The sequence below is a fragment of the Drosophila takahashii genome, chromosome 2L (genome assembly GCF_030179915.1).
Source record: "Drosophila takahashii strain IR98-3 E-12201 chromosome 2L, DtakHiC1v2, whole genome shotgun sequence".
In the NCBI taxonomy this organism is placed as follows: domain Eukaryota; kingdom Metazoa; phylum Arthropoda; class Insecta; order Diptera; family Drosophilidae; genus Drosophila; species Drosophila takahashii.
The window spans coordinates 17,690,405-17,975,500 of record NC_091678.1 but is presented as its reverse complement, the minus strand read 5'-3'; the positions used below and the strand labels follow the sequence as shown (position 1 = coordinate 17,975,500).

Below are 285,096 nucleotides of genomic sequence, written 5' to 3'. Positions count from 1 at the left end.
CTCTCAGTAAAATTTTGTATGAAAAGGAAGAAAAAGCGGCTAAAATACCTATTTTCAAAAAATCATAAAAAATACAAGGAAAAATATTTTGAAATATTTTTTTTAGCAGTTATTATTAATTTTGATTGGGGAACAACTTTGCATCATAACATTTTTGTTTTAAGCTCCAGAGAAAAAGTTGAAAATTTGACTTTCAAAAAAAATGGTCTAATTTGCCCACTTTTCAAAGGGTGCTTAATGGGTTAAGAACATTTTTTTGTCATTTAAACGGAATTGAAGTGCTCTTTCCATAGGTGCCAAAATGTTTATATTATAAGTTCAAAATATGAGTACAGTTAACATTCAAATTTGAGAAAATACTTTTGACTAGGGTTGTATTTATTTGAATCTTCTGAAGAGATTTTTTTAGTGCTTAAATTTCAAAATAATTTAAATATGTTCTGCTTGACCTAATACAAGCTTCATATAATCAAAGTCTTCTGTGCTCAACTTCTATAATAGCTACTTTCAGTCAGAGCAAAATATTTATGACAAATAATAAGAGCTACTCATGGCAACATTGTGGCTTCCGAGTCGTATATTACTTTTATGGTCTTGGACATGCACAGCGCCCTTTTCTCCCAAGCTCCAATGTGTATAATCAGCTGCTGAATTATAGAAAATTTCCATCACAGAAAACCCCTGGTTTTTGTATTGTGTGTCGTAATAGATTCTTTTTTTAAAATAACGATGGTATACAAAGAAAGGCCATAAAAAATGCATTCACCAAACTTCTTAAGCTATACACGTTAAATTCAATTTCCAAGGCAAACATTAATTAACACGTGATAAATATCCACCTCTATCGTGATGCCACTTCGACATTTTTCAAACTTATTTGCCGCGAAGTTCTTCATTTTTTAATCCACCCGAGAATAGGGGAAGTCCCGTTAACGGACCCCGAATAAAATTTGCATAACTTATACCGTTCAGCTGATGGCGCCCTCAGGTAAGCAGAGTTTCGTTCGGATTTTCAGTATTTTCTCCTCCACTCACTTCTCAGCACGGAAGTTGATTATTATCGCTTGTTATTAACAACAGCAACAACAATGGCTCCTCACATGTTGGCCATTATGTCAAGCTGACGAGAAGGGTCTTACAATTCGCAAACAATTTCGAAATCGCTTAGGGGGTAATTGGAATTTTTTCTATGCCCCACAGAACTATTTCCATGGGCAATTTGCAATTGATATTTTGGGGGTGTGTTTTTTGGATTACGGGATTTAAGTCCTCGAGTCCTTGAGTCAACATGCTTTAATTTCCATAACATATTTTCAGTGCAGGTGAAGCACCAACAGTAAACTGCACATTCGGTTTAGGGCCAGCTGAAATCACAATCAAGCAGATAACAACTGATCAGAAATTATATGTAAAATGCAAATGATAGAGAAATGCCATAAATCGAAAACAGGCACGAGCCGGTCGTCCGTCCTCCGGGAAATTATCGGGTGTGGGTTTGGGTATGGGATGTATTATATATCCGGGGCACCCCGAAAGCACTGCAACATATTTGCAACAAATGGGCAACAGACAGCAGCGGATTTGCATGGGGGGCACGGGAAGGAGACGGAGGGTTTGCCCTGGGCTTTATGGATATCAATGAACTTTAAATTATAGTCGGTCAGCCGTGAAACATAAAATATGCAATTGTTTGGCTGGCCTAAAACCGTGCACTCCTGTCCACGTCCGCCACTCGCAATAAACAGCGTCGAGTGGCGGCCCAGACACATTTGTAGGCAAATTTCAGCATACACATTCGGGGAACATCAGGAACACGCATTGCAGTTAGGAAGGCAAAAAGCACAGAGCAAAAAGCAAATCATGTGACGACCATTGACCGCCGAGGGTGGCTCGATTGTTGTTGCTTCATAAATAACTCGGCTTTGTTTTTATTTTAAATATAATTACAGTAAACACGCAGCTGACGGCAAATGTCGCCAAAGTCGCGGCTAAATTGCCAACAAGCGGCTAAAAACGCGCGCGACTTGGCACGCGAGCGAGTCCTACTTGTTGTTGATCTACCCGAAAATTCTGCCAAATTATTTTTGAAATTCCTCAGTGGACGAGCTCGATTAGAAAACAATTCTGGTAACGTTTTTCTGGAAATTCGTTATTCTATAGGTTTTAGTTTCGAACCCCCTAAACTTTTTTGCAGAAAAACCTGAGCCTTTTTTGTTGAAAAGTATTTGGTATTTATTCAGAAAAAATGTATTTAAAAAATGTGTCGTATCAACCTCAATGCATTTTCATAGTAATTAAATCTGTTTATCCTTTATTATACTATATATATCAACCTCACTCAATGCATTTTCATAGTAATTAAATCAGTCAGCTTCTATATATTTTCTTAATTTCTTGATAATTTTCCCAGGAAAATAACCAACTCTTATCGAGAAATTCGGTCAGCACAAGTCACTCATGGCTATTTCAGCATCATTGTAATTCACTTGCAGCACGAATGCAACACTTGGCGGCAAAACACTCGCGATTATGTTCAGGATTAAGGATTAAGGAAGTCCAGGATCGAAGGACCCGCAGTGAACCGCACGAACCGAACGCCGTCGAAGTACTGAGGCCACCGATACCGATGGCGACTAAAGTCGCGTGAAGCGACCAAAAGCGAAGGGCCGAGCGATTCCGAAGATGCTCCTTTGGCGAATCGTCGTCGTTTTTGGGGCGGGGGTGGGCGACTGCGTGGGTGGGTGGTGTTTTTTAGTGGGCGCCCGGGGGGTGGGCAGCGGCCTCGCGAACGAATCAGACAGCTGTGATTTTTGTTGTTGCTGGGCCACATTTTATTTTGCTTTTTGTTGGCGGGCGCTTTTCACTTCGTTGTGCTTCTTTTTTTCTAACTTGAGCGGAGCGTGTGTGTGTGTGTGCTGCCCAATGGGGGGTGTGCATTGGAAACCCACCACGATTGAAGCGCTCTCAGCTCGGTTGAAAGCCGATTGAACGGACTGGAGCACTGGGAAATTCTCTCTGCACATTTTTGGGCGCGTGGCACTTGGGGGCTAGCATTTATGAATGAATTCTATATCGTGGCAAAGGGTTAACGTAACTCCAGGGGGAGGAGTAGGTGGGTGCGGATAGTAAGTGAGTGCGTGCGACGGAAAAATGTATTGTCATTGGTCGCGACCTTTAGTTATCACAGATGTGATTATCACACGTTTTTGAAGAACGGCGACGAGGAAATGAATCTATTTGTCTTTTAATTGATTATATAAATTGTTGTGGTTTTATGAATTTTTATTATTTTAAATTTAAGTGCGTTTTAAAATTAATTTCAGATAAAATTTAATGGGCTTGTTTAGGAATGCTGCGCGTTCATAAATCAAGAATAAATCATTAAAAAAGCAGGACAAAGCAAGTACGATTTCTTCTAAACCTAAGTCTAAACTTTTGAGAAAAAAATGGTTTCTTGGTAAGCACAAACCTTCCTTAATTGATCAGTAAAAGTTCTTCATTTCGGATAAATCCCATTTTAGTATTTGGCGATTCGAAGCGAATAAAATTTTATAAAGCAACACAAGAACAAATATTTTTTGAAAAATATTTATATATTTCTATTTATTTTGATTAAAAGCATGCTTTTACTTAAAACAATCCTGCATTTATTTAGATTCAAAAAATGTTTTGACTCCAAACCAAACAACATTTTTTTAACTTTGAGGCCCTTTCTCAAAATCCTTTCGACGGCGAATTTTTAATGCGATTTTATGGCATCCATTGAAGTTAAAATTAGTGTAATTAAAATGAAATAGATAATAAATTAAAGGGTCTACGATCGGTTCAAGTGTGCTTCAAAGTTGTTCTTCAAGGTTTATCATTTAATTACATTTTGCAGCTCCATGGAACTTTTCTTTCGAGTTTCAGTTTTGTGTGGCAAGTGCAACGAGCAAGACCGGAAAAACACCCACACACAACACCATCCACCAGACGCACACTCCGAAAGTTGGTTTTCAATAACCGTGCCATATTGTGTCAGGCACTGATTTCAACTGGCCACCTCCCTGCAACTATAAATTGCTCCCATATATATATATCAGTTCCTTTTCGGGAGCTAATCGACCCCTGTCCTATTCCTTCATGTCTATATAATAGGCATATAATTTCGCACAACACACGCACACGACCAAAAAATAATAGCTGGGGGAAAAGGCTAACCATACCAATAGCACATTTTATGCAGTATAAAAAGGTTTTTATAAACCGTCCGGAGGAAGCCCTGAGTTCTATCTATGCCCTTACTTTTCTTCATCAGAAACTTTTCATTGCGTGCCAATGCACTCGGGCCACAAATCATTTTCACAAAAAGGGTTCAGAATACACTCGAAACAAATAATAGAAATATGGTCCCATTTAAAATAAGTAATGACAGTTTACATTAATATTACATCTTAAAATCCCTAAAACGGGTTTTTATGTTAACTATGTTCATAAAAACGATAAATAAAAATATTATTAAAATTTTACCATTTGCATAAAATTAAGATTATGACATTTGCTTAAGTTTAGAATAACCGGTTACTGAATTTTTTTCAAAAATGTCACAGCCTAAGTCTTTAAGAATTTATTAATCAAAAATTACATGTTATATAAGTTAGTCTATTGGGATTAATTAAAATATAAATCATTCTGTACTCCTTTTTCAAAATTCCTTTTTTTGTGTATGATATACCAACTTATTTTCAAGATTTTTGTTTTGTTTCTTTTGCCTTGCTTTCTTGTTGGTATCCTTTTTCCCTAATATAAATTTTGACACCTGATAATTGCTTTTCACTTGCTTCCGCGTTTTGTGCTGGATGCGACGACGACAGGTGCAGTTCTTTCACCTGCCACCCCTACCGACGAATCACCTTCACGTCTTAACCCACCACCGCATTGGAACACCCCCTGCCCCCGATGATGGTGGCTGAACATGCAAAGCTCCAGGAGTAACTGGAGGACGAGGAGTATCTGCAGGATAGTTTGTTAGCTGCTTAACTGCCATAAATTATGACTATATTTTTGCTTTTACGGCGCCGTTTAATAGACAAAAGTTCTGGGTGAGTTATAGACGAAGCGTCAAGGTTGCCAACCAGTTTAGGAAATTGCCAATTAAAAGTCCATAAAAGGAATAATTATATGGAAATAGTTACAAGAATTTTTTCTGATGGTGTGCCTAAAATAGAGACATTAAGGTGGAAGGAAGAGAACTCAAAAGTTTCATATATATAATCTTAAGAATCTATCTAAATAAATTCATAAATTCAAAATATTTTTGTACCATTTTTCATTTGCGTGCTATTTATTAAATATTCCTTTTTCGAAATTATCACGATCTTTCCGAAAAAAGTATTTGTTTAGTACATTTATATTTCTGGCTGAAGTAATCCGATTCGCTTTATTTCTTCACAACATATTCTTTCGAAATATGTTTTTTAAAAGAACAAAACAAATTGGGATGTTTAAAAAATTTTTTTTTCATACATAGTTTATGGTTTTAATAATAGTTCGCGATCATAAGTTACGGATTAAAAAAGCAACTCGTTTTCCAAAGCAATATTCGCAAGTTGACTACTGGTTAAGACTAGTTGACTGTGTTAAATAAAAAGCTAGTGACGATCGCACCTTTAACATAGAAAAGTTTTGATATCAACTTTTGTGACGAACAATTACTACACATTCGACAACATAAACACATTCTATAAAATTGTCTCTTTCGGCACACTGGAAAAAAAATTTATTTTGTTTGATAAACTTTATCTTGAAGTAGACGGACTTATTTTTAAATTTATTATTTTTTTTTTTTTTGTATAATTATTTATTTAAATTTGTCTAATTTCTTTTATTTATAAAATATTATCTTTTAAATGTTCTTAGCCTCGCTCCATTTCTCTCAAGTTCTCTTCTTCGCTTTAAGCTGAATTCGCACTCTCTTACTATTGTTTATAATTCCCAATACGCACTTAGACATATGAAAGTGCTCATGAAATCGGGTGATTGGTTCAGTTGAATTTGTGGACAGTAATTGTCAAGTCGGTTATTGCAAAGTCGGAACATTATGGCAAAATATATTTTTTATTGGTGAAAAAGACTGTGATAATCTGGTGAAATAAAAGTACAAATTATTTAAGTTTTAACGATATAAAATAAATATACCCATAAATTTTTGGCCACAAGTGAGAAACTATCTATTTCATAAATAAGATTTTTGTGGTGAGTGAAAATACGGAGCTCTCCTCTTTGTTTCCGAAATTAGATATTTTTATTTCACGTATGCATAAATCCATCAGCGATTTTCATTTATTGATTTATGCTGCTCATTATGCCGGGAGTGAAACGTCTGCTTGTCCACAACTAATCACCAAAATGGCCAAAATGTTGAGACTGTCCACTGCTGGCACTTGTCACAGTTTCTCCGTCTACATGAGTGTCTCTTGATTGTGTGGGCAGCTCTGGTCATAAATTTAATATGACACCTGCAGGATGCAGCAGTCCACTGCTCCCGTGCCGCCCCCTTGGTTAAATGCATTATTCACACATATTTTGCTAATTAGCAAAATATTGTAAATGTTTGGATTTATGCAGGCGATTCACACACACTCAACGAAGGTGGTTGGGCGGCGTTGGGGGGCTGGCCATCCGAGAAGTGCATCAAACTGAACCGCAATGGCTTTTGGTCGGCTCACATGGCTGCCCAGACCCCGATCCCTCCCCTACCTCCCACCACCCGTGTCGCCCGTGTTGATTTAATGCCCATGGTGTCGGATTCTGGGATAACTGAGCAGTAGCCTTGGGTGGCAAATGGGTAGGAATGGGGACGTGGGAAGGGAGCTTTTGCGGCTGCTATAAATTTTGGTTTGGCTTTCAATCGACCGTCGAACGGGTGAATTTAATTGAATATTCTGCTGACGAAACGGCAGGCTGCGTTGTTTATTCCCGTCCCGAGTTGTGTTTACATTAGGCGCGACTCCACCGGATCGACTTGCAATCGAACGCCCCCGCTGGGCAGGAGTATCACGTTCGTCTTGGTGACAGCCAGCTGAGTGGGCGATCCGGGCGGCAGGCTGAAGCGGAAACGGCGGAGCAGGGCGATCAGACCCACCTTCACCTGCATCCGCCCGAACCGCAGACCAATGCAGTTCCGCGGTCCGTCGCCGAAGCCCAGAAAGGCGGTGGGATGTCGTTGCTGGCAGGCAGCCGGCGCAAACCGCTCTGGTCGAAATTCGTAGGGCTCCGGGTAGATCGCGGGGTCGTAGTGAATGGCCAGCACCGGAATATGCACAGTGGTGCCCTTCTCGAGGACGACGGGATCGCCGCCGTCGCGGGAGGGAATCTCGTAGTCCTCGGAGGCAAGGCGGGTGAGCGAGCTCAAGGCAGGGTACTTGCGGAGTGTTTCTAAAAAAGGTAAGTGAAAAAAGTTGTTTACTATTTAAATCATGAACATTATGAAGAGGGCAACAACAATATAAATAGACGAATGAAATTATTAAACATACAAATGAGCACTTGCTTGAAAAATCAACGGATTAAATTAAATTAAAAGTATATTTTAAACTGCTTCATGAAGTTTTTAAAAGCATTATTCAGAATACTCTTAAAAATCAAAATAAATCGCAAAAACCTTCAGCTTTGTCAATAATAGTTATTTAAATAGATTTGGAATACACAAGTTTTTGTATTTAAAAGCACTGACTGACTTTTTATACATTTTTTTCCTAATTGCAGGGGACTTCCAGAAGCCTAGCTTAACATTTTTTTGTAATTGTAATTCCAAAATAATTCTTGACACCTTTTAAATATGTAAAGTCTTTCATTAAAATTGGATTTTCGTACAGTAAAAACAAAAACATTTACTTAAAATTCTTGTTTGTACCCCAAAGGAACTTTTATAAAAATACTTAGTAGGGGAGAGTGGGGGAATTTCGTCAGCATTTTTTCAAAGCTATTTTTTGTCCATCTTGAGACACGTTATCATATTTCTATTTTTATTGTTGAATGCGGTTAGCACCAAGCTTTAAAATGTGACATTCCCCTATTTTTATACCCGTTACTCGTAGAGTAAAAGGGTATACTAGATTCGTGCAAAAGTATGTAACAGGTAGAAGGAAGCGTTTCCGACCCTATAAACTATATATATTCTTGATCAGGATCACTAGCCGAGTCGATCTAGCCATGTCCGTCTGTCCGTCTGTCCGTCTGTCTGTCCGTCTGTCCGTCTGTCTGTCTGTATGAACGCTGAGATCTCGGAAACTATAAAAGCTAGAAGATTGACATTTTGCATGCAGATTCTGGGAGTTCCTACGCAGCGCAAGTTTGTTTCAAAAGGGTGCCACGCCCCCTCTAACGCCCACAATCGCCTATATACGATTTTAAAAATTTCAATATTTCGGAAAAGTAAAAATGCAGTTTTATGGTGTTTATCAATACCTATCGAAATGTAGAAGAAATTTTTTAAATCGGACCATTCGTTAAAAAGTTACGGCAGATCAAAGTTTTTATCTCGATCTCCTTCGCACTTCCTTTAGCTGAGTAACGGGTATCTGATAGTCGGGGCACCCGACTATAGCGTTCTCTCTTGTTTTAATTAGCTTGGTGATTTATAAAAAAATAAAATGTAAAACCAATATACTGGGGCAATCTCACCACACAGGGGGGTAAAATCACCACACAACTGGGGAAATTTCGTCACCTGAAAAATGTAGGGAGTTTAACGCCTGAAAATATGCTACACTGATCAAGCGTACCATTTTTGTTGACGTCCTATATTTGTTGCTGCTGCTGGTAGTCTGTTCGTTAGCCAGCTCGTCAAATATAAAAATATGTATTTAAAATAGGTGCGAATTTACCCTTAGCGTAGAGTGGCGAAATTTCCCCAGACCGTACTTTTTTAGAAATAATTATTTTTCTTGCGAAATTAGGCGCGAAGTTAAAAATCACTGACGCAGAAATGCACATTATAGCACTGTGTATTATATAAAAAATCGTGTATCTTATTCCTTTTGAATTGTGGCATACAGAAAAAATTTCGTCGAGAACTAAATGTAGCTTTTGAACTGTTAAAACACATTTAATATTATAGCTTAATTATCTTGGCCTTCTGTGCAAAACAAATGCATTGGTTGTGTCTGGCCGTCTTGAAGGACTAAAACAAAAAAATTATATATTTTTACGACTTATGGATTCCGAGATATTGCAGGTGACGAAATTGCCCCTGTGACGAAATTCCCCCACTCTCCCCTATTGTGTATTTTGTTTTTGCTTTGTTTACTATTTAAAGCCTAGTACTCACTTCAATCAAAAAGCCAACGAAATGAAAATCTCCATACAAAATTTTGATCACAAAATTTTTTGCCTGTCATTTTTGTATAGAAATTTTCATTTCGTTGCTTTTTTGATTGAAGTGAGTACTAGGCTTAATAGTAAAACCACTGCAAAACAGTCAGTTTTATGTATTTTGTTGTTGTGAGAGTAAATATTTCATTGGCAAATCGACAATTTTACGGTCTGGGACCATTTTACTATTTTTCTGGTCAATTTCTGTATTCACATCAGTGCTGTCATTTTGTCCTCTTTCCGGACAGATCTGTCCCTTTTTTAACGACTTTATCCGGAAAAAAATTCAAACATCCCCTATCCGGAAATCTGTCCTTTTTTCAAAGATAAGGTTTTGAGTGTTATTTTTGCTAGTCGAAAGTGTATAAACCTGCTTTTATATGCTAAAACGCCATTTTAACCATTATTTTATATAGTTCGGCACTTTAAAAATAATTATTTTTACAAATTATCAAAGAGATGTAATGCAGTCGATGGACTGTCTTTATAGTACGATTTTTTCTGTAGCAAAAAAAGAGGAAAACACTTTAAAAAGTTCTCAATTTTTACTCTCAGCCTTTTTGTCAGAAAAAAATTTCATATTTGAACGACTCTTATTCGGGTTTGACGCAGATATTGCATTTTTTTGTATTACCAATATAGTTACTTGAAATGCTTTTATTATTTTAATAATTTTAGATTATTACGTATACGCACAAAAATTGACCATGGTAAAATGATCAAACGAAGAAGGTTGTGAGTCGGGCGCAATAGATCATTACATAATTGAATTTAATATAAAATCCATTTATATTAAGTAAATATATCACCCTTTGGTAAAAACAGAAAAATGGAGGCGCATTTACTTTTGTCCTTTTTTTGTCCTTTTTTAAATTTTTTTGTCCTCTTTTTCCCTGTTTTTTTTGGCTTTTCTGTCCGGTTTTTCAAGCTGAGTGATGGCAGCACTGATTCACATTTAACTATAGAGGTCTTATCTCTAAAAGAAGATGCACAAACACTGCTAGAGAAATTTAATCTCCGATACGTCGCACACAACGCACACATACCTGTGATCGTCTGATCCAAGTAGGGCATCTCCAGCATGGCCTCGTAGGTCAGTTCTCGGTGTCTAGCCATCACGTCGCTTATCTCCAGTCGCAGTTTCTGCTGCACAGCCTGGTTCTTGGCCAATTCGAATAGAGCGTAGCTCATGTTGCTAGAGCTCGTTTCGAATCCAGCCACGAAGAACACAAAGACCTGCGCGGCCAGCTGTTCCATGGTGAGTCCCCTCCCTTTCTCCTGGCGTCTGAGATCGAGCAGCAGGTCCATAAAGTCGTTCCGGCGGATGTGCTCGCGCTCCCTTAACTCGACCGTTTCGCGGACTATGCGAAGGAAGAAGTCGGTAATGTCCGGGTGAAAGATTCGAATCGGCAGACCAAGCTTGGCCAGCGAGCTGAGGTACGTCATCTTGAAGATGCGCCACCGAATGCTCTTATTGTTGTTCCGGAAGAGCCGACGCCCGACCTCCCGAAACTCCGCCTGCGGATCCTTGAGGCTATTGCACTCGGTACCAAAAGCGCATCTGCCAATCACGTCGGTGGTGTAGCGGGCCATTAGATCGTGGAGCTCTAGAATGGAACCCTGTCATCGGGTTGTATAAAATTAATTATTAACCAATCAGTAAAAATTGAAATTTTAATAGGCTAAGTAGTATTTCGGTTCCTAACACATTACCTGAGATCCAACTAGTTCCTCGAATGTCTCCTCTAGCTGCTGGGCCACCTGAGTAATAGTTCCAAACATGTACTTCATTTTTCCACTCGTAAATGTGGGTGATAACTTTGTCCGCAGGGCGCGCCACTCTTCGCCCTGAAGGTTAAACAGATTGGCGGTCAGCAAATCACCGTGAAAGCTTCGCCGGTCCACGAACTGGCCAAAGTCCCTGATGATCACCGACTTAACCAGGTCCATGTCCAGAACTACGGCCATGGGTCGCAAAAAGACATAGGTTCCTGCCACCCTGGCACTGCCCTTGAAGGCGTCGTAGGTCTCCTGGAGGAGCTCGCTGAGGTGCAACGACCGCAGCTTGAAGAAGTGCCCGAAAAGAAAGTGCGGTCTTAGCTGGGGAACTCCCCGCAGTTCCCAGTAGCTAAAGCGGTACCGCAAATAGCCCAGCAGAAAAGAGAGCAGGGAGGTCAGCAAAAGCATCAACAAGTCCATTGGAAAAACAATGCGCTACTGAGGCTGCAATCTCGCTGGGAGGTTCTTATAAACAAGAGACAATCTGGTCTCCCACTATCTTTTCTTTTTCATTATCTGTTCGGACAGCCCGAATATGGAACAGTCTGAAAAGTGACTGATGGTTACTTTCGTAAATATTGTAAATATATTTTTGTACCCAATTTCATGTCATTCATTTTAGTTTATGTATATGCCATACACATTTAACCAACGATTAGTTCCGGACATTTTAAAAATTAATAATATAATATTTAGTTGAAAAACCTTTGTTTTGCGTCTGCCCCAGTTGAGGAGCGCAGAATAATAAAATGTTCTGTATGTCTTAAAAACAGAATTCTTAAATGCTAATCTTTTAAAATATTTCCAAAATGTTAGACAAAAGTTTGTCTTTGGCTTTTCCGGGCACACTTTTTGAAAAACATTTTCTTATCATTTCGCCAGCGTTGGAGGCTCTGGGCCCCCGTAATACTGCGCATGTCTGCAAAATTTTGTATGACTACTGCTACTTTACTTTACACAAATCGAGTTCGAAAAAGCTTTCCTGGAAACTGACTTCACTAAACACAAGCTTTCAGAGGTTGCAGCTGTAGCTAAGGGAAAGCGCATTTATTTTTCAAAAACATTGTTTTACCAAAAGTTGGCAGACTATGTCCTTAATTTCAAATGTAAATACTAATTGTTTAATTTGACAACAGTTGTCAAGTCAGCGGTCCCTCGCAATTATGTCGGCTCGACAGTTCCAGCCAAAGAGTATGCTGACCAAAGAAAAACAGATGGATGGGAAAAGTGAAGAAAAAATGCACTGCATACGAAAGCGGGTAGGACAAAAAGCATAACGTATCAAAGCGCAAAAAAGGAGAGCCAAGGACCCACAATAGAAGCAGTTGGCTAAGTGGAACAAAAACTGGCTCGATGCTTTTTATTAAAGGTCAGAGTTGGCTTTAACCTGATGAAAGTTGGCTGCAAAGTGTTTGCACTGGCTCGATTTAATGTGCTGTCAAATATTAATGTTTAAAATTGATTGCGGCTTCGCGTCATTAAACCGATCAATGTCACGCGTGTGAAAAAAATGTCTCTGACAATAGATTTAAGTTGCAATAACAACCTCGAATTTCTCTTGCCGTATTTAATTACAGAGCATGTTTCAATTATCACTTTTATTAATAACACTATATAAAATTTGTCATTCGTATAGCATAAAATAAAAATTACCATTTGTCTCTAAAGTTAACCATTTGCACCATTGCTCGCTTACAAATAAAATAACAGATTGATCTAAAATACGAAAAATAAATTAACAAACTACTCAAAAAGATAATGGAAGACGGAGTTTAATAGTAAGATTTTTTTTCTCAAGACAAAAATAATTTCTTGGGGTTTTAAGAACTTTTTTCTGTTGCTATCCAGTCGGACATGAGCTCATGTGGTGATCCGTTCTTTATAGAATTTTATGTTATCCGTAGTAATCCATAGTAAGCCGATGTAACTTATTGTAATCCATAGTAAATCATAGTACATTTTACACCTCCAACATACTTCAGCAAGTAAAGCAACGAGCTGTGCATTTTTAGCGTCATTGATGAATAAATGTCTTTAAAGTACCCCAGCATTTTAGCATCAACAGAAATAAACCAATACGTTGCACCGTGTAGTTGAAGCACTCGGAATAGAATTCCCTCTGGTGAAAAATAAATTTAATAATTAAATAAACTAAATAAATAGTATTTGAGTTTTAGTTAAAAATCCAGAAATTATTTTTAAACATTCATTTAAAATGAAAAGTCGTTGATCCTAGAAATATATAATAGCATTTATTGTAATTTATAATGAGAAAACACAGTAGGAAGCCGCAAATAGCGATGCATTATAATGGAGCTCATTTCCGGTAATTTTTTAGTCTGTCTGCATATTTCCGGTTGCCTTTCCTTGCCTTTGCCTTACCTTCCCGTTTTGCCAACATACACACACATACGGATATATATTTTTATACGTTTTTTGACATACGGCACATGCTCTGTTAGCTTTATTAACTGGATCCTTTATTGCGGCAAAGGGCAGGAGGCCGAACCGAAGGCACAGGGCACTGCAATCGTTTCACATGCCAATTTTTTGCCATTTACCATGGCGTTGTGTGAAACTCGAGTCAAAATGCCATGGCAGCAATTTGATTTTTTTTCGGTTTCTGGTGTGCTTTTTTCGACTGCCGCTTAACTCTTCAACTCCTGAGAAAAAACTAGCCACGTTCCATTATACCCCCACGTCTCACACGCTGGCTCCTTTAATTGCCCACTCGACGAAGTTTATGGGGGCAGCAGCAGACATTTAATTTATTTTAATAATTATTTTTTATGTTTTTGCGCTTGCAGTTGCCCCGTTCTACTCTCAACTGCGCTTTGGGCTGCCCTCCGCTTTTTAAATTAAATTATAAAGTCGCGAGAGTTTTTTGTTGTGCTCACTTTTTTAATGAAAATGAAAAATGTTTTCATGTGGGTCGATGGTGCACAAATTCACTGGCAAAGTAAACAATGGCAACGGGTGGCGGGCTTCAGTTGTTTGGGTATAGTACATTTTGCGGTTCAGTAAATATTCGCTTTGGGGCTATTGCATAATAAGGGTAGCTTTGGAAACCAATTTTGACCTATTCTTCTTGACCCAAAACTTTTATTGAATTGATCGCACAAACCTGAAATCCTTATAATAGTTAAAAAATCAAATATTGTAAATATTATAACGACATTACCTTCAGATATTATGCTGTCTTTTTAGGACTGCAAATAACGACACGAGTTTTGTGTTAAAGTTTACATGATTTAAGACGGCATTTTTATTTTCTCTTAAATCAAGATGAAATTGTTTATGTAATATTTATTATACAGCTTGCAGTGCTAGGAAACTAAGCTAGAACAGGGCTTATAGTAAAAAATATTGTTGTCGACTGACCCCGGTGACTTAGATATAATGTCGGTTCGAGTCTCATTAGGTAGACACGTACAATATGTTGGTACTTATATTCCTGGCCCTCTGAGGATTGACTTACTTGGCCAATTGTTCGTGTGTTTCTTGATTTAAAACTTAATCTTAATAGTTAAACAAATTATTACTCTAAAACATCGATTATTTTCTGTCAAATTAACACATTTTTATCATACCGTCATAGTCGATTTTTTAACGCGGTTCAACTCATTTTTATTCTTAAACCACCAGTGCTAGTTTTTATAATATTAGGCCAGAAATATAATTAGCAACTCGCGTACTTGGCCTAAAAACATTTTTTCTTGATTTAAGCCCTTATGTTTTACATTCTAATACTTTGTATTTCCGTTGCGATTCCCAGTACCCACAATTTAATGCTCGATCCTTCAAATGGCCACTTAAATTTTAGATTTACCTTAAACATCAACAACTTTTTACAGTAAGCAACTTTCCACTTAGCACAAAAATAATAGATTTTTGACCAACACGATTTAAAGGGGTATTGCTTACGAATTAGTTTATCTTAGTTAGACTAACATCTGATTTCCATAAACGTTTTGTACACTTCTCCTCGAACAGCTTAGCCCGGCCACGCGCCCAGGTAAATCATCATTCCCAAACTAATCGAAAGGTCAAGGATCGAGAAGCCGGGAACGGGGCGGTGGGCCCAGCCCTTGAGGTCCTGCATGCGATCCAGGTCGTCGGTCAGGGACTTGGCATCGTGCTTCGTGAGGTGCGGACTCTTGCCGTCCGCCCGATAGGAGGCGCTGTGATCCGATCCTGAAAGCAGAAGATGAAGAAAAAGATGAAGATGCGAAAGAGATTTCAATGATTGATTAAAATATTTATGGTTCTTTTGTGGACTCTTGGCTTTTACTACACTGACTTAATCAAGCGACACATGCCTCTTTACGAGGCGCCCTTCATATTGCCGGGACTCGAATGTCATCAGCTGAATGTCCTTTTTCAATTATGCGCTTGCCACACGCCAACGAGCATAAACAATAGACCCAGGATGCGTTTATGGCCAGCCATTTGTACCAGGCGACAATGCGAAAGAGATAAAACGACCAACAGTACCAAGGGGCTGAGGGACGAATCCGAAGACGGGGGCTTCGAAGAGGACAGTGAGCTCAGGATACAGGATACACAAACCCAAACTGTTTGTCAACTGGCAGAGCAGAAAGTATTGCATATAAAAGGGACACAACTTTGCCTGCCCCACTTATTTATAACATTCTCACTTATACAGTTCCCTCTTCCCCATCCCCAATTTCTTTGGGAAAAGCGAAAGTATCCTCCGCCCTCCACTCGTCCCTGCTGGTATTTTGTTTCAATTTCACTTGGCAGCATCGAAAATTGTTTCGATTTTTATTGCTTAAGTGCGTTAAACCCTTGCGCCATGCATTCCAAGCAGAGGGGGCGACTTGTGGGTGTACATATGTCCTAGAGGACACATTGGGTTTGGGATCCGGATCGGGGGACCACGGAGTGTGCGGGAGGTGTGCAAGGGCTGTGTATTGTTTTTGCCATCAATTTATCGTGCAGTTTGTATTTTTTGCCAGTCGTCTTCCTTTTTCGGCTGTTTGTTTGCCCGGAAATCTGGTTCATTGGACATTTGTTTGCCTGTTGGGCTCGGCCCCGAATTGAATGGAATGGGGCGATTCGATTCTTTTGGCTGTCCCCTCGATTTGGCTCTGTTTGACTTTGACGTAAGGCCATTGGTCATTAGGTGGATGGCAAACAATTGTTTGCGGAATTATTCGAGATCATGCCTGGCTTGACCATATCAACCTAAAATATAAACATTCTAAGGACTTTACTTGGGTTGTGGCTTTGTAATTGGTTAGTGTTTAACTTGAGATCAAAGAGCAGAATTCAATTTGTTTTGTCAATTAATTGAAATTGAATATAAAGCAAGACAATAGAGTCGAATAAAAATCGCTTTGTAGGCGAAGTGTTGGTTTGTCAATAATAATATCTAGACCTTCTCATACATTTTTATAATATAATATTTTTGCATTTTTTTTTCTTGCAAAAAATGAAGGGTAAATTTTGTTTTTGAACCGCAATCTAAAAATAAGAACTTAAGTCTATAATTTTTAAATACTATTCCTTTTTAAAATTAAGGAATTAAAGTCAAGGACAGGATAGTAAAAACAGACAGTTTAGTTAAATAATAAAGGGGCTACGAAGTAAAGCTCTGGTCTCAACTAAAATGTAGAGGCGGTCCACATACGGCTGCATAGGTAAAATCGAGATCGAATTGAATCCTTCGACCCCGTTAATCGTAATCGAGGCAGTCGGACTCCATTGCATTGAACGAACTTTGTCATAACTATGAAATATGACCCGACGGCTGGCCCTTCATTTTCGGTCCATCCAGGGACTTTTCGAATTGTTTTTAACGAGAACCCTTTTATTTTTATAACGGAAATGCGCAAATTGCTTTGCACCGGGCTGGCTATGTATTTGTCAGTCTGTCTATGTGTGTGTGTGCGTCGGCGTGGGCGTTTGTGTGTCTCTGGTTTTTTTTTTTATTTTTCCATAAGCAGCTTTTCCACAAAACTCCTTTGCACTGCCATTCCTGGCTGGCGTTGCCTTGGTTGTTTTGCTGGCGTCTGCAAACATTTCCATGTGTGAAAGCCGGCAACACCAACACGCATCGAGGTCCTTGTTTGTGCCCTGTGTGTGTGGCTGATTTTTATTGACGTTTGAGCATGTGTTTATGGGGGTGTGGATCGGGGGTTGGGGGTTCGGCTGTTGGGAAAGTCCCAACGGTGTCTTTAAAGAGCTCAGGCGTAAACGGGGGCGGGGAGAAGGGTTGGCGACGAGAGCAAGCAAAGCTAAGAAAGCCCTGTTTGCCGAGGCAAAACGCTTTAGCTCAACGGAGGAGCACGCTCTTAAAACTACTCGAAACTTTAAGTAATTCTTGCATAATTCCCCGGCCGATCCGCGGGGAGCAATTGGCCTAATAGAAATAAACTGCGTATGCTTATGGAACCCACGTATCCTTATCCCAGGGCAGGAAAGTAAGGAAAGAGAATTAGATTAGAATTATATTATATTATAATTATATTATTTAATATCAATTTTACCAGTATTGCCTGATAAAAAGTTATGCGTATAAATAACTGAAATTTATCATCCGCATATCGATTTGACCTCGAAGTGTTCTTTTTTTGTGTGGGACAGCTTTCACACTTCGATTTCCGAGCCTCTGGCACTTAGACGAAAGTCATAAAAAAACGCAGCTGCACTCAGCACTTGAGACTCACTTGGTCCTGCCATGCGTTATATTTATTGTGCAGTTCTGCCACCTTTTTTCCCGACCCATTTCTCACTTCCCACTCGCGAAAAGGCCTGCTGCACCGATAAAATGCCCGCGGCACGCGATCGCAATTCGGTCGCTGTCTGTTGCATTTCATTTACTTCATCATTTTTCACTTCTCGCACAGAAGAGGGGAGGTGTTCGGACTCGGATGGCTTGTGCAAATTATAGGCAAATTATTGCCAGACACTGAATGCTGAAGTAATCATCCATCCAAGGTCCGAGGTCCGAATTCGAGTGTGGACTCCAGTGCAATCTTCTTTTATTGCATTTCCTTGTAATTTGTGCCATATTGTTTGTCTGTTGGCCGCACAAATTAAATATGACAGCGACAACGGAGGAGCAACCGAGCAACGGAGCAGCAGATCCGGCTCCTGTGGTTGATTGCAACATTTTAATGACAGTTTAAGTGGCGAGCCGAATGCAGCTGCAGCACTTAATGGGGACACCGGTCCTGTGGCCTCGGGCGAACTAAGCGCTGACCGAGAGGACGAGCAGCATTCGACTCCATTGATAATTGGAAATTGAATTTAATTGGCATGTGGACAAGTGCTGGCACATCTGGGCACTCGATAAACTCACTCGTCTAACTCGAAAATCACTGTTCAACGCAAATTGTTGTTTTACACCCAAAAAAAACTTGATTCGAAACGATGATCAATTTGATATTATGTGGTATCAATAACATGTTCTAAGTAGGCGAGTTCTCCCACTCACGACATAAGTTATGTCGCCATTTAGTCGAAATTTACTATGCGCATATCGATTTGATCCCGGCGTTTTTTTTTTTGTGTGTAGTCAAAACCAAATGGCGTGGCATTTTAGTTATCCCATTACCGTTTCCGTTACAGGTGACTAAATACCTTCTTAGTAATCTGTTTAGGTTTAATGACTAACTTCAGAACTCAGCTACAATTACGTTTTCAAAACACACAACGTGTGAATGTAATTGCCTCCTATTGAAATGTTGAAACACCTGAAGGCCTTGCATGTGCACAGGACAATGGCAATCAACACAATGCATTACAATGTGATGAAACGTAAACATAATGCGAATTGAAAGCCCACTTTTTTGACAAAAGCTTGAACCGAATTAAGTACAAACATTTGAGTGTTTATTTCAAGGGTTTCGCCTGTAGCAAAAATTTAAATATTGCTTAAAATACCTGTCGAAACGAAAATATCCCTAATGATAGCATCACTTTCGTTTCGTGCATTTTCATGTCCCCGCAAATAGATGGGCGTACTCTAAGGGGGGTAGGTATGTAGGGATATGTTGCTTTGGTCATGAAACTTTCGTTGTCGCTGGCTTGTTCCGCCTTAAAGTGTCAGCGGCCGAGCAAAAACAGTCGCGACATATGCAAAACGCGGCAACGATAAGCGAACAAGCCACACCCACTCGTACTCGTACTCGTACCCCCAGTTGCAGTTCCAGTCCCCGGGAATACGGGTGGTTATGCCATAGTATACCACCTACTGGCACGATATGTGCAACATCTAGCAGGTAATAAATCTAACTGTAAACGCAGCGCTTACGACGTTGCATGCAGCGCTTGAAAGTTGTCGTCATTGTAGCACCCGCATCCAAGAGCCCCATTTACACCCCCCTTAAAAAGCACCCGCCCAACCCCCTTTCAAATGGATGGCCATCCTGCGAGGGATGCAACATTTTTGCTGGCGTTTGCCAAAAACGGCGGGATAAGTTTGGGGCAGGGGGCAGGGAATGGGGCAGCTCTACCGCCTTGACGCCTTGTGTGCAATTTGTCTGCTATTTTTATATTGCGCTTTTTGGAGCATTCCCCATTCCCTACCCCCTCCCCTGGCACCACCCCTCTCATATTCAATTTGTTCGATTTGATTTTGTCGAGTGCATTTTATTTTTAGTCGAGCGCGTATGCAGAAAATTTCCACATCGCAGCAAAGGGCCTGTAAAGTTTTATGCGTTCGTCCTTGCGGAGGGGAGAAGGAAAAGCAGAAAAAGGGGGCAGCATTGTCGCCAATTGTGTGATCGGGAAATGCAGGAAATCGGAAAGCAAGTGTAAAACTTTATGCTTATCGATTGGCAGCTGCTCCATGGAGACTTTGACTTGTGCTTTAACCCGCCAGTTCGATAGTTTCATTGGCATCTAGGGCTAAATTTTCTACACTCCCCCTCTGGCCAAGAACAAATGGCAGAAGGTCATTATTATTTATTATGATTGTACATTACGACGGTCCGCATTAGCAGCACATTATAGCAGACACATTGTCAACTCAGCAACCGGCGGAAGATTCGATGGGGCAGAAAGAGATCCCGGAAACCTTCACTGTGGCGTGCTAGAATGTCATATTTTCCCTTACAAGGCGACAAAAAATATATACCAATGATACAAAAGCATACTTTCATAAGAGCTGGCCAAATATTTATACGCTTAGCAATCGATAGAGGGGTATATTCGACTATCAGATGCATCTTTCGATCGATTTTAATATTACTTACTTAGAAATGCTTTATGGATACTATCGAAAGTTTTAAAATTTTGGAAATATCCCAATATTGATGGTATCGCTAAGCAGAATAAATTAATTGTACATTAAATGTTGGTGTTTTTTAAGATTAAAATAGGATTTTTAAGTATGGTATTTTAAACATTAAGTATCAACATTGGACAATGTACAATGTGGCTTGATTTTCCTATAGGTGCTATGACTTAAGGCTTAAGTTAAATTTTAAGCTTACATTTTCAATGAAATGTGGTTTTGAGTTTTCCTTTGTTGTTTTATTTTGTCGTTTATTTTCTCAGTTTTTCGATAGTATCGATAATATCGATAATGACTATCATTAATTGCCAAAGCTAACAATGGGCCCCACTTTCGATGTTTTGACGACCCTATCTCTTTTTAGTATGCTATTATTGACGTCAGGTCTAGTTCTTGACAAATATTTAAATGGATAGTAAAAATTTGAAATATTTACTAAAGTTACGGTATCCGTCAGTCCAGCCATCTCGACCATGGCCAAAGTTCTCTGGCAGCTTGAGCCAAAAGTATCTATATCTAACAAGTGGCGACAACGACATGCCAGAGACCCTTAAGCCAAGCAGCTAAAGTCGTTATGATTTGTCATAAGCATAAAATAAATGGCGAAATATTTATGTGCTGCTACAGCCCCCAGAGAAGGAATTCGCATCGATTGCTGAGCCGGGAGTGGCTTAGATGGCCGAATCCCCGGGGACTCGAGGGGGAACCCGACTCACCGTGGTTTTGCTGCTGCTGCTGGTGGTGCTGCTGCTGGTGGTGATCCCTGCCCCGCGAGGAGGAGGAGGAGGAGGAGTGGTGATCCTGCGAGTTCCACAGACTGGACGTGGCCCCCACGAAGACATTGTTCAGTCCATGGGAGGACTGATCCGAACCCTTGTTGTTGGCCTTGCCGCGCTGCAGCTTCGTGTTCTGCTGCCCATTGTTGAAGTTGTACGGATTGCTGTTGCTGTTCTGGTTGCTGTTGCTGCCATAGCGTTGTTCTGCGGTTACTTAGATGTGAGTGGGTGTCGGGGATTAGGAAAAGGAGGGCCTCACCTTTGTTGTACTTCACAAGGACCACGGGCACCGTGTTGATCGAAACGGTCGGAGCCATTGTCGTTATCGTGGTGGTCTGGGGAATATCTGAAGGGGGCGATAGTTCTGAATTAGCGATTAAACGGTGACATTAAACCACGTGAACTTAAAAACTGATTTTTAAGAAGCCTAGAACCTTTGAAATCTCATATATTTAAAACATAGTTCATATTAGTTACATTAGATACCGATTGATACAATATAAAGTATAAATATGATATGTGAGTATGAAATATAAATATGAAATATAAATATAAAATATAAATATGAAATATAAAGATGAAATATAAATATAAAATATAGGTAAATATAAAATACAAATATGAAATATAAATGTGAAATAAAACAAGAAAGGAAGCTAGCTTCGGCCAGCCGAAGCTTAAATACCCTCGCAGAACATTCCTATTAATTAACAAATCGCAAAAATGTTCAATTAATTTCATTAATCTCATTAATTTTCCGATCGTTCCTATGGCAGCTATATGATATAGTCGTCCGATTTTGATCAAATTAAAATTGAAATTCGGAAATATTTAAAAAGAGTCATATCCTAGAGTAGAAGATAATACAATAAAAACCAAGGAAGCTAGAATTTATTTCCTATTACTTTTCCATTAATTTTCCGATCGTTCCTATGGCAGCTATATGATATAGTTGTCCGATTTTTTAAATAATTAATTCGAAATTCAGAAATATTTAAAAAATAACATCCCCAAAAGTAGAAGGTAATATTTCAAAAAACACCGAAGCTAGAATTTTTTTAACGTTTTCTTTTCCGATCCTTCCTATGGGAGCTATAAGATATAGTTGTCCGATCCGGTCGGTTCCGACATATATACTACCTGCAATAGAAAGAAGACTTTTGGGAAAGTTTCATCCCGGTAGTTTAAAAACTGAGAGACTAGTTTGCGTAGAAACAGACAGACGGACAGACGGACAGACGGTCAGACGGACAGACGGACAGACGGACAGACGGACAGACGGACATGGCTAGATCGACTCGTCTAATGATGCTGATCAAGAATATATATACTTTATGGGGTCGGAAACGTCTCCTTCACTGCGTTGCAAACTTCTGACTGAAATCATAATACCCTCTGCAAGGGTATAATAACATCCCCAAAAGTAGAACGTAATATTTCAAAAAACACCGAAGTTAGAATTTTTTAAAGTTTTTTTTTCCGATTGTTCCTATGGGAGCTATAAGATATAGTTGTCCGATCCGGTCGGCTCCGACATATATACTACCTGCAATAGAAAGAAGACTTTTGGGAAAGTTTCATCCCGATAGCTCAAAAACTGAGAGACTAGTTTGCGTAGAAACAGACAGACGGACAGACGGACAGACGGTCAGACGGACAGACGGACAGACGGACAGACGGACATGGCTAGATCGACTCGTCTAGTGATGCTGATCAAGAATATATATACTTTATTGGGTCGGAAACGTCTCCTTCACTGCGTTGCAAACTTCTGACTGAAATCATAATACCCTCTGCAAGGGTATAAATATGAAATATAAATCCTGAAATTCATCTTTAGGTGAGCTTCAAATGTTGGTGATTGCTAGTCATTTTCCGGGAATTTTCCATATGTCTGCCCTTCTCTACCCGAGTGCGGAGGAAAGGTGGAAGGATTATGGCCCTGAATGGCCTGCTGCTCGTAAATCAATCACTGACACTGGGGGAAATGGTCACCTTCGAACTCCAGCTGACCCTTTTGTTTTGGGAATTTATCAGGCAACACACACATTGCTGTCGGCTCACGCAGAGTCATTGACTTAAATTAATTAAAAGCTCCGGCCGGGCAAATAGTTTGCGCCTAATTGCCAGGGGCGCTCTGACTTATGGTCATTGTTGTTCGGGCTGTTTGAATTGTTTGGGTTTACGGTTACGGTTTCGTTTGTGGCCATTGTATTTGCTATTGGCACTGTTATGGCATTCATGTATGTAGTTATTGTTACTTACGCCAATACTTACGGTACAGTTTGATCGCGCCGTCAGTGTCGCCCAGGGAGTTTTTGGCCACACATCGATAGGCCCCGAAGTCCTGGATGTCCACCTCGTATATGGTCAGGCGCATGGTTATTTTATAGCCCGACTCAAAGGTTTCCGGCACAAAGCGCTCACCTGAAAGGGGAACGTTTAAAGGGGTGAGAGGACTTTCTAACCGCAGTGCACTTTGACCCCTTTTCGAACTGAACTCTGCCTCTCAGCCTCTCAACTTCTTGTCAAAGTAATTCAACCTGCTAAGAAAAGAACTTTTGCATTCGCCCCGGCTCAACTGAGAAGGGCTTAGCTCAGCAGACCCAAGTTGGTCCTGGCATCCTGGGTGGGTTTTGGAACCCTCCCCTGCAACCCCTGTCAAATGGTTCGTTTTAATTTATACAAAAACAAGTCTGTTCCTTGGTATTGTTGCCTGTCCCGTTTTTGTTTGTCATGCAGGTTTTGATTTACGTTTGATGTCGGTTAGATTTAGTAGCACTAAGCCAAGCATTACATTCTGTCCAGGTTCGGTAATTGTTATGCATGCCGGTTGGGCGACTGATTACTCCAGCAAAATGCCATTGTGATGGCCCGAGCAGAGATGTAGATTTTGGTCCTGGGCTTGATTAGAAATAATTGGGTTTAGGAGGCCGAGAAATCGGGGAGTAATCTATGTATGTATCTAACTTTCGGTCCGGTCACTTTCGCCAGCTAATCAGAAGGCTCTTTAAACGGCTTCGCTTGGCCGGTTTTTGTTACGTTTTTTTGCGGTTATGACTATCTCGAAACTAAAACAGAAAACTCCATTAAAAATCCAACGGCGGTTGGACAGTTGCCGGCAACTGCTTCTGACTTGAGGTCATTTTCAATCACTTTTTTCCATTTTCTCCGCTGGCAAAAAACAACTTGAAAATAACTGGAAAAAAGAAGAGCGCAGCGACTGCATGTCCGTGACTTTTTCCGCCGGCCTCTATGCCGATGACGATGCCTTTTCCTGACCAGTCCATCCTTCAGTGGGTTGGAGGGGGGTTAAGTGGAATGGGGAGTGAGTGGGGTCCCGTCGACCACCGCAGTTATTCTGCGACCGCGGATTCGAGTGTTCGGCTGAATGTTTATTTTTTCCATCGCCTTTTACTAGCCGCTCTGCAGCACTTTTTGTCATCGCACTCAGTCCATTTCTCAGTGAAGATGAGTGGGAGAGTTGAAGAGGTTAAATGAAGAGATGGACCCATCCATCGTTAAAGGCCCTTAGAAAATTAAATTGAACGTACTAGATAAGAGGGGGACGCGGAGAGGCGAAGTGGAACCTGAGACTACTGAAATTGAACTGGGCATAGGACACCGTTGGGGGATATAGTTATTGAATTAATAACCTTACTGCTAAGATTTTAAACCAGCACTTTCAGGATTGCACTTTCATTGAAATGTTACCTTATCTGCCAGTTAAGTTTTAATGGCACATTGATAGTTTTTGGAATGAGACTTAGAAGACCATAAATAGCATCAAAGTGCTTATTATATCTGATGAAATGCGAAGCCCTTAAAGAATGGCTGCCTAAAGTCTTTCGTAACATCTAGGGTTTTAAAATCAATTCTTAATATAACGACACCTTCTTTAGTGAATGAATGAATCGATTAGACTTACGGACTAAAAATATATTGTTCTTTACTTTTAGAAACATATTACTAGTTTGATAGCTGAAAGTTGTTTGTCCTTGAATTAATTTAGAGCTCGTATATTATCGATATCTCGATATTTTCACAGTATCGATTCGATAATATAGAAAGGAAAAACACATATTAAATAAAGTTAAATAACAAACAGTCAATATTTTTTCAATATGTATTCCAAACCCATTTTAACTCTTCCAAAAAATCACTTACCTGGCACGATTATCGTATCGTTCTTCATCCAATAGTTGATGGACTTGGGATACGCCTCCGACTGGCATTCCAGCGTTATGTTCTGTGTGAGGGCAGCGCCGACTAATTGATTTTGTATCCAAATCATGGGGGGAACTGGAAAACAGCAGAGAAATGCCAGCGTCAGGCGTCAGAACGAGGATAAAAAGCTGATGGGAAATATGTGGGCCGGCGTTTGGCGTCCAGGTGTGGAATGTTTGAGCGATTGCAGGGAACCGAGTGGGCGTTCGAGAGAACAAAGAATTCCCATTTATAGAGAAATTCCGTTCGTTATCGTTATTGTTTTTCTAGTGCTTTATGCTGCCGCTTGGCAATTCGCTGCGGTTGCCATTTATTGTTTCCAACTAATTGCTTTTTAATTTTATAGCAAAGCCACAAAAAATGCTTTGCAATCGAAACTGAAGCGAACCGAACCGAACCGAATTGTGGTTGGCTAACCGGAGAGGATTTCTCCGGAGCAACTTCTTAAATATGTGCCATGAACTTACCTAACAAATTGTTGAGCAATTTTAATTTTTATTTAATTAGCGAGAAGGAGCCGGGCAAAGTGCCCTGAAAATGCTAACTAGCTGGGAGGGGGAAAACGGAGAACGGAGGCTGGCACACACTTAATTATTTGCTTTATGCTTGGCACCTAAAAAGTATACAGCATTTTCCAGCCACCCCGCAATGGGAAAATTAAAATGCAGGGCATATTTAGCATGGCAAGATTTCGAGTGGGGCTTTGTGCTGTGCGACTGTGTGTCGCAGTCTGTGACTGTGTCTGGTGTTTGGTGTTCTCCACTGCGGTCTCGTCTGGAGCACCCTGCTCTCAGCTCCCTGCTCCCTGCTCCCGGCATGCGGTGCCAGTGCCTGGCGCAGAACTATAAATATTTAAATATGCTAAAATTGATGGGCCCGCCCCGCCCCAAATACTCACAGTGCACAATGAGCATCACACGCTTGCTGACTGTTGGCGGGATGCCATTGGAGGCGATGCAGAGATAGGCGCCCATGTTCAGCCGGTTCACTTTGGCGATGGTCAGGAAGGATCCGTTGAAGGCGACGGCTGGGGATGCAGATGGAGATACGGAGCAGATAGAACGATGGAGTGCGATTAATATCGAAGGCAACCGATGGGCATATCTATGCTCGCTGTCATATTCCCACAGCCGGCTTATAAGCCGGAATGTCTACACCCACGGGAATCCCCCTCAGCCCGGGGAAAATCTCCATACTCGAGCACACACTCACACACGGAGTCCAAGTTGCTCCGGCAGCTAATCATCGCGTTCTCATTGCTTATGCAACTCGGAAAATCTCAGAGCACTACGAGAAAATTCCGTCTTCCATGGAATTTTAATGTGCCATTTAAAATTTTTAGAATGCATTGGTAGACTGCCTCGACAATAAGATACCCGCTTGCTTCTGTATTGCATTTACGAATGCATATTTACATTTAGTTCTAACTGCATATTTACGAGCATATGAGTTCTGAACTCAATTCTACTACAGTAAACTTACTTAATAACAATCTTTAACAAATTAAATTGACTTAGTAACATTTTTAGCAAAATACAAAATTGTACACCTAAAAAAACATCGGGATCAAATCGCTTAGTTTTATGAGTGGGTGGGAGAAAGACACAATCGAAATTCAAACTGGCCTAAATATGTTATTACATTTTGAGCATATCGAATTGAGATGCCGCTTATCAAGTCCCAATTGATAGCACAGAATACCAAATTGATCATCGTTTCATATCAAGTTTTTTTTGGGTGTATGAAAAAATTGAATTTAATTAATATTAGATACACAAGACTCAGAGCGCAGTTTAAGTTCTAAGAACACTTATTGAAAAGTATTTTCGTTAGTGCATGGCTTGCACGTTGGCAGGATTCAACTGAGGCGAAATCCTCCTGACAGCAGAGCTGTAGAATTCAAATTGCACATATTCGACATGTTTGCTGGGTATGCCATCCTGACTCTTTGCCTTATTGCGTCCATCTTGTTTGCTATAAATCCTTGATATTTGGCAATAAATTTCTGAGCACAACACCTCCTGGTCGAAACAAAACCTCAAGCCGATTTTGATCTGGTGCACTTCCTTTATCTTATTTTAATTACAAGTCGCTATGCATGCAGCTATTAAGGGCGCTCAAGTGCCAAACAATCAAACCATTTTACTTCCATCCACCGCAATAAAGCAAATTATGGAGCCCCGATTTGTTATTATTCGAGCAGCTGGCGACCCCCTTAACACCTCGGCACACACGAGTTAATTACCGCCGAGTGGAGAGTAACTTTAAAATGTTTTGTAATGAAATTTAATGCGGCGGAAGCACGCGACTCACCCTCGGCCCCATTTGGCAGCGGTATCAGTTCGCCACCTTCGCGTCGCCAGGTTATCGTCGGAGTTGGCGATCCCGTCGCGGCACACTTGAGGGTTACGTTGGAGCCCTCACGTATTACCATATCGGTGCTGGTCGGATAGTCCAGTATGTCGGGGGGGACTGAAAGCCCGGCGAAACACGTGCGCACACGTTGTCGGAGATACAAAGTTTTAAAGCGGCATATTATTCATACGCAGCGTGGGACAGCGAATTGTGCGGCGGGTTCATACAGTTTACAGCAGGTTCAGATCCAGTTTGTTGGCGGCAATGAAGTTGTTGGCATGAAAGAGGGAAAAGGTAATAAAGTCGTTGTCAATGGGTTATTTTGGATGCTGGAATATTTGTAAGGGATTTTGAAAATAAAACGATATTTCTGTTGAGACGAAGCCTTAATTAAATAAAATGTTTAATTTCTGCTTCACGCTTGACAGACCAAAAGGTAGCTCGACAATTTCCAAATACTTGCCATTTTCATGCCATAGAAAATGAAGAGCTTTTCGTCTGTATGCACCTTTTGCGGTGCATTGCAATTAATTATAATTTTACGCTCGACTATTCTGCACTTGCCAAAAAAGTAGAAGTAGCAAACTGATAAAGAAAGTGGCAGAAAATTAAAGAGACCCAAGACAAGAGCAGGGTAAAAAATAAGTAAAAAGGTAAGTCGTTTTTAGTTTTGTTTAGATTTTTGAAAAGTATGTTTTCCTTGGTCCCTTCTCCCTAAAATAGAATTATTGCCTCTATTAACAGCACTTGATTTTCCTTTATTTCCTTTGATTTCCCTCGCTGCCGCAAGCTTCCGTTTTACAGGAAAACCAAAAAAACCCAAAAGCCAAGTTATGACTCACACACAATGCGACTTCAAAGCCTCCATGCCAACAATGATGTGCATGTTTTACAAAATGTACTTTGACTTTTCACCCGGCCCACACTCGGCTGTACACGTCATGTCCCACAAATTGAATGTAGGCTCCGCTCCAGCTGCTTTTCCCTGTGTTGACTTTTCCCCTAATAGCCCGACTCATGTCACAAAAAGCTATAGCCGCTACATCGGTGGGCGAAATAGGTGGGCTTTCTTTTCTTCTCAGCTGTTATTGTGCGTTGATAAGTTATGAAATCAGGTGAAACGATGCGTGATTAAATTGGCGCTACAGAAATTAATTTCAATTGGATTGAGATGACGGCAAATGGCAGATATGAGTTTGACTGATTGGGGGATTATCGATAAGAGCTGTCTTTAACAGCTTAAAGAACTAACGCCTAACAATTCAATTTGAAAATCGCCCCCAAAAGCTGGTTTAATACACTTTCGGTCAATTCATAAAAATGAGACAAAACACAATCGCATTTGAAAGTATCACCAATCAAAAAATTAATTCGTTTTCTCCTGTTTTTAAGCTCTTTTCAAATCAACTCGTCGATTTCTGCAGCCCCAGTGCAACTCTTCTAAGCCCATTTAACCATAGGCAAAACGTCAGTGAGAGAACATATTGCTTTATATAAATTATTCAATGCCTGGCTGGCTTCCACACTGATCCCCATACATACGGCTGAACAAAAACAATCATGGCCAAAAACAACAAACAAGCCGACAAACAAGGCAAAACAAGCCCGCAAAAGTTCAGCGCCGAAAATCTGAGAAAAATACGGGAAATTTGTTCCAAATTTGTTTGCCCAACGTATTTTTCCGATGTTCGCTTCTTTTTCCATTATGCATTTTAGTGAGATTTTTGGCGAAAGAGGATTAATTTAGTCACCACCTAACACTAGCTGCCGAATAGCACTGGCTTATATCGAATATAAATAAATTGTGCTATCGAAGCTACGCGGAGCCTTAAAAAGGGCAAATTGTATTGTGATGAAAAAAGCTAGAATGAAGCTTTTAATCAAAATTAACATCTTTTTATTAATGCCTTCCGTATGTTTATTATAATAGGTCCGATCAGGTCAGAGATCAATCGGAGCTTACTTTACGCGTGAATTACTTTTTTCTATATGAATACTTTTTAATTTCATTACTTTAATATGTTTCTATCATAAGCAATCTATACATTTATTTAGTTCTAAATATACTTCGTAAATTTTAGTCTGCATGTTGTAGGTACAAAAGTTAGTTCCGATTTTCAAGTTCAAATTACATAAATATTATGATTAAGGTGATTTATGATTTATTTATTAAGGTAATGGCAATATCCGGCTCCTCCTCAGGATGAGGTCACTACTTATGCTTATACTTATACAATACATTTTCCCAACCTTTTCCATCCACTCTTTATATCAGCTTACCCTTTTACATTTACGGCGGACTGGCTTATAAGTTCTGATCACTTTCACGCCGCCGTTTATTTGCTTATTTCGCGGTGTGGAAAACTACTACAGCGATGACAACAATAATAGTTGGTTGCCATCGCGTGGGCTGAATTGGTGGGCTGTGCACGGTGGGTGTGGATGCGGATAAATGTGGATGTGGGTGGAGCACTGGGAACGCGCTGAAAAGCATACACCACAAAATCGAGCACTTTGTCAGTGGCAGCTGGAAAATCCGCGCTGATTTAAGGCGGCTTGCCATTTTGCTTATGGACTTAGTGCGGTTGTGTGTAAATTACTCTCCTGGCAAGCCGCTGTTGTGCTCAGTGTATCGGGACGAGGACGACTGGGGTCCTTAATGAATTTCAACATCAATGAAAACACAATCAACCAGAGTGGTTACTTATGCGGATGGTGCGGGGCAACCGGAAACGAGACACAAAACCCCAGCTCCGAAACGGGGCGGCATATTCATTTTAAATTCGCCTACAGGGCGGTTGAGGTTTTTCGGTGCCGCTCCAACGTCTACGCCGTCTGAATAATTAACGCCAGGACACGGACGACCAGGACATGGACATGGATGTGGATGTGGACGTGGATGTGGATGTGGACGGGATGTGGATGGGACAGGTGCACGTAGCATGTAAATTGTTTCATTACCTTTCGCTCTCCGCTGTTTGCGGGGCCCGAACTAATGTGTTGGTTAAGTGAAAACTTTGCAACAAAAACCGTTGGCATGGAGCTCGGCTTAAGGCGAATAAACGAGCTTCTTCTTTTCGCAATTAGACCCAATAGAGAGTGCCACAGTTGGAAGTTGCACAACGGCGCTTCCCTAACCCAATTCCTGCATCCAATCGCCACTTGGCTGAGCAATTAGTGCAATTTGAAAAACTATCAACAGCAACTTTGTGCCGGCTCCAAGTTGAGCGTTTGCCGAGCCACTCAAGGCAAATTACAATTCATTTGAGCTCCCTTCAGAGTTACATATGTATGTGCATCAATTGCATTTCAAAAACTATGGTCTATGCACAGGAAAAAATTGACAAAAGATCAGATATGTGCAGGTCCATTTTCATGTCACTTTGGTATGAATAAAGATATAGCTTATCTTATTTTTTATTATTTGTTCAAAAATTACTAAATTTTCAAATAGGATTTTTATCATTTTTCTGAAATAACTGATAAGAAAACTGATAAATCATAAATTTAACATTAATCATATCGACGTTTTATTGATATGAAGTGAGGTAAAATTACGAATTTTTTGTCTGTGTGGTATTTACGCAGTCTTAAATCAAATACTCACCGACAACGTCCAGGTAGCCAACTTGGCTCTTCATGGGATCCGTGTTGATTTGGCACATGTACCTAAAAGCGAGGCGTATTAGATGTGGATATTATAACTCGGGCCAGAAGAAGAGCATTGCAATTAAGCTACCCTTCCATGATTCGTCATATTTGTAGGGGCATCTGATATCAGTAGATATCAGAACATGCAGCTCGATAGTGGATACATTACCAGCCTTTGTCGGACTCCTTTACATCACGTATACGCAAAATCCAGGCACGTTTCTCGGCGTGAGTTATGCTCATGCGATGATTTTTGGTTATGACGTGATTTTGTATCGTTAAAATGGTCTGTGTATCGACACGTAGCCACGCAATCTAGGAGAACACAAAATGTATATTCAAGTTAGAGACGCCGCCGTTTATATTCGGGTAGATTTGAGTTGTAAAACTAAAACGTTCAGCGATTTCCTCGTCCCAATGCTAATGCCCCATTGGCATGGCCGGAGCTCATTTATTACACCCAGGCTCGCGGCAAGTGGGAAAATGTCGCCGGGAAGGTGGAAAGCTTTTTGGATAATGGATAATGCGCCTAACCGATGCAAAATAGTGGAAAATGTGCCACAGCCGGGAGGCTTATGTTAAATTCATTTCAATTTTGTTCTATATTCTTAGTACTCGGGTTGATAAAGACCTTCATCGGAGCGCCTTTGTCATCGGGGGTATTATGAAATATAGCTCAAAGAAACTGCAAGGCTCAGCATGCCGACCTCGAGTTTTGTGCTAGATTCTGAGTATTCCTGATTGCATAGCTTTGAGTTTCGATTGCTATACGGTCTGGGACACTTTTAGCATGGCATTAAATCTGATTCAACTAAAGGAACTCGCCATTAACGATTCAGGGCCGAGTTCTCTTTGATCACCGGTTACTGAGGTCGTTTTCGCTTCGGCTTCGTTTTCTGGCGATCAAATAAACTCGACTTAAAACCCAACCAACTCGACGGGGCACCCAAGCTATAAGGTAGAGAAACTGTTGTCTGGCACTCAATTCAGACATCAATTTCACTAGCTTTCAATTTGTCTGCCCCCACGCAACAGTGATAATGATAACATCGTTGGACATACAATGTGGCACAAAGGGCTCTAATAACTTGGCTAGATGGTATCAAAACAGACGGACAAAACGGAGGAATATGCCATTGCTATTTTCGTTTCGGCAATTCATTGAGATTTATTTCACGTTTTGTTTACCTTTTAATGTGTCACGAAATCAAAGTAACGCCCCTGGGCTCCGGAACGTGCTTAGCAAAAGGGTCAACTCAACCCAAAAGCACGACACGCAAAGGTGGAAAACTAGGCCCCGAAACTTTGCCACGTTTCGGCCGATGAAGTGCAAATGGTTTCAACTGACAGCGCACACTGATCCGAAAAATACTCACATACTAAATACTCTAAGGACCTGACTTATATTTTAATTTTGAGATAGATTGTGAAGAATATTATTTTTTAAATTAAATATTTTTAAGACAACAACTAAATGGATCCACTAATTATTACTTAAAATAAACTTACCCTTATAATATTAAAGTGCAAAGTGTAAATCGAAGAAAAATGCGTTCCAAACTCACCTTGTAGGTCTGCAAATTATCGACTACACATTGAAGGATAGCCTCCCGACTCACGGGCACCGTCACATTCTGCAAGAGCTCTCCGAACTTGGGAAGATCTGCAAGAGAGGAGGAAATAATAAGCACTGACTTGTTCTTAATCTAATCTAAAACAAGGTACATATCAGGTTGTTTCCTATATTCGACGGTTGAAACATCTGTATCTACCTTTGTTTCGAATGGACAAAAAAGAGCAACTCCTCCTAAGTTATGCATGCTGTTGCGCCAAATTAATATAAACCAAGGTCTAACTTGTCTTAGAATAGGGGAGCTTAACTTATGTAGGTCATGTTTAAGTTAAGAGCCTTTTTTCTAAGATAATTCGGCTATCGTAACAACGTGCTGATTGAGTGTTATTAGTTTTACGAGTATATATGAGTATTATGAATTTAAAATTCGAAGCGATACCTTATACGATACGACTGTATTGATTTAATTTAATAGTGCGTAAATAGTACAACTTAAATCAAGTGGAATTGAGGCCAAACCGAACTCGGACAATCAGAGGTTTATGTGGTATAAAAATGTTCGTATAAAAATTGAGTAATACGGTGGCCTGAAGCTTTTACGAAATAATTTAATGGAAATTAATGAATATTGCATTTAATTTGATTTAATTGGGGATCCCTGACTGAGATCAGATATCATTGGAAACCATTCCGTCGCGTTTAGCATAACCCACGTCAACATCAACATCAACAATCGTAGCCTAGACTGGCCTGTCAGCCAGTTCTCAACCAGTCAATCAAAGTCCCTGCGCACCACCCACCCACCTAGCCACCCACACACCCAAACCACCCACATTCGGGCGAATGCTCAGCGAAGCGTTGGAAAAGCGCGTTGACTTTAAAGGCGCGCCCGCAAGTATGCAACAGATTTGTGGTTTAGCTGCTTGTTGAGCGGACGGGGGAAAACTGGGGACTGAGGACGGTATCTTAAAACTTAGCCGCCTCACGCCGCTGCTTTATGTTTGTGTTTCTGTTTGCTCTTGTTTGTCGCTGACATGCTCGAAAACCTCAACGAAGTTTGCGCTCAGAATAAAATAATAAAATAAAATAAAGCGAAAGCATACATGTATGTATGGGGGGAAAAACAAGTAAAACCCGGCCAGACGGAGGCTTTTTCTCATATGCGGGGCACGCATCGGTTAAGGCAAATCAACACATAACAATCTTGTACTTAAAATGCGTAAACAAGGCGATAAGCAAGGGTGATGGCCAAGAAAGTGGCGGGGCGAATTTTTTGATGTTTATTGATGCGGCCGTAAATCTCAATTGCGGCGGGGAAAATGCGCAAGGCCGGGAAAGGGCCAACTTTCTGCCTGTCGCTTCTGCGTGTCCCCATCCCGCTGGTTATTGTCGCCTAATCTCTTCCTGAACATCACGTTTCGAGTTGTCAACGATACCCTTACTTACGCTGGATAATGACCGGTTAGAAGTCGTTTTACTGGCGGACAGAAATTTCGTAGGGAATCACTCGGGAAATTCATGTCGGATCTCTTACATTCGGAACAAGGAAGAGAAGGGCCATTAAGGTTCTAAATCGTTAAATGGATTGCCGTGTACATCACGCAGGAAGGTCAGTTTCGTTATTATTTCTGCATGCTAAAACTTGTACATATCAAAACGAAATGTTCGATTTTTCCTTCGCTTTTTGGTCAGTCAGCTAGCGGTTTCCTTCAATTATTTTTTTTTTTTTTAAATATAGTAGTCTATTTTGTACTACAGCTTACCAAATAGGACATGCAAATTATATATTATCCGTTATTTTACGTTTATTGTATCGGTATTATTTGAATTTTTCTTATGTCACCCGTGAATTTCTCCTTGGGAACTTAATCTGCAGATCAAATGTGTAAGAGCATTTCTTAGCTATCATGTCGTATATCTCGTGCGCCTCACTTGATAACAATAATGGAACCGAGTCCCAAGTAGCCCCCACTAATAAGCTCGATTACACAGGCTTCGATTCGTCGAAGACGAAAGGGGCGGTCCCTGCGAACTGTTTCGTCATCGTCTGCCGCCTTTTGCCAACTCATTTGATTTGCCTCCGCTTATTGATACATACAGATGCACACAATAACACAATAAGGATATAAGGATATGCCTGCGTGAGTGGGGGCTTTTATGACATACTTTCTTCGCAAGGCGGTCGTGTGTGAATATGTGAAATTTGTTACATATTTTGCGCTTCGTCTCCGGGATTGAAAGTGTGATTGTTTAGTGGATTTATGGGCATATGAAATTAGGATTTAATGGGCATTTGCTTTGTATCTGAAGTGGATAAACGCTTGGGATCCCTTGGCGCTGGGTGCTTAGCATAATGTTTATGATGTAGGGAAAGACATTGCAAATCGCCGTTTAGGGCCTGTTCTTTGGAGGCTTAGAGTCTTGGAATAACACAGCTGGAGGGATGTTCCACACCTTTGAGCTCGCTTGGGACAACTTAAAGTGCCCATGACAGATGTTATTCGAAACTCGAAAGATTCACAACTCATTTTGGAAGCAGGGCTACTCCCATTTGGTATTATAAACTACTTTGGCTGAGTTGCCAGTGCCTAATGGACCACTTTCTCAAGCTCACTAGGCACAATTTGCCACTTTCCTTACGCCGCTTTAAGCCAACTTTATTAAGTCAAGTCGACTTGACTGGCATTTCAACTTAATAAGCGCAACGGCAACATCCAGAGGCAACATCCAGCAACAACAAGTAAATGGCGCTATTTAAATGCTAAACAACTCTATTAAGTTGCACGACACACTAACACACTCGCACGAGATGTGCTCGAGATATACCCATGCAAGCAGCCATACTTTCTCCCATTTCCCCTATACCATACCCCATATCCAGCATACATATGTGTATATATCCCATATCCATGCCAAGGGCAAGCTTGACATTTGTCCGCCGTCTTCTCTGCAGAGAAAACTGAACCTCAGCACGTTTCAAATACAATTTACAATAAATAAAATTTAAAAGCGAGCAAAAAGACTGCTACAAGAGCAAAGCAACTCGTATTCAGAGACACTCGGTGGATGGGAAAATGCAGGGAAAGCAGGGAAAGCGCGGGGAAAGCGACTGACTTAATGGCGCCGTTTGAGGGGACGGGAGAACGGGGAGTGGACGCTGGATACTGACAAGAACTGAGCACGTGACGACACTGGGGATAAGTTTAAGTGATATAAAAACGGCAAAGCTGGGAGCTCAGGTGAATGTGCCCGTCGGGCTGACAATTAATTACACTTAATATTCATAATTAGGGAATCAATCGGCAGGTGCTTAGGAATGATGTCACTTTAATTACTGTTTCTGAGTTAACTGCTCTGCTAAGTTAACCTTGCTCTGCTAAGGTGACCTTGGGTTTCTCACTCTACATTTTGCAAAACTGAACATTACTTAAATATCACAACCCAGATTTATCAAGATATTTTATAATAGAAATTTTTATTTTATGGGTGCACGCGGATAATGGTATATAGTCTCAAAATAGAATTCCAATATAATTTTAGGTCATATAGTTTTAATTTAAAACCAAAACATTCAAACGAAACTGCCAAATATTACCTGATCTTTGTAAAAGTAAATATTAAAAACCAAAATCAAATAAAATTATCTGTGCGAAGCTTTAAAAATAAATAGCATAAAATAAATACATTTAGGTTCGTTTTCTCATCCGCATTATTAGCTAAAAGTAGGTTTTAAACTCTAAATTTCCAAAAGATTCTACATGTAAAATCTACTTTTAGTTAAGCATGCGGACGAGAAAATGTCCCTTTAATACTTGACTTGGCTCTGAGCCAAATTGCAAAATATTTAAATAAATGATTAGTTTCAACCTTGAAATCATTCAATGGCAACTGTCCAGAAAATACATAATAAAATAACTTAAATTAAATGAGGCACTCGAGAGCACTATCGTATCGGTAAAGCATGCAGTTTAAGCCAAGGTGCCCTTCGCAGGAATGGAAAATCCATTTGGAGACCCCTTCGCTCGCCGTGTATATGGAAATTCAAGTCGTGTGACATGGCCAATCGGGTGATAAGGGGGATGAGCTGAAAGAGCAACTGACTCACCTTTCTCGGGTATCGCATTGACGACCGTATCCTCGCGTATGTCCTCAAGTAGCTCATCCTTATTTTGCATTTCCGCTGCGAGATTTCATTCCGAGTGCCGGCAAGGCATGAAAAGTGTCGAGAGTTCATCCAGTGCAATCGAGATGAAACGAGGAGAGGGAGAAAGTGTACATTTAGAGAGGTAGTTAATATTGGCTTGGTTATCCTTAGTGCAAATTCAATTTGCGGTGCGGAGTGTGTAAGGAATATAAACAGATACCCCGCCTGTTCGCACTCCCCTGAAATTGGCAAGCTAAAAACCCCAAAAACCGCACCCAACACGCCCGGAATACCAAGGGAAAGGAAGACTTCTCGTTTCGTGAACTTTTCCAATATTTTAAGGTCGCTTTTTCAACGCCTTTCTTTGCCGACGTTCGGCTTGCAATTTTCACAGCCACAAAATGAAGTTGCAATTTGACTTTTGTGCAGCTGCATCAGTGGAGCAGCTGAAATCGATTGCGGGCTAAAGGGGGTTTTCAGGTACTCGGGTTTTCGATTCCCCACAGCTAACAGGTGAAATGCATTTTCAGGCACGCGTCATAAAATATTTAGCAAATGCCAGCAAATGGGTAAATAGATTTACGTTTATGAGGTCGCGCTGCGAATGTGGAAACACGAACCGCAGGGCCGGTAGCCTTGGGGAAATTTGGCCAGTGTAAATAGGAATCGGATAAGTTAATTAGCAAGCCAATGAATTTACAACATTTGGGAAAATTTAAATTATATTTAAAATTACAAACTGACGATTTAAATAGCAAATAGATTGGCTCCCCAGGGGCTAAAATTTATTAAAGAGCTTTCTGTTCGAAAGGAAAGTAAGTTGGTTGTTTCGGCAAAGAAAAATGATATTTTCCCAAGTCGCCGACTATTTTGTTATTGATTTCCATTTCCATTTGGCCCGGCACCTTGGCACACATACTTTTGTATCGCATTTTCCGGGTACTCCGGACTGCGCCATAAAATAATGTCATCTATAACCGGGGAGACCTTGAACGCGTGTCTCCGTGCGTGCAGACAGACGAGTCAATAGCGCAAATGGATTCCAACTCGTTATAGATGTAGGACGGGAACCGAGGCGAATTGAATGCCAGGGCACAGACGTTTAGATCGGAGGAAAGGACGTTGAATTTTCAATTAATTTTCGTGTTGCGTCTTCTGGAGTCGGAACCGTTTGCATTTTAATAAACGTATGGCACATGCTAACTGGGCAGGCGGAGCTCTTCCCAGCTTTTCCGACTTTTCCCACATCTGTCGCAGCTGGCTGGCAATGCAAATACATTTTGTGGCTGCCGCAAACGCACAAGAGTGTGCAATAAATTCGATTTCTGGTACGTATAGTCGGGAAATTGTTGGCAAATCGGGGAGATGCAGGGGGAAGCAAGCAAAAATCAACTGCTGGCTAGCAACTTTTGTATGCGACTGTTTGTAATATTTTGTGTTGCATACTTGCAGGCCCCCGTCACTTCCCATTTCTCCGCAACATGCCAGTGAATTCCTCGCTTCTTGTGGCTTTCGGTCCATGTGCAGACATGGAAAACGCATTGAGCGGGCCAACAAATGTTTCCAGGGATTACTACGTGCCTCCGCCTGAGACAGCACACGGAAAAAGCCGAAAGACGAAAGAAAGTGTTCCGAAAGTTGCCCAAAAAGTTCCCTATTCTGGTCTGCATTTGTTGCTCTTTTTGTGCTCAGTATGACGTGATTTGCAGGCAATACGACGTGACCGTGAAAGGTTCACAGCGAGACTTAATGAAGGGCGGGGAGAAAGAGTCTAGGATGTTGGGGATTTTCTTGCCTACAACTCTGTGGCAATTTTGAGTCAGACGCAAGGGGGCACTAGCATGTCTGAATCTTTGATAAGGAATCGAGGTTCAGAGGAAATATTGTCTGCCATTTTCAGTTAGACTTTGAAGCCCAGAAACTATCTACACCAAAAAAAAAAAATGTTATGTGGTATCAATTTTAACTTAACTTAACAATTTTACCATTTTTAACATGCGGGCACCTCAATTCGATATGCTTGAAATATACTAAAAATCAGGCCAGTTCATCCTCCCACTCATGAAACTTTAAGCGTTTGTCGCTTACATTGCTTCTTGCTTTTTGTGTACCTTAATAGCCTTCTTATTTTATTTTGCTTTCATAATTAATAACCATTGAAGCATTATGCAATATCCGAGCATATAATGAAAGACATGTTTTAATTTATTAGAAATAAAATATCTCGCAAATTCGGTCTTGCATTTTGGCCGAACCAGGTGATTTTGACAATTGAGTAATTTATCCAACTAAATAACAATGTCTGAATTGCTCAAATCTCGCAACATCACAATAATAACTGAACCAATTTAAACCATTTTGTTCATGCAATTGATGAACTTTAAAATTCGTTGTACAAAATAAAGCAATGGCGCTGAATTATCAAGATGAATTAAGTATCAGCAAAATTACCGGCTTCAATTCTCCTTAAACACAGAAAATGCCAATTATTCCCTGATTTAAATAACATATATTGCTCAAAATCTTAAAGCGAGCCGCATTTCATGTCCACTTAGCTGCACACCTCGAGGCGGCTCCCCATTTTCCTGCTGTCTAACCTCAAAACTTCATTAGCCAAAAAGCACGCGCCGCCAAATTGAAACGACAGAAACAACAAACGCAAAAATATCTTCAAATAAAAAAGAACGGCAGAGAAGTCTATGGGAAGAGTGCGTTGAGCGCTATAAATTGCACGGCGGCAGAGAATAAATGTAAAGTAAATGGCGCTAATTCAAAGTAGATTTATTTATTATGCCATTTTTCCCGCGGCCCAGCGCCAAGAAATATGCCTTAAATTTCCCATCCGAACATTGTCGCTGGCAGACAATGTGGCAGTTGAGGGGGGCGGGGAAGGGGGCGGGGCGGGTGCGGAACCGGAAGGGGAACACGCAGTTACAGGAAGCAGGAACAGCCCAAACACGGCGAAGGCGTAGCCAAAACAGAACTGAAAAAAACAAGGGCAAACAAATGAAAATATATATTTTGCCAGAGCATCGAAAATTATGCAACAAAAACGCGAACGAAGCTTTAGGCCCTGTTTTTTTTCTTGTTACTCGGCGAATCTCGCTATATGCTCCACTTTATTTGCGGTGGAAGGGCCGTATCCGTCGTCGTCTGAGAAGCTGAGCACCTGCTGCCAGAGACAGCCGCTGTTGATTTTCCTAACGCACTTAAGCCAACTCTCCTTCAATGTCTGCCGGCGGCCCAGATGATTTATTGGCCTGCCAGACAGGAACCGGATTATCATTTTGGGAGGTGTCAACAACTGCCCGGAATTTGCGCAAATTTGTCTATGATTCCCAAGGCTTTCCCCGCTGTTTGCAAGTGTTTGCCTTGGCCCGGCTAATGATTCCAATTAGCCGAATTTACACAGAGCAGAATGAGAAGGGCCCTTAATCCAGCTGCGTCTTATCTGAGCGCGCAACACCTTCACGGCCCGGTCATCAATCTCCCGCTGGCCAAGTTTCTAAGCCAACTTCGGCAGACGTGATGTGGCGTCCCCGAAGGTGAGCAACCTGATCTTACTTTGTTGCAACTTTCTTGCATTTCCCGCGGCCACCAAAGAGCTGAAGTTCCCAGAACGAACCCTCATTCGCGATTTCAGTTTACCTACTTATTTCAGAAAATTGAAACTTTTGGCTAATTGAGCTGAGCGGCATTTTTGATGTCTGTCAAGGTGCCCAGGGAGTCCGTTGGCCAAAAATCAACAAGGCAATATTAAATTTGACTGAGCATTTGGAAAAAAAAAAGCAGAATCAACAACAAAGGCATCTTCAAACGGGCAGCGGAAATAAAAATTGTAGCTTAAACAAGTATTCGCCAGGAGCAACGGCGAAAAAGCCCAACGGCAAACGGAAAGAAAAACAACAGTGGGGCCAGGACAACATAAAACACAAATTACAAGAACTAAGGCAAATAAACGACAACACACACAGCCTCAAAGGCCAACAGCCCCCGTGATTGTTCACCACCCCATTTTGATTACCGCTCCACTCGGCAGCTCATACGCTTGGCTGCAGGTCCTGCCAGTCCTGGCAGCGCGAAAAAGTCCTGCATACTTTTAGTTGCAGCGCGAAAGCGTGTGAAAAAAAGCAGCCAACACGCACAAAAACGTACACAAACACAGACACACACAGGAATAGACAACTGGAAAATGGCCGCGAATAAAAGGGAATTGACATAGAAGGGCGACAAATTTTTGCAGTCGGTGGGAATTGTTGAAAAATTGTCAAACAATTGCTGGCACATCAGCGGCAATTTCAGCTGAAAACAAGGAGGAACGCTAAAGTCGAGTGCCTCGAGTATCAGATACCCGTTACTCTCTTATCCAATTTCAGAATAGATATGCCTTCATGCATGTGATAACCATAGTGCTTTACAGTCTGTATATAGAATGGTTGAAAATTCGTATTAACAGAGGAAAACGATTTGAGTAGATAATACTTAAGTTAAAATTTACTCAGCTAAGCTCAGTCACGAGATAAAAAGCTAATTGTGGTTTAGTGACACCAAACGCAAAAATATCTCCAAAACTTTATCGACTATCAGATACCCGTTACTCAGCTTAAGAGAGTCCAAGGGAGATGGAGATATGCAGTCTGTAAGCTACTGGCACCATCTAGCGGCTGTTTACATTTTTGCTCATAACTTTTTATTGGATTGTTCGATCTAAAATTGTCTTATACATTTCGAAAGGTATAAGTAATCAAAAAAAATATATACCCACTTACTCTACGTGTAACGCGTATGCATCTGTTAAGCATTCCGAATAAATCAACTAATAAAGCCCTTTACAAACGCATTTGCGAATCCCCGACAGCCAAAAGGAGACTCATTTCACTTCAAAACCCTTTTCGCAAAAAATTCATGGGTCACACAATGGAATAGTTGGTCATCATGTCAAGTCATAAACCCAGAAACTGACGACCCAAAGTGCCATCAATCACAATGTCAATCACTTTTTGTCATAAGTAGACACCAGCACAGGCGCAGGCACACACACACACATTCGCAGAGGAAGAGAATATATTTTCAGAGGTTGAACATTGTGTGCAATGTCAACGTTTGTCCACTTGTTGAGCCGACCTACCAGAAGGCAGGAGCAGGAGGGAGGATTGCGGATGCGAAGGCGCAGGATTCAGCTTGTTGCCCACATGCTATAGACAAAGGAAACTTAAGTGGTCACTTCTCTGTGTGTGTGTGTGTGTGTGGTGTATGCCCGGGATGCAGAGACCACAAGACGGGGAGAAGGCGTGTGTCAGGTCGGGAGTAAGCCAGAATACGCATACGCCATGTGTGCCCCTTAATTATGCTGTGGGCTCTGGGCGGACAATGACAACTTAAACAGCCACTAAAGCTAACCAAGCACGTGCTCCTGCTCCTGGCCTCCCCTCCCTTTCTCCACCCCCGCAGCGTTTATCCACTCTTAGTGTACGAAGGACGTACCCTGCCCATCCCAATATGTGCTCAATGAGCCAAGCTGTTTTTTGGGACCGGTCAGACTGCCAGTCACATAATTCACTTCAAATGACATCCAGATAGCTTTGGCGAGGGAGCAGAGTTTAAGCCACTCAAAACTTTTTGTTAGCACTTGGCAAAGGCGTCAAAGTTGACCTTGCGACCGGCACACAGCTGCCAAAGCAGTTGAATACACGAATTTGAAGAATTCATTGATTCATCATCCATTTTATTTGCTAATGGAAAATGTGTGCTTTTATAAAATATGTAAATATTGTTTACAAAATATTATTATACAAGCAGCGCTCTTTCGCGACCGAGATCCAAATTAAACCTCCAAATTACTTGTGCGGGTTGAAAGTTTTTCAAAGAAATTATTGCCTTTTATTATCACTAAGGTACATTTTTTAAAATACTGGTAAAATTGTAATTTTTTTTTTTATTTTGAAGCTCAAAAATGGGAAAGCTTCATTATAATATTCTCAATTGCTGAAAGGGGTCAGATTTTAACGCTGCTGGATAAGATTCTCCCTTTAGTTCTCAGAAAAAGACCATATAATTGAGTATTGCTGTTTTTGACAATATTTTAGCCCCAAATTTTAGTTGAAATATGGCGAAAGTCAGGATTTTTCCAACTTAAAGACCCTTTTTTTCTGGATCCTTATGAAATTGAAAATTGATCATTTCAGTCAATAAGAACATAAAGGGTTTATCGAGGTAAGTGAGTAGGGTTTCTTTGTAACAGAGTGCCATAGGTCAGAAATATCTACTTAGAATCACTCTGAACTAGAGGAAAAGTTTGTTTCTAGACTAGTTACATACCCAAATGGTGTGCGATATGATCGTGCTCTTCGGACTCGCCGATGATAAAGTCCTGGTGCTGGTGGTGCATCTGTTCCAGGTGGTGCAGCTCGCCCTCGTCGTCGCTCTCCTGGGCGGCGCAGACGGAGAGCGAGAAGGACAGACAGATTATCGTGGCTACGGCGGCGGTGGCAGTGGCAACAATTAGCCGTGAGGATATTTCCGGCATTTTTCGCTTCCGCTGCAGTTTCCCCGCGTTTCCACGCTTCTGTTTCTGCTGGCGACGCGCGGCAATCGTCGCTGCTTCCGCTGTCAGCGGAAATATTTTAATTTTCATTTTTATTTGCTAGCGCCGGTCCGGGCTATTCCTTTTCGCTCTCTCCTCGTCCTCCTCCGTAATTGTTTGGCTCTGATTGCTCCGGTACTTGGCTTCTTCTCTTAGGATTCCGACTCTAGCTTCACTTTCGATTTGGCGTAATTCTCAAATATTTATGCACATCGTTTTGCTCAGCCCTGGGCCGAGAAGTTGGAAAGCATTTCCAATGCATTACTACAGATGATAAACCAGAATTGTAGGCCCCTGCGGATGTTGTACAGTAAAAAGGAAAAAACAATGTTCAATGTATGTAACGTATGTATCGCAAATGAGTGGCATGCCTTTAATTATTTAACGCATTTATTATACTCCATTTTCAGCCCGCTTCCCCAGTCTTTTGTGCAGCAGTAATTGTTTATCATTTTATTATTAAATATAATTTCATTATTAATGCACCCATTCAGTCCCTAAACTCTCTGGGTTGCCATAGTTTTTGTCTTCATACATTATGCAGGATTTTATGTCAGGCCGAACGCGGGTGGAAAAGCTGTTAACAGGGAACAAAGTGTGCTGAAAGGCTGAAAGCCTTTCGAAGTGACAATTAACACTTAATACAGAATAATTATAAAATATATATTTTCACTGGAATATTTATATTATTGATTGTAAGAACACGAATGAAAATTATAATGATATCTTAATCTATTAAAATATAAAATATAAAATAAAAATGTATAGAAACAATTTTAAAAGTCGACGCTTAAAAACCGTAGCCAGCCCAACAGGAATCTTTCCTTTTCTTCAAATGCTGACATTTTAACTGGCTCCAACCTCGACTCAGGGTCACGGGAGTCAAGGAGGCACTTGAAGGATGCAAATAGTTTATTCAATTGAGGCAAGCCAACGAGGCGGATGGGTAACTTGACGTGCTTCATTTACCACCACATAAGCAGAATGCAACATTTCCAAACCACAAGTCCTTTTCGGTTTTGTATGTACTTGCCCCCCTCTTCGAGGCCTGTTTTAACCCTTCATGCCCATTACAAGGTCCCAACTATATGTATCATTTTATAAGTTTTGTATTCTGAGGCCGGAGCTTTTTTTAATTGCTGGGAGCGGCCGTATTAGAAAACTCCACCCAAGCTTAGAGAAGGGGAAACTCGGTTGAAGGGAGGAGATTCGAGACTCGAGCAGGCCAATGGGGGATCTGAGGAAACTTGAAAACAAAAGTCAAGCGCAACGCAACGGAAAGCGGCAGAAAGGCATTTAAACTTTTGGACAAGTTTAATTTCCCGTCGAGTGTGGCCCATAGTAAGTGCCAGAGATGGCTAAAGACAGATACCGAGAAGGAGAAGGAGTTGGGCGTCTTCTCGCTTATGAAATTGAAAGCACTCTCCATCTTTGAAGAAATTGAGTGCTGGCAATCAACTAATTGCGGTCAGATCCCTGGTCATGATTTTCCGCCCTGACGTTTTATCGATGGGTCGGAAAAGGGTCTGCCATTTCCGTTATTAATATTGCTAGTATCGGCTTTATGCTGCCGCCGTTGATCATCCTTGTCCGCTGCCCATTTTGCTGTTTTATAATCAGCTGACCAGGTGGAAATAAATAACAAAAATAATAATGCCGGGCTGAATTCTGTTATTATTATTATTCTTTTTTCTGTTTTCTTTTTTTGGGGCTTTGTCACCTTTGTGTGTCCCTCGGCCATTAATGGCATTGTTCGACGCGACTGTTCGCTGGAAAAATCATAAAGATAACGGTCACAAAGAGTGGCAAAAAAGGGTGAAAGTGTAAAGAGAATGGTCCTAATAAAAGAGATAACACAGCGGTGTGCTGAAAACTTGAACGAAATGTGACAAATGCCGTCTTATTTAATAAATTGGCTTAAATGGCTGACATGCCGCATAACAACCGAGCCGGAAGGGGTAACGTTCACGTAGAGGTGGCGGGATGACAGGTGGCCAGCGAGTTGACTTGACATTTATGGGCGAAAGCGAGTAAAAACCAGAGAAAGATGAGGGACTGGTAAATCCAGTGACTTACTCGCAGTTTTTTTTGTGAGAATGGTAAGGAAAAAACTTGATAACAAACAATAATTGAATGTAAGAATATTATTAAAAACGCAAGTAATTTAATGAATTTGGATAATAAAAACATATAAAATTTGACAACTTTATTATAGAAAAAATTTCACAAATATCCATTTATTTAAATAATTTTTGTATGAACAAAAATTATGTTAATCTTATTTTACATTATTTGTTTAAAAGATACTAGGAAAGTATTATTAAATTTTAATGAACTGATATGATAAAATCAAGTTGATATGTTTGAATCATAAATTTGACATAAATTATTTAGGCTTTTTATTGATATGAAATAAGGTAGAATTGGCTCTAATTTATATCGATTTTTTCAGTGTTGGAATGGTTGTGGATTAGATTACGTTTGTAATTACGTTTCTTTTTCATTTCAAATATAACTGAATGCACCAAATTATGAGTGATATCCCCCCTTTAAAGAAGAATCCCAAGTGAGTGCACTCAAGCCGGGATTAGCATCGCATTACGCCTGGCCATTCTTCCGTTCATCGGTTCGTTATCTTTGGTAAACAGCTCAGAGACCCGGAGACCCATCTGCTGCTCCCAAGGCAAATCAGCCCGGCCAGGTCCACCAACGTCATAATGATAAATAGCCTGGCCAAGACAGAACACCGAATGCCCAGGCAAACTGGGCAATCTTGGCCCAAGTATAAAGTCAGGGCAATTGACACCTTCTCAATGGTTGGTGGGCCTGGTTGCGCCATTAACATTTCCATTTGATGGGTGGGAGGTGTTTTACCTTCGAATGTTTTCATTTCGCTTATTGTGTGGCGGCTGCCTTTGTCTTGGCCAGGTCTCCGTGCCGTTTCATTTTGTTTCGTTCTGTTTATCGCCAGCTGTCAATCGTTAAATGACAAACAAAGAAATGCGGCCAGCAATTTGCAGCCAGCTAAATGGCGTCTATGATTTCCAACTGTCAATGACAGTTGCTAATCCACGGCATTCCTGCTTTCTCGGGCTTTTCCGCTGTCTGGCTTTGGAAATGAAATAACAAATGATATCTCCCTCTGGACCCTGTACCTGCTACTAGAGGAGGGTATACTAGGGTATATTTCTGTACCGATCAATATGGCATTTTAGCAATCAAATATTATTATATTGTTTCCTGCGACTTTAAATATTTACACTTGGGGATATAAATTTTATTTATTTCAGAATTTTGAATTTTAGATTTATATTTAATTATTTACTATTTAATAAATATTTTTTCAAGATATTTAATTGATAGTACTTAACCTTTCTAAGAAATTATAAAAATCTCAATTTGGTTTTATTTTAACGAAGAGCAGCTACCTTATAGTTGGGACACTCACTAATAACAGTTCTTCGTGTCCGCATCCATATTTTTCCTCGATTTCTTTTGCTTCTGAATTTTTCTCTTATCCGCAGTCTTTTCCCTTTTTTATTTGACATTCTCTTTTTAGAAACGTTTTGCTATAGTCGCGTGTCAAAAACTGCAGCAGAATGCCAAATAAAGGGCTTGTTTGTGTCACCTGGAATGGTGGGGGTTCTCTTCCGGTTGGTTTCTTTCTGGAATTCGGTAACTGTCGCTGGTAATATGCAGAAAATGGCATTAAATTAAGCTTAGTCCCCACTACCACTTTATGCCAATATAAACATTTTTGGAGCTCAGCTGATATAGTTCATTTATCTTTTTACCTAATCCTTTCTTGTAATTTGATAAATTAGTGTCAATTGACCATAAACCGTTAGAAGCGTTTTTTAGAGATTATTTTTAAAACTTATGGTAAGGGCTGGTATTCAACCTAATAAAAAGTCATAAAAAAAACTACATATAAAAAAAAAATTCTTGGGTTTTTTTCTAGGAAGTTTTATGTTTTGTACAACAAAAAGTTTTACAAAACAAAAACCTTCATATTACAATAAAATTTTCTTCGGTAAATTTTTATGTTTTGGACAACTTTTTGTTAGGTTGAACTCCAGCCCTAAAATGGAATTTTGCTCAGTGTAAAAGCTATCGACACAAAACATAGCAAATCGCGTTTTATACCCTTGCAGAGGGTACTAAGATATAAAATAACGTCATTATAATGTGCAGTAAATAAGAAATGAAACCACCAAGCGACAAGAGAATTACGAGAACTTTTTGCGAGGTTAAGTGTTTAGCAGGGCATTAAAGCACTAGGGCTAGTACTCAACCCAACAAAAAGTCGTCCAAAACAAAAACGTCATATGAAACACAATTTTTTGACGTTGTTTTTCAATTTAGTTTAATTCTGAGCTTTAAAGTTTAAAATACTTATTATGCTCCGATCATAACGAGGATACACCAAACAAAAGCTAAAAAACTAAACGGATTTCTTAGTGAGGCTTTAAGAGCGGTCATGAAGAAATATTATACATACATTCCACAAAATGAATACACTTTCTAAAATTTGCAATCCAAATTTTGTAGAGTATTTAATTTTTGTAAAATGAATTTTATTAGAATTGCCACTTCTTTTTAATATAATAATATAAAAGGTGTAGACATTACCGTAGTGCGCATGGTAAAAAGCAAATGAGGTGTACCTAAAAGTACGCTGCGAAATGAAGATCGTCACTTCTCTGAATGAATCTGTCATATTCAGGACTTAAGATATATGAACACATTTTCAGTGTTTAATTAGAGTCACACCCTCTGCGTGCGCTTACATCATTTGCAATAATTCATCTGTCCACTGAGTGCCAGATGCTGTTGTGCATCGCCCGGAATAAAAATCAAATCACAGCCCCGTCCATCTTGGCTGTCAGTTGCCATGACGCTTACTTGTTTTTCTTCGTCCTGTCTCTCGTCGGTTGGGAAATTTCTTTTAATATAACAAGCCATGCGAAATGCGTATACAAAAAGATGGCAAAATGTTTGCTCCAACGCCCCGCTCGCACTAACTGGCCAGAAGCATCATGTTCCCACTGCCATGCAGCTTGTGCATTTTCCTCGTCTTGCATTTGATTAACCTACAAAAAGGCGTTTGCTCGTGGGCAACAGCTCGCCGAGGGGGTGTGGTGGGTTGTTGATGCGGTTTCTGCGCTTTTCTTAACGGGCAACTTTAATAAAAAACGGCCATTGGGCGAGAAGGAGGGAGTGAGGGAGCGGGTGGGTGGCAGCTGCAGCAGGGAGGAAAATGCATAAATGCATAAAAAATTGGCCAGCTTACAAGCCGCTTTACATATGCAATACGGCCGCCTGCTGAGAGGGCGTGTGTGTAAGTGTATTGACGCACACATACTAACAAACCAACATTGTTGCAAGTAGACATTTCTCCGACACGTGTTTGCTTGCCCCCACTTCCGTTTCCGGCGTGGCCATTGATGTGACTTTCCGTCATTTTTGGCAAGAACAGGGCGTTTTTCGGACCTTTAAAGATTCTCTTCAAGACTTAATTAATGTTCACGATATCATTTGTTCAAAAATAAATGGAAAAACTAACAAAATCCCCCCGAGTAGTTGCTTTTAAAATGGAAATGCAAAACTTTGGTAAAACATTTTTTCCCCCAGCAACCTGACAGCATATGCATGTGTGTGCGTCTGTGCGTGTGGCTGAGAGTTTGCGCTCGTTTGTGTTATGTGGGTTGCCCATGCATTTCCGGTTTTAATGATTATAACACAATCAAGTGCATATTGCCTAATTAGCGATCCCCAGCAGCAAGCGCCGTCCAAGCCGCATAAAGTGCATAAAATATTTCCCGCACTCACTGCGGGCGCTTCATCCGCATGTGCATGTGTTGATGTTGGTTCACGTGCCGTGCGCCAGTGTGTGTGTCCTCGCATATTTTATGTCGCTTATTGGAAGGCACTCCACCATGGGGCCATCGACCACTTTTGTTGGATAAAAACTAATTACTCGCTCAATTCATTTTTTTATCCCTACGCATGTTACGTATAAGAATAGTCCGGAGCGGACCACTTATCAAATAGCTGCCATATGAACGATCAGATAAAGTAAGCTGCTTTGGGAGATAGATGCACAGAAGTTAAGAAAGACTTTTACTAACAAAATTTTGTTGTTGGTCATTTTTATCCCTTTAGTCAGACAAATTAGTTTGGTTAGACAACAATTTCTTTTGGCAATAAATTATAGTTACAAAAAAAATAATGGATTCTTTCCGTGTAAGCACATAAACATTTAGAATACAGCATTATACTTTTCATGCAATTAAAAAAGTTGTCTTTGAATTATAAAAACATAAACATATAAAACATACTATAATTCTAAGCACATTAAAAGTGCAAGCAAAACGTCGAGTTCAGCCGACAAAGAATTAAATTCAAAACTGATTTTCAAGATGAATGGGTGAAATATCACCAACACTCGTGTAAAAAAGGAAAGTAATTTTGGTATTCAAAAAGTATGCAACAAAAAAATCTTTCTGATATCACCCCCCACAACAAAATCCTAGATCCGCCACTGAACAGATGTAATCTTAGCAAAAGCACCTACGTAACAACGTAACGCAGATGGTCTAATGTTTATGCATCGTAAAATAACATTTTTGTTTTAATTGACTTCTCAAAAATGCGATTTGACCAAGCAAAGTAGTCGCCGGCCCCATAGTGCATTCCTCCACAAGCTATACATATACATGCTTTCAGCAGCCAAATTTCATGTTCATGTTGTTTATACGGCTTCCGTTTCGGGTGCGTGTGCGAAAATATTGTGTGTAATTGTGTGGTCGGCTACCCGTTTTATTTGATAATTTTGCACAAAACTCCCCACCTATTCATTAGCACTGACGAGCAGCGCTCCCCAAATTTGTAGACACAACAAAGCCAAATGTTATTCCGTTCCCCCATTGCAATGCTCTGACACTTGACGTGGGCTCCCATTAATTTAGTAAAAGCTCGACTGTTGTTCGCCCTACCATTACGAGGCGTTCAAACTGATTCCGACTTACCAGCGAACAAAAGTTATCAAAAAGTTGGCCGATACCAACTGATTTCGGCATTTTCGCTAATTGATGCAAACTTAAGGGAGCTTTATTTATACTTCACAGTTTGTATTGTTCTTTTTTAAAAATACAATTCGATGAATGCGCCTGAATTTAAATTATGCATTTCTAAAATAAAAGTCCCTAATGCTGTGCAATACATGCGCGGATCCACGGGGGTAATATGGGTGATATAACACACCCCACACGGTATGCAACAAAAAAATTGTTCTGATATCACCCCCCACAACAAAATCCTAGATCCGCCACTGGTGCAATATATTTATTTGAAAACTTAAAAGTTTTGGGTTGCCCAATAGCCCTAAAGTTTTCATCAAATTACTCATACGACCCGTAAGCTTACTATAATTTTGAAAATAAATAGAAGATTGAAATTGTTTTAAAAAGTGAAGATTAACCTCCCATTAAAAAGTTATTTTTATTAATTCGAAAAATAACGAAATTTTAAAATCCTTTATTAAAGTAGTTGCTTTTAAGATGCTGAATACAAAATAAATGAAACTCCTACGCTCTTGCTCTTATAGTTTTCGAGATCACAGCGTTCGCACTGACAGACGGACATGGCTAGATCGACCATATCCTGATGAAGAATATATACTTTATAGTGTTGGAAACGCTTCCTTGTCTCTGTTACATACTTTAAAGGAGTATAAAAAGACTACGGTCAAAGTTATACTTGTCTTGGTTTTTGTAATTTATTGTGAAAATAAAATTAAATTCGGCAATTTCGATTAAGCCAATCTTAATTGGCTAAACTCGTTTTGATCAGTACTTTCAGATTTTTAGATCCAAACTGCGGTTAAACTCCAAAAAGCTACGAATGTACATATGTAATTTCACAAATTATTTCGCAAGTATAAAACTTGTTTATCAGTAGTTTCATTAAAACATATTACTGGTTGTTATATATTCTTTACGCTTATGAATGGGTTTATTGCGAGCCACAGCTGTAATGTGACAAGGCTTTCTGTTGTCAACCACTTTCAAAAGCAATTTAATTTTTTCCAACCAAATTTCATAATTCCGTTTCATCCCGTGTGATAATAATCCTGCCCGTTTTATCGTTTCGGCTACATGTTTTTTTTTTGTGCGTTTTGCTCTTTGCAGGCCACTTTTAATTGCAATAATTAAATGTCAAATTAAATCCTAAATTCCTCGGTGGAATTAATTCAATTGGCGTGACAGTCAAAGCGAAATTACGAATAAAATACCGCAATTGCACAGGGCCGCTAGGGCTCTTCTATAAATGCCATTTGCAGGCTCTACAATCCGAGAGGAATGCTGTGATTGTTTTCCCGCAAGTCGGTCTCGCAGTCTACTCTCATTTTTTCGCCAGCCATTTAATGAGCCACGCTCGACTTGCCACCAAGAATGCAATCAGCAGGGGAGGGGAAATCAGGATGCAAGGGTAAACAGTCGGGACCTTAGTTCCCAGCAAGGAGCCAGGACAAGGAGCCGGCACAATTTGCGTTAAGCGGGCTGTGAAAAATGAAGTACCAAATTGAAGTTGGCAGCCAGCGTCGCCGGTTGAGTCTTGCACTTATTTATTTATTTATTTAACTCTGGCCATTTCTTCCGCTTACGTACAGTGCTGGGCTAGTGTCCTATGATGATTTCGGAAACACTGTCTCGTGGAATTGAATTTCCTCCGTCGAGGGACGAAACGCGAACGCGTAGACTTTCGGCACTAACTTTTCGAGAGCTGCGAACTAGCGCGACCGTCAGCGTTGCGCACTAAAACCATACTAAACTAATTTGCTTAGCAGGACGCACTGATTACACAAAGTCCTCGAAGGGCGATAATCGCTGCCATTCGTCAGGAATGCCGAGTGACGAGTGAGCTTCGTGTCGGAGTTCGTGGAGTTCGGCAAGGACTCGCGAAGTTGCCGAAACGAGCCGAGGACCCAAGGCGAAGAGAGCCGCGTCCTGATGGAGAGCAACAGAGGTAGAGCTCTGTTGGCGGGTTAACAGTGCGTTGACAGGCCAAGAAATCATTGCTCCACCATGGGCTAAGGTAACGAAGTCAGCCCTGTAAGGGCAAACTACTAGCTCTACTTTTTGAACTAAACCAAATATATATTTAGGAATTTTCCAATGCAATCACTTCCCAGCTGGCTAATTTATCGATTTAAATGCAGAAATACACAGCCATCTAGCCGGCCATTACCCAACGAGGACCAAGCTTTCAATCATTTTAAAATCCCCAAACACACACATTCAGGCGCAACAAACTCTTCTCTCATCAATGCAAAAATCAAACATTATTTATGCAAATTACAAACCATTATTATTAAAGCCAACAACCACAAAGGCAGTAATAGTAACCAGTTTGGGGTGGAGAAGAGGCGGGGTTCCGACCAACAATCATATCCGTCATAGTCAAGGGGCCAGGGGGCCGGGGGAACTGCCAATGCTTTGGGGAACCAATTTGGCAGCCGGCATAAATAAATTTTTACTTAATGTAGGTCAGTGATGTGTGCTGTGGACTCTCTTAACCCCGAATTCGCTCTTCGGCGTGCGCCGTTCTCTTGGCGCTCGCTCTCTTCGGCCGCAAACGCCGTGAAATATGCTACTAAAGTTGCTTCTTTTCCGGCGAATGTGTAGGTGTTCGGGAAATGCCATCAAGCCTCAAAGGACCGGGAATGCTTGCATAATGCAAACAGCCAATGATATTGTCATGATTCGTTGAATAATTTCAATTGCAGCTGTGTCAGCGTTTTCAAAACAGACAAGTAACCGGTATTTTAATAAAGGTTTAAGCAATAGTATAATTTTTAATGAGTAAATATTTGAGTACTAACATCATTCGCCCTGGCAGGCTTTTAACTCGTTTTTTAGCAGATCGAAAACAGGTATGGATTATAATTTTTTTATTTATTATCTGACACGGGTTTTAAGCAATATTATCCTTATAATTGTGAAGAAAATACTTTCTGATAAACTTTTACTTACCCTGCATTAGCGGATTCTTAAATATTTTGTTTTAGAATGTCTGATAATGAATAAAACGCTGTATTTGGTTGTAACAATCTTTTCACTTTTTCTTGTCCGTCACATTCTGCTGTAGCCTTTTCATTAAAAACTACAAAATCCTCATAAATAAGAATTAGTGTTTCAAATGACAAAAATAAAAAATTATTTAAATTCAAGTAATGACTGCAACGCGTTGTTCAAAGTCCATCAAATCTTTAAATAAAGTCGAATTTCCTCTGTGCATTAGTTAATTTAAGTGTTTATTTTGATGTTAATTATTTTCTAAGTGAATTAGTAAATAGAAACCAATTAATATATACCTACCATTATTTTGATTTTGGTTTGATTGTGAATTTGTATGAAAAAACTGATGAGAACCTAACTGGTGTCGTGGAATTTACATTACTTACAAAAATTATATGGTCTTGATTAGAGCCCTGCATGAGTGGAGTCATAGGGCCCTTAGACTCACATTTTAAAAAAAGGTTCGAGTAGCTCATGTCGGAAAATTTGTTGGATCTGAATGGCTCAGCTCATGGCATGGCTAACATGATCTACTTGATCTGACCTAAAACCTCATGGCTCCTATAGCTCATGACTCCAATAGCTCATGACTCCTATAGCTCATGACTCCCCATGACTCATGACTCCCTATGAGTCATGACTCAGGTCTGAAATTTCTCTAATCTTTTAATCTGATTAGATCACAGAAATAAATACTTTTCACAAGACGAAAACTTTTTGAATTGATTTTTATATTTAGACAGATGTGTTTTTTGACCAACACCCATTTTTTGGTAACATGGTTTTTGTAAGAACTTTCACTTATAATTTGGATTGATTTCGAATGTTATTGTGTAAAAACATAAGTTGCTTTACCATAAGGCTTTTTGAGGTAATTGCGGCCCTTTTCACACAAATTAGATTTCCTGCTTGGGAGAATGCTCTCTGTGTATTGGGTCATATTACACTATGCAGCATCAAAAATTTACCTCGATGGATACTATATTTTTGGATTTGTTACGAATTCCAAAGTTAAACTGCGTTTTCCAAAAAGTTCCCCGACGCAAGGATTCTTAGCAAAAGGACCTCAAAGTTCGAAAAATTCCGAAATTGGCCAACTTTCCAAAGCTCTCAGAGTCAAACGGATTCATAGTTTGGTTAGATGCTAAAGTTTTATAAAAGATACACTCTTTATCTTTCAAACCCCATACTTAGAATAGTTTTAGGATTTTTATTAAGGGAGAAACAAGTTTTAGAAAACATAGTCAAAAAACATAAAAGTATACAGCTGCGGTCAAAATAGTAGTAGTGTTGCCGTCATGTGTTTTTAAAAGTTTTTTGTTGTCACTTTTCTTTTACAATTAGTCTAATAATACAATTATAATCAATACAATATCACCAGAAGAAGATGAATTACAACAACAAACTTTTAAAAACACAGGGCGGCAACACTACTACTATTTTGACCGCAGCTGTATGTTTTTAAGTTTTTTGACTATGTTTTCTGGAATCTATTTCTGCCTTAAAAAAAATCCTAAAATTATTCTAAGTATGGGGTTTGAAAGATAAAGAAGGTATCTTTTAAAAAACTTTAGCATCGAATCAAACCATGAATCCGTTTGCCTCTGAGAGCTCCGGAAAGTTGGCCAATTTCTGCATTTATCGAACTTTGAGGTCCTTTTGCTAAGAATCCTTGCGTCGGGGAACTTTTTTGAAAACGCAGTTTGTCTTGGGAATTTGTAACGAATCCAAAAATATAGCATCCATCGAGGTAAATTTAAAAAGCACTAAAAATGCTGCAGAGTGTTATTTGTGTATGATCTTATCTCCCTCTCTATAGCTTGGTCCTGTGTTTCATTTCCAACGGAGCGCACAAATTCACCAAAAAATGATTTTTTGGATGGCGTGCCTTCAAGGTTTTTATCTGTATCTTCAATTAAAAATTGTTTCATTATTGATTTGCAATCGTCAATTGTCGTTGCTCGTTCAATGTCTGTGAATGGTATCATTTCATTTGCTGGAGGAAAAAGTAGTACTGCCAATTTATGAAATTTCGTTATATGAGGAATAACTATGGAGTCCATATGCGACAGCAAAGTTGCTTTCATACTAGCGATTAGGTCGCAATCTTCTAGTTTCGGGAGGCATGACTTCTTTAGTGAATACGTTTGGGGAATGACCATATGAAGTGTTGGATATTGATCCCCTTCTAAAATATTAGAGGCTTGCTCAAAAATTTCGAGTACGTCCGTGATTTCTTTTAACTCATTGCAGTTCAGGTCCCTAAGACGACCATCCTCTTTTTTTCAAGACTCTTGATCTTAGCTTAGCAATTACTAATCAGCAGTTTAAAGCTAAAAAGACATTAAAAGAGGATTCCAAAACGGATCCAGCGGACTAAACTCCCAAGCTCGTTGTGTTTTCCATGAATTTTTGCGTAAGTTTAGCTCCACTCACAATCCTGGTTCGCCCCCCAACCCAACCCCCATCAACAGATCCTGATACCCGCACAAAAACGTCTCCTTGTAACGCATCCTGCAACGCAAGTTGGTCCAAATTTATGTACAAACTCACTTAGGCAAGAATGTTTATGCGTTTTGTACGTGTTGGTTACTGTCGCTCATGTGGAGAGCATCCTCCACATCCCTACCTTTCCGTTCCGTTCCCTCAAACCCACTCGTTTATTTTGGCATTTCTACGAATTTTTTGGGAAATTTCGTAATGCTGTTCTATGCTCTGAATGTTGTCTCCAGGGACGAGGAGTAGAAGCCGGAGGGAAATGCGTTCTCACGCACACCGAAAAGTGTTATGAAATTTGTCTTCTCTAATGACCGAAGTGCAAAGGAATTTATCCAGCATTTAAGCTAATTGCCATTGCATTTTGTACAATTTAAATTTCCGGAAATTAAATTAGCATACATTTACATTGTGACACGCTGGCTGTATATGCTAAGCAATCGGCTAACACAAAAAACTTTAATCTATCTTAAACATACATCTGTACACATTTTACTTTAGAAAAATAAGATAAAAAATCTTTGTATCTGTTTATAAATATTAGTTTTTTATCATTACATTTACATGTAAATAAAATGTAAATATTCTCTGTTTTTGTTATGGTGATGCTGAACCGTTCTTGGGTATTTAAATTTTCTCAAATTTTGTCAGAGCAATCTTGGCAATGTTTCACAGTTAAGATGTCGCCACTTGGAATCCGTCACGCTTTGACAATTTTAGCATTTTTCTTTCGCAGCCTATTTCCCTTGATCACTCCGTCTGAAAACTATACTTGGCAGCTGCATGAGGGCCAATTATATGGCACCTCGCGCAGCGGTTTCGTTCCAGCTATTTACATATAATTAGCGCCCAACTGGCAGGCCGCAGCCTCGTTGTTCGCCACTCTCGTTCTCAGTATTTGCACGCCGCAGTTTTTGAGCATTTCTTTGCAGTTTTCCACTCCTACTTTCCCTTGAAGACCTCTCTTCGCCGTCAGGGCCAACTTTGACAATGAAGTTGCAAAGATGACGATGCCAAAAAATTGGAGCAAGAGAAAATAAAGACGGAAAAATTTAGAATGGAGTCGATCGGAAACTACCCTAGTATCTCAGTTTGATAACTTTTCCTAATGGTCATCAGCAGTGCTGCCATCACTCAGCTTGAAAAACAGGACAGATAAGCCACAAAAAACAGGAAAAAAAAGGACAAAAAATTTAAGAAAAGGACAAAAAAAAGGACAAAAGTAAATGTGCCTACATTTTTCGTTTTTTTAACAATGGGTTATATATTTACTTAATATAAATGGATTTTAAATAAAATTTAATTATGTAATGATCTACTGCGCCCGATTCACAACCTTCTTTGTTTGATCATTTTACCATGGTAAATTTTTGTGCGTATACGTAATAATCTAAAATTATTATAATAATTAATGCATTTCAAGTAACTATATTCGTAATACAAAAAAATTAAATATCTGCGTCAAACCCGAAAAATAGTCGTTCAAATATAAATTTTTTTTCTGACAAAAAAGCAGAGAGTAAAAATTAAGAAATTTTAAAAGTGCTTTCCTCTTTTTTTGCTACAGAAAAAATCGTACTATAAAGAAAATCCATCGTCTCTTTGATAATTTGTAAAAATAATTATTTTTTAAGTGCCGAACTGTAAGAATGATGGTTAAAAAGGCATTTTAGCATATAAAAACAGGTTTATACACTTTCGACTAGCAAAAATAACACTCAAAACCTTTTTTTTGAAAAAAGGATAGATTTCCGGATAGGGGATGTTTGAAATTTTTTCCGGATAAAGCCGTTAAAAAAAGGACAGATCTGTCCGGAAAGAGGACAAAATGGCAGCACTGGTCATCAGTATTGAAGAGCAAAAAATATATTTTATCGTTTAAGGTAGGATTTGACAAAAAAAATGAAAATATAATTCGCAAGTCGATCATAAAATTTGTATTGATTTCAATTTTAACTTGTGAGTGGCCATAGGAATCGATCTTCATTATTCCAAATACTTTGGAATACCAGGTATAGGAACAGCCGATACCAACGATGGTATTCAAAAAGTTTTCCCGTCTGATGGCAGTTGCATCGAGGCGCCAACTTAATAAGGCCACCAAAGAGCTCAGTGGGTGGCAAGAATGCAAAGCAGTGGGCTAAAAAAAAGCATTCAGGCTGCGGCCCGGCAAAGTGAGGCTCTCCCTTAAAGGCAACACTTTCCACAAAGCAGCCAGCTTAGAGCGGAAAATATTCCGTCTGATTGCACTGAGAGGTTGAGGTCCATGGAGCAAACAAAATCGAATTTTCAATTGGTAGAGGTTTGCGCCTAGACATCCTCCGATTGCAACTCTCTCTCTTTAGCTGACAGACAGCTCGGACTTTGTTTGTCGGATCAGCAATAAGTGAAGCCCACCCGGCGTATTCGTAATGGGGCTTATCGACGAACGAAAGTAAGCCCTGGTCGCTTTTCATTTTTGATTCGCCATTCCCTGTTTCAACCATAATTACCCAGTCATCTGTGGCGGTCATTTTCATTAGCTGGCATCACGATGGCATCGGACCAAAAGCCACAACAACAGCAGCTTCCTCCCACTAATAGAGTGGACCTTTGTTCAAGAATACCTGGGCTGTAGTTAATTTCGCTGATGCCTGATTCTGCCGCTGTTGACTGTTTTGCTGCTGGCTCAGCTGCTGTTTTTGGCATCCGACTGCAGTCAAAACCAATTATGTGAGGCCTCCTCCACTAAAGGGTTGGAACATATGCCTCTAAGCTAGCAACATGGAAGCTGTTGAAACTAAAACCAAAAGGCCAAACGTTTACTCTAGGCCCTTTAACAAGCAAAATGCTTTAATTAGACTTGTTCGCTGCAGATAGGTTAGCAGTAAATCATTATGAAATTAGGATATATTTCTTTAAATATTCTTTGAATTATCGATTTTTTATGTTTAACAACAGTTGTCAAGACTGAATTATGTGCCCTTCAAATTGAAAAGATATCTCATTATTTAATTTATTATTTAATTGACATTTGTCTGGTCTTCCGCAAACGCATACTTTATCCACGCAGGTGAACTGGTGTTGTTTGGTGCACAAAAAGTTTCCCGAGCGCATTATCCTTCTACCTTTCAAGGCCATCTGACACTCTAAATTCCCTCCACAAAATCTACCATCTGTAAATATTGCTTCACATATCAGTAATATCACAAACAGCACACTCATATTCCGCTCGCTTTGCAGTCACAAACTTCTCCAGTTCAATGAGTTATTTAACTGAAAGCTAAATAAATAGCTACAAATCAAATATGATTAGTCAAGGTATACATGATCAAAGCGTGAAATATGTATTGTTTACGATATGTTAGTAACACGATGTTTATTTCTTTTCATTCGAAACAAATAATAATAAGAATTAAATTAATACAAAATGTAATTAAATTTTAGGTTGCAGCGCAGCGAAAGAGATGTATATATTTTATTGATCGGCATCAAAAAGTGAGTCTTTCTAGCCCTGGCCTGAGTTTTTCAAGGCTTGCTTAGACTCTCTAGCTCTTAAAATTTCCAAAATCACTCGGCTAGTGATCCTGATCAAGAAAAAATACACTGTATATAGTCGGAAAAGGTTCCTTTGCCCTGTTATCTTTTTCCCAAACGAACTATTCTAAATGGTTCTATACAACTACAGGGTATGACATTCAAGTAGTTGTTTAAATGAAACCAATTAGATGTAATCTTAATGCCAAGGTCTAATAGTCGTTTTAACTATATCAGCAAAAAATCAGTCGTGATAACACATTTCCCGATGGTGTAAGGAGTACAAATAAGCTCCATAAACGTGTACAAAATGTCTGTCTACATGCAGAACGTGATGTCAATAAAAGTTTTGCATCGACTTCAAAAAATGCCAGAAGGGTTGCAAAAGGAATGAAAATGTCATTCTTTTTGTTTTTGCATTTGCAAGCATTTACTGAACGTGATTTGAGTTATTTATAGAACATTTATTTGCTTTCTATTGATTTTTAACAATTTATTCAAAAGGTGGAAAAACCTTTCCGGACCTCTTAATTTAAGTTGAAATTTTAATACCCGTTATTTGTAGAGTAAAGGGTATGTTGTATTCGTGGAAAAGTATGTCTGTCAGCCCGTCTGTCTGTCCGTCCGTATGACCGGATCTCGGATCTCGGAATCTCGGATTCCTGCGCAGCGCAAGTTTGTTTCATCACCATCTTGGTCGAGGTACTCGACTATAACTTTGTCTCTCGATTTTTCGGAACATAGTAATCACTGTCTAAAATGTCACTCTAAAGTTGACATAACAACATTTTTTTTAAGAAAGTAATAGTGCAATTCATTTTTTGCCGATTTTGGAATTTGTGGAAATTAACTTAAGGTAATAAAAAGTTTATAATACCATTATAACTTGACTATTAAAATTAAGGTTAGTCCAAAACATGGGAAACACAGCTGCTCCTGAATCGTCTTCTTTTTATAAAAAAACATCCAACGAAAAATTGTGTTCCATCTCCAGTTTAATTTCGACACATTGATTGAAGCCTCGACATTTGCAATTGCTCTGCATTTTATTGACTTCCATTCCCAAAGCTTCGTTCCCAGTTTTCCCAGCTTTCCATCAATGTTAATTGTCCAAGAGTTTGGTGTGTGTGTACGCTTTAAATTGCCCTCGAAATGGTTGTGCCAGAAATCATTTAATGGAAAAGTTTACTACAATTGAATCAACACCCACAGACTATTTTTCTCTGATGCTTTTGTTGGTCCTGCCGCTTCTGTTTATCCTTTTGCATTTAATGGAAGCCAAAAGTCAAATTGAATTTTATTTGGAAATTTCCACACTTACACTCAGGCCAAAAAATCCGCCCCGGACTCGACCATCTATCATTTCAAGCTGACCCAACAGTTTCCGAAATTGCCAGCCTTCAATTAGCTCCATAAAGTTTAATTTTCAATTTATGCATTTTTATTTTGCACTACCGGCAGCAAAAAATATGGCGAAATGCAATATAAAATAGTGAATGCGAGAGTAAGGGCAGAGAAAATTATTCATAATCGTTGGAATGGCTTCCGAGTTGCCAACTGTTTGGCAACCAGCCAATGGATTATTGAATAGGAAGAGCGCTGAAACGGCTTAGGCGCGGATGGTAGAGGGAGATTGTACTTGTTGCCAGTTGTCTAATGTCGGCTGCTCGACTACACAGGGAAAAATTAAAATTCTTTAAAAATTTAGTTTCCTGATACACCCAAAAAATAACTTGATATGAAACGATGATCGATATGATGTTATGTGGTATCAATTTGACTTGATATGCGGGCTCCACAATTCGATATGCTCGAAATATAAACAACAGACCAATTTGAATTTGGAATGTGTCTTTCTCCCTTCCACTCATAAAACTTTAAGCGCTATAACGCTCTATTTCGAACGGCGAGATTTTGGATTTTTTTGATTTCTGCTTATGCAATACCAGAAATTTACCAAGCCGCATATCGATTTGACTTCGAATTGTTTTTTTTCTTGTGTGTGTATGGTAGAAGTATAACTCAGAGTGCAGGCAGCAAAAGAAAAGCTTCAGTGTACTTTATAATTACCGGCTTCGGTCGGAAAAGGCATTTCATGCCAGGCCTTCTGTGCCACGAAGAAAAGAATGCAATGGAGGGCTGAGAATGAAGTGAGCGAAGGGCAACAACAAGTGCAATTGTTTCAATTATGTCAGACAACTTCTCGACTCCGTATTTCACTACAATGGCACCGGGGTGCTGCATATTGCCTTAAAGGACTCACTCCGCACTTGTGCAGCTCTCGCAATTATGTCAGGACCAAGGACTTCACACCACCGGATTCAGACCGTTCTGAGCCGGGCCGAATTAACGCTGCTGCCGCTTCTCTTTGTTTTCGCACCCAGCATGGCACACATATCTTGTTTATTGTGTCTCCGAATATAACTTGTGTATTTGCGTATTATAATTTGCATAAATTTCGACTGCCAGCACCGCCGAGTGAGCCAAAGGCTGCCGCAAGAAGAGGCAAGAGCAAAGGGCAAACGACTTGCGGTAGGAGGTGGCTCAGAAAACAATTTAATAACGAGAAAATACAAGTGACAAAATGAATTATGTTGTTATTCCTCTTGCGTAAACACACACACACGCAAATGCGAGCAGCTTGGGCTGAGAAGACAATTGTAAAGAGGTTTTTTATCTGCTGAAGCTAGTGGAACTTGTGGTAGTTTCGGGTGTAAAAGACCACGCGAGTATTTATGTAAAGTAAGCAATATCTTGGTCTGCACAAGGAATTCTGTCAAATGCTTAAGGGGTTACATGTGTTTCAAGGGACCAAAACAATCCCTTTTTAAATTTCACAATTACATTTGTTTTAAATCATTTAAATTACCATCTGTCTGGTTAGTATTTCGATAAGAATTCCAAAATTTTTAATGTTTTTTAAGTTTTTTTGGTATGTTTTTAAATTTGAGAGGAATTAATCAGAAAGACTCACTTTAATTCAATAATTAAATGTTGCCTTATTTATTGAATTTTAAAAAACCCATTTATAAATACTCAAAATATTAAAGGATACGTACAAAGCACGGTAGTCACGATATTTTAGTTTAGGGCCAGCACCGTTCTTCATTATAATTCTTGATCAAATAAAAACACCTCTTAACGAGGTAAAAAACTAGTGACGATCGCACCTTCAACGTACAAAAGTTCTGATATCAACTTTTATGACGAAAAATGATTTTAGATGCGAGTAAATAAGTACGCTACCTAAAATTTACTCGTTCGGCCCGCTTTAGCAAATATTTAATATCTACACGAATGTTTTTCTGTTGTAGCGTGCCGAATGAATAAATTTTAGGTAGCGTACTTATTTAGTCGCATCTAAAATCATTTTTCGTCACAAAAGTTGATATCAGAACTTTTGTACGTTGAAGGTGCGATCGTCACTAGTTTTTTACCTCGTTAAGAGGTGTTTTTATTTGATATCAAAAGTTTTTGTTTGTTTACTTTTGCTCTCATAGGTGCTAATATAAACATTTAAATTTAAATTGGTCATAAATCATAATTCTTAAACTATTGTATTTTAACGAATTAAGTTAAAAAGGCGTTGAAGTATTTCAACGGCTTTTTCCAAAAGTCGTAGAACAAAAGATTCCTATATGGAACTCTTAAGTGCAAATTTACTGATTCCATGACCCTAAAATACAGTTCGGATACCCTCCCACAAAATTCAATACTCAGGGAGCGTTAGTTGTTCTGAGCTGGCAAAAGTGGCTATTTTCGTTTCTGAATAACTTTTAAACGCGATTTTTTACATAAACATGATATATACCAAAATTTAAGGAATCTCAAGGGCTATACAGTTTAAAGTTGTAAGGAAAATCGTTAGAGCCGTTTTTGAGAAAATTAAAAAAAAGCTAAAAAAAAAGTTTAAACAAATTTTCTTTTGTTCATATCTTTTTAACTATTACATTTACACAAATTGCATATAAAAGGCGTTTATAGCATTTAAAAATACCTTTCAAACGAGATGCAGCACAAGCCTGTAGCTTTAGTAGTATAGAATAGAGCCCTGCACGAGTATACTCGAAATGCCCTTTGACTCAAATTTCAGAAAAACAGTTCGAGTAAATCAGCTCATAGAAATTTTCGGATCAAGTAGCTCAGCTCACACATTTTTACGTTGAGCTGTTTGTTTGATCGAAAAAAAGCAAGTATAGTAGATCATAGATCATGTTTAGTAGATCAAGTATCCGAACATACCTAAAAAATGTTATGTAGGAACAGAGCTCAAAAGTGTTATGTAGGTACAGAGCTCAACAATGTTATGTAGGAACAGATCTTTTGTAGGAAAAGCAATCTGATTGAAGAAATTCTGAGAATATTATATTGCTTAATATTTTAATTAATTTACTTATAGCAGTTCAACGTTTCTTATTTTGGCTAATAAGTTGTTTTGATGTTATAAATTTTTATTTGTTTGTATTACAGTTTAAGAACATTATTTCCTTTATCATTTCTGGATTTGTTGCAATGGCATTGCGCTTCTCTGAAATAAGATTTCCGGCCAAAGAAAAGGATCTTTCAGATGAAGCACTGCTTGCGGGGGTTCCCAGAACTTGGCAGCTTGCCTTAAATAATAATGGGAATTGGTTTTTATTGGTTTCCCACCACTTCAGGGGATCAAAGTCCTCGGTGTATAATGTTATAGTTGTTAAGTATGCTGTCATTTCCCGGTCGACTTTATCATCAGCGGTATCGTTCGCGAAATTGCGTACAAAGTCTGCAAACCTATCATTGGTTTTTGAGACAGTCTGTTGATTTTCATTTTCGTCATGTGCATCCAAAAAAATTTTCATTAATTGTTTACAGTCTTCAATTGTTTTGAATTTTTCAGTGTCTGTGAACTGCAGAAGTTCGTTTCCTGGTGGGAATAAGAATAAAGCTATTTTGTGGTACTCAGTGATGTTAGGTATAACAATGGAGTCTATGTAGTTAAACAATAAAATTTTGAGGCTGCACGCTAGATCCGAATCATTTGAGTCTATCTTACACTTTTTTTTTAGGGAGTGAATTTCTGGAATGACCATATGTAAAGTGGGATAGTTTTCGCTTTCAAGAAATTTAGACGTCTTTTCAAAATGTTCGAGAATTTCAGTTACTTCTTTTAGGTTTTTTAAGTTAAGATCTCCAAGACGGCTCTCCTCCTTCTTCCTTATTAGAATTTCTGAAATTGCAGCCCATTCATCCTGTATAGAACGCAGCATATAAAACGCAGTATTCCATCGCGTAGGACACAGACTTTTTAGGGACGATTTAAGATTAGAGTTCTCCCCGGACTTTTTAAAATATTTTACAAGCTTGGAAGCTTGTCCTAGCATTTTGTTCATATCTGGGTCGTCAAATGATTTTTCTACGACATTATTGAGCATGTGATTAATGCAGTAAATATGCTTGTTGTTCTTGTACGCGGAAATCATATTCGCTCCTCGGTCCGTCACCACAATAACATTGTCCTGATCAAGATGACATTCAAATTCAAGAAGACAGCGTGCAACAGTTTTCTTTAAATTTACACCTGCCAAATAAGTCGGTAAATTAAATACAGAGAAGATAAGCTGATGTAAAATATAGGTTTATACCGGTTGAGGGCTCCCCTTTCATAGCCTCCACAGACAGAAGTCGACTCATAATTGATCCTTTTATAACATAATGAATTGTCACTGAAACATATGCACTTTTATATATGTTATCTGTCCAGCCATCTGTTGTAACGCTGTACCCGATACCTTGTTTTCTGTTTTCGCATATCTCCGTTTTTACACGATTCTGATGCACAGCATACAATTTCGAGATTTGTCTTGAAACAGTAGTTGGGTGCGGAAGCACAGAAGTCGCCTTTAAATTCTGACCTAACTTCGATCCGAGTCTTATTAATGCATCCGCCATTTTTAAAAGGCCTGAGTCTGCTAATAGCTCAAAAGGCCGACAGTTTTCGACGGTCCACTCTGCTGCCAATTTAACAATTTTTGACTTCGTTTCGTTGTCAATTTTCACTTCTGGCTCATCTTCGCATTTTGGCTCAAGAGCTTTAAAGCATTTATGCCTAGCCAAATTAGATGTAGAGTTGCTATACTTGACTGCATGTGAACACTTTTTGCATGCTACGACGTTGGTTATTTCTTCTCCCTTTTCATTTAGAACGTTTCCGAAAATTTCCCATACTTCGCTTTTTCCACGTTTCTGGCTTATGGTAAAAGTACCAGATAAAACCTTCATCCTGATTTCATCCAAGCTTAGCTGAGACTAATTAGACTTTAAAATTGTTACCAAAGTGTAGATGCTTTGGCGATACTTACCTGTGGTACAGAAGCCATTACGAATGTTACGAAAAACTATATAAAGAAATAATAATTACGAACTCGCTCGTTTTATTAGCCGGAAATATTTGACACTAGACCCTGTGAGCTGTTCGGTCTGTTCGGGCTGTCCGAGTAATCTGAGCTGTTTGACTTGTTTGCTTTGTTGTTGTGAGCTGTTTGAACTGAACTGTTTTAAAGGTATCCGTTAGGCACATGAGCTTGTTTGGAGCTGTTACTTGCTTACTCGATAATCCCATGACCTATGACTCGAAAGTCACAAACAAACAAACAAACTCTAGCTCAGAGCTGTTTACGAGTCTACTCGTGCAGGGCTCTAGTATAGAAGTTACGGCTTTCCGAATTTTAGCTATTTATAGCTGTTTTCCCGCTAAACTAGCGGGTTTTTCCAAAAGTGGTAGAACAAAAGTTTTTTATATCGATGTGATGAACGTCATATCAAATTTTCAGAACTTAAAAAACATATTTTGGACAAGTGGACAAACTGACAAACAGAAATTAATTTTCATTTTGGGAAGAAGAAGAAAATCTTATTTTGGCTATAACTTTTGAACGGAGAGTCGGATTTTGACAAATGATCCCTCATTCGACGGGTATTTTCAAGAGGAATACAACTAAAACATTGCGAGGGGGCATTTATCCCCACCGGCCCCAACAGCTCCAAATTTCGAAATTTTCAATTTTTCACTTTCACCGCTCTCTCTCCCAAGCCAATTGATTTTCTTAAAGTCTTGGTATGCAATCCTTTAAGTTTTTGCAATACCTTTCGATTGGTGTATTACTCATTACGATCGGACTATCACTGCCGATTTTCAATTTTGCGGCTATATAATAGTAGTCGCCTTCGCACACTCTCCTGGTGCGCTTCGTCACTACATGGACTGCCGTCCATAGTGATATTTCGCTTATTAATTTGCTTTTGCTGCAAGGTTAAAGGTAACCTCGTGCTCCACTGAACAATACAATTCACTTGAGGTATGCATAACGTATACGCCCCATGGCAAAGCGTCATCGATGATGTTTGCAATTGTGCAAAAAATGAAAGCGGGCGGGGGACCTGGCTTTGTGTGCACTTTTTACCCCAATCCCAATCCCTCTATATGTACAAATATGTACATATAAAAATACCGGTCTCCTAGCCAGAACAGCATTGCTATTCCTGGTTTGGCCATTTCATGGCTGCCGCTGACGGATATAATAAAGCTTCGATTATTCCGTCGCATCTGTGGGAGTTTTATGTGTGCATATGTGAGAAAGGGCGACCAGGCAGACAACAAATTGTTAGACGCTACAGTGAACTCTGATGCGATTGATTGAAAGTCACTGGGAGAGATAAAATACCATTGGTTTATGCTGTCATCTAGCAGTGGGAAATCCCTTTACTCCTCACCACGCTTATCACTTGATCCTTATCCCTATTCCTAACCCGACTTGGTTAGGCATCCTCTGTCATGTCAACAAGTTGAGGACAAACAATTTAAATTACAAAGCAAACTCAATAAAAATGTTAAAAACTTTTGGCCATGAAGAAGACGTTCTGGCTGATCCGAGATTTGTTTAGTTCCGAGGTCCTTGACATGCATAAGTTATGTCCTTAGGAGCCGGCTCGGCAGGGGTAATATAGGAAGAGGAAGCCAAAGTTTTATAAGAAAAACAAATCGTGTCGCTTATTTATAAGCCTGTAAACAGATTTTATGAGCCTGCCCAAACATTGTCGGCCAGGAAGGAGCAAAAGTTGCAATCGTCTGTCGAGTCCCGCTATCGATTTTGGACCTTCATCCCTTCCGCCAGTTTTCAATTTATTAAAATGACCGTCAAAAATCGTTTGTGTGCGAAAGTTTGCGCTTATCCCAAAACACTTTTTGGACAGTTCAAACTTCGTTGCTCCCCTATTTTTTTCGATTTCGGCGGCAAGCGATGACTGCGTTAAGACAAAACTTTTCGATCGAACAAAAGTTTTCGGGATGTGTCGGACTTATGATTGCCCCGCAACGCACTGCATCTTAGAGAGTCTGAGTCTGAACTTGTTTTTCATTCACCCAGACAGCATAATTTTTGATTGCGTAACTTTCGCCTGTTTTCCAAGGGAATAAAGTGGAAAGTTGTTATCCCCTTCGGTACATTTCTTATGCCAAAAGCCGTCACACACGCCATGTTTAACCCAGTGTGACCTTTTCCACCTGACTTCCCCAAAGCCAACGCGCCGAATTCGCCGAACTAATAATACGAGGCACGGCACGGCCCACGTCAAGCGACCTAACCTAAATACCGGAAATGCCCTTTATAATGCGCTTCCGGCTCATGTGAGCAGGCCCAGACAGCGGCGGTGGGCCACGGCTGAAATGGGGTGGTTTTAGGGTGTTTTTAGGGTCCGGGGTCTGAGTGTTAAAAACCAAACCAGCCAAGCCGTTTCGGCTAATCAAAGTGTGCAGCCAACTGCAAAGGGCCAGGGGAGCCTGGAGGGAATGTGTGACCAGGCCAGCCAGAGAGGCATGCAGCTCGGCGGCATCTGACCACACCAAACAACCATGCCGTTGCACCAGAAAAGAACCCCGAATTCGTTGAACACCCTCATGAGTCGTGCCCTGGAATTTTTCACCATTTCTCGATACACTCTCCACATTAGATTGTTATGCTGTTGATCCCTTTATGCGTTAGGTATAAATATAATATTAATATAATTTTAGTTATTAAAATACATACATAGTGTTTGCTTGGACATGTTCAAGTCTAACCTTAACCCTTGTCTTTGGTTAAACGAAAATCGCAAAGCAAACACTTAAATAATCTTAAACTAGTGTATTGGAGAACTATAATCACTGAGACCTATAAAGATGACACATTAAATATTTTTTTTTATTTTTAAAAACATTTATGTTTTAAATGCATTTAACAAAAAAAAAACATTTTACTCAACTGATTAGTAAACAAACAGCTAAACGTTATTTGTGACCTGGTCAGCAGTGCTGCCATTTTGTCCTCTTTCCGGACAGATCTGTCCTTTTTTTAACGGCTTTATCCGGAAAAAATTTCAAACATCCCCTATCCGGAAATCTATCCTTTTTTCAAAAAAAGGTTTTGAGTGTTATTTTTGCTAGTCGAAAATGTATAAACCTGTTTTTATTTGCTAAAATGCATTTTTAACCATCATTCTTACACTGGTAAAAAAAAAATCGTAAATGTCACTATTTTACCATTGTTTCAATTATTTTTCCCAGCGAAATAGATCCTAACATGAAAATAGTAAAATCGTATATGGCGCATAGTTAATAATGTTTTAAATATTTTTATAGTAAATTCAAAGATTTTTGTATTTGATTTGACTATTTTTTTTACCCAGAATCTTGTAATAATAATTTACAAATTTGTGTTTTTATTTTCGAGTGAGCGCCTAAAATATTAACTTTCATTTTGAAATGCAGTTATTTATTGTCATTACAATCAAAAATATTACTGTGAACTTAAAAGAGCATTCTGCCTCGATAGGAAATTATATGGGCATGGTTCAGGGGTCAAGGGCTAGGTTCTGATACTATTTTGTGCTCGGGGGTACCAGGTTCAAGTCCCGCTGACACCACAACTTATTTTTTTTTTTGTAATTAGTAATTCTTACAACTTTTTTAATACAATATTGTTCTTATAAATGTTAAGGAAATGTTAAATACGCTTCTTAAAAACTTTTTACTTACTCTGCCTCAGACGGTTTTCGAACCGGGGTCCTCTCGCGTCAGAGGTAGATGCCTTACCCATTGATCCATCGCACCATGTTACGCGCGAGTGGATAAGTTCAACTTAAATGTAAAGTTAACACGATCCACAACACATATAACTTTTTAAAACTAAAAATGCAACTTTTCACTTATACATTTTATGGAAATTTAATTTAATATTATTTGAATCTTGACTTTCAAAATAATTGTGTCAAATAAACTTTTTATTCAAAATAAATTGCGAAAGTATTTAATGGGATCAGAAAAAACATTGATTATACTATGTATATAACTTACTATTTACAATACTAAAAACTACTATTGCGACTTTGGTTTTCAACATCAGTAATATCATTTCAAATATAATTCCCTTCGATTTTATTATTTTTATATTTGAATGAAGGTTTAAATATGCTTTTTATTAAAATCAATGATTTATTTATTTGATTTAACTATGAAAAGTAGTAAATGAAATCAACTAAAAAAATATTTGATTTTACTATGCGTTTTTTTTACCAGTGTACAGTTCGGCACTTAAAAAATAATTCTTTTTATAAATTATCAAAGAGACGTAAAGCAGTCGATGGATTTTCTTTATAGTACGATTTTTTCTGTAGCAAAAGAGGCAAGCACTTTTAAAATTTCTTAATTTGTACTCTCTGCTTTTTTGTCAGAAAAAAAATTCAGATTTGAACGACTCTTTTTCGGGTTTGACGCAGATATTTAATTTTTTTGTATTACGAATATAGTTACTTGAAATGCATTAATTATTATAATAATTTTAGATTATTACGTATACGCACAAAAATTTACCATGGTAAAATGATCAAACAAAGAAGGTTGTGAGTCGGGCGCAGTAGATCATTACATAACTAAATTTTATTTAAAATCCATTTATATTAAGTAAATATATAACCCATTGGTAAAAACAGAAAAATGTAGGCACATTTACTTTTGTCCTTTATTTTGTCCTTTTCTTAAATTTTTTGTCCTTTTTTTCCCTGTTTTTTGTGGCTTATCTGTCCTGTTTTTCAAGCTGAGTGATGGCAGCACTGCTGGTCAGACCGTAAAATCAATCTTATAATCCAACCATTCATGTTATTCCTCGTTAATTACACTAATACACAGAGCCAAAGAGCTTCATTTTATTAGGCCGCATCTATAAATAATAATTTTTCTCTGCACTTTTTACCCGACCAATCAACTAATAAACTTTCTGGGAAAATCCGCTTAAAATTTCCTTTCAACTTGGGCAAGATTTTGACCATCACTTTAAGTTAACAAAGCCAGCCGCAGCACGTATTTTTTACCCTTTACTTGCTGCGAAAAGGGTTCATTCTCCAAAAGTATGTAACAGGAAAAAAGAAAGCATTTTGGTTTGTTACCAACGTATTCGATAATTTTTGGCCACATTCAGGATAAAATAAATTTATTTGACTATTTTCTTCGATTTTTAATTTTTTTGTAATATTTACATTAGTGGTTTAAAGTGGATAGGGGGAATCTCATGGTCGAGTTCCACTTCTAAAGCCTTCTTTCTTGTGTTAATTAAACTTTGTGCCGTGCCATTACCCTCTTTATACTTAGGCTCAGTGCCCCTTTTCGATCCATTTACCGTCCCCATCCCCATTTTCCTGTTGCGTGCCAAGTTTTTGTGGTTAATTATCGATTAGAGGGGTCGTCGAAAGAAAAGGGAAAATCGCGCCTGGGAAAGTCCTTGGACTGCGGCGCGGCGGGTTAAATCCAAAAAAGACAAGTTAATTGAAGTGCAAAGCCTTTTAGGGGGCACATTGTTAGGGAAGAGTTAAAACAAAAGCTGAGCATCAATGGGTTAATAAGGAGCCAGCTGGTTCATAGCGATTATTATGATCGGGGGTCCAACAACGTAATTATTAATAAAGCACAGACTGAAGTTTTACCTGATTTATTCGTCTGTGTCATACACTTATGTATACACAAATGGAATAAAACTAATGATTACCGTTTGCCTAATTTATTGGACTTATTCGCGAACTCAACACGCAAACGGACTGACAGAGGTCAGTTTCCTTGCCCTGTCCTTGTCCTTTCTTCGGGTCATTTATTAATTGCGCCCCAAATGCGTGTGCTAATCTCTTCATTATGCGATTTCATAATGGATTACATTCGAATAAATGTGCCTCATTTGCCATCTCCAGTCAGGCGAACGGCCAACTGCTAATTTTCTTTAATTTCGTTGCCATTTTCCTAATGACGCGTGGGCTCTTCTCGGCCTGTTCGAAGTTCCTGTCTCCGCCCTCCGGAGTCGCCTTAATAGGTCAGTGTTCTCTTGTAATATTAATGTCTGCTAATTTAAGGGCGGCTGTTGTAATTAAATCAGATGCATCAGTGTTAGCCACTAAGGGAGTGGGTGTGCCGAATGAGATAGATTATTGTAATCGATATGGTTCTTAATAACAGATATTACCTACTATCTGTTGGATGAAATTAATATCTTAACTACTAAAGAAATTAAAAATTTTAGCTAAACAGCGTGGTAGAAAAATAGATTTTGATGCCAGTATACAAAATATTTATAATATTAATTATATACAGATTAGCTTTTAATACGACCTTTTTTTGTTATAGAGAAGAAGACGTCGGCATTATGCCAACACACAAAAAGGAGCGAAGAGGCTTCACAGTGAAAATGACCTCGAGTTAGCTAAAAACTTCTCTATTAATTATATATTTATTTTAAATTAATTTGAACAAGCACAAACAAAAAACGATTCAAGAACAAAATCATCGGCTGGCGTCATGTGTTGCCACAGGCTAAAACAAATTTGCAATAATCTCCAAGCTCGTCCTAGAACGTCCTGACACTTTTCCAGGTAATTAAAACACAAATATTAGCGAACGGATGGGGATGTCACCTCCCCTACCTATAGAGCCCATTTTGCAATTTAAATTTTCATGAACAAGCACCGCCATTTGTCGCTGTCCGCCCGGTTGTCTTCGATGTCTGGTGGCCCGCCCTCCCCCGATCGCTTCGCTATAAGGCTCGCCTTACGCTGCCTTAACAGTTTTCAATTTTCCGTTCGCTTGTAAGCGCAGCTGACAGCGACTAGCGAACGATACCCCAGCGAAGAGCTTATGTTTCTTGCGAACCGGGTGAAAAGGGGTCTCGGCGGGGGAAAGCGAAAACCCATTCCACTCCGGCTTTTATTGTATTTCGGTCGCTGTCGTCGCACATTTTTACGACTATTTAAATGGTTTTCACTTTTCGGTTACAAATTGTCGTCCAGGTAAATGTTCATTGGATGGGGACAAAATTGGAGAGAAGGCTGGGGGCGTCACCGATAGTGTTTTTCTATAGCGACGGGTTAGCAGTGGCCCATTTGTGTGGCCAACTAGGAAATTTTCTGCCGGGAAAAAGCTCAGTTTCATTTGGCTTTATATTAGAGCTCAAAGATCGATGTTTTTGAGGGAAAATAGTATTTTCAAAATACAGACTTAATATTGATTAATTAATAATATCAAACTGTCGATATTTTATTACTTAAAGATTTCTCAAACCTTCTATTTAAAAATTTTAAATTGTTATCTAAGAAATAAAAAAGTATTTTCCAATAGGCAACTGTAATATTTTGCGACAAACTATAAAAGATTCAAAATAAGTGTTAAAATCAGCCATATTATAACAACTTTTTTCAATTTGTTGTGAGTATTCTTTTCTAACACCCAAAAAAATCGATATGAAACGTAGATCGATTTTACATTACCTAAGATCAATTTTAATTTGATATTTGGGCAGGTAAATTTGACCTGGTCGAAAAGAGTATTTTATGTAAAAACGATATGGGTTTTCAAATCGATTTTACGGGAACATGTTTTTTGGTGTGTACTTATTTTACGAAACTGAGTAGGCTGATCGCTTTTGGATCAGCTTGTCATCAGCATTTGGTATTCGATTTCCCCATTTTACATTTAACCGCTCGAGCTTCAACACTGTTTCCGAATTTATCAGAAAAACGCTCTTATTAGTGAGTTTGCTGATAGGAAAAACTTATCCGATTTAACCCACTTTAACCCAACCACCCCGCAGCTCATCATGTTGCGCATGCTCACCAACTGCACCGGCTGCCTGCGGCGTACTGCCAGGATCAGTTACGTCCTGGGGGCGCGCTCCTACGCCAAGGACGTCAAGTTCGGCCCCGAGGTGCGGGCCATGATGCTCCAAGGAGTGGACGTGCTGGCGGATGCCGTGGCCGTGACCATGGGCCCCAAGGGACGCAACGTGATCATCGAGCAGAGCTGGGGCTCCCCGAAGATCACCAAGGACGGCGTGACGGTGGCCAAGGCGATCGCCCTGACTGACAAGTTCCAGAACATCGGGGCCAAGCTGGTCCAGGACGTGGCCAACAACACGAACGAGGAGGCGGGCGACGGCACCACCACGGCCACCGTCCTGGCCCGCGCCATCGCCAAGGAGGGCTTCGAGAAGATATCGCGCGGTGCCAATCCGGTGGAGATCCGCCGCGGCGTGATGCTGGCCATCGAGAGTGTCAAGGACAATCTGCGCAAGATGTCCCGGCCGGTGAGCACGCCCGAGGAGATCTGCCAGGTGGCGACCATCTCGGCGAATGGCGACAAGTCGGTGGGCAACCTCATCAGCGAGGCCATCAAGAAGGTGGGTCGCGACGGGGTGATCACGGTGAAGGACGGCAAGACTCTGAGCGACGAGCTGGAGGTGATCGAGGGCATGAAGTTCGACCGCGGCTACATATCGCCGTACTTCATCAACGCCCCCAAGGGCGCCAAGGTGGAGTTCCAGGACGCCCTCCTCCTCTTCTGCGAGAAGAAGATCAAGTCGGCCCAGAGCATTGTGCCCGCTTTGGAGCTGGCCAACTCGCAGCGCAAGCCACTGGTCATCATAGCCGAGGATTTGGAGGCGGAGGCCCTCAGCACCATGGTGGTGAACCGGCTGAAGGTGGGCCTCCAGGTGTGCGCCGTGAAGGCGCCCGGCTTCGGGGACAATCGCAAGGAGATGCTGGCGGACATGGCCGTGGCCACCGGGGGCATCGTTTTCGGGGACGAGGCCAATCTGGTGCGACTGGAGGACGTCAAGATGAGCGACTTTGGGCGCGTGGGCGAGGTGGTGGTCACCAAGGACGACACCCTGCTGCTCAAGGGCAAAGGTCAGAAGGCGGAGGTGGCCAAGAGGGTGGAGGGTCTGCGCGAAGCCATCAAGGAGTCCACATCCTCCTACGAAAAGGAGAAGATGCAGGAGCGGCTGGCGCGCCTGTCCTCCGGCGTGGCCCTGCTGCGCGTGGGTGGCTCCAGCGATGTGGAGGTGAGCGAGAAGAAGGATCGCGTCCACGATGCTCTGAACGCCACTCGGGCGGCGGTGGAGGAGGGAATTGTGCCCGGCGGCGGGACCGCCCTGCTGCGATGCATTCAGAAGCTGAACGACCTGAAGGGCGCCAACGAGGACCAGAACATGGGAATCGAAATCATCCGGCGAGCGCTGCGTATGCCCTGCCTCACCATAGCCAAGAACGCAGGAGTCGACGGCGCCATGGTGGTGGCCAAGGTGGAGATCCTGGACGGCGACTACGGCTACGATGCGCTGAAGGGCGAGTACGGCAATATGATCGAGCGGGGCATTATCGATCCCACCAAGGTAGTGCGCACCGCCATCTCGGACGCCGCCGGAGTCGCCTCGCTCCTGACCACCGCCGAGGCTGTGGTGACGGAGCTTCCCTTGGAAGAGGCCGCTGCTGCCGGAGCGGCTGCCGGTCTGGGTGCCCTCGGGGGCATGGGAATGGGCATGTAACAAGCCTCGATAGAAGTTTTCGAGAGCTCCTCCATTCCTGTTACCGCCATCTCCTGTCTAAATTCAAAACACGGAAACACTGATTGCTTTCGTTCGCCACATTTGCCAAATTGATATTTACTTTTACCTCAGTTGGACGCAGCACATGATAATTAGTTAACTTGAAATAAATGTGCATCTATATTTTCGTCTGAAACGATTTAGTCCCAGTAAGTTATTTTATTTTGCGATGTTTTTAAGGGCCAATTCTGACACTCACTCATAATTAAGTTAATTTAATTTGAGTGGAGCTCATTAAAATAGAGGTGGAAAATTATCATAATTTCGATATTTGAAAATTTCGGTTCGATAAAATCGATCTTTTAAAGGAAAAACCTATATTAAATATCGAGAAATAGAAAACTGTTGATAGTTTTTCAAGCTTTACTTAACAAGAAACTTCAAATCGCAAAGCCATCCACAACCTAAAGTAAAAACAAGAGGGAACGTTATAGTCGGATGCCCCGACTATCAGATACCCGTTACTCAGGTAAAGGGAGTGCGAGGGAGATGGAGATAGAGATAGAAAACGTTGATCACGCATAACTTTTTAACGAATGGTCCGATTTGAAAAATTTCTTCCACATTTCGATAGGTATTGATAAACACAATAAAACTGCATTTTTACTTTTCCAAAATATTAAAATTTTTAAAATCGTATATAAGCGATTGTGGGCGTTAGAGGGGGCGTGGCACCATTTTGAAACAAACTTGCGCTGCGAAGGAACTCCTAAAATCTGCATGCAAAATGCCAATCTTCTAGCTTTTATAGTTTCTGAGATCTCAGCGTTCATACAGACAGACAGACGGACAGACGGACAGACGGACAGACAGACGGACAGACGGACATGGCTAGATCGACTCGGCTAGTGATCCTGATCAAGAATATATATACTTTATGGGGTCGGAAACGGTTCCTTCTCCCTGTTACATACTTTTGCACGAATACAATATACCCTTTTACTCTACGAGTAACGGGTATAAACATTAGAAAATATAATACAACATTAAAAAAAAAACAATTTATACTTTGAAATCCAAAATCAATAAATAACATAAACAATTTTGTTATTCAGTCTTAGTAGCCTTAGTTCTAGAAACTTTACTATCATCTTTCATAAATAAAATAAATAAAGTAATCATAGAAAAGATTTATTAAATTACTAATTAACTGCAATTAATTAATAAAAAAAGAAATTTGTAATAACATATGAAAGAGATCCTAAACGACATAATTTTTAGCCCACATTTCCGATGAAGGAGAAGCAACTACTCCAGACTGCAGGAAGAATGCCGGTGACGGACTCGACATTTCTGGTGGCTAATGCTTCCTCCCCTTGGCTTTTGTTCCCTCCACGCTTCAATGCTTCTCCCCAGTTGTTTGTTATGTTGCACCGCCCCGGCCACTGACAGTCTGCTTGTCCTGGAAGTGCTCTTTTACACATGTCCTTTGCTGTGCTTTGTCACAGTTACCCTGTTGAGCTAACCACTTGTTATAGTTTTTGTGTTTTTTGCTGTGTCCGGACTCAGGACCCTTCCGTTTTTGCATTTCGCTGTGAAATATGAAGCAGTCAGCGACAGCGGAGCTCGCTTTCGGGCCCTTCTAATTGTGCCGAGGGGCGGCAGAGGACGGGGGGAGCAATAATAAACCGCCACTTGACTTTCATGCATTTGCTGCTTAACTTTGCGACATTTATAATGGCATTCGTTGTGGCCCTCGGGCGGAAAGAAATCTGCTTGGATAGTTTCCACTTGGCCTTGCGCTAAGCGTATGCAGGCCTCTTCAGCCACCGCCACCCCATCCTCAAGCTCATCCCAAACCTCGGGCTCATCCTCGGAAAGCGGCCAAGAAAATCGCTTGGGCCCGCGGGCCAAGTGGGTAACAGAGCGTGTTCTGAGACCTCGTTGCTCCTCGTTTCAGCACTCTATGCATGTTGAGCATTATTCCCGCGGCTTATCCTTGGCGCTGCTTACACTCGAGTCGCTGCTGTTGCAACATCCTGCCAGGACCCACCTATCCCCTCCAAACCCCTGCCTACAGCCCCTGGCTGTTTATGTTGTCAACGCAAATTGCACTTTCTGCTTGCCGTGTGATGTTCAAGTGCCTGTTAGGAAGATGATCCGCCCACGTGTCTTAATGATGCTACACGAGCTTCCCTCGCAGCCCTCGGGGCTGCAACAATGCGCCACTTAATTATGAAAAAGGCCGCTTTGAGTGTCGGCTGGCTGTCCGGGGTTTGGGATTCCAGGGCGTTTGCCACCATAACGCCCCATCTAACGGCAGATTTACGACTCCGGCTAATCCCGTTCGCTTAGCGCATTAAATCAGCTCCGAAATGGCCATAAAATTGCCCTCGCCTACATTGCAAACATTTCAAAAATTGACAATTTATTGCAAGAGTTGCCGCTGGACGGTCGGGGGGACTGCGGTGAATGAAGGGAAAGTTTTTTACCGAAAAAAAGTTTGCACACAATGGGAAGCGAAATTACACTGGCTTACAAAGTAAAAGCTTGAACATATCCTAGAAATAACATTGATAGTTTTTGTTGAATTTAAAAGGAGAATGAAGGGCGTTTTCCTTGGATGCCATATTTTGATCCTTAGTCAAATTGGGTGTATTTGACTAAGGATCAAAATGATATAATGATAAGAAAGGGTGATCAATTTTACGTTATGTGGTATCAATTTAAACTTTATATGCTCGAAATGTAAGCAACAGGCCGTTAGAATTTCAAAAAGAGAGAAATTGGTTTGCACGGTAAAAACGATATACCATAAATGTACCATGCGCATATCGATTTAACCGCTATGTGTTTTTTTTTTGTGTTTCAGTTTCGAATATTCTGTTTTGTAAACTAGTGTAGCCACTCGTTTTGTGTACTTATTTTAAAAAGGCGAGTGCCCAAGTCAAGTGTCCCGACCGTATAATACCCAGTCCCCAACTCGTAATGTAAGGGGCTTATTTTTCAGCTTTTTTCGAATATTTCTGTGGTTTCAGTTTCACCGTAAATAAAATTCCTATAGTTCATCGAAAATCTGTGATCGCTGATTCACTCTTCGTAGGTCATTCTGGCTATCTCTCCCGAAAATGTGTCCCAAGGCAACTGACGTGAATTCTCCGAGAGCTTGGGGCAGATTTATATTGCATTTGATTTTGATTTTTGTTTGCCTGTGGTGGCACACATGCTCGTACTGGAGAGGCATGCAGCTGCAGTTGCCGCTGTAACATGCAGTTCTACATATACAATATGGCCATTGTTATGATTTATGTGGCAGAAATATTTCGGGCGCGCTTCCTGCAAATGTTTGCTTTTTTGTGACAGCGAGGGAGGCGAGGGAGGAGGCCCAGATCCCACGGCTTTATGGGGCGGGGGCTTAAACGAAGGCGATTTTTGCGCTTAACCCGGCCAAATTCAATTTCAATTTGCACCCCATCAAAAGACAAACAAGAAAGAGTCTTTGAACTTTGGCCATAAACATATTGGGGGATTTCGTTCCGTTTTTCCATATTTTTGGCAGTCCCCCAGTCTGGCGAACGGGACGACATGTGGAGCGGCTTCCAAGTCGAAGGTCTGCTGTCGGTTGCAGTCGTCGGTCTGGGGCGTTACTCCATGTCGCCGATTCTGCGGGGCCATAAACCAATTCGTTTTATGAATTTACACGAGTGCCTTGCTGGCTTTCTGGCACCCCCAGTCGAAGTCACAGTACAAGTCGAAGTCTGAGCCGGCGTCGTAATTGAATTCCATGTGCTGCGTTCTCAACTCTTTGATGATGCATATGCTCTACGCAAAGTGGTCTTTAAAGGCCACTTTTCCCTTACTAGCTTAAATCCTAAAGTGCCGCCCCGAATGACATCCAAAACGGACCCTATGGCGGCGCAAATTCATAAACGGAAATGGAAGTCAAACGTGTTGGGCAACGCAAACAATGCTGCAATGGATTTCGTTCAACAGCTCAGGCCTCGACCCCTTCACTCGACTCTCCGTCTCTCAGTCTCTCAGGAAATGCAATGATAGCCTTGCATTTGAGTTTCGGGTTTGGATTTCATTGTTGCACTGTCCTGGTCACCAAGTGGCATGCGTTTCTAATTTCCTGATGCCCGGTCCCCATCAGGGCCTCAAATGGCCCGGGTTGTCCCTGGTTGACCTGACAATTCTAAATTCCAGCACACACCAATTTATAAGCCCACCAGTGTTTAATGCGCTCGGTGTTCTCCGACGGCTCTGCATTTCGAATAATTGAAATTGCAATGGCTCTGCCTGCCGACAAGCAGACTGGCAGATGCCTGATGATGATGAATGAACCAAAATCGTAAATCAACAGGATAAACACTTTTGCTTTGAGTCCAAAGAGTACGATATTAATATTTGTTTCCAAGCTACTTGGCATTCTGAATATTCACAGTAGTCTGTTTGCTATAAGTTTAATGTAGCACTGTTATCACAGCGGTAATAAAAATATAACCAAATAAAACTTTTTTTAAACCATTACAATAATTACAATAAACCCAAAGAAGAATCGACGTGTGCCAAATGCAAGATAGGCGTGTTACTGCAGGCATGCTTTTTGACTTTTCAAAATCAAATAATTGAAGATGCTTGCAGAAAATGATTTTTGCCCAGTTAAACTATGCTGATCACTGGACTTTAATCCCGCTACTGTTGACCACGGACATGAAGGACAATCAAAGGCAGTGATTGGATGGACGGCAATTACCACTGATTTTTTCGCGCCTTTATTAATTGCAAGCCGCTGGCCAGCCTCCGCTTCAGTTCACTGACTCCCTGCACAAAAAGCAGCCAGCCGTCGAGCAATTAATCAATTTGGTCTCTTAATTATCGAGCCGAAAGCTGCGAAATCAGAGTAAGACAAACATTACGAGTTCGGTCATCGCAAAGAGTAAATAAATTGCTGGGACAAGCCTTCATAGTTGACCAAACAGTTAATTAAATCGAACGTTATCTAGCCGATGGCATTTCCTTAAAAATCCTTAAATTCCCTTAAACATTTTTGGAGTGGAGGAGGAGACCTCTGTATTGGAGCCGATTAAAATGCCATCAATTTGAAAATGGATAGCTGGCGAAACGGTTTTTCATCTCCAGAGCCAGCCTGTCAGCTGTGGAAATGTGGAAATGTGCGATGCGACAACTTAGGCGCCTCCTTCGTGTTGCATTTCGGCAGCTGGCGCCCTGTTTGCCATATTTCACGCCCCCACCGTACTCCGTGCCCAACTGGAATTTTCCATTTCGTCTCATTCTGTATGCACTCAACGCATTAAGTGGCGACATGTGTTACACTAAAGACAGCGAAACACAGAGAAATGCCCCAAAAAAGGAGAATGCCTTCGGGGCCGCAACGACTTTGGGATGGAGATGAGCCGCAGTTAGCTGTTGGTGGGGTGTTAATAGAGCCCAGCAGGCAGTGAGCTGCATTCTAATGCATGGCTGGTCCGAACATGACCCAAGTCAGCTTCCCATCGCTCTGGGTGTACGCATTAATCAAATGTTAATCCCCGGGAGCGACAGTTTTTTCGGTGATCCCCCGAAAACCGAAGCCAAACGCGCGGGAGCAACAGAACCGGGTGAACAACTGAAGTCGGGTTTTGAAAACCAGAGAACCAGCACGAAAATTCTCCAATTAGCCAATTTTGCCATTTTCCTTGGTTTTCGATTTGCGCATATTTTCTGCTAATTAAGGGGCGTCGTTATGCCAACTGCTGGGTCTCTCTCTGCTTGGTCCCCCATCATCATCAGGTGGCCACAATCATTGGAATGAAATACTCTTCGACATCAGAACCGCAGCCTTGACGCCAGAACGTCCAAATCAGGAGTTTAAACAGGGGAGAAATACTGATTTCCCAAATACAAGAGTACACACAAAAAAACGCGTCGCGGTCAGATCGATATGCGCATGGTAAATTTCTGGTATGTCACACGCATATCGTTTTTGCCGAGAATGAAACAATAGAGGGAAAAAGACACATTCGAAAAGCGAACAGACCTGCTGTTTTCATTTCGAGCATATCGAATTGAAGTGCCCGCATATCAAGTCAAAATCATTACCACATATCATCAAATCGATCATCGTTTCAAGTCTTTTTTGGGTGCAGACAACGTTTCTTCAAAAAGATCTCAATGTCGTGCGTTGTAATTTTAAAAAGCTTTGCAAATTGAATGAGAACTTTTTTATCACCTACGCTTGGAATAGTGCAATTACTCCCCGGGAACCTTTCTCGCCTTTTGTAATTTATTTATTAAACACTTGGCCAGAAGACGGCAAGCAATTTGTGTTGCCCGTCGGGGAGAGTCACGTAGTAAATGCATAAAAAATCGGCAACCGAAAGAAAGTAAAGTCGGGTCCCCCATGCATTTATGCAAACTGTGAGACATTGTTGCGGGACCTTCATCCAACATTAAGCTGTGGTGCGCGTCACACTAATTTGACCCAAAAGGTCTCAGCCAGCACGAAGCTCGTATAAAACATTCAGGCGACAGCGGGATCAGCAGAGATGGAATTGCCAGTACGAAATATGTAGTTCCCCAAGTCCTGGCTGCCACATTGAATAATTCACAGGGCACAAGGACGGGATAACCTAGGTCGCAGAGTCTGTTTTGGGCCACAATTGTAGGCAGCTAAGGCACTTATTGCACAAGCAGCCAAATTAAGTCAATCCCGCAGGACAAAAACCCACACATTCAATGAACCGCAAGCCGGCGTCGAACATATCAGTCACTAATTAAAATAAAATTTGATTTCGTCGCCGAAATCATACTCCTCCGGCACAGCGCATCCTGCGGTCTTCCGTTTTCAAGTGCGCATGCACCGCAATCTGGATAATTATTTATTTTGCGTTCAGCTTCCGAGCTTTGCAGCAGTCCTTATCCATTTCGGGTAACCGCAATTTCGGTTAGCATCGATGCATTTGAGCATGCAATTCCATCTTCATGGGTCTGTGGCTCTTTGTAATGGCTCAAAGCTTTTCACATTTCCTTTGCGGCCTATGTAGCTGGTGATTGATCTTAGCGTTATTATTAAACTTGTGCAATCAGTCCATTTTAAAGAATGCTGCATTCACCCAAAAGAATTGATATGAAACGATGATCAATTTGATATTATGTGGTACCAATTTTGATACGTGAGTAACTTAAGTCGCCACATTTTTGTACATCTTCTCGGCGAACCTGCCATAGAAGTATTACGCTATTCCACAGTTGAATCTCTTGTTTGCATCAGCTTGCAGCATCTAAATTAATGTTCCGAAACAGACAAACCATTTAACTCGACAACGAACTGTCGACCAGCCTGCCCCCTCAGCTGCCACCACAAAGCTGCATGGGTGAATCGCTCGCAAGTTGCAGCTAACAACGTTGCCAATCCCCGACACCAAACATCCAAACAACCAACTCCACCTAACCCTGACCCCGGCTAACCGCAGTTAATTTGTTGTACAAGCCCGCACACAAATAAAGCAGCCAACAGGCAAACTGGAGGAACGAATCGTTTGCTTTGAGCCAACATGCAACACTTTATCCACTGGATGACTGTTTTCAAATTTACAGCATGTCAACAGGCGAGTGCCCGTACAAGCACCCAAAGTTTCTGGGGTCCAGCCGGACCAGCTATCCCACATCACATTAACCATATGGACGGAGCGAGGACTCTGCAGTTGGCTTCTAAATTGTGTAAATATGTATTGCGCATACGTACTGTTGCGCCTGCCACTCGCATCTCCAAATGGTGCTTCTTCTTTGTGCTTTGTAGGGAAAAACTCATTTTTCCTACCAACGATGATGGAAAACTGCATTCGACCCGCAAGAAGTAAGTACTCATGAGTACAGTTGGGCAGTTGTAGTCCATAGCTACATTTCTTATGTTCGGCGGTCTCCATAAAAAGTTTGGTTGGCAATGGTTTTGCGATTTGGAAAACTTGGGAGAACTAAAAATAACTGAATAAGACCGGTTTAAAGGTTAGAAGATAGCTATATCATCTGCATTGTCTAAAATCTTAAAACTCATAAGCCCAGAAAGATCTTTATATGAAACGATGATCAACTTGATATTATCTGGTATCAATTTCAACTTGATATGCGGCAACTCAAATTGAGCTTAAAAAGCATCGAAGTCAGTATCGATATTACCGATATTTTCGATGTTTTAAAAGGCGGTTTTTAGTTTTTAATAAGGAATTTGTATTCTTACCACTTATTAATAGTATTCATCACAACCTGTTGAGGATGTTCTAATATTTAAATAAGAATGTAAAATCTATAATTTAGTCATATCTGAAAATATGCAAATTATTTATAAAAGCACGATTGGAACGTGGGCATTTCACAGCCAGCTCACGTATTTCCACAAACACCTGTACTGAACAAGGGACATAAAATCAGATCTTAGAAAAAGAAAAGGAAGAGGGAAAGCAAATGTTTAAAAGCAAGATTTTCTCTGCCAACTTCGCAGCCGTAAGAGAATACGTCGAATGGCAAACACGTTTCGCATTGATGTTGAAATTGTTAGTCAGTTACTCCGGTGTTGTGTTGGCCCTTTTTTCGCACAGTTGAGCTCACATTTTATGGTCAAGTTGCATTCTGTTTCATTTATATTTCATGTGTGGTTTCTATCCTCAGTTCTCCCTGGCCAAGACAATTTCACATTTTACTTTTCCTATTAATGTCAATTTAAATGTTCCAACACTTTAGTTGTTTCCAGGGGAATCGCCAAGGGTGTTCACTGCCGTTGTCTGGCTGAGATATTGTTTGCACAAAAGCACTTAAAGACTGCATTACTCCTCCTAGATAATCGCTCGGAAAATAGTTGAATTCCCTTTTCCGCTCGAGTCCAGTTCCGCAGTCATTTGTGGCAATTTGCGTGCTCATTGTTAATTTGATTTTCAGTTTGCGATAAGCGAAAAACACCTCGACAGCTCCTGGGGCCTCTCCTATTTGGTTTGGGCGTGGCTGGGCCTGGGCGCATAATTGAACGATAAATTAAATAAAAGCAATGGTACGACCAAAAAACCAAAATGCATTCAAACGTAAAGAAACCGATGCCATTTCATGGCCCTAAGGCAATTGAACTGTAAACGTGAACTCTTCCATCGAAGCCGTTACCTTCAGCTAAATAATTGACCAAAAATGTAATCACTGGAAAAAATGGTCTAGAAAATATTTCACATCAGGCAATTCGAAATGTGAACATTAGTTAGTTAATACCTTTTGAAAAGTAACATTTCCTAATTTAACAACTCATATGAGTAACTTGCGATTATTGTTACAGAGTTCCTTTTACTGTACCGCATAATCTGAAGAGCATGAGGTATAGCTACAGATTGAAGTGGGTGACTTTAAAAAGTTTAATGTAAATATGAGTGTAATCGGATTGTTAGTAGTACTTACTAAGTACCTGTTTACTTGACAACATATTTATACCTTATTAAAAACTTTTAAAATGTGTACTTGCAGTACCTAATAACATGAACGTAATTTAATACAGAAGTCGGTGCTCCCCGTCCTTAATGGGCAGGTTCGAACTTTGATGTTTTTGTCCGCTTAGACGGTTCACGGTCTGGCGGTCATTTGCTCAGTTGAGCGCAGCTGGGAAGAGTGAGAAGCGCATAGGAGGGCGCAGTGCAAAGCAGCATGCTGTGCGGTAGCTTTCAACAAAAGGTCGCCCAAATTATTTAAATGTAAAGTAACAGGAAAGAGAGAAGCACCGAGAAAAGCAGCTGAAATGAGTGACCTACCAGTGGTGAAGTGTAGTAGTACGTAGAATCACTGCAGCCTAGAGATCCCTCGCTCAAGCCAATGTCTGACCTCAGCTATGAACAACCTTAGCCAGAGATCGCCCTATAGCCAGATTGGAATGGGGGCTGCAGGCGGCTTTCTCACCGGCTTTGTGCTCCTCAAGGCGAGTAAAATGGTGGCCGTGGCGGCGGGCGGCACCATTCTGGCGATCGAGCTCGCACTGGAGGCGGGCCTCGTCAGGCTGGATATCCTCAAGATAGTGTCTCAGGCGGAGCAGGATCAGCTACGAGGGCAGCTGCAGGTCGTCGGTGAAGGGGTCAACCTGTCCCGCGTTCAAGAACTTGGGGATAAGGCCAGGAAAGCGTGTGCTACCAGCGGTCGTCTGTGTGTGGCCTTCTTGGGCGGCTTTCTACTCGGCTTTGGCTGGGCTTAACTAATGCAAATTAGCCACGCTACTCGAAAAGTACATATATTTAAATTGTAAACCAAAGTTACCACCTGTTATGCTCTCTAACAATATTTTTATTTCACTTTTTCGGTGCCTGGAAAGCAGGGAAAGTTTTCCTCAACAAAAGCCTTGAAAATTTTATAGAAATACTCTTAACAAATAGCCGGGCCGCACTTCACCGCACACACACATACTCAAACGTGCATTTAAAGTTGCTGCTCTCCGCTCCCCATAAAAAGCGTCCCAGCAAAAACTTCAAACTTGTAACAACATTTTCATGCGCTTTTAAGCATTTCAATTTTCACCCCGCGGAGGGAGAAAATTTATGCATAAGCAAAGTTTTTCATAACCAAGGCAATAGCTTAGCAATGTGCGAGTTGGAGAACGGGGGTGTGTCAGATTTCATATTTCATATGCATGGCGCAGACTAGGGAATTGTGTGATTAGCCCATAAGAATCATATGTAGAAAATGGAAAACTAAAATAAGAACTGGGACTCGCATTTTAAAAATGCCCCACTGAATGCCACGTTTGCATAACTATTTGGCCGAGATATTCTCAATCCCGGAGGAAAAATGGTAACGATAGCCGCAGGCAAACGAAAAATAAATATGCCACACTGGTCAGGATCTTACCCCAAAAATTAAAATCAATTTAAATCGAAACTGAAACCGAGACCGAAGCTCGAACACTCACTAACAAACCACCGACCCACACGCATCACGTACGACTACGGAACACATGTCGTATGAGCAATGAAATTTGCATTTGAAAAAGCCAAAAATTGTTTTCTTTTGCCACCAGCCACTAGCCCCTGAACCCAATTTAAAGTCCGGCAATTGCCAAACTAGTTAAATTTGACGTTTTAATTATTCGAATACCGATGGCCCGATAATAGATAATCCCAATTAGCAAGGTATAGCTTAGCCCGTAGTGTTGGCCCGAATTAATTGAAAGAGTGCGGCTGGGGGAGTCCGAAGATAAATGAAGTTGAAAGTTTGGCTTGTGATTAGCATGGAAATCAGCAGAGGAAGGGGAGGAAATACGGAAGTCGCGTCGAAAGAGGTCGGTTAGTGCAGTGCGATTGTGATTCTGATTGGAGGACCGCAAGCGTTGGTGGATTCAATTAATTAAAGGTGATAATTGGGAGGCTAATTGGCAAAAAGATTTGCACTTTGACAGAGCAAAAAGCTTGCCATCACAGCAGAAGATACTTCCGACACAATTAAATCTATTTGAAATATATAAACCTCCGCGTACATGGTATATTTTAAAATTCAGTGCATTAAATCGGTACAATAAACAATTAACAGCTTTGAATGTAAATAAAACAACGGCGAGTGTGTGCATATATACAGACTTCTGTGTGCTTTCTTTCTCGTTTTCATTTGTGTTTATGCATTCGGTTAAATATTAATTTATAAGGCTTAGGAAAACATTTACTTTAGCCATAACCACATAATCTGTAGGCTCTGACAGTACAAAACACAAAATCAAATTTCAATAGCCCAAACAACAAATGGCATGTAATTGTTTGCCATCAAAGCAAACCAAACCAAACCAAACCGAAGCGAAACCGAAACTCCAGAGTCTGAGCCAAATGTATGTAATTGTGCAATATGTCTAACAATTTGACCGAAACTGAATTTGCACAAAACCACAAATAGCTAAATTGAAAATAGCTGGCATGGCCGTGGGAATTATTAAATTTGAAATTAAATACATTTTCGTGCAATTACTCGGCAATGAATTTGGACCTGTGTGAATTTATAATTACTTGAAACAGACCATTTAATTCCCGACTTCCTGCGCGCTGCCTGCCAATAACTCGATTAAAACTTAAACAGTTCAAACTTGGGAGGGAGCAAAAACCGGCGCAACTCCAACTTCAAAGCTTCTGCAGAGGCTGCTCATTAAATTCTCATGCTTGCCTGCAGTCCAAGGTAAAATACGAGCAGCGGCATTGCAGTTTCAATCGTCTCGCACAATGCTCCTCCACGATTTCCTTTGCAATGTTTTTCTTTCTTCTCGACTCTCAGCCTCTTCATTTGCTGCCGCTGCCTTTGTTGTTAACATAAAAGCGGAAAAACGTGGCTAAATAGGAGGGGAGTCGGGAAAGCCATTCTATCTTCGGGGCTGACCTGTGGCGTAGAAAAGGTGAAAAACGGCGAACTATTATGGTGGAAAAGTACACAGGTTAAGGTACAAAACAATACAAGATGTAATGTTAAAGCTCGCAATTGATTTCATATTTTATTGAGTGTAACCGTATTCTATCAACAATTCCTCCATATATCAGCAATCGAATAATGAACACTATCTAGTCAACACTAAATTGAACACTGATCTTATTGATATTAAATAATTCTCTCTCTCGGAGATTTACTAACTTTGAAATAGTGAGTAAAAAGCAATCTAACGACTTAAATTACGTGAGTAAGAGGGAGAAAGACACATTCGAAACTCGAACTGGCTTTTTGTTTACATTTCGATCATATCAAATTGAGATGCCGCATATGAAGTCAAAATTGGTACTATATAATATCAAACTGATCATCGTTTCATTTAAAATTTTGTTTGGCTGTAAATATATTAAATTTGCCAATCAACCACAACTAAATTTAGAAATTGGCGAAAATTGATTGATTGTTACGATGATTTTGCCAGGCCACAGGGAAACTAAAATAGAACTGTTTCTAAGACGACAACTTCGAAATGTTATTGTAAAACCCACCCGCTTGCTGTGCGCTTGGGCGGATGAATTTAATAAGGTTATTAAAACAGGCAAACAGGGAACGGAAATGTTTTCAATTTTCCCATCCCACCTAGTTCAATCGTTTTAAAGTCTTTTAAAGCTACTACTCGAGACCCAAGCGGATGTAATTTCCAGCTCAAGTTGCCTTGGCCATGTCCATGCCGGACAGGACCTTCAATAAATTTAGACCGGTAGGCGTGGATGGACTGCTGCTATCCGGTTCTCACATCGCTTCAGCTGTCTGGCTGGCGTTACGTGCAAATAGTTACGTGAAATTATTTCCGGCATCGGTAACTAATATAACTTCGTTGGAGCTGCCTCGGTGGATTCGCAATGAAGTTGCAGTTGCAGTTGCAGCCAAGTTCCCAGCCAGCTTATCTCGAAAGTCAAACAATGGAGTGGAACTGATTAAAGCTTTTTCGTTAAAGTTTCGACGCTGGGGAATTCGCAGAGGAGTGCACTTCACTGTCAAAGACGGCCGAAAAACCCTTTCTCCCCCTCGTAACATCGTATATTTCCACTGCAGCCGGCTCAAACTGTCGCCATAAATGTTAATTAAATTAAAACGCTAATAGGCGTGAAATATGATAACACACAGATACGGAAACATGCAGACACCAGCTTTCTCCCAGGAGAAAGCGGCGTTGGCAGGTGGCAAAGTAGGGGAAAAAGGATGAAGGCTATGTAACAGCTGCCGTCGAGGCCCCCTGCCACGCCCCCCGCCGCCGGAGGGGGCGTGTGGCAATTGGCAAAGTTGCCGCTCACTTGATTTTCAGAATAATACTCGCAATAATTAAAATGAAAATTTAGAAATGGGCCAAAGGCATCGGGCACTGCTGCCAGTCGAAGCATCTGCCAAAGGGAAAGCAAACAGACAGATAGAGAGATGGCAGGGGATGCTGTGGGAGACTGGGAGACGTTACCACTTGGCTGCCTTCTTGGGCTCGAAAAATTTGCCTTTTGGTGGCGCCTAATTAAAAGGGATAAGTGCCAGGGCAGGTGTGAACCTGGCGATGAGGCAAAGGGGGCGAAGGCGGAGGCGTAATTACTAATTGCTGTGATTATAAGGGTCGGATGGCCCATTCTGAAGTCGGAAGGGTAGCTCCGCAAATCGGAGAGAGTACGATAGCTGAGTTTCAGTTTCATAACATTATCATGTTCAACTGCTCGTTATAGGAGAATGTCATTGTAAGATATATCTTTGAAAACTAATTCCCAATTTTATATTTTAATGGAAAATTAATGGTTCATTGGAACTTCTCGATCGACCCGCTCGAAAGCTTATAAACTATTGCTTGGGGCGCTCTCAATCGCCATCCACAAATACACAGGTAAGCCCGGTGACTGGACCTTATCATAAACCAGACCTTGTGGGCGGCTCTTCCCCTTTGAACCGATCCCACTCCAGTTTCAGTTCCCCGGACCGCTTGCTTATGTGTCTGTTTAAGTGCTATTGACAGTCCAGACCGCAATGGCAGGTGACAAACGGGGGCGGGAAAGCAGCTTAGGTCGAAGGACGCCTTCCCTCGAGGGCTTTCTAATTTGAGTGTCGCTGTCGAGGTTAACGCGTGCATTGCCACAGATTTGCTGCTTGCCCCAAACTGGCCGCCATTAAGATGATGAAATGTCCCTGAAGGTCACTAGGCAACAGTCGACCCCATTCACTTGTTGCCTATTAACCATTATTAATATTACACTATGCGGTTGCGTCCCTTGTGCGTAGCTTGCTTATGGGCGAATTTACACTACACACAAAAAAAAACACAACGGAATCAGATCGTTTTTACCATGCACAACTGGTAAAATTAACATTAAATAATTGAATTTTGTTAAATTCTCTCTCTCGGAGACTTAATAACCTTAGTGGAAGCGAGAAGAATAATTCGAACTGTCCTGTTGTTAACATATCGAGCATATAAAAATGAGATGGCCTTAAATCAAGTTAAAATTTATAACACATAATATCATTTTGATCACCGCTTCATATCAAGTTTTTTGGGTGTATCCGAAACAAGGTTAAGCCCAGCTCATATCAATCGACTGGGGTCTGGCAAAAGCATTCGGGTTTCCCAGTGTAGGCTTGTATCTGGGCTCCTTTTGATAATGCTTAATTTGCTGTTTAATTATGCGTAGAGCATTCTTTGTGGGCGGCCCAATGTCCCTTCTAATTACTACCGTTTGTTATCTGGCAGGAAACACTTTTCTGGGTTGCCTGTCTCTGTTTAAAGCGGCTAAGTCGACTTCTACCCATTTTCTCAGGTTCACACATAATTTTCCACTTCTTTTCCCATTTTACACATACATATGTACACACTGGAGAATGACAATTTACCATAGGCAACAACTTAATTTGGGTTACATTCCAGCCCTCACCCAAACTGAAGCGAGCTGAGAAGGGGAATTACAAATGGACGAGCTGCGTGTAAATGTAACTGCTCTGACATCCAAACACGTTCGAAAAACATAAACAGCTTGGGTCCCATTTGTATTTCGTTTCTGGTCCTCCTTTGCTCTCTGCTCAATTTAGTGAGTTAGCCTCATAAATTTTAAATATACTTTTCTGGTGGCAAAACAAACAGGATAGAACGCTGTTGTCCAGACTCACAGCTTTGAGATACCCACTACTTTATGTCTAAAAGAGGCTTCCAAGGAAGGTTTTAAATAGTATTTTGTTTTCGGTGTTATTCGTAAAGCTAACACAATTAAATTCAGTGTGGATGTTAATATGATTGTAATGGAGTTAAACCTCTACGAAAGTAACAATATCATTCTTCTTTGGCATTCAGTCCAATACACCCTTTAGGTCTAAGTTAATGGATGCTTAAATGTTTTAGGGCTCTAAAAGTGCCTGGGTATGACCAGGGTAACTACAATACAGATCAAAAAGCCGCCATTAGATTTACAAAATGTGAATCCCTCATAAGATAAAAAAAAGGTTATACAATTTAATACATTTTATTTTATTAGAGACCAAGTTTTAGAGCTAGAAAGGACACTCTCACTTGGTAGCTATTATTAAATATATATAGCCGGCTAACTGAACCGTAAAAATTAAGAGAAAAGAGTTTCATTTCATTTATTTTATGACCCTTTTTGTCATTAATAGGCAACTCCAAATTGTGGTAATACTTTTATAATGTCTGCCTCTAAGTATACCCCACTCCTATTTACCTTATTATTTATCCCAATACAAAAAATACTGCATCATTTGCAAAATACAACCGCAAAAGTAATTTGCTTGGACATAAATCGCAGTAGTCTATAGAAAAAAGACTCTGCGCATAATGGGGATGTTCCGAGCCGGCCCTTAAAAGCCGTTTAATAAGTCTGGCCACAACACACTCATGACAAATGTACCCGTCTACATTGTATATCTGCGTACATATACTATACAGAATCGAAAGCAGAATGGAGCAGGAAAGCCTGTGAAAGTTTCCACTGGAGTTGGGTTGGTCAGGGCCGGTTTCTGTTGCAGCCGATTGGGGCCGCTGCACTGGCCATAAATTTTATTGGCCGCCTATTGAAACGTTGACATGGCACAGATATTTTGTCGCATAATTTTTGATAAAGTGCTGCAGCCGTCCCTAAAAGGGAATAAACAAAGAAGAGTTGCAAAATAAGATAGCTCAGTCACAATAAAAGGACACAAAAGCAATTAGTCGCAATGCCGACATTTAAGAGCTTTAATTTTCGGATCATCTCTTTATCCATTTACCTATTTTCTTGAAAGTTCCTTTAATTCCAATCAAATGATGTCGAGTCATATCTTAGCCAAGACTCTGTTAAAATATACTATTTTAACTCTCGCCGCAAATCCATTGAGCGCATTAACCTTTCCATGTCTCTGCATGCTCAATGGAGTCGGGCCACAAGTTTATTTGCTCATTCAGCTCAATCACAGATCAAATAGCTGGAAAAAAGTGCTGGAGTGCAAATACCTGGCAAACAATTTGAACTACTCTCAACCTTTAAACTGCAAACAACGAGGAGCAGATTGCCTGCCAAGAAGAGGCGGCGAGTTGCAGTGAGGGTGGGCGAGGAGTCGAGTCAGACAATTGCCCCCGAGGAGTCGGGCAGGCAGCATAAATTGCTCCGACACGAAAGAAGTTGGATTGCTGGGCAAGGGATAAGCAGCCTTCTCATCTTCGCCCTGCTTGACTCCTCCTGACTCCTCCTGACTCCTCCCGAGTCCCTTTGTTTTCCCTGCAAACAATTTGCCAAATCCGGGCCAGAGATTGAACAAAAGAAATGCATATGTAAAACTATGAACCTACTTCCTTCAAAATGACTACCTGGGGCATCTCAGTGATTTCGCAAAAATCGAAATACTAAAATCAAATAATTCTTTATCTATGGGTATATCTGTGGCCTTTTTAGAACATGTTGTTACATTTTAACCATATTAAATTTATATGTCAAGTCAAAATTCATACCACATAATATCAAATTGATCATTTAATTTCAAGTCTAGTCTAGTTTTCTTGTGTAAAAACTGTTATTATTTTGATAAAAAGAAAATGTATTTTTGTAAGGAATGACAGAATTTAATTTCATACATTTCTTAGAAGTCCAACAAATATTTGTTTAGACGGCTTTACCCTGAATTCATATAATTTTTTTCAGTGTAGGTATCCAATTGCACATATATTTCATTATTGCGTTTTTAAGGATTGCAAGAGTTACTGACGTGAACTGTGTGAAAGTGCAAATGTGACTTTCATGTTTAGATAAAATAGGAAAGGTCTGGAAATGGCTATTAAGTGTCGAACTACTATCAATATATTTATAACCCATAAAATGAGTTAGCAGAAAGCGGATGAGGAAAAAAATGATTAAAACAACTGTCAGATTGATTGACAGAAAACAAAGGCACTCATAGTCGATCGAGAGAAGGATGGTAGCATAAATTACAAAATAAATAACATAAATTTTAGTTATTTACGTCGTTGTCGTTGCCTGGCACAAACAATACCGCCGAAAAATATGCAGTGTTAGCCCGCCAAGGTTTTCGTCCTGACAGCTCAGAAATTACAATGAGCTGAGTTTCAGCCCCGCCCCCCCTATCGAAGTGTTATTCAATACGTATACGTAATGTGGCTTCTGCCTGGCTGTAACTTTTTATATTTGTATGTATCTTTTGGAAGTTTGATTACATATTTGAATTGTTTCTGAAAAAAAGAAAAGAACTAACTGGCTGAATAAAAATAGATATTTTTCTCCCTCCCCAATTAATACCTAATCACCGAAAGCAAAAGACATACCAAAGAGCACGGCATCTTCATTCCTTTAAGAGTTGGCATAAACATGTTAAACCCAATAAAAACATGTTGCTTGGTAAATTTATTTTATAAATTACCTTGATGATGAACATGATTTTCAAATATTTGTTTGTGACTTATATCTGTGTGAGCCTATTTGCGTGTGCTTGTGCGTTTGTATTGTTGATTTTGTTTACTGTTTGCTATAGAGAAGCGTTTGCAAATAGTTTTCTTTCATAAAATTTAATTAAGTTAAAAGAATTATAGCCCTGCAAATATAATATTCACTACTGTAAATATAACTCTCCCTACCTATCTATTTCGAAATGGGAGAAACAGTTATTCTCGCTCTCTTTTTCGAAGTCAGAGGATCTACGAAACAGATAATACTATATGCTTATAAATACCATAAATTTACCATACGCGTGTCGATTTCATCCCGGCATTTTTTTGTGGGTTAAGAAGGTGAAGATCATTAGTAGCTCCTACCTAAAACTCTTAGCTCCTTTTGTGTGTGCTAGCATTAATTTGGTTCTAAGATTTTCTTCCTAAATATTTTATTTCAATGCTAAATTAAAATGAAATATTTTATTAAATATGTTAGATTTGCTTGATTTTGCCAATCAGAGCAGTGCAGTTTTTAATATATTCAACTCTCACACAATTAAGCCGTACGGAAAATACCACCCGACATTCCATACCAACAACTGTTGCCACGTGCCGCAAACAATAAATGTATCAAGCCCAAACAACGTGTAAATTACGCATATTAATTGAACGCTGCATGCTTTGCGGCTCTGTTTGTAATTTCATGATGATAAATAAACATGAAAAATGAAAAATTGTTGTGTAACACCAGCACACAAGTGCAGTAACACACACTCGCAGCTCGAATCGAAAATGTATTTATTTTATTTTGCCATATTTAATTAGTTGCCACCAGAGGAGAAAATGACCGAACGCGTTGACACAGTCGATTATGTTAATAAAGTCAAGATGGGGAATGAACGGGCGGAGTTTTGGGGGTTTTAGCGGAATGGAAAGTGCTGGTCGGTCGGTAAATGCGACTTGACAAGGCCACAACTCCACTTGCATTTAATTGTCCATTGATGTTTATCGTGGCGTGTAAATTTGCAAGCTCATTGGCTGGTTTTCCCTTTGCGTCCGCAACCCTCTTTCATCTTTCAACTGTCAAGCGGCTTTACGACATTGATATGAATGTTTACTCCCACCCTCCCCTTAACACGCGCGTGTGTATGCATTTCATTGGTTTAAGTGCATTTATTTAATTGCAGAACATTTGCGCTGAGTTTAATTCGCATTAATGGGACATGACATTTTAATTGGATTAATTGCGTTTATTAAGTGCAGCAGCTCCCTCTCAGCCGTGCGAAAGTTAAGAGCTGATTAAGTTGCTCCGCTCGACCGGTCAGCACCAATCATTGACAGCCAAAGGCCGTGGATCGATCAATGTAAAGGTAGTTGGCTTCTGCATAAGGCTTTGAGCAAAGTTAAACGGGGGGTGGTCAATCTGAAAATATGTAACAAAAACCACGTCGCGGTAAAATCGATATGGGCATGGTAAATTTCTGGTATTGCATGCGCATATCGTTTTTACCGAAATTCTGTGACTTCAAAAATGAGAAAAATCAGCAATGTGGGAGAAAAACACATTCGAGATTCGAACTGGCTGGGGTACATATTAAATTGAGGTGCTCGCATATAAAGTCAAAATTGATACCACATAACTTAATATATGGGGAAAGAGCTACAGGCCAAAAAAACAAAGGTTATATCATTTTTATGCATTAGCTAAACTTTTATGCAAAAAATCCTTTTTGAATACACTGTATATTTATACCCTTGTAGAGGGTATTATAATTTTAGTCAGATGTTTGCAACGCAGTGAAGGAGACGTTTCCGACCACATAAAGTATATATATTCTTGATCAGCACCAATAGCCGAGTCTACACTCAAAAAAAAATTTTAGAAAATCGCCTATGGATTTGCTTTACTGGCGATTTTTTTCTATATTTCTGGAATATTTCTTGAATTTAATGAATTTTGATTAATTGGAAAAAAATTTTCTTTACCAGTAGAAAATTTTTTTATTTTAAAGAAAAAAATCGCCAGTGAAGCAAATCCATAGGCGATTTTCTAAAATTCAGGGCGATTCATTTTCTGAGTGTATCTAGCCATGTCCGTCTGTCCGTTTCTATGCGAACTAGTCTCTCAGTTTTAAAGCTATCGCGATAAAACTTTCCCGAAAGTCTTCTTTCTGTTGCAGGTAGTACATATGTCGGAGCGAGCCGGATCGGACCACTATATCTTAAGGCTCCCATAGGAAAATTTCAACATATATAAGAAAATTCATTGTGACTTTGTAGGAAGTAGGCGCTTTAATTCAAAAATAGAAACGCTGAATCTGGAATCCCTGGAACTGCACCGAGTGAGCATTACTGTATCTGAAAGGGTATATTAGCTTCGGCTGGCCGAAGGTAGCTTCCTTTCTTGTTTTACAGTCAATTGTCCAAACAGGGGCGTATATTTACAGATGGTAGATTTGCTACGCGTAAAGGGCTTAGAAATGTTAATTTTTAACATTTTTTGGTTCTTAAATATCGAGTTCAATGAATTGAAAAACTTCCTAAATACTTATAACTTTAAAGAGTCAATTTTAAAACTCTATAGTTCAAGCCTTACCAGTACAAACATTGGCACAACTTGTCTATTTTATTCCCCTGCTGGACCTAATTCAAATAAATGTTTCTTCCGCCTTTCTCTTTCGACAACAGCTCTCCAAAGGCAGTTTAGTTCATAAAATATAAATAAGCATAAATCACGCATACAGGCAAAAACAGGAACATGATTAACAAGGTCATTTAACGGCACTTGTTTCTACACACGCCCCGATATCTGCGGCCCGTGGCGAAGCAGTCATGTTTTGGCCTAAAACATTAGGCCAGCCAAAAGGCTTACCCCCGAGGCACAGAACGGTTTTCCGCACAGAAAATTCGATTAGTGGGTTAAGCGCTGGTCCCGCCCACCAAACCGTTTTCCCAAAAACACAGAAAAGCGAACGGCGAAGGGAGGATAGCCGAGTGCGTATTTCTTGATATATATTACTCTGGGGAGACATTTGATAATAACTTGCGGCCAATGTGGGCTATAATCAGCATAAGTTAGACAACTTTTAGTTGGTTGTTGTTTGCACTAGCAGTTAACAGATGTGTTCAGCCATTGATGTATGTGGAGTCGGCTGGAAAAAACCTTTATAGGACCATTGCCGCAGGCAGTGGTTAAGTCAGACATATTTTGGGCTGACACAGCAAACATTAATCATTTGTATTGGCTGGATTTGCCTATTTTTTTCGGTAAGGCAAACAAGTCAATTCCTGAATTTTTATTGAGATAAAGAGGGAGCTTTTCGCCACGATTTGACTTAGCCGACCTAATGCTGGTGCCTTTTAAAGGTAAAAACAAAAATTGTGAGGACAGAATACAAAGAAAACCAAACAGTTCGTTAAAAATTGGTTTCTTTTTCCAATACAAATCTTAATCACATATTTTGTACCACTTGAAAATGCGTTGACAAGCTACCACAGCATCCGGGTTTCCTTTGTTGAAGTCGCATCGAACTGAAGGAACCTCAGCTTTCTTTTTACAGGATGAGCAAAGATAGCTTGCCACACGCTGAGCCAGTGGCGGGGCAAATAAAAATTCATGTTCCTTGCCACATGGCGTCTTATGTCTTGGCATATGCAGCAAATAATTTAATTTGGAAAACAGTGCTGCCATCACTCAGCTTGAAAAACAGGACAGATAAGCCAAAAAAAACAGGGAAAAAAAGGACAAAAAATTTTAAAAAAGGACAAAAAAAAGGACAAAAGTAAATGCGCCTCCATTTTTCTGTTTTTACCAAAGGGTGATATATTTACTTAATATAAATGGATTTTATATTAAATTAAATTATGTAATGATCTATTGCGCCCGACTCACAACCTTCTTCGATTGATCATTTTACCATGGTCAATTTTTGTGCGTATACGTAATAATCTAAAATTATTAAAATAATAAAAGCATTTCAAGTAACTATATTGGTAATACAAAAAAATGCAATATCTGCGTCAAACCCGAATAAGAGTCGTTAAAATCTGAAATTTTTTTCTGACAAAAAAGCAGAGAGTAAAAATTGAGAAATTTTTAAAGTGTTTTCCTCTTTTTTTGCTACAGAAAAAATCGTACTATATAGAAAATCCATCGACTGTTTTACGTCTCTTTGATAATTTGTAAAAATAATTATTTTTTAAGTGCCGAACTGTAAGATTGATGGTTAAAAAGGCGTTTTAGCATATAAAAACAGGTTAACACACTTTCGACTGGCAAAAATAACACTCAAAACCTTATTTTTGAAAAAAGGACAGATTTCCGGATAGGGGATGTTTGAAATTTTTTCCGGATAAACCCGTTAAAAAAAGGACAGATCTGTCCGGAAAGAGGACAAAATGGCAGCACTGTTGGAAAACAACGGGTAACAACTGCGAAGTAACAACGAATATCATATGAACTTTTAAAAACGAACCAACCATTTCTCTGCATTTCTTACAATTTATTTTTGTGAAATAATAGTTTCTATAAAGAAATGTGTGTAATCTTCGCGTCTTGGAGTTTCAATAATATACGATTATTGAAAACACTATAACACTCCCTCTAATAATATTCAAAGGTGTCGAATTAAAATTACGATGAGCATATCGATTTGATCTGGGCGTGTTTTTACTTTGCGTACACCTTTGTGACACGACATAGCTAATGGAACTGGAACTTTTTGTCAGAATAAGATCTCAATTTATGAGCCAGGCCAACCGTTCACGGTTCCCACCTGATTTGTATCTGCCTGCCTCAAAACCCGATTAGAGCGCCCTGACATGCCCCGTCTCTGAAACCAAAATTTAATATATCAAGAAATATATAAAATTTATTAAGCACACTGTGTGTAGGCATAAAAATTTGATGCAACTTTATTACGACGAAGCGCCTAAGAGCAGGCAATGGAAAATTTAAACCTCCGACGGGGCTACACGAGTGTGTGTGTGGGTGTAAATGTGTGGGTGTGCTGGCTGCTGTTAGCTGAGCAAATAAACAGCGTTTTGCCATTTTTCATTTCAGGCGCCACACACTAAGGTAAATAGAAAAGTGAAAGCAGTTAAAACAAACAAAATCAAACACGGGATAAGCGCCTGCGAATGTGTGTGTTTGCACTAGCCGACTCTGTGTGAATGTGTTGGCGTTGGTGTCTGTGTGGGCGTGGGTGTGCATCCATGTGTGGCAGGTCGACGTCGGCTTGATGCACTTGTTGCAGTTGCTGGAAAAAAAATTTCCAGCAAATAAAATCCAACCAGAGAGAGAGAGGGGAGGAGGATATACTCTGTTGCCTATCTCTCGAGCCCTCCATGCAGCCAGCAAATAAATTAACAAATTAAAAGCGTAACAAATTGGCCATGGGTTTGGGGCTTGGGGCCTGGGGCAGGCGGGGAATTGGAGTGCCGCATGTTGCAGTCGACTGTTGGCGCTGCCCTAAGTTGATTTTAATTAAATTAGAGAGAACGCAACACATGTCAACGATATGGACAAGTGCAGCAGGGAGAAATAGTCATAGAGCTCCTGGGATTTTAGCTTGGCGAAGACATTTTCTAGATGCTTTATGCATTAAAGCTCAAACAAAAAAAACATTCAAATAATATTCAAGATCCAAAATAATAGATAGCACTAGATATTATTGTAATTTTAAAAGTTTCCGCCCTGTAAATCGCATTATTCTCTATGTATCCCATTCACTTATTCTTAAAAGTTAAAGAGTGACATAGAGGTGGAGAAACATCGATGTTTTTCGATGTTACATCGATGTTTGCCTTTTAAAACATCGAAAACATCGATGTTTCTCCACCTCTAGAGTGACATAAAAGTTGTAATATAAAACAAATTTCATCTAAATTGGTTAGGTGCAACTCGACATATAAATAAAAAAATGATGGAATTTTTTATTTATATGTCGAGTTGCACCTTTAAAAAATTTTAATAACAAAAATATATCTTTAAAAGAATGTTATTTTCTTTATGATGATCTATGGAGTCAAAATCCACCAAGAATTACCAACATCCTTCTAAATATATTTTCTAAATATTTTTTGTAAGTTAGTGTAAAAAAAAGCAAATGAGTAATTCGCCATCGAAATAAACCATTCAATCGTTCCCCAGATGTACTCAATACAGGACTTTAAAGCTTCACCTCACACTACATTTTGGCGAAGTGCAAGACAAATTTGATTTTAGTTGACTCCAGTTGCGCCTCATCAACACCTCATCGGGGTGGCATCGATGCCATGTTGTGTCCTTCAGTCGGGTTGCGATCCATTCCGTCAACGCCACGGGTATCGGGCATCTGTATCTGTATCTGCGGGCTAGGCGACACGGCCTTTAAATTGCAGCCGCCGAAAATGGACAGCAGCAACAATCACCGATGTCCGGCCATCGACTGGCGCCGGGAAATTGCAATGTTCGTCCCGAGGATCTCGACTGCTCGGCTTCTGCGGACCCCCCGGCTTTCTGATGTCCTGACATCCTGGCTGACTGACTGCCTGCCATCCTGGCCGTCTGGCTGCTTGGGTATCCGCGTCCACATCCGGCTGATGTGCAAATCAAATAACAAATGATTGTCTCTGCCAAACTGGGCGACTCGACTCGTGACTGTGATTAAGGCCAGGCGAGTGGAAGTGAGCCCCAGCCCCCTGCCCCGGTCGGCATGGACTTGTCCATCTGCCAAATGAATATTCTACATTTTTCTTCTCTTCCCACGCTCCCATATTTTTCTATGCGCAATCACAACAGATTGTGTGTTGCCTTTTGTCTAGTTAAATTGAATCAAGCATAGCTGACATATGGTTTTTGTGGAATAAAAATGGAAAGAAAACTTGATTTAAGCTAGTGCTCACAGTCCAGTGAAAGGTGTGATAAGATAAGCTAGATATTCTTTTGTAATTATTTTCCTAAAGCCCTGGAATCCTTCAAATGGATATTTCTGGAGAAATAAATGTTCGCAGATACTGCTCTGTCTGGCTCAGAAAACCCTCATCAAAAAATAACTAAGTCACAAAAACATAACAAAAGCACAGACGTCACCGGAGATAAAAATTAAATAAAATTCTACCTGTGTCTGGGCCCGGTTAAAAGTGTTTCTGCCGTTACTTATTTTTAGGCCATAAATCTTTAGATCATAACATTTTAGGATTACCAAAAACAAGCAATTTTTCACGATATTTTTAATTCTTAGAAAATTATTTCAAGCTTAGTTGATTTTCGAAATTGTTGGTACATGGTTGCTTAGCAATATAAAAACAAACAATTGAAATATATCGAAATCTCTTCTACTAAGACAATTTTTATAAGACTCAAAAGTACTTCATCTGCTACTTTAACCTGCAATCTATGCATTTCCCGGTAAAAAATCGTCCAGCATTACGTTTTCATTCTCTTTCACTTTTATTCTCGGTTCGCCCTCAAAATCTTTATTCAGTTTTGCCGAGCAAAACTTTTGTTTTATTTTTTGTGTAGCCTGGAACCAAAATTCGCAAGTAAATGTCTTTTACAAGTTGAATTTAAGCTGAAAACTTTTCTAATTAAAATTAAATAGAAACTTTGCCTCCAGTGAAGTTTTGATTATTATTTGGATTTGTTTTTCATATACCTACTTATTTACTCCATTCTCTTATTTTTCCTCAGTCCAGCAGTTAATACTGTCATTGAGGTCATGCATCGAATGGGGTAGGGGCCAGCGATAAAGTTCTATAGAATGAAAGTTCTCCTTTCTCTCAAAAACTTTCGCAAGTGGGCGACGTCGGCAATGAAGGTCAAGAGGTGGCTAAAAATATTTCTGAAAGTTTAAAACTGCTTAGCAAAGTGGGCGAAGTTGAGAATTGGAGAAAGTTGCAAAGGAGCCGTTTAGGAAAATCATGGACCTTATTAGTGCGAATGCAAATTTGTGAATCAGCTACATATGTATATTTTATAAGATAGACCATACATCGCAAGGCGCTGAAATCGCGTAGAAATATATATTGATACTTTCATTACATTTTTTCCTAATTCTCAGAAATAATATTTTTGATTATGTTTTATTAACAGCCTTAAGAAGGAAAAGCCCAAAAATAACCATTGTTTAATATTATTTACTATTAGCAAAGATACTTTGCATTTAATTTAATAAAAATATGACATCTCATCTCATTATTTTATTTACTTCCGTTTCGGCTTAACACACTTTTCCTACCCCCTCCCTTGCATGTTATTATTCTACTTTCTCTGAAAAGGCCATGGATAAATTCCCATTTTGCAGAGCCTAAGAGGGACCTTTGCGCCTACAATTTACATAATTTATTAACGAGAGTTTGAGCGTCTATTTCCGCTCAGCAAACTGAGCCCGACAAGACGGAGTGAGAGATCTCATGCATAATTAAACACGTAATTAACCATTATTATCAGCGTCTGATTTCAGTTAGATACTCCAGAGCCCCTTGTCCGACCTGAAATGAGTTTCGAAAGAACTCTGTGGGCAAACTTTTCCCCGCAGTTCTCGGGCAATCAGACAGGCCGCACGCATTTTGATTTGTGCGAGTATCCGAACAGTAACTCAGACTGAGAAATTACAGTTGCTAATGAACATTAATTAATTAGGGGGTCTTGAGTGCCCAGGGGAACGTGTCCTCCGGAAGGTGAACGTGAAAGCAAAGGCTTCCTGCCCTTGGTCAATTATGCCAGCTCAACTATTATCCCCAAGCTCAACCACTGTCCCCGGTGTCCAGGGTGAAAAGGTTTATTTTTAATTGCTTAGGATTGGCTCTGTAAAAGACGGATGCAGTTAAAAACAATTCCATTGAATGGACATCATTTTAATGGAGTAATGGATTCGAAAACATTTTGCATTCTGCTTACATGTTGAATAGATCGACATTATTCCCTTTCATTGATTACCTTTGTGTTGGTAAATACCAATTTGATTAGGTAATTATAGGCTAAAGAGGCGAATGGATGAATGGGTCAATTGGCTAATACTAAAATCATATTTTGGTGGCTATTTATGTGGTCAGCACATACCACACTAACATCTATAACCAATAATTAAAATGAATTTAGCTAACGGCACCAATCAAATGCAAATTTATTATGATTTCAATTTATTCTCTATGAGAAAAGCACAAATAGGTTGGATGTTTGAAAGCCTAAGTAAGTAACATTTTAGATTCTTAGCAAATGTACTATCTTCGAACCTATTTTTGTTTTTTACCCCGCTATAAACATGCCTCATTTTATTAATTTTCTCCCATTTCTTCGCTTTTTTTCACAGCTTCTGTTTTCAGCACCTTAGTGGATTCCCCGTGGAGCACATCAAAGCAAACGCCAACGTCGCGGGGGTTCCCATTTTTTCTGGTCCTTTTCCCCCATTTCAACCACGTTTCTTAGCCAACTGGCTCATAATTTTCACAATTAGCAGACGACAAGCTGGCTCGGAATGTACATTTGTTCTCGACGGCAGGAAGGGCAGAAAAAATTTAATTTGAGGCAATTTGTGAGCAAGTAAATCTTTACAACGTGTTGCATTGTCAAATTGTTTAATGCAAATGTTATTTTAAAGTTTTTGATATTGACGTAAGTAAAGTTTAGATCTGAAAAGTAATTTATTTTTAATATTTAAATATATGTACTTATTGCGGAACTGAAATAAATAAATAAAAAAAAAAAATAAAAATAGTGGAACCAAAAGAGGTTTGTAGTACTATTTTTGTTTATCAACATAAAAAAAGAGGACATTTTTCTTAATTTTTAAAGCTGCCGGTTTCGGTAGAACAAACGAAGCGAAACGCTAAAGGTAACATTGGAATTTAGGCTCATAAATTCTCTACAATTTATAATTTCACACCTACAACACCATAACCATAACGAGGCTCTAGCAAAGCGAAAAAAAGGGAAATAGGCCAACTATTTGCCAATGTGCATGGGTCGTCTTGTCAGTGGCAGAAATGACAAATGTTCGTTAGACAGGCAGACCGGGAAAGCCTGCAAAAGAGCCCCCGACAGGACTTCCTTTGCCAGCTTGATAGTTCTGCGATGTGAGGGGGAGTCCTAATGAAAAACCACCGTTACAAGAAGCTTTGCATGTTTGCTTAGTGTTAATCATAAATGGCTAAAAGGAGTTGGGGAAGGAACGACGAAAATGCCTTATAGTTTATACCTAAATTCTTATAGCCGAGAGGCAGCAGGAATTTCTGCCGACACCTCCTCGCTAAATTTATGCTGCCATCGTCACATAGATCTTATTAAAAAAAATATATTAAATCCACTGGGATGCAGCAAAGGAATTCCCAGGCATGGCCAATTTAAAATCCACGGAATTCTAATATTTCCACTCTCGTACAACGTAGTGGAAATAAATTGTGGCAGCTATTTAGGCGTTCAAACGGCAGCTAGGCTAATGGCTTGTGAGCGGTTGATTTATGACCAAGATGATGACAAGGCGGCATGCAACCAAAGAGTGTGTTAGAAAAAAGAATTTCATTAAATTCCTCCAGGTTGTGCAAGCACTAACGATGGCTTACAAGTGAGTGACACTTAGTTTCACTCATATTGAAGTGAAGTGCATAACATATTTGATATGAAATAATCTGTCTGTTAAAAAAAACACAAAGCGACGGAAAGATTTGTAGAACCATACTGAAACTGTAAGAGTAAAAACGATTAAATTAGCTTTATAAATAAAAAAGGTCCTCTAATATAACCGCCCAATTTTTGTTTGATTAAATTAAATTTGATGTTATGTGGTTTTGACTTCATATGCGGGCGCCTCAATTCGATATGGTCAAAATGTACACAATAGGCCAGATCGAATTTAGAGTTTGTCTCCCTCCCACTTATGTAACTTCAAGCGCTATCTTGATCTATTTCTTCCTCTTTTTTCTCCGCGAGAGAGATTTCGGTGAAACGATATGAGTATGCATTAGAGCCCTGCATGAATGGATCCAATGAATTATTTTGAATTTTTTTTGTTATATGAATGAATTAATTAGAATTTTTGAGTTTAATAGAATTGAATGAATTTGAATTTTGAGTTTAATAGAATTGAATGAATGAATGGCATGAATTCCGAAATAATTCAAACGACAATTTATTTTGAAGAAGAAAGGGCCATAATTTTGTGATTAAATCTGCCTGAATTTTATTTACTATGCAGTTAACATTGATTTGTTAAAAATTTTCCACTTTTTGTTCTCAAAAGAAAACAGAAAAAAAATCTGAAAAATTCAAACAATTCATAAAATAATTCATTCAATTCATTCAATTCGAAATGAATTAGAACAACATTTAATTTATTTCACATAGAATTGAATTAAACAAATCAGAAATTTCATGGCATACTGTGATAAAACAAAAATTGAATGATTCATGCAGGGCTCTAGTATGCATTACCAGAAATTTACCATGCGCATATCGATTTGATCGCGACGTGTTCTTTTTATCTATAGAAGACATTTTTTTTGGATACTTTTTTAATAGCAAAGTTCTTTTTTTTTTACCTGAGTGGGGGGTTATTATCACCCATATCACCCCCGTGATTAATTTTCATCCCACCAATTGCGCAAATCGTCCTACACAATCCAACCCTGATCACTCTCCCGACCTAATCACGTTAAACTCGTTAACGCGGTGGCCTGAGAATGGGTGATATTTGTGGGTTAATTTTGGGACCAAGGATGGCAAACACAACAGTCGCTGTCGACTTTCTGGCACTTAATCAAATTGAGCGCCATGCCCTTTGCTTTCGGTTGCTTTCTCTTACGTTTTATAATACCATTAGTTGAACCGAGTTTTAGTTTCACTTGGCGTCATTTTTCATTTTATTTTCCTCTCGGTTTCCCTTCGAAGAAAGCGAAAGACGGTTTAGAGATAAGCAGGCTGTTTTCCTTGTGGCCACGGTTGTGGCATTCGAAAGAATGCTCAAGGAGGCATTCTGAGAACTACTCAATAAGGAACCAGCTGTGCTGTCTTGCTTTCGGAAAACGAGTTAATTGGCAAATGGGTAGAACAAAATGCGTTGTTAGCCTGACAGTCGTTATAATAAAGAGATTTACCCCTGTAATAAAAAATGTGTTGGTACGGTTGCAAAATTCCAATAAATTGGTGACTTTTCACAACGCATCGAAAACAACAGAAACCAATTTCAATTAGCAGCCTAACCCAATTATTATGAATTTGACACCGAAATGCAAAACGTAATCAGCTCACATTATTTTCCCATTCTGTGTTAAACAATTTCAGTTTACATTTTTGGCATTTTACTCACATTGTAGTATGCAGATGGGACCCAAAATGGTGTCGAAATCCATCGCTACATAATAATTTTCGTTGTTTTGTTACAGTTCATAACTAATAATTTATTATTTTATGCATGACTGGCAAAATAAACAGGAATTTTTACTTTGCCTTCCCTTTTTTGTTATCTCCACCTTTGTTGTTTTTGGGGCCGCCCAAGTTTGGTGGAAAAGTTTGCAACAGAAAAGGCAAGAAACTGAGCAGAAAAGTTAATATTAACGAAAGGCGACGCATTTGGACTTAATATTTTCCCTCCTTTTGCTTTCGCTTTTGCCTTTCCACACTCGGCCCTTTTGACGCCAAACACGTAGAGAGCTTTTCCACTTTTTCACGTTTCCTCTTTTGCTTTGTCCGGAAAATCTTGTTAGGGGTACTTTCTGCTTTATTTGCATGATGCCCCCCGACTTTCCCAAATCGTTTATCTCTTAAGTATATTTTGTTGTGTAAATTTTCAAAGCTACTTGCTTCGCATACAAAGAAGACAATTCGGAGAGCGGACAAAGTATGCCAAACAATTAGTTGTCAGCTGGAATTTAAATGTCTTTGTTGATGATTCAATACAAGAAATCATGTTTGCTCGGAATTATGCCTTTGGCATTGTTGTAGGCTAATAACAATGTGTTTTGATATCAAATTCAATCGGTAAGAATTTTATATTTATATTTGCATGGGACAAGTTTTGACAGTCTACTGTTAAAAAGTTGTAATTGGTTAAGCAAATATTGGTAGCTTACAAACTTTTCAGAATTTGTTTGATCTTCCCTTGCTAATTGGCCCTGCAGGCTTTTCTGTGAATGCCACTCCTGAAATATATGTGCATTTTTTCTTTTGAATTTTTATTTAATCCCATAAAAATTATCGTAAGGCACATATTTTTTTAACATGTCAACCGACTCATTTAACTTGGTGAGACAGATGATGAGGACTAATAAAAAATGCAAATGATGAAATAATGGGAAAAAGGATATTCAGCTGCGAAGACTTCCCAAGGGCGAAAGAAAGCATTAAGAAAAAAGTACAAAGTTCAGGATATTTTTACTCGTAAACAAAGTGCAGCTCAAGGATATGTGAATTCTCTTAAAACTTCTCCGCTCTGTCTGTGTGAAGATTTAATTATTCATCCGCCCTGTCTGCCCGCAAAGTGCAGTCAAGACAGACGCAAAAGCTGCGACGACGACGACGACGAACGCCACAGGGAAAAGTTTTCCACGGACCCGGTATGGCACAAAGTTGTTGTAAACAAAACATGGGGGCGTGACCGAGGTAGGCTGCAAGTGAAATGCATAAAACTTGGATAAAGTAAAATTGGAAAGTGCAAGCACAACGAATATGAAATTTTAAGTTGTAATCAAATTAACTTTTGTTGTGGGTTCTGCCAGCAAAAAGTGTCAACAGATAATTGAAATCCTGAAATTTGCTTGATTGCTCTCAAATTTAATTGTAAAAGAAAACAAAATAAATTAATTAAAAATTAAGCGAAGGTCTGTCTGTCCGTCTGTCTGTCCGTTTCTACGCAAACTAGTCTCTAAGCCATAAGATATAGTGGTCCGGTCAGGGTCATTCTGACATATATATTACGTGCACTTTAAAGCAGACTTTTCGGGAAATTATAATTATTGACTCGACTATCAAATACCCGTTACTCAGTTAATGAGAGAGTGCTTTTAAAATCATATTGCCGTTGCCCCAAGAACAAGCCATCTTTACAATGGCTAGGAGTTTATTGTATCATAATAGATCAATAACGGACACTCAGCATCCGTTTGTTGCCACCCTGTGATTTTTATACCCTTGCAGAGGGTATTATGATTTCAGTCAGAAGTTTGCAACGCAGTGAAGAAGACGTCTCCGACCCCATAAAGTATATATATTCTTGATCAGCATCACAAGACGAGTCGATCTAGCCATGTCCGTCTGTCCGTCTGTCCGTCCGTCTGTCCGTCTGTCCGTCTGTCCGTCTGTCCGTCTGTCTGTCTGTCCGTCTGTCCGTCTGTCCGTCTGTCTGTTTCTACGCAAACTAGTCTCTCAGTTTTTGAGCTATCGGGACGAAACTTTCGCAAAAGTCTTCTTTCTATTGCAGGTAGTATATATGTCGGAGCCGACCGGATCGGACAACTATATCTTATAGCTCCCATAGGAAGGATCGGAAGAAAAAAACTTTAAAAAATTCTAGCTTTGGTGTTTTTTGAAATATTACCTTCTACTTTTGGGGATGTTATTTTTTAAATATTTCTGAATTTCGAATTAATTATTTCAAAAATCGGACTACTATATCATATAGCTGCCATAGGAACGATCGGAAAATTAATGGAAAAGTAATAGGAAATAAATTCTAGCTTCTTTGGTTTTTATTGTATTATCTTCTACTCTAGGATATAACTCTTTTTAAATATTTCCGAATTTCAATTTTAATTTGATCAAAATCGGACGACTATATCATATAGCTGCCATAGGAACGATCGGAAAATTAATGAGAAATATTAGAAAATTGAACATTTTTGCGATTTGTTAATTGATAGGAATGATCTGCAAGGGTATATAAGCTTCGGCTGGCCGAAGCTAGCTTCCTTTCTTGTTAAATTACACTATGCAGCATCAAAAATTTACCTCGATGGATACTATATTTTTGGATTTGTTACGAATTCCAAAGTTAAACTGCGTTTTCCAAAAAGTTCCCCGACGCAAGGATTCTTAGCAAAAGGACCTCAAAGTTCGAAAAATTCCGAAATTGGCCAACTTTCCAAAGCTCTCAGAGGCAAACGGATTCATGGTTTGGTTAGATGCTAAAATTTTATAAAAGATACACTCTTTATCTTTCAAACCCCATACTTAGAATAATTTTAGGATTTTTATTAAGGGAGAAACAAGTTTTAGAAAACATAGTCAAAAAACATAAAAGTATACAGCTGCGGTCAAAATAGTAGTAGTGTTGCCAGCATGTGTTTTTAAAAGTTTTTTGTTGTCAATTTTCTTATCCAATTAGTCTAATAGTACAATTATAATCAATACAATATCACCAGAAGAAGATGAATTACAGCAACAAACTTTTAAAAACACAGGGCGGCAACACTACTACTATTTTGACCGCAGCTGTTTGTTTTTAAGTTTTTTTACTATGTTTTCTGAAATCGATTTCTGGCTTAAAAAAAAATCCTAAAATTATTCTAAGTATGGGGTTTGAAAGATAAAGAAGGTATCTTTTAAAAAACTTTAGCATCGAATCAAACCATGAATCCGTTTGCCTCTGAGAGCTCCGGAAAGTTGGCCAATTTCTGCATTTTTCGAACTTTGAGGTCCTTTTGCTAAGAATCCTTGCGTCGGGGAACTTTTTTGAAAACGCAGTTTATCTTGGGAATTCGTAACGAATCCAAAAATATAGCATCCATCGAGGTAAATTTAAAAAGCACTAAAAATGCTGCACAGTGTTATCGATGCAGCCGCCGCCGTTATTGACACTGTCACGATTGTTAATCGGGAGATTCCAGAAAATGGCCTTACTGGGCCAGAATTCCTCGAATTCGGTGCCATTGGGAAAGTAGCTCTTAATGACAGTCAGCGAGACCACATCCAAATTTTCGCTGGAGAAGTGATTGTTGTTTATGCCCTGAACCTTGCAGCAGAACTTCAGATAGGCCAAATTCCAGCCACTGAGCACCACCGCCTTGGTCTTTAGACTCTCAGTCTCACCTTCAAAGTAGAAGAACGGCACAACCTGCTGATTGTTGTGCACAGTGTATGGAACCACCGATTCCTTGTTGATCCGTAAAAAGCCGCATTTTTCTGAAGGATTCTTGATGTCCGACACCAACTTGCGGTAGCAAATGGCGAGGAACAGATTTAATTGGGAGGCATCACTCAAACGCACAATCAGATCTTTTTGATTGAAGATATCCGGACCGAATTGGCCATCGCAATGACATTGATTGATCTCGTTAAAGAGACGAGCCTCGGCATCAGTGATATAATAGCTGGGGACGCAGGAGCAACTGGAGTAGAAATCTGAATGCAGGAAGTCTAGATACTGGCCTAGTATCTTCTGTTCGATCATGCGTACGGAGCAGTACTTCTCCGATTGCCTAAAAATGTACGGGATTAACACCTTGCCCAACTGGACCCAGCCAAAGTGACCATAGATCGACTCCTCGCAGGGATCCGAGAAGCTGGAGTATGAGGACTTCTTATTCGAACTGGAGTTATCGGTGTTTCCATGGTTGCCGATAAGCGGTAAATTCTGCCTATTGGCATCGTTGATTTGCACATATTTTCTGACTATTGCTTCATTCTCCATTGTTCTTTCGATGTTGAATGCTCTAGGTAAATTCTTATTTTCCGATTTTTCTTTATTTGGGTGTTTCCAGCTAAACCTTATTTTACAATTGTTTTATACTCGGGAGCCGTGATAGACAGAATGAAAAATTTATTTGTTTAGGCTTGACTTCTTAACTAACAAATACTAGATTTGAATTTGAAGAGAACATACTCGTTACTGAGCTAAATCAGTGCGAGTGATGGAGTTATGCAAGCTGCAAATGCTGCCATCTTGCGGAAAATGTATTATTTTCTCGTAACTTTTTAATGACTACAATTTTAAAATTGGCGCGGGAAAACCATATGAAACGATTATTTTTTAATTAATATTTTATTAAATAGCCACCAGGCTTGAAGGGTCAACATCAGCCCTCTCCGCATTTGTGTTATCAGCTAAAGGCACGATTATCAAGCAGAGTACTTTCTACTCCCTCTTGTCTACTTTACGCAAAGAGACACAAAAATATACAGCAACCCAACCCCTGCACGCTCCACTCGTTGCTGCATTTTTATGTCCTTCACACATCATTCAGCAACAAATTGCTGCAGGCAAGGAATGCTCACATTGCTGAAGCTGCTTGAAATCTATTTGAAAGACAAAAAACAGAAAAAGCGAAAGGATGGGGAAAAGGAGAGTGAGGAGGTGTGGAATGTCAACAGCAAGCAAAAAGTGTCTCGAGACCAGGGATTCGTGACCAGGCTGCGTGTCCATTGAAGTCAGCACGTGCCACCAGTTTTATTATCATGAGCTGCAAGCCCCGGCAACTTTTTATTATCCTTTTGCCGCTTGCATGGGAACTTTAACACTTTCTGCCCACGACTCGAACGAGGATATCCCGTCTCAGCTGAACTTGTGCCGTAAATATGACCTAATGGAGTTTAAAGTAGTCTCCAGGAACCCGCCGACTTTTTGGTTTTAACGATCTGACCCACGGCCAGTTCTTCATCTACATTATCGTAAAAATCAGCTTTCGATATATTTGCCTCCCTGCAGGCCGCTATTGAGTAGGACCATAAAGAGCAACTGCTCTTAGCACAAATTGGTAACATGTTGAATGCATTTGCAGCAATTCCATTTTAGCTGATAAATTATTTAATTTTCTATATGCCTTCCGATTTCTATTTATTTCTCCACCTAATTTGACTTTAAAAAGTTTAAAACTAATCATAGGGCACAGACTTATTAAAAAAGAATTTTGTAAGGAGCCAAGAAAAAAAGCTAGTGGTTATATAAATCATAAGTTTACTTAACCTTTATTCTATTTACGAACACAAACCTAATACTATATGTATAAAATTATTTGCATATTTATTCTTGAATGCATTGGCATGAGTAGAACCAGAAATAAATTGCACAACAAAATTCAATTACCAAATGCAAATCGAAGTCGCCTTCTTACCGCTCGCCTGGTCTTATTCTCCTCCTTAATCCAAGAACCCTTCATATCTGTGTCAAAAAAATTCACCGAGCCAAAAGGCTTTTGCCATTTATTCAGCACATTTTGTTTCTCATTTTTTCGTTATCGAGCCAAGTGCTGGGCGTGTTGTCATATTATTTATTTGTTTATATATATACATCTTAAAATTATTGAAAAGAGTTCAAGAGTCTTTTGTGTGAGAAAATAGTATGTAGGAACTTGGCACAGTTGTGCGGAAATCTGTTCTTTGGCATGCTTTCCTCTTAGCTTTCTGGGAACAGGAAAAAAACAATTGAGTGCTTTGAGTTGGCAACGGAAGCCCACACATCAAAATACTTTCCTATAATAAATAATTCATCGAATTCTTACTTTAATTGCTCCGAACTATCCCGTAAACTGCAGTTCTCATCATAAATCAATTTAAATGGAATTTTTTTGTTCGTTTCATGTTCAACCGCAAAATATTACAAAAACGAAATACCAGCAGATGACAAAAAAATGGTAGTTCAGATTACGTGCATACTTAGTTTAACAAAAAATCACTTTGAAGAGGAAAATGCGATCAATACCAAATTACTCTAAAAATTCTGAAAAAAACGACAAAAAGTCATATAATATTGTAAAAAGTAAAAAAAAAATTATATAATAAAAATGATACTCTGTAAATTTTAATAAATTAATAAAATATTTTAATATTAGTGTTAATATAAATTAACCTTCTGTAAATCAATGTTCTCCCAGTTCGATTTACAAAATCTCATTGAAATGGTTCCCGCCTAAAAACTTTTCTACTCCATCTTCAACACTTTCTGAAGCTTTTTTGTTTTGCGTGTGTTTGGATTCCCTTTTGCGAGGCAAAAGCGTTTCCTTAACTCAAAACCAAACATTGGCCAACCCACGATGACGCTGGATCTGGTTGTTGACCGCAAATAAACAACACCCACAACAAAACTAACAACGAACAACAGCTAACAAACACCAGCGCTGTTTAAAAAACTTTATCCAGCCAGTTAAATAGCCGGGCAGAAAAAAATAAATACATAAATGAAGGAAACTTTAGTTTGCAGCTGAGTTTTTCCGACAGCCGCTGGCCCCAATGCGCATTTCAATTGCTTTCGAACTTCCACCACGCCACTCCGTATAAAACTTTAAGTTAATTAAGAGCTGAATTAACTAAATTGCACTTACGGCTAAACGACCCTCCCACAATTTGTTTGCCAGTCCTACGAGGCGTATGCGCAATGCATTGGTCATATATTGAGTATTCGCTGTTGCAGACAAGCAAACCAGCAGACAAGCGGAGTGAAGACAAAACACAAGCTCTCTAAATCCATTTAATACCATTAAGACGAATGAATTTCCGCCCCGTTAACACCTCAGAAGTCAACAAAGCGTAACGGGGGAACGACAATTGCGATAATTACTCGCTTGACCAATTCCGGCTCCGAATGAGCAGCCATAACAACAGGCTAAAGGCCTTAACACCCACGAAACAGAACGTCCTTCCCCAAAAAAGTTGTTTGCATTATTAGCTTGTCGAGATTGTGCTCCTCTACTCCCCGTCTCCGTTTCGGAAAAGCAGCTTAGCCCTGGCGTCTTATATAACGGCGGCGATTATCCTCTTCGTCCCGTGACTTAGTGCCTGCCTCTAATTATTACATAATGATTATGTTTCATTAGCTGTTTCATGCGCCAAAATGGGAAAACTTTTGACTCGTACATTTCTCAGCACTTTCCTTCTTCTGTCAGCCAACGCAGAAAAGAGGAGAAAACTTTAGGCAAACATTTTATGCGCTCGCGGGACAATAGTGAAAATAATAGTTAGGCAGGCGCGATAACCACAGACTCATTTGCACTTTCCCTTCACACGAAGAATTTTAATAACAACCTCTACTATTTTATGAAACTCCGCCACAAGGCGAACCTGGCCATCGCATAAAAATCTGAGACGCACAGAAACCAAAAGCGAGTACTAAGAGAATATGCGATGAAGATGAAGCAAAGTTCAAGAACTGATGCCCTCTAAGTACACTAAAAAACACTGAAACTAACTCTGTTCTTAATTAGGCTCTCAATATTTTTTGACATCTCCTGTGTTTTAAATGACAGCCTTTATTCGTGCTGGCATAGAATCTATTAAAATTTGGATAATTTTGGTATTGATATTAATATTACAAAAACTTACTTTCTGAAAAGTAAGCAAAAGGTAGAAAGAGGTTTTTCCGATCCTGGCCAAGTTCTTTTGTCAGTCTGGGAGAACACTGTGATCTTGAAGTATTTGAGATTTGACATACTGATTTCTAAGATTCCTTAAATGAAAATAAAAATGATTTTCAAAACACATCTAAAAAATGTTGTTTGTAACCGGCCCCAAAGCCATGAGGCTTATGGCGTCACCCCATATCCCATTTAATTTTAAATAAGTTATTTCATTTTCACTTCTTGTACTTTTTCCACTGCAGCAAAAATTGCAAGTCAGGGTGCACTTCAAGAGCAATTTTCGCTGTGCATTGAACTGCAAATAAAATGCCAAGCTGCACATAAATGTCACTCAATGCACACCCCCTCCACTCACACATACTCATACTCATACTCGTTCGTGCTTCGCCATCGCCGTAGAAAGCATGACAAAATGGCGGACAAAAACAGGTGTCACATTGTTGTCGCTGACTGTTGCGCTGTTTCCGCTGGTTCTGGTTTTTATGTCACTTTAACATTTCCTAATGTACGTGGCATATTACGCGGCCACAAAAATAACAATAAGGAGGAGAGCCGTCAGTTGAAACTACTGGAAGACAAAACTTTGATGGGAGAGCAAAAACTAGAGCCGCAGTTATGACGGCATCGGAGCTGGCATTACCAAGCACTCGCATCACACACGAGATCTTAACTAAGTCCTCGCTGCTTTTTTATGGCTCGAGAGTGGATGGGGAAATTATTGAGCTGTTTGAAGATGACTAAGCACCACCGCCAGCAGGAGGAAAAATTGAAGTGAGTGGAGATGGTGAGAAGGTGGAAGTAAAAAACTTTTAGACGTGCACGAGCTGAAACAAAAATTGTAAAGGAAAGCTCGTAAATTATGGTGCGAGGACAATGCCACAAAATGTGAATGGCGAAAACTTCATCCTGCTCAAGGCACTCAATTAAACCAATAAATACTAGCCTTCGAAAGGCAGTTTCGGCATTCTCCGAATGTCAACAAGTGGCAGGGAAGCCGAGTGTCTAACAAAATCCAATTTCAGGCACTAAGAACTGCACAAGCGCCTGAAACGGTGCTACACTCCATCCCATACAAATGCCTGCGTAATGCAATTCAAGTCAAATTTAATCAATGCGCAGCATAAGCGCTCCGCCAGGAAAAGGGAACCCTTGACTCAACTCAACTCCCTCCCAAAAACTTTCGCCATGTTTCCGAAACTATCGAATTTCACTGGAGGACGGATTGCCAGGACGAGGGAGGAGTGGCGTCAATAGAGTCAAAAGTTATGCTTGACTGCCGGCTGCAACCAATGAGTGAGGCTTCATTGTACTTGCAGTAGTAATCAAAAGTAGTTTGGCCCGCAGTATGGGGCTGGAAACTAGAACCCAAAGCGTAGTTTAGGCTTGCCTTTGCAGACTGTTCAAACTTTCAGGCAAATATGTGTTCTGGCAAATTTTTTGATTCGTTTTACCATACAATGTAATTTGTGGATTGAACTGCAACGGTGCTGGAATCTAAAACAGAGCTATTGCTGCATGTTGCACTCGTAAGCTTCGTAAATTTAAAAACTCTCTATGAATTTCAATCAATTAACCTTACTGGTTTCGAAATATTCCAACGAACAATTGACTGTGTTTAATTATTTCAATCCTTTTGTTGTGTTACCTATTGAAATTTCGCCGGAGAGTTTTAACTGCCAAGAACCGAGTGTATACAACATGCTTATGTATCCCCTACTTATTCACACTTATCCATCAACAGTTCAGAGGGTCTTGCGTACGTAAACCATAACGTCATAATGACCGTTTAACCAATCCGTACACCAAAGCAATTAAACGCAAATGCTATCGAAGCTGACGGTTTCCCCAAGTGAGTCAATCGCACAATGGTCACTACATCAAACAATATAGGAAATTCCTGACGTTATAATTATGAGTTTAGAATCTGAAGTCCAAATGATTTTTATATTTTTTATTTTTATGTACTTCTATTATTATTATAGTTTAAATTTTTTTTAGTTTTTCTTTTTTAGTGAGTGATTTTTAGTTGAAATAATTCTTTTTATACAAATAGTTGATTCGTCGTTGGATACCATAACTACTATCAAAACAAATAATAATAATAATAATCATTTACCTTATATGGCAATAATATATTTCCTATTAAAATTTACTCATTTATTCATCTAAGGATAGTCACACCAAGTTCTCATCTCTAGATTCAGTCAGCCTCCAGACCGCTCTGTTGCATTGGGTCTGTTGTGCCCGAAATTGGTATGCACATTGACCACAGACATTTGCATAGGCACACGGCCCAAAACTGCAGTCAACTTGCGCTTATGTTTTGATTGCCATGTAATTTCCGCCCATAAACATGAGGGTCAAAATGGGGCCCTGTCATTACTGGCATCGGTTCAAGTGCAAAGTGCGTAGAATGAAGCGTTATAATAGGCTAAGCAGGATTAAATACATTGTAAGTTTTAAGACTGGGTAACATTTTGGGAGCTAAATACAACACATCTTAGTTACATTTTAAAAAATTATTAAAATGGGCATTGTATTATAATATTAAAATTTCATGCTCATCGTTTTATAAAAAGTTAGCTTCCAAACACTTAAAGCTCGAAATACCACCAATAAAGCTTTTTCCGAAGGATTATTCCCAAACTTCCTACCAATTGGTAAGCTTCGTTTAAGTAAAAGCTTCTGACAAGTGTGTACCCAATACAAAAAAACAAATTTTACTTTGGCAAAGAAACACCGAATGCGGACTTACCCAAAACAGAAGTTTCTAGCGACTCCAAAAGTTACAACACCTATATATAGAATATTTACAACGCTATCAATGCCATTATCAGGCAACATAACTTTACACAAGCCAACACACTTAAACGAAAAGTTATTAACATAAATTCTTGTACAAACACCGAGGAGGCGGGCCCGAGTTCGAGCACGGGCCCAAACTCTTGCCCAGGTGGAATGAAAAACTTTGCCACCGCAAAAGTCAAAAGTGCTGGGCAAGAAGACCAACCAATTCCCCAGTACCCAGCACCCTTAACCCTCATCACCATCATCATCATCGAAAAAGTGGAGCATTTCTTTCCAGCCATTTAAACTTTGCCACGTTTGCCTGCGATCGTCTCGGGGCGAATGCGAGAAAGCGCAACTTGAGTATTTAGAAATTTATTTAAAAGTTGTACTAAGGGAATCTCTCCCTCTTTCTCTCTTTCCACCCCGTTCCCTACTTTTCTGCTACTTTTTCAGCAGTTTTCCTTTCACTACGCCCAGTTACGCGCATAAATTTTCTTATGGAACTTTTTCACAAGGTTGTTGTGGCCAGTGCTGCCATTTTGTCCTTTTTCCGGACAGATCTGTCCTTTTTTTAACGGCTTTATCCGGAAAAAATTTCAAACATCCCCTATCCGGAAATCTGTCCTTTTTTCAAAAATAAGGTTTTGAGTGTTATTTTTGCTAGTCGAAAGTGTATAAACCTGTTTTTCTGCCTTTCTAACCATCATTTTTATAGTTCTGCTCTTAAAAAATAATTTTTTTTACAAATTATTAAAGAGACGTAAAGCAGTCGATGGATTTTCTTTATGGTACGATTTTTTCTGTAGCAAAAAAAAGAGAAAAACACTTTAAAAATTTCTCAATTTTTACTCTCTGCTTTTTTGTCAGAAAAAAATTTCAACGACTCTTATTCGGGTTTGACGCAGATTAAATTTTTTTGTATTACCAATATAGTTACTTGAAATGCTTTTATTATTTTAATAATTTTAGATTATTACGTATACGCACAAAAATTTACCATGGTAAAATAATCAAACAAAGAAGGTTGTGAGTCGGGAGCAGTAGATCATTACATAATTGAATTTTATTTAAAATCCATTTATACTAAGTAAATATATAACCCATTGGTAAAAACAGAAAAATGGAGGCGCATTTACTTTTGTCCTTTTTTTTGTCCTTTTTTTAAATTTTTTGTCCTTTTTTTCCCTGTTTTTTGTGGCTTATCTGTCCTGTTTTTCAAGCTAAGCGATGGCAGCACTGGTTGTGGCCGTAATGTGTGAAAGAGAGGGAGGCGGAAAATGCCAGTGAAAGTTTTTTCATAGAGATCCGTTTTGCTTTATTTTAAGTTTTACGTTAACAATAAATATGTGTGCGTTTTACCACAATTATGTACCCAGCAGTTAACAATTTTTAAGTAAATATAACTGTTTAAAAATAAAAACTGGGTCAACACTCGGATACAAATTATGATAATTCTGTTAGCTATGATTTTATTCTTTACATTAGCCGGATTGGGGCTCAGTCAAAAATGTTTAAAAAGGTTCGTTCTTCAAAAAAATTATTTTTTGTAAGCTAGTGTAATTAATTACCAGCTTTTATGATTTTTTATTATATTTAACGGCCTTCTAAAGAAAAAAAACATAACTCTTTTTTAAATCCAGAAAATCTAAAGCAGCAGATCTGCTTAAGCTTTGGATTGCCACGAAAATTCCCCAGATATCTTCAACTTTCCATTTTGCCACGGCTTCGTGCATATTAGAATGCCACTCCTAATGCAAACGAAATGCAACTTGGGAAGCTGGTCCGCTGCACTTTCCTTTTCACATTATCTGGGCGCACCATAATTCTGGGTTAAGTCGCCGCTGGCGAAATTCTGCTGCGTGAGCCCGGGAAATGAGGGCCAAAACTCGCTCGTACTCATAACTTGGACCAATTCACAAAATTTGCGCACGCAAAAAGCTTGTAAACAAACACAATAAATTTGAGGCTTGGCGCTGCACACAAAACAGGTGTTAATCCTGCTCCACTAAAGCTTTTCGTTTCCTTCTCGTTTTCGTTTTCTTCTCCCTTTTCCAGTTCCTGCCATCCAGTTATCCAAATTTCGCAACAACTTAAAGCTGACGGCGGAATACTGGGAGGATTCCTGGCCAGGACCAACAAAAGAGGAGGGATAATCATAAAAAATTTGTTGCACATGGAAAACAATTGCACTCATTTGTAACACATGAGAGGAAGAGAGAAGAGAAAGTGAGCGAACCAGCAATTTGCATTTGTTGTTGGCTTCAAGTTGCCAGTCGCCGTTTTTCAGTTGTCCTAGGCAACAACATTCTCTGAGTAAAACAACTAGAAAGCTTCTAGTCCAGCTTTCGACTATGTAATACCCTGTAATGAGTGGAAAGTGGTGAATAAAGAAAAACATCATAAGAAGGAACTATCTTCAGTTCTGTCTATCGATAGTGGCATTAAACATTTGCCTACACCCAAAAAAAAACTTGATATGAATAAATTTCGACTTGACATGCGGGCACCTCAATTCGATATGCCCAAAATGTAAGCAGGCCACTCCAAATGTGCCTCACTTGCAGCGCTATATCGCTCTATTGCCTCTCTTTTTAGAAGTCTGAGAATCACTGAGAGAGAGATTCCTGTAAAAACGACATGCGAATGCAATACCATAAATTTACCATGCGCATATCGCTTTGACTGCGACGTTTTTTTTGTTTGTGTGTAAGGACTAATGAAAAATCATAACTGTGTATCTTAATCGTACTTAGAAAACGATTTCACCTAGAATCTGATCCCTAATTATTATGTTTAGCCCCACAAAGATGAATGAAATTCAATATACCGTGATGTAGTGAGTATAAAAGCCGGAGAGAAGTAAAAGAACTTGAGAGGAATGGCTTCTGTTGCTGTGCCCCAAACAACTGGCATTACTACCCACACACATACACATGAGGACTTGCAGTTGGTCTACCTCTATGTCCTGGTTGCCATTTGGCTCTAATGCCGTTATTTAGTTTTAGCATACGAGCAGCTTTTAAAGGTTATCTCATTTCGGCCATTCTTTTGTGTTTTTGTTTTGCGTTGCCGCTGGAAAAACAATAAAATCGCACCAAAAAAAATCTGAAAATCCCCTCAAAAAATGAAAATAAAATAGCAGACGAAGAGGAAGAGAAAAGCTTAAAATGCAAAACGCATTCAACGCACAAAAAAAACAGTGTATGTGTAAGCACACGGGTATAAATGCATTGGTATACCTGTGTGTTAGAGTTTTTGCATGTGCTTACCGGCTTTTGGTTTCTATGTGTGTGTTGGGTGTCTTCTTGATGCATATGTATTGGTTGGCGGTGAAGTTTCACAATTTCCCTATTACCGTTACTTTGACAACCGGAAAATGCTCGAGGCGTTGCCAGCCCTAAAATTGGCTAGTTGAAAGCTTTTGCGGCTCCGATAGAGTTATTACCTCTGGTAGGTCTCCAGAAAGCTTTGGCTTTACGCCGAAACCGGCTTTTATTTTATCAGAAATTATTTTTGATTCTCATGGTCAGACAAACCAAAAGATACATTTTGAAACTCCCAGTAAAAACAGTGAACGTATGCAATGAAAATAATAAATTAGTCAATTTTTTATCACCTTTCTACAAAAAGTTTTATTTGAATATTCTATTATTTTTACATTAATCAAATTTAATTGGATAATACCTTAACTGCTTTTTTCTAGTGATGATTAAGATTACAAAATGTAGGGCAAGGGCACGTTATTGTCACGCAATAAAACGGAAAAAAATATATTTTATCAAAAATCAGTAACTCATTTAACAACCTATATTGAACACAACAGAGAATAACACCTAATCTCAGATAAATTGCCCTATAAGCGAATTCCCTTTTACCCCATTTTATCATAATAATTCCGCTAGAAAATAACGTTATTAGAAGCATTGGAAATCAAAGCGTAAACTTTGTTCAAATTTGTTGTTTGTTTTTAATGACAACAGATTGACAACGCAAAACATAAACAACGGCTTGAGCTATAACAACACTGTTAATAACAAAAATATACAGGGAAAGCAACCCTCAATCCGGCCCCCGACACTTTGCACGCCGGATTTATATTTTTGTTCCCTGAACGCGTTGCCAATGTCAACCGTCAAGAACACCCCAACAAGCCTTACCCCCTGAAAACTCCTTCCCATTGTCTTCGGCGTTTTCAATGCCGGCGCACATAAAAATTCCGGCTACGTTTACGCTGTGGACTACGGGCCATAAACAAAGTTTGTTAACATTTCTCAGCCAACGGACGCGGAATTTTGTCTCGCATCCCGCGTGTGAAAATTAATTCATCTTGAATCGTGTGTAGGATGCGAAAATCCATTTAAAACGTCTACGAGTATTAACGCGTCTTAAAATCAATTTTCTGAACAATTATTGAATGCTTGTCTATGGACAAATGGTTTGGCGAAAAACGTCTCTGGCTGTTTGGTAACCATCTTCCACTTCTGCCCAGAAGGTAAGTCATATTCGGCACATTGCATTGCATTGAATGGCAGAGAAAGGTTGTATTAAAACATTGCTGTGTTGTTTTGCCACAAACTTGAACTTGAAGATTGGCGCGCAGATAAAGAATTGGCCCTGATATTGTTTTGACTTGACCTTAAGGCCTGTGCATAGCCTTACGGTGAATACGTTCTGGAAATCAATGGTAAACGTTCTGAATATTACGTTCCCTGACCAACATTTAGTTACATCCTTTGAACGCCCAAAGTTGACAGTTAAAAGCTACTCAACTTACACAAAAACTTACCAACAAGCCACAGGACTGAACGAAGACAAAAACTCCAATCAAATTGAAATTCAATCAAAACGAATATGTGTGCTAACAAAAAAGGATCGAAAAGAACAAAAGCGAGCAGAAAAGAAATCAAGTACAGAGACATCAAATTGCATTGAAATGCGTTCGATGTTAGGACTTGGTCCCCATAACCCCATCTACCCATCTCCACTGCTCCACGCTTACCATCCAATTTCTGACAGGCTAGACAAGCAGCTCGAAAAGAATATTGCATACTTATGGTAGCGGATGATATAGCGGTTTTTAATGCTTTCCTCCTTTTTCGGCACATGTCAACGCCATTCGCGCTTCTGCTTCAACGGAACCCAAAAGAGAATATGGAGTAATAGATAAAAATAAGAGAATCATTGTTTTGATGGAACATACGTCATTGACGAAATAATTTTATGCTGTCGCAGGGGCTGAAAGAAAATTATTGTTTATCAGACTGGAAAAAATAATGATCTAAGCTATATTAACGTATACCACATCAAATTTGTTGGAATTATTATTTTTTATTTTCTAACGCTAACTTATAGTTAAATCTCTAAGGTAACAAAGAGTTTATTGCAGAAATATAGCAGCAAATCGCCTTCAGCTCGCTTAAGATAGTTTACTTGGCGATTATTATAATTTTTTTTTATTTTACTGTATTTTATTAATTTTTTGTATTTAAATTTGATGGAATAAATTCTTAAATTATTTTAGTTTGGCCATTATTTCAAAACAGTTTTATGCGGATTTAAATCAATCTAGCCATGTCCGTCTTCTATATGATCGTCGAGATCACGTAATCTATAAGAAATAGATAATTTGACCCAGCTTGAAATGGTAGAGGCAAGTTGTTATCCACAATATATTTGTTCAATCCATCATACAATTAGTTTCTAAGAAATTCAGACTGCTTCGCTTCATTAGTGGCACCATCTTCATCTCGCGGAAAATGTATTTTAGAGTTGGTCAAGAGCGTAAGGGGTATCTGATGGTCGAGGCACGGCACCATGTGTTCCTCATTGCTTTACAGTGCATTCAACTAAAATTGAACCTAATGTGGGTAATTTCGTAGTCTAGCGTCCTATACTCCAAAAATAGGCAATGTTGGGTTTCATTCGCGATTTAAGTTCGCCAGCTGGGTATTTGCCTTTGCTGGCATTTGACAGTCGCTCTCATTCCCACAGTGAATTCCAACCTCGCCGGAGCCCGGCTCACCTTACATAATTGAATCCCCTTCGAGTCGCTTTCTTTGGCCCGGCTTGAACCACTGATTTCGTGTGCCTCAGTGTGGCATGTGGCAAATTCTCGTTGGCCTGCCGTCGCAACTCTCACTTCTCGCAAAATGCGCCTGACTCATTTGCATGTTCCTTTGCCTTCACCCGGCCGCATGTTTTCTGATGCAAAAAAAATCTCAAACCAAATGAAAAAGCACTGCCGACACGAGACACGTCAGGAACAGAGCCGTATTTTTTTTTGCACCTGTCTGAGAAGGAATGACACTGCCTGTATAAAGTATTCATGATGTCCGCTGCATTTGAAATCATGTATCGATAAAATAAATAGACGGGAGACCGTCGGACTGAACCTTAGTCATCCTGGGACCCTGCAGCCGTGCGAACCTCCTGCGACGTGCAATGTTTCATAGCTACTCGCACTACTTGCCGCAGTCCTTCCAGAACTCCTTCCTCTACCGCCTCATACAGAAGATCCAGGTGTGCAATGAGCCGGATTTAGTCGAGACCCGGGAGTTCAGGTGGGTCGATTAGCCCTGTTCGTGGGCCTAATTAGCTTCGCAAACTTTTTGCGGAATGAAAGTGAAATAGTGTGCAAAAACCAGCGAAGAGGATCAACTTTTTCCCAATGACATTTGAGTCGGCTGGTGTTGCAACGGCCTTGGCCTTTAATTTCACACGCATATGGCTTTTTCACCTCCTCCCTCCTTTTTGGTCGCCCGTAAGTATGCAATGCTTTTTGCACAGGCCTCGCACAAAGTTTGGATCGCTCGGCGGTGCGTGTGTGAGCATTTGGCATTAATGGCCTGTTATTTATTGCATTTTACGCTTGTTTTCCCAAAAGGCCACGTCAACACAACCCATCCACAACACAACCGCCACCGCGCAATATTTTTATGGGCAAAAGGTTCACGGACTTCGCAAGGCAACGTTGAGGTTTTGCAAAACAACTTTTCTTGGCCCGACATATTATTTCTATATTTACAAGTACACACACTGGGGAAGACTATCTCAATACAAAGAAAATATTTTAGTCACAAGTAATGGCACAAAAACTATAACCGAACCGTTTTAGAATAGTTAGCTAGCGATCTTGTGTTAATCCAGTTCCGGTAAATTATGAGGTATAATAATAAATATCGATTTTTTCATCAAATAGATTAGTTAGAAACGAATCTCAATACCCAATTTTCGCAATAATACATTTAGAAAATTCATTTTATAGACAATCATTTGCTAACTCATTTTTAATATAAAATCAAAACTATTTTATTTAAATTTGCAATACATTTCCATATTTACAAACATATAAGGATGAATTCTATTAACATGAAAAAAAAAACAAATCTCATTGATAAATCTAAACTTTTCATAGTTACCTTTTTCCAAACTAAGTATTTTTCCCATTCTCTTTCAATACACCTCAAAAAACATTCATGTTAAATATACAAGCTGCTTGTGACTCTATTTTACCCAAATGTCAGGGGTCAATATCATAAAGGTAAATACACAATAGCTTCCCTGTACTGGGAAGTGTTGACCCCAACACCGAATGCAAACATCAAACCAACATTACTACGGTGTGCAAACAGCTAAATAGAACAATTAATGGAAAAATACAATTAAAAGCCACAATAATACGAATAAAGGAAAAATCAAGGTGGGAAAGTTAAAGTGCTTACGCGGAAAACAAAAGCTGTCAAATGTATAAATAGGCAAGCAGCTAAGGGGAATGGCGTCGACTGAAATTCTCTGTAATTATGCAAATTGAATTGAAGAAATCAGCGGGGTGCTGCTGCCACGTCCTTCCATCGTTCGAAAACGTGAATCATGAGGGAAATCGAGAATGAGTGCTCCTGACAAATTGAATCCTTTTATATGTACCTTAGTTATTGCACATTTCGTATGCGTGATAATCGTTCCTAATTTATTTTAGACGCTCACCTTCGTGTTGTTCCATTGCATTTTAATGCATATTTAATGAAGCACGCGAGACCCGGGCAAACAAAAAACATAGGAATCAAAGTCGCCAGCGGCCAACACGTCGTATGTGCAATGTCCGTTGATGCAATCGAGCGCCCACAAAAACTCCAGGTCTCTCCAAACACGGCTCTAACAAAAAGCTCCTCAGTCGTTTGCCGGCTCTTACCGTCTTCACATCGTGTCGTTCTGTCAAACGGATTTCGCGACTCTTTTTTTAGACCAAGTGAAGTAAACACGAAGGCCCGAAAAGCAGACTAAATATAGAAAAATAGTGTACTGGCGAAAATTCGGTTGTACAATGAAAATGTTTGAAATTTCAAAATTGTTCTCATTGCGAAGGTAGGGCAATAAATTAAATAATCAAAGAACAATGTGAAATTCAGAAGCTTAAGGGGCTAAAACTCCTTACAAATATTTTAAGTGACTCAACTCATTGCATGTCGGATAACTGCAATTATGAAATTCTAAAAGTTAGAACATAAGAGACTCTTGGCAAACAAATTAGCTAACCAGGAATATTAACGAAGCTCAACGAGGAAAAGCTACCCCTAGTAGTGTTATAATTGCACAGCGATCCAAACATTAATAAGTAACAAGAGGGAACGTTATAGTCGGATGCCCCGACTATCAGATACCCGTTACTCAGGTAAAGGGAGTGCGAGGGAGATGGAGATAGAGATAGAAAACGTTGATCACGCATAACTTTTTAACGAATGGTCCGATTTGAAAAATTTCTTCTACATTTCGATAGGTATTGATAAACACAATAAAACTGCATTTTTACTTTTCCAAAATATTAAAATTTTTAAAATCGTATATAAGCGATGGTGGGCGTTAGAGGGGGCGTGGCACCATTTTGAAACAAACTTGCGCTGCGTAGGAATTCCTAGAATCTGCATGCAAAATGCCAATCTTCTAGCTTCTATAGTTTCCGAGATCTCAGCGTTCATACGGACAGACGGACAGACAGACAGACAGACAGACAGACAGACAGACGGACAGACGGACATGGCTAGATCGACTCGGCTAGTGATCCTGATCAAGAATATATATACTTTATGGGGTCGGAAACGCTTCCTTCTACCTGTTACATACTTTTGCACGAATACAATATACCCTTTTACTCTACGAGTAACGGGTATAATAAGGAACCCCGAAATAAAATCCACCCCAAGGAACTCACGTAGCGACATTGCACTGCTGCACCAGTTTAGCCACAAAGAATCCTCCAACAATCTATGTCAAAGAACCCAGTTCGTAAGAACTCCGCCAGCTAACCTCAAAATGTTGGGAATACGGGGAAAGCGGCGAAGAAAGCCAAAGAAGCACACCTTGAATGTCTTCCGGTCGTCGTCGTCTCTGGAAAAAAACAACAAAGGGGAGAAACTTCTTGAACAACTTTGGGGCAACTGCGCATGGATTTGGTTTTGTTGTGGTTTTTTGCTTTGTTAGCTTTGGTCGCATTGCTATGACATTGGCCAGTGGGGTGGAGTCGACCTGGGACCAGAGACCTCAGAACTGAGAACCCGGGAGCATTCCCCTATTCAGTGGTTGGTTGTCAGTCAAAACATACGTCCGTTCAAGCGGTCTACCCATTCAAATAATTATTGATCGACGGGGCGTAGAAGAAAATTTGGCGCATGGTGTGTATCGTAGACCTTCACAGATCCTTTTCAACAGTAAATCCAATTCATCCACAATTCAATATATCACTTTAGTGGCAAATTCGTCAGATTTTAGCCAGATGGGTGCCTAGGTAAGTCATCTGCTTGCTACCTTTTCAGTGTCCTGTGTTGCCTTCTTTTTTTGATATTTGTGCCAACCACCTCCCACCAGCACACAAATATTTAATTGCATGTTCTGTTTATGACCTACACACATGTTAGAAAAGATGCAGAAAAGCCAAGCCTCGGGTAAAGTTCAATTACCCCGGGCTTTGTTGTTGGCATTGAACTGTCAACTTATAGAGTCCTCGACCAGCCTCGTAATGCCAATTTCAAAGAGACGTACTCCTTTGAACAGAAGGGGAAAAAATCGATTTAGTTGTCGTGCTCTTGCTGGGAAGTTAATTAGTCTTGGTTTCGTATCTAATAGAAAACGAACATTCACATTTCCGATTAGTTTTACTTTACAAATTTGGGGCAAATATTAATTGAAAAATAAGAACTTTATAATTGGGCATTTTAAGTAAAAATGTTGTAAATGTTATATTTTTTAATGCCATTTTTTTTTTATTGATATCATTTTATGCACTTGGGACCAGAAAATCGATTTTGTTTTCGTGCCTATTGACTGAAGGGAGATAATTATTAGGGTTGTTAAATCTAATGGTAATAGAGCTCTCACAATATCGATTTATTTAGCTCTACAGACAAAAGAGTTAATAAATCCGGCATAAATCAATACAGCCAAAAAGTTTATTTTCTGTGTAAGTTTTAGAATTTTGAACAGTCTAACAGCACTTAACTTTTAAACAAATTATTTAAACAAAATTGTTTCACCAATTTGTTCCCAAATATTGTCTATAATTTTTATGTTATTAATAAATGTGCCCATTCTAAACGTTTTCGTATTTGTTTTTTGTTTCATTCCATCGAAATCAACTAACCAAATCATACCGAATTCGTGTAACCAAACCTTCACAATGTTCTGGACATCCTAAAAATAAATCATATCCAAAATGAAAAACTTGTAAATATTCATACACATAAACATCGTGAAACAGCTAACCAAACAAATACCAGAACGAAAATCACTCCATACTCGTATACATTCAAGTGCCCCTGAGATCCCACATGTGTTCGTGTCTGAGCTATCAAACAGAAAAATTTATAAACATTTTATGTGCTCAATGCAAAGCAATGCGACGTGCAAACATCAAACGTGGTCAATGTTTGAGCTTAAGGTAAAATCCACTCGTAACTCAAACTAAACGCTAGCCGCAATACAAAGTGGGAATTCCGGAATAACTCTTCTCTGCCAACTTCCTTACAGACCGCAAGGTAGCAGCAAAATGGATCGCTACGAGAAGCTCAGTCGGTTGGGCGAGGGGTCCTATGGTGTGGTCTACAAGTGCCGGGATCGGGAGACGGGTGCTTTGGTTGCCGTGAAGAGGTTTGTGGAGTCTGAAGACGATCCAGCCATTCGAAAAATTGCACTGAGAGAAATTAGGCTACTGAAGGTAAGTGTCGACCGCCTGCTGATTCCTCACAAGTCGTGAGTATCGAACAGAAAATCCATTCCATTCGATTTTGAAGGAAACAATAATTAAACATGATATGCATTAGTTCAAAACTTTTCAAAACACTTCACAAATTGCGCCCATATTTTAAGCAGTCAAGCACTGTAATTTAAAAAGTTTTTTTAGTGATTTTATGTTTATTAATTTGAACTAATTTACACAATTCTACAATTCAATTCAATTAACTATCGGATACTCCAGTTATTTTTATACCCTTGCACCAGTTTTTATACCCGTGTCCGTTTGTCCGTCCGTTTGTCCGTTTCTACGCAATTTGTCTCTTGTTTGTCACTCAGAAAAATACTATCTTTCTTTTAATAAAAATTGTTGAAATCTTATTAACGAACAAAATTTCCACTTTGCAGAACCTCAAGCATCCGAACCTAGTCTCCCTGCTGGAAGTGTTCCGACGGAAGCGGCGCCTCCACCTGGTCTTCGAGTTTTGCGAGCTGACCGTGCTCCACGAGCTGGAGCATCATCCGCAGGGTTGTCCGGAGCACTTGACCAAACAGATCTGCTACCAGACGCTGCTGGGAGTGGCCTACTGCCACAAGCAGGGATGTCTGCACCGGGACATCAAGCCGGAGAACATCCTGCTGACGGCCCAGGGTCAGGTGAAGCTGTGCGACTTCGGCTTCGCCAGGATGCTCAGTCCGGGCGAGAACTACACGGACTACGTGGCCACCAGGTGGTACAGGGCGCCGGAGCTCCTCGTGGGCGATACCCAGTACGGGACCCCCGTGGACGTGTGGGCCATCGGTTGCCTGTTCGCCGAACTGGTGCGGGGCGAGGCCCTCTGGCCGGGACGTAGCGATGTGGACCAGCTCTACCTGATCCGCAAGACCCTCGGCGATCTGCTGCCGCGCCACATCCAGATCTTCGGTCAGAACGAGTATTTCAAGGGCATCACGCTGCCGGTGCCGCCCACGCTGGAGCCCCTGGAGGACAAGATGCCGGCCAAGTCGCAACAGAACCCCTTGACCATCGACTTTCTCAAGAAGTGCCTGGACAAGGACCCGGCCAAGCGCTGGTCCTGCGAGAAGCTCACAAAGCACTCCTACTTCGACGACTATATCGCCAAGCAGCGGGAGCTAGAGCATGTCAACAGCCTGGAGGCGGCTAATCTCCGCCAGCAGCAGCTCGCCTCCCAGCAGTTCATGCTGGCCACGGCGGCCCAGCAGCTCCAGACGGGTCAGGCCCAGGCGGCGGCCATCGCGGCTGCCCGAGATAAATCAAAGGTGAGCAAATCAGACATCTGCCGATCGTATAAACGGTTTACGAGGTCCAAAGTCTAGTTTACCCATCCTTTGCTAAAGAATTCGCGGCTTAGTATTTTTTAGTCATAAATATCAGTATATACCACTTACAGTGTATACCAAATTTGGTTAGCATACCGAATTTATAAACGATTTACAAAATCCAAAGTATTTTAAATCCATCCTTCGCTAAAGAATTCACGGCTTAGTATTTTTAGCCGTATATAAATATATACCATATATAGTAAATACGAAATTTGGTTACCAAATTCGAGTGTCTATTAGTTGGCCCTCACAATAAGCAAACTTTAAGTAATCAATAACTATCCTTTATTTACAGACTTCGAACACATCATTACCGCTGCTGCCTAGCACACAGCATCATCACCACCCGCATCAAGACTACGTAAAGCTGCAGCCCCTGAACAAGAACGCAAACCTCCTTCATCGCACCGAGCATCATCTGCCCACAATTTGAGCAGAAATTGTAATTTAAAAATGTCCTTATTGCAAACCATTTTGCGCAAAAACTTGCCCAAAAATTTATATTATTTACTGCTGGGAATAAATGTGTAAAAGTAATCCATTAATAAATCACTGGGTGGGGACGTCGGTAAATACTTTTGGTATTCATCCTACCAAACCTACCAAACCGAATTGAATAAGTTAGTAAGCCCGAAGTGCAATTTTCAGCTGTCATCAAATAAAATATGCGGGATAATGTTTTATTCCATAAATTTTCAATTTAGTTATTTCACAAGATTCGCAAATCACTCCAAGTTAATCTTTAATTCACTTTCCAGTTGCGTCCTGGGTCAAATCCTCTTCAGCTTTGCACATACACGCACATTAAATTAAAAATCTTTGCAGCATGTCTACTAGTCAAACTGTTACATTCCTCCTCGAGCCCTAAACGGTCCCATCCACTTGTTGAGCCTGCCCAGAATAGCAGTTTACTCAACCAGGAGCGGACTTGAACTGGGCAGTAAACACTTTAAATTATTTTAAAAGCACTGCCGGCAGTGATATTTTTAACAAGAGTACGGAAATTCGGTCTCATGCAAGTACACAAATTTAAAAATACCTTAACCAAAAAAAGGTAAACAGAGACTTTCTACGGACATTAGCTTAGGATCTTCCTAATAGGAAGTTATGTTTCAGAAAATTTAATCTGGCATTTATTTACCTCGAAGTTCGCAAAAATATCCCCTACCCAAAAATTCTTAGAAAAACATATAAACGCCCAAAAAATTATGTCTCTGAAAATATTTTAAGAAAATTTGTCTTTCTTTTACTCTTATATTCTGAAATGTTCTTCAAAAATCCCCACCTGAACATTTTGTTCGCGACAAGGTGAAGTCTCTTGGCATCCATACCACGTTTTTTTGGCAACTTAATCCAGTACTAAGCACACGGCAGATAATCAGCGACACGTATCGTCTTACGTGTATCCTAGCCGTGCACTAAAGACTTTGTTGATGTCCTTTGGGCGCCGTCAAGAAACGTTTGCCTGGAAGATGGTAGCAAAAGGATTAGCTGAGCTTACAGCACTCAGCGATTTATAGGAAGTAGCCAAGCAAGTCAATAAAAATAGACAAAACAAATGGAAAACACTTTGCTTTTAGATTTTAAAATCATTACCTTGGTACAATCTTTTAGTTAGGAATAATTAACTCAATATAAAAATTTGTATCTAATATTAAAAGTGCACTGTTAATTTTCTTCATATTTTTGCATGTATGCCACAGCTTGTAGTCTAAATAACAGTACCAGCTCTGATTGACTTGGAAATCTAATTTTTTCTACAACTTTTAATTAAATTATTAAAAAGTTGGGCCAGCAGGAGCAGCAGCTGCAATCCCAGTGGCATCAGAGGCAGCACACCAAATAGTCAGCAGTCAACAAAACTGTCAGCACATAACGCAGAAATCTCCTGAGAACAAGTCATGTCCATGTGGCCGGGATTTCAGTTGGCAGATAGACAACATAGACAACAAAATAAAAGGAGGGAGAGCATCGTTGAATGCCAGTCCCGAATTCCTTGCCTTATCCACAACGACTCATGGTCCATTGCCGGCGTCACCAATTGTTAAGCATTTGATTTTTGTCGTCCGCCCAACACAATGGTGCGCCAAGTATTTCCATCCTTTTCTGCAGCTCACTTGCTGTCTCTTTCGCCCCACTCACCTACTCGGTCACTATTCCGGTCGCTGTGCACTTTGTTGGGAATGTAAAATGGGAAAAGCATTTGTAAGTCGAACCGGCCATTGAAGCATCCCGCTTCCTGGTCCAGGATATGCAAAGTGTCTCGCAGACAGTTGCATAATCTGTAGTGCCGTTTATGCAAAGTGTCCACCAAAAGCCCAGGCAGCAAACCGAGGGAGATAGAAACTTTGGTCCTGGTGGAGAACCAAGGATATTGTTGAGGACGGATCTCTGAATTGCTTAGCTCGGTAAAGTGCAGAAAAGAGGAATCGAAGACTTATTGAATAAGTAGATAAGGCCTTTTATATTCACTCTGCTTCTTAGCCATTGGGGTTAGGATTTGGAAATGGTGAGAAATCGGTGCTCCTCTCAGCGTTTTTAAAGTTTGAAAATAATTTTATTGCGTTCTCACATTAATTACACAAGTTTTCCAAATATAATCGTCAAAATGCTCAATAGAGCCATTCTGGACCCCCACAAAGTGAAATCAAATTCAAGACATTCAATTTTTAAACATTTTTGGTTTGTAAGCTGGTGCTATATTTAAAAGGAACAGAATTAGAATTTAAAAAAATATTTTATTATATGCGTTTTACATTATAATCGGTTCTGCTCGACCTGTGTCTTTTCAAAGTATTATTTTCAAATTGTAATAATTTTTCCGTATCACAGTGACCTCGATTAGTACCATCGATGCATCTGGTTCTCGGCGTAACGTCGATTGAGGTCACTTTTGCGTTGCAACTCGCCGCCCACTCCGTTGAGGAGCTCCATTGGCTGCCAGTTGCGGTGGACGGACTGATCCTGCAGGTGATCATCGGAGGTGTTCAGAGCCTGCTGCTGCCACCACTTCAGCTGGGGCTGCGGATACCGCGTCTGGGCGGGAAGGACGGCAACCACCGGCGGATGACGGCGTGGCCACAATCCCATCTTGCTCAGCCGCTTCTGCTCGTCAATGTTGGTGTCGTGCATGTCGTACATACGAAGAACCTGGGGCGACTTTTCCGAGTCCTTTGAAGTACTAGTTGTCATGGCCAGCGGATGGAAGGGATCCTCCCCATAGAGCTCGCGATAACGGGCACTTTTCACAAGGCATATGATCTGGAACATGGCCACACAGGTGATGGCATTGTAACCCACAAAAACTGAGAGAAGACAAAATCAAGTTATACATTTCTAAAATTTAAATATTATAATATTAATTAAAGTAATTACTTACGTATATAAAAACAGCCCAAAAGTGTGAGAATTATTAGTAAGCCCAAGTTAATCTGCTTCTTGAGCATGATCATTAGAACAATGTGAAGAAAAGTAATATTTATGAAGTAGACAAACTCGAATGCGGCCAAGGGGAGCACAAGCCATTTCTTTAACTAATAGGAGCGATTATTAATTAAAAGCAATATAATTACTTAATCTGAGATATACCTTCAAAGCACCCCAAATACTTAGGAAGGCAACTCCCATATGAGCAAAGGATATAACCTGAAAAACCGCAGAGAAGCTTTCGGGGGCTAAATATAAAAAATAAGATATAATTGTGATATATTCAAGTCCTTCGTGGATGTCTTACAGTTTTCACTCCAACTGATGTATTTTCTAACCCACTTCCTGTCCTTGTACTCCGCATCGTGCTCGAACAAATCGATTAATGGCTCAAAGACTTTGACGCCCATCAAGAAAAGGGTTAGACTCTGAGCTAAGCTTCGTATCTAAAAGAAGGAAAGGCTTGATATTATTTGGTAAACAGAAAATGTATAGTCACTTACAATAGTCAAAACCGAAACGATAATGACTCCGAGTCGCACAGAGCAATAGCACATATAGGATTCCATAAATAACATATTGAATTTGGTATTACTGGTAATGTCGGTCCATAAATCAGAACTGAACTAAGAAACTGCGGTGAGTTAGCTAAGCTAACAACAAAATCGGAGTAATTACCGCCCGGTAAATGACAAAACCATGTTCTAGATGCCAATCTGAATACCATGCGGTAATGGAGTCCATAGTCAAAGGCCTCAAATTCAGGTTTCAATGGCCAACACATCTATCATTCGTTGGTCAGATCTCGAAGAGCAAACTACACAATGTTCACGCAAACTGGAATTGTTAGCCCAACTTGTCCTGCGACAACATGGTTCTTATGGAGAGCTACTTTTTCTGTGCCTCCGTGCGACTTGGTGTCCTGTGCATTTGCTGCTTTGCCACCGTGAGTTTCTAACGAAATATTAGGGCCTTTAGTACTTAATCTTCTGCCGTTTTTAGATGAAAAGCACTGTCATTATGTGGATGATATTCACCGATGGAACCTCGTTCCTCTTCTTGCTGACTAACATCCTGGAAAATCATTATAGGACTAGCAAGCTTATAAGGGAATGGGCTGACTGGGCGGAAAAGTGTAAGTTGAATGTTGTAGTCGCCGATAATGGCATTCAAGGGAATTTTCGTGTACCGAATGAACCTAATTATGTACGCATACAAAATGATGAAATTAATTTAGCTATTGAAGAATTTTTAAAAGTTATGAATTACATATAAAAATGTTCTGGATCCGCCAATGACTCCTTGAATGGGAAAATGACACTATACCTTTTTATAAATTTTTGTTAGTTCTTTATTTGTTTTTTTTAACTAACATTCACTCACTTTTTCACAGATCCCAAGGAGCTGATGATGTTTCTCCAACTCTACAGCTTTTGTCATATTATAACTTGCTTTTTGGCGGCCTTTGGGGCATACAAGGTGAATTAATCTCAGTCCTAATAAATGTTTGATATCACCGAAATAATAACAGTTTAATAATAATAATAATAATATTTTATTTTTTTTAATACAGCTCAAGAAGTACCACGTTATACCGTTGGCTATCTTCGAATTTATTTTCACTGTCCAAGTGGTTGTCCTATCCATTGTTTCCCTTCGGATTGCCAGGCATATCGTACCCTTGGGCACCTTAATCCTGCTAACCCTTGCTCTAACGTTCTACGCAAGTAAGACACAAGAATTGCACCAAAACTTTTATGATAAAATGCTTTATTTTTAGTGCTTGTCGCGTATGATACATTGACATTAATTGCTTTCGTGCAAATTATGTTCCTGGTGCGGACTGAACGATACCAACGACTCTATGGTACCGACCCCTTGAACCCTATACCTGGTGGAATATCTCACAAGCAACTAACAACGAGTTATTTGACCTCACAACAACCAATAATTATTTATGTTATGCCCAAGGCAGGACAAAAATTGTGGGATTTGCCGCAGTCGAAATGGTGGCAGGACGAAGTATCTGATAGTCGAGTTCCACAAAAAGCACCTGACGATATCTCATCTGACTATTTCCAGCGGCAGGAGCTCTTATCAAACGTCTTGCTACGCAATGCGATTAATGAAGACTATTTACACAAAGAAAAAGTTAAGATCTAGAAAATTTTGTGGCATGTCGATGTTTTTCAAAGAAAAACTAAATTATACATTTTTTAATTTTATTTTGGGATACGGTACATTTTTTTTACACAACTAAGTCATCCCTCGGGGCAAGATCCTTATTAACCTAAAGTACTTTATCATAATCTTTGATTGCGACCAACATTTTCACATTTACTTAGCTTTTACTTGAACACAGTAGTTATGCACTAAGAGGTAAGAGGTAAACAAGAGTCGTTTACAATGAATAATAATTTAAAAACTTTATAATAATAAAATATAACAAAAAGGAGTAATAAATTAGTAATAAGTAATGGACTTAATATCACGTTCTGCAGGCCGAGTTCTGTCCGTACAACACTCTATACTCGGGTTCGATTTTGTTCTTGATAAATTTCGTCATTTCCTTCGCATATTGAAGTCGAGAAGAACCGTTCTTGCTGAATTCCTTGATTCCGGGACTGTGAACCAAAAATGCCGGACTTAATACGTGGTACTCGTAGCCCAACAGGCACATGGCGAAATTCTGAAATAAAGCGATGGTATATGTAATTAATGTGTGTTTAACTTCCAATTTAAATAAGGTTGAGCGTTCACATCTTTAACGATTTCGAAAAAGTATAAATGCAATTTAGTTGTTCTTAATAATACCTATCGAAATGTAGAAGAAACATTTCAAATCGAACCGTTCATTAAAAAGTTATGAGCAAATAATGAAATTCAAGCAGTGCAAGCAGTTGCTTTGATGCATGCTGAATAAAGGGTATTTGATAGTCGAGGTTTTTTGTATTACCCACCTGTATGCGCTTGTTTGACTGTCCCTCCCAGGTAACTCGCTCATCGAAGAGCGGTTCAGTGTTATCGCTTATGTAGAAAGGCTCCCAGGCTTTGAATTTATTTTTCCGCAGAGTCTTGCTGAACAAATGCAGCTGATCCTCAGCGCTAGAGCTTTGATTTAACCATGCTTCCTGCCCTGGAATCATGTGGCATGTGGGGCAGACCTTCAGGTGGAACACCTGTGCCTGCTTGTTTCGATAAAGAGTCAGTAGCTCGGCCTTGTCGGCGGGAATTTGGACTCCAGTCTCAATCTCGAAGACAGGCAGGGGATACACCCTCCTCGGCTGTTTGGGGTCCAGGGCTAAAACACTGTGATTCCTGGCCACCATGTCCAGGAACTGATCTACGAAGCCCAGGCTGGGATACAGCTCAATGTCGCAGGCGAAGATGAAGTGGGTGTTGGCCGCCTGCCGGGCTATATTCCTGCCCACATTTATTGGGTAGGTGAGGTTTGCCACCGCCCTGTAGCTTTCGTTGCGAGCGACAAGTGTGTAGGGCGGCGGAACTTGGGATCCATTGGCCAGGGTGCAGAAGTACGGTTGCCCCAGGACCCCGGCCTCGTCATATGGTACGAAATCTGGCATGTGACGGTTCGGGAAGTACACGTGGAAGGTGACCCAGTCCCTAATGCTCTCGCTCTCCGGCAAACAGTTTCGGACATACCGAATCGCATCCAGAGTGACGTTCAAATCATATCCAGGCGTATGAATAGCAAAGCTCACTGGAGCTCGCCAACTGCAAATTTTATAGGTAAGATGTATGGATTTATTAAAAAATAGTTAGGAATAATGTGGTATTTCATAAATGCAGTTTTCTAAGAGTATTTTAATCATTTATAGTTGAAAATTCTTCGAAACGCCGGAAAATAAACGGAAACCCTTGAAATTAGAACGTAATAGCATTAAAAGACTTACAAAAATAGAAAATAGTCTTTTGGACTAAAAATTTCAAGTGATTAAAGTTGGACAGTACTTTATAAATAGTTTCTTATCTTAAAAACAGAAGTTTTAGCACTTAATATTTTAAGTGGATCATTTTTGTTGTAAGTTTGTAGTATTATTTTGGTTAGCATAATGATAAATTTTATGCTTTTAAGCTCTGTTTTTTAGTTCAGGGCTATTAATCTGACCGTAACTGTTCCTAGAAAAACTATACATATATCTGGTACCCGATTCGAGGCGATAACAAACTTTAGTTGCGGAGCACTCACCGTGAGGCCACCGTTTCAAGATTGTCGAAGAACGTATAATCCCCATTGGTGGTGTACGTCACTGACTCGGCGCAGCCGACTTGTAGACTCTTTCTCCCAATCACTAGATTCTGGAGCAGCCAGAACTCTCCATGCTGGAGTCTCTGGAAACGGATCGATCGGTTCCGGCACTTGAGCAATTCCTGTAGATCCTTCGTGCGTGGAGAATCCTCTCGGCGGATGGACTTAGGTGGCTCTTCATAATCCTGGTAGTCTTCTGCGGGAAAATTGCTTCGAAGCGAATCGTTAGGCAATAGATCTGCCGATTTTTGCCCACCGATTTTGGCATTTTCGGCTAGCTTCTGAGCCTGCTGCAAGTTCCTCCAAATGAGCAGGAGTGCCACAGTGAGAAGTATGAGGACTGGCCAAAGGCGGACATATCTTCGGTTGCCCAGGCTTATAAATGCCATTCTGGTTTTAGGACCTTTGATTTAAAACTTCCTCGACTCTCATAAACAGACCACTTTGCTGTCCAACTGTAATTAAACTATAAGCAAAACAAGAAGCCGAAAAAGCTGTTATACATCCTTTAATAACGCTGCATTACGCTAAACTGGATTTATAAATCGAAACCGATGGTTAGTAAGGGTGCCTAATTTACCCTGGTCATTGTATAGTCCCAAATTATTATTGTACTCATCTGATAAGCGTCACATAAAGTGCTGCCGAGGAGGGATTCGTCGATGGTTTATAATGTTCTGATAATGGGGCTGGCCCAAAATGAAGATTACCTGCTTTCATTTGCTAAAAGTAAACATGACTTATATTTATACCTTTGCAGAGTGTATATTGACTTTAATTTATATGTTGTGCAGATTTTTCCGATAATAGGCAATGACAAATTAATGTCCGAATTATTAATTTAATATTAATATTAATATTAATAATATTAATATTCCCACGCAAGTATCGGGTATTTGATAGTCGAGCTACTCTTTTTTTAAATTCCTTCTATATTAGAAAAAAAAAATTAAAAAAAGAAATAAAACTTAAAAATATTTAAAATAAAATTTATAAAAAACTGGAAATAAATTGTTGTAAAACCATAAGCAAGGAGATCTGCACTTTAAACTCATTTTAAATATTTGCACAAATTGATCACTCTTTCTATATACCTTGTTATTATTTACGTAGGTAAATCATTTTTTTTATAAAATCGATTGAAAATGAATCACTAAGTTGTGATTCGTAGAACTCGTAGTACTACGATTTAAAAACAATGCGCACCGGTCGATGGCAAATGATTAAAAGAGACTAAAGTCGCAGTCAAAAGAATCGGACCTACAGAAGCAATATAGTAGGTGCGATAAGCCTATCAGACCACTTATCAAGCAGGGAATGCGATATTGTCGTTATATTTGCTTATCCTATTGGAATCGCCCTTATCATATCAATTCAGTTGTTCCAATGAATTGATAACCCTAATCAACTGTTAGTGGGTTAACTGTTTTGACATCATTCGGAACGTCTAGTACCGTATATCTGACTAAATCGATGGCGCTTTCTTTAGTCAATGCCTCAAGACCCTTTGTTCAGCGACAAGATAATTATAATAATTTAATTAAATAATTTTGATAAATGGCAAAAAACGAAAGCGTTCGGACTTATAGTTTTCCCGGAAAGAATTGTTTATATATGAATCTTTGGTGTTAACGGTCCGATCATTATCATTTTTTGTGTAAGTAATTTTAAAACCCAATGGGCAACTGGCTGAGGAGCGTTAGAGTAATATCGGGGTCGGTTGGTGTAGCGACCATCCAGGTTATGGCGAAGTGATCACTGATATGGAGATTATTAAATATAGACCAGCTACATTTATAAGCAATATCAAGAGTTATAAAGAAGATACACTACTGGTGAAAATAATAAGTACACACGTTACATCCTCACTTGCTAAGAGATATGTGTATAGTTATTGAGGCCAGACCTCCCAAACCTTTTTATTTTGAAACGTTATTCTGTCCTGCAATATTTTAATATACAATGGATACAGTAAAACCTGTCTATTCCATGTTAGCCATACATTTGTGCGAAAGGTCGGTTTTGGTGTGGTCAAAATAATAAGTACACTTGTGTTACTTATAATTATACCCGTTACTCGTAGAGTAAAAGGGTATATTAGATTCGTGCAAAAGTATGTAACAGGTAGAAGGAAGCGTTTCCGACCCTATAAACTATATATATTCTGGATCAGGATCACTAGCCGAGTCGATCTAGCCATGTCCGTCTGTCCGTCTGTCCGTCTGTCTGTCTGTATGAACGCTGAGATCTCGGAGACTGTAAAAGCTAGAAGATTGACATTTTGCATGCAGATTCTAGGAGTTAATACGCAGCGCAAGTTTGTTTCAAAAGGGTGCCACGCCCCCTCTAACGCCCACAATCGCTTATATACGATTTTAAAAATATTTTTTGAATCGGACCATTCGTTAAAAAGTTACGGCGGATCAAAGTTTTTATCTTCATCTCCTTCGCTCTCCCTTTAGCTGAGTAACGGGTATCTGATAGTCGGGGCACCCGACTATAGCGTTCTCTCTTGTTATAAAAATCTTAGTCCTCTTTCGAATTTTTCGCGGCTATTAGAGAGACCAGCTCCCCACAATTGAATTACTTTTCGGTATTTATTCGGTATTTTCTGTTCCCTCTTGGCAATCGATAGTTGTAAGCGATAGCTGGCGTGCAAGTGAAGTATCCCCAAGTCCCATCTCTATTATCAATTGTGTGTTTTGTTTACAGAAATTTCGAAAACCCTTTCGTGCAGATTTACGTGCTATTAGAATGTCGGACAACGAGTACGAGCGGTTCGAGATAACGGACTACGACCTGGACAATGAGTTCAACATGAACCGGCCCCGTGGGCGGCAGAGCAGGCACCAGCAGATCTACGGTGAGCAGGGGAGTCCTCTAATCCTGGCCAGCAATTAAATGGAAATCCCTTTTCCGCAGGCATTTGGGCGGACGATAGCGAGGAGGAGAGCGGTGGCGAGGGCGGGGGCACGCGGAGGGGGCGGTCCGCCCGGAAGCCCAAGGATTACACCATGCCGGTCAGCTTTGTGGCCGGCGGAATTCAGCAGGCGGGCAAAAAGAAGAAAAAGGAGAAGGTTGAAGGAGGATCTGATCAGGATCAGGAACAGAGCGACGATTCCGCTGTCAGCGGACGTCCCGCCTTCGGTCAGAGCGATCCGGAGAGCTCCAACAGCTCCGCGGAGGAGGAAAGACCCTCTTTGAGTCGAAAACCCGCAAGTGCACCCTTCCAACATCGCTCCCACATCGCCAGCGAGCGGAATGTGGGCGCCTGGGAGCAGCATACGCGTGGCATCGGCGCCAAACTGCTCCTCCAGATGGGCTACGAACCGGGAAAAGGCCTAGGCAAGGATCTGCAGGGCATTTCGCAGCCAGTACAGGCCCATGTGCGCAAGGGCAGAGGAGCCATCGGTGCCTATGGACCCGAAACTGCCGCCAGCATTGGCGGGAAACCCACCAAGAGCATCAAAGTGGACGAAGATGTGCGCGAGGCGAAGGAGTTCAAGGATCAGCTGAACAAGTGGCGCAAGGGAGGAGTTGATCCCGCCGAGGGAAAACAGGGCAAGCGGTATTACTACAAGTCCGTCGAGGAGGTGATCGCCAAGGGGCACTCTTCGAGTCACCTGCTATCGGAAAAGCTGAGCAAGAAACTAGGCAATGTGCCCGTGATTGACATGACGGGGCCGGAAAAGCGAGTCCTCAGTGGCTATCACGCCTTGGGACAGGCTAAAATTACCCCGGAGGAGACGCTCTACGATACGGAAGCCACTGAAAAGGGAGCCGCACCAGTCTGCGTCTTTGCCATGCCCGAACTGACGCACAATCTGCAGCTCTTAGTCAGCCAATGCGAGCAGCAGATAATTTCTATTGACAACCAAGAGCGCGAGTGCTCCAACCAACAGGCCGCGCTGGAAAGCGAGCACCGAAAGCTGGAGGAGATTGTCCAACTGGAGAGGAATCACATTCGTACGCTAGAGGAATCCCTGGATCGAGTGGAGCGGCTGAGCGAGAATCCCGACTTGAGTTTGCCTCAGGCAGAGCGTCTCTTTCGGGAGCTCCTGGAAGACTACTCGGCCGAGTTTCAGGAGTTTGGCCTGGCGGATCTGGCGGCGGGCGTGATAGCACCGCTACTCAAAAGGGAACTGGTGCATTGGCAACCGCTGGAGCAGCCCACGGAGCCACTGCAGCTGGTTAAGAAGTGGCGGGCGATGCTGCAGCAGGGAGAACCGGCGGAGCAGCAGCCGCGCAATGTCTTTGATCCCTACTCCTCACTCATTTGGGCGGGGGTGATGCCCTCTTTTCGGGCGAGTGTTGCCGCCTGGCAATCCAAGGAGCATCCACCGATGGCCGCTCTGCTCGACGCCTGGGCTCCCTTGCTGCCCAGTTGGGTTTTGGATTCTGTCCTGGAGCAACTAGTGCTCCCTAGACTGATAGCTGGCGTTCAGGAGTGGGATCCTCTCACCGACACCGTGCCCATCGACAGTTGGGTGCTGCCATGGCACGGCATACTGGGCACTAAGCTGGAGGAGGCCGTCTACCCGCAGATCCGCAGCAAACTGGGCGTGGCTCTGCGCGCCTGGTCGCCGCAGGATCGCTCGGCCAGGGCCATGCTGACGCCCTGGCAACAGGCCTTTCCCGCGGAGGAGATGCAGGAGTTCCTGCAGCGGCACATTGTTCCGAAGCTACAGGCCACACTGGCTGAGTTTGTAATTAATCCACTGCACCAGGATCTGGAGCTGTGGCAGCAGGTTTGGGAGTGGAACGAGCTCATCGACCCGATGTATATGGCTCAGCTGCTGGACAGGCACTTCTTCCCGCGCTGGATGCAGGTGCTCGTCGTCTGGCTGAATCAGAGTCCAGATTACGCGGAAATATCGCGTTGGTACACTGGCTGGAAGGGGATGTTTAGCGAGGCACTTCTCCGCGAGCCGAGCGTCAAGGAGCATCTGCGTCGGGCGCTGGAAATGATGCATAGGGCCAGTGACGCCCTGCTGCAGCCCACAGTTGCGGCCACGCCCCCGCCGCCAGTTCCACCGGCTCCTGTGATCATGATGGACCTGATTCATCCGCCCGCCCAGTTGGAGTTCAAGGAGCTCGTGTCGCAGCAATGCGCCGATTTGGGCATAATCTTTGCTCCTCTTCCTGGGAGAAGGGAGTTGGGCAAACAGGTATGTAATTTTTGTTTCTGATTTGTTTAATTCGATTCTACGTGAAACAAATTGAATGCTTTTCTAATTAATTTCGAATTTAATGAATGAATGAATATTTTTTATGATTTTTTTTAATGTGCCAGCATTTTTTTGGACTTCCTTTTGAGAACAAAAAGTAAAACATTTTATAAATAAAATTCAGGCAGATTAAAATAAATTTTCGTTTGAATTATTTCGGAATTCATGCCATTAAACTCAAAATTTAATTTCATTCATTCTATTAAACTCAAAATTCTAATTACTTCATTCATATAAATCAAAAAAATTCAAAATAATTCATTGAATCAATTGTAATATTAGTTTTTTAAAACTTATTTATTTCTATAATAATTTTATTTCTTTATTTTCACAGATTTATCGCGTGGGCAAGCTCTTTTGCTACATCGATCGACACGTCTGCATGGTCAGCGATGGAGGCTTCAGCAACTGGCAGCCGATGGCACTGAATCACCTCATAGAACGCTCACAAACTGGAATACTCTAAATAGATTATTACGAAAATGTAGGCTGCTGATCTAATAGAAAATGGTTACGACTTTTCTAAAAATGTAATCACTGGAAAATATAAGCTGATTTTATTCCCGAACAAAAACGGAAACTAATTTGGGCCTGCCGAAGTTTTAATAATCTTACAGATTTCACGAATAGAAGCGAGACATATGAAATATTTATAAACGAAATTGTAATCACCAAAATCTACATAGAATTCCCAGGGTAAATGGGAGATCATCCCAGATTATCTTTAACCCTTTGAACAAGATAAAGCTATAGACTTGTAGCTTGAGTAGTTCAGAAGTTTCAAACTAAACTAGCAAGTTTTTCCAAAAGTGGTTTTTTACTTCTGAGATCCTAAAGCAATGTTTTACAAAATATAATTTTAAATTTTAAAAATCGTAAAACAAGAGTTTCTTATATGAAAGAATTTAAATTAATCTATGTATCTAAAATACAGATTTTATCTTATGACGTATTCAATTCAATTTCTAACGGAAATGTTTTTTAACCTAACATTTATGTTAAATGGAGAGCGAGCGGTAACAGAGAGAGAGTGCAGGTTTCGACGCTAATTATCGATATCATACAATTTTTACAGCGATAGTTTGAAAATATCGATGTTTTTCCAAACATCGGGGAAATTGGGATTTTCCGGTATTTATATACTGCCAAAAATACCACACCCAATTTTAGGACCTTTTCTTCCAAATCAGCTGAATTTGTTTCGGGGAAATTGGGAAATTCAGAAATTTCTAACATCGCGAACGGTTCGGGCGGCGCACGGAAAACGGCAACGAATACAAATACTCAGCTGAATGCAAGGCGTGAATGGCCAACTGAAACTCGCGCAATGCAATAATTACCGCGATAATTCCAAAAGACAAGTACTAATTTCGCGACAATCACAGCAAACAAATTGAAACCGCGTGTCTTTCGTTTTGCTTCTCCCGCTCTTTTCGTTGCACTGCTGCTCTCCTGCCCTCCCACACTATTCGCCCAATGCAGTTTTGAGTGTGTGTGCGTGTGTTTCCTTTAAATTCAATGAATTCTCGACTGGCAGTGCAATTAAAGCGCAACTAAAACAAAAGTGAATCTACCACGTGCGCCGCTCTCTCGCGTCTTTAAGTTCAGTTGTTGTAGCTGCCTTCGATTTGTTTTGCTGGCGTCTCGCTCTAACTCAATTTACCGTTGCCCAGCCGCAGAGCAACCGGCATTTTGATTACTAACTAATTTGGATTAGGACTAATTACAAGGAGATCAAAATGGTGCAGGTCAGTAATTCTTCCGAATTGTGGTATTAAACGTCTTAAAAAAAAAAATTGATACTAAGTTTTTCATACTGTGATTTTTAACCAAAGTATCGGTCTTAGTTTTTATTTATTTTTAAGCTTTTTTCCAATCTTTCGTTACACATTTTATCTACAGTAGTACTTTTGGTTCTACAGACGTTTTCGGAACTAAATATAAACACTAAAAAAAAGTTTTTAAAGTGTTTTTATATAAAGAAAGAGTTAAATACATAAAAATGGTATTTAAAACGGATTTTCTATTCTCCAAATTTCAAATCTCCAAACGATTTCAGTTTTAATATACATAATCTTTTCAAAATTTCAATAAAATTAGCTACTTAAGACCATTGAAAAACTCAGACTCGCATAACCACTAGTCTAATTTTCAAAAAATGTCGAGTCCTATGTTCCTTATACAATATATTGTATAATATTCCACCCTGTCACTGACCTTTTGACGCCATCCATGCACACAACCCCCATAATCCCCGAACGGGACACCAGAAATGAAAATGCACTTTTTAGCGACCATCCCGAGTCGATTCGCGCCTCACCACCCAACTAAAGCCAACCATAACCCACCCAAAAATCCAACACAACCCCCACTTCACCCCTAGTTGCACTCTTCGGGGCGGAAATCAACCACCAAATCGGACAAGTCCAAAAAAATATGCTTCTGATATAGAAAACGGTCGAGCCTCTAGAGTTATAGGAAAATACGGCCATTAGATATCGACGGAACCCGCCTGTACAGGTCGCCTCCGAACATAAACCACATAAAACGGCGCTTTTAGTCAATTTTCGTTCCAACAAGGCAGTCAAACTAGAACTTAAATATGATCGAATCATTTGGGGTAGCTGCGTTGACACCCTATTTTTAAAGTAAAAAAATTTTACAAATCAAAGAAACAATTTTTTTTAATAAATAGTATAGAAATTAATGTTTTGGAAAAGTTTTTAAACTTTATATTTAGCTCCTTGGTAACACTCTTATTTTGTAAAAAAAATTTTACAAATAAAAAAAATTTGTTTAATAAGTTGAAATTAATTTTTGGAAAAGCTTTTAAACTTTATATTTTAAAAATATTTAGGTAGCCTTATTAAATTTCTTCTTCACATTTCGATATCCTCTTCTTGCTACCCTGTAATCAGGCCTATCTGAAGAGAGTTAGTCACCTGCCGCCGTTTCCCCGCGCCAAATGAGTGAAGTTCCACTTTTCGATTTGAAATGCGTTTTGCGCCTGCCCCGGCCAACTGTCCACCCTGGTCCACCCCACAACCGCCTCCATCCACATGGTCGTCAAAGCGCTTTTTACCCATTACCCATTTGCATTTCCTCGCAGGTCCTCGGTCCTCGGTCCTTGCATGGATGGGGTGGCAATGGGTAGGTAGTACTGGCCGGTTTCACTGCGTTTTGCACTGGACTTTGGCCTGCGTTCAATAGCCAAAGCGAACGAACATTTCTGACGTTTGACCGAACTTTGTTGTTGTTCCAGTTGCTGCAGATGCGAATGCATATGCAGCTGTAGCTGAATCATCATCGGCCTCCTCCGCTCCTGTGGCTAATGGTAAACTGCCGGGGAGGAGGTAATAGGCACATTTGTGCCCCAATCCCCGCCATCGCCCCCCTTTATCCCCTTAGCCCCATATAGCCCATGCAAGCTAGTCTCTTATTTTGTAACTCCGTGCGCCAACGAATGTCAAAAGCACAAAAATTTCAACGAGGATAACAGACACGGACGCATGCTAATCAGGACAATTAAGTTAAAAGCAGTATGGATGCATATGCTCGGGAGTGTCCTGCGGAGATTTAAACTCAAGTTTGGCCAGCATTAACCATTGGAAAATGATGGTGATGTAATAACTGGCTAAAAAATCGAGCTTCTCAGACAATTAAAGTCTATCCTAAGGCCCATTTTTTTTTAAAGAAACCAAAATAGACAGTAGCGTAGCCAGGATTTGGTTTTACACGTGGGTTTTGCGGAAATGCATTCAGCGATAAGTGATGGAATATTTTATTAAAATTTATTTGGCTAATAATGTCTCTCTGAAATAATTCGCCATTCGAAATTAGGTTGCTACCATTTTACTTAAAGTAAAAATATTAAGAGCTGACTAAAGTTAAATACATTGAAGATTCTGAAAATATAATTAACCCTATATAAATAGCAAATACTTAGATAGTTGTTTTTCGATGAAGCCACATGGTCAAGAATTGAAAATATAAAAAAATTTAAATAAACAAACCAAAAACGGAATAGACAAATTTATTAATAACTTAAAGAATGATTTGGTAACAAGCAAACGTGAATAAATTTTTATAAATTAAAAGAAACTATTTTATAACTTTTGTTTTCACCGTGTTGTCAATTTATGATTCTCGTTCACGAGCTTTCTTGTTTTGAAGCTGGTTAGAAGCCTTCGCCTCACATTTCCTTGTGAAACACTTTGTCTGCCACACTCAAACGTTGCCACCCATCGACCACCCAACTTATCCTGGCAAATGGAAAACTCTGGTTTGCCTCTCGTACTCTTCGATTCGATTGCACCGTAGATACCTTATTTCTGTACTGAACTGGACTTCTTCAACAGTTTGTGTAGATGTGCAGGCTCTACTTAATCTATTGATCGCGGAGGCTGCGCTCGGAGTTTGAGAAGCTGAGATTTTTGTATAAGGTAGTCACGGAAACTTTGGGGGAGGAATAAGGTTCTTGGCTGCCTGAGGACCGGGTGCGAATCACCTCTGTTTGGTTAGGAGTTAACTGGAGTCGCCTGTTCAGGCAGTTCCAGGTGGAAGGTCGATTGAGAAAGTTTGATACGGTGCTATCGCCACTCTCTTCGTAGCGTCGTTCCCTCTCCTCCTGGTAAAAGTTCATATTACTTCTATTGGAACTGTCATTTCTTGGAAATAAAATATAGTCATTGTCCGAAGTAGCGATTCCCAAATCAATGCCACCGTCTGAAAATCTAGACGAAATCCGCGGCTGCAGCATTCGAGAAACCTGGTGCGATGTTTCCTGAAAATCTTTCAAAACCTGCTGATAGCTAGCGTATTTAATTCTTAACCATCGCATCAGCCACCAAAGTTCCGGCCAAGGGATCAGTAGGGATATGCAGATCCATCCAAAGGTCCTGTCATCCGAGGCGCTGAGGATTAGCCAGTAGGAGGTAATCCTCAAGAAGCGATGGTGCAAGCGGCGCAGGAGAGAGCGACGCCAAAGATAATAGAACCGCTGGCAGGCGGACTGGAGCAACCAGGCACCAAACACCAGAGACAGGGTCATCACAGTAGGACGTTCCTGAAGCACCTCCTTGAAATTCTCCTTGAGGGTTCTTAGTTCGAGGGATCGTTCGCTGTTCGATGAAACTAGGGTAATTCCAACCACTGCCACGCCCGCTAAATGAGCACCCACGGTTGCCGCCGAGCAGTAGAAGCCCAGCAGGGAGTCCGCCAGATGCGGACAGCTCAGCCACAAGACGAGGGCAAAGGTAAACTGCGCCATCCTCTCCAAATCGCAACTGATCTCCTCAAGCGTCAGAACAAACGGCTCGTTGGTGTAGATCCCATAACAGACGTGCTCATGGGCAGTCATTGGAATAATTCGTTGCTCCGCTGCTGAAGATCCCAATGGCTTTCCCTCGTAGCACTCGTTGAGCAGTCGATGTGCCTGAAAGATTTCCCGTATTGTGGCTCCCTTATACTGACTGTAATCCCCGCCAGCGGCTATTTGCAAACGCAGGCGGTTGCTTTGGAAGACATTCCACCAGGTCAGAGGTGTGGGTCGCTGGCAAAAGACCTGCACTTGGTTGTGCATGTACAGCATGTTGAGCAGCATCTGTCCGTCTTGGATGTGCGGCTCACCAGGACGCAGATATGTCGCCAGATGCTCGTGAAACCCATCATTCCAGCTGGCGATCGAGGGAGATGGGGTGAGCAGTCCGATTAAAACGAAGAATAGAAGTAGCGTCCACATGGTCCACTGGTTAGGCAGTGTTTTTATTTTATAGATTTTCAGATTTTTAGATTTTTTCTATTTGGATATAGAAAAGGAATAGATTTCTAGTTGAACATAGTCGTTCACTTTTTATGTCAGTTTCGCAAGACTGTTTAACTATTTTCGTTCATTTGAAAGATATGTTTAAAAGATTAATAATAACTTTGTTACTATTTCTAATAACCAATATTGTGGGTCTTGCGGGTTGATCTGATGGGTTTTTTAGATCCCAATAAAATTAATCCAGTTATTATTAATCTTTTAAACATATCTTTCAAATGAACGAAAATAGTGGAATAAAATTGTGATCTAAAAAACCCATCAGATCAACCCGCAGGAAAGATGTTTAAGTTATTTTTTATACCTACTGTATTATAGTCTTCCACTTTTATTATGCCAGTTTCGTCAGATTGTCTCACGACTATCATTCATGTGAATAATTAAAGGACTATAAAAATATTCCTAATAAGTTATTAGTATTATCAACCATTTTCGGTATAGTGGGTTGATCTGATGGGTTTTTATTTTTTTTGTAATTTGGTAAAAAGACCTCTTCGATAGCGTTTTAACCAGGATATTCATCCAACGTTCAGGCTAAAATGTATTGCAAAGAATCTTCAAGATACTGAAATGCCATAGTGTGAAGTAAACGAAGATGGGGAATATTTGCCTATGAAAATATCTTTTGGCACTCTAAGCTTCCTCTTTTTTTCAGAAAATTCGAATCCTTTGTGCCCCATTTTCCTTCAATTTTTCGCTGGCATTCCTTTCATACGTCGTTCGTTCCATTTCTGTGTGACTTTTTCCATCTAGAAATGTTGCGTATGGGCTGATGACTGACTTCGGACCACGAGTACTAACTACTACGAAAGGGACATGGACATGGAGTAAAAAAAACGGGCTACTACGAGTGTGTACTACCACCAAAACCCCTTTTTTTCGCCAAAAGTCAGGGGCAACAAAGAAGGAGGAACAAAATAAAACTCGGCGTTCGTTCTATCAAAGTGGAAGTCGCGGCCTGCAAAGAATATAAAAGCAAACAGAGCTCCGGTAAAAAAATACCGAGGAAAGTCTAGAAAAAAGCTAGGAAAAGCCGGGAAAGGAAACTAGGGAAAAGCAGAAATCCCCGCACAAAGTGGCAAACGGGAAATAACAACAAACGCAGAAAGCAAGAGCAACTGAGATGGCAAATACACACAGAGGAGAGCAGCATGCTTTTTTGCATTATGGCCAAAAATCGAACTGGAATTTCTGCAATTTTTTTTAGTCCCGTTGCTTTTGGCCAGCTCTGCTGTGTGGCTATCATTGCGTTCGTTTGGAACGCATCGGGTGATTTTTTTTTGGGTGGTAGGTTTGGGGAAAGGAGACTGCCGGTGGCCTCATGCATTTTCCGTGTTTCGTATTGTGCGCAAAATAAATTGGTAAACAAGCGAGCAGGCCAGAAAGAGATGGGCTCAGAGAGAGAGAGAGAAAGAAAGAGAGAGAGAGGGGGGGAATGTCCTGGTCAATGGCAATACATACACGACATCCGGATCGTACATAGTCCCCAAGTGCAGTTGTGTGCAGGTCCTCGTTTTCCTCCCGTTTTCCCGACTGCATTTCAGTGTGTGTGCGTGTATGCTGGCTCACCCACTCCCACCCATTCGCTCTCTCTTTCTGTCTCTCTAGTGGATTGCACTCTGTCCCTCAGCTGCCACTTCTCCCAGCCCAACCCCCCCTCCCCTTCTACGCCCCTTTTTTATATTTCTGGCCACCGAAATAGGCTGCGTCGCTGTCGCTGTTTCTGCCGCCATTTTCGCCAGCGTCGCCGTCCACGTTTCCATTCGCACCACCCCCCTCTCATATCTCCAAAATGTTCAACCTCAACCCCCGTTGCCCACGCCCCCCACTCGCGCCTTTTCCCCACGCATGTATTGCAGCCGCTGTCGTTGTTGTTTTTCTGGTCGCTGCATTGGCTGGCGCTTTTGTGCACAGTGAGCCAACAAGCTAACTGTCAAAACAGAAATACAATTCTAACTAGATTACTCCCTTGAGTTTTCAGTGTGGCTGTACATTGAAGCTTGGCCCTGCTGAAAGGTCACACTATTTATATCATTTATTTTAAATAATTCAATAAAAAGACGATAAGGAAGTGTACAACACGATATTTAAATTATTTTTGTAGTTTTAAAAAATCAAAGTTTAAGCTTCCATTAAGTTTAACTGGTGGATAAGAAAGCGACCCTAAATCTAATGGAATAGACCAAAAAAATTTAAAATTTATATTTTCGAGAAGTTTGTTTTAAAATTTGGGCCCTCATTATACCCTTGTAGAGGGTATTATAATTTCAGTCAGATGTTTGCAACGCAGTGAAGGAGACGTTTCCGACCACATAAAGTATATATATTCTTGATCAGCACCAATAGCCGAGTCTATCCAGCCATGTCCGTCTGTCCGTCTGTCCGTCTGTCCGTCTGTCCGTCTGTCCGTCTGTCCGTCTGTCCGTTTCTATGCGAACTAGTCTCTCAGTTTTAAAGCTATCGCGATGAAACTTTCCCGAAGGTCTTCTTTCTATTGCAGGTAGTACATATGTCGGAGCCAGCCGGATCGGACCACTATATCTTAAGGCTCCCAAACAAATATAAGAAAATTCATTGTAACTTTGTAGGAAGTAGGCGTTTTGATTCTTGACTACTTAAAAACAAAATTGAAATAAATCGAAACGCTGAATCTGGAATCCCTGGAACTGCACCGAGTGAGTATTCTTTTATCTACAAGGGTATATAAGCTTCGGCTGGCCGAAGGTAGCTTCCTTTCTTGTTTTTGGTTGATTTTTATCCAAATTGTAATGTAGTTAAAGTAGGCTTTAAACTCTGAATTTTCAATGTTTTATACCTCCCTTAAATTCAACATGCATTGGAAAAAAGACCTAATTTGGTTAAAACCATATTGACAATGATGGTATATTCCTATTGTCTCAATCATTTATTTATATATTTATTTATATTTATTTATATAAAGCTAACTTACAGTTAAAACTATGAGCTAACTGGGGATTTTTAGAGCGCTAGCAACTAAGGCTTTCGGCTCGACTGAATATTTAATTAAGGGACAGTTTTCTTAGATAGTATGTGCTAAATTAGTTATACGGAGGAACGAGATAATTTTGTTGATGTTGACGTTAGTAGGGTTTGCAATGAAGTGAATGGGGTTTTCGGAGTTAAAGATATCTCTTCTGTGTTGGGATAGGACAGCTGATTATTATGTGGTTTAGGCTAATTGTCGAGTTGTTGCAGAACGGGCACGTATTTGAAAGTGACCTATCTATGTAGTGAGCATTTGTGAGCTTGGTGTGTATGATTGTCTCAATCATAAATTTTTGTTTTCATTGTAAAATAGTAAAATAATAATATCTGTCTAAGTCTTATTTATTTTTAACTAAAAAAAATTGTTTTTCTTTTTATTCTTTTATAATTTTACTGATTCCTAGTTTAGTAATAGGAAAAATTGAACAAATAATATAATTGTATTTATTTTCGTTTCTTATTTTTTTTTTTCAGGTAAGCAAATGCATTCTTCTTAACCACTGTGGCAACCCAATCAGCAGTTGCGCCATATAAAACGATTGAAACACTGCGCGACATTTCTGTTGCTGTTGCCATTGCTGCTGTTGTTGTTCTTGCTGCTGTAGCGGCTTCTGCTGTTGCTGCAGCATCCTGATGTAGTTGCTATGTGTGCCAGGCAAAAGGCCAAACGCATGTGTGGCCAGGACCCAGCTGCCTCCTCCTCGTGCCAGGGAACTCGGAGCACAGGACGACTATATAGGGAGCGAGCGAGAAGGAGAGTGAAAATCGAACAAAATACTCGGGCGAGTGAATGCAACGAGCCTATGTATAATGGCTTCCTCGGCACATGAGAGCAAAAACCAAGCCTGCCTGCCTGTGCTGGGGTGTTGGACATGTGGGTGGAGGTGGGTGGAGGTGGGCGAAGGTGGGTGTTTCACGTATGGATGGGTGGGCCTACGCATCGGTAGCTGCTGGACTGGTAGCCACCTCAACTGCCTCAAAAGCGGCAAACGCATCGAATGCGCATCGAATCGAAGCCCAACGTTGATTGTATTATATTGGCAGAGTTCAGAGCGCTCTCCCCCACTGGCCCCACCCACCTGAATCCAATCCGAATCCCAATTTCTGCCACCCACTCGCCCATAACTCTGGTTGTCCGTCAGACATCAGTTGAACGGCGTGCACTTAAATGCCAGTGGGCGAGTGTGTGTGCGTGTGTATCTATGTGATGTGCGTGGTGCCCCCTTTAGGCAGCCAACCCCCCACATGCAGCAAATTGAATAAACTCCCCAAATCAAATTTTTCTCCATTTTGCCGAGAGAAAGAACTTTGACTGACATGCAGAAGAGTGTGCAGGCGGTGCCATCTGTGTGTATCTTAGCCATTTAAAGGGTCAATGAAATGCAAAAGTCGGCAATGATTTGGGGTCCTTTTCAACTGAAGAACCAAACCTAGCGAAATGTTTTGCCCTCCGAGCTTAATTGTGTCATCTCTTATTTTGATTGCCAGATGGTTTTATTTTCAAGAAATATTGTATGTCTTTCGTTGTATAAAAGTTATGTAGATTGGTTGGACATTGTTTAAGATTACCGAATGCAATTGTCTATAAAGATACATCTTTGTCTATAAAGATACATCTTCACTTTTTACAGAAATCTGGTTTATAATTAAAGATTGAGACAGAAAGTAATCATCCAAAACCCTTCTGTTTTTGTTGAAAGTACGTGGCAACCTTTAGATGTTAATTATTTGGATGTAACGAAATCAGATAATTTAAAGCTAGGCTTATTGGCGAAAGTTCTATCTTATTGGATAATGCATAGTCGTTTATTAAGAACTAACATATTTTTGCAACAAAATTTGCAAATTTTTTCACATCTAAAAAAATGTATATTCCTGTCTGTAAACTATCAGATGTTTTTAAATAGGACTATGGTGAAATCCAAGCACTGGACTTTAAATTTCTTTTTGTTTCAAACGAAATTACATTTAAATATTTACACTTTTTTCTCAGAGTTTGGGTGTTGGGTGTCTCTGGCTGGTTTTTTGTGAGTACTTGTGTGTGTGAGTTTGTTTGCCGAGTTGGTTCAACTTGTTTGAAGGTCAAAATTCCGAGAGCATTTTACTAACTTTTCTATTCCCCGCCCTACCATGGAAAATTTAAGGCCGAAAATGTTATATGTGTATATATACATAAAATGGGTCAAAAGTTGTAACTGCATTTACACTAGTCTAGAGAAAGTGTTAGTTTAGAGATGCTTGGAGTAATGGGAATAAGGAAGTTGTTGTTTTTGACTTAGTGAATATTGTTTGGGTTTTGTTGTGGTCTTGCTCGAAGTTTAAACCATTTTTAGCCCAAATTGTTTTTGCAGTCGGCGCTCGAGAAAACTTTTCAGTTGCCTACTTTCGGGTACCTTGACCTAGTCAAGCAACTTTGTTTGTTGTCAAAAACATTATTTTTTGGATTTGTTGGTGAAAAAGCTAAGTCTGTGTGGGCCAGACGGGAAGATATACCCAAAAGTTTAAGTTCACAGTATTTATTCATTTAATGAGTAGGTTCTAGAACATCTAGTTTAATGAATATATTTTAAAATTGCGCAGGATTCATTTAATTACTGATAGAAAAATTAGTATAGACTTTGAGACTTTATTTCTAAACTTGCTTAAATTTATAAATTTTTTTTATAAAAACTTTTAGTTATAAATACATTGCTCGATAAAGCCTCAAAAATTAACTACCCATTTTAAAAATTTTAACATCCATTTCGGCACTATAAATATACTAAACCAGTCTATTAAAGGCTAGTCTTCTTTTTACTTGTTTAATTTTAATAATTGTTAAGAGGAGATGTTTATTATTTCCAGCAAATCGGGTCAACGTATAAAATTTGCCAATTTTTAATGCACATTCAGTTGTAGGAATGCCTTTATATACAAAACCGTTTGAATTGTTAGTCTACAATTACTGTTCTCATCCGGACAACTCGTGCATATTCCTCAACTTGGTTTGGCTACAAGTTCTCTCTCAAATTGTACGCATACTATGGCAACTACTTGCCGCTTGCACATTTAATGAAAGTTATGTAGAATAGCAAACTAAATTTTATGCCACCCCTCCTCACTTGACACACCCACAAACACTTGCTCACAAGGACACTGGGGACTGGCAGGATGAACGAACGTTGGCTTTTTATATTTTTTTCCTACTCTTCGTTTTCGTATTTGGCAAAGATAAAGTTTTGTAATAAAAATGTCTGCTAGCAGACCCCGAGAAAGGGGTCAGGGGGAGACATCCAGCCGGGCAGACATTCTGTCTAGCTCTTTCGAGCCCGAAGTGTGTCAGCAACTTTGGCACGTCCTCGACATTGTCGTCGTGAATGTGTCCTTGTCCTTGGCCCACACACACAAGCCAGCAATATTATATATAAAAGCAAACATATTTTATATATATATCAGGATATGCGTGTGTAGGAGGAGTGTGCTTTAGTTTTACGCTGTTTTGGCCTGCACATAGAGACAAACAAGACTGAAAGTCGGTTTTTATTTGATTGATAATATTTCTATCTTATAAGTCTTGTTCTAAAGGTCGTATATGACTTATAAGTAATGCATAAATGTAGGTAGGCAAATAAATTTCAATTAAAATCAACGTATTTGTAAGAAAATTGCTTGTTGCTCCTTTGAGGTATGCAAATTTTAATTCAATTTATTTTTTTTAATACCACCCCAAAATAAGCCACTTTAAAAACATTTAATTTAGTTCTTTATTTTTGGTTGATTTAAAATTTCGCTTTACATAATTTCACATATTAATATACAAAGTATACACATTATGGATGTGGATAATTTTAGTGAGTTTATCAATCATTTGAATACGAAATTTTCTTGTTGTCGATGAGTACGAAATGTTTTGTCCTGTGTATTATAAATATTCTTGTGAGACACCCTTAAGACCTTATGCTGAATTTAGTGCAGTCGAGCACTAAAAAATGTGTTTCCTTGTGTGATGAGTCTACAAAATGCGAGTGATATGCTTCCGATAATTATTAAATTAAAACGATATGCACATAAGATCACCTATCGAAAAATGCTAATACGTTAAAACTAATGAAAAGGCCCCCGAATTAATAAAGAATAGCCCAAGAATAACCGCCTTTACGCCTTGCGTCTGATGCCGATCAGGCAGAGAACGAAGAAAATGATCGTCCAGCCGGCCATGACCAAGAAACCGTTGTAGACCTTTTCGTGCGTGATGCTCCATCCCTTCTCGATAACGTTTCGAGCAGAAATGGAGGGTATGGTAAAGGGTAGCACCATCACTAGATCCTGCAAAAACTGCGGCATGCTCTCCAGGGGCCACAGAAGTCCTGAAAAGATATGTAAGATGATTTAAATTTACACACATAAATATTTTATTTGTAAAATTGACCTATACAGATAGTTATGTAACTATAAAAAATATTTAGGTGTGTTTTTGCTAATTGTGTGTATTTGTTGTGAAAGTAACTATTTAATTGGTAGAATGGAAATTTTTGTGGTTTGGGACTGTTTGACAATTATATTGGTTAGTTTTAGTTTATTTTTTGTGTGTAGCTGATTTTGAGAAAACCCTGTACTTACCGCAAAGTATAATCATGGGGTAAAATGCGCCAGTGGCCACAAAGTTAGCCTCCGTATGCGATTTGCAAAAGACAGATATAAAGAGACCTAGAGGAAGTAAGTTATGTTGTTTTAAACAGTAATTTTTAAGTTTTTTGCTTAACTTACCAAACAACATGCCGCAGAATGCGGTAAGTGTCAACAGTCCAATGAGCGTTGTGGTATCCCCATTGTTGTACGTATCGAAAACCAGGCCAATGTACATGATCACCTCGAACGACTGCAGAGCCATGATGATGAGTTGGGTGAGCAGATGGGCCCAAAGCATTTCGGTGGCCGAGACACCTGCCAATAGCGTTCGATCCCAGATTCCATCCATGCGTTCCGAAATGAACACGGCAGCCGTCATCAAAGTGGCCAGGAAAAACACCATGCTATGATACAAGTCAAAAGTATTAATAAATGGAAATCACAAGCAAGTGAGACGAAGAGTGTTGCAAAATAGAAAAGTAGAAAGGAAAAGTTGAGTTAAGCAAAGTTCTGATCTACTTCCAACGAAGTACCAAATAATGGATTGCGGTGAATTTCATCGGCTCATAAAATAAAAAACATAAACATGTGAGAGGAGGTTCATAGATCGGTCCATCGTGTGGATTCCGTACTCACGTCATGACCACACCCGGGGCACAATACTGCTGGAACTCGATGTCTGTACTGCCGAAGATCGGCTCCTGGAACTGAACGGGTAGATCGACAATGGCCGTGGAAACATTGCAGTCCTTGACCACACTCCGCATGAAGGAGCTGAACTTGTCCCGAAGTTTTCGCTGCATAAAGTACGCCACTTGTTGATCTGCGGAATAATAGAATAGATTCAAAAGATCTTACCTTTCAAAACGATCTTACCTGTCATATCGATGTGGATACTGAGCTCGGCGTGTTCGACAGCCCCATCACTCGTATGCATCCCATCCTCCAACACCGAGAGAATCGACTCACTGAAGTTCTGGGCAAAATGCAAGTAGCCAACGGTGGTGGCCCGCTTTGCATCGCTCAGGGCATCTGCTTCGCTGGAATAGTATTTCCTCGTTGCCACATCGTCACCCAATTCGCGAATGTATCTGCAGGATAGCTTATGGAATAGACAGCTGTCGTTTTCGTTGTCCCTGTACACTGTGACCAGACTGTCGTTAAAGCATTCACCATAGCTCTCCACTTCGCCAGAATAAACTCCTATCTCCAGATTCGTAGGGGTCTTTCCAATGGCCAGATAAAAGCAAGTCAGTTGAATGATAGGGAACAGTAGCATGAAAATAATTCCTCTGAAAATAAAATTTATAAGTTATACTTTTTTTTAAGGCTAATGGCTTCCACTTACGAGGGCTGTCTGAAAAGCTGCACAAAATTCTTTGTCATCAGGGCCTTGACCCTGCCCTTGGTGGTAAAGAAAACCTTTTTGCGGTTCTCGTTCGGAGGCTCCTCGAACGGAATGGGCTGTTTTTCCGGCGTGTTCGGCTCGTGGGTGTCTATAACCTCAGGAGGCAGAACAGCCGCCGGTAAGGCCTGGTTTTTGTTGTGCTCCATCATTTGGGCCAACTCGCCTTCGTTGCCCTGTCGCTGGCTCAAAATGAGAAAGGCGTCCTCGATCGACTGCGTTCCAAACTTGATCATTATGTTGGTGGGTGTATCCTCGGCCAGAAGCACGCCATTGCGCATAAGACCAATCTGTAATGATTGTTTATATTTTTAAAGTATTCTTTTTATTGTGATATGTATGGATAAGTTAGAAGTATTAATGCAGATTATCATACTTAGTATGGTTCATGTGGATCTTTAAAATTGTCTATCACACAGAAAAAAATTGACAAAAGATCAGAATTTTATGTGCAGGTCAATTTTATATTTTTTAAGGTCTAGGTATTCATATCATTTTGAGGTGAATAAAGGTTATTTGTATCTTGTTTTACATTAGTTGTTCAAAAAATACTACACTTTTTAGAACATTTTAAACGGGAATTTCTATTATTCTTATGAAATAATAATATCAAGTTGATATGTTTGAATCATAAATTTGAAACTAATCATATCGAATTTCTATTGATAAAAACAGAGGTAGAATTGATCTTATTTAATATAGAACTTTTGTGCATCGAATAGGGCTAGTAATTTTTACTTACGCAATTTGCCTGATTGGCTTCCTCTATATAATGGGTAGTAATGATCACAGCCAGTTTGCTATTTCTTGTCGTCTCCACGAGAAACTCCCAGATTCTAGAAGGTAAAAAAAGAAGGTTAGACTCAAGGCAAGACAACAAGTTTTGTTGCACACACTTTTCACGCAGCATTGGATCCAATCCCACTGTGGGTTCGTCCAGGATGAGGAGCTCCGGATCGTGGATCATAGCGCAAGCGAAGGACAGACGTCTTTGCTGTCCACCGCTGCACTGCTTGATCATCTGCCTAGCCGGTGGCAGTTGCAGCAGCTCCTTGAGCAGCTTGAACTTCTCCCGGATGCGTTCGTCTGTCAGGCCGTAGATGCGGCCGAAGTAAAAGATCGTCTCCTTGACGGTCATCTCCTCGACCAGGGCGATCTCCTGGGGCATGAATCCCACCCGGGATCCCGGTACTCCGCTACCCGGCTCACCAGGTTTAACGCCCAGCACGGAGACCTCGCCCCCGTTGAGACGCCTCTGTCCGACGATGCAGGAGAGCAGGGTTGTCTTTCCGCAGCCGGAGGCTCCCAGCAATCCGTATCTGAAACAGGGAGAAATATTAAGATTGGGACTTGACGACAAAATTGAATGGCACTCACATGGAACCCCGCATCACGTTCATATTCAGATGGTTGAGCACAATCTTGGGATTTGATTTGGAGCCATAGTACTTATAGCCATTCCTTACTTCAACGGCCGCCATATTGAGTTGCCTTTTGTTCTGTGGAATAATTATTATACATTATTGCAATATTAATTTTTATGAAGTTTTCGGGGAGGGAGATCTGAAGTATAACAACGGAATTCCAATTTAAATTTTCTATAATATAGGAATTTTAAAAAATCCTGAGATAGTTAGAAAAAAATTAAATAAAAAACTTGGTATAATCAAAAAATCTTCGTTTTACCTAAGAATATGCGAAGATTTTTTTTATTTAGAGCCCCTTCTGCCTACGCTACTTAGATCATAAATCACTTGCGTCAATAATTCGCATTTTCTCGATTTGGTTATGTATTTTATTGATTTGCTTCGGCTTTATGACATACACGTGTCGAGGCAGTCAAAGCACTTGTCCGGTCCAAAATTATTTTCGGGTTTTCTATGTGTACTCTAAGTACTTGCTAATTAGCCATCTTTGCGGTTGAATGAATATGAAAAAGAAAACTGTGAGTTCTGACTAGCTAAACCAATAATCGTGGTTCATTGGCCTTTAATCTCTAGTATTTATAAAATTTATGTTTATGACTAAAAAACCAAGGTGTCAAAACATATACAAGGGATTCAGAGGTTTGGTTGATATGTACATAAGTCGAACGAAAGCTCAAGATAGATAAAGGTAAAATATATTTATAAGTATCATCAGGAGTAGAATAAAATATTTCCACATTTACATAATTTATTGTTTATAATTATATTCTTCTCCATCAAGTTCTGAGTGGAAAATAAGGTGGGCAAGTCACAAAAATTTTCTGAGCCACTCGGAACTTCTGACGAAGAGATAGGGAAACGTCTTGCATAACAATCACATACTATATAGAAGTGTATGTATAGCTAAAGATCAACGTCAGTACAAATGCATTTAGAATAAATAAACACCTTGCGAACTGGATTTTAGATGCAAAGAAAATATGTCATGAGAAAGGGGTCTAAGGGGCACGTGGTAAAAAGCGACTTGTAAATTGGAAGAGCTCGTCATTTGCATGTCGAGACAAAAACTTTAAAATGTGAGAAGAATCGCAAGTAGAATATGGCATACATGTATCGGTTTACTTGTCGGAAATTCAAGAGTCGCTTTATAAGTGTCTAATTTAAGTTATTTGCTTTGCCACCTTTCTAGGTTCGGTACTTGGAATAAATAACAGAGTAGAAGTAACAACAAATACTATAAAGTAAAAAATAAATATTGTGTACTAGACGAAACTCCTTCCATATAATATATTTTCTTTTAAAATTTCCCATTCCTTAATAGACAATCGTATCTCAGAACTAACAAATGGCTAGAGAAATCCCACGCATGCCATGTTTTTAAACTGCTTTCCACGCCCCTCTCGTTGCCATAACATGTAGAGGCTTCGGTTTTAAAAAGGTAGGGAAATGTGACATTTACAGTACTGACTCTTATACAATTCCAAAGCTTGTGTTAGGACCGCTTTTAACTTTGCACTTGCATTCTAATTTTTTCTGAAAAGAAACTGAATAATTTTACCTAAGGGCAAGAAGCTTAAATATTTTTCTAAAGCTTTATTTAATGTCATATATCATTTTATACGTTGCAGTTGCAATTGTCGCAACATTTTAGCTCTTTAAGAAGTGTTTTTGTTTGATTAAAATCATTAAGATTTAATTGATTACTTTTTCAATTTGTTTTTTTAGTCCATTATTAGTAACATCTTCATTAATTTGTTTATTTTTTTTGTTTTCCCCTTTAAATGTGACTAGGAATTCCCAATATAAAAACCTCATACTCGTGTATATTTGTGACCTCGCTAATCAGACTTTGACCCACTTCGATTGCCAACTCATGTTTTAGACTCAAGCCAAAAATAAACTACTTACTTCAATGCATTTGTAACTATTTATCTGAATTACTCATGTATTTATCTTGGCATGTTATAGGTATATAATACATACAACAACAAAATCAACAATAAAGTGGAAAAAAAACCTAAACAAAACCCGCCCATAAAGCGTTCGAAAGTATAACCTAAAAAGAAAAAAAATATACATGCTTACCCAAAAAAATAAATTGAGTAAGGTTAGTAACATACAGTCGTGGTCATAACTTTATGCCTTGTTTCTGCCTTTTTATCGTAGCTGGTTGCTTAACATTGCAAATCATGATGCAAAGGACAACTATTTCAACTTGATGTCGTTTAGGTTTTATTGTTTTAATGCGCATCTTTCGGGTTGACAAGCGTGAATAATGTCGGTATAGGTCGAGTATAATTAAAAGCGAATAACCCATAGTGACATACTTTACTTTGCTCATTTAAAAGTAAATGTAGATGTTTAAACAAATTACATTAGATTTTATGACTTCACCCTCCAGTAACGAACTCAAAATATAGCAATTACCAATACTTAACCGCCTTTATTTACATGAAAAATCCCCCTGCGCAAAACGAATGGATTTGGATATTACAGCCGATTTTCCAAAACCGACACCTGCCATAATAAAAAGAAAAAAAACCCGAAATAATTAACAATACAAAAAACCAAGAAGCGACAAAAACAACGAGCATCAAGGTTGCCAACTGGTTAACGGACTACTGTTGTTGCTGACGTTGTAACTCAATTGCGAGCGGTTCCAAAAATCGGTGGCTATATTTATTGATGTTTTTCGTTTGGCGTTGCTGCCTGTATCTTTTCTGCAGTCGCATTTTATTTGCCAATGTTTTGCAATGTTTGCAATTGAGCTTTGGCGGCCATGAGCCCCTTAGAAAAAGAGGGACAGTGCCCCCCAAATTGCTTTCTCAGCCCCCCAGAACACAGCCACGAGCATGGCCAATGGAGTAAGTAATTATTACCGAACACGTTGGCTAAATGGTCAACAAGTGTGCTGTTACCTTGATGCAGTTTAACGGCTTATTTAGCAGGCCAACCGTATCAGCTATAAGCAGCAACTAAAGCCCACTCCTACTGCTCATTCCAGTGTTAGTGGGTATTTAGTTCGTGCACCATGTTGCATCTACAACCGCTCCGCTCTCGCTGGCCAGCTGCCTACTGAGACTCACTCCTGCCAACTGCTTCCTTCTCATTTGCCGTCTTTTTTCACAATTTTCTTCTTTCTCTTTCATCGTTTTTGTGGCATGGCCACTTCTTATATAATGCCACAACAATCATTTCGGTCAAACTGCAACAGCAACGGCAGCAGCAACATATCCACAACAGCTGTATGCCTCAGTTTGCATGGCTATGTTTATATCATTCACCTCTTGATTAAGTTTAATCTTTGCCTATCCGATCGGTTCTAGTTATATAATTGAAGTTTTTGAGTAGGTTCGCGAAATAACGCTATTGCTAAGTGTACCGACTGTAAGATATCCAAGTTATGACCGGTTGAACTAATTTAAAAAAATTTAAAAATACTATCATATATTAAATAAGAAAAAAAATATTTAAAACCATGTTAGTATGCAAATTAAAAAAAAACTAAGGATTAATAATTTTAAATATTTTTTAAAAATGTTTAATTTGTACCAACATTTTTTTCTTTTTAGATTTTATTTAAATTGTACCCTTTAATTAAATTAAAGTGAGTTTCCCAATTATTAATTAAAATCGACATAAATGTAGTAAATGATTAAAACGACGAATCTTGTCCAATTATTGCTTTTGTTGATTTGATTTTTCTCATTGAATGCACATGTGTGTTTTTGTCATTATGCTTTTCATTAAACGTTTGCCTAGTCGTTTTTTTATTTTTAGTTTTGTCATTACCGCTTTGTGTGTCACAGTACCTTCCTTTTTTTTAGGGAAAAATTTTTATTTTTTCTTTGTCATTCGATATAAAAAAATCTAAGAGGAAATTATTGCGCCTAAGTTGGGAGTGTGATGAGCTTTTCCACCTGCTAACATCAATTTCTTTGTGCTGCTCTAACTCCCACTTAAAACGAAGAAATAAGCAGAAATCATTGAGACTCAAAAACACACAAAGATAAATAAATGGATGGGGTACTGTTGCAATATTTTGCATTGCTTAACCGCTGCTGCTTGACTCAGTCGAGCTCCGTTCAGCTTTGAGTAAGCTTTTTTAAACACTTGATATTTATTTTATTGCTAAACCTTTATTTGGAAAAGGCAAACAGAACGCCGGAAATATAATAATAATGTTAGCTGTCTTTTTGTCTCTTGCGTACTTTATTCGATTGGTAGTAGTAGTTTTTCTCTATTTTATGGAGTCAAAAATTAACACAATATTTTTGGTTTGTGGCCGAAGACCTTCTTATGTACACTCAACGAAAATCACATACACTTTGATAAAATACACATGTGGTCATGCTTCGGGGCAGTCCACTCAAGTTTGTATCTTAAGTCTTTCGTTTTCCTTTTTTTTGTGTATGTGAGAGGTTTTCCCCATTCGATACCGTTATTTGGTTTATTAAGAGCACAAAAGAAAAACCTAAATTTTGTTTAGGTTTGCACTTAATGTGAAAACTTAAATAAAATATGATTTTGTCATAACTCGCGTTATCTGTTAATTTTAAAATTTGTGATAATTTTTTTCACTTTTTATTCGTTTACTATACGAAACATTATTCCGAACTGTGGCCTTTTATATTAATTTACACACACATTTGCCTAATAAGTTTTCCTTTTGGAAATACAGATATTTTTAGCCGTACCGTATAAATCAAGAGATTTTTCGTCTATCCTCCAACTTATCGTGTTGCGCACGCGCGCTTTTGGTGTTGCAATTTTTTTTGTGACTCTGTGAATTCTTTTTCTTTGCTTTCCGCCGATTTTAAAGAGTGGCTTTTTTCGTTTTATTTTTTCTATGGTCTTCCACGATCGGCTGAACCTCTCCGCTTGCCACAAGTGTCGCTTGCAAGCTCCGTTTCTCGACTGAGTTGACCAAGTGGCGGATCGCGTACTCGCAAGCTCAATCCACACCGCTGAGCCAACTCAGCTCGGATCGGGCGCCAGTCATTGCTTCTCTTAGCTTTCGGCAGCCGCGACTCGCGACGCTTTTCAAAGCGGTACTGAAAATAAAAAAGTTTAAATATATGCAGGTTTTTTTGTTGCTTCCTTTGGTGTATGAAAAAATGAAGATAGATTGTATGAAATAAAATTATTAATGCGGCACAACGCAGCACTTTTTTTTTCTATATATTAATTTTTTGTCTCCGTTTGTACTTTTTGCCATGTATGCCGGTTACCTGTAAACTTCTAAAAAAGTGTATATATGTATGTACTAAAATCTTATAGGGAGAGAAATAATTATTTATACATTGTAGTCTAGTAAAGGGCATTTATAAGGTACTTGGATTAATGAATTATTCAATTTTTGCTATTTCTATAACCAGTTAATCAAGCAATCAATTGAATCGTAACCAACTAATTATTCCTTCATTTCAATTGCAGGTATGTGAACGTCACTTATATAACGATTATTATTCTGCGGTGAGTTCGATTTTAAATATGTCTGCTAATTGCGCATTTAAAATTATATATTTAAGGTTTAATTGATTGAGAATTCCTTGTATATTTGCATTTCAATTATTATATTAGGAGCAATAATATTAGAAACACTATCCAACTAAATAAAAAATTAAAAAACAAATTATTTAAACGAAACTTGGTTTTTGTTTGTTTCAAAAAGTATTAAATATTATTAATAACATTATAAATGCTATGTTTTTATTCTAATAATTACAGTAGGAACTAAATTGCCGTCTAAATAATAACCTATAGCCTCTAATGTTTATTTCACGTCTACGCGTGGCTTACCTTTGACCATATGAACTACAAATTCAATAAAGAAGTCTAGTTAGGTAATGAGAATCAGGGTTTAGAATAATATACATATAAAGCAGTAGGGTTAAAGTTACAGATCTTTATTTTGCAGCTTCCGGCTTAAGGCTTTCATACTGAAAATCGTTAAATGAAGATAAATGCTTGAGTTAAGTTAGAATAAGTATAGTTGTTAAAACACTGAAACAGAGTTCAAAATCTAAACTTTGAACGAAGTTGAACACTCAAATGGTCGGGGCATCTCATTTGTTCAAGTTTCACATAAAGAAGTTTGGGATAGCGATTAGACTATGTTCCTACTGTTATTACATTTTTCTTTTATACCTTTTTAACGATTGAAGCGATACCACTCATTTTCGTTGTTTATTTATAAGTATATTTTATACTTAATTTGTCTGAACGATCAATTTCTTCACTGCAAAACCTTTTTGTGTGAAATTACTGATTTAATATGCATACCGGGTTAACCCATTTGCTTAGCATTTAGCCCCAATTTATATATCTGTTTTTTTTTCTCGAATTTTTGGGATGCTGCCTGTTGATGTTTTTATTGGCTGACTTGCACAAGTTTGCAAAAAAAAAAAAAATTGACGGAAAAAAAAAAGTTACAACTATACGAAAATAAAATGGTTTGAAAAAAATTGGCTCTGTCCATTGTCTTGCTCAAGCATAAAGTTTATGGCACTCAAAACTGGCTTGCTCGCTTACATTTCGATAGTTTTCGGTTTGAAACATTCGCTTCCATGCGAAACAAAAGAGGGCAAATCGAAGTTCAAGTTTCTCATCCCATATCATCTTTTATCTGGCACATGCTGCTTCGACTTTTGCTTGTTTCAGCTTCAGCCATTGCCTTTTAACATATTTTTCGTGTTCAAGGCCGTGCGCTGGCGCTTTCTTTTACAATAGGCGACCTTGACGCTGCGACTGCGCAAGCGTCTTGGTACTCGCTCTTGGCCAGCTCGAAGTCGGAGGTTCGGGGAGCGGGCCAAGTGGAGAGGTGGTGGCTCTGGAGTTTGCACGCCGCGGTCGTGCTGACGTTTGTTATCACAGAGAGGCAGTCGGTCAGCCGACAAACTAACCCACTTAGGGTATGTTGAACGGCCGCTGACCACCATCTTCTCTGCCCACTCTTCGTCTGCTCACCTGCCGTCAGTCTTGGCCCTCTCTGACGGATCGAGTTTTTGTAATCGGACCGCACAAATGGCAACTTGTACGAAAAATGTTTAGTGTCAACCAATTAGCTGGTTGTGCAATTACTGATCCTAAACCTAAATCCTGCGGTAGCTAATCGTTCGAGTTTTTAATAAATAAAAAACTTTAAAAAACTCAGTGCAAAATAATTACACTTAGGCTGATCATGAAAATGTATTCTTTAATCCTTTTTTGGTTTTAAAGAATGATTGAAATTTTATTTATTTTATTATTTAGTTATTACGTCATACTTTTTGTTAATTTTTATATTACCAACAATTTTATAAGTTTAAAAATGATTTTACCGACAAGCGTATTTGTATTTGCCAGCTAAAACAGACTCACATTTTAATATTATTTTTATTTTAATTACCTCAATTAAATGTCGTGTAGATCAAGCAAAAACAACAAAAAATTGAGTTACATTCCCTTAGATCATCAAACACGTTTTCCGTAATTACGATATTAATCGCTTATTACAATAATTATAACGTCTAATTAAAAACGTTGCTACATTTTTGTTTTTGCGAAATGCAGTTCATGGAATAGATTAGATATTTAAAACCCGGTTCTTTCTAAAAATTGAATTATAGTATCGTTTCTGCTTACATTAACAGGTGATTTTTTTTAAACAAGAAGTAATAATTTTAAACCATATTTTTTAAACCTTTTATTTAAATCTCGTTTTAACCAGCTTACTATGGAGCAAGTAAAAAATTAAGACAATCTGGCAACACTTACAAGGCTTTTAAACTTTTTTATTATTTAAAATATAAGCTTTCCAGCTGAGCCGCTCTGAAAGCTTTAATGGAAACTCCCTTAAAGGAAAACATCAGTTTAAAGTGCTGTTCATATTTGTGTAAAGACGGATGAGCCCGTGATGACTCATCTTGTTTACAAATTAATCTTAATTAGCATAAAATCCATATTGTTTTAGCTTAAGCTTAAGTTAAGCTTATTGCGCTGCGAAATTTGCTTGAAAAAAAGTAAGCAAAATGTTGCGTGCTTGCTGCGATATGTTGCGGCAACAAAACGAAAACAACTTCACTTAGCAACACTTAATGAGTCTCGATTAGTTTAAATGAAATGAAGCTGTGGCTTTTTATCGACACCGCAGACAGGAAAAGGCAAGTAACTTAAGCTGGATAGCATTTATTTAATTGAGCTTTATTATCATGTCATTTGTATCAAGGGAGATTAAAATTAAAACCAATAAATTTTTCTTAGATCTTAACTATTACACAAAATACAGAATATACACAACCACAATATAGTAAATTTTAAACTTTAAAAGTCGCCATTAAAATTTAATATTTTTTAAACTACAATTTTTTAATATATTTTTAACTTACAATTTTATTAAATGTTCTTGAAGAACAAAATAGTGCGGATTTCTTGTTTTATAGGGGTTTTTTTTTATTATCAGTGTAGCCTTCTGATGAGATCCCTGAACGTTACATAAATGATTATTTAAATCAACATGCTATTAAGTGGGGACAGATGTCTAAAAGGGCAATAGCAATTTATGAGTTAGAAATTGACACATTAAAAAATTCCATTTCAATAGTTCTAATTGACTTCGTTTAACTAACTGTACAAGTTTATTAATTACTTCGAAGCAATGCTTGCATTAACTTTGCCAACTTTAGAGATACTTTTTACTTTCCTTAATGGTACTGCAATTTCATTTGCAAACCTTTCTGATGAATTACATATTTAGTTTAAAAGACTTTGGGCCGGATTCGAGTCCGCATGTTAAGTTCAATCGATGGGTATTTTTGAAACAAATACATTGCTTTTAATATTTTGGCAAATCATGAAAAGTATGAGTGTATTTTTGGGAAGATATTAAGTAGAATATACAGGCCACATAACTCAAAAGCAATGCCGTGGAACCTGCAGGTGCTATAGCAATTGTATGAGACTTTTGCTTAAGAGTACCCAATATTGCGAATATCTAAAAGTTCAATTGTCTTTTCCTGTGCTATCTAAACTTTTCTAAAAAAAAACCCAAAATTATTAAATAAAGGGTGTGTTATAGCATAAAAAGCACAATTAAAACAGATAGAAACTAAAGAGTGTAGCGCAAAAATCACAAACTACCAGCTGAATTAAAAGCTTTTAAAATCGTTAGATGCTGACATTTCCCGGTTTAAAGGTTCAGTTTTCCAAATGTAGAGTACAAAGTAAATATTAGGTAAAAAGTTTGTAGGAGCATGTCAATATCATCCAGATTTTGATCTGCCCCAACACGGAGGATCGTTTCGCAGAACCCGTTAAAGAAAACCGGAACCGCAAAGTAAAATTCCATCACGTTCAGGCCCCTTGCTGTTGGCCGCAGGCTACGTTTACAGCCTTCAGATGACACGCCTTGAAAAACAAGACTCGACGTGAGTCAACTTATGAGAGACGCACAATATATTTATAGATCACTTTACTTAATAATATTTTATTTAAATTATCTTTGTTGTGTGGGCAATAACCGCTATCAAGTTCAGCAAAACGGATATGTTTTCGCAAAGCACTCAAGTCTCAAGACTCTTTTTGAAAGATCTAAACAAACAATTAGCTATTAACATTTTAAGCATTTCGAGCAACAATTACATTACCAACTTACTTAAGCTTAATGTGCAAATATTTTGAAAACTTTTTGCTTGTGTTTTCTTTGCTTAAAATCATGCATCAATGGAGAGCAGGAGATTTAAGGCGATACATTTTTAGACAGAGACGTGGCTGGACTTGAACAGATACAGATTGAACTTTCAACGTCTTGAAATAAATTTAATTTTTATGGGGTCGTTATAATAATATAATAGCATATTGTAATTACCATCTCAGGTATAAGGTTCTGTACCATTAAAAAGTGAATAATATAGAGGGAAAATTAAAAGACGGAAGCAAGATTATTGCCATAAAGGTTTTAAATTTTAGATTTAAGGGAACCACCACATTAGAATATTATTTAAATTAAAAAACCCCCCATCACTTTAACTCAATGACCAGATTTTAAAATGTTGGTCGGAAAAGGGTGAATTTTGGGTTCGCCTAAAGATCCACAGCTCAAAGTCTACGCCCCTGCTCGAGCCGGGTTCTCTATAGCTTCAATTTAATTATATTTATTGTTTCGTTTTTTTTTTGGACACACAAACAAATGTGCGTTTTGTCGGCTTGTTTTGGTAGCATCCATGTTTTGCCACAAGGTAATTATTTCGCATACTAAACTGTATTTTGTTTAGGGCATTTCTTTGTTGTTGCTTTCGGCCAACATCTTTGAACCGCAGGGCACTTTGTGTGTATTTTTTTTTTTGGAGCTAAAGCCAGAGGCTGGTGCTGCTATCAGACCGCTCTGTCATTTTTATGATTGTTAATGTCTCGGTCAACGCTTTTAAGTCAAGTTCTGAGCTCCCTTCCCAGTCCCCTGCGATCGTGTGAGGCCTGTTGTTGCTGGCTTTAATGGAAAGAAATGAGTTTGAGAGCCAGTTGCGAACAGAGTTGTGCGGGGATCCGGCCTGTGGATTCATGTACTTTGTGGCGGGCATTAAAAACGATCGACACATTTGCCTGTCGGCTGAGAACGCGTTCAGAAGTTCGTCGGTTGTGAGCTTGCGTGAATGGATAAGAACTGATACTGAAATTACAGAAGTAACTTCTGGGCTTGAGAAACTGAAATGGCTAATATTAATTATGTCTGGTGTCTGTGCTCATTATTCTTGGTGCTCTCGACTGTTGTATCTGCAAATCGGCGCATTCGGCGACAAAATCGATCTGATCGACTGTTGGCCGATATCGGAGTTCGTGCCCAGTCCTACAATCCTCGGGTGCCGGAGAATGGCATTCAGCAGTACACCGATATCGACCAGGATCTGCGGCACTTGTTCCTCAACACCAGGCAAACCACGCTGAGATGGGCTCTCAATAACATCGAGGCGCTGAGCAACCGAGGCAGACGTGAGGGCAAACTCCAGGTGCCGGTGTCCAAGAAAGTACCCTTCTTTTGCCCCACGAATAATACTCGATCGCCGAGTCCTCCCACCTCTATAGAACACCTCAGGCCTGGCGACATTGACATCATAGCTGCTTTTGGCGACTCCCTGTCTGCGGGCAATGGGATTCTGTCCAACAACGCCATCGATATGATCAACGAATTTCGGGGCCTCACTTTTTCGGGCGGCGGTCTAGCCAACTGGCGAAGGTTCGTGACTCTGCCCAACATCCTGAAGATCTTCAATCCCAAGCTGTATGGGTTTGCGGTGAGCAACAGTCTGGTGATCAACCATCGATCCTCCCGTCTGAACATTGCCGAGCCGATGATCATGTCGCGGGATCTGCCTTTTCAGGCCCGAGTGCTCATCGATCTGTTGCGACGCGATCCCAATGTTGACATGAAGCGCCATTGGAAGCTGCTCACGGTGTATGTGGGTAACAATGATATCTGCTCGGACCTCTGCCACTGGGACACTCCGCAGACCTTCCTCGACCAGCATGCCCGCGATCTGCGACAGGCCTTTCGGCTGCTGCGCGACCATGTGCCACGCCTACTGATCAACCTGATAGTTGTGCCCAACATACCGCTGGTGCTGAGCACCATGACCCAGGTGCCGCTGCAGTGCTTCGTGGTGCACCGTGTGGGGTGTCACTGCCTCATCAACGACCGCCTTAATCGTACCCAGTTTGCGGAACGCATGGAGACCCTGAATCGGTGGCAGAAACTGGACATGGAGATCGCCCGACTGCCCGAGTTCCATCGCCAGGACTTTGCCATCGTCGCCCATCCGATGCTGGCCAATGTGACGGCTCCCACGCTGCCCGATGGGAACACCGACTGGCGATTCTTCTCCCACGACTGCTTCCACTTCAGCCAGCGCGGCCATGCGATCATCTCGAACCTGCTGTGGAACAGCATGCTCCTGCCCGACGACCAGAAGCCGCGACCTTCGAAAGTGCCCGAGCTGTTCGAACGGGTCGTTTGCCCCACTGCCGAGCAGCCCTACTTTGTGGTCAGGCCAAGTTGAGGGGGTCTCGTCTCCCAAGATCGGGAGATCGGGTTGGGTTACCTGGTTAAGCTGTCTGGTGAACTTTTTAAAGTGGGTCCCCCCGGTCGGGTGTGCACTGAGGAAAATTAATAGAAGTTAAAGTAGATCGTAAGTTGAAGAACTGAACATTTCTGCAAGGAAAATTATACTTGCCAAAAGTTATGGACTCTAACTATGCCACTTCCATTTTCGCAAATTCCTTTGCGAATTTAATTGGATGGGGCAATGTAATTTTACGACTTTTTCTGAAGAGAAATGTGGGATTTTCTTTTGTAATAACATTTGATCCTGGGCTTCAGCGATTAAATATAAATATTTATTATCAAAATAAAAAGAATTTATAAAGTTTTAGGTAAGAAGTATTATTTAAGCAATATTCTTGCACGCGGTATATTCTCATCCTTATTTGCTAACTCCTTGTATTTACGGTTCTCAACTGAACTCAATTAATCGCAAGCAATTTGCTATTCCCATGAGGAAAAAAATGTATTATAATTAATATCTTTACATTTAACTGAATAAATTTCGGTGAATTTAATTTAAAGTTGAAAATTCAGATCTATAAATAACAACTATAGTTGGTATACCAATTATTGAGTTAAAATGACTCAGTAGCTTGCGCTACTAAATACCCTTCGGTTTTTTTCTACTCCTTATCCAAACCCATCTCCATTTCAATTAAAATTTATGCAATTTTTAATTTATATTTTTAATTAATTAAAAAACACTGAGAAACAATCACAACCTCCCTGTCCGGTATAAAAATTCATTAAAACTCTTTTTGCTTATGCGGCGAAAAAAAATGTTTTCAGCTTACATTAAACACCATCCTTCCTGTTCCCTCTTTTTTGGTCGTCGCTGTACGCGTGACAACGTCGCCCGCTTATTACCTTCCCCCTTACCCAGTCCCTGCCACGCCCATTTTTTTCCCAACGCAGAATTTAAAATATAAATAAAAACAAGAAAAAATGCTAAGGACGAGTCCTTCGACTACGGGTTACTTGTTATTTGCAGACATGTTAAAAGAAAAGTTGAAAATCAAAAAATCATTACGTGTTTGTCCAAAAAACAGATTAAAAATTTAAAAAATAAAAAAAAAAGATAACAAAAATTTATTGAAACATAATGATTTTATGAGGATTTTTCGAATTTAAACTCAGTCCGCCAAAAATTTTCAATAAAAACAAAATTTTTCGTGACAAACTGCCTACGAGATGTCAGAGATTTTTATCCTGGAGAAGAATTTGTACACTTTATAAGAGGCGGTTAATTTTAGATGATGTATACTTTTGGAAAAATATAATATACCCTTTTCGAGGAGCTCAACAAGGCATTGCAAACATTTCTCGCTTATGCAGCGGCCGGACCACCTGCAAACCGGACAGTTGCCATTGGGCGGATACCAACCCCCAAAAGAATCAGATTCCGGACACATATGAAAAAAAATATAAAAAACGAGAAATGAGTACATATACATACATACATATGCACGCCCCCTGCAAACAAGGTTGTCAGTGGGAGGGGCGTGGAAGAATAATAACAACAGGGCTGTGAAAAAAAATCCGAAAAAATTGTGACTGTGGGTTGGGTTGCGAATGGGCAAGAGATTGGGAAGACAGGGGGATGGGGATAGGGATGGAGAAGGGGTTGTAAAAATTATATTAAAAATGCAGTGTCCGAAAAGGGCGTACCACAACCATACACACATGCAAATGCTCAAACACACGCTGACACAAAAAAAAAAAATAAATAAAGAACCACACGTGGCAGCAAAAAAACGTAATAATAAAACTGAAGTTTTTACTGGATTGGGCCTGCTCCATAGCGTTGAAATCCACCTCTGGATATATGGCATCCATACATATACATATATGTACATTCGAGTATTATTTACATATTAAAATATGTTTGGGGCCCAACAAGCTGCAGAAGTACAAACTGTCCTGTTTCGAAAAAATATGCGTTTTTATTTTGGGGCCGCAAAAGTGGAATGCAATGTAAACAACCCAAATGAGATCACAAATAGCCGAACAAAACTTTTTGCACCGTTATACCGTGGACTGAAATAATTTTGGGTTGCTAGTAATACCATTATTTGAACACAAATTTATAATCAAGTTATATATTTTCAATGTATTTATAAATACTTAAAAAGAAAACAGATTTTTAATTATGTTTTTTCAATCCAATGGACCACTGTTCAATGGTTATGCGAATCGAAAAAATATGAAAATCTCTAGCCTTGATAAACCCCAACGATAACGTTTTCTCACACCTTAAAAAAATGTTAGATTGAAAAAAATTGAAGCATACAAAACAGGGTTAACCGGGACCATCAAAAGTGCCAAATGGAATAGATAAGCCAGAGAGAACGAGCTAGCGAATGATTGCATAAATATAATATGATTGCAAACAAAAACATTTTTCATTCCTTTGTGACGGTCGCCCACGGCCACACACCCTTTTTTTATAATTTTCGATCCCCTTCCATGCATATCTGATGGTTATATGATAGGGGAGCTTAATCCTAACAAGTTATTAGTAATAACCATATCCTAGTTAATGTACAAAAACTCTACATACTGCCTTTTCTGTATTATAAAAATAAAATAAAATTAAATAACATTGGCGTAGGTTTGATCGGTTTAAAGCTGGGACCAAGAATAGTGGCATTGTTTTTAATATTCCTGATAAAGAAATAATTTTTTTAATAATCTTCAAATAAAAGATTAAAATCGTGGTTCAAAAAAGTCTTAAGTAGAACTATCATTACCTTCCCATTATGTCATCGCACTTACTACAATAGTTACCCTTCAAGTGACCACCGATTGGAACTTGACTTGACAAATCCATCCAGGCAGGTCTTTTAAACCAGAAACCGCCAGGTACTTCAGCCTGGCGAAGCATTAAAATGTCTGGACATGTCGGAGGGGCTAACTGAATGGGTGGAAGGGCGCAGGAGTGGTCAACAATGGTCCTTGGAGATGCCACGAAAAAAGTCAACGCTTGACATTAAACAGCGACAACATTTTCACTTTGCATGCAGAATGCCGACACAAAGGGCCCCGGGATGGACTAGCGGAGGCGTCTCATAAAGCAACTGACAACCGCATTGGGCCCTAGTCCCGTTTCCAGGAACCGGGATCCAGGATTGCCAACAGGCCGCGCTAAAACGTCAGCCAGACAGCGGCGGCGATGGCGGAAATAGAGCAAAAGTTGAAAACAAAAACAAAAACGATGAGCGAAATGGAAAAAAATGGCACACAAGCTACTTGAGCTTGAACCGGCGACGCTTTTCAAATTCCCCACCTCCGTCACCAATCCCATTTCTAGTATTTTTTCCGCGACCAGGCATGCGGCTGACGGGTTAAGGCGGGACAGTTGACCATGACGCTTGGCCAGGGTAGAAGGGATGTGGACTCGTGCTTTCCTTTCATTGTACGCTGGAATGATTCTGGCCCAACCAACTAGCCATCCACCCTCCACTCGAAATCCAACTACCAGTTCCTGTCCGGCTCCTAACCCCCCGTGTAATGGCAATGATTTCGACGTCTGTTTAGTTGGCCCTTTGCTCGGCTTCAACGCAAAAGGATAATGGCCATCTGCAGACAGGAGTTGCGAGGATTCGAGGACTCCTCTGCCAGGAGATGCGTTTCATGGTGCGTTTGTTTGACAGCAGCGGAAACGTCTTTTAGTCAGTGCCTCGTGGCAATGAAAACTGATAGGTAGCGAGATATCATTTGGGAATGGGTTATTCCCATCCAAAAAATCGATGGTCACTATTATAAGAATAGGGATATTTATGGCATTTGATTTAATGGCTCTTACAAACGTAAAATTAGAAAAAAATTCTTTTTTGATTACAAAAAATGTACAGAGAAATAATTTAGTAGATTCGAATTGAGATAGTGGTTTTAAAGGTTAAAAAATTTTCCTTTACATTTATTTAAATTATAAAAAAGCAAAAAACAAAATGTTTTTTTTTTTTTAATATTTTGCCTGGCACTTAAGATCCTTTTAAAAGAAGAGTAAGAAAGAAGTCGCATTCGTGGGGAGTCTTAATACATTTTTCATTTTCCGCTCTTTGCCATCCCAGCACATGAACATCTCGTGGCCCATTTGCTTATGCCTTTTGCCATTGTTTGCGCTACACTTCAACGCACTTTCGTCATTGATCCGGAGAGTCGGTTCTCCTGCTGGTGTAAAACAGTACGGACCCCAAACTGGCCTTCAATCCAAACCTCGTGGATTTCCCCCTTTTTTTTCTTCATTTTTATTGAATTTTGCTTCACCATGCTATATGCAGCCCGCCCTCCCCCAACAACAACTGACCAGATCCAGCGGAATAACCCGCTCGCCCGCCGGAGTGTGCTGCATTATGCCGGGACATACGTTTTGAAATTCCATTCCTGCGTAGGATTTTTTTCAGCCATTACTCAAATCTGTGTGTTTGTATGAGTGGGAGAGTGGAAGGTTGGGGGAAGGTGGCACGTATGTTGCCCGGTTGCCACGTACGGGGGCTACGGCGCTAAGCTTTGACTTGGGATTTGCATTTTTTACGCGCCGAGGACCAACTCCGCCCCATTCACTTGTTTTCGTTGAAGGGCTGGATCGGTGGAGCGAGGAATGGCTTCCACTTCTGCTGATGTCGTGATTTTTTTTCGTACCCTGTGAAAAACAAGGCCGTGATAATCGAATGGTATTCAACTTTATATTCACAAATGAGTTAATTATTTGCGATGACATTTTCTGTGGTTTTTAGGGAACTTTGGATTTTTGTAATATTAAATGTTGTAATCTTAGCAGAGAGTTTTTAATTTGGGTAATGTACTAACAGGTATCCCGTGGTTGAGAGTTTAAAAATCTCTCTATTGTTGAAATTTTTTCCGGCTAGTCCTTCTTTTTTCCATAATTCCCTTCTCCCGTATCCCTCGCATGTTTCTTTCATTCGCTGTGTCCTGTTTTGGGATAAAAATCCATTTCATCATCAGGGTTTCCTCTGTTCGCTGCCTTCCTGCTGATGCTGCTTTGTCTGATCGCGTTGAAATTGTAATGAGATTTTCTGTTTTGGGTCGATGTTGTATGTATATTTTTTGAGGAGTTGGCGGAAATTTTCCGGTAATATGCTTTCTGGGGCCAGGAGCTTGTCTATTTAATTTATAAAATTTATCTGCGCCTCGCATCGGTGGGTAGCTTTATATTTTCTGCAAACCATTCTACTGCCCACGATTTGCGGTTGTCAAGTTATATAACAGCGCTCATTCATTTTTTTAAAGGAAGTTTGGGAGTGAGACTGTGGTCTTTTCCTAACGGATAAGTATCCGTATCCTTTCTGTCCCGTTTTTGGTTAAAATTGTTTTTTTTTTTCGCTATTTACCCTCTTCCGTGTGAGTTAATAATACGTAGATTTGATGGGTTCCCTTTGAGAGCCATACTCTATTTGTTTTTCCATTTATAAGCAAGGTTTAGGATAGGCAATCTCATATAGATATATTTACTACATTTTTATCTAATAGAAATATTTTATTACACAATCAACGAGTACGAAAAAGACAGTTCAATAATACAAGACTTAGCTCTAAAATTATTATAATATTGAGTTGAAGAACCGAATATCGTAACTTCTTTGATCCCTTATAAAATTATATCGGAATTAAAAGTTATCCCCACCTTTTCCCCTATCTAATGGATTATGATATAAAAAAGAGACGAAACTCGGTTTGCTATCTCTGCTCTTTCGCAGCTCTCTCAAAACAATACACAATTTCCAATTAAGCGACAGTTTGTCCACTTCTCCACCGACCACCGACTACGGATATATGTATGTATTCCCGCGCATCTATAGACAGTCTAACCCTTTCCCCCGAAATCCATCTGCACCATTCGAATCGCTGTTGTCGGTCGTTTGCTGTTGTTTTTGTTGGCTTTCGGCGGGGCTCAATAGCAAATTGTATTTAAAATTTATATAAAATTCGCGAAGCATTTGTTGTGACAACGTCTGTGTGCCCGGCCGACCGGCAGCCCTCCAACCACCAAATACCCTGCAAACGAGCGAGCAGGAGCTACCACACGGTTATTTTTGCCTGTTTCACAATCAGCGTTAAAAATTCGCGCAATTTATGCATGCATGGAGAAGGGCGGGAAAAATGGGGAGTTGTGTGCCTGGTGTGTGGGCTGGTATAAATGGCAAAAAGCCTCTGTCGCTGCCTCTTCCTGTGGCCCCCTGTCTCCTTCCCCTCCCCCTGTCCACTGGCCCGTTGTTATTTCCACTGGCGAATCACCAAAAACTCCGCGCTTGTTTATTTTATTGGCACGTAAATTTATGTGGATCTCCATTCCAGTTTCCCGCCCAAGAGTGAGTGAGAGAGAGGAGGTTTTCCATTTCTGCATTCTATATATTGTATGTACACAATTGTGCTTTGTGTATTTTATAAATAATTTTTGTTCGACGTGCAAAAATATATACACATCCAGAAAAATCTATGGTTCCAACGGAAAAGTGTATACATATAGGACTGGACATATACTATGTGCAAAAGAATTTTTGTGGAAGAAGGGGTAAACCAGGTGGTATGCAGTTAGACTTTATTGTTGATATATCATAACACTAAATGGTTGAAAGTACCTGTTTCTAAAGATAAAATGAAACAACATTTGCATATCAATATATTTTGTATCACTTACTGAAGAAAATGTATTTCATTCAAAACCGGAAAGAGTATAATTTTTAATTAATTAGGTCTACTACATTCGGCATTCTATTGTCTATGGATTCTGCAATCACTTGTTGTCCCAATTCCAAGGCCTCGGTCATTTTAAAGTCAAAGGCGGTCTTTTTTAGATTTGCCAACTGAGCCCTTGCTTGTGCCCTGCAAAAACCGGCCAACAAAGAATTTCTAAGAGGGTGAGTGGGCAGCATAATCAATATGCAAAGGGTCAGCTAGGGATGTGATAAGACAGTGACCGGCTGAAATCGAAAAACCGAATAGAAACCAAAAAACGTTTTCCTTTTTGGGGCAATGTTTAAAATGAAATTATTTTATAAAAATTTTTGGTTAAACAAAATGCTATACCAACAAAGAGTACTTCCAAAGAAAGATATACAAATTTATTGATATAAAAGTGAAATCATTTTATAAAACCGTCAGTACAAATACATGTATAATTTTATATTTTTTATAATTATCACTGGGGTCTTTATGTTCGTCTGTACAATTAAAGAAAAAAATGTAGTCGTTTTTTGACCACTGTGTATCTGTCATTCAATGCGTCTCTGCTCTGCTCACGTTCCATGCTGTCCAATTATGTCTCACACATGCAAATGCAACGTGCAGCGGCGGAAATCAGCCGGCAACCTTCCCCAAAAGCCCATCTCCGTGCCACCCAATCACTCGACGCGCTTGTTGGGTCCGCGAGGCTTTTGGCCAGGAGCGGCAGAGCGACACGAACCAGGCCCAAACGACCAGCGAACAAACGACACATGGTTGGCATAACGGGTTCATGGGTTGGGTGGTCGGGGGGTTGGTGGTGGTAAAACTGGACTGTCCTCGGGCTGGAGTTTCGGGGATCGAGGCTCAACTCTGTTTCAATTTGCACCCCCGCAGACGCGGCAATCACTCAGTCGACCCACTACACTGGCACCACCCCCCACTATCACCCGAAAACCCACCCTCCCACCACCCATGACTTTTTCGCGTAACGCAGAATTTCGGAGAATGGGACAGAGAACGTGTGTTGTTTCCGACTCTTTCAGTCCTTCAGTATTTCGCCATCGACATATGGTTGTTGTTTTGCTTTTTGGCCATGGCTAGTCTGATTCGTTGTTGTTGTTGTCCTTGTTGTCGTGCGATATGTGCGTTTGTTGAAACAATCGATTTATTTTCGGTTTCATTTCTGATTGGCAATATTTCATAGCAATGTCGCTCCTTTTTTTTTTCTTTCGGCCCCCTGTTTTGGTCCTTTCTGTTTGTGTATGTGAATGGAACAGGGGCGTAGGACAAGGGGGGATTTGGGTGTTATAACCCCTTTCAGGTTAAATCCCATGAAAAATATGGTGTTAAAAAGCAAAGCTAACAAAATGTTTTTTGAGAACCCCCCTCAACCAAACACTGACTACGCCACTGAACTGGAATATTTGTATTTTTTAAATAACAATAACATAGGGTGTGAGATGGAATTGGTATAAGGATTTTGGTGAACTCAAAATGAATATTCATTCGTTTACAGAACAGCGAAGTCTTTCAAGTCATTCCAAATTTTTCATAGCCCCTAAATAGTTCAACGATGTAGATTCAAATGTCTTAATACCTAAATTTTGTTAATTTTTTGTTGCTTATTTGAAAGAAAATCGACGGTTTTATTTGATTTCAATAAATTTAATCTTCCCACCCTCCGAATCGACTTTTTTGTGCGCGCTTGCAAAATGCTATTTTGTTTTATTTATATATTTATTTTTATATGGTTTGCCAATTATTGAAATAAATAATGGATCTCTGAACCGCGCAGAATTTCCTCGTTGGAGGTTGAATAAATAAAACCGAAATTGATAATTGTCGTATGCCAGTTCGGGCGGAAAATTATGGTGGCTGTTCTGTACAATGCGGTTTAAAATATGCACTTTTTTCGGGAATCGAATATGAGTGCTCATCGTGTGTGGAAAAGTTTTTCCAGCTGCATTTGCATAGGCTTGACCACAGAAGTTTAATTTCCCGTTTTTGTTCCAATCAAATCCCTAACCAAACCGTTCACAATTCAACAACGCAAATCCAACACACACAAGGCAACCGCAACAATTATAATGTCATAAACAGCACCGACTCTATACCATTTTCCTTTTACGGTTCCAATATACGAATTCTGTGGTATAAGTCACTAGTTCTTTTACTGAAAACTTTAAAGGTTGAAAAGCGGTTTCATGCGTAGATCTTCTGAAGGATTTTCGGGAAAATTCCCCCTCAAGGAATTTACATAAAAATGTGCTATAATAAGGATGCAGCAAAAAATTGGTTCTGATCTCGAATCCGCCACTCAATGTTTAATTTCTCTTTTTTTTATAAACAATGTGTTTTACCGTTTAAAAAATCATACCTTGATACTGTAATCGATATAAAGAGGAAGCATGTTTCTAGAGGAGCATTTAAGAAAACCGAAGCTTCGTTCTCTACCCATAAATTTGAATCAATATTTCGGTTATTGGCATTGCACAACGACAATACCACGGACTGAAACGGCAACAAAGTCAGCGACACGTACCACGAAAAATTGCACATACTTTGATGCCCCCTCTTCGGGAAAAGTCATCAGACTCTGGAGCATTGGATTTGGTGATTGGGTGGCTTTGTGGTTGGGTGGCTCACTGCGGTTTAGAGCCAGCTTGCGGGTACTTTATCAAGAGACCGCCTAACACACTCAGACTAAAATTGGGCCCATTTTGATTGTTATCGAACAAGTTCTAGAATGTGGATAAAAACAAATAAAAAATAGAACGTTCTAAGCAAAAAAATTACTATGATTAATAAGTTTTGTATAATAATTAAAACATTGATATTCCAAAAAAATGTTAAAAGTTAGATATTTTGAAAGATATCACAAAATTTATTCTAAGTGCATTGTCGCTGCGACGAAGCCAACTATGACTCGAACCCCCGTGTTTCACAGGCTTCTCTGGTCCGCAAAACACACTCCCCCCGTCCATATTGTCGTTTGCTCGACGGTTTAACGTTAATTTGCACAATTTTTGAGTTATGTCAATCGATTTCTAATGGGCGTCGCCGCGTATGCGCCACTAAATCCCCCACTACCAGGAAAACCGAGCAGATGCAATGGCTGACGCGGCCAAAATTCGGGAGAGTTATGTATCTATGTGGGGACATTCTCAATTTGTAGTTTCACAATGCCAGGGTTACGTATGATGGTATCGATAGAAAGTGTTTTCATACCTGACAAAGACATTACCGTATTTGATATTAGCCGACTTTCTTAAGGTGAATGCTAGTCAGCCATGTTAAGGGAAAAATATTTGGTAATGGAAACGCTTCCATCTTCCTGTTAAATATTTTATCATATTTCCAATATCCCTTTTCCTTCAATTAATTTGTGCTTAAAGTTGTAAAATCACAAATTGCATATCGTCTGTCAACAAATGTACACAATACCAATTTTAGCCTGAAGGATTCACGCACAGACGAAGCTTCAACCACATACAAACACGAAATGACATTTATTTATGACATTAATGCATACAAAATAATATAAAAATAAATTGGATGCATACATATATCCCACCAAATGTAATATGCAATGGGACTGAAACTTAACAGTAGAATGTTTTTTAAGGATGGGAAGAAGGGGGCAGACGCCGTCAAATGTTGTCATTAAATTCAGCGGTTTGCGGTAGGAAGGGATGATGATGAAATGCAGGATTCCTATAACCTGGCTGCAAAACAAGCGAAAATTTCTGTTTATATTTAATTCATGCGACGGAAAAATGGTTTGTTTACTCGCGTTTTGTAGGCTTTGTCAGCCGATAGAGAATGAGAGGGCATATATGCAGTACATGCAGATATTGTATATACAAAGCCCCTGAATTGCATTTGCATTGCCTACTTATGGGCGAATTATGTTTGGTATTTCTGCCCTCAGACCCTTTTTTTTGGGTGGCCATGGTGTACATAACATCCACTGCGAAATAACGATTAATGCTTAACACTGACAGCATTGCTACAACTACAATAATTTCGAAAATTGCATTGTTTTGGCTGGGACATTTGGGATAGCACAAAGGCGCGTCGAATTTTAAATCATTTCTGCACTCGGTGACCGAAGGGGGGCAACTATAGTTTGCAAATTGTTGTATTCGCCTGTGGCAGGGGTGCTATTTTGGGGTGTCAGTTTATAATGGAAGCCTCGTTATACCCGCCTCATCTCATTTTGGCTATCTGGAGTTTGGGTGGTTGGGGTTGGGGCTTGTGGATATTGGGCAGTTAGAGCGCATCGTTTCTGCAATTGGCTGTTGCTGCTTTCGCTGCTAAAATATGCCCGCGTTTTATTTAACGCTTTGTTTGTCTGGCAGTTTGGTTCAGCGAGAGCAGGAAAGTGACTATTGGTTATTCTAGTCATGTTTGTGACACATGCACAGCTATTTTCGTACTGTCCTATTGCATATGTCAACTTATCATGCAAATTAAAATTCTACATCGAACCATTTCGATGGATCATAACTAAAATTCCTTCCATTTACGGAGACCGGAGCATAGAATTTTTTTTGTTTTTATTGCCTTTTTACATTAATTAATCATTTTGGGCACGTAGCTAGAAAAAGACACCTCGACCTCGCAAAGTTTATAAATGTATATGGCATTTTTTTCTCGTATGCTAGAAACTTGCAACTTCAAATCTTGGAAACTACAGCTATTTAAAATATCAGTGGAAAAGCATTTTCAAGAAAGTCACAGTATTCTACTGATTCAGGATCATCAAGTGTATAAGCTTTCCTAACCTATCATGTATCCTATGAGTCGATTTAACGAACGAATAGGCAGCCTATATCTTCTTGCCTGACCAGATGCCCTGACTATCAGATACCCTTTACTCAGGTAAAGAAAGTGCGAGGAGATGCACCAAAGGGACACCTAGCGGACATATTCATACTTCATAGTTTTGGATAGGTATTGGGAATTAAAAGAGAGATCTCAGTATTCATACGACTAACAGGAATAAAGCAGTGCGTAAAAGCAAAAATATGCAAGACCAATTTATTTTTCAAATGTATGCCTGGCTTCAAAATGCAATTTAATTAATTCGCTAATAAAAATATGTAAATTCGTTCAGAATGTGCAATAAAACCTGCGGGTTATTCTGCACTCGACCAGCAATTATGCTGTCAAAATAATTATTTGGTAAATTGCTTTGTAAACTGCAGGCGAAATTCGCAGACCACAAATGACAAAAACAAATATTGCAAAAAAAGGTATTTTGCAATTAATCTCTAAAATAGACAAATCCCGCTTCACCAAACCAGCCAGCCTATCTCATTCCACATTTTTGATCCTTTTCCGCCAGCCGACTGCTTTATTAATATTAATTGAAAATAAATGCAACATAAGCCGGGTCGGTCAAAAAGCAGATGCCCCTGAGGTGAGTAGTGGGAGCTGTGTGCGCCGGGTTGCGCATCCAAAAATGTTGTAAAATGCAAATAATTAAATGGCAACCAATAAAATATGCAAATGAGTTTCGCGACACTTAACTGGGCGGTATGAAGGTTCGAACGGGACGGCAAAATTGCAAGGGTGTCTGCATATAATGAAATTCACCGAGCACGATGATGATAATGGCTTCAAAGCAAGTGCATGTTGAATAGCATAGAAAAGCAGCCATTGGGTTTAGAACATATCTAGGAATAAGCATGGTAAGCTGTTAGAATCGTCTTGCGATTAGCGTACCCACAATAACAGATTGCTACACACAAAAAAAATACGTTGCGATCAAATCGATATGCACATGGTAAATTTCTGGTATTTCATACGCATCTCGTTTTTAGCGAAACCTCTCTCTCGAAGGTTTTCGGACGAATAAATAGAGCAAGATAGCGCTTAAAGTTAAATGAGTTGAAGGGAGAAAGAAACATTCGAAATTTAAAATGGCCTGTTCTTTAAATTTTGGCATATCGCACTGAAAACCTAACATCAAATCGATCATTATTTCATATCACGATTTTTTTTTGGTGTAAGCATTAGATTACGTTTTTTACCTTTGTCATTTGTATAAGTAATCAAATCTTTAATCTTTCTAAATCTTAACTCTTTCTTTAAGGCACTCGACTACGATTGTGAGGTGCAGGGCCAGGACATCCCGCAGGCTATTCAGCTTCTTGGGGAGATGAACAGCAACGTGAAACAGGTGACAGATTTGGTTGAGGGCATGCTGCAGCGGGTTAAGCGGGGTGAACTGACCACGGAGTACGGTCTTAGCTTCCTTGAGGTGAAGTACCACATGCTCCTCGACTACTTGATCAATCTCACCTACGTGGTACTGCGCAAATGCTCCGGCGAGACCATCGAGGGCGATCCCTCCATCGAACGCCTGATCGAGATACGCACCGTGCTGGAGAAGATTCGGCCCATAGATCACAAGTTACGCTACCAAATCGACAAGCTAGTTAAGACGGCCACGACAGGCGTCTCGAGCAGTACAGATCCCATACTTTACAAGCCCAATCCGGACGATATGATGAGCAGCGCAGCCGGAGCAGGCCGCAATGAGGATGATAAGCAAGATGACAGCGATGAGGACGACGACGACGATGATGAGGAGGACGAAGAGGATGAGGATGAGGCCGGTGCTGCAAAAATGCCTCGCAAGGCGGCCACAGCAGGCAAATCCGGAGTGTATGTGCCGCCGCGCATCAAACCCGTTTACTACGATGGCGACGAACGCGATGCAGACAAGGAGAAGAAGGCCATGGACCGGGCCAAGAAGCGGGCCATTACGTGAGTTGGACACCTTTTCCCATCAGTTTCCGTTCAGCAGCTAACTATGTATTTATTTCCAGGTCCTCGATGCTGCAGGACCTCAAAGAGGAGTACTTGGACGCTCCCACTGAGATATCGTCCGGTTCGCGGGCTCAGCAAATGCTGTCCAATGCACAGAAGGAGAAACAGGAGTACGAGGAGACCTATTTGATGCGTCTGCCGGTGACCAAGGCAGAGAAGCATCGCCAGCGCAAGCTGACCACGTTGGGTATGTTACTTCACTGCTGCTTTATTTATGCTGTAATTTCTAACCGATTTATCTATGACGTCCACAGGCACACTTGGCGATGAAATCCTCGGAGAGATTAGCCGGGAATCCGCCATGCGCGGCGATGGAAGTAAAAAGCGCAAGCTGGCCAAAAAGGGCAAGGGAAAGAAACGTGGCGGTAAAAAGCGAAAGTTCCATTAATAGGAACCAAAGCCACTAAATAAGTGACCACGTCTTTTAGATTATAGAACAACTGTAAACTGTAAAGTTTTAAAGCAGATCTATTTTTAATTGATTTGATTTGATAAGTTGAGTTTTCCATTATTTGTATCTTAGTTCACTAATGGTTTTTATATATATTTTTGAGTATGAAACATTTATATTTGTGTAATGTTAAGTTTTTCAAATTTATATTTTTTACCAAATTTTCATTAAAAAGTTTCTTATATCATTAAAATGCAAACGTGTTTTTATTCATTTATACATTTCATTTTGAAAATTATTTTCAGCTTACCAATTACCAATGCTTATCCAGCAAAGCGCTTAAATGCGTTGAAACAATTAATATTCCAAAAAAACAATATACAAAATGCGCATTGTAAACTTTAGACCACAAAATTATTAATTTAAGTTTGTTCAGAGACCAAAATAAATTTAAATCCAAAATAAAATTTTCAAAAGTAAAAAACGAAATTAAAAACTTAAGTAAAAATTAAACTTTGTCTACTGTACTACAAAGTGAACGTAAATTTTCAAATTAAAATTGTATCTTAAGGCACAGCAAAATTATTCATAAAGACTACAACCATATTTCGTTGTTTTTAGGAGTCACAGCTAAAATTGAAAACTTTGGGCAATTGTAAACTATCGGAGTCTATGTTTTGGGAACTCTTGTTTTGAAGTATTAATTAAACCGAATTCCAATGCAGCCAAAAACATACTGTAAAATCTAAAATAAAAACTAGAAACAAAAGATAAAACAGAACTTCAGTGACAAAAAGCAGATGCCTTACAAGAGACCGGTTATACAGTAAGAAAAGAGCGATACGAGAACAAATTTTGACGAAAACTTTTAAGTTGACGTATATAAAAGCAATGATCGAAAGAAAGACTATATAAAACTATAATAACGTAAGCCCCACCCAAAAACAAAAATAAAAAATTGAAAATTAAACAGAGAGGATTTGATAAACTTTTAGCCCAATACGCGAAAGAATAGTTGTTTTAGTTTCAACCAAAAAACTCCTAAAAACAACTGAATTTAGACACAAAATTTTATATATTTCTTATAAATCGATTAAATTAAAATTAAGCCAGACATTTTGAATATCCTTAAGAGAGAGAGATGGTACGTCCACTTTAAAAGTTTTTAAACGTATGGGAAAAACGGAAACTAAACCATTTTATTTAAAAAGCGCGCAAAGTCGATAATGGGACTAGTTGAAAAACTATATTACAAACCATATAATTAATACAATTAAATGTAAATGATAAACAAAAAAAAGAAAACATAGAGTTAAGTTTAAGAAGGCAGCAAGCAAACATGCAACTCTTTTGGCTTCTACAACAAACATTGACTAAGGATGAAAATTTCTTCAAAATTTTTGAAACAACTTTTGGCTATAAATTTAAGAAACAAGCAACGATAGGCAGACAACCGAAAAATTACCACATAAATGCAATAGAACTCAAAATTATTTACAGGCAACAAGCAACATGATGTTTTTAAATGTAATTAAATAAATTAATTTAATTAATTTATTTATGTTAAAAGCTGAAAGACTGAATATGTTTAAATGAAAACCAAAATGTAACGAAAACAATGAAATGAAAAGATATGAACTTTTTCTCAAGTGTGTGTATGAACTTAAATAATTTTAATAGCCGAATTTCTAGCACAAATTTTAAAACGACTAAGAAATTATTTATTTGTTTTTGAACTCATTTTTTCCTGTCGGAATATAATTTTGTTTTCTTTCCATTCAGTGCAAGTTGTTTTTTTTTCTGTATATGTAAAAGAAAGCGGAAAGCATGAAAACGGATACAAAAGTTAAATATATTGCAAAATGTAAAGACAACAAAAACAAAGTGAAAACAACCAAACAAAAGTCGCCTTAGCCAAGCACCACAAAGCAAAAAGATGATATGAATCGAAATGAAACAAAAATTTGTAAAACCAAGCATAATACTAAACTTAAATACCAATTATTTGTTGTAATTTAATGTAATGAAGAAACTGATACTCACACAACAGCAAAGAAATCTACAACAGAATAGTGCAAAAGTTCAAAAACAAAACCTATTTGTAATTTAATTTTTATAGCCAAAGAAGAAACGAATCAGAGGAAAGCAGGAGCGGTAGGATCCAAAAGGATAAGTGAATAATTTAGTTTTAAGCAGCCCTAAACAAATTCTGAACAAAAACGAATTGGTTACTTAGTGATAAACACAAAATAAATGTTTTAATCAACAATACAAAATTCGAGCTTAAATGATTTCCAAAAACAAAACCCTGACTTCAGATTGGAATTGGTTCTTAAAAATGTATTTTTTTAACATATGAAAACGTTGTAAAAAAATTATAAATTGAATGAAGAAAACTAGCGTGCTCATAAGTTTACAATATAATGTTTAAATGTGTGGGAGTGGTTTGCCATCTTACTTATGTAAAATAAATATAAGTTTAATTAATCTACCAATTACTAATAAGCTAACTATTACCAATAACTAACACAGCAAATTCCGAAAACTGAAAATCTGAAACTGATAATAAATAACAAACTAAAAAACAACGATGAAATGGCTTTTTTAAACCAGAGCGGGTGGGGGTATGACTAGATTTCAAACCATTCATGAGTTAATCTATAAAATTCACTCCAACTTTAAAATTGTTGATTGTTGAAAATCCTTTAAAGTTTCCTCCGAATAATTTTATTTTGTATATTTTACCTGCTTTCCGATTCCAAAATGTAATAAAAACCCTAGCACAGGGGTGCATTGAAAATATTAGTTTTACATTTGATGGATACATAGATTGTCTTGGCAATGGTGCGGTGTTGTGAGGAAAAATTATGTACATTTATATATAGATTACTTATTTATTGCAATGCATAAACAACAAGCAGATACATATTTACAAGATAATAATCATTGCACAGGAAGTGTATAGATTGCAGCCTCTGAGATTCCATCGGTTTCTCTGGGGGCCTAGGCCTCAGGCTGAGCCACCTGTGGATTCTGCTTCTCCGCCTTCAGCCGCTGCTTCTCCTTGAGCAGCGCATAGCACTCGGGTACCTTGTTGTAGAAGTCGCACAGCTTCGACTGCGAGTTGAAGGCCAGGTACTTGCCGCAGTTGTACAGACGTGGATGTCCGTTGACGCACACGAAGTACTTCTTGCAGGTCTGCGGGTGGCGATAGTATCGCAGCTCTCCCTCCGGACTGACGTCCACCTCGGGAGCGGTACCATCGATCGCATCGGCGGCTGGGCAGTTGAAGCCTAGATAGGCCTCGGCATTGCAGTTGGCCACTAGATCGGGCCAGTCGCACTGGTAGGTCTCCTCGTTGAAGGCCAGTCCCTCGGGGCACTTGGTTATCGAGGCTACGCCATGGGCACAGTTGCGGTAAATGCCGCACTTGGTCTCATCTCCATTCGGATAGAAGCCAAACTGCCGCGGGCACTCATCCGTTCCATTGGCGGGCTGCAGGCGGGCCCGCTCCTTGCAGGTGGAGTACGGGGCGTATGTGCACTCTCCGGTCGCCTTGGTGCGCTGGTGGAACAATAGGCCATCCGGGCACAGTTTCTCAACCGGAACATCATCCTTGCACTCTGTGTAGGCATCGCACTGATCGCCCGATGCGAATCGACCGTTGGGCGAGGGGCATTCCGGTGAGCCAAGAACTGAAATCAAAAAATTAGGCCATTAAAGTGGATGTATTATGTGTGAAACTTGACAGTTGTGATTATATAAAAGCTTGTTTTATTTATATTTTTCCTTTTTTTATTTCGACGAGCAACAATCAGATTGCCAAAATCTTTAACTACAGACTAGAAAACTCGAGCAACTTATTGCCATATGGCCTGTGCATTGGGAATCGCTTCCTTCCGACTTAGTTCCTAGTTCTTCTTGGCATGAAGACGAGCGGCCTTGATCTGGGCGCCCTTCTCGCGGATGGCACTGCTGCAGTTGGGCACGTTATCGATGTCGTCGCACTGCTTCAGCTCCTGGTTGAAGGCCTGGTCCTCTCCGCAGCCAATGCGGCGCGGACGTCCCTCGATGCAGATGAAGTACACCTGGCAGTTGTCCGGCGATGGATGGAAGGTGTAGTCCTCCTCCTGCTCGCCCAGCAGCTCAGATTTGGGGGCCAGGGCAGGGCATCTGAAGCCGAGGAAGGCCTCGGCATCGCAGTCCTCGACCTGATCGGGCCAATCGCACTTGTAGGTGGCCGGATTCCAAGCCAGACCTTCGGGGCAGTCGAAGACGAAGCCACGGCCGGCGGCGCAGTTCATGAACTGTCCACAGTGACTGGCATCGCCCATGCGATAGTAACCGAACTGGTGGGGGCAATCCTCCGTGGGCTGGGCAGCCTGCAGACGGCTCTGGGCCTGGGTGCACTCCACGTCGATGGGATAGCCGCAGGGGTAGCCGGTAGACTTCTCGTTGTACAGCAGACCGTCGGGGCACAACTTCTCCTCGGCCACGCCGTTCTTGCATTCGATATAGGCGTCGCAGGATCCTGACACTGGAGCCGTTCCGTTCGCTTCCCGACATCCTCCGGCGGCAGCGGCAGCTGTAAGAGATAGCAGACGGCGGTTAGTCTCGATCAATGGAATTTGGGTGGCAAGCTTACCTCTAATGATTTATGATGAGAAACTGCCTTTTTATTTTTTTTAACTATATTTTTGATACTCTGTAATTTATGATCGAACATGTCGTGGGACTTGCCTCAGGGCAACATTCCACTTGACAATGGATCGCCTTTTTTTCCCGCGGTATTATATGCACATACACGGGTAATGAAATTTTTAAATGAATTATGGGCACACACCCCGGTTGTTGAACCGGTGGATATTATTAAGAAATTTTCATTAGATATGATATACAAGAAATATTGTTTCTATAACCAGTGCCAGGGGGTGGGATTAAATGAATCTGGTTATTTTAAACATTTTAGTTATGTGTACTTGTTTAGAAAATAAAAGGAATTAAGGGGAAATCTTATTAGAAGATTTATAATAGGGGTTAGCAAAAGGTTTAAAGAACAGTCTATACCAGGAGAGGGCCATGAAGTGCGCTTTCAAAAATCATGTTTTTTAAATACAGAATATTTAATAAAATATTAATAATCAAGTAACTACTTGTTAGGGGTGTGATTCTTATGTAGTACAGATGTGCAAGTGATTCGTGAGAATATTCTTTTCTTTTTAATACATGTGTAAAAGGGGGCGACATATCAACTCAGAAAAAGAAATGTTATTAATCTAACATATGGAAATGTTTATCAACATAGTGCAAAGCCGAAGGTTCTCGTAGTTTATGTTAATGGTTCCATACAGGATAATTTAATTTATTAATACACATTATAATACAATACAATACATAATCCAGATCAAGAATACATACAAAAGTGTATTTTATAACTTCCTTCGACGAATATAAATTTACCTACAAATTTACGAGTGACACGAATAAAAAAATGTATAAAATAAAATTTCTATGTATTAAGTTCACATTTTGAGCCAACATGACAGACGAAGATAATCACAGGAGAATAAACGAAACTGTTGCTAATCAATAGAAAAAATCTCTCTAAGCTTGAACAGATAAAAAAGGATAAATAATAAAAATCTCACTGGATTTAATAAAATTGATATTCGTTCTATTTTTTTATTCCTATATTCAAATTATCTAAACTCTTGTAAAATTGCCTTTACTAAAAAAATGTTTAGATCGGTGGAATGATTCCTTACATACCAAATTTAAAATCGAATTTGCCTATTTTGTTCTTCTTACAATTATAATCATTTTCATATGCAAATAGTTTCCCACACGGTTTACGGACCGTTTCTTTCATCAAAGCCTGACAAAGTGAGGATGAACTAAATTCAGAGCTCCGCGAGAGGTGCAAAGGCGCTTAAAGGTCACAACAACCGGCTATACACGCACCGAGATCGATCTGTCGCCTCTAGCTCCCCCTAACATGTCTGACCGCTATTCGCAAGATAAACTCGTTTCATTCGACGAGATCACACAATGGACCAACGCGCTAGCAGCAGCGCCAGCCAAAGGTTATGCAATAATCATTTCTTTCTGCTTGCTTCGGCGTGTGAATTAAATTTCTGAAAATGTTGCCAGCTGACCTTGAAATATTAATGAAATTTCGGTGTGATTTTAAATATTAGTATTACTTCAGCGATTCGCTTTTTCGTTAGCAGTAATTACTTGAATTTATTCAGCATTTTTCTCTTTCCTTATGTTAAACTTTCGAAAACTCGTGTGATTTCCTGGTATTGTAAAAATGATGCATGAATTTCGCAAGATCATCTCAGTCTTAAAATTGCAATCTGGCTCGACCAACAGAGTAATTGGAGATCTTGCGAAATGAGCGTGTCTATAACATTATATGATCGTTATTTTTGGTGACATAAATTTATTTTCGGCTTAAGATGAAACCATACTATTTTTGTCACTTTTTTTATTTTCTAGCTAGGATTAATTCCATCAGATTTGAATATGGAAAAGTTTGTCACCAAAGTCATTCGTTTTGGCAATAAAAATGTATAAAACTATAGAATACTAACCCATCGAGCCAAACATGGCCACACACAATAAAGCACTGATTAATATTTTAGCCATATTAACTGTTGTGTTAAGTCCTCGGGATGTTCGTGGATGCAAATGTGGTCCCAGTGGGCACTAAAAGTTAAACTAAAGAAGAGCTGCTGCGATGCTCAGCCAACGAGCTGACAATTTCGACTGTTTTGCGCTAGAAACACAACGCAGATATTAACTGGTAACATCACATACGAAGCTGAAGCTCTTCAAGATGATCATCATCATCATCATCATCGCAACGAGCCGAGCCGTCGCCGGAGCTTGCTGATCTTCCTCTACCTGTTGGGGATTCGCAACAGCTTTTGTCGTTGCCGTCGTAATCTCAGCCTCAGTTGCAATAAAAACAAACATGCCAATAAATAACAAATAAACGAAACGACATCAGATGGCACAAAAATTCAACGGAAAAAGCTTCCTTTCGCTCGAAATGAGTAGTCAGTTCGTCATCCTAGCAAGTTCTGCTCCACGTTTCAGCTAGCAACTGTTTTAAATATTAATCAACGAAAACGACGTCTGTATTTAATTTATGTTTGATTTAATTTCCATATTTCGCACTTTTGTTTTCGTTGAACTGCCAACCGAAAATCAATAGAAACCAGAAAATTCAACATAAAGTCAAGGTCGACTGCGCCCATGAGATGAGGCCGTACCAATCACGACAATCCGACAATGATCTTGGCATTAGGCCTTAGCTTGAGCTGTGGGGATTTTTAAAGAAAAGAATCAAAATCAAAGCTTAAATTAAGTAATGACGAAAGATGCAGCAAATGTCATGAGACAGACAAAACGTGTTTAAGGCAGCGAAAAAACCTATGGAGAATTTGACTGACGAGTATATTAAATTTATATGAAATCGTCTTAACGCTTTAGATGAATGTTCAAGAAATACACCTTTTACATCTTGTTTTAATATTCATTTTTATTTTTTCATTTTTTGTGTAGCTTTCCTTAGATTTAACTAGTAGTCCATGCTCAGCAGATTTGCACTTAACTACTTATTACAAAAGTTATATTTAGACATATGAGGCGTTCTTGCAATATGTGTAAGTCAAAATTTTGCGATCAAGGTCTTCTTTCTGGTCAAATTAGGTATACCCCCTAATAAAATTAGATAAGAACAAAAATACAAGTACTTTTCGTTAAATAAAAGGAATTAAACCATTGGCAGGCAATAAATCATTAAGAAGACTCATTCAATAGGAATTGTGACATCGACTTGAAGTTATAAAAAATAATCCATTTTAATTAACTATTTATGTACTTACAAAGATTAATACATTGCCTTTTATTATTTTTTTTATATACATACAAAAATATGCTTTATGCGTTGCCAATTCAAAAGAAACTGAGGATATTTTCCAGCTGTTTTTTGTAATGGTTCTTAAAAATAATTTATATTCTTCGTTTTGTCTAAGGCACTTTTACACTTTACATTACATCATACAAATATATTCTTTATCCAAATTGTCGTATTCTATTTATATTTTTAATTCTGCTCTCAGCTACATTTTCAACAACTTGCATTAGGTTTAATGATATTTTAGTATTACTAATGGAAAATATTAATTAAACCAATTTTTGAGCGAATACATCTAAGACTTGATTTGCTAACCTGGATCTTAGCCAAATCGAAGCTTATGCGCTAAGTGTGAAATAAATACAAACACCAAATGTTGTATGTTGTTCCCAAGTCACTTTCAAAATGTACTTTTATTAAATATTCAACAACATACGTAAAATTTGCTGTATTTCAGCTAAGTACTAATATTTTTTCAACTCTCTAAAACCGTCCTCTTAGTTGCTATTATTTTTCTTTATTTCGATAAGGCCTACGCAACAAAAACCTTCAGCATTTCACTCAAAATCGAATCGCGAATTCGATTTCTCAATATTGTTTTTAACATTTATATGTGCACAAGTTTGACTTAATGTTCAACACTAATAAAAAACATATACAAAACTAAATTTACGTTAAGTTTAATGCATATGGGGTGTCTAATCATCCTTTCTGATCGTCCCCTCATTTCTTATCAATTAGGTTTAACATCTCCATATCGCTTTACTAGTACAAATATCACGGTTCGCATTTATGCCTATTGAAATGTAATCTTCAATTGCATCAATTGCTTTGCCTACCATTCAGTGTGGTAAGTAAACAAATCAATTCTCAATGTGGGTTTTCTTGTATAAATTTTAATAGTAATTGTGTTTGTTTTGAAACTTGTCTTTAGCCTTTTAACTTTATCTCTATTACTATTACGATTTAACTCTCGAAGTCTATTTGATTCAATTCAATGATTCCTACTCTGCTATTCAAGTCAAATATTTAACGCTGGAATTTATTTGGCCCGGTATCGGTCTAATCTACGTTTTGGTCTTTGCAGTAAGTCTACATTGCCCAAGAAAACACTGTTTAATCTATGGCTTTATTATGCAAACACACAAACACAAAGTGGTAAGACTGCTGTTTTTTGTCGATGTCAATTGGGAATCTCGCCCTGGTAATACAAAAATAATGTTGCTCTCAATTCCTCTGTTGAGTATTTTGAAAAATGAATGCATATGGAAAATTCAGCTAAATATCGATAAACTTAAGTTAATGGCCTAGGCTAAAAGTAACTGATAATGACTGCCTATGAGTGATGGAAATCCCTATATTTCTCAAGTTTCCAGTTGTTGATTGCCAGAGAGCTGGAGACAAGGAAGGTCCAAAAAGTGGTTCAAAGGGTGTTATTATTTACAGAAAGTTCATGGAAGTGGATCAATTCTAGGCGTGGAGTTTTGAACAATTTTTATCAAAGTACCTTTGGCTGATTTGGCTGCTATTTCCAGCTTAAGAATGGCCTGGTAAATGGAACATAGCATGATACCCAAAAGCCACATTTACCTACGTTAAATCTATTTAAGCCATGCTCTCAAGGCTTTGCAGAGTAGAAAAAGATAACCCAGAACGCGCGGAAAAACCCAATAAGTCCTCATGGCGTTACACGACCCGACCTATAGCTAAGCCTAACTACGTAATGCTCTATTAGTCCTAGGGCTAAGTCTCTAGCTAATTGTAAAACGCACACTTGCAGTGCGCATCCAATGCTATAGAAGGAATGGGAGTCGGTAGGGTCAACACTACCGATCTATAGCATTGCAAATAGTAATAGTGAAGTTGGTTGTAGTCTTTTCGCCTTTGCCTCAGCTCAGCTCGGTTTCAGAATTAGTTACTATATCGCACATCCCTTGCGCATGCCGTACATGATCTTCAGTTCCGGATAGATGATCTTCCGTATCAGCTGGTTCGTCTTGCCGGACAGCATGGCTCGTCGATTGTCCTTCTTCAGCACTTTGATGCCCGGTTTGTGCACCAAAAATGCGTTGTCCAGTATGTGGAATTCGTAGTCCATTACGCAAAGCGCATAGCCCTGGAAAATTGATTATTAATTACTGCTTACCAACGGATAAGAGATTGGACTCACCTGAGGCATCTTGTCGCTCTTTCCCTCCCAGCTGAGTCGCTCATCGTAGTGGGGATCGGAATGAGTTCCAATATAGATCGGCTCCCAATGCACATAGTAACCAGTTCGCTTTCCTGCCAAGGCGTAAAGAGAACAACAATTATTATAATCGAAAGAAAACATATATTTTTTTTACAGTACCTATGTGGAAAACACTAAGTTCATCTGTCTCGTTGGCAGACATCCACTCCTTGGACTTTGGTACTCCGTGGCAGCTGGCGCAGACCCGTTTATGAAAGGGTATGGCCTTGCCTGTGCGCAGGAACTCCTGCAGTTCGGTCTTGTCGTGGGGCACCGGAGAGTTCTCCTCCACCTCGAAGATGGCCAATGGAAATACCCTTTAATTGAAAAATAATATTCGTTTCGTAATTAATATAAATTAATTAAAAAAGAATACTCGTCCGTAATTATAAAAGTCGAATGATAGCTATGTAGAGGTATGTGAATTAATTAATTAATGTAGATTAATGTAAAATGTATGATTCAATCATATCAAGTTTATATTTTATCATTTCAAAAAGAAATAGAAATACTGTTTTGATTTTTTAACAAATATTATAAAATAAGATAAACATAATCTTTATTCATATCAAAATTTGTGGAGTGTATAGTCCCAAAAAAAAGAAACAGGAAAAAGGAAAAAAAATAGTAAAAAGGAAAGGAATAGGTTGTATTACTTTTTAAAATTTGGTGAAAAATTATAAAGTGATATCAATTATTTTTTTGGGCCTTTGTTGTATAGACAGAAATTCTAATGCTCTGAATTCCGTAAGGAATAAAAGTAGCAACATTATTATTTTTCCAATATTTAATTATTATTTATTTAACTTGATTAATATCAAGTATTGAATGACTACACCTGTGAAGTAATAACCAAAAAGGCACTCACCTGGGTGCTTTCCGTCTCAAGTACTGCTCGTTGCGGGCAATCATCTCGAGGAATTTCTTGACCAGACCGGGGTTCGGGTATAGCTCAATGTCGGAGGCCAGGATGAAGTGGGTGAGGGCCGAATCGCGGGCAATGTTGCGTCCCACGTTCACCGGATAGAGGAGCTTTTTTTGCGCCTTGTACAAGTGGCCCGAGCTGACGTTGAAGTACGGAGGCGGTAGTGTGCAGTTGTAGCCCGTCTTGAAGACCTCATGCGGCTTGGGCACCGACTTGGGAATGTGCTTGGTGCCGAAGTAGATGTGGAAGGTGGTGTAGGCGCGCACCAGGTGGCTGCCGGGCAGGCAGTCCCGCAGATACCGGATCGAATCCAGCGTGGGCTGGAAGTCCGTGCCCGGCGCGTGCATGGCGATGCTGACCGGGGCGTTCCAGCGCTCCAGCAGCGGCACCAAATTGTCCAGGAACGTGTAGTCCGCATGCGTTGTGTAGGTGATGGACTCGTGGCACTTGATGTCGCCGTGCTCCGCCCTCACGTAGTTCTGCAGGACCCAAAAGTCGCCACGCTGCAACGTCTGCTGGTGGTAGTCGTGGTCGAAGCAGTTGATCAGCGATCGCACTCGCTCCTCCAGCTCCTTCTCGTCGCCGGTGACTATGTATCCACCGTCCGCCTGGGTGTTGTTCGCCTCGGCAATGCCGCCGGGACCAATGTTTCCGACCACCTGGGCGGGATCGTTCAGGGCAGCGGCTCCACCACTGTCATTTGCCAACTGCGGAGCTCCGGCAGCAGCGCCATCGCCCGCCTGAGGAACTGCTGCTGCTGGGGAGTCAGCGTTCGAATTGACCAGCTGCTTTTCCTCCGACTCGAAGATCTCCGCCACCTGCTGAGGGGAGAGAACGAAAAGATAGTTCAAATTTCATCTACATTTTTCTTTATCATATCTTACATTCTGATTCTTGGGCGTGGGTGGTTGTGGCGGCTGTTGCGCCTGCACCAGAGCCGCAGACGAGGCGGAGCCCACTTGGAGGAGCTGCTGTTGGTCCTGCAGCAGGAAACCGCCGCCGTTCGTAAAGTTGTTGCCGCCGCCGATCATCAACTGACTGCCGATGTACAGGATCACCGCCACGTTGATCAAAATGCTGCAGCGCAGCAGCCAGTTGCGGCGTGTGAACATTTTCTGGCCCAATGGCTCAAAACGCATGTTGGAGCTGCAAGAGAAATAATTGTTTCTTTAATATTAAATTTCCATTTTATAATTATAATTGGTTTAGAATGCCTTAAATATGGGTAGAGTTTAAGTACTAGGAGTGGGTCAGTAGAATGGGACTTCATTTGTTTTTCCCTGCCATTCGTCCAATACGTTTTAGGTACTTTAAGAAAACCTATAATTATACCTAGTTTAATAAAATGTTGTTAGCTTTAAATATGTTTGGCAACCTTTTTTAAAACCTTTTTCAAATTTAAATAAAAACTAAAAAGCCTTTGAACGATTCTCAAATTGACTCTTTACTCAAATAAATGTACATTAGGGCGGTCCAAAAAATGAAATTCTTTTCTCACCCCTTAACATGGTATATTAAAGTACGCAAAACATGTATGTGAAAACAAAATAATTTTTTTCTCGAATTTAGACCTTGCGAAACGTCTTTAAAGTTTGCTTTAAAATTACTCATACGACATGTATAACAGCTCGAATTTGGTCGAAAAAAAATCGCTCTCCCATTTCTTGTCTTGTCAAATTATGAATTTCGTTGGAATAATTGGTAAAAAAAAAAGGAGAGCAAAACATCAACTGAATTGTTGATATCTATGCCACCTTGATCAGAAATACTTTTTGATCGAAGGCAACAGTGCGTATGGGTGATAAACTTTGAAACCAATTCGCAGACCCTAAAACACGATTTTTTTAAAAATTGTCTTTTGATATACCTTGAATACCACAATGCGCACCGTATAAGCGGGTGAGAGTAGGACCTTAAAATTTTCCATACAAATGTGGACCGCCCTAATGTACATACTTCGTCGAAAGCGACCTCTACAGAATTTTTGTAAGCAACAGCCGTTGTCCCAAAGTGTCCCAACTTGTCCCAAGATAGGTACAAAAAAATTAATTTTTTTATACTAGTTAAAAAAATTCAAAAAATTAAAAAAAAATTTTGGAATTTAACAACTCATTTTTGTAATTGGTTTTCAATTTAATTTAAAATTACAATGAAAACCAAGGGAAACCGATTACCAAAATCATTTACATGACAGCATGTAGATACCAATGTAAATGCATATAACAAATAATGTGGCGACTCCTGTTGGTATATCTTTTTAAGCGCCCTCTTAGAGGAATTTTGAGGAAAACGCGGTACGGTAGATGGCGCTATTAAACAATCTATGATGCGAAGCAAAGGCAAAAATTTAGTCCCAACAACCAAAGAACCTCGACTATGAGATACTCATTACGCGCAAGGTGATACACATAAAAAAGCTCATTCGAAATTCAGGTGGAACTCGTATTGGTGTACATTCCTCCTGATTTTCGCCAGAAGAAAATTTCTGAATGTGCGCCAAAAATGTTGTGATAAGCTCAAGATTTCAACCTAATTTAATTTGACTTAAATCGCACAAATTTATAATTTTTCGAAATTTTTTCTTTTGAAACATTATTTCTGGAATTAAGGAATTTTTTTAAAATTCTAATCGAGAATATATGTTTACACTTTATAGGGTTGGAAACGCTTCCTTTGCCAAATTCATCACACTTCTTCAGTAATAATACACAACGAAAACAACAAAAGTTTTTAAAAATAACACAAAGTTAATGATTTTTAAAACTTTTTATGTGTTTTAGATAATTTGAAAATTGTAAAAAAAATCATTACAACTTTACTTTATCTGTTATCTCTTTTTATCAATCACATATCCTTTTAATTTATAAATTACACACGGAAGGTACTAGTTCCAAAATCAATGTGTCCAGATAGACGAGGTCACATTTTTTAATTTATACAACTGCGAGAAATCATATCAACTTTCCGAACACCAAATTCTAAAATCTTCTGTTGTAAATTTATTAGGGCACCATTATCAATATTAGTTGGTCACTTCTAATCAGAATTAAGTGGTTTTTGCTCGACATTTGTATTGTATTAAACAAACTATGTTTTTATCTTGCCTTTTATTAAACTCCATTTCGGAGGAAAAAGTCTGAAGCCTCTGACTCTTCAACAGAAACTGCTGAATTCTGTGTGTAATTGGCACAGTTTTCTCTAAAAAACGTAACCCAACGACGTACTTCCCTTTCTGCTAGCGTATTGTTTGCGCTCGTTATCAATTAACTGCTCATGATTACTTATCATTCAGCGTAGTTAACCAAACAAAATGTCGCACAGGAAGTGCTTACGTGGGTTTCAGTTTGTCAAGCACTTTGCTCTGCTATCCCGTACCAAAAGATGCGGGAGTGGACTTGTTTAAAGAATTCAATGTCATTTTGAATGCATTTTACGTTATATGTACGTAGATATGTATCAACAAATGTTCGCATAACATTAAGGTGAGCCAGCACGGGTTTTACAATCAATTCGGGGGATACCAACCCGAGAGAGCAACGACTTTTGGCAGCTGAGCGATCAAAATCTCGGACATTAGTCACCAAAAGAGACCGCAAATGATTTAAAAATCACTATGGACGGCAGTCCATGTAGTGACGAAGCGCACCAGGAGAGTGTGCGAAGGCGACTACTATTATATAGCCGCAAAATTGAAAATCTGCTGTGATAGTCCGATCGTAATGAGTAATACACCAATCGAAAGGTATTGCAAAAACTTAAAGGATTGCATACCAAGACTTTAAGAAAATCAATTGGCTTGGGAGAGAGAGCGGTGAAAGTGAAAAAGTGAAATTTTCGAAATTTGGAGCTGTTGGGGCCGGTGGGGATAAATGCCCCCTCGCAATATTTTAGTTGTATTCCTTTTGAAAATACCCGTCGAATGAGGGGTCATTTGTCAAAATCCGACGCTCCGTTCAAAAGTTATAGCCAAAATAAGATTTTCTTCTTCTTCCCAAAATGAAAATTAATTTCTGTTTGTCCACTTGTCCAAAATATGTTTTTTAAGTTCTGAATATTTGATATGACGTTCATCACATCGATATAAAAAACTTTTGTTCTACCACTTTTGGAAAAACCCGCTAGTTTAGCGGGAAAACAGCTATAAATAGCTAAAATTCGGAAAGCCGTAACTTCTATACTACTAAAGCTACAGACTTGTGCTGCATCTCGTTTGAAAGGTATTTTTAAATGCTATAAGCGCCTTCTATATGCAATTTGTGTAAATGTAATAATTAAAAAGATATGAACAAAAGACAATTTTTTAAAACTTTTTTTTTAGCTTTTTTTTATTTTTCTCAAAAACGGCTCTAACGATTTCCTTGAAAACTTTAAACTGTATACCCCTTGAGATTCCTTAAATTTTGGTATATAACACATTACTGTAAAAAGTCACGTTTAAAAGTTATTTTTATACGAAAATAGCCACTTTTGGCAGCTCGAACAACTAAAGCTTCCTGAGTATTGAATTTTGTGTGAGGGTATCCGAACTGTATTTTAGGGTCATGGAATCAGTAAATTTGCACTTAAGAGTTCCATATAGGAATCTTTTGTTCTACGACTTTTGGAAAAAGCCGCTACTTTAGCGGGAAAAAAGCTAAAATTGGCTAAATTTCGTTAGTTTGTAAGTTCTACACTACTAAAGGTACAGACATGTGCCATACCTCGTTTAAAAGGTATTTTGAAATACTTTTTAACTTAATTTGTTTAAATACAATGGCTTACAAATTATGATTGACCAATTTAAATTTAAATGTATATATTAGCTCCTATGAGAGCAAATGTAAACAAACAAAAACTTCTGATATCAAATAAAAACACCTCTTAACGAGGTAAAAAACTAGTGACGATCGCACCTTCAACATACAAAAGTTCTGATATCAACATTTGTGACGAAAAATTATTACACTCGTCATTAAATAGACTTTCTAATATTTTTTCATTCGGCACGCTGCAATAGAAAATGCCTGTGAAGGGAAAAAGGCTGGAATAGTCTGCTAGGGCGGGCCGAATGAGAAAATATTAGAAAGTCTATTTAATGACGAGTGTAATAATTTTTCGTCACAAATGTTGATATCAGAACTTTTGTATGTTGAAGGTGCGATCGTCACTAGTTTTTTACCTCGTTAAGAGGTGTTTTTATTTGATTAAATATAAAGATTGAAAATAAATGAACCGGAAGAAAAAAACATTTAGGGCTGTTAAGTGTGCTTTTAATCTCGCTTTTGGATATTCTGAAAGTACTTAATGAAACTAGCTGCGGCCAATTAGCAATATTATTTTCTTTCTTTTATTTTCAAAATCAACGTTATTTGTTGATAAACAGTATGGCTTAAAAAAAACCCAATGCTAAAGCCTGTTGATCAGATGAATACAAATCAATCGCGGCTTCTGGAGAAGACAGACACATTCATTACCGCACCATACCTTGGGGGTCCACACGAGTTCCGAAATTCAAAACTATTAGGCTGTGAGGCCCGTGTTTTGGGTTCATTGCACCATCGTAAAAGTGGATAGCAGGCGGGCGCGTGGGTCTCCTGGAGAGTAGCAAAGTGCCACCGGTTTTGTGTGTTTCTAGGGCATCGTTGGATGATGAATTTGCATAGCTCGGGCCGATCCAAGTCCCCAGTAATCCGCACTCTACGCACACAGGAAACAGAAAGCAGAAAGCAGACCCAACTACTGAGTGAACAACCACCGAACCAGCATTACAATTTGCGGTCTGGCCGGCGGGCAATTTGATAAAAGTTTGAGAAAACTTTGCTCCGCTTGGCAACAGTCTGAAGTTTCACTTCTCTCCAACGATCACACTTGGCATCATAATCGACGACTCGATAGCCAACAGTTTGATATGTTTCTGTGATTTTTGAGGGCTCTTTTTCGACATGCCTACATACTTCGTGGCCTTTCTTTGTTACTGGCTTTGCTGGGTGAGGCTGTGTGACTTGTTGTGCTAATGGTGATTATGCAAAACCCAAAAGTTGTCTGACTTACAAAATTTGGAGCGAAACGTGAGAATTTTTATGAGTTTTCAATTTGCCAGCCGAAGTTGTGCCTCAAAAAGGCATTATGAAGTGCGACACACGTTTGGTCTGTACCAATGATCTGAATACAGCAATAAGTGTGGGTCGCTAAGAACCACCAAAGCCACCGCAGTTTTTTTTGGTACCATGTACACATAGAGTTCAAGAGTACTTATATTTCGGTGGTTTAAGGTCAGATATCTCGTCTGAAAAAAATGTACAATACTAGCTATAGAACATTGCTATTTCAAAACCACAGAGGAAGATTTATATGCCAATATATTTTTAGACAACTTAACATTCTTTTGGATAAGTACCTACACCCAAAAAAAACCTGATATGAAAGGATGATCAATTCGATTCTATGTGGTGTCAAGTTTGACTTGATATGCGGGCACCTCAATTCGATATGCTCGAAATATAAACAGGCCAGTCTCCCTCGCACTCATGTAACTTTAAGAGAGAGTTTATACTTTTCGCTCCCTCCCACGTAATTTAAGTCGCAACATTGCTTCTTCCAAATTTTACGGTCAGAGAATCTCGAAAAAGATATTTCGATAAAAACGATATGAAATTTACCATACGCATAACGTTTTGACCACGACGTGTTTTTTTATGTGTGTAAAAAGTTTAAATAAGATCTTTTACTTCAGCTCTAGATTATGTGGCCTACACAGATGTCAATTTGTATTTGAAGACCACTGTTTAGAGTGCTTGGAGCATCACAAATTGGACTCAGACATTAATAGTATTGCATGAGTACGTTCTGCTTATTGAACAGTTTAGCATTGCAAAAGTTTTCTGTTCGAGTTTCGCCTGGGCTCACAGTTTCCGCTGCGTTCATGTTACGACTTCTTCTCGGCAGCAAAGGTCCCTAGTCGTAACAAACGGAGAACTCGTAATGACAGAGACGATGATGATGGCGATGAATCCACGGGCGAACGAAGAAAACTCCATCGAAGAAATGCCAAACTGCAATTGACTTTCATGACCATAAAAAATTAAGTTATAACCGCCAAGACTGCAGACTGCGGCCTATGGACTACGGACTATGGAGTACAGAGTACAGCAGCCAACGCTGCTTTGCCGCAACTAAAGCGCAAAAATAAAGTCGAGTGAAATTGCTGCTGTAATATATTTTAATAGCACAGAGCATGGCCGGAAAAACTCCGCACTGCGATCGCCAATACTCGTGAGCCTGTTTGAGGTCGTTTGGTCAGTTACCATGGTTGCTATGGCGAAGCTGAGCTGACAAACTCTTTGGTCATATCTGCTGCCCTCAGCTGAGCCCCCCAATCCAGAGAGAAACCCGAACCCGAACCCGAAAGCCCCTTTCTTCGCTTGCTTGCCTTATTATGTCTAATTAGATTGCGCTGGCCCCTCGTTGAGTATTTCCAGATGGACGGGGAGGCACTGTGGAATGGAATGGAATGCCTCATTATTTCGTGTTTTCGCCTTTTCCCTCCTTTAGAAATTTCTTTGACGCGGACACAGGCGAAAATCGTTTATGAAAACATTGTTTGTTTCTCTCTTCGCTGCTTATTTTTGGAGAGGAAGTTTATAAAGTGATTGGGTGGCATTTTCCCGATGGTGGGGTCAATAGAGGGCCTATAGAGGGGTGATCGACGGTCTAGTAAAATAATCCCACTTTATTGAGAAGAGCAACTGTTTCCTTTTAAATCCCCTATTCACAAAAAGACCAGTCTTAAAACAAATAAATAATTAATTAATTCTAATTTGGGCTACATTTTATTTGGATGGTTTATCCATGCTATAAATGCAGTTTCTGCTCTAGTCAACACAGTTAATCGGTGTGCAATAAAATTCAATTAAATTAGCAATTTGCTAGGAAAATCAACAAAAGGCATACCATAATTGGAAGGGAGACAAACTGCAGAGATAGTCAATAGATAAACAGATAATTATCGATAATTGCGCATAAATAAATTAACCAAGAGTTTATGTGCATTTAATGATGGTATTTCAGATGGCCGAAATCACTGGGAATAGAATTATAGTACGGAAAGAGGTGGGGGGGATTCTCCAAGCTGTCATTCACAAGTTGATGAATGACCAAATACCTGTCGAGCCGTGTTTGCCATTCGTTTATTTATAAGCAAGGAAGAAGTAACCTTTTGGTACAGGACCCGACATAAAAAAAACACTCATAAAATATTTAATTTATATTAGTCCATTTGTTTTGACAGCGGAAATGGCAGAAAAATGAGTTATAACCGTTGAACGTTTTTTTTTCCTGTTTCTGAGGGTGTGGCCATGGATGTACGCAGTGGAAATTAGCAACGGTCTATTCTGATGGTTCTATGTTGGCCAAGATTTATGTCGCCTCGTAAAATCCTACAAGATTTGGACTGGCCCAACGGCACTTGCATAGTGACTTCATTAGCATTGCCAATAGGTGGCTAAAAATAGGAAATTACGAATATCCAAACAAACCTATATAAAACTAACGAACCAAATGTGACTGAAGTGGCTTGACTCGTACATATGATAAGCTTAAAATAAATTTAAAGCATAGAAAACGTATTTAAATTTAGTTTGGAATCTATTTTATTGAGGTCTTTTTACTTGTATGCCTTATACAAATGTATAGCTAGGAATAAGTAGAATAAGTAGTGGATAGATCGTTGCTTTTGGGGTTTACTGAGCAATAGAATACTAGCATTTGTTTAATTACATTGCTTTGGTAAGAACATTACTAAAAATGAACGATATTGATTTTTATTCTGCGTTCAGTCATATTGTTCTAATGTCTACCGATTAGTTTTACGAGGCCCTCCTTACTCACAAATATATAAATCCGTTTCACTTGCTGCTATAATTATTTGTCATGGCCCTGTAATATTACCCATACAAAGATATTCAGCCAATTATTTTGTCCATACACAAATATAATGACAACGGTCACGGAAATATCAAATTAAACCATGTTTTCATCTTTATTTGTCCATACATTGTTTTCCGTATTTAGCTCAATAAAAACGTAGCCCCCTAAAGTTTGTTAGGGTTTTTGGGAGAATTTTTGGATTTTATAATGTAAATAATATAAAAGAAGTCAATTTTTTTTGTTTGTGTATAAGCCAAAAATAATTGTACGAAATTGCGTGAGTTGTTTTCTGATAGCGGGTAATAGTCCCTCGGCGCTCCCTTTGTTTTGCGAATTATTAAGCAAAATCCCCGAAGGTTATTGTTTAAATAAAAAAATAAATGTTATTACTTGAAGATAAAAAAAATAAATTAATTATTTGCCCTTTAAAGTTATTATCCAAAATCTTTTGCGCCTAGCAGAGCGTTATTGTCATTTCTTATAATTTCTTTTTGGGAATACTTTGTCAAAGTAAAGAGGTTTTCATAGAGCAGTCATGTCAAATGTGAAAGAGACATTGCTCATACGCAGAGTGGGCATAGAAAACACCATTTTTGAAGCACTTTTAATGCTTGCATGACTTTATCGGAGGAACGTGAGTGCTGCCAAGCAAAGAAAGAACAAAACAGGAATATAAAATAAAAAAGCGACCAAAAAACAGTCGGGAAAAATCGATTGGTTTTGACCTCATGGACGCGTAACACAAATTCGGAGCTCCGCTGGTGCCAACTGCTAGCGACAAATACTGCGATGATGGGTGCATTGGCACTAATGAAGCATTTGGCCAAAAGAGAGCGTCGAAGGAAAGACGTAGCGAAAGCGAAAGGCAAACAAACACGCCACGAATTCGGTCGAGACAGAACCTTGTACGGGTTTATATATATTGCCAGGCATTTTTTGCCCATTTAGCGACGCCATGTATCACGCGATCAGAACTTATGAAAAGCTAAAGTTATAAAGCAAAAATCCAATAAATTGCCGCAACACCCAGATGATAACAGAAAAGGAAAGAAGGGTTAACGAAAAGTTTCTATACTAGATATACATTCAACTAAAAATTCTTTTTATTTTTGTTAAAATAAAAATTTTTTTTTTGATAAATGTGACTAATTGGAACCTTAATTGTTTTATTTTTAGATAGAAGTTCCAGTCCTGTTAAATTGTGTGTGCTTAAGCGGAGAAGGTCAACAGTCTCTTAACTGCCAATAAAATGTCATTGTATGCAGCCCGTAACCATCATCAATTTAATTGAAGCCGGGCGAATTCAACGTTGCTGTTTTCCCTCGTTAAATGCTAAATATAAGATGGAAAATATCGAACGGAATGCGTGACATTAATTTGTATAATGAGCGACAGTTGGCGGCATGGCCGAGCTGACAAAAGCAGAGCCACGCCCACGTCAGGTCAGGTGCGAATCGATTATCACTTGGGGGGCGGGGAAGGGTGGAACACTGTAGCTATGTAAAAAGGGAGCTGGAAAACTTGAAGCTATATGCGTTGGCGTCCCACCTAAGCCAATCCATATAGATAAATTTTCATGTGGATACCGATATGCCGTCCCTCGCACACTCGCAGTTGTCAGCTTAATTTCATTAATTACGTTTTCTCGTTCGCTGGCTTGTTTATTTTGATATCCTATGAGAGTGTACTACAATTTTACCAAAATACTGGTTTTATTTTACCTTCCTTTTTTTTGTTTTGACTATTTTCAGTCTTAATATTACACCCAAAAAAACTGTATATTAAACGATGATCGATTTGATATTATGGAATTTAAATTTTCACTTAATATGCGGCATCTTAATTCGATCTGCTCGAAACACAAGCAACATTTCTAAGTAGTAGTAGAGAAAATGAGTAAAATATTTAAAAATTTGTTAATCAACTAAAATCCCAAAAGGGTATCCAAAGGTTTTTGCATTGCTTCCGCGTTCAACTTTTTTCAGTCCCATGGGAATGCGAAATGTATGTGAGTCTGAGGTTCATGCTCTTGATGTTTTTGTTGCTGTTGGCCCTCTCGTTTTTCGTGTGGCCTGGACTAATGCCATTTTCATTATCGTTTACATGCATTATGTGATTTTCCAACGACTAATGGATTGGTCCAGGCGGGCGCGGTGAGCTGAAAATGAAAATGACGCAATCGAGAAGCCAGGGTGTTAGGTACTTGAGATACTCGCACTGCTATCGACGGCTGCACTAATGAAATTTCTCGTTCAATTGTTGACTTACATGATTACCACTCAGCGAGAGCTAATTAGCAGGTACTTTGTGGAGCAGGGGAAAAAAAAGATAACATATTCTTTTGACGGACCGTGTGCGTTGTACGTGAACACACGAGTTCATTACTTTTTCCCTGCCTTTTCGGAAGGAGTAAGAACCATTTTCGTTCCGACGCTTACACGCACCATGAATATAATACAAGTATAAGGTAAGTGCGTTCCCCGGACAAAGTCATGATGACAGCGAACATGGGATGATGTTGCAAAAGATGTGAAACGTGGAAAGTGTAAAAATCCTGAAAGCGCCTTAAAGGCGGCAACAAGCTGAAACAGCGCTAAAAGCCGGCCAGGAGAAACAGAGACTCGTACACTTTTATTTATTTATGCGGATGGCAAGCCAAATGGAATAATGAAGGCAGTACGAGCAAAAGTGCGTCGTCTCCAGCCTTTCCGTATGCTCGCCGTCGTTCCTCCCCACTGAACTGCACTGAAATTGCGAGGAAAAAATAATGACTGAGCAGAGCATCCTCCCCTTTAATAGCTACATTTAATATCACTTTCGGGTTTTTGCGCAAATTTTCTATATATCGAGTTGGTTAAATCGAGATAGAACTATCTTAAACTATCTGATTTTCTATGACAAGAAAAAATAACAGAACTATTCACCTTATAAACCAAATATTCACTTAAATCAACTTTTTTTGTGGGTTCCGTTCACTTGGCTGGTTCGAAGTGCAATCCCAATATTTTTGTGTGTGAATAGTATGGTATAAATCCCATCAGCAAGGATTTCAGCAAACTAAGCATATTAGGCACAATAGGTAAGAGTTAGGATAGGCAGAATCAATGAAATAGAAATCATTCGAGTGAAAAAACACTATAGTTTGTTTGAATAAATAACGTGTCGACAGAAGTTTAATAAGCATTATTAGTAAATAAGATGTAATGGAGTGTGGATTTCCAGTACAATCGATCTGACTATGAATGAGTAACAGACTGTGTGAATATTTAACTATAAATACAATAATAATTCCGTTGGCGATATCATCAAGGAAAATGGCTAAACTATTGCCATTTCAACTAAATTCCAGAGGTTACTCGGGCTCCTTTCAGAAATAAGTTTGCCACCAGTAAGTCGATTACGGAATGCTTTGGTAGAAATAATTGGGCGATTATGGGGCGGGTGCTGACCATTTATGGTTGTGGCACTAATGTACATTAAGGCCCGAAGCCATTGCCAACTAGTTCAAGGACGGGCAGAGGTCAGCTTGTCTCATTAGGAAAATTTAAACCATTGTTTATTTAAGCCCTAGAGGCCTAATTTAAAAGTTGAACTTTTACGACACTTAAGTGGGTTATTTTGTAGGTTCTTAACTTATTAATGACCGTGACATCACAAAGAGTAGGTTAATAAATAAATGTCGCAGGACATACGCTAGTCCAAAGCGTTTATATGGGAACCGAAAAGTAGCCCCGGCTTAAAGATGCCAAAAGCTAATCACCTGCATGCAACCGGCAATTACAACGCCTATTAAAAGAGGCGATTTACGCGTGCTTAGCCCGACGCCTGATAGCCGAATGAAGACATTATAGAAACGCGTGCTGGCGGCGGAGGAGAGAACCCCGTTTGGTCATAAGGCCAAGTAGGAAGCGTTCTTCGGGCAGCCACAGCTATGGGATTCCACCAGCCGACGGCTCCTCATTTCATGCGCATTTAACTAATCTGTCATCTAATCCGGCACTGCATCTCGGAGAGCTCAAGGAGGCAGTGCCAAGACTTCCACTCCTACCTTTACTGCACTGCAGTAAATGCACTTTCAGAAAAGTCGAAGCTACACGAAGGGGTAATTGAAATCAGCAATAAGATACCTTTTTAAGAAATTGATGGGTTTTCAATAGACTAAATTATTTAAAAAAAGAGTTTTGTTTTAGTAAAAGTCCTTTTACATAGATATACTATAGAATACAAGATAATATAGGGTTTATCGTAATTTTCAAAGCAGAGCTACACAAAAAAAACACGCAGGGATCAAACCGACATGCGCCTTGTAAATTTCTAGTATTTTTACGCATATCGCTTTAACCATGCAGTACCGATTTCTCTCTATCTCTCTCGGAGATTCTTTGATTTCGTAAAAGAGAGCAAAAGGCAATACGGCGACAAGAATAAATAATTACAAATCAGTTACAAAATTTTTTGATTTTTTTGGTAGCAACTTTTGGAATAATTACAAATAAGTTAACAAGTTATGTGTGATTTTTCTTGACAGCTTTTAAAATAAATAAATTAAAATAAGGCCGAATATCAAACATACTTTCGACAACCAAGCTACTTATATTAATCAAATAATTTTGCTCTCAAACTAGCGCATAGTGTAAGCCAAGCCGTGCCGCAACTTACATAAACATAAAGGAAACAATTAACTTGTTGCCATAAATTCCAGAATAAAAGCCGGCCGCTCCCTTGCAGGAAACGCTAAAGTTACAATTTCTAAAAAGAAAATTCTTGAAAGCAGTTTCGATTCGCTTGCCGCCGCTTGTCTGACAGCCGATGATAAAAGAAAGAAATCCCAAGACACAGATCCAGCTTGCAACTTCGCATTGTCGACCGACAGTCTGCTGGTGTTTTGTCTCGGCTACTTTATTTCACAGACGAGTGCATAGCCAGCCGATGTGGCTGCTCTTCGCTACTCTTTCGCTGGACTTTATCAGTGTCCATTGTTTAGCCATTTCCCCAATGGAAACTGAGCTCGCTCCTACAGCAGCCAAAGTATCAGCAACCGAAACAGCGGCCACCAGCAGCAAGCATATACGATAATATCCCCATAGTTCGAGCGGAAGAGCGGTTTGGGTCTTGATTTTCCTGCTGTATCCAGTTCCATCGACCACATGGCAGCCAGTACATACATATGTACATATGGGCGGCATATGCTCGTATATCTTCTAATCAATTGGAGTACCATTCATTCGAATTGTGGGAGTATTCAAGCTCACAGCTTAGAATCAAATTTAATTAAGGTCTAGAAATTGGCAACGAGTTGGTATTTTTGTGTTAAAAGTCGGAAATGTTATTATCTCGTTTAGGCAGGCATCTTACATATTTTTAATGTGAGAAATTTTTCTAAAAGTACATATATGTTAAAGTATAGGTTGTCAATATTAAACAACATTTAAAATCAGAATATTTCAAAAGAAAATATAAACAGTATTGAGTATTGATTTTGAAAAAATAGATAAAATTATTATCTGCATTAAGATCATATCAAATTGTGCTATATCTGAAATCCATATTTATATTTTTTTGTTACTTGGCATATTCAAGAAAAATTGGACATGTTTCTTGTGGACGTTTTTCGAATATAGCCACAATATTTCTCTCCGCTTGGCTTGGCCTTCAATTGACTTACAGGGAAGTGTTTTTTCTTTCGCTTGGTGATTAGCTCCACCCTAAAAGATTTTTACAACTTGCAATTAAACACAAGTTGGGTCCAGGCTTCTCTGCCCCGGCCCCTGCCACATCTGCACATCTTGTGGCGTCCCCGTTCGATCAGCTTGTTTCTGCCTGTCTTCTCTATTTATGGCGCTAACATTACTCAGACGCATGTCGTTGCTTATTTGCTTTTGTTGTAGTTGTTGGCTGTACTTGAAGCTGAGCGGAGACAAGCAATTACAAAAGCAGAAACCTTGGCTTTGGCTTTGGCTTTAACTTTAACTTGGACGTGGCAGCCGCAGTCGCAGCCTTTTGCCAGCGGCTTCTCTTTTGTCATTGCGTGTTGCGCAGGCGCACAACGTTTGCTGGGCCGCTTCTTTCCATAATTTTTTCTCGGTCTTTTACTTCGATTTTTTTTTGGATTTTTTCTGCCGACGGCTGCTAATGTTGGCCCCTTCAATTTGCCATATTTATTTTGTTTTTATTGAAAATAATAGCTGAGTGAGTGAACGCTTAACTGGCTGACTGAAGAACTGCTTGATTGAACGAATGACTGCGCCGTCCTCCTTTGCTAGCCATCTTCAGTAGTCTCTTATAATTTATGGTCTTTTAAGATTTTACGCAAATGGGTAATTTGGATGGTGAGCCTTGAAGGCCTTTCGGGCTAATGAAGGTTTAGGAAGCCAGAGAACTATGTGCTAATCGAAATCAATAGGCAGAGTCTAGGAGTGATTGTATCGCGTGTCGCAATCGGAGAGTCATTTAAATAAATAAACTAAAATCAAACAAAATAATCAGAAACGAAAAGAACCTTAGCAATTGCTTATTTGCCGCATTGTTGTGCTCAATTGCATATTTCATCTTTGGGGAGACGACGAGCGAGCAACCAGTTTTATGATTCAACCCAGGGTCCGACCCTCTTCTCTTGCTTAATTTATGCTGAGCTTCATTTACTCGTCGTTTTCAGCATAAAACTAATTAAAAAGCCTTGACGCTTGGTTATTAAAATTAAACAAAAACCACATGTTCGTTTATTGTCATTAAAAAGTTGATAAATTGTCTTTTCTCGGATTATGCGTCATGGGCTTACAAGAAAAAAGGTTAAATATTATGTGAGGGGATTAATTAATCTTTACGACTTCCTGAGGTCATAGTCACTGGGAAATCATCAAAATTACTCACTTGGTAAAACGTTATATACGCATGTAAACAGGTTTCAAGAAGTTTGGATAGCACAATTCTCCCTATAAAAATTTGATCTAAATTTTGCGAGAGCTTGCAAAACTCTTTAACTATGCCTTACATCCACAAAATTATATTGCAAATCCCGTTAAAAAGTTAATACACAGTTTCGAGTATGAATGCATGAAACACCTGCAGAGCCCGTGACTCTTCGAACGACTATTAAACCCATAGAATTACTTTCTGGGAAATACTTGAGCCGGTAAAAAGAGTTTTAGCTTTATGAGGCCCCTACCCCGTTCTCCAAGACTCAAAGGTAATTTGATTTATTAAAGATCTTACCCTCGCCGCCATGCTGAGTACATCAAAGTCATGTTAAACATATGGCGTACTTAACGACGAAGTCACAGGATGTAAAGGGGGTAGAGGGGCAAGCTATAGCTAGTTTGGCCGTAAAGATAAGCACACCAAAATGGTCTTAAAGTGGCTGTGTTTAGAGAGGTCTTAATGAGGCTGAAAAACGAACACAGAAATTGTCACATTTCCTGGCCAGCGGAGGAAGGGGGGGATCAGAGCTCGTAGACTCACTCAGGATCCCCCCACGATAAAGATAAAGACAGTCACACCGCAGAGGCCACTTAGGCCAGAAATGTAACATCATCAGGCTGGCTGGCTGGCTCGAACTTGAAGATGCCTTGATAGATTAGGCCGCACTCTTGGCCAGTATCAGATGCAATATTCCGTTCCCATCCGTGACAGGCGTTGCAAGACTATCGATTACCGCCGAGATGGGCGCATTCCTCATACTCGGCGGCGTTCGTGGAAAACTATTTTTAAATAAGTATGTGCTCCCTAAATGGATACTCGACTTCACTGGCCCTGGCGAGTAAAAATAGCCCTGCTGTAATGAGATGAAGTAAGAAAGAATGATGTTTAACTATGCGAAATACCCGCAAAATACTTCGCTGCTAAAAAAAAAACATGTTTCTAAGCCAAAAAGCTTCTCTCTTATAAAGAGATACTGATCAAAAATATTTGAATAGGTTCCAACCCGAGGTCCATCCACTGGACGGGTCACTTTCGGGACTGTCATTAATGGCGCCGCTTGTTTGGCCCACAAACCAAAAATGCTAACTACTACCTACAGTCAAAAAAATCTATATGTGCATGTAAATTTCTGGTTATGCAAAACCCATTTCGTTTTTACATAAAATACTCATTTCGACCATATCAAATTTACCTGGCCCCATATCAAGTTCAAATTGATATTTAATAATGCAAAATCGATCTACGTTTCATATAGATTTTTTTTTTGGGTGTATGTACAGCTAGCCAAAGACATAAAACGAGTTTCTTGTGTTCTTTTTCTGGATTCTTCTTCGGCGTTTTGTGGTCCACGCCTTTGGGTGGTGACTATGAAATTGAACCAGCAGCCGGCAAACAGCTTTAAGTTGGCCAGGCCAAGGAGGAAGTTCCATCGCAATTATCCGGAGGCAACGCCCGCCGATCTAGGCAGCATGATTTCAAGGTTCGTTGGTGAGTTCGACCGATCGAGTGATAGCATGGTTGCTTGTGGGAAAGCCTGAAATCTCCCAAGCATCTGAGTTTGAGATCGTTGTCATCGTTGCTTGTGCTGTTGATAGCTTGGGCATTTGAAGTATTTGTAGTCTTTGCCTCTGACACCTAGCAAAATTCTAAAAGTGATATACTGCCTATTGAGAGGCCGCCATGCCTACCCTAAAGCTGCGAATCGGTCTGCCCTCGAAGCGAACGATGGGCAGCATTTGCATCTGCGGAGCACTGGCCTCCATCTCGGGACTGGCCTACATGCGCTGGAGGCAGGAGGACCGGGTGCGTCAGTCGGAGTTCTACCAGCTGGCCATCCAGCAACTGCGCCAGCATAGCGGAGCCGTGGGTCTGCTGGGCGAGCCCATCAAGGAGTCGGGCTTCAGTGTGGCCAACGAGAAGAACCGCTGCGACGCAGACAAGGCCCAGTTTCAGGTGAGCGTTCAGGGCTCCAAGGACCGCGGGACCGTCTTTTTCTGGGCCACCAACAACCAGAAACAGGGCTGGCTGATCGATCGCCTGGAGCTGGAGACCAAACAACATCCTAACACGCGGTTCCTGCTCAAGAAGCCCCAGAACTACGCTCTGCTGAGCAGTGAAGGTGATCCGGAGCCTCCGGTTGCCTCTGATGCCGCCGAGGAATCGCAGCAGCCGCAGGAGGCGCTCGAGCCACAGGAGCAGTCGGAGGGCGAGGAGCAGGACCACGAGGCCCAACGCCACCCCAGTATTCACAACAATCCCCCGCAACATCTGCGCCAGCGGCAGGGTCAGGAGCCAGTACCATTCGTTCATACAGCGGAGGGCTGAGGTATGCCGGAAAATATATTTGGAAAATCGGTCTTATCGGCCCATTTGCAAAAGGAATTTTTTGACCTCGAAGGAACCCGTATTTAAGGTTTATTTTGGGGATTAATTGGCTCATTGCTTTCAATTGTTTGGAGTAAAAATAGGCGACAGTAAAAAATGTATACAAAAATTAATATCACTTCTCACAAACTATTAAAATTAAAGTTGGCTAATAAAAGTTGAAAAAAAGGACTCTTATTTATAATGAAGGTATAAAATACCTACATTATATTTGTCAGGGTAACATATCACTTAGATAAATTACTATTATAAACAATTTTATTGAAAGAACAGTCTCATCTAATCTTTACAAGTAAAATGCATGCGTTCTAGAACACCGAGGAGAAGACATTTTAATTTACTTGAAATCATTTTCATAGATGGCTGGCATTCACAAGAATGTCAACAATGACATTGTGGTTTTAGCTTCTGTTGGTTTGCCAAAGGTTTCAAAGTAAAATAAAATGAATTTGATTTGATGTAGATATTTGCAGTTTATTTTTAGTAGTCTGCTGGCTTTGTTTGAAAAGTGTAGCATCATGATATTTATAAATGATAGACATTACAAAAAAATAACCTGACACTTATTTATGGGGAGACCATGAAAGCATTTAGAGCAAAACGTTAATACGATTAGGGGGCTTGGGATTGGGATTGGGGAGGTGGGATCATTGTGGGTCAGATATGCTTCTTGACATGCAGGCATGCAGAAAACCTAAGAAAGTCAACGGTTTAAATTATAAATTAAAATATATTTTATATTGTTTGGTATATAGGTATGGTATAGGGAAGGTTGCTACTTAGATACTTTCGTAGTGAGCAATCTAACCGTTGTTGTCCGCGTTGTTATCGCTTCATTTGGGGCCTTATCTGGGTGCGTGGTAATTAAATTCGTGATTTTTGTAGTTTCTTTTTATTACCAGTTTCCCGCCTTTTTGTGGAAATGTTCACCTTCCTCGTCGAGATGTTATTAAAAAGATAATCGCAATCTTAGACATTTTATTTGCCTCTTTTTCCTTCTTTATTTCGTGGAAATTAAATAGCGGCAACGAAAGGGGGTCTGTCGGGGCGGCCACTTCTTGTTACCTTGAAAGTTCAACAAGCCAAGACAAGGAAGCAACAACAACAATGCGGCACTAAAGTCAGAAGCAATTAAGCGTACGCACAGAAACACAAAAACTTGAAACACAGAGGTCAGAGGGGTGTCCAGTAGTCCGGAGATGGGCAGCTTTTGTTTGCACAATATAATTTGGCCCGAGAAAAAAGAATTATTCATATCTTTATGCGTGTATTTATATAAGGTCATTGTTGCCCTTTGTTCACCCAGACATTTACCATTTGTTGCGGCAAATCGACTATGAATGATTTTTTATTACGATTTAGTATTTAAGCTCTCGTTTCGTATTCATTCAGTTATAAAACAAACATAAAAGTTAAATTTTTAACAACGACAAATATAACATTTTAATATTACAGCTTAAAATCAATATTTCGTTCTTGGGAAACTTCTTTGGAAATTTCCAAAAACTCCTTTTTGTTATAAGTACAACGAACATTGCTCACAATACTGTTGATATATTCACCTTTATCTGCCGTAAAGGCTGATAAGTTCATATATTTATTATCTTCAATTTCTACATCTGGATTTCACGCTTTCTTCCACTCAGAGACAAAAAAAAAAACGAATTTACATGGGTTGTGTTTGGAAACGAAAACAGTGAAAAGTAAACCGAAAGTCATTTCGAGAGAAATCTGTGCAAATGAAGTAAAGGTGTCAAGAACTTTATTGACAAGCAGGCCTTTAACTGCCGGGCATTGAACAAAAAGAATCATAAAAACGAAGAGCGCGACCCAAGATCCCAAGAATACCCGTGTAGGAAGCAAAAACGACAGACGAAACCAAACAAACTTAAAACGTGACAAACAGTCGACAACAAAAAATAAGGAGAAAAATAGTTTTTGCATTTGTCAAATGAGCTACGTGAAAGTTTTCCACAACTGACGGTTCGTCTCATTTTAATCCAGTTTAGCTTGGTTGGGTTGCGCTTCTGGTCATAAAAATCGACCTGACCAATCCACACATATTGAGTTCAAAGTCATATGAACCGCACCACATGCAATGCGATTGCTATTGCGAATGCTACTGGCGAATGCCACTTTTACACAAAACTAGTTTCACATGTGGGCAGTGAAGTAAGCGATAGGTCGACATACTTTCCGCAGCCACTGTCATTGGCAAATAAATAGAGCAAAAGCAACGTCGCACAAAAAGGCTTATAAGGTGAGCCAGCTAGACGTAATTAAAAAATGTGTAAAACTGCAGCTTATTAAAAAATCATTATAAATAATACTCAATTTAAAGGATCGGAAAGTTTAATGGAGCTTTTCTAGCTAGATCTCTAAAATCATTAATGGGTCTGTCCTAAAAAAGGCTAGAAATGCAGCACTAGTCCGACAAGATACAATATTTTATTTACAATAGTATTTTCCTATTAAATATATGTCACCAACAGGATAATTATTACAAAACAGAAGAGTTGTATTCATTTACCCCTACAATACGAATTTTAAAAAATATTCAACAATGCTTATATAACCAAACTAGATTATTTGAAAGTCCGTGGACCATGTTGCCACATTTTTACTCTTCCACTTTACGTTTACGGCCCAGAAACTCATTTGCAGCTGACACTAACGGCGATGGCAGTCAGCCAGTTGCAAAAAGCAACTAGGCGAAATGGACAGAGAGGGATGGGTGGGTGGGTGGTAACAATGGCAAACCATGGTCAATATCAGACGTCGTCGAAGCAGTCTTCAGGCCAATTCCAGAGAGCCAGGGAAACGTAATGCAGAAAACAGACTGGGAAAACGTGTGACACAAAATATCACTCTCATTTGGCGATGATGTTGATGATAATCATGGCCGCGGAGTGAGGGGAAGCCAATTGCATTTATGTGTGGATAGTGACAAATGTCAACGGCACACGCTAATTAAGGTTAATGAAAACGACAAGCCGAAGCTCGGCAAAAAATAAAGCATGACAACAAACAGGCGGCGGTGATTAACGAGGACAGCTAACTAAATTGGTATAAATTGGTATGGGTGCTTTATGATTACGGCTGGATAATGCAAATACTGGTATTACCTTCCCTGAACTCGAGAAATTAGCATTCCTAGAGCCTTTTGTTTTTTTTTTTTGTCGCCGTCAAAAGTTTTCCGTTTCAATTATTTTGCTTTCGGCACGTACTTTCTCTGCTCATAACGCCCCCGATTCGCCTACATAAATTATAGCCGTGCATATTTTCAGACCCTAGGACATTGATTCATTACAAACACTTTAATAAAGAGTGGTATCTTTGGAAGTTGCTTTCCATTACAAAACTATTTTTTCACTTTTAATTAAAAAGTTTAACGATTGTGGAATGTTAAAGTATTCTTGATAGGGAAATAAGGTTTCTGGTAGGGACTAAAAGTAATGTAATATAACTTACCTATTTTTTCTGCTAATTGCTGAAATAGACAGATAAAAACGAATAAGTACAAGAAGATAATTAAAAACAAGAAAATAATAACTTTTCTTCAACCTTTACTAAATTCCCAAAAACAGTTTCGGTTGCAACATATTTTGAACCCAGAATGCTCACACATAACAACGTACTCTATTGTTTTTGGGTTAGCTACACAACTTTTTTCAGATAGGCCTCTGGCAATCTACAAAAAGCAGACGAACCGTTAAGACTCACTTTAAAATGCAATTCAACTGCATTTGGTCTATTTAAAAATTAATGCTCTGCAAAGGAAAACAAAGCAAAATGCATGAAGAGAAAAGCAAAGAGTGAAGTGCCTTTCTGCACTTTTTCCAACCCACCACCTCATCCAGAAACCCATTCTCTGTCATCGCCTGCTGCATGAACGGCGCCCCGAGGAGGCAGTACAACCAAGAAATCCTGCCCCAAGATAGTTACCCGTTACATGGTGTGAATATTAGAGAACAGTAGGCGGTGCTGGCTCGAAAGGAAACAAAGGAACTGAATAATATTTCGGGACTGCAGAGGTTTTAAAGTTATGAAATTTAAACAGAAAGTCTAATTTGCCTATAACCACAAATTGTTGCAATCGAACTATATATGTTTATAGTTCCAAAATAAAAGTCATAAAAATCAAATATTATTATAACTCCTCGGCGAAGCGGAAGTTTTTAAACTCTGCAGCGACTTTGCTCATTCAAGGAGTACGAGTGCTTTCTTATAATCAACTCGACCTAGCCACCGAACTCCTTGCGCCCATTTGAACTCATAGAAAAGCTGATCCAAGCTCAGCAGTTGCTGTGCGCCACTTGACTTTTCAAGTGATGTTAGAGGTTATGGAAAGGGGTGCGGTAAGATAGGGCGAATATAGCCCTAACACAATAAACAAAGTGATTTATCTGGTTAGTCTAGAGACATTGAGAAGCTGTATGTGTGTCCAAGTGGAAGTCTTGGGTCAAGAACAAAATGGGTGAATGTTAAGATTTTTCAAAGAACGAACAAAGAAAATATGTAAAAACTGCATACAAGGAAGACACAAAAAACCAATATAATATTTTGTTTTGAAATTCCACAAACAACTGTCAGCGTGTAAAAACTGTTGTAAATAACTTGAATGCGGAAACTAGGAGGATTTGAGAATGAAACTTGCACAACTGTGCACAAACATAACTCTTTTCAAGCCACCAAAAGGACAAATGTCAAAATGGCAAGCAATAAACAACAACAACAGCGGTCAAACATCTAATGGCAAAATCAAATAAACGCGCAACACACATGGACAAACTCATACCATAATCAAAACTCACATAGCATAAAAACATGTTATATGCACAAAAACAAAATAAAAGTCTTCGAATTCATTCTTAAAAGAGAAAAAAGTAAGATTTAAATAACATTCCTTTGAAAAAAAAACGAACTTTAAAAATATTCTAAAAAACATTGGAAAAAAACCGTTTTCATACAAAAAAGAAAACAGAATCTTATCACTTCTAGCTTTTTCGTCTTGGCTTCCGTAAAAATGGTATTCCTAAAATTGAAATTTCAAAGGTTTACGGTACAACGTATGTCAATTGGTCTTTAAGTTACAATTCAAATTTATGGAAAAGATTTTGTGACTGTGAAGCGAGAACAAAGCAGCACAAACTGCCATTAAAACATTAAATATTTGGCAAAACATCAGGTGCTTTCGCAGGATCAGCCAACAAGGGAAAATTAAGGATTCGTGTTCGGGAAATGGGAGCACAGCCTCAGCCAAGTGGTATTGCCCGGAAGGCAATATCCGAGTTCAGGTAAATGTGGCGCTTGAGCAAACGCCGCGCACAATGCAAAATTTATTAGTTTTGGCAGAGGAATAACAAACGAAAATACACTGAAATATCTGAGGTGGAAATACCCTAGAATTGGATATTAAACCCAGATATGAAACCATCTATGCTTTGAACTTTTTGAAACTGCAATGAAATATTATTATTGAATCAGTTTTGTTTACTGTGTCTCTCAAACACTTGAACTCTACCCAGCACTTTTAAAAAAATTGTGAAATTGTATCCAAATAGACTTTTTGTTAGTGTATTCAAATTCAGCCCATGGCACTTGCACCAAACGAGCGACTGTGCGGCGTCTGAGCACCGAAAAAAGTAACAACTGCAGGCAACTTGCTCTCAATTGTGTTTTGCCTACTTTTTAGGGTCTCTGTAATTGCAGCCGTATCTGTTGCGGTTGACGGTGACTCTGAAAAGGTTTTGGCAAGGCTTCAACCAATAATAAAAGAACAGGTGCCCTTCTCTGTGCTCGAAGAGTCGAATATTGAGCAAGTGCACTTAGTATACACAATATTATCAAATGCCGGCGGGTTTCACTAATACGCGATAAGCTAGTTCTACCTAAACGAGTTGGCAGTTTGAATAGTTGCAAATAAAACATAAAGGTAAATACAAGAAAATTTCTACAATTCTTAAAATAAGAAAATAAACAAGGGCAGCCGAAGCCTATATACCCTTGCAGATCATTCCTATTAATTAACAAATCGCAAAAATGTTCAATTTTCTAATATTTCTCATTAATTTTCCAATCGTTCCTATGGCAGCTATATGATATAGTCGTCCGATTTTGATCAAATTAAAATTGAAATTCGAAAATATTTAAAAAGAGTCATATCCTAGAGTAGAAGATAATACAATAAAAACCAAAGAAGCTAGAATTTATTTCCTATTACTTTTCCATTAATTTTCCGATCGTTCCTATGGCAGCTATATGATATAGTCGTCCGATTTTGATTAAATTAAAATTGAAATTCGGAAATATTTAAAAAGAGTCATATCCTAGAGTAGAAGATAATACAATAAAATCCAAAGAAGCTAGAATTTATTTCCTATTACATTTCCATTAATTTTCCGATCGTTCCTATGGCAGCTATATGATATAGTAGTCCGATTTTTTAAATAATTAATTCGAAATTCAGATATATTTAAAAAATAACATCCCCGAAAGTAGAAGGTAATATTTCAAAAAACACCGAAGCTAGAATTTTTTAAAGTTTTTTTTTTCGATTGTTCCTATGGTAGCTATAAGATATAGTTGTCCGATCCGGTCGGCTCCGACATATATACTACCTGCAATAGAAAGAAGACTTTTGAAAAAGTTTCATCCCGATAGCTCAAAAACTGAGAGACTAGTTTGCGTAGAAACAGACAGACGGACAGACGGACATGGCTACACCCAGAGAAATGCGGGACTAATTTTTAGGTAATACATGACCTAAAAATTTTTAATAGACTAAATTTTCCGTTTTAGGTAATGGGTTACCTGAAAATATTGGCATGTGGACTATGTTCCTACTTTTTAGGTAATACAAAAAGAATTTTTGTAGGCCATCGTAACCATAAAATTAGTCTATTATGCCTAAAATTTAGCAACAGTTTCAAGTCGATTTTACCAACAATTTATAAATATATGCAATCTTAAACTAATTTAAACTTATTACAGTTCTTCTTCCTAAGTGTAATACTTATAATTTAATGCGATAGTCACACAGGACAAATTAATTTTGTGTCAATAATTTTAACTTAACTCTAATTCACAAATTTAATTATAATTATATTAAATCTAAAGCTAGTTTAAATAATCGCGAATACTTCAATGTTTAATATTTTATATTTCTTATTTAGTAATTTTAATGAATAATTTAATTTTAGCTTAGTGATATTTAATTTTTCTAGCGTTGAGATATAAACAAATAATAATATTAAATATTATTACTAATTTTTAAATAAAATGCTAGCCTATAATATTATTTTTAGTTTTATATTTAAAAATATTGTTTGCCTAATTTGAAAGCTAGTGATGGAAAAGATCCAATACAAAAATCATAAGGCATTTGAAAACTACGGTTATCGGTATCGTCGGAACGATCGAATAATCGTCCATCTCCAATCACTCCGTCTTCGAAATTTTCAATTGTGGTGTTGTGTGTGATTTGGTGTCGTGTGTAACAAGTGTCGAAATAAATAGAACTTAACAAAAAGCAAGTAAGTAAAGTGAACTCCTAATATTATTTATAGTATTCTGATTATTTCTATACGTGAAGAAGCTTACTTAAACAATATACTATTAGAATATGTGCAACAAGCACGCGGCCAAATACATACATATATATACACATGCATTCCTAACTGCGCATTTCGTTGTCAAACATATGTTTGTATGTGTGTGCAGGGATGCGTTTGGGTTTAAGGGGAACTTCGATCAACTTGCCTATTGCGCATTAACTAATTGGTCGTTTTATTTTATAATAGACATGGAAAATATATTAAGAAAATTTGATTGCGAAGCTCTTAAGGATTGTTTTGAAGGTAATTTAAAAAAAAAAGTAATGTTGGTTGTCAATTAAATTATTACGATTTTAATAGAACATGGAGTGGATGAAACATCCATATATTTATTGACGGCAGAACATTTAAGGGAGATTGTGCCAAAACATTTGTTTGGCAAACGAGTAATTTTCGAAAGCAAACTAAAGCAGTTTCATGACAGGGTGAGCGTTGTATTTTTCTGTATGTATTTTTGTTCCAAGACATTTTATACAATTGCAGGATTTGGGTCCAACAAATGTAGAGGATAATAAACCCAACTTCCAGGCATGTAATTTTAATAACACACTGATTTTAATAATCCGATGATATTGTAAATTTTTTATTTCAAAAATTTGTACTTTTTATATGGGATTTGTAAATGCGCACTAGGAGGTGTCTGCTTTGGGTATTTTGAAATTGTCTACGCAATTCGTTAACATCCAAGCCTACTACCGAACTCACAACTGTCTCGTGCCACGACAAAGAAAGCTAATTGGCCAGATAATAATTGAATTTATATTCAATAATGGACTTAATTGGCAGCCTAAACAGTTTGATAAAATAGCCCAGCAAATCGTTGACATTTTTCCTAAAGAAGTCAAGGTATTTAATTATATTTTAGAACAACAAATTTATATTTTTTTCTCTAAAATAATCAAAATAATAATATTTAACTTTTTTAACCAATCTAACAAAGTGTAAATAATTAATTATTATTAGTATCAATTAATTAAATTTTAATTAAACATTATACAACCGATCTGTGTTAACCGCTCATATTTGTTGGCTTTGACTTGAATAGGAGACGTACTATTTTCCTAATAAGAACAAAAAGGCCGGAGGGATTTTGTACGGAAAATATCGCAATACATTAGCCAAGCGACGAGGAGAGGCACCGGAGATTGTTGAGTCGGAAAATGCTGACCCCGTCGAGGAAGGTACTTCTATATATATTAATGAAATCTAGTAAACATATTCACTTATTAAGTTTAATTTATGAAGTAACCGCAAGCGACGAGTTTTCCACATTCTGGCTGCAGACCAACGTGGCTCCCAAAACCCGTGTCTTCGATCATTGGCAGAAGACATTTTCGCAGCGCTACCTGACAATTACAACTGCAGAAAATAAACTGCAGACAATTTTAGAGGAGTGGCCAATTTTGAAGCAGAGCTTTGGGCATGATCTGGTATGATTTTTGTGCCTCCTTGATTGCCCTTTTTAATTGATTACGATTATATTTAGATCAAACAAGACTTTGACTTAAGGTTTCCAGATAACAAGGTGGATTTCGAAAGCAAATGGATGCAATTTCGCGAAGGGTTTCTTGAGTTGGCTCAAACGAGAACCAAAGAATCTTTCAGTTTGGACATTCTTAAGAAATTTCAAACTGAAAATGTCTCAGAAGGTAACTATCACAATGTTTATTTTAATAAATATTAATATGTTGACCTTATTTGCAGGAACATTGGATACTGGAATTTTGTTAATTTTGCACTCCGTCCTTGTGCCAACCGCTCGACGAATCATCAAGAAGCCGAACAATAAAAAAATTGGGGTAAAAGTTACAATAGCTGATTCTCGAAATAGCTTTTACATTCAATTTGCTACATCTGGCGAGCTTGAAACGGCCATTCAAGACCAAATTGATATTCAGTTAAAGAATAAGGACTGTTTGCAACCAATAATTTGTGGGATCGGACCGAGCGTTCTTGAAGCAAACGAGTTTTTTGTTTATTTCGCGGACATTTTCTATAAGTTTGAAAGCATTATAGCCGCGGTTGAAGCGTGCTTTAAGATTTTCTATGTTTTAAACCTGAAATATCCGGAATCTTGCAAATTAGTTTGGCTATTTATACAAGAATTTTTTTTTAACTTTCCGATTCCGGGTTGTGATATGCATCCGTCAGTAAAGTCTTTAGCCAACGACTTGAAAAAGAACTAATGTAAATAGCTATTTCTATACTATAATACTATTTTGGAAACGTTGCCAACAGTACTACTGCTACGAAGTTGAAGGATACGGATCACATACTTTAATTAACATTAACGATATTTTTAACCCCCCAATTCATTTACATAGCCTTAATGATAAACAATATGTTAAGCCAAAATCTTTTTAATTAATAATATATGTATATGAAAATAATATTTTAAGATAAAACAAATTAAAAGTGTATACAAATAAATAACAAAAACAGTATTTTTGAGTTTATTATTATAAGAATAATAAGGAAAGGTTTTCCTAAATTTTAGGAAAATATATGCCCCTAAATTTAGGTAAATATGCCCTAAAAATCTAGTCCATTGGCCATTTTTTATGGTAACAATTGCCTAAAAAAATCCAGGAACACGTACAAAATATAGTCCATCATGTCCAAACTTAGGTAATTCTGACCTAAAAATCTAGTCCACTAGCCATTTTTTTAGGTAACGATTACCAAAAATAAATCCAAGACTGCGTAAAAAATATAGTCCATATGACCAACATTTTAGGTAATGATGGACTTGGCGCATTTTTCTGGCCATGTTTCCTAAAATTTTAGGTAATTAGGCCCCTTTTTAGTCCATTTTGTTTTCTGGGTGTAGATCGACTCGTCTTGTGATGCTGATCAAGAATATATATACTTTATGGGGTCGGAAACGTCTCCTTCACTGCGTTGCATACTTCTGACTGAAATCATAATACCCTCTGCAAGGGTATAAAAATGTGTAAGGTGACATTCTCAGCCCAATTTTATTGGTTCCTTCACCCAGAAAAAAAAATGACCTAAAATGTCTAAAAATGGCCTAGAATTTAGGTAAAATTTGCCTAAAACTGGAGCTAAGTCCTTGAATGGCCTAAAATTTAGGATTGTATGACCTAAAATGTTAGGCCATTAATGGCCTAAAATGGGGTAATTTTTGGCCTAGATTTTAGGTAATTGGCTGCCTTAAAAAAAAATTTTAGGCTTTATTTGGCCTAAAAATTTGTACTGAAAAATGTTTCATATTATAAAGTAAATACAGAGAAATTTATAGCTAACTCGATCTCAATGTCGGCTTAGTCTTCAAGAAGTCGTCATTATTCCAACACACAAAAACGAGCGAAGAGGCTTCACTGTTCAGCAGTGAAATCGCTGTTTTATTTAACGATCGAAGTGGGTTACCATGCAAGCCGCGCTATAACTGGTTGGGAATTATAGCGTCGCTAGAACGGTATCAGAGTTCCGTGCAAATTTATTTAGGTAAAATGCATTAATTTTAAGGCCCTCGATGACCTAAAATATTAGGCTATACGGGACCTAAATAGTAGGGCAAATATACCAAAAATTTAAATTTTTAGGCTGTACATGACCTAAAAAGGAACTTTTAGTCCATTTAAAATGTTTTAGGCTATGCATGACCTAAAATGTTGTCCATCATTTTTCTGGGTGTTAAAATACGCAAGGTGGTAAATAAAGTCCTTGGGATTTTAGATAGATCGATCATAGATAGTTGCATTAAAAACTTTACGTAAAACATTTTTAACACCTTTGTTATTTGGTAATTTTTAAAATATATTTATATATTATTAATATATATATTAAGGGAAAGAAATCTCGAACTTCTGGTCTACAAGAACCCAACAAATAAGTATTCAAATCGAAAGACAAAAAAGTTATATTTAATTAGCTTCAAATGACCCATAGACTAACAAATCTAACATTACCATGATGCCATTGCATGTACATAGCAGACAAATTTGTCTGATGCTCGTAATTTTAATTAACAGTGCAAATAAATGTTGGAATTCCCCGGGGAAGCATTCACTTGGCTAATGGAATACCGTGCGGCTATCTATATACAGGGTGAGTCAAATATACATATAAATATATTGCCAGCCAGTCCCAAGCAAACATGTTTACTCGAGCACCAGCGCAGGGTAGGGAAATGAAAATGAAATGGGATTGTCGAATGGTATTGGATAGTGAAATTGAGTCGCGGTTCGGAAACTAATTAACCCTTCCTGCTTCCTACTTCATAAATGGAAACCCCTAAAAAAATACTATGTCCCACAGGGAAACTCAAATGTAAAAGCCCGACCGGTCTTTGTCCGCTGATGCGAAAGTGTCTACTAAGTACACCTAAAAGTGCACTTAAAATTGCATTCCAAATTAATGGAATTTTAAGCAGAGCAGTGTGCAGACTCAGACTTTAAAGGCTTAGGTTCATTTTTGGAATGAAAGTGGCCTTATATAATTTTGGATCCAACGAAACTTTTTTAACATTAAAAATTATTGTAAATCGTTTAAATCGCTTTAAACTTTAGATCTTGGCTTTTTTCTGAAATTTTCAGGGGCGATTTTTCCCGAGCAAATAATGCAAATTTTTCCAAAATTTAAAATGTTCTTAAATCACCCATTCATTCTACAAAGCTAGCGTTAATAACAAATTAGTAAGTGCGTCAATTGTTCTCAGATAAGACTTGGCAATCGCACTTGTAACTTGTCGTACATTTAGTTTCTCCCGATAGAAAATTGAATTTAGCTACCAATTTGTTAGATAAGCTATCTCTAAAATGAAACAAATCAGAAGTGTGTTTTGACATTTCATCAGAAACAGACGTCTGTAAAGTAGCAAGATAAAACAAAAATTTTAAGTGGTAAAACCTATAAACGCTATTAGTTTGTAATCCTTGGGGCGTTAATTGCTTATCTAGATTTGAAAGCAATTTCGACTACACAATACTAAAATTTTGAACATGGTTCTCGATATCGTGTACTTTATCTAGTATCGATAAAAGCGATAGGCACAAGGTTAACATGGTGGGCTAATTCGACTCACAAAGTAAAGTTGCTCCCAATCCTAATCATGAGTCGAGTCTGTCCGTCCTAATTATAAAATATACTTCAAAGATTTCAGATATAATTCCAAAAACAATTACGAATTAAAAGACCATCGAAATAAAGATTGTTGAAAAACATCGTTTTCGTCCATCGTTCCACATAAAGCAGGTGAATGGAAAAATCATACGAGTGATAGCAAGTGTACTGAAGGTTGGCATCATTCAAAAGATAAGATTAAGAAGCCATTACTCATTCGCCAGCTGAAGCTAGCCAATTAATTATTATAATAAAGGTAAAAAAATAACACACAACGGTCTGGTCCTTCCTATCTCTTCGGTTATCAAATCGTTTAAACTTGACGTTAAAGTGCGTCTCGGAATTCAAAGAATAAAGTATAAGTATAAAATGCTTAAAAAACAAAGTAACAAAAATATTATATTAAAATGATAAAATAATGGAAGGAAAGTTTTCAAAAAGCAGAAATAACAGCCTTCACAAATTAGAAACTGCGAAAGTGAACTACGCAGCATATAGGTGCTTACTGAAAATGACTGCGAGTTTCAATTATTTTATCACTTCGTATGTAAATTGAATCGACTGAAAAATGTCACACACGCATTTGTGCCTGACGCGGCAATCAGTCAAAAGACAAAACAGCCACTTATTGCTTGACAAAAGTAGAGAGGTCTTTGAAATATGACAGTCGTGAGAGATATTGCGCCCAAAGGCATACAAAGCAAGGCTCTGCTCAACCATTTAGGTTCTGACAGAGTTAACATTGATGTTTACTTATCTTCAAATATGTATGACACATCTTCATTTCGTGGACTTTGAGACGAAAATTACCTAAAATTGTCGAGAGCAATAACCTTGTGAAAAGATTTACCGCGTATAAGGGAAACTTTATATTTTTAAATTCAACAAAAATATTTTTTTTAAATACTGTAACAAATTTAAGTTTACACCGAAGTAAAGTGGATTACACAAGCTTTCTTAATAGCCGATTTTCCAAGAAACTGATTGGGTTTTAGCCCAAATGTTTTCCAATTACCTTAATATCTTTACACAATTAAGTACGCATCTTCTGTTTAATTAAGCACAATCGCAATCAATCTCGGAAGCTTACATCGAATTTTCAAGTCCATTGTGTAAACTCATCCAAAGTCCCATACCCATTCAAGTTCCAAGATGGAGGCTGACTTTAGATGGTATGTGAAGCCATAACACGCAACCTTTGAGATTAGCTTGTCTGCCACTTAATTAGTAGCATTTACGTCATATTAGACACAAGAAACTTTATCAAAGATAAAGGAAGTCATCATTATGATAATGTCAAAGTGCTGTTCGAAAACAAATCATTTCAGGGCGAGAATTATTGCAGGGAAATAGTTTGAATACATGTGTCAAACGTGAAAAACGCATCCAAAGAAGCTCCCCTACGTGAAAAAATGTTGCGTCCAAATAAAAAAGATTTACAATTAAAAAGAAATGGTTTGAACTTCGCTGTCAATTTTCGCCAGTAACAAGTATAAACTAACCGTCTCAATAAATGTAAAGTTGAGGAAAAAGGTAACTGTTTCAATTATGAATTAAGGTAAAGATTGAGGTAAAAGTTTGGTCAAGATACTGTTAAAGTTTCATGATGTTTACAAATTTAGTAGAAGAGAATAATGTTTAGAATGGAATCATTCTTGCATTATCAACAGTCCATTTATTTCGTTACTCTGTACATTTTGCTCATCTCTTTTCGTTAAGCTTCCTCTGAACCTTCATTTCCCATCCAAATCGTTCCGAAATAAAAATGACTATTTTACTTTTACCACGGAAACTCGGTTGGCCGTAATCCACTCGCCTTTGCACTGCCCCCTTCCTGCCACTAAATTGATTTATGATGTCTGCCACACGCTCTCATTCTGTGGAGCGCTGAAAGTTATGCAACAGCAGGCTGTGGGCAACAGAGTGTTTTACCATTTTGTTTACCGAAAACTCCGTTTATTGCGAACCGCCCAGAGTGGGCGTGGCGTCGAGTAGGTGTCAACTCCAACTACTACTATCACAGGCGTGAAAATTGCCCCGAAACTGTGCCATCCTGTCCCCATTTTCTCGTTTTTGGCTTCCTCTGAACGTACTTTTTATTAACAATCATAATTCATATTTATTAATGTGCTCAATTTGTTGTTAATGATATTGCGCGCCTGTTCACGGATCGATTGTCGACGCCCAGCTGCTGTCATTATTTTTTCGCTTGTTAACTGCGCCCGGATGTTTAAAATGCACTTAAAATAATAAATTATTATTGTTAAAAAAAAAAACAAAGCTATCGCCAACCAAAACGAATTTAAAATTGTGGTTCTAAGTTACTTATTTAATGCGTTGTTCCTTATGTACCTACATATGTATGTAAATTAAGTTTTTTCTTGTAAAGCAAAAATAATGCTGAAAGCGAGAGCACCCGCAGCAATTTGCAGCATTTTGGTCAAGGACATTTTCATCTTTTATGCAACGGTAATCCTTTTAAGCAGCCTTGTCGTCCACCTCTGTTGAATAGTGAAAACGAGTCCCTCAGAGGCATACTAAACTAAAAAAAAATAAGGAAAACAAAACTAAAACTAAATATCACTGTGGGAAAGAACAGAAAAGTGTGCAAGGCGCCTTCTATATATTCATAGTCGCATAATTTAAAATCTACTGTGGTACAATCTAAACGAGTGGTAACCAATCGAAAGGTATCGTAAAACTAAAAGGATTGCATATCAAGACTTCAGAGTCCATTAGTTTGGGAAAAATAGCTGTAAATGTGCAAAAATTAAAAAATTAAAGTAAAATAAAAATGGCCGCGTAGCTTATGGAGGCAATTTGTCGGTACTTGCAACGCTTCAAGAAACTCAAGTAAGTTGACACATTTTCCACAGAAAAAAAAGCGAGACAACATAAAAAGGCTAGGCAAAGGCATGTTGAATACTAAGTCAGATTAAACAATACATTGCGGTTAAGGTTCTTAAGGAAGAAAAAAACAATGATGGTTTTAAAAAAAAATATAAATACGGTTTTAAAAAAAATGATCTCTAAACAGTAAATTATTCTTATTATATTATTGTCTAGTATAGATTAGAAGTAGTACGTATGACAAATAATGGGACTTAATTTATTCAAACATCCACCGCTCCATAAATGTTTAGTTTACCTTAATAAATTAAAATGTTCTTCTACTACAATTAGATATTCTAGACTATTCGTGTAGGTTCTTGTACATCTCAAGCTTCTACTATCGATTTAAAGTGACGCAAGGATTTTTGCCATTTTCAAGTGATTTAGACCATGCGTATGAGAAACCTTTTAAGTAATTAACAAACTAAGAATGTATCTCAAACGTTAAATGCGCTTTTCGCTCATTCATTCAAAAGGATGCTCAGTCTTAGTGTAAATCTAGTTAAGGCACAAGTCGGTGGTTTGGCATCTGAGTCTTCGTGCGAAAATCCCATCAGAGGTTATACTAGGCTCACAGGATTGATTCTTTGCAGGCTTAGGTAAGGACAATAAGTGATGAAATTGGTATCTTCTAAGGACTGCCCCGTTTGGGTCCCCACCCATGGCTTGTGTGCCATTGTGCTCACATGGTCCTCTCGTCCTTGTCCTCAGACACACACATATTCAACCGCAAGCCCTAGAACACAAATACCAGCAAAATACCCGAGGCCCAAGTCTATGTCAAGTTTGAGTGGCTGCCATACTCCACCGCCCATGGTCCATCCTCATAGTTTCATCTTGAAACCGTTGGAGAAGGGTCTGTGCACTTGGAATAAAATTGTTCATCATCACTTTTGTAACATTAAGTAGCGTAAGACTAGACTGTATAGTTTTTCTTGACTGTATAGTTTTTTCTTGTCTTAATAAGAATTAAATAATTTAAATATTTGTTTAATGCTTTTTTTTTATTAATGAAAAATTATCAAAATAAATCTAAATGAACTACAGATTTGACACCAAATTTATGCATACCTTTAAGGCTCAGAAAGGTTGCAATTTTTTCTCTGGGTATAAAGAGATTGACAGCACTGAAGGCATTTGCCACTTGGAAGACTGCCAAAAACTACACACAGGCTGCAAAGCTCCGAGAGAATAAGTGATGGGGGTAGTGGCAAACGATTTTTAATTAAATTTCCTCCCTTCTTGTACCGAGTGCACCACTTTCAGTGACTAATATCGGTAAAATGTAAGCATAAAGCACATGGAAAGGGCATTATTATAATTTTTATATCCGGCAATGCTCTTTAATTGTAATATTCTTTAAATTGAACCCTGGACTGTGAATCAAAGGTTCAATTGAGTTTAAAAGAATCTAGTCAAAACAAACAATAATAAAGCAATAAACAACAACAGCGACTGTCTGTCTTTCGTGAGCAACCCTTTTGCATAATAATTAGGAAACTCTGGCACTGCGAACCAATGATTTGTGCAAATGTTTTTGACGTCGCCTTCAAGTTCTCCATTTCTTTATCTGACACTCATTTTCTCTCATCGCTCGAACTTTATGCATTTGCATATTAATTACACCTAAACTTTTCTTGCTCGAGCTGAATTAAGACACTCTAAAATGAATTGCACTACATAACAAGAGAATGCGCTATAATCGAGTACTTCGAAGGAAGTATTTTAGATGACAGAAAAGTTAAATGGAAATATCGCTCAGCTGCCAATAGTAGAAATAACTACCAAACTAACGGTTAATAATAATTATTATAATAGGTACACAATATTCGAATTACGCTTACTTTGTTAATTGTAGAAGTAAAGTTTGATATCAAGTTTGATGTCCTTGTGGGGTATATATCTAAAATGATAAGAAAACGTTCGATTAAGCATAAAAATCGTTATGATCGCTCATTTGCACACTCAAAATAATAAATGTAACATTTTCTGACGAAACGGTTTTTATAAGTTTTATAAGAGCCTAAACAAAATATTTAAGCTCCGTGGATGGTAGCACAGTAATAGTGACGAATAGCGTGATTGTAATCGAATTAAGATACAGACACGTGCTATACGTCGTTGGACAGGTTTTGGTTCTGATATTGCGATTTATAAAAAACCTTGACGTGAAAAACTAACTAACTAATGTAAGGTTGAGAAGGGTGAGTCAGACTTTACTAATAAAGACAAAAAAGAAATGTACTCTCAAAAAAAAAAAAACAAAGATGGTTTCTTACCTTGTTTAATAAGTTTTTAATTACCACCTTTGAAGTTTCCTTTACCAAAAAAAGCTATGGTTTCATGTAAATCACCTTCAGTTCTTATACCCGATAAAGAAACATACTTTTCAACAGACAGACGGTCGGACATTGCACTTTATTTGTTGGATCGATGATACTGTATGGTTTTTAAGTAATAATGACTTATTTAACAATATATTAAGTTGACCAAAACAAATTGATTTTATATGTGTTGCCAATTGCATTACCCTGTTAAAACGAAATGGACTAAGTCATAAGATCTTGTTTTTTTTTAACAAATTTAAACATAATTATTATAAAGTACTATTTGAAATGGCAAAGCAGCATCAGCTAAAGTAAAATTTGCTAACTAAAAACCAATTTTTTTTTACAAATCATAAATGCTAGCATAGGAAATTATTCAATCGACTGACCTAAAAGGACCTGCTTGGCTAACTTCCGATCCAACGCTTTTCCTTTTTTTTATAAACCTCCATCTAGGGGTTAAGCCACGCATGCACATCTACAGCCCCTAAAACAACCCATTTTCTTTATTTTCCTTTCAATTCAATCAACCATTAAGCATAAGCCGCTGTTGACCCGAGCAACCCAACGCATGTCATGCTGACGATGACATGCCCTCTGGCCGTGGAGAAAGGTGTCAGAACACCGCACAAGGGGCGCACCTGTCCCGCACCCAATCCACAGCCCCTTCTCGGAGGAATACCCCTGGCCATGTCCCTGACTGGGTGACTGACTGACAGTTTTGCGTGCCTAATTGTTAGAGGAAGTAGGAAAAACATTTAGTTGCCCTGCAGTTGTCATGACAAAGCAGATAGCCCGAAAAATCCCTTTTTGTATTTTGAAAGGGAAACAAATGCCAGTTACGAATATTTATGAAAAGTAATAAATTACAATTGTACAAATACAAAAATGCAATGCGCCTACACTTTATTCCACACGAGGCAAACATAATTTCAGGAAAAAAACAGCAAAGGCTATTCAAGGAAGCATGAATATGTTCCAAAAATTTATGTCCGAATAGTAAGGGTTCTAAGATTAAAGATTATTATATTATACATTTTAATTAACTGAGTGCTTTATAGTTTCGTTCTAGTAAACCGTAAGTTTAAAAGTAAGACCTTACTCCTGCTTTTAAATCCGCACCTGACTTTTTATTGCTGTAACCCAAAGTTATACTTTTACATCTGACTGATTTCTGAGGTCTGGGTCTAGGAAAGTGTAAAACGCAAACGAAAACAAAATGCACAAAAATGCTTATTTGCGGTTAGCCACAAAATGGTAAGCCAATACCAAACCAAAATTGTAGGGTAAGGGCCAGCAGCTTGTTAACCCATGTTGACTACAAAATCTCAAACCTTTCTTAATTTTCATGTGACAGAATGAGGTGTTAGATATAAAATTTCTTTTTGGAGAAATATTTTATAGCATAGCGTAGTAAATATCTTCGAAATCTATTCGAAAAAGTGGTTTATTTAAAAACGTTTTTTGTCAATCCAAGTAATAAATGTTGTTGCCCAAGATGTTTTATTCGTCGTCATGACAAACAAAAAAGTATTTGTAATTGCATGTCAGCGTTTTCGTTACGTCAGTTGTTGGATAATATTCCAAAAACAGCAAGCTAAATGGTTTGGATTTTGTAGGCCAAAAGAAAACTTTCGCTAGGATAAAAATACAAAAATCCGTTTTAATTCAGACAAGATTATTAAAAAAGTACTCGTTACTCGTAACTTTTGATTCGGGCGTCAATGAAATGACGTACATTCACTAAGAACACTGAGGAACACTGCTTTAAATTTGATATCTTTCGTTCAAAAATACTTTTTAAAAGAAAAAAAAGTTTGTTTTATATATATTTAGCATTGACATAATTATTTTAAGTTAAAAAAAAACTGTTCACTTTTTTCAAAATTTTAGCTTCCCTTATATGGATAAATATGGATATTATCCAAACTTCTGACTGAAATCATAATACTCTCTGTAAAGGTACAAAAATAAATGGTAATACATTTTTTTTAACTGTAGCTATGATTTCTTGCGAATACATTTTACATTCCCAGCTGTTTAGCAAGTAAGAAAAGTTTGTGCTCTTCCGGTTGAGCCTATTGTGAGCAATTATTTCTCTCGAAGTTTAACTTAAATATATAAATTCTTTCTAGCTTATCGGGGTCCTCGTCTCCAGGGTTCTACGTAATCCAACCACTGCAATGCGTTCGTAGCCCCACCCAGTCACCACGCCCCTCACTCACTTCTGTTATCAACATTACGCGAAACTGCTTTTAGACTGAGTTCTATGCTTTAACGGACAGCTCTTACGTCCGATTCTGTACTTACTCTATAAATATGTTCTATTGCCGGGGAAAACATTTGCTCAGTGATCGTTTGATTACCCAGAAAATGCTCTAATAATACTAATGGAGTAAATAGGCGAGTGTTTACCAAATATAAATAGTTAATAATGGGGAGAAACACATGGAACTACACACGTAATTAGCAAATATTTTATCTATAAACAGAACAATCTAACCTACATAATAGTAGTTTGAACAGGTCGGTATCGAGAATATCAATAATGAGCTAATAAGGTACCAATCTTACTTTTTTAGAAAATAGTTAGTTTAAAATAAGATTTCTATAAAATAACCGTTTTCAATCTGAAAAAAATTATGCTTAAATAATCAAAATTCATTTAGAACGTAAGGAGATATTATTATTTTAATCAATAAACGTATTTTTTAAAATGAACTAACACATTTCAAATGAAATATCCATTTGGTAATCCCCTTCTTATTTCCCGTCGAAACCACAAAATTCTATTTTTAAAAGACGTTCGCATAAATTAAGTTGTATATTTTCAAGTATTTATCTAGTGACAATATTTAGCCTCAAACGACGACAAGATTTATGTGGGCTTCGGAGATTTTAATGAGCTATTTTGAAGGAAAACAAATACCGAACAAATTTTTAATAGGTTAACAAATGTTTTGTTAATGTGAAAATTAAAAGGCGATTGAAAATGGAATTAATCAAATGTGGGGAAACCCGAAGAACGAGGAAAGAATATATCACCGTTGCTTGGGTCAGATAAAGAACGAGTTATGATTTCGATTTGGTTGCTATAACTTTGATTGTTATTGCCAAGAACCTTATCAAATACCTTGCTGTCTAGACCAGCATGGTTATTAAGTAAGAAAAAACCCAGAAAAAACCCTATCATAATTAGTTTCATATTTTACACTAACCAAGTTAAATTTCATACATCAGCACTGATAAAAAAAATGAAATAGTAAAAATAAACATCTGCACATTGAGTGCAAAGATGCATAGTACATATTTGAATCAAATACAAAATCATAATATTTAATATAAAACATTTTAGATTGATTGATTTAATTCGAAAATAATTCAATAAAGGATGAATATATTAAATTCGGGAATTATATTTCTATTCAATATTTTTCGTCACTAAAAAAAGCATTTTATACTTAAATCAAAGCTAAAAATATTTAAATGTAATATTTTAATATGTAAAATTAATAAAAACCACAATGGATGAAAAGCATACCGAGAAATAGTTAAAATGAATATGAAATATTTGGATATTTTTTATCAGTGTCAGTGATAAGAACCTTTATTCCTTGAATGGGGTATTTCTTTTGAAATAATACTAGCATTTATGATATTTCTCTTTTCTTCTGTCTGATATCGTACAAGTAATAGTGGAGCATATGAATAAAATTGTTGGGGCGATAATAACAATACTTAGGCGAATTCCACAAACAAGCGGAATACGAAAGGAAGTCAAATTAAGAGCAAAAAGAAGAGAGGCAGCAATAACAATAGCGCCAGTTAGACAGACTATAATACACCAGAAATAAAATAAACTTTTTCAATTGTACGAAATTGTTATCGAACTTACATCACACTCACACACACACAGCGGGGCAATTTTCGATTTTTTTGCTGCTGATGATGATGATTTTGATAATTTTCTTTCTTTCGATATTGCTGCTGTTGTTGTTGGTTGTTGGTGGCCGCACGAATTTGAAATTTGATTTCTTTTGATTTGGCTTTGTTAATTTTAACGTTGGCTTTTTGGCTGCTCTTTTGGGCGAAAATAAAAGAAATCGCGCTGTTGCTTTTGTTGTTGTTGTTGCCTTGCTTTGCTGACCGTTTTCTATGAATGAATGAGAGGCATAAGTAAAGCAACAAATGCAACAACAAACAACAACAACGACTACAAAAAAAGACGAGGCGTGACGCGACAGCAGAAAAAACCGAATCAGTGGGGGAAGCAGTAAAACGAAACGAAACGGGTTTTCACATAGTTTGTAGCCCAGTGTTGTGGCCCTGGAGAAAGAGAGAGAGAGTAGTGTCCAGAATGCATGCCGAAAAAGGAAACTTTTAAGCATTTACACTGGCCAACACAAGACACCTTGTGTGGGTGGTGGGTGGAAGGGAGAGGCCAGGCGGGGCCAGCTGATTCTGATGGGGATTTTCGGGCATGCCACATGCAGCGGCAACTTCTCTCTCTCGCTCTTTCTCTCTCTTCTGCTGCAAATTCAATTTTTGTTGTTTATTTAGGTAATGCGATGCTCACTCGCACACAATTGCACACACTCACGGCACAACATTTAAATTCGTGTGCTACACTTGTTTCTCTTTTTTGGCCCCCTTTCGGCGATCTCTATCTATCTTTATCTTTAACTAAAAGAAATCTGGCTTTCTCCGTACGACACACACACACCTTGGCTCGCTCCTTTTGCGAACATTTAATTTATTTAATTTTTAGGCCTTTTTCCGATTGGCACGCGCGTCCGCCACCGCACGAAAAACACAACCGTTTCGCTCGAAGTCTCAGAGTTAACAGAGCCCCAATTGGGGCTGTAGCAGCTGTAACAACGATGTTAAAGCGCCAACAGAGCGCCACAAATATGAGAATTCAGTTGCCTCTCAAAATCGAAATAGTGTAAAAACCTTAAAAAACCTCTCGAGCCCCCAACATATCAGTCCAAAGAGAACGCCTTTTGGTCTAAGAGCGACGTGAAGAGACCCTGCATTGGGGGATATTTCCACATTCCGGCGACGGTCACACAGCAATTTGCAGTAAAAAGGTTGTTGAACAAATAAAATGGTTGTTAAACACACTAAATAGATTAGGTGTTTTTTTTTTGGGAATTTTAAATAACACAGTGTTACAAAAATTAATGATTTTTAAATTTACCTCCATGGATGCGATAAATTCGAATTCGTTACGAATTTTCAAGTTAAACTGCGTTTTCCAAAAAGTTCCCCGACGCAAGGATTTTTAGCACAAGGACTTTTCATATTTCGTTTCGTCCTTTGAGCCGACAACACGCTCATCAGCGGTGTTTTTAATCCAATAATGTTGCAGAGCTTCCAGCTAAATTCCTGATTGCAAATCCGAAAGTCGCGGCACATGAAGTCACTAAATATGTACGCCCATCTGGTCACCAAACAATACTTTGTGCGGTCGATCTTTTCGTGAAACTTTGAATAGACAGTATAACATTGCACTAATAATAATATTTACTTGAGGAATAATTCCTGACAGGCGATATCGCGAATATTTTCCTTTGGTGTGAAGACGAGTGGTTGCTGAGTTTATAGAGTAAGAAACTATATAGAGACACCATTTGCTCTAGTGTTGGGTAAAAACTGCTCATTTGGGTGAACATGTTCACTCAGTTTGCTCACCTGCTCACTTGTTCACTTGCTCACTTGTTCACTTGTTTACTTTTTCTGTCCTTAACTTTAACGAAAATGAATGCGCGATGATCGATCGTCCTCGATCATACTCGTTGCAGCTCTCTGGTATAGAGACGCCATTTGCTCTGCCGCTCTCTTCTGCGAATTCGCCAATGATGCCACCTAGGCGAAAAACGACAATTTCCCTAATTTTTAATGTGTTCGATTCAAAACATGCATTTTGGGCCCATGGTGAGTTTTATGGGATTTTATATATCTGCACCGCTCTCACTCACTGTTTTTTTTTGTATGTGAACTCTCACCACTATTGCTGTTGCTTCGCACATGTTGGATGCGGTGAGAAATTGAAGTTCGCTTCTTGGGCCTTGCATTGTATCGGTTACCTCTATACAGGTTCGCAAAAAGTCTGACAATTCAATCAAAAAGCATCAATCATTGTTATGATTGATCCTAGTTTACAGTAGCTCTAATGAACGAGCCAAATTGTACTTTTTCGATTTAATTTTGCTCATCGGTCTAGGTAGTACCGTATGGAGACATTTTAAAATACCAAAAAATACCAAAAGTGTCCATCGGTTTTTAAAATCATGCTCATCAATTGCTCATTGCAACTGACATATGTAAATCTGTCTTGTACGAGTTTTCATTATACGGTTGTGGTTTTTTTACAAATGTGAAACTCTTGTTCACCATCTTATAACAGTTGACTTGAAGAGCAATTGCTCATCTCAACATTAACGAAGGGGAGATTTCAGCTCTGCAAATCTTATTGTAGAATAATACAAAATAGCATAAGATAATAGCAAAAACGGATGGTATGGTAGATGGTGGAGATCTCTGCGGGAAGACCCTATTAGGGTTAACCGATTGTTGATACTCCTATCGATTATCTACAATATTAGGGTTAACCGGTTGTTGGTAACAACAATTTAAAAAAGTGAACAAGTATAAAATGCCATTCGAAAATGATGAGTTCTTCAATAACAATCCCGCGCTTGACTGTGTGACCTCTCACTTACATTCAGAGGAACACATCAGTAACACAAGAAATAATGTTTACCAGGACTACCGAAATCTAATGGATTGTCACACTCCGTTTTTTCTAACTACAAACGAATTCCATGTCTGTAGAAAAAATTGGAAACTGGACCGCCAATCTCCCAATGTCGACAACAATTACCCGAGTTCACATACAGTGGTGGTCAAATGTATGGGCATTCTGGCAATTAATTTGGACCATTCGGTAATGCGTCTAATTTATGGAAATGTGGTAAATTTTTACCATATTTTTAAAAACCATTTTTAGAAATAAATATTTAATTTTGTTAGGGGTCAGTAACTTGGCAGGAACTCAAACAGGAGTTAATCAACGCAATGCGCTACCTTAAAACGAGAAAGCTGAAGGATCGCCTGCTGGGCATCGTGGCTGACCACAATCAAATAAATTCGTCTTTGTCAGCACTATCAGTGCCTATAATTTTTGATCGCCAGCACTGGATAGCGCATAACCAAGCAAATAGGATATCGTCATTGCCTTTGATGACCTTGATTGGACGCCAATATTCATCTTATTACGTCCAGGAGTTGGCTGCAGTAAAGGAGTCAGTAAAGCTGACTGGCGACCATCTTCAGTTCTTCCTGCGAGAAGTCGATATGGTGGAAAGGCTATTAGAAAGAGCTTTTAGAATCCCGGGAATGAATAAATTTACGTTGTCGAGTGTCAATTTTGACGAGCATGAGACCCTAGGGGACAACATTAGAGATGTATTTAAAAGATGTTTCTCAACAGAGGACTCAGTGGAACTATATAGAGCAACAATTCTCCTGTTATTTGTTTATTTTGGTAGTAGACCAGTAAACAATGATTAACGTTACGGTGAGTTTAAATATTCTATTTACTCTATTTATTCTTATTTTGTATCAAACAGATCTTCTCATCTCTATCTTCGCATCTCTGTCTTCGAATCTCTATCTAGTAACTAGATTCTAGTTACATGCCGGATTCACTGTTGGAGAAGGTTAGGTCACTAAAAAGTTTAAAATAAACAAAATTTCTGAGGAAAATATATTTGAGTTTTTTGGTGTTTGGTTAAATTTAAAAATTATAGTTAAAAATAGCGTGAATATCACTAGTTTACAGCCGAAATGCTCCCCAGCAATTGATGGCAAATTCTGCTAGTTTTAGACCCCTACACCCAAAAAAAAAATCGACTGAAATCGCCCTTGGTTTTAGAAAATCGCCTATAAATTTGCTTTACTGGCGATTTTGTCTATATTAAAGAAAGTATGTTTTTAAAATCAAAGACGTTTTTTCTAAAAATCAAAAAAAAATAGACTGCAATTTAGAAATATTTTGCTAGAAAGTAAAAAATTATTTCTTAGAATTTAGAAATAAAGGTTTTCTAAAAAATAGAAATACGGTTTTTTTTAAATATAGACAAATATTTTTTAAATAAAAAAAAAAAAATTCTCAAATTCAGAAAATACAAAAATCTATTTTCGGGCTTCGGAATTATACCCGGTTGTTTCTGTGACGCCACGGCCTTTGTGTTGTTTTTCTTTTCGTTCTTGTTTGTCACCTTATTTTAATTTCCTTTAATTTAGCACATGGGTGGTTTCAAATTGGAACTGAAATGAGTGTACAAATTACAAATTATAAATATAAAAACCCAATAACTTACTATTTTGAGAAAAACATCTTGGTCGCCGCACGCGGGATTCGAACCGCTAACCGCTCGCGCCTCACAGTTTGCAGTCAAGCACTCTACTAGCTACGCCACGGAAGCATCACGTGAGGCGCTGTACAAAGTCTATTCACATTTTGTTCTCCTATTTTTACTCAAATTGATCTGGCTTTCTTCTGGTTATTCCTTTTAGTTTATCTTTTAATTTTACTTTTAAATATTTATTGATTAATATTAATATTTATATATTTATTATTTATTATGGTTCAATAGTAACAGTAATTGAATGTTTCAAATTTGAAAAACTTAAACAAAATGCAATACATTTTTTTTATTAATATGTAACTATTAGTGTTAAAAAAAAAATCAAAAAGACACCACGAGTTTTTCGTCTCGACGTGGGTTTGAACTCACTCTTGCAGCCGCAAGCTTGAATAACATATGCATGCACGCACGCGTTAGACCCCTAGGCTACCAATCCCGGAAATTTTCTTCGATTAATAGCGATTTTTTCTTAGGCTAAAAAAAACTTTTCTAAAAAGTCTATAAGAAAGGAAATCGATCAAATACGGTTAAATTTTTTATTTTCTAGAAAAAAATTTCTTAATATCACACATTTTTTTCAAAATGTTAGAAAAATCTTCAAAAAATTTTTCTGTTATTAGAAAAACAATATTTCTATTATGTAGAAATATTTATAATTTTAATGGCAATTTTTTTTTAGTTTTAGAAAAGTTCAGTCTTTTTTTTTCTAAAATCAATGGCGATTTTAACCCTCAAAAAAAGAAAGGATGATTAGAAAAATAAACCTTATAATTTAGAAAAAAATTGATTTTTCTGTATTTCAGAAAATATTTTCTAAAAAAACTCGTTCAATTCAGAATTTTTTTGAAGATTAGAAAATTTTTCTGAAGATTAGAAAATTTTTCCTCTTTTTAGAATATTTTTTTGAAGCACAAAAAAAAATTTTTTTTCTATATTTAAGAAAAAATAATTTTTTGTGTGTAGATCACGAAAATATAACTAATTTTTTTTTTCGATGGCACAGTTTTTTTTTAAAGATTTTTTAAAGTTCGAAATGTTAAATTTCGGACTTTTTTCGAATTTCTTCTTATATCTCGGCAGATATCCACTCGATTGGGCCAGTTTTAGTTTTATTTTAAAGTCAATGTGACTATAATAAACTAAACTACATGATTTCTCAATATAATTGGACTGATTTGTACAATTGCATGGATATTGACAGTGCAATTGAACTTTTCTATAGCGTTTTAAACACTTTTTTTGACGAATGCGTGCCTGACAGTCTTCCTCCGAAGCTGAACAGGCCCCCTTGGTTTAACAATGAGCTTCAAAGACTTAAAAATCTTAAATCCAACACTTATAAAAAGTATAAAAAAACGGGAAAGCCATCTGATTTTGCGAAATATGTTGTGGCTCGTTCAGATTTTAATGTTCTCAACAGTCATTGCTATTCCATGTATTTAAATCGATGTAAATTCGAGTTTTCAAATGATCCGAAGCAGTTTTATAACTTCGTTAATGCCAAGCGTAAGTCTTCGGCATTGCCTTCATCGGTACGTTTAAACTCAAAAGAGGCATCGTCGGATTCTGAAATTGCGGATTTATTTGCCGAGTTTTTCCAAACTACTTATAGTTCGGCTGCTTGGTCAAACCCTACCTACCCTAACCACTTAAATAGGGCTAATTGTATTTTTACCCCTGTAATTACCGAAAGTTCTCTTTTAAAGGATTTAGCAACAACAACGCCAACGTATTCTCCCGGTCCTGATGGACTCCCTGGGAGTGTGCTTAAGTTTTGTGCTTCAACCATTTGTAAACCGATTCTTAAACTTTTTCATTTGTCTATTTCATCATCAGTTTTTCCAACTATCTGGAAGGACTCTTTCATTATTCCACTCCACAAAAAGGGTGCGAAGGCGGATGCCCAGAATTATAGAGGCATTTCTAAATTGTCGGCAATTCCTAAAGCATTTGAATGTATTATTACTTCTCATTTGCAGCATTTATGTTCCTCGCTAATATCACCGTGTCAGCATGGTTTTGTTAAGCGAAGATCGACCACCACCAACCTTCTTGAACTATCATCTATTGTAATAAATGGATATAAGAATAACATGCAGACTGACGTTATATATACAGATTTTAGTAAGGCCTTTGACTCTGTTAACCACTCTCTCCTTTTATTCAAATTAGATCAGCTTGGGTTTCCATGTAATCTATTAACTTGGATTTCAAGTTACTTGAATGGTAGGACTCAGAGGGTTATATTTAAGAGCGCTGTTTCTAAAATGATCAACGTGACATCTGGAGTTCCTCAAGGTAGTCATTTAGGCCCTTTGCTGTTTACTTTGTTTATTAACGATCTTCCCTCTATCGTAGCTCATTCTCGTGTACTAATGTACGCTGACGATGTTAAGCTTTGTCTATCATATAAAGATGTAGGGTCCGGTTTCAACTTACAGTCAGATATTGATTGTTTTCAGGGATGGTGTGAGTACAACCTTTTAAATCTGAACTGCCTTAAATGCAACGTTATGACTTTTTATAGGGGCACTCCTACGTTTGTTAGTTATTCTCTTAAAAATACACCACTCGACCGTATATATGGGCACTTCCACCAAAAGGTCCACCAAGCCAAAAAACTTGAAACTTGAAAAAAACATATTTCCACATGATTTTGCTGCCATATTAGTTTCTAATTAGTTGGATCCTGAGCTAAGCTAAAAATTTGGAGTATAGCTTAATTATTTTTATGACAAGCCCCAATAATATACGCAAAAATCAGTTTTTGGCTATTTTATTGTTATTTTTTGGACCCGTCTTCAGATGTGAATTTATCCTTTAGGAATGCTAATATGTGACATTTTTCTGTACTGAATGCTTCACTTAAATGTTAAACTATTAAGTTAAAAGCAAAACAGCCAGTAATTGAGGGATAGAGGTAAAGAAATACACTTTACAAAACGCTAAGAAAAAATGTCCCGAGCGACATGTCCCGAGCGAATGTGGTTGAAACTGCATAAAAAAAACAACGGCAAAGAATTTTTGAGAAAAACGAAAAGCATTTCACAGCGACATGTTTGAACAACATTCTAAAAAAATCGCATTCAAATATTCCATCAGGATTCGCTAATTTCTGGTGTTGTATGAACTTCCCCGAAATCCACTTCTATTTTTGTCCCGAGCGAATACGGCAGTTTTTTAACGATATCTTAAAAACTAAAAGTGGTACAAAATCAAGATTTTTACAAAAAATAGAGCTTGGGAAGAGTGAAAAGAAAAGCCCATAATTAAAATTAAAATCCATTTTTTTACAATTTTTTTTCAACTTTAAAGGTGTGCAAATGTCCCGAGCGACATTTTGGAAGTGCCCATATTCAATTAACGATTTAGGTGTTCTTCTCGACCCAAAACTTAAATTTGATTGCCACATAATGGCCACTGTCAATAAAGCTATGAGTGTTTTTGGGTTTGTAAAGCGTTGGTCAAGGGAATTTGATGACCCTTATACAACCAGATTATTATTTACCTCCCTTGTCCGTCCCATTTTGGAATATTGTTCTTCAGTTTGGAGTCCACAATATCAAGTGCACATCGACCGTATTGAGTCGGTGCAAAAAAAATTTCTTCTTTTTGCCCTTCGTAGTTTGAACTGGGATCAAAACGTAAGGCTACCTTCCTACCAGAGTAGATTACTATTGCTTAATTTACCTACACTTGAAAACCGTAGAATAATGCTTGGTACTATTTTTATGCAAAATCTTATAAAAGGTGATATTGATTCCGTAGAACTGGTAAACCGTTTAACTTTTAATGTTCCCGTTAGACTAACACGAAATTATTACCCTCTTAATTTGCCTCGATGTACATCAAATTTTACACTGCATGAGCCTTTTCGTGTTCTATGTAAAAATTATAACAATCTTTATCATTTAATTTGCACTTCAACATCTATCCCCGTATTAAAAACTAAAATTTTATCTCATTTGCTTCAATCTTAGTTGTAGTATTTGTAGTATTTGGTTTCATGTCTTTTCCTCGCGAACTCGCATTTTTGCCCTAATTAATAAAGGGTCCCGCGCGTAACAAGCACGTGCTTGGTATCGTTGGGCCACTTGTTTGTACTGCTCGTAGTGCATCAACGTCCATCATAAAAAAAAAAAAAAAAAAAAAAAAAAAAAATCAGAGCTTAACTTTGCCATACAGATCAATATGATTGGATGAGTAGTGTCAGCGCAGAAGCTCGACAAAGATGAAAAATGTGTTTTTTGGTCGTCTGTAAGTCGGCTGTATATATCTTAAAAACTCGAAATAAATCCGTTGAAAAATCAAAATGGGTACAAACTTAAAGTTTACATCCTACCGAATAAATCAAGCCGGATATGGCCCAAATCCATGGAAAACTGGATTTATGGTGGATTTTTAAAGTTCGGATTTTTCCACTTTTTTCGGTTGACAGAGCCCAAATTTAAGATTTATCATAGGCGGCGACATGTAAACAACGAGGACGGAAGCTAACTTCGGCAAGCCGAAGTTTTAATACCCTTGCAGATTTTACGAATTAAAACTTGACTAGACTAGCAACATGCATTAATAAACAACAAAATATTTTATAATTGAAAAAATAAAATTTTAAAATTTTTCACCCTATTGTTCCTATGGGAGCTATAGGATATAGACGCCCGATCGGCACGCGCGTTTACCCTAATGAAGGTACGCACAAAAAAATACGATTTGGAAAGTTTCATGGGAATAGCTAATATTTTGCGCGAAATATCCTGAAAAACGTCAAATTTTGACCGATTTCACCCTATTGTTCCTATGGGAGCTATAAGATATAGACGTCCGATCGGCACGCGCTTTTACCCTGATCAAGGTACGCACAAAAAAATACGATTTGGAAAGATTCATGCCAATAGCTCTTACACTGAGCGAAATATCTTCATTTTTGTGAAAGCTATATCCGATTGTTCCTATGGGAGCTATAGGATATAGACGTCCGATCGGGTCGGCTTTCAAACTTGATCTGCGTACACATGTTTTAGGACGACTGTGAAAGTTTCAAGGCGCTAGCTTTTAAACTGAGCTCGCAAACGGTATTGAAACATACATACAGACGGACAGACGGACAGACGGACATGGCTATATCGACTCCCCTATTGATCCTGATCAAGAATATATATACTTTATGGGGTCGGAAACGTCTCCTTCACTGCGTTACAAACTTCTGACCAAAATTATAATACCCTCTGCAAGGGTATAAAAATGAGTGGTGACGGCAGCCGGGTCAAAAAATAGCTAAATTTTAAAGCTAGAAAATTATAAAATAAATTTAATTTCTGAAAATTCTTTTAAAAATATAAAATTGCTTGCGTTATGACTGTGACTATTTTTAATTAAGTACTATCCATTTGGATAGTTCATTCTTATGAAAAAAGTAACCTTAATTTCAAAAATTAAATTCCCTTTAATAATTTTCTAGCTTTTAAATATCTGATTTAGCTATTTAGTGACCCGGCTGCCAACACCAATTATTTTTGTTTACATGTCAACGGATTTATTTCGAGTTTTTAAGATATATACAGCCGACTTACAGACGACCAAAAAACACATTTTTCATCTTTGTCGAGCTTCTGCGCTGCCACTACTCATCCAATCATATCAATCTGTATGGCAAAGTTAAGCTCTGATCTATTGACTTTAAAATAAAACTAAAACTGGCCCAATCGAGTGGATATCTGCCGAGATATAAGAAGAAATTCGAAAAAAGTCAGAAATTTAACATTTCAAACTTTAAAAAATCTTTAAAAAAAAACTGTGCCATCGAAAAAAAAATAAGTGCTATTTTTGTGATCTAGGGGTCCAACACTAACAGAATTTGCCATCAATTGCTGGGGAGCACACCAAGAATATTATTTTGTAAACTAGTGTATTCGAATGGAATTATGTTGAGTTCTCTGTTTTTAAAATTTACTGGTTCTATCGATGTTGGGTGTATATCGATGATTGATGGAAGATTTCTGTTTTTAGACACTAGTCCACAAATTTAAAGTTAACAATTTTTTTTTTGTTTAAATATTTCTGTTGTTTTTATAAGATCCAATAGGAATTTTGAAACTCTTTCGCTCCTTAGAGTGTTTGGACCTTGGAAATAAAATGCAAATAATTCTCACGGTAAGCAAAAAACAAAAAGCTGTTAAATCTATTTAAAAGCAGTAGATTCTTGAAATATACTTACAAATTAAGCTGCGCCCCATCGAAAAATCACAAAAATTCCACTAATACTGCATAGTGGGAAAAGGCTTTCATAAATTGCGGTTTTGCCCTTTGGTAAAACGTTATTTTCACCAATATTGCTTGGAATCCTTTAAAAATTACGCTCCCTTATACGATAAATCAGATGATTTTTATCCACCCTAATATATATAGGTACTTTATTGGGTCCGAAACGCTTCCTTCTCCCTTTTACATAGTTATGCACGAATACAATATACTCTTTTACTCTATGAGAAACGGGTATAATTAATAGCGTACTAAGACCTCTACAATTTTGTAAAACACCAAAAAGGTCCAATCGGAAAAGAATCACCAAAAGCGCAAAACTCGATTATTTTCTTTTTTTCAGATTTTTAATACAAATTAACTCTAAGATCTTACAGAGATTTTTCACAAAGATCATATAACACTTTCTTGTTAAGCCAATTCATTTGGACGCTATTTTTTAGAAAAGGGTAAAAAAAAATAAAAATATCTTCGGTTCGCTATGCTGCTTTGTACGTCGCGTGAACTAGACTTCAGTGTCTGAGGAAGGAACGAAATGAAATGCACGGGATCAAGCGTCGAGATTCCCCACTTAAAGCTAACTTAGTAGTCGCGATCCAGTTCCTGCTTGATGCCCCTGTGCTGAATGTGGGCCAGCAGGGTCTTCTGCCGCTCCAGGTAGCCCAAGAAGTTGCGCTTCATCGCCAGGAACTGTTTCTCCTTCTGTTCGAGCGCCAGCAAATAGGCGTCGTTCTGCTGCTCGAGCATCTTGTTCTCCTTGCGGAGTCCTTCGACCAGGGCCATTGTTATTTGGCCTGTGCGCGGCAGGATGCTGCGGCGTCCACGTCTCCGCTTTCCTCCTCCAGATCTTTCGGCCTCCGGCTGGCCATTGGTAGGAGCCACATGAGGAGGTTCATCGAGGGCCTCCTGCAGCTGATGGTTGGCGGGCGTCAGTGGTGCCCGCCTAATGGCACTTTCAGTCGGAGTTTCCGCAAGTTGCGCCTCGTTGGGCTTGTATTCAGTCTTCACCTGGTGGTGGAAAGGCTCCTGCTGAGGCTCCATCTTCACCACTGGACGAAACAGAGGCTGCGCGTCCAGAAAGGCGCATCCATCGGGGTCCCTTTCGAACTTCACCTGAGTGGAGGACGCAAGGAGCAGAGGCGGCAGGGCGGGCAGATCAGAGCGAGCCCTCACGGCGGCCTCGTCCAGGACATTGTGGGCGTGGAAGAGGTCCTTCGCCGGTCTGGCAGGACGAAAGAGGGCGTCTATCAGCGGGAAAAGGCGCCAGTCCGACTGCAAATTCGGGTTGCTATCCAAGCGAGCTCGCTCGGATCTGTGAAAGTAATAGAGACTGTATATTAAGGATTGTACTACAAATTAGCATTACGAACTTACAAATATCTATTGCGGTAGCTGTTCATGCGCCTGCGAACTTCCTGCTTGTTCAGCCGAATGCCATGCTGCTGCAGTCCGTGGGCGATTTCCCGGAAAATGGGCAGGTTGTCCGTGTAGGAGGGAATGTCGGGCAGGTGCTCGCGCCACAGCTTCACCACCATCGCCTCCTCGAAGGAGGTGTAGTAGCGCAATCGCAGGTGCTTCTGGCCACTCATTTTCCGATTTGCGAGTTTTGAATTTTTGTATTTCGCTATCCAAACATTTTCGTACGTGACCGAGGACCAGACCAAGGGAAGCGCGGAAATACCGCGGATGCAATTGGTAGGACCAAACGGTGAGTGTAAAAATACCCATTTTATGGAAGTGCAGTGGATTCGAAATGCATTAAATGGTTTCCATTTTTTAGTTGCTTTTAGAAGTTAATAACTTAAAAATATTTGTATTTCCTATTCCATAACTGCGATTTTCGGCAAATAAGGGTGAAAGAGATAATATCTCGGAAGCGGCGGAACCGATTTTGATGAAATATACACCATAATGATCAGCTAGTAACTAAAGTTAGTGGGCGAGATATTACAAAGAATATATTAATTTAAAATAGGTAGTGCTTTTTAGCGTCCAATTTTAGAATATAGCATCCCTATCGATTTATTAGTATGGTTAGTGTCTACACTACGTAAAGAAATAGAAACATGGTGGTAAATTTGGTCGAATATCTCGAAAGCTAACTAAAATAATTGATTAAACTATAAATAGTTCATTAAATAACCATTTTTTAGGGCACCGTCCAGCATGGAGTACGCTTTGCACATTTGTAAATCAGTTGTAGTGTCGGATACTGCGGTTCATGTCATAGCTGGCCATGGTTCTTGTACTGTATTTGGCGGTATTCTAATATACCTTTAAAATTCAGACACTTTAGGTGTTTTTCTCGAAAACTGTCGATAATTTTTTAATGCAATTTTCCGGGATCATTGCTTTATAAAAAACATTTCATTAATAACAAAATGAACCAGAAAATGTTATATTTTTAAGGATTTTTCATTCAGTTTTGATTTCTAGTTTATTTGTATTTTTTCGAATAAAAATAAAAAAACTAAAAATTTATTATTAAAATCAAAAAAAAAGAGAATTTAAAATTTATGAGCAATTTTTAAGATGTATTTTTTCCGATTTGTTTTTATTTTTTTTAGTAAAATTAAAAAAATTACCTTTTAGTTGCAGAACATGTTGCTGAAACCTATCTAATGTTAAAAATTTTAGTTTTTAACAGCTGTTAACTTAGCAGTGACGCCGCAGGGTAACATTTTTGTGGAAAACGTTTTACACTGTTAAAAAACTGTTAAAAAACGTCCTCCACAAAAATGTTAAAAGGCTTTTCTACACGAGTGTAAAAAGTAAAAATAGATGGAGGAAAACTTTGCTAAAAGGGTCAAAACTCGGAATTATTACTATCGAATCCGATAAATATATTATCGGCGCCATTTAAGTTAAATTTAAAAAAAAAAACTCTAATTGCTTTGCCCATTGTGAGCACTATATCCGTAAAACAAACAAAAATAGTTTCATTATGTATGTATCCATAAGTTTTAAATGTTTGTTAATAACATTTCTTTTACATAATTTTAATTAATCAATTTAAAAAGAATATTCTTTGCAAGAAACTGATTCACATTTTTACAAGGATCCACGATCGTAGCACGATGTTTGTCGGTCCAGTTCGTCCAGGAAAAATAAAAATTTGCATACCAGCTTGAACTGTACAGCGGCAGTCTGATGAAATTCAATGCAAAAGATGATTTTAACATGTTTGCTACAAAAAAATTGTTATGAAAACCGCTTTAACAAAAACTTTGGCGGCGCCACTGGAAAGAATTAATAACTAAAATTGTATGCTTAAATTAGATATTTTTATAATATATTTTCGGTTCCATAACCTTACCTTCAATGCGTATTTTACTGTTCATTGAGGCGTTCTGATTTCCTTGCCAATTTTCTTGCGGCTCATGGATGTCAAAGCGGAAAGAAATCACGCTAATGATCGACGCACCCTCCACCAGTTGAAGCTCAGGCCAGGAGTTCTATATGTATATGTACCACCCAACTGACCACTTCGTCTGCGATGGAACGTGTCCGGGATTAGAATTAATTCCTCAACCAGCCCGCCCACTTTCACCCACCGACTGCAGGCGACACCCTCGCTTTTGGACAAGGTCTCATTTAAATTGCAGCAGGCAGGCAGGAAAAAACACTGGGCAAACAGACGCCTGAGGTCTTAATGTCTCCCCCAAAAACTCCCCTTTTTTTCCCCCGACATTCAAAGGTTTTGCCGGACATGTTTTGTGCGTAATTAGTGCAGACCGATGCATTGCGCCCTCGTTAAATGCGAAAGTCCTGGGATCCAGTCAGGCGTACTCTCCACCCACTCCCACTCCCCTTCGTCCTCTCAGCCTTTCGGGCATTTTCGCTTTTCTTTAACAATTTCCATTTGATTGCATTCCGAACGGGGGGAAAATGCCTGCTCGAGCATTCATTAGGGTGACCAATGTCGGCGGACTTAACTGTCATTTCCATAAGACGCCCATTTGGTCAAGCACACACTGAGAGAAAAAGAAAAACTGATAAAAAAAGTGAAATATAAAAAATTAATATATGTATCTGAATTTCTTATTCAAATCAAATAATTCGATTTTCTACGATTTTTTTATCACTGTTCAAAATATGATTAATGTTGCAGAGAAAGCGAACTTTAAATTAGAGATATGTATCTTGGGTTAGCCTTTTATTTTATTTATATAATTTTTCATGAGAAAAATTTGTGCAAATACTTTTAGTAATATTTTTATTTAAGGATCTTAATTAACTATTTTTTTAATTTTTAAAATTAAAATTGGTTTACCACTTTTCTTAAAATATTTAAAAAAATGTCTCCTTTGCATGGGAATAATTTACTTTCGATGTTGGTGAGTATGAGACTTTTCTTTTAGTGTAGTTGGAGCTAAAGAAGAGAGAGAGAAAATCTCCAACTTCCTCCACAAACACACACATCCCCCCAACGCATATGCAAAACTTTGCCGTTTCATTTGAATTTCCTCACTTACGCATTCCACATCTTTCTGCTCACGGACTTTCTCCTCATTTCGTTGCCCGTAATTATGAAGATGAATGTCCTTATTGCTTTTATATCCCTTTTGCGTGTATGTGAGTGCTTCCAGTGGGTGTGTGGTTGAGTTTAGCCGCCGACATTCTCTATTAATAATGCTTTCAGTCACACTCTGCATACACGTTCGTTTGAATTTGTTGCCATTCGGACCGTTGGCATTTTTTTTTTTGGGCACCGAACAGTGGAATAGTGTCGAGAAATACCGAACAAGATAGGCTAATCTGATTTTTTTTTAGCGACGGTTTGTTGAGATATATAATTCAAACAAAACAATTTTTTTTAAATAACATTTATTTAAAAGTTTTCTCGGATAAAAAAAATGACATTTCGTTTTAAAGATATGTTTAATTTATTTTGAAGTATAGGTATATTATTTAGAGTTGTAAATATCAAGTTTTGGAAGAATGGTCTAAAATGTAATACAAAATCTGCAGTTTAGACATTTAAAAGTCCTACGATTTTCTGAGATTTTGTGGAATTTGCTTAGTATTTTTTATTTAGTACACTACTCTTGTCTAAGGACATTTTTGAGATCTTTCGATTATAAAATTTGAAATGAAAATAATCCAGAAAGTAAGTGATTTTGTCCCACTGTGCCGCAGGAGGAGCGCGTGCAACGTGCGACGCCTGCTCGCCTCCCACGCATCTCGTTTCTTTTCGTTTCGACGACGGCCGCAGCAATAATAAAGGAAAATCCGACAGGATGCTAATGCGTATTTAGTTATTTAGTTTGTGTGTGTGTGTTTGGGTGGTATAAGGGGGAAGGAGGAGGAGGAGGGAGACTAGAGGACTTAGGACTCGCCGCGTTTATGTTTGTTTTACGCTCGTGTGTGTGGGGGATGCAAAAAATATTTGCATATTATCGATTTTTTGGCCTCTTGGGCGGGGAAATAGTGTACAGGATACACATAAATTCTGATAAAAGAAGAAACAATCTTGAAGTACGCTAACGAATCTCATCTCACATTTATAGAAACTTAAGGACATTTAAGTAGCTTAGCATAGAACTTAAACCGATCAATTTGATTTTCAAATGCGAGAGGAAATTCGAGACCGAATACAAAACGTGTTGAACAACACACAAAATGGCCAAAGTCCTTTGAGGAACGTAAGCGGATTTCAACAATTTAAATAGAATATTTTTTTAGAGGGCAAAATGTCAAACGTAAAAGCGATACGAATGCGTCCAATTAGATTTGGGCTGGCCCAAAAACTTTCCAATCCACCCTCAGAATATTTTTGCTGCGTGGGATTTTTGAACAGCTGCCTTGAGGGGTGGCGAGGAGTGGGGGAGGGAAGTCCTTACCAAGTCCTTGGGTCAGTACAAGGCAGAAATTATGAAAAGTAATGAACTGTAAATTGAATTGGTACTGTGAGGAACAAATTGTTTGAAGGGAACGAATTTTTGTTAAAAAAACACAAATAAATAAATTATATTTGTGTGATTGTTGGCAAAAAAGGAACGCAAACTCTAAGAAATGTGTCCATGTGCATAATACAAAAATAAAAACCAATTTATTACTGTAATTAATTATAAAACTTATTAATTCTTTGGTACAATATGTGACTTAAATAATTTTAATTTTAATGGGAAAAATCTATAAAAATAAATATAATAAAAACAAATTTTGTAAAATATGCTTAGATTTTCTTCCTTATATAACGGAAAATATTTTCCCTTTTGAGATCGTTTGGCTAATTCAACATGACAACAACAATCACATACACGTATAAACATAAATAACAATCCAATAAGAATTATAATACATGGCAAATGTCATAAATATCAATATGAGAGACAGTTGACTCTTTGCGTTGCTTTTTTAGATATAAATTCAATTTTAATGGTCGCAACGTCTAGGCAGGATAACATGAATGTCCTATTTAAAGGATTAGCGCATTGAGTTATGAGCCAACAAAGCCGAATTGGACATTGCCACATAAAATATGTGTGTGAGAATTTGCTTTTTAAGTTAATTTTATTTTATGTCCCTTCGCAAGCGGATTGTCCACTGCGAAACGCGTTTCTTTTTTTAATGGTGATTTATCTGAAGGGACTGAAAGTGAAAGTGAAGGAGTTTCGGGGGCTTAGGCATTGTGGGAGTGCAGCCGTAGCTTTTTTATGGCCACATCCAGGCTGACAAATGGCCAAAGGACTGCGCCATTAGAGGCTTTTGAATCGAATTCGGATCTAACGTGTTACATATTAATTGCCCATAATTTATGACTGGCATTATGGAACAACTTTCCCTGATTTGTGGAACTCTCTTCTATTTTCGATTTCGATTCGATTTTGCGTGGTTTTCATTTTCCAGAACTAAATTAGGCGTACGGTGACCAAAAAACAATTTCAAAGCTCATTAAATGTTCCGATTCCTCAATTATTTCCCCAAAAGATCTTGAAGTTGATAAGTCTAGTCGGAAATTATAGCTTTGTATTTTTTGCGGCTTCCTCGATAAACCTGTGGACGTTATAAGGGTTGTCCAACAGCAAGACCTCTTCACTTGATTTTCCTATGGATATCTATCATTTTTATATGATAGGGGGGCTGACTGGTCTTGAGGGCGTGCAAATACTCATAAGTGTCGCAATTGTTGAATGATTTTTACCAGTAATGCACTAATAACTGTGGTATGTTAGGCTGAGAATGATAATAAAAAATGAAAATAATAAAAAAATGTTTTTAACTATCTATTAGTTTTATTTTAGTACAATTTAATGGTTTTTATTTTTGAATATTAAATATTTATTTTAAAGTATCTTAAGAAATAGTTATATTAATATCACTAAAGCTTTAATGCAGAAATTACATTTTACATTACATTACATTTTTACATTTTTCCAATTGGACTGTTCTTTTTTGATATTTATCGTTATACCAGTTTTTTTTTGTGATATGAAAGACTATTTTTTTCAGATTTTTGCGTCTTTTTTGATTCATTTAATTAAGGTTTCGTACAGAATTCAAAGTGTATTTTGTGTTACTCATCATCCGAATCGGCCCTTCCAAATCGCATAAGTAATTTCCCTTTGACAGCTCCCTGCCTCCGTATTATGTTTTTATCTCGACACTTGGCAGAAATCTATTAGATTGTGACTCAGAGATCTGAGGACTTTGTGCCCCTTCCCCGGGCCAGGACACACTGCATCAATCCTGGCAGGACCCATGCACGTCGCCTGCATTCGTAAGTCTGCACATTTGTTTCCCTTTTGTGCTGGGGTCTTTCATCCGGCGCTCTCTACATATTCACAATTAATATTCAAGCAACCGTTTCCCCCCAAAGACCTTCGCTGGACCCATCTCTGATCTACTTGGGATTGCCGGGCCTTCCGTTGGCTTCACGCCCCGCCATTTGATGGGGTGCGAATTGCGATTCAGCAGGGTGCGATGCGACTTATCCATAGAGTCCGACTTTTCGGGGGGTTCGAGCCGGAATCGAGTTCGGGTCGGCTACATCCAGGGCCGCATTAAGTGTAGACATTATTCATTTTTGATGATGAATTTCCATGTCTTGCATGTCTAGGGTTTTTCCTGGCTCTCGCCTTCGTGTGTGTCCAGTAATAAGTAATAAGTGCCGAGTCGGGCAAAAAAGAGATGAGGGAAAAAGTAAAATAAATAAATCCAAGTGGGGGAGGCACATGAAAAAACTTTTAGTTCTGTTGCTGTTTGGCATACAAATGAGTTAAAGTTTGAATGGCAGTTGGATGGGGGGAGGCAGGATAAGGTCGGCGGTGGTGGAAATTTCAGGGAAATGGCTACTTTTCCCCGAGATCGTGATGCTGATGGGGAGAGGCTTAAGTGAATTTCGGCAAGTCGAAATTTTGAGGTCTGATTGTGGTTAATAAATTTTTCATCATTACTTATCATTAAAAAATGCACAAAAAATTGCACAACAATACTGACATTATATTTGTACTTTATTTTGATTAGAAAAAAAATTTCTATTTAAAAAAAAAATTATTTTAAGTGTCAAAATATTTTAAATATTTAATCATTATTAAAGAAAAAACCTTCGCATTATTGGATACCACATTATTAAAACTTTTTCGAATTAGGACCTCAAAGAATGTTTATCGAATTAAATAATAAAAAATTTAACAGTAAATTATTTTTAACCATTTTCTGTATAAAAAACAAGAGAGAACGCTATAGTCGGGTTGGTGTCCCGACTATCTAAAACCCGTCACTCAGCTAAAGGGAGTGCGAACGCTGTGTCGGGTTGGTGTCCCGACTAATAATCGTAACTCAGCTAAAGGGAGTGCGAGGGAGATAGATATATGTTGACAATTTATAAAGCGTATAACTTTTTAATGAATGGTCCGATTTGAAAAATGTCTTCTACATTTCGATAGGTATAAATATACACAACAAAATTGCATTTATACTTCTCGGAAATCTTTAAAGATGTGGGAAGGACCCATTTTGAAATCGTTAGTGGGCGATTGTGGGCGTTAGAGGGGGCGTAACGCTCGGCTAAAATAAACTTGCGCTGCGTAGGAAGCCAAAGAATATGTGTGGGAAATCTCAACCTTCTAGCTTTTGTAGTTTCTGAGATCTCAGCGTTCATACAGACGGACAGACGGACATGGCTAGATCGACTCGGCTAGTTACCCTGATCAAGAATATATATACTTTATGGGGTCGGAAACGCTTCCTTCTAGCTGTTACATACTTTTGCACGAATCTAGTATACCCTTTTACTCTACGAGTAACGGGTATAATTATCAGAACTGTAGGTGCCGCTCCCGTTTTTTGCTCTTGTCCTCCACGCCCACAACATTCTCTGAATCAAGGCAATGACTGGGCCTAACCATTTGTATCCCCTTCCATTTCGCCGCCAGAGTTGTCATCACTTTCACGGCACACACACACAGAAAAAGGGAAAGCAGAACGTTTGGAGCGTGTAAAACTCATAAAACACATTAAATCCAATCGAATAATCGAAATGTCACATTAGTTTCTAAAATATGACCAACCAACACGTAAAGAAGTTGGCTAGCCCAGAACTTCGCCGTCCTTTAGTCCACCACCCACGCAGTTAACGAGAACACAAATGTGACCAACCGGCAAAAAACTCTTTTCAAACATCTTCTTCTGTCTCTGTGCACTTTTCCAAATGCCAATTTGGTCGTTGGGCATTTCCAAACGATTTCATATTCAAGTTGGAGATATAGACAGTCCCCCAAACACCTCGCATCCTCCACTTTTTATGCCTGTTCGTCCTGTGGGTATAATTTTAATGGTCAAATCGCTGCTGGGGAATTGTATCTGCCTCTCTCCCTCGTCGAAATGGAAATTGCTTTTCCATTATTTCCATGTGATTTTGTTGGTTTCGCCATGGAATTGGCATTGAAAACGCATAAAAATAAGCATTTCGCATTTACAAATGCTCAGTAGAGCCGAAAGATTTATTTGCACCCTGAGCCTGGGGATATACGAAATGTATCTGCAAGATTCTTCAAATAAGGTTTGGAAAACAGAAATTGCCATCTAGGGATTTGTTTGAACATTGTTATTATGTTTGTTTTTTACTGATTTTTATAAAAAAAAACATTGTCTTTTATAGGAAATTTCATTGATTTGATACTTTAATTTATAAAAATATTTATAAACTTTTTTTGTTAACTTCCCCAATTTTGTATATTTTTCAAGGTTAATTTATATCCAATTTCCATCTGGACCTGTATGTTCCCCATGATTAAACTTCTCCCCTTTTTGGGATAAACCCATTAAGTAACCCAAACTGAGCAGCGCAAATGATTCAGCTATGCAGGAAATATGATTGATGACCTCTCCTCCCGCTTGCAAAACTACTCCCTCCACCCTTTAACACTTGTTTAACCCTTTTGTGTGGTTGCCTTACCCCTTCAGTCTGCTTAAAGTTCATTAAGAAGTTTTGCGTGAGCCAAAAATGGCGCCGCATCAGAATCGTGACAGTGTGGAAACTCTGTACTTTAGGGTTGCAAAACTTCGGAAGCTGAAAGCATTTCGCTGTACCCTTCGCTTTTGGGGGAAGAAATCGTTCCAAGAAGTCCAAGTTTTGCCTCAGACAGGTTAATGACCAAACCAAAATTCAGTTTTGCATTCAAATGCTGCAGCAACCCTCGCGCGAGGGTTGTCATGACAGACGAAAATCTAATTTACAACATGCAACTGCCATTTCAAGGGGTGGCTTTCTCTTTCTCTGCAGAAATGGCGGTTGGGGAGAGATTTCTGCGCGAAAGAGATTAATTACGCTTTGGGGGCAGTTAATGAATGCTCGTTTTGCGCTGCGCGGGGGCGATAAGGGGTTAACGTTTCGGGCCGCTCAAATTACCGAGAAACTTTCCCCCGATGAGCATGACAAAAATTGGAATTTTCAACTCTTTTTTCGTGCGGGCAGCATAACTTTTCCATTAACACAATGTCGACGATGATCCGGCAAATCAACGAAACCAAATCGGCAAAACGTAAATGAAAATTTTACTTGATTGATTTCATATTAATTTCTAGGAAAATTATGATTTTGCTAGAGAATGGGATGAGGAAAATTGCATGAAAGATGATATTGGTTTTGTCACGATGACTGATAGGGTTAAGAAGCTCGAATAGATGTTGTGTGAAAACCATTGACATTTAGAAGGAATTTAGACTATATAAGGAAATATAAATAAAATATAGCCTTCAAAGATCTCTACACCTCTTAATTTTGATTGGTCTTAGACTTTAAGAAATTCGAGAAGGCCTTTTACTCTCCTTCCAGAAAATATTTTAAATAAAATACACTCCAAATTAACTAATTTAATGGCTCATATCCCATGGACTGCTTAAAAAGCAGGACACGTTTTTTACTATACACCTTCCCCTGTGCCACATAAAAAAAGCATCGAAGAAAATGTCAGCCCTGGAGCTTGACAAGCCAAGATATGGCCCATCAAAAATGTTCAAATGTTCTTTTTAAATAAATGTCTCATTATGTGGCAGCCACGCCCTCCTCCTCCACCCCCGCCCACACACGTGCCGCCTTCCGGTTTAGTTGGAAGGTACCTGCCCGTAGATTTTTCACTGCCGACATGGGTCCAATCAGTGGCAACGTGCAACGAACCGTAGAGCACACGGAAAGAACCTCAAAGTCCCACACAATCCCAACCTCTCGAATTCGAACACATTTTCCACAAAAAAGAGGCAAAATTTTGCAACATTCTATTTACACTACACAGAGACACAGGACAAAGTTGGAGTGGGGGCTGTGATTATTTGTCTTGTGCCAATATATGCCTTCCTGCATATAAAATACGAGATACAAAATAAAACTAAAAAGGGAACAGTTCAATTTCAATGCTGATGAACTCAAGTTGGCAACTTTTGTGTTGTTCTTCTTTTAAGTTTATTTAATGCTCGAAAATTTACACAGCTCCCGAAATGGGCCAGATAAATATTGTCGCAACATTGCAATATCGACTACACCTAAATGAGGTTGACACTAAGATTATTTTGGTTCTGGTTCAAGGCATTACTAATTGTATAGATTTGAAAAAAATGTATTTTCATACCTGAAATAAATAATTTGTAATCTCTACAGCTTTTTTTCTTGCCAGATAAATTAAAACTCATTTAAAAACATTTTTAAAATATTATTACGCTTAAAATAATGAAACAGTTATATAGAAATAAATAAATGCCTTTTAAAATTTTTTGAATGCTTAAACTTATTTAGATAGTTTTTTTTTATCATACCCACAAAATCGGTACAGATGTTCCCAAAGTGCTATCCTGAATTCCTTCTATTCACAAAAGCGACTTTTCGTTTAAATTCGAAACAGCTTTAATGTATTAACCTGGCGGATAAAAGACGCCCTTCTGCCCCAATCAAAAGATCAAATTAAAAGTAAAATGGCAGCTCCTCTTGACAGACATGCCACTTTTCGACTAATCAAAATGCCTTTTGAATGCCTGAGTAATCAACTTGGATTTTTTATTTTACACCCACCAAAAGCGAATGGCAGAGAAAAATGCGTAGAAATTAGCACAGACTTGAATAGACACACGAGTGCCGAAATGCTTGGAAAATAAGAAATAAAAGGGGGTCCTCAGGATAAGGATGGGTCCGAGTATGTTTGGCCTCCAGATAAGACAGTTTACACTCTCACGCACATATATATATGTCAATTTCATTACTTTGTTTGTGGCTGGAGAGCTCCAGAATTCTCTTTCCTTTTATTAAATGAACAAAAAAGTCAGGAGAAAGAAATGCCAAATAGAAAGTTGAAACAGAAATGCGCCAACGTCAAATATTTGACTTTGTATTGTGTGTAGTAAGTATATATGTAGGTATGGCACATACCATATATGTATTTCTGCTTGTGTCATGTGCGTGCCAATCAAGCGTGTGTCCTTTTTAGGACTTACATGAGCATTTCGGGCATTTCTTTCTTTTCTAAATTTTAAATTACGTTTGCCATGTGCTTTCTTTTCTTTTTGCTTTCTTCATTTAGGGTCAAAAGTTCTTGTTGTTGTCTGCTCCTGACACAAACGCACATCAAATTCACAAGGACCCTCTAGTCAAACTTTCATTTTCTACTTTTGGCAAATTTTCATTTGATTTTCTTGTGTTTATTTTGCCGGGGGCCTATGCTACATATAATGATTGGTTTCCAATTTTTTTTAAAATATATTTATGTATATAGATATGGCTTAAAATATAATGATACAAAGATGGAATATAAACCAAAAGAGTAATCCTTTACATCACAATTTTTAACTATCTAGTTTTAATTTCATATATCTATACATTAAATCACCGAAAAAATAAAACTAGAATTCCTTGAAATAAAATAATATAAAATATGTTATTTTTATTGCAGAATATATTTGACAAATTTAAAATTATTAAAAATCAAATAAGTTATTATATCAACAATTATAATGCTATATTTTACCAACTATTAAGTTGTCATTAAGAATGAAGAACATTTGGCTAAAACTACCACAGATTCCTTGAAACGTAACCTAAACTAAATCAATCTTTAACTTTCTTCCCCTGGGCGTTCCGAGAACTAAAGTGTTTTAGCTCTTGGAATAATTTGAGGCTCTTGCCACTTGAGCTGCCGGCTCATCAATCAACATCAGCAGCTCCAGCCGAATATGAATATGACATTTTTACGCAAATTACACGCCACTCGACAATTGGGCGAACAAAGGCCTTGGGGGCCACATACATGCGATACATGGCGAAATCAAAGCGAAATCCCCCACCGCCGACACAACGAGTAATCAAGTGAGTAAATCAAATTTGAACAGTTTTTCAGCTACTGACCAGCGGCTACAGTGGCAAATGCTGTTGCTTTATTTTCTGTTTATACCCCCCTCTTGGCTTTTTTAAACGCATGAAAAATGATGGTCCTGCGAGCAGGACAATGGAGCAGGATCAAGTGCGGACCAGAAGAGACCCGGGGACAGCTCGGTCATTCATCATGACACCCTTCGGCGAAGGACCGAAGGACATCGTCCTCGTTTATTATGCAAGCTCATGCCAGGGCCACGGGGCGTATGAGCGACGAAATGCTAATCTCAGGACAGGGACGCCCCGGAATCCACCACCGACTGGATATTAATGAAATCTCACAAGTGTCTGTCTCACATGCAAAATGGCTCTGGCAAATGCCATGATTGATTGACTTTATGTAAATTCCTGGCAAGCAACCACTTAAACTTCCCAAACTTCCATCCCCAATCCCTACTATAGGCTGGCCAATCTAATCAGTGAGAGTTTCGCTTTTATCGTGCTCTGGGGCTCGATTCGTTTCCTTACACATAAATGCAATTTTTTATGGCCGCATATCTGGAATTGTAAAATCTAATTTGTTGTGAACATTTTTCTTCGGCCTGGAATAGAAAACGAAAGCACAATTCGATTTTCGATTGCGTAATGTTGCGTATGGAATTGGTTTGGTTAGGAGAGTTGGTAATTTGATTTGAAAGTTATGGTTGGCTATGGTATGTGAAAGGCTTTGAGAAGGGTCCGTTTTAATAAAAGGTCAAAGGGGACCAAAATTTTAAAGGAAATAACCTTATTTTCAGAAATAGTGAGATAAAAATGTACAATCAAAAACATTTATTGGTAATACATTGAAGAGAAGATACAAAAAATCGATATTTTTAAAAAGTTTTCCCCTTTTCCCATTATATTTTTTTGTATTTTTAATTTAATTATTTACTGTAATCCATTATTAAATACTTAAATCTTAAATTTAACTTTCATTGCCTCGTCTGTTTTCTGTGAACAAAACACATTTCAAGAATTTTTCATAGAGAAAACCAAACTTTATTATAAACCAAGGATACTTTTTTTATATGACTCTATTATAAACCATCACCCCACTCTGACTTCAGAAATAATTTTAGGAATTGTGCGTGGTCCGCGGACAAGAAAAACAGGAAATGCTGAAATGTCACTCTGATGCTGCCATCAGCATTCTCCATTCATCGTTCAGCTGAACGGGATGTGCCACCAGGATGAAGGCTCCCCAAATGGAGAAGCTTACTCAGATGTCAACTGCTAGTCCCATGGAAGATGGCAGGCGTAACGAATGGCAAACGAAGCGGAGCACAAAAGGACCGCATGAAGGAAGAAGAAAAATAAATAAATTATAAAATTATTTCAGCATAATAACATGTCAAAGTTCCCCTTTGCGCAACCCTCGTGGGGTCGAGAAGGCGGAAAAAACAACACTGTTAACATGGAAAAACTCGCCCGCTGGCCACATACAAAAAATTATACATTTTTTGAGGTTCTTTTTTACATTTTATTCATCTTTTCCTACCCTCACATATGTGTGTGCGACTGGCATCAAGTGCTTTTCAGGGTTTGTCTCTGGGTAATCTTTCATATGGGATTTACAGCCAGACACCCTCCCAAATGCTGGACATTCGAAATTTTTTACTTTTTTTGCGGCTAGATTGTTTCCACCTTCATGGACCCTTGCCCTTTTTATTTGTAAATATATTTTCTTTGGACGCAGCAAAATAGACTTATCTGGAGGGTTGAGAATGAATTGCGAATTCGTTTTACATTAGAAAAATAAAATTACTCTCTTCATACAAGGAAGCAGTCCATTCGTTCCGCACTCATAGACCAATATTTTTTTGAAACGTTGGCATTTATTTAGCGTTTCAAAAATGTTTCAAATTACTCGCCATTTTTGCCACATGACATTCCTCAAAATGTTATGAATTTTTTATGAAAACACTTACGGAATAATTTCTGTTTACACCCCATTCAGTCTCTGGGGGGATTTGTGCTGAGTTCCCTTTGTGACTCAAAGTGCTAATGCTGTCCAAATGGAATTTAAATCTATTTTGTATTAGTTACGTGCACTTGGCATATGTGTATGGGGTTTCTTTTTTATAAACGAGGGTGTTTTTGAGGGTGAAATGTTAATTTGAATTTATCATTCTTTTATTGTGGCTTAGGAGAATTCTTTTCTTGGAATGTAAATTCTTAAAAAAAATAGTTTGGGAGACTTATATTTTTTTAAATTCACCAATGCTTATTTTAATGCGAAGCTCCAGTTTTTTTGAATTAAGAATGTATCAGTAATTACAATTCCTGAGTTACAAATTTCAAAAGTCCAACAGATAGATAAACAATTATTATCGGAATTTTGCTGATCAAGGCTCATTTCTTAGCATTCGCTTAAAACGAAATTTATCGCTTTGCATGACGCATTTTGTGAAGATATTTCTTTGTTCTGTTTGATAGTTCTAGTGCCATCAATTATTCAAAGCTTCGATTTCCATGCGCTTTATTCGAGCCCTTAGAAGCATTTCTTATTTATGAACATAAAAACAAGTGCAGCAAGAAAAGATAGGAATATTGAAGAGCCAACCCGAATCAGAGAAAAAAGAAAATAGAAAGAAGAATCCACATAATCATCGATGCAATTCCATTGAGCAGCAATTCAAAAACATAGCCTCAGACTAGGGGATTGCCAAATGGACAAAGATGATGACAATAGATGAAAGCAAAAATTGAGGGGTTGGTAAAGAGGAGAGTGCCTGGTCAGCGCACTTTTTGACGCACAGTGGATTGATATTTTACTAATCCATTAAAAATAATTCAGAAAAAACTTGTATAACGTTTTATAAAAACTATTTTATATGTAAAAATGTATTATAAAGGAAAGAAAAATACATTAAATAAGGTTTGTTACTTTTACGAAATGTTGTCAGTATATGAAAAATAAAAAAAGGAAATTGATTTTTTTTAAAGACGCAGAAATGATTTTTTTTTTAATTTTTTCCGACTGATAAAAAAAACACTTTTAAAGATGGCTTTTATTTTAAAAATGATAACAGTTTTAGTCCCTTATAATAATATTATTTGTTAGAGATATTTCTTGATAAAAATAATAAAATCTATTGTTTTCATTTCATTATAGCCCACTGTGGTCAGTAAGCAAATTGAGTTTTGTTTGTAGCTGTTGCTTGTGCCTTTCACATTTGGCAGTTTTATTGGTATGCATACAAACGCAAAAGCACGCACATACACAGAAGCACAGAGAGGTCCCTGCGCATACAAACACTCAAGTGAAGATACATTTTATTACGCTGGACAGCTATTTTCAATATATTACCCGAGGCATAAAAGGCAAAAGCGCACTTGTTCTTTACATACGCGACGCTGAAAGGATATCTTTGGCTGTATGTGTGTATCCTTGTGCTTTCCATACTAAAAAACGCATAAATAAGGACCCGTCCGAGGGGAAAATAACGGTTATGTCTGTTGCTGGTGGTGCAGGATCTGCGTGGTGGTTTCGCCATCATCTCTGGTCCATTGGTGGTTGTTTTCCTTGCGCCTCCTGCTTCTATTTTTTTCCTTTTGCTTTTTATGCATAAAAAGTGCTTAGCATAAAGTCGTAAAAAACGTATTTGCCGCTATATACAAACACACAGGCGCACACACAGGACGATCCCTTCGATGTTGTTATTGGCAGGATGCCTATGGCCACGGCTTTAGCCGATTTCGCTGCTGCTGGTTCGACCGATTTAGATGCCTCCCGATAAGTTTTGCGTTCTGCTAGTGCCGGTGCTTATTTGCGTTATTATGAATTTATGACACTTTGGCCAAGACGTACGACTCGCATGGGTTGCTGTTGCTGGAGGGTTTCGGGTGGGATGGCCAGATTGAGTGGGTGAGTCGGTGTTTTACCCACACAGTGAAAAAATAGTGGTAATAGGTAAGCCAATTAAAAAGATTGTGATAATAATGTTTGTTATGATTTGAGTGTAAGCTTCTTCTAAAAAATTTAAAAATACAATTTTTTTACCATTTTTTTTTTAAATAAAACATGCATTTTTAAATAGCTCTTAATTTAAAATGACAAATATTTCTCATTTATTTATTGCATGAAAAAGTTAAATTAATATGCGAGTTTATGAAAGAATAAAATATACTGCCTTCAAATATTGGGAGAATGTATTACATTAATACAAATTTTTTATATTTCTAAAATGCATACGTTGTTTAAGAAATATCTATATATTTACCAAGACCACATTTATAAATATTTTATAATAATATGTTTATATTTCAAAGACTTTGAAAAATCTAAGTAAATTTTAGGTATAGGTATTTGTTGATTTGATTTCTTAACTTATCCTTTTTTTTCGTGATTGTATCTACCAAATAGAAATATTTATAAATAATGTTTTCAGTGCTTTTTCCTTCCGTCGCAGAGGTGAATAATCGCTGCAGCATGAAAAATACGCTGATTCGCAGGAAAATTTCTTCGGTCGTGCCGTTTGACCATTTCCATTTCCCCTCGGCTTTTCTGCGCTGCTTTTCCGGCCTTTGCCTTTTCGTTTGCTGGTGTTTGCTTTTTTATCTGCGCCAGGACCCTGCCATTTTTTACGCAAATCGTCGCAGGCCTATCGAGCCAATAACCAGCTCGCTCCCGGAGTCCTGGAGAGGACTTGAATCAGCTTTATTGCGGCATCATTATTTTTATTATTATGACCACTTACATTTCCCGGCACCCTCCCACACACAAAAACAGCCATGAATTTCGCCCTCTTCTTTTTTTTAGCCGCATGTGGGAATGTAAATGTTGTCTTGGCTTCGGTTGGAAGAGAAAGCAACCGAAATCGCGTAAATAACTTCAACCCATTTGTCCAGAAAAGGGCCGTGGGGCGGCTCGGCCGTATATAAAAATAAATTGAATTGGAATGCTAATTTTATGTTAATTGAAAGAGGCTTTTATGCAGCTGTAGATTTTATGTCCTGTTTTTTTGGCCTCCCCTAGCGGAGCTCTATTTTTTTGGGACTTGCTGTGGTCAGCAATTCCGGAGACATTTGAAGCATTAGCACTAAAAGCATGTCATCACTCCGGTAATTGTTCGTGTAATTTTTACGCTGCGTTGCACATAAAATTCAATGGCTAAATCTAAATTGCCCTCTACGTATCATCATGATTTCTTTAGACTTTTTTTCTTTATTCTTCGCAAATTGATAGTTTCGCCTAAGAGCTAGTTACATAAATTATTTTTATTTTTCTCTAATGGTTTTGTTTACAATTTTTTGGCGGGTGTAATTTGGTCATAACCATACAATTTACATAAAAAGCTCAGACATTTGTTTGGAAGATTAACTAAATGGGTATCATTATTGGTGCAAATAATTTTTAAAAAAATATTAAAAGAAGCCTTGTTCTTAAAAGATTATTAATTTTTATAGTTGAATTTGTAACGTTTTTTTAACGTTTTATCAGCACAGTAAACATTTTACGTATTATTTTTTATAAGTAATTGATTTATTAATTAGTGATTTAGAAACTTGATATATCATATATGAGATCAATAATGATTAATTTCAATTTACCACACTCGGTACTAACTTTACCCTCAATGATATAGAACTGTTTCTTTTCAATCGACTGATGACCCATACCAATCGCTGGACCCCTTCCCTCTGTCTGTCTATATGACTACATTGCAAACCGGATATGGATATCCCTGTGCTGGGCAGACAGATCTCGCACACACGAAAGTACACTTGCAACAGGAAGCTGCGAGGCAGACGCCCCTTTTGTCGTTTTTTCCAAGACTTTTCCTCTTTTCCGACATCTTATCTTGCACGCACAGTCTGGAAGCTCTTTCAGGTCCAAGCCCGAGAAACCAACTACAATCCTCAAGGATATGTGCCCATACTCTCCGCACATGCAAAGCAATACCGCCGGCTGCAAAAAGAAAGTTTTACCTCCAAAAAGGGGGAAGCCCCGAGAGCAAAGAGTATTTTCTTGTTCAGTCTATCTTTTTTGCTGGCTGCACATTCGGAGGAAAAAGCCACCGTGGCAAGTGACATAAAATCGATTTTATTTGCCTTGTCTGGAAACATTTGGATATACATATTTGCTGGACTTTGTGCATTATGAGAAAGTTTCACCTTGCATTTCTTTCGCCAGATGGCCCTAGAAACATTGTGCAAAATAACAAACATTTAACCACGGAATATATAATATTTATTTAAATCCTAAGAATTTTTTTTAAGAGGATTACTTTTAAAGATGGCTGAACTTATAAAACGGCCATTTTATAAAAATTTCCTATTACAAAAAGAGACGGAAAGCGAAAGCACTTCCGCCATTTGAAAATTTGTTTAAATTCATATTCGAATTCTGAAACACCCTTCTACGCCACCCTTCCGCACTCCCTCTTCTGCCGAATAACCCCAATCTCTATTCGCTTCATTTGCATTTAAATTAAGGGTAGCATAATTTTACATAGCAGCAAAATCCTCCACCCATAAAATCCACTAAATCAGCACACATAAATCGTTGGCTAGTAAAAATTATATACATTTGATTAGTCATAAATTCAAATGCCGAAGAAAACTTTGGCCAGGAAAAGAAGCCATGAACCATGATTATTGTATGCATAATTTGGTTCCGTCGTATTCCTCCCGCAATTTTTATGATTGTTATTATTATGCATGCAAGGCAAGCGGAGATATATGTATATATATCGCCATCCCAGTATTTTGTGCAAACTTGGCAGTTCTAACGCTTCACTGGAGGCAGCTGCGAGTGGGTTGTGGGTGATTCGGTGGTTTCGCCAGTGATTCATCGTTGGCGTTTTTGGCAGAAACTTTCTGCGCACCACAAAAGGTGAAAGCCCATCGAAAATCCCGCCATATCCGTTCCCCGACCTCTGACCTGGACGCTGCTCATTAGCATCGAACAACCCTTAGTCCTTCATTGTTAGATTTATGTGCTGCGCTGTCATAAACCTAAATATTCAGCCATTTGAATAACTTGATGGTGATATGAGGGGCCTTAGGCAAAGTTTGTTTTTCTCAAAGTTAACTGAGATTTTTGTGTTAAATTGTTTCTTTGCGATATGAAAACTATTAGGAAATATTTTCAAAATTACTTTATAGTGCTATATGCATAAGAAAATAACTGAATTTTTTTAAAAACTATGATTTTTAATTTTAAAGATAAAGAATTTTGTGCCAAAATCATTTTACCAAAACCTATTTACAATTTGGCGTTTAATTTGCTTTTTTTCTATATTCTTTTAAATTGATTAATTTAAGCAGTTAAAATTTCATCAGTTAATATAAGTTTATTTATTTCGAAAGTCTAATGGGATCAAAGGACTTTTTTCTTATCTTGATTAGCATTGGTTGCAAAAAAAACTAATCTGGAAAATGTATCCATAGAAAGTATTCAACAAATTGCAGGCAGAAAGTTTACACAAAATTCGCAATTTAAAGAAAGGGAAAGGGAGTTTTCAAAGGAAACTGGGGAAAAAAAGAAAATGGAGCCAGAGCCTGTCAGTCAAGTGAAAAAAGGGCATTAAGAACGAATTTTGTTGGAATTTTTTCGCTTTACAATTTGTGGGCCAAAAAAGAAAAGCAAATAAAAGGAAATAAAATCGAGTAGGAAAAGTTCGACATGGCGTCCGAGTGTGTGAGCCAAGATAATGCAAGGAATGCGAACGGGAGTGGGTTTTGTTTGGGGGTAGTACTACCCTACTGGACTTTGATTATAATTCCAACACCTACAAAGTGAAGCCGACTGGCGGCGGAGGACGGAGAAATTGCGACGACGATTGACAGTTGAAAATATAAAAGCGGATTTGTGTCCATCCAAGTTTCATGTGTTTCATGGGAGGGTGGGATCCGGGATTCGAGATTCGAGACTCACATTCACATTCACCCTTAGCCAACATGAAAGGGCAGAAGATGGAACCCAAACCCCACTCGAGGTCCTGTGGGAAGTGTGAACGAATGTTTTGCTGCAGATAAGCAAAATATCTGTAATAAGAAATTCTTTTTTATTCTCTCTCCTTCCGCCCAAAGTGTTTTTTATGCCACACGTCCTTTCTCATTCATTCGCTGTTGTGTTTTATTCGCTTGCTTTATATTCAAAGTGATGTCCTGTGGGGCATTCGTTGTCCTGATGTCCTGTTTTTATACGTCTGTGTGCGAAAATGTCCATCAGCCGCCTGAGATGCGTGCCTAAGACGATTTCTTTTATTATTTACGGTAGGTTTTCCGCTGGGGCCAGGACATGGGGAGATTGGAAATGGAATCGCTGGATAGAACAGACATATGTCTAATGCTCATTGTTGTATGTCCTTGCATTGTCAACGGTAAAAGGCAGGCGAAGAGTTGCGGATGTTTCAGCCTGACGGACTGGAGTCAGCCGATAAGCTTCACTAATTTCATTTCTCCTCTCTTTTTCGCGATGAATTGAATAAGCCCTTTTCGAAGTTTAAGGGTCAACTGCGCAAAGATATCATTCAAGTTTTAAACGGAACTTAAATCATTAAACTTATTAATAAAATATAAATTATAATTGGATTACTATTATTTTGTATAATTTTAAAAAAGCTTTAAAAAACTAATTTTAACTTACTAAAATAGGAAAACATATTAAAGATATATGCTGGTATTTAGCTAATAATTTTTACAAGAAAGGCAGCCAAGTCTGTTACAGAAAATAAGTATTTTATTACTTCCACTTTGGTGGCGTGCCCCCAATGCAAAACTGGAACAGAAATGAAATACATTTTTCTATGCATAGCTAATTGTTGCCGAGGAAAAACTCTTTTCGAGCATTTTCTGCATTGGTCGGTTTGCATGCGATCGGGGAAAAGTATTATATGAAAATAGAGTGTTAATTTATTGGTCTGGAGGTCCAGCTGCGATGGCCACCTGTGGTGCCAAGGCCCCGCAACCCCCTGTCTGCATGAATTTGCAATATTTCACACTTTAGTAAATTTGCATGATGCACCGTGCCACACGAATTGCGCTTTAAGTCTGCCTCCGATCTGACTACGCTTTTAATTACTTTTAATTCCAGATTCAGGCTCAAACATTTCATAGAGCTTCTGCGTAAACTGGCGTTAATAATATTTATGCATCCTACGCATATATATGGGATTTTGTTTTCTAACACGAAGTTTGACGGTAGGAAACCATTTCAAGACATGAATTATAATTAAAACGAAGTGTTTGGCCTGAAGTATGAGGTTATGGTTTGATGGAAAGCTAAGCTTTGATTTAAGATATCATATTAAATATTTACAGTCTCTATTAAAGCAGGAGCTGCACTCAAAGAAATTATATAGTTTATGCTTTGTTTTTATTACATTAATTAATTTTCATTTGTTAGTCCGCACCTTAAAAATCTTTTACTTCTCGTTCCAGTTAATCCAATCTAGATTACTGCAATAAGTTCCGGTTCTATGCAAAAAACTAATCCTCCAATGATCATTAAGAGATGCGGACACGCCCCGACATATCTAAATCTGTAAAAGCGATTAAGCAAACTACGGCTAATACAGCCCCAGTTTATGTGAAGATCTTCACGCAAGGCGAAGGAGTCCAGCCTAACTGGAACAGCGAGTAGATTTATTAAATTATTCCCACAGACATGTTATTACGTTCGCTTAATAATGGGTTGTTGGCTACCCAACAAAAGAGCAAGTCTTAAAAATATTTTCTTCTTTTTTGTAAAACGTATTAAAAAGAAATTACATTTTAATGTGTTTATTAGTTAAGCTCATGGATTAGGCTTGGGTGGATTTGCATGCTTGATTCCCATAAAACTCTGCCTCAGTGAGCTTTACAGGGCGTGATCCTCGGTCTGGAGTGCAAATTTGAAATGTGTTCGTAAGTTTTACATATAAATAACTCGAACGATACAGATACCTGTAGCTGACGTGAGTTTATCATTTGCATGTCAAAGTAGCATTAGAATTAAATGCTAATAGCCGACCCCCCCTGACTAAAATCCCACCTCCTTCGTCGACAAGTCATTATCAATTTCCATTCCATCAGCGGCGGCCGTCAATTTCCGTAGTTAGCATAATTTTATGTCTTACTCGGGTACTACAAACACATATGGACAGGTTGAGATAGCCCATCTTGGGCGGTATAATGATGGGTTGGCTCTGACCTGATCTGGCTTATACGCTGTGAACTCTTTTCACAATTTATCTATGCATAGACAATTTATAAACTTAATTTTCCTATTAATTCCGATGGGTTGCATGACGTTAGCTATTTAGTTGGAACGTTATAAAAGTGGGCTGGGATGCCCATTTTTATTTTATATATATATATTAAAGTGTTTACATTTTGGCTCATGAATTTGCTAATTTTTTACGTTTCCCTAAATGATTATGAAACTGCAGTTAAATGGGCAATTGTTCTAGCGGGCTGGGAATAAAAATGGAATTTTGATGTTTTCCAAATTTTTTATAGCTCGTCGGATTCCTTTCTTCAACTTTTTTATGAAAGCTTAAGAAAGATTTTATTTGTTTAAATTACTTGATGCTTTTATCAAGTGAAAATTTCCATTTCTAATGAATTTCTCTCGTTGAAAATCATTTACAAAAAACAGATAAAAATTCGGAATTATTAAAACAAAAAGAAATTTGTTTCTTTCTCTGTAGTAATCGCATACTTCCGTATTAACAGTTATTTTAGTTTTCTTTATTCATCGCTGTCCAATTTCAATTAGCTATTTTTCACAATTAGTTTCAACTTGAAAATTTCTCTGCTCAAAGCCCACGAAACCAAATTCCAAATTAAAATCAAGATTACGAATGGCATTTTATGAGCGTAGCTTATAAATCAACTGCAACAAAAGACTCAAGGAGCGAACGCACTCAGAGCAAAGCCATAAAAAATGGAAAAATTATGCCTAAATATTAAGTTTAAAGTATAAATGATATTTTTCAAAATTAATTTCATTTTCTGGGTGCGCAGCTGCACATCGTGAGTTATGCTGAGGAGCAACAAATCGCTTTGCAGTGCGAAATATAATAAAATAGAAATGAAATAAAAGAAATATTAAATAAATTATAAGGTGAAATGAAAGATGTTTGTTTGGGTGCAGTTTTGCGTATCCGAGTATCTTTTGCATTGCCTTTGCAGCCAGTTAACGTCTTTATTTCCTTGTTGTTGTTAAAGAACTATATTGTAGTTGCTGGCAAGCGACAGCAGCGAAAATTAATGAGCTTAATTAACAACACGCAGGGCGGTACGGAGTCGAAATGATATCATTGCATGGTCGCTGGGTTGAAATTTTGGTGTTGTGCATTTTTATTGCCACTTAGCTAAGGTTTTTACTATTTTTGTTTTTTGCGCCAGTATTATTAGTTTTTGTTTTTACTGCCAATGCATGTCTATCGGTACAATTAAATTTGTTGCACTCGCTGCACAAAATGCATAAACAGTTTCTGCCTTTTCGAGGCGGCTGCCTCTTCTGTTCACAATTTGACACGCAAATTGTTTCTGGCTCCGATTTCGACTCGAAGGCGGATGAGTATTTGCTTAAGGCCTTCAACGAGGCAGAAACTCAAAATCAAATTAGATATACATCTGTTTGCAATGTTTTCATTGCTAATTACAGCAAATTAGAAGTGATAAAGATCGGCGAAATGAAATTGGGTTGCACATAAAGCAACAAAATTAGTTGAAATTAAAAGCCGAGAAATGATGGTAAAGGAAAATATATTCAATGCATAAAAAAGTGTATTAAATATATATAATAAAATTAGAAATTTGTGATTTTTTATTAATATAATTATGCCTATTTCCCACATATTTTTTTATTAAAAAAAGTTTACCGCTATTTAAAAATGTTGCTTTCAAAATTAACAAGAAAGGAAGCTAGCTTCGGCAAGCCGAAGCTTATATACCCTTGCAGATCATTCCTATTAATTAAGTAATCGCAAAAATGTTCAATTTTCTAATATTTCTCATTAATTTTCCGATCGTTCCTATGGCAGCTATATGATATAGTCGTCCGATTTCGATCAAATTAAAATTGAAATTCGGAAATATTTAAAAAGAGTTATATCCTAGAGTAGAAGATAATACAATAAAAACCAAAGAAGCTAGAATTTATTTCCTTTTTTTTCCATTAATTTTCCGATCGTTCCTATGGCAGCTATATGATATAGTAGTCCGATTTTTTAAATAATTAATTCGAAATTCAGAAATATTTAAAAAATAACATCCCCAAAAGTAGAAGGTAATATTTCAAAAAACACCGAAGCTAGAATTTTTTTAAGTTTTTTTCTTCCGATCCTTCCTATGGGAGCTATAAGATATAGTTGTCCGATCCGGTCGGCTCCGACATATATACTACCTGCAATAGAAAGAAGACTTTTGCGAAAGTTTCGTCCCGATAGCTCAAAAACTGAGAGACTAGTTTGCGTAGAAACAGACAGACGGTCAGACGGACAGACGGACAGAAGGACATGGCTAGATCGACTCGTCTAGTGATGCTGATCAAGAATATATATACTTTATGGGGTCGGAAACGTCTCCTTCACTGCGTTGCAAACTTCTGACTGAAATCTGCAAGGGTATAAAAAGAAAGATAACTCAATACTCTCTATAAAAAATGTGTAACTCATAAAACACCTTTAAATCTTTTTAAAAAATACTATAATTTAAAAAATTAGAAATATATTAAAAAAAAATTAATAATATTTATTAAGAGTAGTCCACGTGTATGTAATCCAATAGGTAATCCAACAGAGTAATCCAAATTTCAGATCCGTTCGCGATAGCCGTCAAAATACGATTGACTGCAAAATATTGGCGTCTGCCTGCCTTTTATACCAATTCCTGGCATTGGAAAGGTTTCCAATTTAAAGGAAACGCTCAAAAATTTGAATATGCGCATTGAAATGTGCGCGACACTAATAAAAAACGGAAAAGAAACCACTCGCTGGAACGATGAACATTGATTTTTGGGGTGGCATTGGAATGGTTAACCAACCCTTTCATAAAAAATGAGAAAGAGTTTATTCGTAACCCCTGTTCTCTGGGAAAAAAATGCACTGCTATTTACCCCTTTTTATTACATGAGACTTTTAGAACATTCTAAGTGTGACCCTGTGCGAAAAATACTCTGACTCATTGGATTCCAGTCAACTTTGTAACCCCTTTTATGGAAACAAACAGCATTGCCATCACTCAAATTTTTAGTACATTAAAAAATACCACACCTTTCAATTTAAAATTAAATTTGTAAGGCCAACAAAAGTATTTTTACCTTTTGTTTTGTTGAATTCTTCTGGTTTTTGCCCGCATCATTATCACATTTGCCAAATATGCATCCGTGCGCATGTCCAATTTCGACAATCTCCAGTGCTGTCAATCAAAATGCAAATAGTTTTACCTCATTAAAAGCAACTCGAGGGGCAGCGAAGGCAAAAAGAAACAACAAAAAAATGCAACAAAGCATAATTTACATTTTCCAAACTGACAAAACAAACTTTTGAGGAGAGGCGCGCGCTTGCGCATTGCCAACAATTAATCGGTCCGAGGAGCAAGACGGAAAATCGTCAGAAGCTGACTGACTGGGAAATCTGGTGACAAAAAGCGTAAAACCTACAAAGTCAGCCTGCCATCAACGGATGAAAAGGGGGTGAGATACTAGAGATGACAGATTTATATTAAAATTTAATTAAAAATATAACAATACAGTTTCTACAGAAAAATTAATAAATTTTCTAATTTAAATGATTTATATGATTCATAATGTATTTTTATAATTAATTTAAACTAAATTTAATAAGTTACATATTTATGAGACGTCTGCAAATGTTGCGATTTAAAAACATAGTTTTAAGCGAAAACTATGAAAACAATTTTAAAATAAATTCAGAAGACCTTATGTTTAAAAATGTAATTTCTTGATACAATCAGCCCCATTTTCGTAACTTCTTTTAAGCAAAAGCTTAAGATTTGTAAGCATAAAGTAGTTTAATAACTACAAAATTAATATTTTAATTTGAAAAACTTATCAGCAAGAAACTAAATTTTTATTTTATTTGTCACATATTTTGTTTACCTTACCCAGTCACCATTTACAACTAATAAACTTATACTTTAATTTAGTACTTTTAAAATTTTTAAATGGGATATTGTTACTTATTTATTTTCAAGAATATTAACTCCTCTCACGCAGCCACCTCAAAAAGTTTGAATTGAAAAGCTTGCATCTGTTCGCGACTTCAGCTGCTGGCGACGTGTCGTTTGTCGTTTTCAACGGTTTTTACACGATTTGGTCAAAAACGTCAAACTGACTGACAGCTGCCAAGTGGCGGCCCCAGGCCAACAACACTTCAACGGCAATGTCGCCTTGTCGCCAACTTCTCTCTCTCTTTTGCGCCGTGTGTCAGATTTGAGTTCGATTTTGCAGCTGTTGGAAAACAATTTTTCGATTGAATAATTTGCCAGGTTTGTTTTTTGCGAGCTGCGAGCTGCCACTGCTGCCTTTGCCTTTGACTTCTGCTTTATATACGTAACAATAATTGCAATTGCAAATCGAAAATTTGCATAATTATTTAGAAATCACGAGGCTAGTTAGTCAGTTAATCGGCCGCTGATTGGAGTCCATTACCATGAACTAAGTTAAATGGAATGCTGGCAAAAATCGAGCACACATATCGATATTGAGCAATGACCAATTAATGATTTAGTTAACTTTTACATACACAGAAAGAAAAACAATGAACGAGTGAAATGCTATTTTCGATCCTCCCATGTTACCAAATTGTTCTTAAATTGTATACTGGCAAAAAAATAAATAAATAATATTTTTATATCTAGTTATCCATTATAATCAGTTATAGTATTCAAAAAAGATTTTGTTCCTTGATTTAAAAAAAAATAGTTTATTAAAATTCTTTTTTCTGTACATCATAACGCATTTCCGCTTGAACATTATTCACAATGAAGTAATCCCGATTATTATTCACTTATTCGGAAATGTTGCATAGAGAGGCCGCTTACAATTACAAAATAGTCTACAAAAGTGTGCATTGTTTTGATGATTTTTGCAATGCCAAGCCGAATACGATTTCCATTTCCAACGAATGTAAATTTTCCGTCTCGAATTTTTCGCCTTTCAATTCAGAGTGAGTCAGGCCTCAATTAATTTAAATATTGCCTCAGACGATGGCGAAAAGAATGTTGGCATCTACTGACGGCTACTGTTCGTGGCTTTCAATGACGCTGATGATGATGTGTTGAGGTGTCGGCGCTTTTCAAGATCGCCGACACGCCCCCAGTTCCCCGAGTGCATCTGAAGTGGGTCGGCCGAGACATATTCCATACCTGATTTTGCGCTTATTTAAGATTTTTAAATACTGTAATTTGAGCAAGAAGTAGATGGACTTGAACTTGCCGCTGGTAGAGTGCCAATTTATCAGCAGATTCGTCACGGTCCTTTTTGGAGTGGCTAATTTCGAATGCATTTATGAAAAATCATCCAACTAATTGTCGCTGACTTAAATCCTTTTAAGCATTTTTCTCTGCCATTATTGGGGCTGTGTTTATGCACAATTGATAATTGTTTGAGAACAATTAAGGCCAGATTTCCTTTTCAATTTATGCAAACATTTTGCTGCCCTCAATTGAGTCGATTCGAATCGAAAACTTACATATTTGCTCTGCTTGTCATTGAACTGATTGTTGTGCCTTATAAATGTGAATGTTGCTTTTGAACTGTAGAGGTGTACATTGGCTAGTTGAAAGATCTAAATTTTTGATAGTATATAAATAAAATCATTTGTAAAATGATCATAAAATATTCTTAAAAACAACAAAATTAAATATTATTAAGTTTTTTGAAAGTATTGAACAAAAATGTATTTACTAAAACTAAAAGCAGCTTCTTTAATATATAAATCAGTGAATATATTTACAGCAAACTTTAGTTATCAATTTTGAAATTTTTGTGACTCTTACTAAAATAGAATTATTATTATTTTATTTTTTTACTTAGCCCAAAGATTGGCTTCTTAGGGTATTTCAACTTCTCCATTTGGACTATAAATTCCCAATTTCGTTTGGCATACTGGGCATTACGATCAAATGCACTTGAGAATTAACATTCGGAATGCCTTTAACAACTGATCGAGCTTTGGCATTTAATTGAAAGTCAACATACTTATGCAAATCCCAGCGGCTGTCCACCTAACGAGGGGAGCACCTCATCTCAACGGACGTAGATCGGCTGGGACAAACGGATTTGCATAGAATGAGGTTCGTTGAGGACTTTGGCCAGCTGATTTGCATGCTCGTATAGCTCGTCAGTGGGGCGGACATATAAGATGTATCTACCGGATACACGGATGCCTCGGGCAAAAGCAGGCAATAAATTATGACAAAGGCTGCATTAAAATAATTTACAAATTAAACAGCAGAAATTACATTAAAATTAGTGAAAATGTGGCAGCCGACGAGAGACGGCAAAAAGCGGAGATTCCTTTCTGAGAAAGCCAGTTGGATGCCGCAAACCGAGCTGAAGACGAGGCCAGAAGACAGAATCTGCGCTTCTGCCGATGCTGACTGATGTTAATAAGGCGTCTCATAAATTATCAAGGCGAAACGTGCTGAGAGACGAAGAAGAGTGGCTGCCAATGGCACTCCATCGGGCTTTAACTTTTAGAGATGACAGAGTGTTGCGATTTTCGTTACTCACAAAAAGTAGATTATTTAATGGGTGGTTCTTAAAAAAATATTTTTAAGAAATATAAAACGATGGGTAGGTTTATATGAAGATAAATATAGGGTATTTTTGCTAAACAATGCAATTATTTTAGATTACGGTACAGTCTATAAACTACTTTAATATATATAAAAAAAAACTTATTTTTGTAAGAAAATTAAAAAATTACATTACAAAAGAGTGTGTACTTAAATATATATTAATAATATAAATGTAATAGGTAATAAGTTACTTTTAAAATTTACTTTAAATAATATGACGTTATTTATTCGATTACTTATGTTTGTATTCTCATAAATTGAAATATAATATAAAATAAGATAATAAATAAGTTAAATAAAATTTTGGCTATCTTATACAGAACACTAGTTTCACTAATTTAACCACTTTTGAACTAATTTAGACACTAGGTGTAATGTATCTCAGCCCTCACGGTGCCATCCTTCAGCTTCCTCTTGGCAAACCTCATCTGGGTCTCTTTGGCCATCTCCTCCGTCAGCGTTTTGTTGTTGTCTTGACATATGCAATGGCGCGCACAACACAAAAAAATTTACATTGCATTTATACGGATGCGAAATGCAAGACAAGCTCAAATGAGGCGGAGGTAGGTTGGAGGTGGGTTCGGGTACCGGAGACCGGGGATCGGGGATGGCTGCCACTATTAACGTGACAATTTGTGATTTGTGCTGGATGCTGCTGTGACTCGTTGGTATTTAGAATTTCTTTCTCAGTGGCAGCTTCTCAGCATCCTGTTGAATCAGATGAGGAAAACGTCGCCAACGTTCTTGGGCTTGTTTTGCTGCTCTGACGATGACTGCATTTAGATTACGGAATTATTTAAAATATTTTATTAAACAGCAGCTGAGAGATCTCTCCTTAAGTTGCGACTAAATGCCAGCTGTGCGTGGTCAACGTAGCGGGGTATTAATTATATAAATTATTCACAAGCTTTTCTGCCATTAATGAATTGCCATCGCAGTGGAAATCCTACAAAAATGGTCCACCAGCGCCATCTGTCGTTCGGAACTAGTTCTTCCACCTTATCAAAGGGGTTGGAAGAGTTCTAAAAAAGGAAACACCACGGCTCTATGCAAAACTCGGTGACTGGAAGTGTGACTTCCCTTAAAGGGTTGAATAGATGTTCATTTTTTATCGAGAGGGTGGTTGGAAATTTTTTATTTCACAGGCAGCATACAGTTTGCTTTAGACTTTTAGGAAGCAAGGTTCTCGGTGTAGCATTTACCAATAAATTTTTATTAGTTTGTATATATATTTGCCATTGTAACTTTCAAATAATGTGCAACTGTAAGTATGTGAGATAATTTATAATCGTATTTTGTTTCATAGCTTAACTATTTTAGGAGCTTTTTGACTGAAGTTGTCTGTACTTATAAGCCACAACATTTTGAAAATGCTGAAAAAAAAGGTAAAATACCACAAATATATAAAATATGATTAAAAAATATTCTAATTTTTTAATTCTATAAAATGGTTGTCGTATAAAAATTTTTTAAGTGATTAAAACACACTGCGCATACGAACTGTAGAACTGGCAAACAAAATAGTTACAAATAAATGTTTGTGTATAAAACTGAGTTTAGAAAAAAATTAAAAATAAGTGTGAAAACTTATACACCATACAAAATACATAATTGAACTTAAATATTAAAAACTTAAATATTTAAAATATAAAAACTAAAATAGTTATTTAGAAAGACATATTTCTAAGCTGCACTGACGTGATATACTTACTGATAATTATTGAATTTAGTTAGGATAAAGAGGTCGCAATATTAAGCTTCTTAAATTACCCCCACGCTTCGATTTGTAATCTTAAAAGTCAAGATAAACTTCCTTATGTATGCTCTACCACGTATTCACGACCAAATAAATAAACACCGAAGCACGCTTACTCCAATCAAGTCGCAAAATAAGCATTGTTTGACCACGAGCCCAATGGGATCAATTTAAATATATATTTTTCCATTTCTGCCCAACCCAAAAACCTGTCCACGCTTTCAAATTAATTCAAAACGGACAAAAAAAATGTAAGCCACAAACTTTTTGTTGGATCATTTCCGTTTTACTAACAGAAAATATTCCAGTCAAAACTTGACAAATTAGACAAATAGAAAACATGTCAAAGAACTGAGCGGACCGAGCTCACTGTCCGCCCCAATTAAGCGGCTCAAATATTTTTTACCAGTCATGGCAAGTGCGTAAGACCAGTGGAGAAGGGTAAAAAGATGTAGATAGGGAAAAGGGACCACAGTGCTAATTATAATAAAGCCCTAACGAAAAAAATTGTTTTTTCATGCCTTTTATTTGAAAGTATGCCTAAAAAAATGATTTTTGACCTTTTGGATGACAAATAAATTGAGGTATTCCTTTTTAGTTACCACGTTTAAAACCGTTTAAAGACATTTTAAATATCTTAATACCTCCGTTAGAGACAACTTAAAAAAGAGAGTTATATTTCTTATTAAATAAGAATTAAACAAATTTATAAATGTTAAATTATTTGTAATCTGGAATGTCAGGATTTCAGGATGAATTTAAAATTATAGTTATTGCAACTAAATTAATAATAAAGTGGATTTCATTCATTATATGGATCCAAAACTAAAATGAATTTTAAAGCGAAATGTTAATTATAGAAATTTGATTTTTGATTGGACCTGTTAATGTAAAAAACACAAGCAAGAAGTGTACAGGGGAGTTAGAGATTTACACAGTTTCCTGATATCGATCAATGAATGTTGACGAGCAGAAAAGGACGTCCAGTCATGCTTCCGCCTTCGAGAGAAAGAGCCCCTCTGAAACGCATCCCATGCCATCCCAATAGAATTCAGACACCTTGGGCTCATGTCGTCCCGCTGGCGGGGCCGGCATTTGGCCGTAATCAAAATCCTTTTATAGCATTTACATAGCAGCACATACAAATCAAGTAATGCCTGCTATTGGTCAGGTTTTTTTTTCCACCCGGCCTGCCAACTGGCCACTTGTTGTGCAGTTAGAGTTAGTCATTGAGACTTTTGCCGCTGACAGCCGAGCCGATCTTAGCCGATCCAGTCGATCGTGGGAAAATGATCGATTTCATCAGGCCCGGAGAAGTGTCTCTCCCTCGACTGCAGCCATGGAGTACATGACATCGAACATGCCTGGCGAGCTGGCAAAACGCAATTGAAACGTGTTCATAAAGCAATTTTCGACTTTTTTCCACTCCTTACGGCACGAAGTGGGGCTTTTTTCTGGCCGCCGTTTGAGCTTTATGAAATGCATCTGACAGATTGTTGCCAATTTGGTAGTGGAGGCTTTTTGAATATTGATTTGATGACCGTGGAAAATGCGTTTTTTTCACTGCTTTTGATGGATCGTTAGCCGTAGATAAACACTAATAGACATTTAATGATTGATTAGGTAAATAAGTCATGGATTGCTAGAAAATAGGGATCTAATGGATAAATTATTAAATTTTTTATTCATAATCTTCTGAAGATATTTTATTTTATATTTTAATACCAAATAAGTTGCAACACCATTTCCAGAGAGACACCAATTAAAAGACACGAATTTCATATAAACTTTTTTAATATGGGTCCTGACTAAGCTTTAAAATATTTAAATAATTAGTAAAATTTGCTATCCGACTCCAAAAGAAATTCTTTGAAAAATATTAATCGAATTGGTATTAAGTTTTATTTAATAGGAATATACAAACGTATTCTTCGAATCCACGAACAAAGCATTTACAAATTTATAAATATTTAATTTCCACCACAAAAAATGAATTTGGCATTTTCGTCTGAAAATCATAAATTGAAATATGAATAGCAAACTTGCTCCACCCAAAATCAAATATAATTAATATAAAAACAGCCTTCTAAGCTCCTAAAAGTCAACCCGACCTTATTGGCAATGCTAATTTTTTGCAACAATTTTTCGATGAATTATTTTGCCACTTTTTAGTTGGGCATGCCTTTTTGAGTCATTTTTCAGAGCTCCCTCACCTTGTAATGGAATTTGTGTCTAATTGCTTCGTTAATTTATTTCATACCACCTTAATTAATTCTTTTTATTAGATTAAGAAAAAATGAATGTGTGTATCTGAGAATAAAATAATATTTTCTATATATATTCAGGAAACTCACTCAACCAAAAACGGATTAAGTGGATGGCGGGGAAGGCGGCAAAAAAACGCCGGCAAAGAGGTGCAAAAACTTGACCAGGCCAACAACGATGGCTGGTGGGGAATTATTATGCAGCAGCAATTACTCGCCAATTGTCGTCGCAATGAGATTGTAGAGAACGGGAACAAAAGAAGAAAAAGCTGTTCGAAAAGGCGATAATCCAGTCGGGAACGACGGACATGGACGGCCAGGATCGCATCAGATCGCAATGATCAAACGCAACGTCTGGATCTCGGATCTTGGCCAGCTCAACGGTTTCTGGCCTGGTCTGGCCGGTTATGACCAAATGCAGAGGATCAGCAGTCGCCCCCTGTGATTATTTTTATTATAATTGCGCGTTTATTGGCGTGAGGATATGTTGCCACTCGAATCCGTGGGGACACCACACAATACAACCGCATCGACTGTGAGTGCTTCAAATTTCATAATCAAAAATCAAACACCAATTTCAAATATATAGGTATATCTCTCGCTCACCATTGCAGCTACAACTGCTAATGACGTCGACACCTTGGCAAAAAAAGAAACACCTCTGTACCCCGACTTCATCATCTCTCTCTGGATAGTGGACAATTCGAAAACATCCCACTAATTTTTCCATATATGTCCAAAGTGGTACACAAACGGCAAACGGCAAATCGGCTTTGATTTGTGTGGCAAACTTGGCGCTTGTTGTACAGCATTTTTGCGTCTCTTAAACGCAACATTTTCCTCTGCATTTGTAGATCTTTAGTTTATAGAGTTTATATGCCTTTGGGTTATAGAAAAGTCAAAGTGTTATGCAAAAAATGTATTATTTAAGTTTTAAGTAAATAAAATCTTTTCTAAAAATAAATCTAACTTGAAAAAAGTTAATGATTTGTAACGTTAAAACATTTAGATTTTTTTTATCTATCGATAGCCAAAAAATTTACATTTTTGAATCTCAATATAAGCCAAAAAGTATAATACTTTGAAAGGCAATTAAATCTGTTGATTTACCGAGCTTTTAATTTTCTTAAAACATATTTATCGGTAAATATTTTGTTTGTATCGTTGAATTTATCTATTTTTTTTGAAACATTTGAAGGTTTTACCAATTACAAGTTGTTATCAATACAAAAATAAACACAAGCCCCCAAATGAAATTATGTTATCCATATCAGATTTTCTATATTGTAATATCTAATGGCTTATTTCCCACTTGTCAAATCTATAATCTCAAGCGGAGCCTCACCTTCATTAACTCATTAATTATTTCAATCAAATTCAATTCAATTAGGAAGTGCATTTATAATAGCCCAAGCCGAACTGTAAACTCAAAATAACCAACTGTTTAAGTAGATTTCAAATCAACCAATTGCCGTTGGCGCCAACAGGCGCAACAAAGTCGTTAAACTGTTGGAAATCTTCATGAAATAATTAACTATTGAACTAAAAGTCAATTGAAAATTAAAAAAAGTGTATAACAGATGAAAATCTCGAGCAATTTCCAGACCCTCACCTACAGCATATCAAAACTACGTAGTTTTAATTTTTTTAGGAGGGAAAAACTACTTGTAATGCTTGTATTTTCACAATTAAAGGAGGTGTGGCTTTGGAGGTGTGGCAATGCATTTTAAAATTTAGTTGTTTAAACACCTATCAATAATACAATTTTGTTATATTCTAATTACCTACTTTAGATTTTGTAATAAAAACGTCGAAATGCTAAACAAGTTTCAGAAAAAAGCTGAAAAATGTTTAAAAATATTTATATATTTATTAGTTTATTAAATTATTCTATGCACCATAAAGTTTTATATATCCCAGATTATGGCCGCACTAAACATATAAATATAGAATTAAATCCAGACTTCTTTGCCCTAAGGTGCTATTTGCTTAAAAACAATTACGCAGAAGAAAAGCGTTAATAAAAAATTAAAATAATCAAGGGACTGCACGCCAATGGCTCATTTGTAATGCTCCAGAAGAATTCCGTGTGTCGGAGGAGAGGTGATGTGGATATATAGTGGATATATAATTACATGGCCTTTTGTTGTCTGCACTTTGCGTTTGCTGCGGGTGTTGTAACGCGACAATTAAAGTTATAAAACTTTCTGTTTCTCTGTTGGCCTTAGCATAATCGCACAATTTGTCAACGAGCTTGCCGCAGACAACCCTTTTCATATCACATTTAATTGTTTTTCCCTGATTGTTCGCGCTTGGGTTTTTTAATATAAATGCAAAGTTTGGGGTTAACCAGTGGGGTTTAAATGCGTTAAAGAGAAAAATGTGCTTGGCATGGCGTGCTTACAAGTGTGAAGTGAAAAATTGGTCTGCAGGCAGCTCCATATGGATGAGATGCCATTAGGAGAGCAAAGCTAATAGACTCTGCTCTCGGCCAAAGGCAAGTTTATTGAAAAAATTTAAGGTCACTTTACCAAGTTCATTTGCAAAACATAAGAATCAAATAAAAAATATTTAAATATTTTTATAAATTTCTTGATAATTTTTAAGGATAAACAATCATATCTAACCAGTGGCGGATCCAGGATTTTTTTTGTGGGGGGTGATATCAGAACAATTTTTTTGTTGCATACTTTTTGCATACCAAATTTTTTTTTCATTTTTCACCCGAGTGGGGGGTGTGATATTTCACCCATATCACCCCCCGTGGATCCGCGCAGGTATCTAACACTTCTTAAATAACATTTATATCTTAAAAAAATGTACTACTATTTTATTTTGAGTTAAGACCTTCTATCTTGTATTGTTTTCCAAATTTATGAAAAATTTTAAAAGCTACTTTAATGCAGAACAAATAAACAAATCTTAAGATACGATAAACATTTTTAAGATAATGCGTAAAAAGAAATTATCTCTGTTCTGTAAAAAGTCAATCCCCTGGCCGCTTATAAAAAGTTTTTAAAATTAGGAATTTGTATGCATAAGACCAGAAGCACTTCCGACAAAAAATGCCAAGTTAATTATATATTTCAAGCCATATCAAAATCGTAAACTCGCCATTAACTTTGGCATAACAATCATTTGGAATATTTTATGCCTCTGTTTTACCAATTATAATCAGATTAAACATGGCAAATGCATTTGGTGTTCAGCGAAAAAAAGAAAGAATCCCATAAACCAACCGAAATTATGGCAAATAAATATGGATGTAAAAGCGAGGAATGAGCCAGCTAAGAAGTTGATTTGCAACAACTTTCTATGACATTTAAATGGAATACATGAAATCGAGCAGTTTATGTTGAACAAAACTAACCATCGGGATTAGACCATAAAGCATGCTAGAGTGCTGGCGGTATCTGCCATATATCTAGATATCTAGATGCCAACTCGCATCTAGACTGTGCGTGTCAGCGAGTGTGTAGTGTGTCTTTTTCGGATTCGTATGCGGATTGGGATTGGCTTCATGGTGCACTGGGCTTGGGCCTGGACCATCAAACCAGAACGGCCGCCTATGAAGAATTCTGCCATAAATCATGGTCATAAAACTTAGCTGTAATCTGCGCAGAGAACAGCGTGTACTGCCGGTCTTGTTCTTCGCCTCTTTGCGGAAGCATTGCGGACTTTCAACTGAGCATAACTTTGATTGATAATGATGTGTCAATAATATGTGTTTGCAATTTTATGCTGCCTGAA

The 285,096-nt window shown here is 38.5% G+C and overlaps 19 protein-coding genes and 1 long non-coding RNA gene across 35 annotated transcripts; 9 read left to right on the top strand and 11 right to left on the bottom strand.

The window, feature by feature from the left end:
* Window positions 1-6,266: 6,266 nt before the first annotated feature.
* Window positions 6,267-11,562, bottom strand: Cyp6a16 (Cytochrome P450 6a16). Its single transcript, XM_017157320.3, has 3 exons — window positions 11,068-11,562; window positions 10,401-10,974; window positions 6,267-7,416 (listed from the first exon to the last, which is right to left on the bottom strand). Exons 1-3 carry the CDS (start codon window positions 11,551-11,553, stop codon window positions 6,974-6,976), a joined length of 1,503 nt encoding a protein of 500 aa, XP_017012809.2. The 5' UTR covers window positions 11,554-11,562; the 3' UTR covers window positions 6,267-6,973.
* Window positions 11,563-14,395: 2,833 nt separating this feature from the next.
* DIP-theta (Dpr-interacting protein theta) lies at window positions 14,396-43,768 on the bottom strand. Of its 2 annotated transcripts, XM_044394893.2 has the most exons (12): window positions 43,443-43,768; window positions 37,086-37,160; window positions 32,973-33,070; window positions 31,577-31,722; window positions 31,364-31,425; window positions 27,715-27,873; window positions 26,300-26,428; window positions 25,342-25,476; window positions 23,452-23,601; window positions 21,434-21,520; window positions 21,115-21,378; window positions 14,396-15,327 (listed from the first exon to the last, which is right to left on the bottom strand). In XM_044394893.2, exons 1-12 carry the CDS (start codon window positions 43,756-43,758, stop codon window positions 15,128-15,130), a joined length of 1,821 nt encoding a protein of 606 aa, XP_044250828.1. In that variant the 5' UTR covers window positions 43,759-43,768; the 3' UTR covers window positions 14,396-15,127. The 2 variants fall into 2 exon arrangements, with proteins under 2 accessions (XP_044250828.1, XP_070067748.1); XM_070211647.1 differs by lacking the exons at window positions 27,715-27,873; window positions 31,364-31,425; window positions 31,577-31,722; ... (1 more) ...; window positions 37,086-37,160; window positions 43,443-43,768 and adding an exon at window positions 26,614-26,694.
* A 16,789-nt stretch (window positions 43,769-60,557) lies between these two features.
* Window positions 60,558-75,866, top strand: Hsp60C (Heat shock protein 60C). Of its 2 annotated transcripts, none has more exons than XM_070219500.1 (2): window positions 60,558-60,657; window positions 73,937-75,866. In XM_070219500.1, exon 2 carries the CDS (start codon window positions 73,943-73,945, stop codon window positions 75,665-75,667), a length of 1,725 nt encoding a protein of 574 aa, XP_070075601.1. In that variant the 5' UTR covers window positions 60,558-60,657; window positions 73,937-73,942; the 3' UTR covers window positions 75,668-75,866. The 2 variants fall into 2 exon arrangements, with proteins under 2 accessions (XP_070075601.1, XP_017012676.2); XM_017157187.3 differs by lacking the exon at window positions 60,558-60,657 and adding an exon at window positions 73,742-73,874.
* LOC108068004 (cyclin-dependent kinase-like 1) lies at window positions 60,569-130,169 on the top strand. 8 transcript variants are annotated; one of them, XM_070219503.1, is made up of 5 exons: window positions 124,578-124,987; window positions 125,044-125,429; window positions 128,085-128,271; window positions 128,697-129,569; window positions 129,928-130,169. In XM_070219503.1, the coding sequence occupies exons 2-5, from the start codon at window positions 125,389-125,391 to the stop codon at window positions 130,063-130,065; spliced, it is 1,239 nt and encodes a 412-aa protein (XP_070075604.1). In that variant the 5' UTR covers window positions 124,578-124,987; window positions 125,044-125,388; the 3' UTR covers window positions 130,066-130,169. The 8 variants fall into 8 exon arrangements, with proteins under 8 accessions (XP_070075606.1, XP_017012827.2, XP_070075607.1 ...); XM_070219504.1 differs by lacking the exons at window positions 124,578-124,987; window positions 125,044-125,429 and adding exons at window positions 126,606-126,733; window positions 126,809-126,846; XM_070219502.1 differs by lacking the exons at window positions 124,578-124,987; window positions 125,044-125,429 and adding exons at window positions 126,832-126,846; window positions 127,816-127,995.
* LOC138914825 (uncharacterized) lies at window positions 63,860-66,438 on the bottom strand. Its single transcript, XR_011420640.1, has 3 exons — window positions 66,140-66,438; window positions 65,423-66,086; window positions 63,860-65,358 (listed from the first exon to the last, which is right to left on the bottom strand). It is a non-coding gene; the product is annotated as an uncharacterized lncRNA (long non-coding RNA).
* On the top strand, window positions 85,340-86,024 carry LOC108067935 (FUN14 domain-containing protein 1). Its single transcript, XM_070217487.1, has 2 exons — window positions 85,340-85,467; window positions 85,525-86,024. Exons 1-2 carry the CDS (start codon window positions 85,437-85,439, stop codon window positions 85,881-85,883), a joined length of 390 nt encoding a protein of 129 aa, XP_070073588.1. The 5' UTR covers window positions 85,340-85,436; the 3' UTR covers window positions 85,884-86,024.
* LOC108067901 (uncharacterized) lies at window positions 87,867-110,767 on the bottom strand. Of its 2 annotated transcripts, none has more exons than XM_070219508.1 (2): window positions 110,020-110,767; window positions 87,867-88,039 (listed from the first exon to the last, which is right to left on the bottom strand). In XM_070219508.1, exons 1-2 carry the CDS (start codon window positions 110,618-110,620, stop codon window positions 88,023-88,025), a joined length of 618 nt encoding a protein of 205 aa, XP_070075609.1. In that variant the 5' UTR covers window positions 110,621-110,767; the 3' UTR covers window positions 87,867-88,022. The 2 variants fall into 2 exon arrangements, with proteins under 2 accessions (XP_070075609.1, XP_017012665.3); XM_017157176.3 differs by lacking the exon at window positions 87,867-88,039 and adding an exon at window positions 107,327-107,600.
* A 2,304-nt stretch (window positions 130,170-132,473) lies between the features above and the next one.
* Window positions 132,474-133,659, bottom strand: LOC108067937 (uncharacterized). Its single transcript, XM_017157216.3, has 5 exons — window positions 133,562-133,659; window positions 133,366-133,504; window positions 133,221-133,306; window positions 133,012-133,165; window positions 132,474-132,937 (listed from the first exon to the last, which is right to left on the bottom strand). The coding sequence occupies exons 1-5, from the start codon at window positions 133,634-133,636 to the stop codon at window positions 132,474-132,476; spliced, it is 918 nt and encodes a 305-aa protein (XP_017012705.2). The 5' UTR covers window positions 133,637-133,659.
* Window positions 133,660-133,929: 270 nt separating this feature from the next.
* Window positions 133,930-135,229, top strand: LOC108067903 (uncharacterized). Its single transcript, XM_017157178.3, has 5 exons — window positions 133,930-134,004; window positions 134,061-134,193; window positions 134,452-134,537; window positions 134,632-134,785; window positions 134,839-135,229. Exons 1-5 carry the CDS (start codon window positions 133,930-133,932, stop codon window positions 135,219-135,221), a joined length of 831 nt encoding a protein of 276 aa, XP_017012667.2. The 3' UTR covers window positions 135,222-135,229.
* Window positions 135,230-135,456: 227 nt separating this feature from the next.
* Window positions 135,457-138,541, bottom strand: LOC108067998 (beta-1,4-glucuronyltransferase 1). Its single transcript, XM_017157327.3, has 4 exons — window positions 138,423-138,541; window positions 137,269-137,794; window positions 136,019-136,793; window positions 135,457-135,747 (listed from the first exon to the last, which is right to left on the bottom strand). Exons 2-4 carry the CDS (start codon window positions 137,715-137,717, stop codon window positions 135,547-135,549), a joined length of 1,425 nt encoding a protein of 474 aa, XP_017012816.2. The 5' UTR covers window positions 137,718-137,794; window positions 138,423-138,541; the 3' UTR covers window positions 135,457-135,546.
* A 1,474-nt stretch (window positions 138,542-140,015) lies between these two features.
* Window positions 140,016-143,337, top strand: sip1 (septin interacting protein 1). The gene is made up of 3 exons (XM_017157326.3): window positions 140,016-140,191; window positions 140,251-142,496; window positions 142,891-143,337. Exons 1-3 carry the CDS (start codon window positions 140,083-140,085, stop codon window positions 143,020-143,022), a joined length of 2,487 nt encoding a protein of 828 aa, XP_017012815.2. The 5' UTR covers window positions 140,016-140,082; the 3' UTR covers window positions 143,023-143,337.
* Window positions 143,338-143,736: 399 nt separating this feature from the next.
* LOC108067944 (neuroguidin) lies at window positions 143,737-185,067 on the top strand. The gene is made up of 4 exons (XM_017157238.3): window positions 143,737-144,304; window positions 183,684-184,360; window positions 184,423-184,610; window positions 184,678-185,067. The coding sequence occupies exons 1-4, from the start codon at window positions 144,296-144,298 to the stop codon at window positions 184,809-184,811; spliced, it is 1,008 nt and encodes a 335-aa protein (XP_017012727.2). The 5' UTR covers window positions 143,737-144,295; the 3' UTR covers window positions 184,812-185,067.
* On the bottom strand, window positions 146,580-148,427 carry LOC108067898 (uncharacterized). Its single transcript, XM_017157172.3, has one exon. It carries the CDS (start codon window positions 148,294-148,296, stop codon window positions 146,944-146,946), a length of 1,353 nt encoding a protein of 450 aa, XP_017012661.2. The 5' UTR covers window positions 148,297-148,427; the 3' UTR covers window positions 146,580-146,943.
* On the bottom strand, window positions 155,109-163,745 carry LOC108067942 (ABC transporter G family member 20). The gene is made up of 10 exons (XM_017157236.2): window positions 163,521-163,745; window positions 158,774-158,895; window positions 158,293-158,715; window positions 158,139-158,232; window positions 157,340-157,686; window positions 156,868-157,283; window positions 156,628-156,814; window positions 156,130-156,395; window positions 155,983-156,069; window positions 155,109-155,729 (listed from the first exon to the last, which is right to left on the bottom strand). Exons 2-10 carry the CDS (start codon window positions 158,875-158,877, stop codon window positions 155,518-155,520), a joined length of 2,136 nt encoding a protein of 711 aa, XP_017012725.1. The 5' UTR covers window positions 158,878-158,895; window positions 163,521-163,745; the 3' UTR covers window positions 155,109-155,517.
* On the top strand, window positions 169,345-171,223 carry LOC108067943 (phospholipase B1, membrane-associated). The gene has a single exon (XM_017157237.3). The coding sequence runs from the start codon at window positions 169,509-169,511 to the stop codon at window positions 170,850-170,852; it is 1,344 nt and encodes a 447-aa protein (XP_017012726.2). The 5' UTR covers window positions 169,345-169,508; the 3' UTR covers window positions 170,853-171,223.
* Window positions 185,068-187,688: 2,621 nt separating the features above from the next.
* Window positions 187,689-191,607, bottom strand: obst-E (obstructor-E). 2 transcript variants are annotated; one of them, XM_017157239.3, is made up of 2 exons: window positions 191,411-191,605; window positions 187,689-188,509 (listed from the first exon to the last, which is right to left on the bottom strand). In XM_017157239.3, the coding sequence occupies exons 1-2, from the start codon at window positions 191,463-191,465 to the stop codon at window positions 187,818-187,820; spliced, it is 747 nt and encodes a 248-aa protein (XP_017012728.1). In that variant the 5' UTR covers window positions 191,466-191,605; the 3' UTR covers window positions 187,689-187,817. The 2 variants fall into 2 exon arrangements, with proteins under 2 accessions (XP_017012728.1, XP_017012729.1); XM_017157240.3 differs by lacking the exon at window positions 187,689-188,509 and adding an exon at window positions 188,583-189,399 and having other exon boundaries at window positions 191,411-191,607.
* Window positions 191,608-192,700: 1,093 nt separating this feature from the next.
* Window positions 192,701-236,892, bottom strand: LOC108067957 (beta-1,4-glucuronyltransferase 1). 5 transcript variants are annotated; one of them, XM_070217702.1, is made up of 9 exons: window positions 236,747-236,892; window positions 235,919-236,176; window positions 231,541-231,599; window positions 217,575-217,593; window positions 196,781-197,042; window positions 195,840-196,717; window positions 195,092-195,288; window positions 194,912-195,024; window positions 192,701-194,857 (listed from the first exon to the last, which is right to left on the bottom strand). In XM_070217702.1, the coding sequence occupies exons 5-9, from the start codon at window positions 197,033-197,035 to the stop codon at window positions 194,660-194,662; spliced, it is 1,641 nt and encodes a 546-aa protein (XP_070073803.1). In that variant the 5' UTR covers window positions 197,036-197,042; window positions 217,575-217,593; window positions 231,541-231,599; window positions 235,919-236,176; window positions 236,747-236,892; the 3' UTR covers window positions 192,701-194,659. The 5 variants fall into 5 exon arrangements, with proteins under 5 accessions (XP_070073803.1, XP_070073828.1, XP_070073847.1 ...); XM_070217727.1 differs by having other exon boundaries at window positions 235,919-236,103; window positions 236,747-236,877; XM_070217746.1 differs by lacking the exon at window positions 217,575-217,593.
* On the top strand, window positions 213,296-214,235 carry LOC108067959 (uncharacterized). Its single transcript, XM_017157269.3, has one exon. The coding sequence runs from the start codon at window positions 213,399-213,401 to the stop codon at window positions 214,041-214,043; it is 645 nt and encodes a 214-aa protein (XP_017012758.2). The 5' UTR covers window positions 213,296-213,398; the 3' UTR covers window positions 214,044-214,235.
* LOC108057625 (uncharacterized) lies at window positions 222,372-224,321 on the top strand. The gene is made up of 5 exons (XM_070217628.1): window positions 222,372-222,565; window positions 222,765-222,900; window positions 222,965-223,149; window positions 223,206-223,368; window positions 223,424-224,321. Exons 4-5 carry the CDS (start codon window positions 223,266-223,268, stop codon window positions 223,903-223,905), a joined length of 585 nt encoding a protein of 194 aa, XP_070073729.1. The 5' UTR covers window positions 222,372-222,565; window positions 222,765-222,900; window positions 222,965-223,149; window positions 223,206-223,265; the 3' UTR covers window positions 223,906-224,321.
* A 10,277-nt stretch (window positions 236,893-247,169) lies between the features above and the next one.
* On the bottom strand, window positions 247,170-248,398 carry LOC108067912 (uncharacterized). Its single transcript, XM_017157189.3, has 2 exons — window positions 248,094-248,398; window positions 247,170-248,031 (listed from the first exon to the last, which is right to left on the bottom strand). The coding sequence occupies exons 1-2, from the start codon at window positions 248,306-248,308 to the stop codon at window positions 247,302-247,304; spliced, it is 945 nt and encodes a 314-aa protein (XP_017012678.2). The 5' UTR covers window positions 248,309-248,398; the 3' UTR covers window positions 247,170-247,301.
* Window positions 248,399-285,096: the final 36,698 nt, after the last annotated feature.

Bases quoted from the DNA above. Each gene is read 5' to 3' on its own strand.
- Cyp6a16 (XM_017157320.3), bottom strand. From the start codon at position 11,553: ATGGACTTGTTGATGCTTTTGCTGACCTCCCTGCTCTCTTTTCTGCTG. The intron at 10,975-11,067 runs GTAATGTGTTAG...ACCCGATGACAG, and splicing joins AGGAACTAGTTGGATCTCAG to GGTTCCATTCTAGAGCTCCA. The intron at 7,417-10,400 runs GTATGTGTGCGT...TACCTTTTTTAG, and splicing joins CTTGGATCAGACGATCACAG to AAACACTCCGCAAGTACCCT.
- DIP-theta (XM_044394893.2), bottom strand. From the start codon at position 43,758: ATGAAAATTAAAATATTTCCGCTGACAGCGGAAGCAGCGACGATTGCC. The intron at 26,429-27,714 runs GTGAGTCGCGTG...CTGCATCCCCAG, and splicing joins GCTGCCAAATGGGGCCGAGG to CCGTCGCCTTCAACGGATCC. The intron at 23,602-25,341 runs GTAAGTGATTTT...TTCCCCTTTCAG, and splicing joins CGATACGATAATCGTGCCAG to GTGAGCGCTTTGTGCCGGAA.
- Hsp60C (XM_070219500.1), top strand. From the start codon at position 73,943: ATGTTGCGCATGCTCACCAACTGCACCGGCTGCCTGCGGCGTACTGCC.
- LOC108067935 (XM_070217487.1), top strand. From the start codon at position 85,437: ATGAGTGACCTACCAGTGGTGAAGTGTAGTA. The intron at 85,468-85,524 runs GTACGTAGAATC...GTCTGACCTCAG, and splicing joins ACCAGTGGTGAAGTGTAGTA to CTATGAACAACCTTAGCCAG.
- LOC108067901 (XM_017157176.3), bottom strand. From the start codon at position 110,620: ATGGAGAATGAAGCAATAGTCAGAAAATATGTGCAAATCAACGATGCC. The intron at 107,601-110,019 runs GTGAGACTGAGA...TTTCACTTGCAG, and splicing joins GCCGTTCTTCTACTTTGAAG to CCTACCTCGGTCACGCCCCC.
- LOC108068004 (XM_070219502.1), top strand. From the start codon at position 127,886: ATGTGTTCGTGTCTGAGCTATCAAACAGAAAAATTTATAAACATTTTA. The intron at 127,996-128,084 runs GTAAAATCCACT...ACTTCCTTACAG, and splicing joins GGTCAATGTTTGAGCTTAAG to ACCGCAAGGTAGCAGCAAAA. The intron at 128,272-128,696 runs GTAAGTGTCGAC...TCCACTTTGCAG, and splicing joins GAGAAATTAGGCTACTGAAG to AACCTCAAGCATCCGAACCT.
- LOC108067937 (XM_017157216.3), bottom strand. From the start codon at position 133,636: ATGTTATTTATGGAATCCTATATGTGCTATTGCTCTGTGCGACTCGGA. The intron at 133,505-133,561 runs GTAAGTGACTAT...TCCTTCTTTTAG, and splicing joins TCGTTTCGGTTTTGACTATT to ATACGAAGCTTAGCTCAGAG. The intron at 133,166-133,220 runs GTATATCTCAGA...CGCTCCTATTAG, and splicing joins GTATTTGGGGTGCTTTGAAG to TTAAAGAAATGGCTTGTGCT.
- LOC108067903 (XM_017157178.3), top strand. From the start codon at position 133,930: ATGGTTCTTATGGAGAGCTACTTTTTCTGTGCCTCCGTGCGACTTGGT. The intron at 134,538-134,631 runs GTGAATTAATCT...TTTTTAATACAG, and splicing joins CGGCCTTTGGGGCATACAAG to CTCAAGAAGTACCACGTTAT. The intron at 134,786-134,838 runs GTAAGACACAAG...CTTTATTTTTAG, and splicing joins TGCTCTAACGTTCTACGCAA to TGCTTGTCGCGTATGATACA.
- LOC108067998 (XM_017157327.3), bottom strand. From the start codon at position 137,717: ATGGCATTTATAAGCCTGGGCAACCGAAGATATGTCCGCCTTTGGCCA. The intron at 136,794-137,268 runs GTGAGTGCTCCG...TAAAATTTGCAG, and splicing joins CTTGAAACGGTGGCCTCACG to TTGGCGAGCTCCAGTGAGCT. The intron at 135,748-136,018 runs GTGGGTAATACA...GCTTTATTTCAG, and splicing joins AGTCAAACAAGCGCATACAG to AATTTCGCCATGTGCCTGTT.
- sip1 (XM_017157326.3), top strand. From the start codon at position 140,083: ATGTCGGACAACGAGTACGAGCGGTTCGAGATAACGGACTACGACCTG. The intron at 140,192-140,250 runs GTGAGCAGGGGA...CCTTTTCCGCAG, and splicing joins CAGGCACCAGCAGATCTACG to GCATTTGGGCGGACGATAGC. The intron at 142,497-142,890 runs GTATGTAATTTT...TTATTTTCACAG, and splicing joins GAAGGGAGTTGGGCAAACAG to ATTTATCGCGTGGGCAAGCT.
- LOC108067944 (XM_017157238.3), top strand. The intron at 184,361-184,422 runs GTGAGTTGGACA...ATTTATTTCCAG, and splicing joins GCCAAGAAGCGGGCCATTAC to GTCCTCGATGCTGCAGGACC. The intron at 184,611-184,677 runs GTATGTTACTTC...TGACGTCCACAG, and splicing joins GCGCAAGCTGACCACGTTGG to GCACACTTGGCGATGAAATC.
- LOC108067898 (XM_017157172.3), bottom strand. From the start codon at position 148,296: ATGTGGACGCTACTTCTATTCTTCGTTTTAATCGGACTGCTCACCCCA.
- LOC108067942 (XM_017157236.2), bottom strand. From the start codon at position 158,877: ATGGCGGCCGTTGAAGTAAGGAATGGCTATAAGTACTATGGCTCCAAA. The intron at 158,716-158,773 runs GTGAGTGCCATT...TCCCTGTTTCAG, and splicing joins AACGTGATGCGGGGTTCCAT to ATACGGATTGCTGGGAGCCT. The intron at 156,396-156,627 runs GTGAGTACGGAA...CTTGTATCATAG, and splicing joins GCCCCGGGTGTGGTCATGAC to CATGGTGTTTTTCCTGGCCA.
- LOC108067943 (XM_017157237.3), top strand. From the start codon at position 169,509: ATGGCTAATATTAATTATGTCTGGTGTCTGTGCTCATTATTCTTGGTG.
- obst-E (XM_017157239.3), bottom strand. From the start codon at position 191,465: ATGGCTAAAATATTAATCAGTGCTTTATTGTGTGTGGCCATGTTTGGC. The intron at 188,510-191,410 runs GTTAGTATTCTA...TTTTGATTTCAG, and splicing joins GGCCATGTTTGGCTCGATGG to TTCTTGGCTCACCGGAATGC.
- LOC108067957 (XM_070217702.1), bottom strand. From the start codon at position 197,035: ATGCGTTTTGAGCCATTGGGCCAGAAAATGTTCACACGCCGCAACTGG. The intron at 195,289-195,839 runs GTGAGTGCCTTT...TTTCAATTAAAG, and splicing joins TTGAGACGGAAAGCACCCAG to GGTATTTCCATTGGCCATCT. The intron at 194,858-194,911 runs GTGAGTCCAATC...TCAATTTTCCAG, and splicing joins AGAGCGACAAGATGCCTCAG to GGCTATGCGCTTTGCGTAAT.
- LOC108067959 (XM_017157269.3), top strand. From the start codon at position 213,399: ATGCCTACCCTAAAGCTGCGAATCGGTCTGCCCTCGAAGCGAACGATG.
- LOC108057625 (XM_070217628.1), top strand. From the start codon at position 223,266: ATGCAATTTCGCGAAGGGTTTCTTGAGTTGGCTCAAACGAGAACCAAA. The intron at 223,369-223,423 runs GTAACTATCACA...CCTTATTTGCAG, and splicing joins AACTGAAAATGTCTCAGAAG to GAACATTGGATACTGGAATT.
- LOC108067912 (XM_017157189.3), bottom strand. From the start codon at position 248,308: ATGAGTGGCCAGAAGCACCTGCGATTGCGCTACTACACCTCCTTCGAG. The intron at 248,032-248,093 runs GTAAGTTCGTAA...TTACTTTCACAG, and splicing joins AGCTACCGCAATAGATATTT to ATCCGAGCGAGCTCGCTTGG.